We start from the raw sequence: 282,212 nt of genomic DNA, 5'->3' as shown, positions 1-282,212 counted from the left end.
ACCCGAAATACACAAACTATAATTAGAAAAGAATACTTAGAAGATAGAAATGAAAAAATATGAAATTAATAACTTCACTGTAATATACAAAGAATTCTCCTAATACGACCGTCAGTCTTCAGGACGTGAGAGCAGAACGTAACACGCGTCATTCATAATTCAGGAGCAAGTGCTTCCTAATGCAGGTTTATGAAAGTTATAAGTTGACAGAATATTACTGAACATTACTGAAACATGTTTATATGTTGTCTGTGAACAATTAGTGCACTGGGATCAAGCCGGGGTAATGCAGTCTCCTTATAATAAATACATCTTTGAAAGTGCCGCGTACATTTGATCAGATAGAAACCTCGTCTTCAGTTCACTTTCCTAACTTTAAGAATCCATCACATTCAGTATACGAATCTTTGGTGACAGGAACATCTCTTCATCACTAAGAACTTCCAACCCGTTTGATATCACAATACTGTAAATATTCTAAAACGCAACAAACATTAAATGGCTTAGAGCTTTGTTGAACAAATAAAACACCAGTATCTTGACGAAATAGAAGGTTTTTATTCAATAGGAAAACAGAAATTCACATCTTAAATACATCGCGGAAATACTTCGTTGGTATAAAATGAATAAACACTGTTTATTTGTTAAGGAACAACTTCAAAGAAGAGACACAAATTAAAACCATCAAGTGATTACCGAGTGACAGACGAGGCGTGTGTGGACAGTTCGCATTCAGATACTCGAGTTGACACAAACATACATACAGCCACGTGGTTCAGATATAAATAAAGAATACTTCAACAGACACGTTAAACATTATTCCTCATCAATCCACGGTGTGTGAGGATCTGACGGATATGTTGTGTTGCTAGGGCTATTTCTTACTCATCTAGGCTTAGAATTCAATGTTTTTATTATTAAATAAAGTAAGGTAAAGATAAAGATAAAATATATTCACTTAGGGTAAAGGTAAAGGATAAAAGGTAAAGATAAAACTTGAAGAATATGTCTTTTAAACAACAAATATTCCTACTAGTTCATTTAATTTTATAAGAAAGAAGTGAGCAGTGTTGACACAGGAATTGGCACAAGTTTAGAAATTAGAGATATGTTTTGTAATTGTGGAGTTTTATAGAAGAAGAGACTATTTTATTCTAAAAAGAGGAAGCGAATAAGACGCGGAGAAAACTTGAAGATCGCTAAGTATTTTAAAAGACGGTGACAAGAAAAATACTGATTTAAAACATCAGCACAAGATTTTAAAATCACTTCGAAGTTTAGACTTACTTATTAATAACTTCATTAGATATTTTATAGTCAGTTGTAAATATTAAAAGCTAATGACTTCAAAAAAAGCTTTTTAATTTGTTCCATTCCAATATATATTATTAGTACACTAGATAACAATGTAGAAATATTGTGTAGACCTAAAAGAAAGCTTTCACCAAGTAGCTATGATTGACGAAATTCTAATAATACTTAGTAAATACTAGATAAAATAATTAAATTTAATAATAATAGCATCATTTTGGACCTGTAGTTCGAATCACTACGAATAAAATAGCTAAATAGTATATTAGAAATGATTTTTCACTTATTTAGACGACATACTTATTTGACGAAGAGGAAAAAAGCCTGGGAATTGATTTGAGCGTTTTAATCAAACTTTAGTTCTATAGTCCTACATTCTTACAACAAAATTCGAAGATTCAGCTAGTTAAATATCAGAGGAAAATAGTTGAAATGCAAAATTGTTGTCAAGTTGATTCAAACGCATGCAATAGTGAGCAATCAGTTCGTGAAGGCTGAGAGTTAAAGATAGAAGGAAAGATAAAAGTCTGAATAACATTACGCTTATTTAAAGTTCAGCAAATTCAGTGAGTTTTACAAAGATAAAGTTAAAACTTCGTAAGTCTTTAAGATGAAGGTTATTGCGTTTAAAGCACAGTGTTATATTTTGTTCCCTAGGTGAAAGTTTGGTAAGCTAAGACTTCATCGAGCTGTCCTGCTGACGCGTCTCTTGGATTTTCTCTTCTGTTCCACTCTGTCTTCTGTTATCTGAAATTATTCAAAATTTTACTAATAATCCAAATCGTGATACCTTCAGTCTGTTTCTTGTCGCGCCTGGACCAATAGACCCATTTAAATGAAACTGTGGAAGAGTAGTTCTTATGTAGGACAAGGAAACAACAGTATCTTTTTTGGACAATATAATAAAATAGTTCTGAACAAGGAGTGCAGAAGAAGACTTGCGCTTATTTAAAAGGATAATCAAAAAATACTATAACTTATCTTCAACGACGATATAGTTTGATCTGTTTAATTTCTAATAAATTATGTGTGATGTCAGACGATATTACTAGTATGTTGATATTCTACTCACACTAACAGTGTGCGAGGTCCGTGTGGGGACTGGAGGAGTCGTAGAGGATTGTGAAGAAGCCGTAAGAGAGTCCAGCCTATGGAGAAAGAATAGTTTAATTCCAGTCACCAACGCGGTTTGGGCAGTGATTCGACTTAATGAGACCTCAGACTTTAGCTATTATTCACTGAAATTAAACTAATATTTTCGAATTACTACGCGTTATTTATTATTCTCCCGAGGTGATCATGGGCAGACGAGGTGAAAATACATCTAGTCTGCCCGTGATCACGATTGCTGCCAAGTCACTGAAACGTCGGGAGTATGTATGTATGTATTTTAAAATAATATCAAACGCGTAGTAAATCCGATAATATTAATTTTATTTAAATAATATGACTTTAAAATGCATATTCACATGATTGATCACACGAAACTATTATTGTAACGATATAATAAAAAAATTAAATTATTTTAAAGTTAAAGGTACGCCATTTATTATAATATAAATATTCCTAATTTCATATAAACATAATAGCCAAAGTTTCTTAACAATTCCGCTACATATAGAAGTTGTAAACAAGTCGGGACGCATTCATTAAAATGTTGCTCCAATTCGTAAAAAATACAGAAAAATTCTAAAGAATCGTTCTATTAAATTAATTAAAATTTTTACTTTATGTTTTTTTATGAAACTGAATATAATTTTGAGATGAATGTAGTCCTTGGATGTTATTTTATTTTAAATATAGAATTACATTAATTACAATATTTTATCACTCAGCCAACAGTGTTACGCGACTTATGTACTGCGGTCTGTACTAATTGCACTAAGACTAATTAATAATTGCTCTGTACCTCCTGATATTCCTGGGAGGAGGGGGCGGCGGGGTGCCGCCAGACCTGGTCGGAACCGGTGACTTCACAGGAACAGCCACGTGTTTAGGAGACGGCTTGATGTTGGCCACAACCTTACTCAAGCCACTGGACTTAATACTCACTTCAACGTCACACTTATTGGATAGCGATCGATCGGTGGATTTGGACGATGTGATCGATTTAGTTTTATGGAGGTCCTGATTGTTGCACGTGTCACTGGGGGTGGTGTTAGTGTCTGTGCGTATGTCTGAAGATCACAAGACTGTGTCCAGGGTGTCCAGAGAGCGGAGCAGGGCGGGGTCCCGAGCACACCAGCGAGCTAGCTCGTCAGGAGTCACAACTCCATCCGCGTTAGTATCCATCAGCTAGCATTGAAATTAGGTTAAAACGTACTATTATATTCTACTTATATGTAATGTAAATTCTATGCTACTTCTTCATAAATGTGATAGTTTAAAGGGTCTTTGTACAACTGAGAGTAGGCGTTTTTTATTACATCTTACAAAGACTAATGAACCGATTTGGACGATAGTTTGTACGAGATAGCCATGAAGCTAAGTAACAAAAGTAAGATACGGATATTTGTCCCACAACTTTATTTAATTGAAGTGTTTTATATTAAACTTCTAACAGGTGAAGTAATGTTCTTAATTTAGTTCTTTGTGTAGAGATGTAGTTCATTGCAGTAAAAATAAATGACTGACACTTTGACCATGTCATATTTTGTTATCAAATTATTAAAGAAATATCACTTTATGTAGATTATTACAACCAAACTTAATATGCATACTCATTACTGAACTAATTACCACATATTATCAAAGCCTTTCTATATATTAGTGATTTGTATCTAAAACCTTCGAATGAATTTATTGGGAAGAAACACTCGTCATATGAAGCCAATGTAAATATCTCACATGAAATATTCTATCTACGTGATCTTCAGCGGCAGCTTTATCCACTGGAGGCGCAGCAGCTCGTCCCAGCAGTTCATATACAGCTCGTACTACAGACAGCATCTCACTTCTGGAGATCCTTCCATCACCATCGACGTCGTACAACGCGAACATCCAGGACAATTTCTCCTGACGGGAGCCTCGAGCCACTCGGGATAGAGTGTCCAGGAATTCCTTGCATTAATATTAATTTTCGTATTCAATAGATATTATGAGAATAATGAAAATATTGATTTAATATCGTGTTTATTTAAGGATAGATTTAGCTTACGGTTTCTACCAAATAAAAGTGTGCAACGAATGCAAGATAGTTTATATGTGAGCATATTTTATAACTGCTATTTTAAATAATTCTTTAGTAATGAATGTCATGAAGGAACTTTAATGTATTTTTATCATATTATATTATCAATAGGACTGTTGTTTAACAGCATTCGTATATTTTTAGATGATATATTATTTATTTGCCAGGTTAGTAGATCCTTGTTAACAAAAACTCCATTTATATTAAAATAAAACTAATTTTTTCGCATTTACTAAGCGTTTTTTTAATTATTTTAACTAAATACTCCCGACGTTTCGGTCGCTTTGCAGCCAACGTGATCACGAAGACGAGATGAGAATGTCTGTCAGTCAGTCTTGTTATTTGTTATCTGCCTTGCCGTCTATCTGCTAACAATTGGCTTACATAGTGTAATGTAGCGAAATTTATATTTCTTTATGTAGTGTCTGTATGTATTGAAAATTAAAATATAATAATTAATTTATGCGTTGACAAGGTATCTATCGTTCAGTCATAAGTTTAGAAGGACTCGTATTGTTTAGTTAAGAGCTGATGACTATCTTAAAGTCTTAAAACATATCCTCAAAGTTTTCTAAGGCATACGTTCGCAATATTTACAACACGGAACATTGAATTATATTAAAATTACCTCAAAATTAAGTTTCCCCGTCTGTTTGTGTTTCACGGCGTTGAAGACGAAGTGAGCGTACTGGGTCGCGTCTGTAATACAAGCACATTAGAACAACAATATAAATACGTCTAGAAACGAGTAAATGGTAATTAATACATGAATTAGGAATAACCGAAGGCAGCTGTCCTAAATACTGTAGTTTTTTTTGTTTACGGTATGTCAAGTGAAGAAGAAATAAATGTTTATTCTTCAAATCAAAACGTAAATAACAACACAAAATTGTGAATGGTCACTAATTGACAGAAGTCAGAACCAGACAGCGATGTCATCGTTACAGATCACGCTGATTGTTGCATGAATTGATTTGGTTAGGGTCCTTCGTTTTTATAATAAGCACGGTAAATTGGTCTCAAATGCACCTATTCGCTAGACCAGTATAGATTGTGGTTTTATTTGTATATAGCCCTCTCAGTACACACAGTACACTCGGGAGTGATTAGCGTGTGAGAAAAAGACCAGTAGATCAAACAGTTATAAGACCTCTGTCGAGAAAGCTCTTAAATAACTGCTATATGTATGTAATTGTGAATTAATGTTTATCTATTTCTTCGTATCCAAGAGCCATCAAGTGATGTAAGGCTATCGTGTAGACTTTGTGAACAGCGGATAGCAATTTATACGAAAATAATGAATTACAAAAAAGTAACAAAAATGTCTCCTAGATTGTATCAAATAAATTTTCTTACAAAATAAGCTGAAACTTATTTAAATAATGGCCTAAATTCTGAAATCCTGCCATTATGTTCGAGAGATTCAAGCGACTATGAATCTTATACCATAGATTTAGATGCGAAAATTGAGTGTCAGTTATCCCTGAATACTAAATTTGTAATGAAGTCCACAGATGCTGGCTTTAATTTGTTTTGGAGTTGGTCATTTATGTATTAAATTATTTCATAGAAAAGTAATAAAATTACGACGGTCTTAATAAAATATGTAATGGAGAGATCTAAGACCTTCGCGAGTACTCATTTAAATGAAACTAATATTTATCGGATTACTGCCCGTGATCACGGTGCTGCGAAGTAACCGAAACGTAGTAAAAAGCGTAGTAATCCTAAAAATATTAGTTTCATTTATATATATAATTAATACTAGATTGATATTAGTGTCCTAGCTGACTCACCGCCGAGAGGGAAGAACTGTGAGAAGATGTTCTTGAATGCCTCTTCGTCCAGGACTCCGGTGGGACACTCCTGGAACATCAGGCTGTGTGGAGTGATTCACGACTCACGAGAATGAACACGTTGATTGATTGCAGATGTTACAAACAAAGACAGTGCTTCACAAAAACAGAAAGCCTGTTAAGTTATTTATACATTATGTATTTCTTTATGAAAAATAAAATTTTCCTTTTTGTTATAAAATATCTATTGTTTTCCACAAAAAAATTGTATTGTAACTTAATTATTAAACAGATCATTTCATCAGGACAGTAACCTATTTGCTGTGTACACGTCCCTTTAACTTTGAGCGCTATTATTGTTTTTGTCGGCTACTGATTAAGATTATTTAGATATATAATTTGGTCTAAATATTTTCAAATCTGCAGTTTTTCATATAATCTAAATAATAAACTATAAGTCAACTGTCTGTTTTTACTAATAATGGCTTAAATAGCTACGTTGCTATAACATTACGGAAAAATATAGTTTGGTGTCATCCAGAGAAAAAAGTAGACAACGCCGTCAACTCGGCTAGTGTAGAGATGTAGTGACTTCAGTTGTGATATAAACGTGACCTGTTATTGAACGACACAGTTGTACATTTACTTTGAACGAGCTGTGAACACTTCGTGAAGGTAGTGTTCCAGGGGTAGTGTGCTTACAACACATTAACACGTCACTCAGCATGTGGTAATGTTAACAACTAGGATAACGGCCTGTGACTTCCAGGTTATCAAGTTTAATAATTTTACCATCTTGACCCTGCCAGAATCGTTGATTTTAGAATTCTATTCACTATTAGCTCCTCCGCGACTTCGTCTGTGTTGTGTTTATATATGCTTGGGAAAGAAATTAATAGGTTTCCACCCTCGTAGCTTAGTATTGTGAAAAATAAATTTCGACCAATTTTCAGATCTAATATTAAAACAAATAACATATATTAATATATAAATTGATCAAGCCTTTTCAGAGGAGCATAACTAACACTCAAGGAGACGTTTGGATGCTGTTAATCTTTGGAGTATTTATTTGATCACTTCATGTATTATAAAAATGACGAGTGTTAGTTGATAGTTATGTCTTGAATGATAGTCACGAAAGTTTGAGATATGGAAGACTGAGTGATCTAGTCGGAGCTGGTTCCGCAGGGATAATGATGTTCTACTATTTGTACGGTCTACTCTTCTACTCTTCTATCCGTCCATTCTGACTCTCGTTAAGCCAAATTTAGTTGATATTTTGGCTGTCTTTAAGCTAAGGCTATGTTATATAAGAGCTTGAAGGTTAACCTGTTTAAAGCCCCTGTACATGAGCTTTATCTCATGCGGCGTGAAGTGTGATGCTCTCGCCAAGGTCTCCGGGGGCTCCGGCCTGTATCTAGCCCCAGGGAGCCACACGTGTGATGAACTGTCCTCGCAGTCCTCGTCTGAAACATGGACCATCATTACATCGAGATATCATGATGTCATTCTTCATTCTGGTAATATTTTATTTATATCGAAGGAGGCAAACGAGCAGTCGGCCTACTGAGTGGAAGAAACTCACCGTCGCCCATGGACATCTGCAACATAAGGGATGTTGCGGATGCGTTGCCGACTCTGATTGCGAGAGAGCGAGAGGAAAGGGTGGGAACAGGGAAAGGGCAACCGGCTCTCTCACTCATCGGACGGAATGCAGCCATTACAGACTAATACATGCCGGTCTTCTTTAAGAGAGTAGTACTTCCCCGGTCGAGCTAGCCCATGTACAAGCTATAGTAACTTACCACAGCTAGACAATGTCAACGGTTTTAATTTGTAACGTATTATAATCTGTGTGGAGGAAACACCAAGGAGTTTGTGGAATGGAATAAAGGCGTCTATTTAATTATTTTTATTATAAATCTAATGAATTAAATATCTATTTAAAACCTCTTCAAACTTTGACACAATACGTCCATACTGTCAGTCAAACACGATCATAGATATAGGCTTATTCTATTACTTAATGTGATAAGTTTCGTCATAAATTTACATTTTCTTTACAAATATCGTTTATTTTCATGGATCTAATCAAATTACCACATAATTAAAACCACTTCGTTAATTTTATTTTAAGTATTGCCGCTTTATTTCGAAGACATTATTTAAATGTCTGAGAAACCTACTCTCGTGTCATACGAACATTAAAAATACGAATGTCTGTTTGTGACAGTCAAAATTACTAAACAGATTTAGAGGAATACTAGTATTTATATGTTATATAAGATATGATTGTTTTTTTTTATTAAATAAATCTTTTAAATGAAGTATAATTAACTTAAGAAATATAAGTGAAGACGTGGTCTTGACATAGTTAAGAAAATGTTCATAGAAAATTAAATATTGTTATAAACAAGACATATATATACAAAAATATATGTATATATATCTATGAACTAGATAGGGCCCCTTAAACCTACACCAGGGTCGCAGATCCCAGGCACTGTTGAAGCTTCTCTCCCTGCAACCCGGACCCGGCACCCGCACGGTGAATCCATGGAGTGATGTATATAAGGTACATATGACTACGAAACGTAAGATCGGGATCATAGTTTCTTTTTTATCGCAATGTGAATTTGGCTTTTTAGTTAAATTTTACCGTTTTCAAAACTTTGCCGATGAATAAAATGAAGAGTGGGAAGTATTGTCCAAGTAATTCTAAGTTTTATTTTACACACAATATTTAACTCGGAAACTAGAATAAAAACGCAATGAAAAAGATCTGTTTAAATGTCTTTATAAGACTCTTGTCTACTATATATATATATGAAGTATTATTTCTGTCATGTTAGAAGTAAAGCCGAGTGTATAAGTTAGTCAAAAATAACTATTTTCTGTGACGAGTTGACTTTCTTATTTATGATTGCAGATAAAACATGATGGTCCGCGTTAAAGCAAGGTTGTTTTAGGAACTGGTTAAGTAAGAATACATATTATATATCATGTGTTTCTGGGGTCTTTAAAGTATAAACACTTAATGTTTTCTTTACCAGGTCTCAGCCTTAACGTTCTATTTGTTATGTAATATAAATCTAAAAAAAAATTATAAATATTTTTTGTCTGTGTATTAATTTTGTAGGAAGGAAAAAAAATTATGTACAATATGAAGGATAAATACTTCAAGAGTTGTTAAATAAAAAAAAAAATTCCTCAATATTATGTTATTAAGTAAAATTGGTAATTTGGATTCTCCATGGCGAGCAGTACATCGAATTTCTGTCAGACCTGCCCGCGCCTGAGGGAGAGTTCACTGTACGGAACTATGTACTGGACTTACTGGACAAGGGATCCAGCGCCGTGGCTGTTGTTAACAGTAATATAATATATCAATTTTATATGATCATAAATGTTTAAAGGAAATGAGTTAAGAAAATAGTTAAGAGGTCTGGTAATGTTTTCTTTACGAGGGCTACGACGGAGATCAGAATCCCACAGCCTCATCAGTGTATGATAAGGCCTAACCTGGTTGTTCTTCCAAGGCTTGTTATGGATATATATTTGTTAAATAAAAATCGCACATGTTCGAGGAAATTCTATGATAATGAGGGAGCTAATGCTTGTTTTATTATACGTCCAATAAAAATTAATACTTCCATATTATAATTATTGTTGTTTGAAGCGAGTGAACAAAGCTGTACTCTCGAGGCAGGTCATTCATCCACGGAGATGATCTCGTCAACCGAATGTCCGTTTGAGTCGAGTTTTTTGTTCTGCAGCTCAGTTACTTACCTTTGTTGTTTATCAAAGAAAAATTTATATCGGACCACAAATTTAAATTTTAGGGCGGAAAAACGAAACCCTCGTCCAAAAAAATAGTTCTGTACCATAACGGCGAGGTCGCTTCGCCGCGCAGGGGGAGCTTTTCTTTAGAACGAAGCGAGAAAATAATATAAATTTCCTATTTATAGAGAAACATTTATATTTAATAGAGTCCAAAGAAATAAAGAACTATTAAAAAGAGGACATATCCAATATTCATGAGAAAATCCTCAATAGATCGAAAAATACAGTAAAATAGAATTAAAGTCGCATTAATGGCACACGAAAATATGAAACGAATGTATTAATTAAATAACAGTATCAACAAAAATACTGAAAATAAACAAACAGGAAACATAACAGCCTTTTGAAGCAGTCGGGCAAACGCTGTTCATTAAAGTCAAAAGCAAATATCAGGTCGCTGAAGTGATGTGGGTTTGATTCAGAAGCCTGTGTGATCTGACTGCGTGTGTGAGTTAATTAAAACCTGCGGCTTCACTCGTTACTGATACGTTGTCATTTACATACAATTATTATCATTAAAATCACTTTACTATGTGGCTCGTTGAATATATTGAATTGAGAGCGACGTAAGGACGTTTCATTTTGTAAAGGACGAGATAGAACCTAATGTTTACATTGTTGTTTAAATTATACTTCAAGGAGCTTCGGCAGGCGGCAGGAACTTTCTACTAGACTAGGGATTCTACTAGACTTTCTACTAGAGAGGCCTATGAAAGAGGCATAGCTATTATTGTCTTTAATCTCAACATTCGCTACTCGAAGCGAGAGGTATAGTTACTTCACAACTTATTCAGATAGTGCTTAGAGTTTCTCATTGAAATAGCGGCCGGAGCCGTCGGTCAAAGTCAGTATCCACGAACAAGCCAGCTCAATACAAGCCGCGAGTATCGTTCCTGTACTGTTGGTGAAGCCGTCCTCTCCATGAACAGCTGTCAACTGATCGTTCTCTCCAGCCGTTCATCTCAACAGACACTACATTGACGGGTCTCTGAGTTGTTTACCTCTGTGTGATCTTTGTATTATGTTCTACGATAAGGTCACAGCCTTAACTATCGACTATCTTTAAGTTATTATTTATTGATGATTTATCTCAACACCGACTCGTGTTAAGTTACACAATCAACAATCTATACTAATATTACTGATCTGAAGGCTTTGTTTGTTAATCTCAGTATCTGCGGACAGATTTCAATATTTATTTTAAAGTTAGTCAGTTTTGAAGGAGTAGTTTCAGTGAAGAATAAATGATAAATATTCCGAAGACCAGCTCCACAGTTCACAGATAGTGTGACCTCAACGGACAGGAACTCGCGGACAATAGTTGACACTACTTAACTACTCACCTCATGCTGTAACCTGAAGGGACCTACAGTGCAATAGGCCGTGCTGCTGCGGTTAGTATTGTGAGTTACACACAAGCTTCCTCGTCCTACTCCTCTCCGCCGATCAACCCTGCTCTAGCAAGTACCATAATGTTATTACTGCTCTGTAACTCACCCATGTCTTCTGCCAACTAAGGACTTCAATAACTTTAGCTCGCCGCTGACTCACTCACAACAGTCCACTGTCACTTCGACCAATCGTTTTGTCTCTGAGTTCCGTTTAAATGTCTGTGTGTTTGTGTGTTTGTTAATATGTACCTGCTATAAATCTGATAAACTAAACATATATTTATTTGAGTGTAAAAAAACGAAAGGCTTTAGTCTTTATGGAATACGCGTCACGTAAATTGATGTTTTTGAGGAAATTTTGATCTTTATTTTTTGCATATACCTCTGATTCTCATGTGCTGAAGGACTGAGACCACCTCATCACCACAGCACATCAGCTCATCAGGAGTGGAAGGTCTCTAGTAGTCGGGGACTGAGGAAAAGTGTTGAAAGGTAGACTGAATATTCCTTTGACAACTTACGGCCTTGACAAGACAAATTATAGTTCTAGTCTTACTAACATTATAGAAGGGTGTGAGGGTGTGAGGGTGTGAGGGTGTGAGGGTGTATGTGTGTTACAGTTCTTTAATAAACCTTGTCTATCCAAAATACCTCATGACATTTGTATGTTTGTACATACGTAGAGCCCACATCCTAAATCCAATAACACGCAAGAGACAAGGTCAACAAAGGCTTTTGTTAAATTCCCCGGACAAATCATCTGCCCATATTTTATTTATCAACATATAAATATTAACTTTATAATATTCTTTGCTACTTTGTTTTAAGGTTACGTTTCATGTCATTCTAACACACACAGTAATCTGTTCTGCCGTAAACCTCCTTCCTTGACACTTATCTTATTACTAAAAAGCTAAATTTGAAATCATTTTCTTGTTTTATTTGTTCTTTATCTAAGAAGCGATTGTATTAATGGAGGCTCGGAAGTAATGAAGAACTTTCACATCAGTGTGTTAAATACGCCGAGGTTCATAGCTAACAAACCATCTCAATATATTATACAATGTTCTGGTTTGTGCTTGTTCTCTAGATCAATCTTTCAACGTTTATTTAATACAAACACTTATAAATAAACATATAAAATGCCTTCAAAATAAATCAGTGAACACGTTCCTCTCCTGCGAGACACTAATCGCTCCTAGATCTGTTGTCTACACGTCTTATAACGACGTACTTCTCGTTCCGTCCGTGATACGTCGAGCACTCTATATTTAATGAGATCTGTTTATTTTCATTTCCTAAAACAGATTCTTTAATGTTGATCTCAGTTGTCGTTGTAACTGAAGTCCTTTATTCACGTTATTTCCAACCGTCTTCCAAGGAGAATGTCGCGAGGAATGACACACCGGTGTTATATTGTCAGTTTATCTTCTCCCAGAATCGCTTTAACAAACTTTATGTTTTATTAACAGACATACAGAGATACAGTCAGATATATAACATTATATGTGTTAAAATGATCATCATTTTCTCGTCTCCCGTCCAGTGAAGCCTTATTTGTAGCTGGTACATCTGTGTTATAGCGGGCTGGTTCTCTCTCGTGATAAAGTATAAGAGACGTCTTGTCTGTATGTCCATCGATCGGAGGGAGATTGGTTTGTTAAGGAACATCATGTTCTGCTTGTAGTTTGATTTCTTTGGCCTCTGAATGTGTATTTAAGAAGAATAACTTTCGGTCCCTTTCATCGAACTGATCTTTTATATAGGAAGGTATATTAAACTCAGCCCATTTTATTATATGTTAAGGGATTCGGAGACCAATTGGGATAAAATGTTAATATGAGATATTCGGAAATGTTTTTGTCGGTTTATTTGTATACGCTTACCTCTGAAATGACTGAACATATTATGAGGTAACACTGATTGGCAGACAGGTGATGTTATAAGACAAAGACCTGTTTATAAAATCGCTTTAACCAAATTGTTCTAACAGAGAGAATCAAGACGCGTTTTAACTCTGTACTGTATCCGAGTTCTCTTTCTTCACTTGATGTGTGTCTATCAGTAATCAAGAATGTTTCGTTACAATCGTTAACTAACTTGGACTAAAGACCGCGGCTTCGTCACTAACTGCTAGTCTCTGGGACACGTGCTATACTTCCCCGGTTTATCTTAACTGTTTGTAATCTCAGTACGTGAGAGGCTGGCAGCAGACTGATCACATTAAACATGTCACACTTTAAACTATGTGTTCGTGAAGATTCATTAATTCTCTTTAATCACAACAAGCCTTCATTCTTTTCCTTTTTTCTGTTTGTTTCAAACTACTTTTATTTACATCCTTTTGTGTACAGTCGGCAACTCAAGTCAGTAGGCGTTCCGCGGTACAGTCAACAAGTAAAGTTTGAAAGCTTGAGGTATATTAATATTCAGCGCTCGAGCCTCTCTGAGCGTTTATAGAACTTTATTATACTTTCTGCATAACTTTTTTTATACAGAAATGTTCATTGTTTAAAAGGAATTTTGATAATAAGTATTTTATTCCGAAAATTGATAACAATTTTATCAAAATATTGACATGATAGATGTCACACGTTAAGTCATTACGTCCTCAAGACTTCTACATTAACATTTTAACACTTTATTTGTGTGCAAAGTTCAGTTTGAATCTTAATATTTTTTTGCCGTTCAACATATTTGATATTAAAAACAAAGTTAATATAAAACAATTCTTCATGTGTTCTTGAATAGAATTTTCATTACTTCAGCTGTGAAAATATCGCAGCCACGAGCAGCACTCACTTGTAACTTCTTGTTTATTTTACCTTTGCTCTAACAATGAGGCTGTCGTGTCCTGACTCAAGTCGCTTTAATCACTTTTCCTAGTAATCATTGTGGTTATGACATATTCCTAAGATTGCCTGGATTTCAGTCATACGGAGGGTAGTGGTTTATGGATAATCCTTAATATTCATCCCAGCAAATAAATGGCAACGTTATCTTCGTTTATCTGTGGCTGTATTTGGTTATGCGGATATCATAGTTGTGAAAGAGACAGCATGATTGATTGTTTCAATTTAACACTTCTGGTATTCTCTAAGTGAGTTGTTGCCTTCAAATCATTGCAACAAACCTTAATTTTGGGAGTTTTTTCACTACAAAGCTATATCTGCAATGAGACTTTGTTTTCTATCCATGATACGGTACCTTATTCCGGGACAGATTCTTCCTTTTGACACAGTCTGTGCAAAATAGCCAGTTTCTCTGTACTTTATTTAAATTGGGCAAAGAAATTTCTTGACAAAATTCCCCCATACTTTCCATTAACTCTACATCACGAGATATTATCGCCGACGATGTTCTTCTTTAACGGACCAAGCGAGACACTTCCTGCTTTTCTCACACAAGGCATCGGAACACTTTTCCTGCCTGTGTTCCCTTTGTTTCATTTGTTTGGAGGTCTTCGGAGAATGAAAAAATAGGCTTTTAAGGTTTCTTGTCTAGATACTATCAGGAGGAGTGATAGTCAAGCAGAAACCAGTTCCAACTAAAACCAACTTCATAAATTTTAAAGCCTCATATTAAAAAAAAATTAGGCATTCGGACGCAAAAAAAATATTTAAATATTTTATTTAATCCATAAATTTTTTATAACAAAAGACGGTTATTCTTTAATTTTTTTAGAACTATCACAGAAATAATCTCTGTTACTATGAAAATCTAAATCGTACGATAGACAACACAGATGCAGACAATATGTTACAATAATTTTTATTTAATTGTATGTCCTAACACAAAGTGTTATGTGCTAAAATCCCAGACACGGTTCGTTACGGGACACAGGACAATAATATTATTAATAAACTTAATCTTTTCAGAGTGAAACAGGAACCGCGACGTAAAATATATATACGATGTCGGAACATTGACAATTAAAAAGGCTCTACATTTCGTCAATCGTCTATTTGGTGTCTCTGGAAGGTCTAAAGAAGTCGAGAATGGTTTCCAAGCGCTGGTAGAAATTATAAGAGCTCCCTAAAGACCCGTCTCTAAGAAACCAAATCCGTTGAGAAGTCACTTAGGGCATAAATCGCTTTCGTGCAAAACATTTTTTTCATGAATAACAACGACTATTAGAGACCTTCCTGGATTTAAATAAGTCAAAAATACAGACCACTACCTAATATTTAATGAATCTAACTGCAAAATTTAAAATAAACGCGAAAAAAATAATTGTAAAAATTTACCTACATATGTTGTAAGCTCTTGTAAAGTAAATAAGCGAGTGGATCCGCGGTAAAACCTAGTGGCTCTGAGATCCATACACAAACCGGTGGAACATAGATGTTATTAATAAAAAAGGTAGAAATAAATCGATCAATGTCTGATATAGTTACAATAAACGACCGGTTAGTGATCAGTCAGCGTGTCGTACCTTGGAGTCCTAATAGTTGGTTACGCTTGTTTTGTTTGTGTCAGAGTTTTTGTTTAGTTTTTAATATATTCGTTTCGTATAACAGGTGGTTGTGTCGCGGGAGCTCCGACAACGCGACCGCTCGCCACCGCAGCCGGAGCCGAACTGAGGCTCGAACCCCAGCGAATATCAGATTACCCACGCATGCGTCGACTCTAACAAACCGCAGACGAAATTCCACTTTACTACAAGGTAATAAAGCACATTATGATCATTGCAATTGTAATAACCACCGCATAAAACGTCCATTGTTCAAATTGAATTAGTAATTTCAATTCTGTGTCACATAAAGTTATGGTTGAAATTGCTTCGTGTCATAATTACAAGATGAATGTCTCAATTACGTTATGGACGTGGAATTATAAAGTCGCAGACAATTTTTAACCGTGTTGTAATGACTTAACTTTCATTTTTAATTGACGTTGAATGCAATGAGAAAGAAAAATCTAATGTAGGTAGGTTACTTGATGTCCTTAAAGCGGTTTTAATAAAAAATTCAACCTTATTTCTTGGTGAAAAAGGTTTGCTTTCGTTCGAATTAAATTCAATGGACTACAGTTAGTAGTTTCTAAAGCACTAGAGGTGATAGCGTCAATGAGTGCGTAAACAATGTAGCGTTTTGATAATGCTTTGAAAGTTACGTTTAGTATATGCATCGTCTTATTACAAATTAATATATTTGTAACCTTCGACTTAACAAGAAAATATATATTAAATAAAATTATAACATTACTACCGTAATCCATCAAATCGGAATTCAATTGTCAATACACAGACGGGTGGAATCTCAAAGAAATACAGCCGTTACGTAGCGATTACATACAAATGGGTTCAGGATTTAGGGACGCAGATTAAAATGATTTATTACTTAGCAAAATATTTCGGGGACGATTATAATGGATGCTATAAATTAATTCTAGACTTACTGTCTATGGATTCCGAACAATACGTAGCTGTGCTCGCGACTTCGCTTACGTAGCAGTTACGCACAAAATCATTTATGACAATGAGTAATAATTTTAATATTCAGATCGTTTAAGGATGCTGTGTTATGCTTTGTCTATGGGTCATTGTTTTTTAAACTCAATTTATTTCTTAGATATAAAGTGAATACAACAGTTTAGAGGATTCAGGTATTCTCGGGGACCAAAGCGACCTCGTGGGGTGAGGGGGAAGGAGGATGAGGAATTAAAGTAACGCAAAAATAATACTCAGGGCTGTAGAAATATTGATAAAATACTATATAATTAATAAATAACATAGATATAGCCTAATCGCTCCTCATGACTATCTTCCAGTGAAAGCCCCATCAAGATCGATACAGCCGTTCCAGTGATAAGACGTAGTTATACGATATTAAACAAAATGTCCAGGTATATCTAGTAACGTGTAAACATACATATAAATATTTTTAAAATAGCATACACAGAACAGACAGGACTTTAATATTTTATTACAATAACTGTTAATTAGTTCAAAATTAAGTCAGAAATGAGTAATGTTTACGTGAGAATATCATCTAAGTTAAATGAAGACTAATTATATTTGCGAGGAAAACTAGATTTTTATATATGTCAAGTTAAAATACATCAAAGTAGTGTGTCTGACACGTGACTTATAATATTGAAGTGTATAAGGAATTTATATAAATTCCGTACGTTTAATATAGGTTCGTAATGTCACTGCACACGTTGCGTCTCCCGTGTCTCATTCAATCTACGTTAATACTATGTGATTTAGCAATGATAAACTGTTAACGCTACGTGTGTAGTTACGATGAAACTTGGAGTAAGCGTATTGTAATATAGCTATATATATAGGATTTATAAACACTATTTAAAATAATTGCTATACATTGAATATAATCGATATATTGATATTGTGAAACAAGTGAAGTTACTTTGTACACAGTGTTATGAGACTCGCTGTGTACATTGAACGTGGTATAACAGAGACAATGTTTATATTGACAAGAAGTGAGTAAGTATATATATATATAAATGGTGTTGTCTGCCAGTTTCTAAACCTTGTGCTAATGAGACGGTGATGAATGTTCCGTTCCAACTGGTTAAACCTTCACTCTAACAGTTACTTTCACGTTATTACGTACTTTGTGAAGTATTTCAAGAGTTTTGTAAGCGCCGACTGTTACAGTGGACGTGATATATTGATTTAAGTTTGAAATAGCTTTATACGCGGCATCACCCTGTATATATAAGCAGAAGTAAAAGGAATTTCATCTACGATATATCATTGCTCCTTTTCCGTTGTGTAGTAAGTGAGAATTAACTCATTTAAAATAAAAATTATAATCAATTTTGCAGTCAGAATAGCACAAACTGTTGTTTGTGAGCGTTGCGTGTTTATTATTCACGACAATAACGGTCTGTAACAACAATACAACGACAGAAATTCCTGTTTAAAATACAGGACGCCCTTCACGGGAAGATACGATATCATTTTAGTAATGACATCCAAGACTCGCGAGTGTCCGTTTAAATGAAACTAATGTTTACGGCTCGCTACGAGTTTTTTTGTTATTTTAACCGCATACTCCCGACGTTAAGGTTACTTTGCAGCAATTGTAATCACGGAAACGAAATGAGAATCCTCATTAACTCAATAACACACATAAGTTAACCTAATTGATTATATTTATGTATAATTAAAAATTCGTATTTCAATTTCATTAAAAACTGCTGAACCGTATTGGATGGTACTCTTTATATTTATCATCATTAAACAGGAAAAATATTGGCTTTCTGATTGACTTCTAAACTCGATATAGGCTACATCAGTGAGATATACGTATATTGAAACTACCTAAATATGCTGTTATTCCGTAATAATAACCAAACAAAACACGGACAAACCCGCGGCTAGCACTTGTAAATAAAAGCCAGTTCAAATCCTAAAGCTATTTGCACAAACTGTTTACTTTTCGGTAATATCCGCCGACGTCCGTGACACAATATCATTCTCATTCAAATATCCGCAGAGGCTTTGTTTTCGCAATATAGAATGTGTCAAAGTTCGAAGGCTTATCTCCTAAAATACTTTAAATATAGAGTGATGAACGAATGAGACATATCATTCTCACTCAACAACCATCAATGAGTGAGAGAATTTGAATGATTCGATTCAATTCTCAAATCGACTCACTCGCTCATATTCGATGTACTGACTTACTTAATACAACTTAAAATATCTGTTGTTAAATACATTTATTTGTATACACAATAAATTATAAATTTACAGTTATATATTTATATTGCTTTTACAAAATTTAAGTTTTAAAAATATAATAATTTAGGGACGTTTACTATACAATAAGTTTATATATATTATGTCATTGGAAAGATCTTTACAGTGGTTTCTAGATCTATATAGTAGAATGTGAATAAAAATGTTTTTTTCAAATATCTGTCAGTCGTTTGTAAGTAGATTGTACTGACACATTTTAACTACAAAGTATTGTACTACAAGCTCGCGGTTAAAGCTATTTTGGTAAGTATTTTTTGCTCTTTCACACGAAAACGACTAAATGGATTTTGATTAAACTTTACCATAATATAGCTTACATATCCGAATAAACGATACGCTATACTTTATACCTATATTCCGTGTAGTTCTGTGGGCTCACCGCTGACGTCATAAAAATTGTATTGTGTGAAGTAACGTGACACACACGATAGATGGCGCTGAAAATTGGGTAACATATCTATGGTTTTAAGTAACTATTTAATACAATTCTCTCTGATAATAAATTCGCAGTTCAGGCGGACGAAGTCGCGGATAAAAAGTAGTATATGGCACGTGTCAAAATAATATTAAACTAGGACAAAATGTTTTTATTTCACTAATGTATGTAATGAGTAAGTTTTGCTCTCTAAAGATTGTCTCAAACAGATAGGGCTTTATAGGAAAGGCTTTCAAATCAAACTTAAAGACAAATAGTTTCTAAAGAACAAACAGCTCAAAGATATGGCTTTGGGAAACTCAAAAAGATAAAAAAGATACTTTAAAAGAGCATCCGCCTTAAAGAAAGTACGTTTTTTGGGGCCATTGTGTATTTTTTTTAGTATTTTTCTTAAATTCGCACTAAAATATCATCTTCTTTAACAAATAACAACGTGTTCAACAACAACAAATACGACAATATAATTAATTAACATGGAAAACACGAGTTTCCCAACAAAAAAATAAATTAATATATCTCAAAATTTTATTTCAAAATGGTTTTGTTCATCAAAGAAAAGGAATTGTTCTGCGATGGACAGAAACGCCGTAATGTCAAATATCACTAAGGCACTGCGGTTAAGACAATACTCCGCCGGAACTCTATCAACACTTCAATGACGTCTCGGACCGAGCTCCCCAATCTTAATATCTTCAACATTGAAACTCGTCGCTGGTCGATACTAGAATTGAATTTTCCTTTCATCCCAACTACGAGTGACATTCACTACGTAGAAAGCGTTCACAGTTTTTGCAAACATCTAGTCGTTGCTATCCGTATATAATTTTACTTTACAACTTGTGGTAACACGTATTAGCTAATACTATGACGTCCCTAAACGGTCACTGTACAGACTCATAATATCCCAAATTTTGACAGAATCTTTCAACTTTAAATCCATTACTATGTAAGTAGAGAATGAACAAAAAATCTATTTATTTTAAGGCTTAATGATAATGCTTTAAATTTAATCTCCTGTATCTTAAACTAATAGGAAACATTACATTTTACTTTAGGCAATTAAAATCATTTAAATGTTAAAATAAAAAATTATCAACTAACAATAATAATCTTATCTAAACAACGGTTAATATTTCAAATAACTCGGACGGAGTCGCGGGTATGAGCTAGCTTAGTAATATATCAGTTTCGTACCATCTAAGATCCGTGACGCTAGTTTCCTATCAATGCCTCTCTCTATTGCTCCAGTATTATCAATACTCCATACTTTCTCGGGTCACACTCTCTTCCTAATATCCGACGGTCTGACTTCGAGATATTTTCTTCCGCCTCAAAATGAAAAGATCTCCGGCGATTTGTTATGAAGTCGCTATGTTTTTCTATTTTAAAATCTATTCTTGAGACGTAAGGTTCTGTTTCCAATAGTCAGTTACTTATTGATGAGCTTGCGGCTTAGGGTGACAATATTCATGAGTGTTCCGGAATAATTTAGCATACTGAATATATATAGACTGTGACAAAAAATATAGTATTAACATACCTAAACGTGTTTTGATAAATTCCTATGAAGCCAAATCTATGGAACGCATAAAACCAGGCTTAAAATATTTGTATATAAAAGAATGATTCATTTTCCTAGTATAGAATAAACCTAGTCTATAGAATAACATACATTAAGTAAGATAATTAATGGTAGCAACTAAAATTTCTCCAAACACTTAGAAAAAAAAATGACAAGTGAGCTTCTTTTTAATTACAAAGCGCTGCCGCTAGATGTCGCTACCACATTAAGCCATAATTAGTTATTCTGTCACAAGGTAATGCCATTCAGACTAAAAGTACTTCAAGTGAGTTACTCGGATTATTTAAGACAAAATGTAGCAAATTAATCTAACCATATCTATATAGTGTGCTTGAGATTTAAAATAGAATTAATGTTCATAAAATTACAATACCTCTAACCCGATTACTGGTACGCACTTTCCTTGTAATGGACATGATTAAGTCCTCTGTATCATCCTCCTTCATCCGCAATAATTTATTGAAGTTAATATTCGGAATATTCTATAGGAAGCTAAAGAATTGTCAAAATAAATTTTAAGATGACACTACAATCAAAGAGATCAAAATTATAATATCATTATCATCATCATCATCATCACCAGCCCATTGGAGCCTACTGCTGAGCAAAGACAGGTCTCACATGGTGAAGGTTAGAGCATTAATCACCACGCTCGCTCAATCGTTATAACTTAATTATAAGTCCAGGTTTCCTCCCGATGTTTTCCTTCACCGTCCGTCAGTGGTGTCTAAATACTCTTAGAAAGTACATATGACTCGGAAAAGATCACATTGTTACTTGCCAGGTTTCGAACCCGCGCCCTCAAGTGTGAGAGGCGGGCCTTTAACCTCCAGGCCACCACGACTATAATTATAATATATACTCATAGAGTTGTATTGTCTGTTTGTATTAAAAGCGTCTCACTAAACGCATACAAGATGCAAAGTATAAGTAATAATATTTTTATCTGCCTGTTTGTTTGTTAATGTAATAATCTCTACAGCCGCTGGACCGCATTTGATGAGAGTTTCATGTAAAGGCAGGTAATGTCATGAGGAGCGACTTGGGCTACTTTTCAACCGACTCCAAAAAGGAGGTAGTATGTTATTGCTATAATATATGTGAATAATTTCAATATTTAACCAATGATTTATTGGATGTCAAATAATAGTTGTTAGAAAAACAACTGTTATAGTCCTATTTTAATTGTCCTCGTTTTAGGGGTTGATTTTTAATTTAAGTAGGCAATAGTTTTGGTAGGTTTTTGTCCCTGTTTCTGGACGTGTGGACATCCTAACAGACATTCGTGTTATGAAGAGCAATATATCAACAGTGTCTTTACTTCGGTACAGAAAGAACAGCGACTTTCGGAAAAATTTGCTCTCACAAGACTTAAATGAAGCTTCTCTCTTGAACAACTGCGTATTTTCTGTTGTTATGGACACTTAATATCTAATTTACCTGATGATAATTGACTCTTAAAGACAATTGTTTCGCTGGACACTATTTGTGCGTGTGAGGACCATGAAATGAAAAAAACAACCTAATTTTATGTGAATTTTTATTTGGTTAAATTTTTTACGGCAACCGTGATCACGAGCGGACGGGTGTAAATTCAAGACACCGTCGGGTCTACGCAGTTAAAATAATAATAAAAAAACTCTTAGCACATTCCATAATATTAGTTTTCTTTAAACGAATGCTCGCGTAAGTCTGTATCTCTTTAGAATACAACGAAACGGTTACCAAAATTAGCGACGAAAGCAGATTGTAGATTAAAAATTAAAAAAAAACTGTCAACTTGGGTTTTATTAAAGAAATGAAATTCTCTTCAACTTAAAACATCAGCAGGTTCTGTTAGTTTTGTTTCACACTCATCCGATAACAACATCTCATTTATTTCAAGGATTTCGTTATATACAGTGAACGAAAAATAATGTACATAGTAAGCAAAATTTTCTACAAAATTCATTTGGTCAATATAATTTTTTTATTACTGACATTAATAAAAATTCCTACGGAATTTCTGTTAAATACCCACAACTATAGACTAGAGTTTTAGTAAAGAATCTTAATTACAATTAGTGTCAGTCTGTCTATGTGTTCGAGCTAATCTCGGAAACGGCTGGATCGATTATGACGCGACCTCTACTTGTGGATAGCTGGCGTAATGACAACTCCTATTAGTATTTATGTTTATATCAATAGAGATATTATAAGAAGTTTTAAATTAAAAAGTCGCTTTGTAGTAACTTAGACTCCGCCCGTATTGAAAATTTTCCTTCACAAAGTTCGACAACAATACTATCTGTGGTACGGCTTCATGCAACGTTACTTCGGAACTTACTTCAAATGAGATTACTTCTGAGAAACTATGCTTCGATCTCCTCTCAATAGGAATATTACGCATTGATGTATATATATATATACATCAATGCGTAATATTCCTATTGAGATAATCATATATATATATATATATATGATTATTGTTAAGTATTCTGTCCATTAAACGCTGAACGCACATTCCCTATATTATCAGGTTCCGTAAACCGAATTTATAAATTATATTAAAATCTAACGATATTTACTGATAGGACCTTTCACAGCCGACCTGATGTAGGGCCACAAGAACAAAGTGCAAACGGTCCCTCCGCGCGGAAGAAGTGAAACTTCGCAATGTGTAAATGAAAACAGGAAAGGGTAGTAATAAAATTTTAGTGAATTCATATTATTTCTATAAAAAAAACTTTCTAAACATCGCCTAAAATTAACGATCGACCTATCCGTTTACTCTCGCTCCGTCTCTTTCCCTCCCCCCTCCACGAACGTTGTTTAAAGTCGCATTAGATGCTTCATTTCCAAAATACTTATTTAGTTATAATGTCGAATCAGAGAACTTTCATAAAACTACACACTTGAATAAAAAGTTGCGTGAATCTGAAATAGACAAGTCCCATAAACATGTCAGAGCGTGATCTTATTTCTCAAAGAAAATAACAGTCTTAAACTCATGGGTCTGAGAACCGGCTATAGAAGTTGCCATTCTTGATACGCGCTCTTAGAAATGTACAAAACTTTTAATTGACTGCAGCCCATATGAGTTCGTAACACGCCAATTACTTTTGATTTGAACCAGGAAGAAAAATGTCTACAAATAAAATTGCCTTTTACCACCAACTTATACACAATTGGACCTAAATGAAGCTAACATTATTTTTTTAAACTATATACTGCCAACGTTTCGGTTACTTTGCAGCAGCCGTGATCACGAAGACGAGGTGACCTGTAGTTTTTTACAAAAATAAATCACGCGTAGTAATTCGAGAATATTAGTTTCATTTAAATGAATACTCGCGAAAGTCTTAGATTTGATTAATTGGACTCATTTTGTACGAATCTTTGTGTTTATTTATATTTTTTTTACTAATCGGCCATAAATCCTTTAGCGTTATTCCACGCCCTTATTTTTTAATACGTTCCTTATTCCTAATTGCTCCTAAGATACACAGTTCAGAGTGAGTGGTCGCCATGTCAACCGGAAGTGCTCGACCCGAGCTCCGGCTTGTTTTCACTCTAGTGATGGGAATATATTATCGATATTTGTTTTTAAAATTACTAATTAGCCGCTTCGCATGTGCAAGAAGAGTTCCAAGATAATTTTAAATATACTGAAAACTTATAATTATTATAATAGTTACCAGGAATCTTCTGGTTTCCACCACCAGATGATGGTAACGCGGAACCAGGAGAATCACGCCATCTATGTTATTGTTTCTTCACAACGATGTTGGCCACGATATTTTCACAATGCTTTTTTCCAATTTGCACAAATTTACGTACTATATTACTGACTACTCTCTTTATCCTTAAAGCGGCTTCGGATTGGACTATAATGATGGATACGTATGAGAAACAATACAAAATCCCCGAGGATATTCGTGCGTCGACCTCCAGACCAGACATATTTATGTATTTCCGAATTTTAAAGCTCGTTTTTATAATTTTAATTGTTCTTTCTTGGAACGTACTTCGAAGGCAGCCCTAGCAGGTTCTTTTCAAATTTGGTTAGGTAGAGAGAGGAGCTTGGACGTTGGAGGTGAGCGTTTAACGCGCGTTAAATAGACCCCCTTAAACCTACATCTGGGTCGCAAGCCTCAGCACTGTTAAAGCTTCTCTCCCTGCAACGACGGACCCGGCACCCGCACGGTGAATCCATGGAATGACGAGAGGTTTCGTCTCTCGATCAGATGTGTGTAAGCATTTTCATGGTTTTTCGTATATCAGTTGATAGATTTCCGACTACAATGTGTAACTAACTGACTGACTGACTGACTGTCTGACTGACTGACTGAATGACTGAATGACTGACTGTACTAACCCATAGTTATCCACTTTACGTAATCGCTGAACATAAGCTCTTATTGAATTGCATGAGAATAATTATTCTCACTCGTGATAATTAAAAATACAAGTCCAGAGACGAATATGTTTTGCTTTTTAATCTGCTATTTCATCTGTACTTCCGCCAGTTTAAACAACTTGATCAGAAGTCAATACATAGACAATACCGTGACTTTGCATCCGCCATTTTGTTACAATCCCATGAATATGCAGATCTGGCTAAACTGAAAAATCGTTGTCGATAAAAATTATTATATATCTATCGATTATAATCTATTTACACCTTCACATCCCTACACAGGTCAAGAGACTTGCAATTTTAATTCACAAACGCCTTACCAGGCTCTTAAAGAGTTTCTAGAGCTGGTGACGACTGCCTCAAAACATTCCAAAGAAATTTATAACTTTGGACATTTTAATTGGAACGTCGGCTAGTGTGAATTATAAAAGGGATTTATTTAACTCGGCGTTGAATACTTACTCGACAGTAACACTTCCTATTCGAATAATTGGAGTACACATTTCATTTAAATATTCTATAATAATTTCCCAAAAAAGATCTGATTAAAAATACTTGAAGAAATTAATAATGTCCTTCGTTCTATGCGTATCACACTCACCAATAATATAACAAAATTATTTGCGACATGTCAAATATAATAGCGACTCTTTTGGAAGTTGATTCCTAATAAGCCTTAATATAAAGCCTCTGGAAAGCCCCGTGCCTTCTACGGTCTATTATAGCACTAAAATTTAATATCTCGTTAGCGGACTGTGGCTTAACGCTTGTATATTAACAAAGAAAACAATGCGGGACCCTCACAGTGTAATTAATTAAGTGCTGGCAGCTTGACCTTAACCTTGTGGCCTTATGTGGCTTATGTAGAATCTATTCCTGCCATTATTTTATTCAGGTAGGGACTTGTTTTCAGTGGACTCAATCAGATCTGAATTGAATAAAATTTTGTCGTTATTTGATGTAGATCTTCCTCGCATGTTTACTTCCTAATGGCAGTTCAATATACTCTATAGATATAACTTCAGAAGCAGTAAAAATTTAAAAATATTATTAGTCCTTACGAATTTTGCTTGTGACAAATATTTATTAATGTTTCTTTAAAAAGCTGAAGCTGAAAGCTGTTAAAAAGCTGAACCGACAAACGTTGTAATGTTATATCAAAGATATTTATTGGATCAGGAAGCTGGAAGCTTATCTCTTTCATTTATACTCTCTCTTCCTCTAATAGGACTCAGAACTTTATTATACTACAATCATGTGACCTTATCTATTTATCTTTTCTTCTCCAATATTCCAATTACGTCCCTCACCACGCTACTTACACATTCAGCGATCTTCTCCAAACAAACGTTTATACTTTTACAAACTCATTCATTATGTCTCATACTCTCTCTTTAAAATCTACCTCACCTTCTGTTCGTTCGACCATATACCACTTTATTTTGGGGATGGGAGTAGATTCTATTTATACGTACATTGCCTTCTACTAACAGTACCTTCTGCTCGTAGCCGATGCTGTAGACCTATTACTTCACCCGGAATAACTTTCCAGTGATTGTTCGATTTTATTTTGTCCCTACGTATCAATGAATAGTCAACCTGCGCCATTGTTGTGAACTTTTCAACTTTATCACATGTTCATCATCAGGTAAGTCAATTTCTATTACAGCTTCACCCTCCGTATGACGACTCCCGAACCCCAACCTCCATGAATCCTTTTTGTATCTCATTCACTCCTTCCACATATCAACTCCAATCACCTCCTATATACAGTACTTTTGTCCCTGGTATTCCTATCGTAACCATATCAAAATCCCTCCAAACCTCTTTCGTTCTCCCATCACATCCTGTCTTGGATATAGGCGATCTCTGTATCAATCCTAACTGTCTCTTCATTGTCTTAATGGCCATCCATCTATCCCACTCTCTGCACCTCTACCACACAATCTTTCAGCTCACAAGCTTATATAGTCAACAGCACTCCGCTTTCATTTTCTTTAACAGAATTAGTCTCCGATCTCTCCGACCCCATCCCGTGCTTCGTGTCTTGTAAGGTCCTACCTTCACTGTTCATCTTAACACATCCACCGATTCTGTTCCGCGTCCCATGGCATTTTTCACATGTTCCGACATTGAATATCTGTGTCACCAACTCTCAAGTAACAGTCAGTCATTAAAAAAAAATTAGAGTTAATTTGTATAGTAGTTGCCTTAACATTTACTATATTCTAAACAAGAAGTTTGGATTATTATTTAAAGAAATAAAATATACGCCTTTATTCCATTCGCCAAACTCCTTGGTGTGTCCTCCACACAGAACTCGAGGTTATAATACGTCCAACAAATAAAAACGTTGACATTGGCAGAATACATCACGAGTCCAGTGTGAATGAAGCCGTAGCATTAAAAAGGTCGTATAGTTTTATCAATTTTCTAAGTTTATGATCCAATTGTATTGTTTTGATTTGTTTTCTTTAATATTCTTCCTAAACATGAAAATAAAAAAAAAAATAATCAGTTGAGCCATTCTCAAGTTGCAGCGTGACCAAGATAAGTGGGGCATTGATTTCGTATCTTTAATGACTTTATATTAAAGTAAATAAATATGTATAAACATTAAGCACAGATTTAAATTATAAGAAATAATCTAAACATACAACATGTGAACTAGCCCTTATTATGAATAAGGCATGATTAACACCAACAAAGACTCGGAAAGATTTATCCACAGTTACAAATATTAATGAGATGAAGGTCTGAATGAAAGTATCTTGTAACAAATCCTAATACCTTACAAAGATATATTTAAAAATATAATCTATCATCCACCCTCTATGAATACAGTATGACTGTAAATTACTTTGATATCGTTTAAAAACACAGCCTTATACAGCTTTAATAAGCCTACTATAATGAATGAAGATTTGTGAATGAGAAACGGGAAATTCTTGGTATTTAGCTCGATGGCTCGAGCTTTTGACCTATAGTGAGGGTACTGAAAATAATCTTTAAGTATCACTTCATAAAGAGATAGTTAAACGTAGAAGTAACAAACATTATGACATAAATTGTAAATCATACATTTCCTTCATGTAATTACCACCAACCAAGTTACCAACCACCATCTACCGCATTTACCTCACTTGATATTAGGAACGCTAGATGTCGCTGCACATAGACCATTTTCAAGACAGCGCCATCTATTATAACTTTCTATAACTACCCACTGTACCAGGTTTTCTACTTTCGCGTTTAGTTTGTATGATTAAATCATCTAAACGACGCTGGCTGTATATAGTGTGCACGTCTTTGCATGGATGGATCATGAAGGACATATTTAAAACAACCAACCAACGATTTAAACTACACTTCAACTATTCTAGGTACTAAACGGATTTAAAATATATTACGTATTCATAACTCTCTCCAATAAATGATAATAATTACTAACCTTCTTGCTTATCGGCCTTCTTGAAGTAACTGAAAACCTTTTCCTTGATTTTTCTTCGCACGTCATCTCTCTGGTTGTCCTGTATACAAAACCAAAAGTATACTATATTTACAAACGATAAATTTTATATACACTTATACAAATACAAGAATTTAATTTAACAAAAGCCTTTTTCATCGCACAATCGCGATTTGGCGAAAAGATTCCACGTAAGCGTAAAAACTCGCCCAATTTATCAATTAACAAGCCATTGGTTGCAGACGCTTTGTGTTAGCGACCGGCACATACCTCGATGATTTATAGAAGTGACGTATTTCCTGCACATTTTTATTATATTACACCAGGTTTTGTTTCACTGGCTCTCTGCCGTGGCTTCGTTTGACTTAGTCAATTAATTTATCGACCATATATCCAGTAATTATTTTCGCAATACGCGTATAACATTCCGTTGATATCTATTCAATATGAAAATTTTAAGCAATATAAATAAATTAAGGACATATCCCCGTACATATTGTCTCAACCGTTGGTACTATTGGGGAAAACAAAAAATATATATAATATATATAAAATAATTAACACAAAGCTTAAAATAACGTAACATTACTTTCATTTCTTTGCTGTTTTAAATATATTCCTACATTTAAAAACTCATTACCGGTTGTCCTTGTTCATACATATATACCACGAAACGAACATGTCTCCTAAATGGACAAATTCGGTAGCGTACACAAATAATCGTTTAATTCAAAATAAATATTAAAATGTCTAAAATCTTAGTAAAAAAATATCATTAGTATAACAATGAGATTACGTCTTTAACTACAGAAACTTTCGAGTATTCACTGATAGTATCAGCGTTTTAATAACTGTCAAAGCGACGTTTCAAATGCCTGGTCATAATTCTTATACACGGAATGCCCACCTTCATCTCTGTCTCTCTTTCTTATCTCTCTCATCTCCTCCCGTACACTATTTTCAACAACACAATATGTTCATTAAAATTACCTCATTGTTTTAATTATTTCAATAATGTGGTCGAGAGCTCTCGACTCGCGGAACACGAGTGCCCGATATACAATAAAACAAAGCTGTTTGGAAAAATATAGTGATATACACACACATATATATATATAGGTATACTTTCTCAATGAAAGTTTTAATATTTTTGAATTTATTTTGAACTGTTATCACGTTGTCTCCGAGTTGAAGATTTCATCGCCGAATCACGATTTATACAACCTATACATTCATATGTAATGATTATTTCAGGTTAAGTTTCTTTAAAACAATATATTAATTACTAAAAAACTTAATATTATTATCAAATGTAACAAAAATATTAGAAAATAAAGAATATTCCTTCACCTAGTCAAGTAATGATTACGTATACGGTATTATTTACATTATAAGGGATGGTAAAATTAATTAATTACCAAAATGGGTTAATCTTAAAATACTGTCTAATTAGTTAAGTTGATAGCCACTAGATGGCGCTATTATTAATACCACAATGTTAGCCGAGCAACCGCGTAGCGGTTAGCCGGCTTAGATTAAACGTTAATTTTGGCAACCAGCCATTACACAGCTCTGAAATTGAAAGAAATGTTAAGAAAATATTGAATTTTTAGGAATTACTTTCATAATTACATCAGTAAATTTAAATGGTCAAGAAACCCGATTTAATATTTCGATTCAAATGTACTCGCTGTATAATTTGCTAGTTTACGGCTATGCTAAATAAACATAACGCAAGCAACAGCTGAGGTACTTCAAATATTATATTGATTGGGTAACCAAATACATCTCCGTGGACCAGCGCTTACAATATCCGCATTTTTTTGGCACTGAACCTAAACCTTTGAATCTCACGGGAAGCTCCCGGTTTTAAACACTGAATATGTCTCTAAACAGAATTTTCGGCAAAATTAACAAAACGCAAAAATTTATAATCTATAAAAAAGTGATTTACAATTCAGTTCTCGAGCTGAATCTCTGAAAGCATTAAGAAGTCAGTGGATTAGATCACAATTATCAAAATCATTATAAAAATCAAATCTATTGAACAAATATTTATATTAAATAAAAACATCTTGTATAGAATTACTTTATTAATACTTGTAATTAAACAAAGCGGGATAGTCCAGCAGATGCTTTATCATGGACAGCGGTCACGTGTTAAGTGAATTAGGTCTGTCATGGGGACGCTATTTCTTGCTATGAGATATTTTTTTATAATAATCTCTGTATATATAACAAATCCGTGTTTTTACGCTATATATAACTCAAGAACGGCTGTACCGACTTGGTTAAAACTTGGCGGGAAGGTAGCTAATAACTGGGAGAGTGTTATAGGATTTTTTAACCCTTTTGACCGAAAAATGAACTTAATAAAACAAATTAATGCCTACAGTCGGAGCTTACTTCGCAGGGTCAGCTTCCATATCTGATTATGAAGTTTACAAGACGAAGTCGCGGGTGGGAGCTAGCTAAGTATAATTTCGTATATTAGACATTTTCACGTTTGGATTTTTCGATCGCTTCACCTAACTTCACCCAGGGTCCGCGTTAAATATACTTATATGAATCCTAAATATTTTTAAAATATAGATAATAGCTATATATATATATATATGAGGTACATACACCATAATAACATATTTTACAATTTCTGTCTGTCTGTTTGTTCTGGGTAACCTCTGAAACGACCGAAACAATTTTGACGTGACCTTTATTGTCAGTTAGCTGATGTAGTAAGGAGTAACTTAGTCTACTTTTTCTTATCATAGTCATAATCCGTCCGTCCGTCTAGTCCGTTATCAGGCGTGAGAGGAACACGCGGCGCATGTTTCCTTTAAAAGTTTTTCTCATTGTTTTTTTGTTTTCTATACGCGGTCGGAGTCGCAGGTAACAGCTAGTTTGTATGAATGAGTGTAACCTTTGTCCACCTGTTTGTCTAGAAACAATTTTTCCTAAATCTAGTTAAATTTTCAAACAATACATTCTATAATTGTACTAAAAACTATAAGTATAACTATAATCCAGGATTTACATGAGAGCTGAGACCTAATATTACATTTTCTAAATATTTTCTAATACGCTTACCCAACGTTCACACTACACACGTAGCGTTAACAGTTTGTCATTCACAACTCACATATAGAATTAACGTAGATTGAATGAGACGGGAGACGCTACGTGTGCAGTGTGCTACAAACGACTTAATTTACGGTTCAACTTTAAAAGATCTGTTTAAATTAACAATCCCCGCCCCGTCGGTTCAAACAGTTTTTGGCTATATTTAATTCATTTCAACGCCTGTCCGTCTTTCGCTGGCTGTTTGGGGAGCGATAAAGTCCCCGTCTCAAAAGTTTATATCCGTTGGAAAGTTGTCATTTCTTTTGGGAGTATTTCAGCGACTGGACCTCGTTCGATCATGTTTTTTATGACATACGACAAACAATGCTTTCATTCGTACTATAAGTTTGCAACGACGAACTAAATACTTAACGTTTCGCGTTACGCATTCGTAAACTTACTACTATACCATCATTTGTGAAGCTGGTTCATAACTCGCTGATTTATGTGCAAAATACCTTAAGACTGTCGGTATTAGCTGATTATATCAATTCTAAGGGTAGTTTGATATTAGCTCGAGCGTCCTGATGATAAAAGATAATGAGGTAGAAGATAAAGAAGAAAACTCCTTACTTCTATCAAAAATACTCCTTACTTCTATCAGAAAAAATCCTTATTCCTAGCAGAAAAACTATTAACTTCTATCAGAAAAACTCCTTACATCTATCAGACAAACTCCTTACTTCTAGCAGAACCACTCCTTACTTCTAGCAGACTAGCAGATTCAGTGACCAAAGAACAGCTTTATACCTCCTTGTCCATCAACTATTGTGTGAAGATGTAACAACGATCCCAACTCACTATACATTATTTCGTTTTTAAACCAAACTCTTCAAGAAATCGTTCGCTTGCCATGATTTAATTTTATAAAATTGTTGCTATGTTATAATATAACTAAAATAATCAATTTAGTTGTGTTTTTTACCTTAATTTTATATAAATATGTATATGTTCAGCTCAAGAGACTATTGAATGTCAACATATTAAGTTGCTGAGGCCGTTAGTTAATCTATTAGTGAAGAAATAGTTTAAAAATCCCTTATTCATTTAAATAAGAACTCATATTTTCGGTTTGCAGCGCGTTATTTTTCATGTTTCAAGAAGATTCTCATCTCGTCTCCGTGATCACAGCCTCAAAGTAACCGAAACGTCGCGAGTATGTACTTCAAATAGTCATAACGTTAGTACGTCCGAAAATATTAGTTTTATTTAAATTAATACTCGCGAGTATCAGATCTCGTTACCTTATTCATGGTGATCTTATGAAGCTGGGCTGATGATGGTATCTTAGAAGACGATGGGAAGGGAAGACGTGAAAACACAATTCTGAAGCTCACAGAATTACTGAGAGGCCAAGACTCTTCGCTGTTAAGACTCCAAATGTCATAAAAAGTTGTGTGTTTGTTGTTAACATTGAAAAATTACTAAACTAATTAATATACGATTTGCAAAACATAGCAGTGGGAGTAAACAACGAAATACACTCACAATTTAAATGTTATACAAAGCCAAATAAAACTATTCCTATATTTTTTTAATATCGCGTACACAGACAAACTTCTAATATTCTCAACGACACCAAAAAACTTTTAACTCCCATACATTTTCATCAATCGACACATATGAAGAATAGTCTAAACAGCAAAAACAATTTAGAAAAAGACTATTAATATTATCTTTATAGTTCGATTACAAACATTTTATAACGAAGCCGAAAAATAACCTTCTTTATGCGAAGTTGGTTAACCAGAAAAGCGGTGGAGACGAGCGGTCGACCCCGGCTACGACACTATACGGACTGATACGAGATACGTAGGAATGGAGTTGCCATGTATGGGAAAACTTTTGATATTAAAAATAACTTGTTGTATATAATGTATACATTATAATAACAATAAATTTATGCCGATCTTAAGTTTATTTTAATAATGAACTAGAAAAAACAAGGTACGTGGAGTCCCTCCGCGCGGAAGAAGTGAATCTTCGTTATGTTGGAACGAAAACAGGAATGGGTGGAGATGGATTTTTAAGTTTTTCTTAGTGTTTCTTTAAGAAAAACTTTATTAACATTACTTACAAGTCACAATTGCTTACCCGCATGCGTTCGCACGCCACGCATTCCCTCTCGCTCTGCCTTCTTTCAAAGGAGCTTTAAACGTGTAATGTAACCTTGTTGAAAGTCGCATAAGGAGTTTCCCCTCAAAATATAAATTTATTTTTTTCTCCCGATATCATTAAATAAATCTTTTTAGACAAATCATCATTTAAAATTCTATTAACAACACAAATATCTCAGAATACACATTTAAATTGAGTAATTATAACGTTACAATTCAAAAACCTGCCAAAATTCAGGTTTAATTTATAAAATGGCAACATCGACACATCACAATGCAGCTTCCTCAACGAGCGCGCTAGTCATCTCACACGAGATGGAACTCTACTCGTTTGTTATAAAAACCTTTATTGAACGGCGTTCTGATCTTTGCAGTGTAATTTTGGGCATTTAGACGATACCTTACAAACACTGATAGTTCAGTAATAATTAATTTGTATGTCTCAACTGAAATATATATATAGGTATGTTTGTGTACACGGAATATATAACTAAACTAATTTTTCTTAAAATTTGTACGTCTTCCTGTTTGTTACACGTCATCTCTTAAACGGCTGCGTCGTTTTTGAAAGGACTTTCACTAGCAGATAGCTGATGTAATGAAGAGTGCCTTAGATTATTGCATTAAAATGTTTTATTTATTTTAATATATTAACTATGCTAAACATTATTATTATATACCAAGTCCTAAGGCCCAATTAATCGATTCAAATAACCCAAAATCTAACTGCTACTTTGCCGTTTAACGTCAACTTAGTACATAATTTGGTTAGGCAGAGAGCGGAGTTTGGACGGTGGGCGGTGAGCGTTTAACGCGTTAGATAGGGCTCCTTAAACCTACACCTGGGTCGCAAGTCCCAGGCACTGTTGAAGCTCCTCTCCCTGCAACGATGGACCCGGCACCCGCACGGTGAAGCCATTGAATGTTTCGTATCAATCAAATAGTTACAAACTACCTTCAAGGTTAATGTACATATATTATACTTATTAGTGAAGTTATACTTTGTATATTTTCTCTATATGTTCGGTAAAATAACTTTGGTGTTATCTCTTAAACAAGAGGAATATCATCCTTTATCATTAGATTCGAGAGAAACTTAGATATGTGGACAAACATGAATCAATGGAGCGACGCTTCAATAACAATTTATATTAATTTATATTAAACTAATATTTTTCGGATTACTACGAGACGCCATCTCGTTTAGTGATCACGGTTGCTGCAAAGTAACCGAAACATCGGGAGAATGTATTTTTTTCAAATAATCAAATACGCGAAGTAATCCGAAAAATATTAGTTTCATTTAAATGAATACTCGCGAAAGTCCTAGATCTCATTCATTTTAATTTATGTTAAAAACAACTTATACTAAGGGTTTTTTTTATTATTTTTTCAACATACTCCCAACATTTCGGTTACTTTACAGCAACCATGATAACAGGAACTTAAAAATCCGAAAATTTACATTTTCCCATTTCAATCATCACAAAAAATTTAATATAACGAAATAAAAGTTAACAGTTTTTAATAAATAAATTCAATAAATTAAAATTATATTGAAAAACTTTCACGTCATTGTGTAACGGATATAAATTTATCATTAAATCTCAATCTTCCTCAAAATACACTTAAAAATTAAGCTCGCACGAAATTTCGGTCGGACGAAGTACAATTGTTAATTGTCTTACGGAATAGCATCGTTTGTGAAACGGAATGATGTACGCTGACCACAAGTGTTGTCGTAACTACACACGCAGCGTTAACAGTTTGCCATATATAACTCACATTACAGTATTAACGTAGGACCGTACATGAACGAGAGACGGAAGACGCTGCATGTGTAGTGTGTAGTTTCAAGCAAACATACACTAAGGGTATTAAAATTGCGTTTATTTTTAACACCAAAAGAGGAAGTCTATTAAATGAAGAACGATTTCTAATTTATTTCAGCTCTAAAAAGTTTTTAATTTGATTTTTTTTCTTAATGATTAAGGATGGAAGTATTTTTAAATTACACTCAGGTAAGTTGATTTTTAGTCTGTTCGTAAGTTTATTTATATAGTTTACGTAAAACAGATTAGTAACATTCATTAATAATTATATATAATTAAATATTTTCGTAAATACAATAAGGACGATGATAATTTCTATTACGACCTGTAACTCTATTTTAATAAATTTTCAATTTAACTGTATTCTGCATATCCACAAAGTATTATCCGCAGTTTAAGAAATATTAAAATTTTTCTTAAGATTGAACGAATATCTTATTTGAGAACTGGAATTAAAGTTTTAAAGTAAATTATTATAGAATACACGTTTATCATTCAATTCAAAGTAAAGTATTTGTAAAGGATGTTTATATATTTGTAAAGGACATTCAAAGTTAATTATTTGTAAAGGAAAATATATATATTTTTTTATTTTGGAATATGTTTGTCAATATTTTTATAAAACAATATAATTTTATTCTATATAATAATGAAAAAATTATCAAAAGAATCACATATTTTTTTAATGTATTAACGAAACGCAACTCAGTTACCAAGATAACATTTCTGTCAAAGTCACTTTTGAGTCACAACAAAGCGTTTGATGATTCGAATGTAAAATAGGATTTTTTTATTGTAATGATTTAAATTATATTAAAAATGTCGTTCCCTAAGATAGACGGATATGTCGTCACTGAAAAACTCGGCTCTGGGAGTTATTCCACCGTTTACAAAGCGTATACAAAGGTACGGCTAATAACTTTGTTTACCGACTTAATCTCTTGCAATAAATATTTTTTAACTTTTCATAGCCCGTCTCTTACATAATTATTGCCTCGAAGAGAGTTAACAGACAATATTTGTTCTTCAATCTTATATGATTTAATAAATTTTGTGGTGGCATTTCAAAATGCTCATTATAAATAACTATACCATAATGAAAATTACATTAAAATATATATATATCATTAAAGGTCGGTGCCAGATCGGTGGTGGCTGTGAAATGCGTGGATAAATCGAGAGTAAAGCATTCCGGAGCGGCCATCGATAACTTAATAACCGAAATAAGACTACTAAAGACATTACGACATCCCCACATAGTGCACATGAAGGAATTCACTTGGGATGCAAAGTTATTCAACTATATATTTAATAATACATACAAAATTACCGTAATCGTGACTTAAATGAAAGCTAAAACAACAATAAAATTAATTACTTGCATGGAATCGTTCATTCGTTGATGCAATCGGGTTTTGAACCTGTTAGGCACGAGTGAAGCATCCGGACGCTCCACGAAAAGTATCATTGAGTCGTAACTTGAATGTGAATTCAGTATACCACTTACATCTGTTACACGAATACATATTCCTTGGAGTGATGGAACTTATATAATCTGATATAAAATATTTTTTTGATATTTTCTGTATGTGGCGGTTGGGTTCCTCTTATATACTTTATGCTTACACTTAATTCAATCAAAACAAATCAATCAAACATCTATATTTTCTATATAACTAAGAGAAGAAGCCTCTCAGCATCCTCTCACCGTGCGGGCACAGGTCTGTTGCAGGGAGAGGAGCTTCAACAGTGCCTGGGACCTGCGACTCAGGTGTAGGTTTAAGAGCCCCTATCTCACGCGTTAAACGCTCACCTCCACCGTCCAAGCTCCTCTCCCTACCTAACAAAATTTGAAAAGAAGATCTGACAAAAGTTTCTCAGCAACAAACCGGCCAGTATTAATATTCTACATCAACTCATTTCTGTTTGTTTCGTGTTTTCTCAACAGGCATATCTACATTATAACCGAATATTGCTGCGGAGGGGATTTGTCCAAATACATCCACAAGTACGGACGGGTCCCCGAACATCAAGTGAGTCAGTCACAATTTTCTACTATTTCACTTTGTCCGCCGGAAGTATTCACCAAACAAATGTTCATAAACAAAAGTAGTCTAAGTCACTCCTGATTAGATCTATCTGCAAGTGAAAGTCTCTTCACAAATTGTTAAGCCGTTTCAGATTTTATTAGGAAGGAATAGACAGACAAAAATATATAATGCAAGTTCTCTACATGTACTGTGTGACTATAGACAATACATACAGACAGCACAATTATATATATATATATATATATATATATACAAAATTTCTAATTACAGGTATTATATTTTTTACAACAACTGGCCTCAGCTTTGAAATTCTTAAGAGAAGAAGGTGAGTAATACACGTGTTAGCAGAAAAAAGAAAAACTAATCAAATGTCGAGTTTTAATTTCGTTTACATTATTTATCTCGTCTCGTTGGATGCAGGTGTCGTGCACATGGACCTGAAGCCCCACAACCTTCTGCTTCACAAGGACTCGGATAACAAATATTTACTGAAAGTAGCCGATTTTGGGTAAAAATTTAATGTATTATACAGATAATACAGAATCTTTGTTTCGTTAGCCAATCTAGCTCGTGCTAGCACGTGTGTACTAGGCTTTAGGCAATCAAATATTTCCATGCCTACCTCCATACCAGTTACCCGAAATACTCTGAATTAGGGACGGTTTCTGTTGAAAAAAAAATTATATACATTTTTATATCAAGAAAAGTACGAAACATAGATACCAATATAAACAAATCGCGGTTAAAATCATTACTTTATATATATGTTTGTATGTACGTAGGTTTGCCCAGCACTTAACAGAGGAATCCATGAGATCTGTCCGAGGGTCACCTCTGTACATGGCACCGGAGATGATCTTAGGGAAATACGACGCCAGGGTTGACCTCTGGAGCGTTGGTGAGGACAGCATATACTTTGACCTGCTAGAACTAGTCTGAGATTGTTCTAGAAGAATTCATCTTTACAATCTTAGGGACCAATCATTATTGAATATTTTCTATTAGTGAAAAGTCATAAACAACCTTTGATACTGAAGTTATTTTGGCTTCACAGACATAGTTTCTGATTTAAAAAAAAATATAATTTAACTAGAAATGTCTATTCTGAGTTAAAAAATAATATTTAATGATAAAAATAACTTAATTAATATTAATTTAATATATTTAACCTCAACAGGCGTTATAATGTACGAGTGTCTGTTTGGGAGAGCTCCTTATTCGTCAGCGACGTTGAAGGAGTTGGTGGACAAGATACAAAGACAAGCTCCCATACAGGTAGAGGTGGCGGAAGACTACTCCGCAGAGGAACAACTCCTGGCCCGAAAAGAATAATGCGGACTTAGACGGCATTTAACTAAGAAAAAATTATTTTTACTGTACAGGAACGACGGAAATGTTGTCTCGGTCTAAAAAAATTATTAATGTGATGAAGAAATTAAATTACTCAGATATATTTACACACTTCATAGGCCAGATGTCATTTACCCGACTCATATAAGCAGAGCTAGCGAACTTATTGCAGCCCATAATCGTGATAGTCCAAGTTGTTTTGGTCATCCGTCAGATACCCGCGAACTCGTCGCTGTCCGCGGGCTGCCTCGACCTCCTCACCAGGTTGCTGCAACACGATCCCAACAGGCGCATCTCCTACGAGGAGTTCTTCAGCCACCAATACCTGGACCTGGAGTACATGCCGTCAAAGCAGAACTATAACACGGTGAGCGAGAGAGAGAGGGTTTAAATACAAGAACAACTATAGTATGGTGAGTGAAAGAGACGGAGCGAAGTGGGATAGAGGGAGGGGAGTATCAATACAATGAGTGACAGAGACGAAATGATGTGGTAAAGAGAGGGGGGAGTGTTAATATAAAGAGCGAAAGGGTCGGAGCTATGCGTTAGAGAGAGACGGAAGGGGACTTGAAATGCAAGAAGAATTATAGTAGGGCGAATAAGAGATGGAGCGGAGTCCTAGAACGAACGAGTTCTGATCGAGAAGTAATCTGACGCTTCAAGAATAATCTCAACAAATAGAGTTAGTCCGCACCTTGCAGGCGGTGGGGCTCATAAAGCGCGCCATCGAGCTAGACGGCGAGGGCCGGCTCGGCGACGCGCTGGAGGGGTACGCGACCGGCCTGCGGTACCTGGTGCCGGCCGCCAGGGTGCACACCGACCCCGCCCGCAGAGCGGCTCTGGCGGCCAAGCTGGAGAGGTGCAGACCATAACTATATTAACTAATTCTTCTTTATTAAAACAGCTCCTTGTATATGATATGTCTTCGGGAGTCAGTAACAAATGGCATTGTTGATAATGATATATTTAATTTACAAAAAACTTGCTGTGTCTTTGCTTACTTTGCTAGAGCAGCAAACGTTCACAGACTCACACTAACACAACAACTACAGGGTGGCGAGGGAGAAGGATGGAGCGATGTGAGAGAGAGAGAGGAGTTTAAATACATGTAATTTTGTCTCACATCTCAGGTACATGGACAGGGCGGAAGAAATTAAGCGCTTGTTGAGTGGCCAAAGCCCCGCGCCATCCCCGCCAGTGTTGCCGGAAGTGGCTGCGCGGAGCCCGATCTGCCGGGGCTGCGCCAGCGGACAGGGCTCGGGCACTAGCTACGACTTTCGTAAGTATTTTGTGTGGACATTGTCAGAAATGACAAATAAATACTCGGTATTGAGTGTTAGAGCATCGTGAGTGTATATACAAGAGCTAAAACAAGGAAAACTCTTTTAAGCGCCGCGTGCGCTACGCCCCCCCCCCCCCCGCCCCTCGCGGCGCTTTATTTTGGGATCCGGGTAAAAAGTAGCCGAGACACTCCTCATTACACCATCTACCTGCCTATACAAGTCCCGTGGAAATCGGTCCAGCCGTTCCCGAGATCAGACGTGACGAACAGACAGCCAATCAACAATCGCTGTATCAGCGCGCGTCCCGTGTGTATTGTGTGTAGAGGAACGGTTCCTAGGGTATACAGACAGACGCTGCTGCTGGACTTACTATATATATATAATTTTCCATTATGAACTATGTTCCAGAAGAGATTCGCACCATCCAGGATGCTTACGCCGAGGAATCGACGGGCTCGGGCAGAGACCCGGACCAGGACACACAGGACAGGCAGAGCGACGCAGAAGTAAATATATATATATATATAAATAATAAATAAAGTTATTTACCTTACATAATATATTTACCCAAAAAAAACAGGTAAAAACCAAAAAGGACAAACGCAGCGCTCTGGCGAGGCTCCTACGCAGACCGCTGCCGGACATCACGAGCCAGGAGGTGGTGAGTTGGAGCCGGCGCGCGACCGCCGCCAGGTGGCGCTGATTGTAAAGGGGAACCACTTGTGTTTCAGGAGGAGACGAGCCCCAGGACAGACGACAACTGTAAAATAGCTTGACTTGTTTGTTCAGCGGAACATTAGATATTTTTAAAGCCCGCTCTTGTTTTTTAATACATGAATAAGTGAAAATTTATATAATGATGACTTCTATTCGAGACCGGAGACGGAACCGCCTCCACGATACCACAGGTCCGGCTCAGCGGACTACAAACTCGTCGTTTGGAGTTTCCTACGCCTTATCCTATACAATCATGAACAGTTACGTGCAGTTTAAAGTTGGTACTGAACTTGTCAGAGTGACGTACAATTCAGTGTTGCCGTATTCAGTGTTGTTAAGTGTTGCCATAAATAAAAATGTGATTTGTAATGTTTTATTTATTTGTTTTTTGTTGTTTTTTTTTCACCTTGAAATCCTAAAATACACATGCAACTGGGGTGATTTTCTTAATAAATTTGAGACTTATCAAATAATAAGTTCCTAAACACACGTCTATTTACAAAATATAACAACTAATGTTCTAATAAGACTATGATATGTGATATCAATAAAAATTGAATATTTTTCTAGTCTCAAAAATCATTTAAATCTACCTTGCTTTACCTACCTCTAGTTGATAGTCCGCACGCAGATTGGTGCGTGTGATGTCTGAGTTGAATCACACGAGATATTTACAGACAGATACATCTTCGGATTATCTGTTTATCTGTGTTAGTTAACATATAGTATATATATAATTTAGTGAGCTTTTTGCTATTAATCTAAATAATCTCCGCTCCATTCGAACTCTTCTCGTCACAAAGCTCGGACCTCCTTTGACACATGAAGGTCGCTTCTATCAGATGTATCATTGCTTATGTCAGTGAGACATTACGTCCGGACGTCACAACAAAACATGTCCAGAACAGATATAAGTTAATTTTAATTATATAAGCGACCTTCATGACAGACGCGGCAGGCCTGCAGGCTGGTTCGTATTGGACTTATTTTTTATATTTTCAATTAAATAAAGATAAATTTTTGGCACTAGTCGCCCCGGGAAGTTTGCTTGTTAGTGTTAATTTTAAATTCATTTAGTTATTAGATTTAACACTTGTGAGGTCAAGAGAGACACTGAAGAAACAGAATATTCAAAAAATAAAAATATATACATATTTAAATTTAATGTTTGTAGCATAATTATATGAAAAGTGACATCTCTCGTATTTTTTCCATACTACAATGGTAGTAAACCTTAATGAGGGTATTCATAAGAATACCCACTAGATGTCGCCTCCTTCCCGGTGAAACGCTTATTTATATAGAATGGATAACTCACTCACTCTTGTCAGGACACGATAGTTTAGTTAGTGAAGCGACCGGAACTATATGTTACGGAGATTGCAGGTTCGTAACCAGCTTGTATCGAAAAAATTTATAATTGTTTTTATGGAAATAAAAAGGAGGTGTTAGAGCCTAGCTGTGGTCAAGTTACTGCAGCTCGAACATGGGCTGGCTCGACCGGGGAAGCACCACCCTCTCACAGAAGATCGGCGTGAAGTTGCCTTAAATGACTGCGTTTAGTCCGACGAATGGGAAAGTCGGTTGCTCTTTACCTGTTCCCACCCTTACGTCTCCCTCTTCCCCAATCAAGGGTGGCAACACATTCGCAAGACTATGTTGCGGTTGTCCATGGGCGACGGTAACTACCTCCATCAGGTAGACCGTCTGCTCGTTTGCCTCCCTTAGGATAAAAAAAAAACAATCTGAATTCCAAACAAGGAGCATAATGCACTATATGTTGTCATTATATCATAGAATCATTAAGACGTGCTTAATCCCCGTCCTACAAGATCTGCGCCAAGGAGTTCTGCTGCAGCGGTGTAGGTTGGCTCGTCATCCTGAGTCTCACCTGCACCTTCATAGAGTTCAGCGTATTGATGCTTAAATTCCTCAATGAAGCCAAACCTGTGAGCATTTACTCGTTTTTACAAACGAGGAACCAAAGACGGAAAGGAAATTTTAATTCTTACGTGGTGAATATCTAAAAACTGTGATCTTCACTGGCTAATTATACGTCAAAGACTTGACCATTCCACAGAAAGATATATAAAAATAAATACACACCAAACAGTCAATAGCCCGGAACCTGGAAACATCCACATTCACAAAGACTCCTTCACAAATTATTTAATGAAAACTTCCACCAAACTAAACTCAAGCAGAAATGAAGCTGAAGTGAAGACAACAGATGCAAAGCGCACGATCCATGACTCGCTGAGCTTCAACATCTCCAACTATGAAGATCATCAAAACCACAATACAAAACTCTAAAAGACGCTCCAATAAAACAATTTTCTTCATTATATTGACCAAAATCAATATTTTTTTATATCACATATTTCAGATAACATTGTCCAGCATCAAAAGCGAGTTATGGGCAAGTCAAGGGCCGAGGGTCCAGCGATTGGAAACGCGTTCAGGGTCCGAGGAAGAATCCGCGGAGAAGATTCTTGGTTCGCAAGAAACTTCATATGTATCGTCATAATTGGATTCTTGTTGTTGGCTGTCGGTTTGGTTACTGTAATGATCATCGCTCTAGTGAAGTACTATGATTGAAGTAAATTGATTTCGTTTTAAAGTGAACTTTTTATTTCACACCCATCTGTCACGCATTATACTATAATTACAATTTTAAGGTGGTAGAGCCTAGCTATGGTGAGTCACTATAGTACAAACGTGGGCTGGCTCCACCGGGGAAGTACCGCCCTCTCACAGAAGATCGGCGTTAAGTTGCCTTTAATGGCTGCGTTACTTCCGATGAGTGAGAGAGCCGGATGCCCTTTCCCTTTTCCCACCCTTTCGTCTCCCTCTTCTCCAATCAAGGGTGGTAACGCATTCGCAAGACTATGTTGCGGCTGTCCATGGGCGACGGTAACTACCTCCATCAGGTAGACCGTCTGCTCGTTTGCCTCCCTTAGGATAAAAAAAAAACAATCTGAATTCCAAACAAGAAATATAATGCACAATATGTTGTCATTATATCGTAGAATCACTAAGACGTGCTCAATCCCCGTTCTACAAGATCTGCGCCAAGGAGTTCTGCTGCAGCGGAGTAGGTTGGCTCGTCATCCTGGGACTCTCCAGCACCTTCATAGCGTTCAGCGTGTTGATGGTCAAATTCCTCAATGAAGCCAAACCTGTGAGCATTTATAAGTTTTTTACAAACAAGAAATCAAAAACAGCAAAAAATGTAATCCTTTACATACTTGACCATTCATCAAAAAGCTAAATAAATATAGGTGTCCATTTATACTCCAAACCAAATAGTAAATAGCCAGGGACCTTGGAGGATTCACAAAGACACCTTCACTTCAAAAAAATATTCTTTTACATCATTTATTTCAGATAACATTGTCCAGCATCAAAAGCGCGTTATGGGCCAGTCAAGAGCCGAGGGTCCAGCCTATGGAAACGCGCTCAGGGTTCAAGGACGACTCCGCGGAGAAGACTCGTGGTTCGGAAGAAACTTCAGGTGTATCATCATAACTGGGATCTCGTTGTCAGCTGTCGGTGTGGTCATTATTTTAATCATCGCTATGGTCAAGTACTATGCTTGAAATAAATTGATTTAGTTTTAAAGTGAACCTTTTATTTCATATCCGTCTATCACGTGTCGCATTACAACCGACTCAGAGTGGGGATGATTCGAAAGATCCTACAGAGACAAGGAAAACGATACAGCAATGATAATTTGATTGAAATAGTTACGTTGACTAGTGGTCACACATAAAACACACTGTAATATACAAGCACTTTATATTTATAAATGAAGATTGTTTAATGGGATCGCAAAATCTAAATGCCTGAGTTATTAACTCTGTTGGATTTAAAAAATTTGGTTTTGATAGCTTTGCATTTTCATATGTGTTACGTGCGCGCTACATATTATAAAATAAATGAACATCGCCGGGGCAACATCGTTGTATGGATAAAGTATCATATAGCGAGTGACGCCGCTGACTCCGCGGAACGAGCACCAAGCCGTGTGAACCAGAAGATTCCTGATACCAAACTAGGTATGGAATGGTATTGCTATCCTAACATCGAGGCAATCACGTAGTCTTAGGTATAGGTTATAAGTTTTAATATGTGTATGTTTTAATATGCTCATCTTCTCATTTCCTGGAACCTCCGCTCGCCACTCTGTATAATTAATGATCGCAAGTCGATCTGTTTTCTTAAAACAAAACGTTTTTAATATCAACGCGCTCGCTGTGTAACTTCAGACAGAAGGACCCTTAAACAGGGCCCGAACAAATCAACCGACTTGGTGTAACGTAGATCTCACAACTTTACTGTCAAAGAACCGCTTTGCGAGCCTTGATCTGTTACAAGTTTCGTATTTGATGACATCTCGTTTCTTTTTATTTATTGTTTATTTCTTTATTATCCAGAAACCTCTTCACGGATGTCATCTACGAATTTTCAAAAAGCCCACTCTCTGACGTATGACACGAACTACATAGATTTGATATAATTTCTAGAAAACTGGACTGAAAATGCAAAATATTTTAGTTTTTCCTTAATTTTTATACTAAACACTAATTTTATTCAAAATACGAAGCTTCTTCGTATACTATGAAGTTTTCATGATCGGTCAGTCAGTGAGTGACGAAATTAAACAAAGTTTGTTTGATTCGGGCAGATGAGATGAAAACTAGATTTCCATCTCGTGTTAGTGATCACGGTTGCTGCAAAGTCAACAAACGCCGGGTGTATGTAGTTAAAAAAATAAAAAATAACGCGCAGTAATCCGACAATAATAGTTTTATTTGAATGGCACATGTCTCTTGAAGAATTTACGCACAATATAACGATATCATAAAAATTAATCAATCCGTCTGTCTATTACATAACAATGTCTGGAAAACGAGATTATCTTTACAGAACTTTGAACAGATAGTGACAAATATCTAAAAAAATTGTGAAGAAAAAATTATACTAGACAAGGTCGCGAGTGACAACTTGTTTTAAACAACAATAAATTGATAAGAAATGTAGTTGTAATTCACCAAAAGTAATAACGATTGTACTGTTACTTAACAATACAATAAATCTCATACTTTAAAGTACAGGTTCCCACGAATGAGCTGAGATACACTTCCAAACTTTTATAAATATTACAAAAGATAATGAAAAGCAGAAGGAAATAATGCCGTACTTGGAGATTACGTTTTGGTGATCTCTGATGGCACCGGGGTGTACTTCAGGCCTGTGTCACAGAGCACGGTCACCACCCAGGCGTCTTCCTTTAACTTTCCAGCCTTCAGCAGCTTCGCCGCAGCCAGGACATTTGCTGCACTCGTGTAGCCCACGAACAGACCTTCTTTTTCTCCGATCAGCCTCTTGTATTCCAGGACTTCCTCGTCACTGACGCTTATGGTGTCGTCCAGGTGTTCATAGTTGAACAAATTTGGAACACATCCGTAACCTGAACCCTGCAGTAAATGCATTGGCTTCGTTACTTCGCAGCCTTTGATGGCCTCAGAGCCTTCTGGTTCCACGACCACACAAACAATACTCGGATCCTTTTCCTTGAGATATCTGGAGGTCCCAGCGAAGGTTCCTGCTGTGCCGACTGCGGCGACGAACGCGTCGACTCGCTGGCCAGTCTGTGTCCAGATCTCTGGGCCCGTTGTTTCGTAATGAGCTCGAGAGTTCATATCATTGTTGAACTGGTTGACGTAGTACGCGCCAGTCTCTTCCACCAATTGCAAACCTTTCTCCTCAGCTGCGGTCACATCCGCCAATGTGACTTTGCCGTATGTGCCATCCACCTGCGGAACCCTCACACACCTGGCTCCCAGAGCCTCCATGTGTATCGCTCTCTGCACGCTGTTACCAGCAGACATAGTCACGGTCAAAGGATGTCCCAGCACCGCGCACACCACCGCCAGACCACATCCCTGATTCCCGGAGGTGATTTCCAGGACCGGTTCCCCCGGCTTCAAAGCTCCAGACTCCAAGGCCTTAGTGATCATGTAAAGCGAGGACCGGCATTTGATGGACGCTCCAGGATTCATAAACTCACATTTGGCCAGGATCCTTCCAGGTCCAGGCCAGAGCCTGTCCAGCGCTACGAGTGGAGTGTTGCCGATCAGCTCTAAGGCCGATGCTTTGATGTCCGTGCTGCCACTTGTCTGAGACATTTTAACGTCAAGTGTCTTGTGTGAAGCCGCGAGTCCTACTGAATCAATTGAACGCGCGAACGACTCTTTAAGACTTATCTGTGCCGAGGCGAGCTGCTCGGTCAGACACTGTCGTCTCGCTCAGACGATGTTAATCAAACCTACTGATATTATATATATTAAAGTTTGGACGGATGTACGGATGTCTGTCACACTTCAACACGATAACGACGAGCGGATTTTTAACAAAACATTGCTTGGACATTATTATAATGTGTCAACTATAATTAAAAAAGTGTCCTAATAAGTGTCTATTTAGAGCATTTCTTTAGATCCTAGCAGTTGTGTATTGTAATCAATCAGGTGACAAACGCTAGTATAGTCGTTCGGTTTAAATCTATGTCGTTTCTGTATCGAGGCGCAGTCACGGGCTAACGCTTATATTATATATTTTCGGTATCATGACTCGTGTATATACAACTGGTTTGTACGAAACGTAAGCAAAGTGCTAACTCATCTTCACATTGAGATATTAGTTAAAACATTATCTCATTTACCAAATATTAAGTAACTCTGCTGCCTCATCGTCGTTTATCAAAGACTGATAAAAACATATAAGCTTTGACACTATACACTTCTGTTGTTTTATATAATATCACGCAACGTAATGAATAAGTTACCTGTAATAAGCGAGGCTGGTCACCGTCGCAGGCCCCTGCTGCTTCAGAACACCGCTAGACCACACACGACACCCTGACAACAGATAGTCATCAAAGTGGAAGAGTTCCAATTGTATTGTCTAAGCTACCCACCGCATTCCCCCGGACCTTGCTCCAACAGAATACCATTGTTTTGGAAATTTGGATAACTTTTTGCAAAGGAAAAGTTAATCTCGTAAAGCGATCAATGAAATATCTTTGAGATGGCAAAAGTCCTTAAATAGCAATGGTACTGATTCTGACTAAACAAATATATTACATAGAAACGCCTTCAGATAAAACGCTCCCTCGCTTATAAAACGCCTATTTCGCGTGTGAGGACTTACCTTAATAAATTGAAATTAATATCTTTGTTTTCAAAAGAGTGAATATTCTTCTTCGAAACTTTGGCTTTGTATTAAATAAATGATTTAACTGTGAATGAAAGTAATATTATGAAGTCCTCGGTCAATGTAATCAAGATAGTCTTAGAAGTATTGCGTCTGCTTGTAATCGCTTCACGCTACAATTAATATAGATGTGACAATCGGATCTTTACAGATTTAACTATTTTTCAACCAGTTAGTTATTTTTAACTGCACTTTTTGAATAGATTACTTGACTCAAATTATTTTTATTCTCGTATAAGCATTGCTTCTTGGTCTCTCTGATAAGGAAGTCACAGTGATATCGTAAAACTATTCTAAAAATGACATTTAAATAACAAATGTTTCATGTTAAACGAAGGAGTGTAATAATCTGAACCGGCTTATAGTTAACATAGTCTCCGAGCTGACTGACACTGAATGGCTCCTTGAATGAATACAGCGATGGCGAAAAGACAAGAGAACGTTTGATTCGTTGCTCCTTTCCGTAATACAGAGAAACGGGACGAGAATATTCCATCGAGTAGAGCCTTCAAGATGTTTACTGGCTGACACCAGAGCCGGGACACGAGCGTATGTTACACGAGTGTTCCTCTCTACACGGTTATATAATGACTTGGAGAACTCTGAACATTGTACATTAAGGCCCCCAATGCACTGGCGTCGGCTTAAACAATCAGTTTATTTTCTTAAAATAGTTCAGATAATTCAGTTAATGAGCGACTTAAAATAAAGACAAAAGTGAGTTCAACCTGAACATAATATTCAATTATCTTACGACAAGTCTGCTACGTCACACTACACAAGGAGTTTACAGTGAGGCGATCGTGAACGTACACTGACACTACCGTGAGTGATTGGACACGAGGGAACTGTCCGTGTCCAGTTCGGCGATGCAACCTGTGGTAAGAAAAGTCGCAGTATTCAAGAGCAACGCTTTAACTGTGAGGTCAACTCGTTGAATATAATCTAGAACGTGTGTCGCTGGTATGTACTCGTATCACAACTTAACTTGCCAGATATATGTTTGGTATGAACAGACTCACAGATGTGCTTTATACAGTCGGGGTGCTACTCTTATATGTCAATTATCATTGATCTATCTATCTACCTATCTATCTATCTATCTACCTATCTATCTATCTACCTATCTATCTACCTATCTACCTATCTATCTATCTATCTATCTATCTACCTATCTATCTATCTATCTATATTATATCATATGTTGATATGGAACATGGGTGATAACACTATTACTGAGGAACTTTATTCTCGTAGCAGAACTAGAAGTCGTTGGCAGGTGGTCCGCTTGTTTGTTGTTAGTACCAGAGACTACCAAACCCATTTGAGAGGGTTTTCACCAAATATTGATCTTATCTCGATTTAAGATTAAGGGTTCATTCATATTGTCTTCAGCTATCACCAAGACGTCCATCATCATTATCCAACGGACCGCAAAACGTTCATATACAACAGTTGTCTTATCTAAACATCATTTTGTTTATCAGATTTAAAACAAACTCGCTGTGTTTACAAAGAGACGGACACGCCAGCATTGCAGACGTCACTAAAGTCACCTCTTTCAGTTCGTTCCTTTATACTTCAAAATGAAACTTCAATTCTTCTAAATATCCTTGTATTTCTTGAAGGCTTTTCATTTTCATATTCCTCAATGGTCCTCACTGAACTGTCCTGTCGTTCGTTAAAAAATCGTATTTATACCAAAATTCAAACATAGTTCTATTCTTCTTCTAAACAGTCTTTGTTTTCGATTTACTTTAAACAATCAACTTGTTTAATACATGACATTTATTTTACGATAAAACTGATTTTTTTTGTAATCTTATCTCATGTAATGGAGTAAGTGAAATACATATTGATCTTGGCCAACTCGTCAATGTCATTTCTTATTCATATCTTTCTGTTCCCATGAGTTGCATCGTCTTTCAACCAAACAAGTCCTCTGAAGTCACATTGATTTACTTCCTTAGAGTCAGGTTCTGAACTCCAGCAGACCTCCACCTCAAGCTGTATCCGATTGCATTTCGACAAACTTTACAATCACGAAGGAAGTGCTGGATTTAGTTCCTTTACATAGAACAACCAAAGGTAGTGATATTTTTGGAGCATTTAATAAAACTACAATGGAGTATGCAGGATGTAGCAAACGTTCTTGTATTGTGACTGACGGAGCAAAAGCTACGACAGCGACAGTGATGGGGTTGGCTGGACTTTTAACACAAAATGAGTTCGAGTGCCCGTCATCCCACTGCATTATTCACTAAGAAGCGTCTGTGGAAAATCTTTGTAAAAATGAGTGCTATGAAAGTTGTCGTTAGGAAAACCAAATTGATAAGACTAGGAAGCGGGACACAGATACAAAGAAAACTTAAAATTTTTTAAAGTGTAACCGATGCAATCTATGGAGATTTATTTTTACACTTAGAAACGAGACGGCTAAGTACTGGACAGCTTGCAGCTCTTTATCACGTTAGGAAAAGAAATAAATTAATTTCTGAAAATCGAAATAGCATTCCACACCTCCGAACTACAAAACAAAATGATTGATCTTCAGTCTCTGGCTGATCTTGCATTCAACTGATGAGACGCAACACTGGAACGAACTGATCTTAAAGTTACAAGGCAAAAAAATGAACGCAGCCAACTTGTACGGACAGGCTGGGTGGGCGGATTTAGTAGAGAACTGAAATTGTCGAAAGCCTTTCTAAAACAAAACGAATTTTCTTTTTTCCTAGGAACAAAGAACAGTACTTCAACTTTGCAATGATGTAATTTTTTGGACCAACCGAAATACATGGAGGGAATAATTGAGTGTTTTAGCGACGATTCACAGATTACAAAAAAATTAAGAAATCGATGGCGGTAGATAATAAATAACAAGGACCAACTGACAGACATTCACACCTCGTCTGCCCGTGATCACGGTTGCTGCAAAGGAACCGAAACGTCGGGATTATGTAGTTTTTATATAATAAAATCCGCGTAGTAAATCCGAATAATACTAGTTTCATTTAAAATTATGAGTGATATACCACTCTTCACACAGCTATTGAATTAAAACAATCTGTGCGCTAGACGGTTCTATTTGAACACGACATATCTGTTAAAGAAATTTAACAAAATCCCTACATGTCTGTCTGTGTGTTCGCGATAAACGGAAAAACTATTGCACCGACTATCAAACAGTTATCACAACTCAATAGCGTGATTCTCGAGGAAGGTTTTAGTATATAATTTGTTAAGTTTTTGTATCTATTTGTGTGTACATTAACGATATTTGTTGAAGATGTCGGGAAAACATGAGCCGTCTGAGAGCTTTTCACGAAAACGCTGCTTAAAGTCTTTGAGATATAACAAAATAATATACGATGAAATTGTGTCTCTTATATAAATCTACAGAAAAGTCTGCGGTGGCATATATCTATACCTTAAGGACAACATACTATATCCATTTTACAACTTTTAAAAATTTGCATACCTAAAGCGTTTACTGGAAAGCTATTTAAATAAATACGGCGTTAAGTCTTATCAAAATACACTACTTCGATTTCAAGCCTACATCAGTATCTGTAAATTACTTTTTAAATCATTTAAATCGGGCGCACCATTTGAAAGTTATCATAATATAAGTTTAATATATCTCAAAATTAAACAGGCTATTTTATATTTTTTTTAAATATCTCGTGCAAAGCCGGGGCCGGTACCTAGTGTAACTATAATACAAGGAAAACTCAATGGAAATGGCATCCATGTATTATGAACGATATATTTGGTAAAACAAATTCTGTTCGAGTCCTTGATAGATTAGTTTGTTGCATAAATTACTTATCTCATTCGGTCAAAAACTTCCTGCTTTAGACCTTGTTACGTACGCGCTTCATGTCTATATATATAAAAATGAATTTAAAAATGTTGGTAAGCGCATAACTCGACAGCGCCTGAACCAATTTGACCAATTCTTTTTATTTTTATGGTTTTTACGGCGAGGAAAATTCGAATAATTGCTGGGAAAACCCTAAAAAACACCCCTTTTTTTTCAATACAAACGTTTTCTAACTAAAACGAAGAGACAATTTGAGCTTTATTGCTATTTGATAAAGTTCATATTAAATTACAAGCATTCACTGTAGTTTAAACAACGTAGGTATGTTCCTAACGTCAAAGAGTCAATATGCACTTTATTACCGCTACACAAAGTTCAAAGTCAATTATATCAAAACAGTGCGCGTGTGTGAGTTGGAGCGCAGAATACATCGTCGGAAGATTTAATGTCGCGTTCCGAAACTCAAAACATTTGATTTGACTGGAAGTCATAAAAATAAAGAAAAACTTGAAACAACAACAAAATGCCAATGACTATTCGCCCGGGGAGTTGTTCCAAACCGAGACAAATAACTAACAAACTCACGGTGAAATAAAATGTTTGTTAAATACCAAGTTTTGATAATGTTCAAAACATCTGCCAGACAACTGGACAAGATCTGATTTTATTTATACTTCGATTTTATTATTTTTGCTATAGGTCGCTTTTTATCAACGCAACACGCGAGCGGAGCCGCGGGCGGAAGCTTGTTATAACATGAATGAACATCGCCGGGCAACGTCGTTATAAGATATCATATACCGAGTGACGCCGCTGACTCCGCGGAACGAGCACCAAGCCGTGTGAACCAGAAGATTCCTGATACCACACACGCTATGGAATGGGATTGCTATCCTAACATCGGGGCGATCATGTAGGCTTAGGTATAGGTTATAAGTTTTAATATGTAATTCTTATTATAATACACATATAAGTAAGTTTCGTAGTTTTGCTGGAACCTCCGGTCGCCACCTCATATAATAACCTTGATAGATTTCTTTGTTATGTAAATTACTTATTTATATAGATACATACGAATAAAACCAGTCCGTCTGTAATAACTGTTTACTACAAGTATATCAATACATACACGAGACATTCACAAAAATAACATGTTTTAAATGTTTGTCTGTCTGTTAGTTTGTTCCGGCTTATCGCTGAAGCGGTTGGTCCGATTTTGACTAGATTTTTATTGGCAGGAGGCTGTAATAGGGAATAACTTGGGCTATTTTTATTCCAAATCCCCTTTCCGTATGAAGCGTTATCATTCGCTAGTGAGAGCGTCTTCTTTATCCGTCTGTGCATTAGATACTGTTGTCTGGAAGACGAGACTATCTGTTCAGGCGAGACTATAAGTACTGATAATTATTTAAAAAAAATATGAAGAAAAAATATATTAGACAAAGTCGCGAGTGACAACTTGTTTTAAACAACAATAAATTGATAAGAAATGTAGTTGTAATTCACCAAAAGTAATAACGATTGTACTGTTACTTAACAATAAAATAAATCTCATACTTTAAAGTACAGGTTCCCACGAATGAGCTGAGATACACTTTCAAACTTTTATAAATATTACAAAAGATAATGAAAAGCAAAAGGGAAATTATGCCGTACTTGGAGATTACGCTTTGGTGATCTCTGATGGCACCGGGGTGTACTTCAGGCCTGTGTCACAGAGCACGGTCACCACCCAGGCGTCCTCCTTCAACTTTCCAGCCTTCAGCAGCTTCACCGCAGCCAGGACATTTGCTGCACTCGTGTAGCCCACGAACAGACCTTCTTTTTCTCCGATCAGCCTCTTGTATTCCAGGACTTCCTCGTCACTGACGCTTATGGTGTCGTCCAGGTGTTCATAGTTGAACAAATTTGGAACACATCCGTATCCCGAGCCCTGCATTAAATGCATTGGCTTCGTTACTTCGCAGCCTTTGATGGCCTCAGAGCCTTCTGGTTCCACGACCACACAAACAATACTCGGATCCTTTTCCTTGAGATATCTGGAGGTCCCAGCGAAGGTTCCTGCTGTGCCGACTGCGGCAACGAACGCGTCGACTCGCTGGCCAGTCTGTCTCCAGATCTCTGGGCCCGTTGTTTCGTAATGAGCTCGAGAATTCATATCATTGTTGAACTGGTTGACGTAATACGCGCCAGTCTCTTCCACCAATTGCAAACCTTTCTCCTCAGCTGCGGTCACATCCGCCAATGTGACTTTGCCGTATGTGCCATCCACCTGCGGAACCCTCACACACCTGGCTCCCAGAGCCTCCATGTGTATCGCTCTCTGCACGCTGTTCCCAGCAGACATGGTCACGGTCAAAGGATGTCCCAGCACCGCGCACACCACCGCCAGACCACATCCCTGATTCCCGGAGGTGATTTCCAAGACCGGTTCCCCCGGCTTCAAAGCTCCAGACTCCAAGGCCTTAGTGATCATGTAAAGCGACGACCGGCATTTGATGGACGCTCCAGGATTCATAAACTCACATTTGGCCAGGATCCTTCCAGGTCCAGGCCAAAGCCTGTCCAGCGCTACGAGTGGAGTGTTGCCGATCAGCTCTAAGGCCGATGCTTTGATGTCCGTGCTGCCACTTGTCTGAGACATTTTAACGTCAAGTGTCTTGTGTGAAGCCGCGAGTCCTACTGAATCAATTGAACGCGCGAACGACTCTTTAAGACTTAGCTGCTGATTAATCATTGTCAAATCGCTCAGCCAATTTTAACTGACTAATATTATATATATTAAAGTTTGTACGGATGTTTGTCACACTTCAACACAGAAACGACTGTGCGGATTATTATGAATATTTAAAATAATTTTGCTTTAACAAAAACTGCAATAAGTTTTAAAAATTCCACCACAATTTGTTAAGTATTTCTATTTTTCAGCCTAATTTTCATTACTTCACTCTGCCGACGTCCAATTTCCATTTTGTATTCCAGGCGAAGTCGCGGGCTAAGGCTTATATTATATAATATCAATGTCATGACTTGTGCGCATACGCCTTGCATATACTAAACACAACTAACTAACGCGATGGACCCGGCACGCGCGCGGTTCATCTTGCTCTGCACTTCAAGACAGGTTAAAACACTATGCCATGCAGTCTCATTACCATTTGTTGAATGATGGTTTCAATAAAATATGGTTCCAGCCATCATTGAAAATTAAGTTTTAATTTAATTTCAATCACGCATAAATTAAAATGAATCAATTAGGAGTAACACGAAATTATCTTTTCCGGACACCGAGAGCAAACCGTGGCGGCAGCAGGTTGTATTGCATACCAATAAGGTCCTAAGATGGACACAATAGCAGCTTGTCGCTGACAAAAGAGTGGCTATTGATGTAATTCCCAACCTTGACACCGTATATATTAATTCATACTAGTTATCCTCCGCGGCTCGTCTTGCACATTGCGATGGCTTTTTTTTTTCTTAAACAAAATTGACTTAATTTGCTTTACTCTCCATCCATCCGTCACTCTCTACACTGAATAATATTTGCGATGAACTTTCTTTATTTGATGAAATTAGCTTGTTTGTTAGAGTTTATTTTTACAGGCAAATACACAGAATAGAGTAAGTATCATTATATATTTATATACATATACACTATATAATTCTACATTAGTGAACGGTTTACGACAAATTGTTAAAATTAAACTTATCAGCACTTTTCTTTGATGCTTGGTCCTTATCTTAAACAATGCGATAACCGCGTTTAGTCTGAAGTTTATGTAAAATGAACTACGTTTTGCGAGTTTCCTCTGTACACGATAACTTTGTTAGTACAACCGACCCTTTAATTGTCTGTTGTTCCCTAATTAGGATATAATTAACAGCCACCCTCAAAACCTTTGTTACTCTGTTGTAACAGTGACTTCGATACTGAACGTTTTTTGTATTTCGTTCTATTACTATGCTTATTATGAATTCGTTACTTAAGAAAAGAACATGGACTCGTATTTTTAATTTTTTTCTATTCCTTGCAATGAGGCAACTTTAGTACGGATAAATCTATTGCGACTGAACCTCCGTGGTGGTAGGGCCTAGATGTGGTCAAATAACTACTGGCTCGACCGGGGAAGCACTACCCTCTGACAGAAGATCGCAGTGAAGTAGTCTTTAATGGCTGCGTTTCGTTTGATGAGTGAGAGAGACGGTTGCCCTTTCCCTTTTCCCACCCTTTTCCCATCCTTTCTCTCTTCCCCTATCAAGCCTCGGAACTCGTCCACAAAACTATATTGCGGATGTCATAGGCGACGGTACCACCTCCATCAGTTAGGTCGTTTGCTGGTTTGCCCCCTTAGCATACAAAAATCCTCTGTGAACAATACGGATATCTGAGAGAATGATTTTTCCAAAATCGCTGAAATGACTATATATTTGTTGTAGCACAGCAACATAAATTATCACTGAATGGCTTATCATCAGCGACGAGCCCATTATATTGGGTGATAAGCGAGAGGCGTGAGAATAGTATTATTATCAGAAATAAACGTATATTTACTATCACAAACTGTGTAACACTTGAAGATTATGTATTGATGCACTACTAATTGTTCCACCCTCCTACCACCTATTTTTGTGTTTATAAAAGTTATTTTGTAAATAAATCTTCCATGTCGAGGAAATTCTTTGTTCCACTTACATTTCTTATTAATTTATTATCAAAAAAATATGAAATTTAAACCTGCTTCGTATAAAAAATAAAATCCCGGTCAATCTAACGATTTAACTATAACGTCTCGAGTCCTGACATGTTTGACACAGGACGGAACTGATACTGTCCAAGTGTTTATTTTTATCCAAATAATATAAAAATCATTTAGGCAGGTTTCCTCGATATACTTATTTATATGAAAACTATCAAAACTACTGGACATATCTTAGAGACGAGATCAGAATTGACTTATTTTAAAAATAATATTCGATACGATTTCACTATTAATTTATTAAATTAACTTAAAAATAAAGAAAAACAACTTTAAATTTTATAACTTCCAGCTCTCTCGATTTAAACTTATCTTCAAATGATATCTGAATATAACACAGAGGAAAGACTCAAACGCTCTCCGCCAACGTACTAACGACTGATCTGTCACACCACCTCGCCTCACGGACTAGCGAGACTCCCGATCTCCTCTGGCCACTGCTTGTATGTGGTCCGCCCCTCGCCTACCCGCATATATTCCTACAGTATATATATATATATATATACTGTGATTATTGACATATATATATATATATATATATATATATATTCTATAGATTCCAAATAATTTTGAATATAAGTTCCAACGAAATGTTAACTAGATAGAGTTCTGGGCCATCAACTGTCTGACGAGGTGAGAACTGTATACACTTGTAAGACTGGCCTTGAGGTCGGTATCTCCTCACGCTTCACCCCTGTCTCTGTAGTGCGGGGAGGCCCTCCGCGCGGGTGTAGTGCAACCTCGTAATGTTGGAAAGGAAACAGGAAGGGTTAGAAATTGATTTTTAAGGAATTTTAGTGTTTCTTTAAGACAGACTTCATTAACATTGTTTACAAGTCACAATTGATTGCCCGCATGCGTTCGGGTGCCACGCCTTCCATCTCGCTCTGTCTCTTTTTATCCCCCCCCCCCCCTCCAGGAGAGTAAAATGTTTCCGGCAACCTTGTTGGAGGTCGCATAAGAAGTTTCACTTCAAATATATAAGATATAGGCTTCTGAGGATCAACTGATCTGTAGAATAATCAACCAATATACCGCTTCCCATTAAGATAACAATAATTTCAGTGATATCTTGAAATAGATTTCTTATCGGATTTAGTTTCATACAAGAGACAACGTTCTATCTGAATGTTTTGTGGTGCGTTGGATAATGATGACGGACGTCTTGGTGATAGCTAAAGACAATATAAATGAACCTAAATCTTATATCGAGATAAGATCAATATTTGGTGAAAACCCTCTCAAATGGGTTTGGTAGTCTCTGGTACTAACAACAAACAAGCGGACCACCTGCCAACGACTTCTAGTTCTGCTACGAGAATAAAGTTCCTCAGTAATAGTGTTATCACCCATGATCCACATCACATATGATATAATATAGATAGATAGATTGGTAGATAGATCTATAGATAGGTAGATAGATAGATAGATAGGTAGATAGATAGATCAATGATAATTGACATATAAGAGTAGTACCCCGACTGTATAAAGCACATCTGTGAGTCTGTTCATACCAAACATATATCTGGCAAGTTAAGTTGTGATACGAGTACATACCAGCGACACACGTTCTAGATTATATTCAACGAGTTGACCTTAGAGTTAAAGTGTTGCTCTTGAATACTGCGACTTTTCTTACCACAGGTTGCATCGTCGAACTGGACACGGATAGTTCCCTTGTCACATTTTGTCTTTATTTTAAGTCGCTCATTAACTGAATTATCTGAATTATTTTAAGAAAATAAACTGATTGTTTAAGCCGACGCCAGTGCATTGGGGGCCTTAATGTACAATGTTCAGAGTTCTCCAAGTCATTATATAACCGTGTAGAGAGGAACACTCGTGTAACATACGCTCGTGTCCCGGCTCTGGTGTCAGCCAGTAAACATCTTGAAGGCTCTACTCGATGGAATATTCTCGTCCCGTTTCTCTGTATTACGGAAAGGAGCAATGAATCAAACGTTCTCTTGTCTTTTCGCAATCGCTGTATTCATTCAATGAGCCGTTCAGTGTCAGTCAGCTCGTAGCCTATGTTAAGTATAAGTAGGTTCAGATTATTACACTCCTTCCTTTAACCTGAAACATTTGTTATTTAAATTTCATTTTTAGAATAATTTTACGATATCACTGTGACTTCCTTATCAGAGGGAGCAAGAAGCAATGCTTATACGAGAATAAAAATAATTTGAGTCAAGTAATCTATTCAAAGAGTACAGTTAAAAGTAACTAACTGGTTGAACAATAGTTAAATCTGTAAAGATCCGATTGTCACATCTATATTAATTGTAGCGTGAAGCGATTACAGGCAGACGCAATACTTCTAAGACTATCTGGATTACATTGACCGAGGACTTCATAATATTACTTTCATTCACAGTTAAATCATTTATTTAATACAAAGCCAAAGTTTCGAAGAAGAATATTCACTCTTTTGAAAACAAAGATATTAATTTTAATTTATTAAGGTGGGTCCTCACATGCGAAATAGGCGTTTTCTAAGCGAGGGAGCGTTTTATTGAAGGCGTTTTTATGTAATATATTTGTTTAGTCAGAATGAGTACCATTGCTATTTAAGGACCTTTTGCCATCTCAAAGAGACTGATACTGAGACTTCGCTTTACGAGACTGTCTCGCGGGAGTTTAACTTTTTCCCTTGCAAGAAGTTATCCAAATTTCCAAAACAATGGTATTCTGTTGGAGCAAGGTCCGGGGAGTACGGTGGATAGCTTAGACAATACAATTGGAGCTCTCCTACTTTGATGACTGTCTGTTGTCCGTGTGTCGTGTGTGGTCAGCGGTGTTCTGAAGCAGCAGGGGCCTGCGACGGTGACCAGCCTCGCTTATTGCAGGTAACTTATTAACTACGTTGCGTGATATTATATAAAACAACAGAAGTGTATAGTGTGAAAGATTATCACGAATACCTCTTACTCAATACGTTTTATTTGGCAGAATTTGTTTTTATCAGTCTTTGATAAACGACGATGAGGCAGCAGAGTTACTTAATATTTGGTAAATGAGATAATGTTTTAACTGATATCTCGAAGTGAAGATGAGTTAGCACTTTGCTTACGTTTCGTACAAACCAGTTGTATATACACGAGTCATGATACCGAAAATATATAATATAAGCGTTAGCCCGTGACTGCGCCTCGATACAGAAACGACATAGATTTAAACCGAACGACTATACTAGCGTTTGTCACCTGATTGATTACAATACACAACTGCTAGGATCTAAAGAAATGCTCTAAATAGACACTTATTAGGACACTTTTTTAATTATAGTTGACACATTATAATAATGTCCAAGCAATGTTTTGTTAAAAATCCGCTCGTCGTTATCGTGTTGAAGTGTGACAGACATCCGTACATCCGTCCAAACTTTAATATATATAATATCAGTAGGTTTGATTAACATCGTCTGAGCGAGACGACAGTGTCTGACCGAGCAGCTCGCCTCGGCACAGATAAGTCTTAAAGAGTCGTTCGCGCGTTCAATTGATTCAGTAGGACTCGCGGCTTCACACAAGACACTTGACGTTAAAATGTCTCAGACAAGTGGCAGCACGGACATCAAAGCATCGGCCTTAGAGCTGATCGGCAACACTCCACTCGTAGCGCTGGACAGGCTCTGGCCTGGACCTGGAAGGATCCTGGCCAAATGTGAGTTTATGAATCCTGGGGCGTCCATCAAATGCCGGTCCTCGCTTTACATGATCACTAAGGCCTTGGAGTCTGGAGCTTTGAAGCCGGGGGAACCGGTCCTGGAAATCACCTCCGGGAATCAGGGATGTGGTCTGGCGGTGGTGTGCGCGGTGCTGGGACATCCTTTGACCGTGACCATGTCTGCTGGTAACAGCGTGCAGAGAGCGATACACATGGAGGCTCTGGGAGCCAGGTGTGTGAGGGTTCCGCAGGTGGATGGCACATACGGCAAAGTCACATTGGCGGATGTGACCGCAGCTGAGGAGAAAGGTTTGCAATTGGTGGAAGAGACTGGCGCGTACTACGTCAACCAGTTCAACAATGATATGAACTCTCGAGCTCATTACGAAACAACGGGCCCAGAGATCTGGAGACAGACTGGCCAGCGAGTCGACGCGTTCGTCGCCGCAGTTGGCACAGCAGGAACCTTCGCTGGGACCTCCAGATATCTCAAGGAAAAGGATCCGAGTATTGTTTGTGTGGTCGTGGAACCAGAAGGCTCTGAGGCCATCAAAGGCTGCGAAGTAACGAAGCCAATGCATTTAATGCAGGGCTCGGGTTACGGATGTGTTCCAAATTTGTTCAACTATGAACACCTGGACGACACCATAAGCGTCAATGACGAGGAAGTCCTGGAATACAAGAAGCTGATCGGAGAAAAAGAAGGTCTGTTCGTGGGCTACACGAGTGCAGCAAATGTCCTGGCTGCGGCGAAGCTGCTGAAGGCTGGAAAGTTAAAGGAAGACGCCTGGGTGGTGACCGTGCTCTGTGACACAGGCCTGAAGTACACCCCGGTGCCATCAGAGATCACCAAAGCGTAATCTCCAAGTACGGCATAATTTCCCTTTTGCTTTTCATTATCTTTTGTAATATTTATAAAAGTTTGAAAGTGTATCTCAGCTCATTCGTGGGAACCTGTACTTTAAAGTATGAGATTTATTTTATTGTTAAGGAACAGTACAATCGTTATTACTTTAGGTGAATTACAACTACATTTCTTATCAATTTATTGTTGTTTAAAACAAGTTGTCACTCGCGACTTTGTCTATTATATTTTATTCTTCATATTTTTTTTAAATAATTATCAGTACTTATAGTCTCGTCTTCCAGACAACAGTATCTAATGCACAGACGGATAAAGAAGACGCTCTCACTAGCGAATGATAACGCTTCATACGGAAAGGGGATTTGGAATAAAAATAGCCCAAGTTATTCCCTATTACAGCTTCCTGCAAATAAAAATCTAGTCAAAATCGGACCAGCCGCTTCAGCGATAAGCCGGAACAAACAAACAGACAGACAGACATTTAAAACATGTTATTTTTGTGAATGTCTCATGTATGTATTGATATACATGTAGTAAACAGTTATTACAGACGGACTGGTTTTATTCGTATGTATAGATGTACACTTATCTAATTATATTAGTAATGTACATAACAAAAACGCTGTCAAGGTCTAAACAGGAAGTTTTTTTACCGAATGCGATAAGCAATTCAAGCAACAAACAAGTCTGTCAAGGTCTCAAACATGGTTTTTTTTTTACCAAATATACCGTTCATAATATACGGATGCCATTTTGATGAGTTTTCGTTGTATCTTAGTTACAATTTGTTAAAACTCTTCAACGGACCTGTCGTGTTCAAATAGAACCGTCTAGCGCACAGATTGATTTAATTCAATAGCTGCGTGTTTGTCTTTCATCAATCCAGTTACTAAACTTCTAAGCAGTGTAGTGTCGCGTTACAAACCTTGCTCAATGTTTTCTTTTCGAGTTACTGTTCGGTATTTGTGTCGCGATAAAATAAATTGTAGCTATTGCTGTTAAGGCAAATTAAATATTTAACCGACTTCAAAAGAAGTGAATGTTGTTTGTTCGCCTTTAATATAGATTATAAATGTTACAGTATCAATGTTCATGTCTACCTTAAAATATGTTTGTTGAAGTACGTAGATTGTTCGAGAGCTTATCTTTTGGTTCGATAGATTTTTATCTTTTAAACAGTTAATTTAGAATATGGTATTTGTTTCGTCTAGAGTCAGTTGTAATTAATATTTCTAATAGTTTTAAATCTAGTTGTAGTTAGTCGTAGTTAGTTGTAGTCAGTTAGTTGTAGTCGACAGTTTCTTATTATAAGAACCTGTTGTGTTTTTTAACTTTTTACTTTGAATATAAGATATTTACAGATTATTGCTTAAAATTCCCTTAAAACAGATAACTGACAAGTTATCATTGAAATTTGTACAATAATACATACTGTTAAGGAATCCGAACATACAACTGATATATTTCTTAAGGGGAGTGTGTTATGAGTGACAATATAATGTATTACAGTAAGGGTTTGCTTGTTTGTTACGCAAGCATGACCGGGGAATAAGTTTATAGTACAGCAATGGTGTAAAGCACCAGATGCTGACTCTGAGCCATCAGTGGCAGTTAGATATAAGTCTTAATTGTTATTTAAATATAGTTTTATAAGTCAAACTGATTTTTCTTGCATCCTTCGCTGCCACCAAACGTAATTTGTTCTGTAATGGCATTAAATGTATATGTTTATACTAAAATTATAAAGCTGAAGTGACTTTTTGTTTTAATACCCTCATATCAAGAAAAATTGCTGGTTCACATGTATATATATTGTCGGAAGCAAGACTTCTTAAATAATAAACTATAAGTTTCACTTCGATACAGGATCGCTACGTCTCGGTTCCTTTACAGCAGTGACCATTGACAGACGAGATGAGTGTGGCACACGTTCATGTTACGCGTGGTGTCTGACAAACTTAGTTTCCCCTAATAGTAAATAGCCAACAACTCATTTGTATATTCTCACTCAATTCATAATATTCTTCACAAACTAATTCCCTATAAAGCTGTGTACATACTATCAATATTAACTTATTATTCTCCTGTGATTTCAATCATTATCTTTAAAACAGCATCATTGCAACTTTATTTTAAGAAAAAATACATTATCTCCAAAAAATTCGAGCTAAATAGATCTACACCGGGACCCGATGGTATCCCGTATATAGTCTTTAAAAAATATTCATCGGTTCGTAAACATCTCATTTATATATACGGTAAGATCTGGTCAAGGAAGCAAACCCCGGAGCGCTTCGGGAAAGCAATTTTTTGCCCTCATTCCCAAAAAGATCCGAAAGATACAAGACCGCCTTAACAAATACTATATGCAAAATCTTTTTCTCAGTTCTACAAAAAAGGATGACGCGATTCATGCTCAGCAACGGGTATTTTAGGCCAAATCACCAGAAAGGGTTTTCTACCTGGGATTTCTGGATGCCTAGAACACAACACTTGGCTGTCGGCGAGTTTAAAAGATGCTAGGAAAAGCGAGAGGCAAATTACAGTTTGTTGGATAGACTTAGAGAACGCGTTCGGGTCGATACATCATGAATTGATGCTATTCGCGCTGAAATGGTACAACTTTCCGCCCCTAGTTACTGATATGATCGCGTCGTATTACTCAAAATTAAAGTTTTCTATAACAACTAAAGAAGGCCCTTCAAAAACTTTGAGTTACAATGTAGGTATATTTCAAATTTGATGTTTGTCTCCAATAGTATTTAATACTAATTTTTGCCTGCAACTTCGTCCGCGTTCTCAATGTTTTTCGTAAAAAAATAGCATATGTCCTTCCTCACGGTTCAGTGGTTGTGATGTAACAGACAGATTAACTTTCGTATTTTAGTAGGGCGATATAACATGTCAATAAACAATACTGTTGAAAAATATGAGGAACCGCAGAACATTACTATTAACAGCTATGACCGCGACTCCGTCAGCGTGTAACTCCTTGTTGGTTATTAAGTTAATGTATTGCTAATATTAGGTGTCTCTTAAAGATGTGTGAGAAATATGCATTAAAACATGGCCTTACGTACAATGCCAATAAAAGTGAGTACATGGTCTTTGGGATCCGTGGAAGGGTAATCGACTATAAACCGGTTTTAAAACTAAATGAGAAACAGTTAAGTCAGGTTAAAGTATTTAAATATCTTGGTCATTACATTTCCCAAGATCTCAGAGACCATGCAGATATTGAACGTGAACGAAGGGCACTTGCCGCCAAATGTAATATGCTTGCCCACAGGTTTGCTTGATGTAGTAAAGAGGTGAAAATAACTTTGTTTAAGTCGTATTGCCAAACATTTTATACGTGTGCCCTGTGGAACTGTTACAACAAGAAAGCACTAGACGCACTGAGAGTGCCATATAATAATGGATTCAGAGTTTTGTTGGGAATTGGACGCTTCTGTAGCGCGTCCGCCATGTTCGCTGAGGCGGGTACTGATGACTCCTTTTCTATAATAAGTAAAAGAACTGGATCGCTACTTAATAGAATGCGATCAAGTCCCAACAGGATTCTGAAAATGTTCAGCGCCAAGCTGGCCGAGCCTGCGCTTCAGCACTTTGTCAACGTGCTGGTGAGGCAGGTTAGGCTTAGCAAATAATCTTTTTTTTTTCCTTTCGTATGTTAATTTTTTTGTCTTATTATCGTTATTTATTATACTAACATAGTTGTAAGGGTTCTTTTTTTGTAACTAACAAATGGACTGTAAATTGTCTGAAATAAACAAATTATTACTATTATTATTAATATTGTTTAGATCACTTTCACATGAGGATTAAGTATCTATGAAACGAAAGTACTCCAGCGCAAAGCTCCCGGTTAAACTATGTTGAATGTTGACCCGTCCGGTTGTCCGGTGACATGAACATAGAGATTTCTATAATTGCTAGCCCGGGAAAGAGTAACGTATAACTGACCACGCGAGAAGCAACTGACATCGAGATCTACTCCAGCAACACGAAAAGTCTGCCCTTGAGCCTTATAATTGTCTAAATCTATGCGTACTACTTCTACTTCTACCACTACCAACTAATTTGGAATTTGAACGAATATTTTAACACTACCAAAACAACTCGTGTCTATTTTATAAAATTACAACAAAAGAAATTAAAATAAACTATCTATTAAAAGTCGCGCTAATAAGCACGGCTTTTAATATCAATTATTGTCTGTCGATAAAGTCGAACGCTCCGAACGCGTCAACAGCCAAATGTTGAATGAAGCTCGCGCTCGCCTCCCGCCTTTTTATACCCTGCCGCCGCGAGCCGCGTTGAGCGGGGCAAAAATAATCCTTATAGCATGATTCAGGATTCACGCGCGATGGCTTATTAGCGTATTTCGTGTATAAGTTTAGGGTTCCTATGCTGACTTCAATGATTCTTTTTTTTGAATAGGTAATAATGTTATTTTATTTTATTAGGGATGAGTGAGAGTATTATAAACGTAAGAGTAAACAAATATAATCAGAAAGCTCCGAACTGCTAATCTATCGGGAGTTACGCGTGTCATTGTGAGTCCACCATAAAAGATAGACATACTGTTGCAGAATATTTCCATCATACATAATGTCTACGTATCTTTAACCGTTAAGGCTGCACACGCGACGGAAGCTTAAAGGATGAAGTAATTTCTTTCGTTTTCCCAACATTTCCCTTCACTGCTCTGCTCCTATTGATTGTAGCGTGATGGAAAGTATAGAACAACCTGTCCAGGAGAATGAAGAATAATTGTACCAAGTTGTTGTTTCTATAAAGAATATACAGACAGACAGACAGACAAAATTCTACTGATTGCATTTTTGGCATTAGTATCGATCACTAATCGCCCCCCTTATAGTTGTTTTTAAAATATATTTCATGTACACAATTCACCTCTCTACAGATTTGTTATAAGTGTAGATTGTAATTGATATCTTAGTAGATAAACTAATCAGCAACGAGAAAAAATGGGGGTTACAAATACACAGAATCCATTGTAGCCTTCGCTGACGATCTCGCAATACTGACACGTAACCCCAAACACTGTCAAGTACTATTAGATGAAGTGGATAGATTCTGTGAGTGGACCGATGGATTGAGGACAAAACCAAGTAAATGTCACTGTCTGTGTCTCGGTAGGCGGAGTACAAGATACACCTCATACGATCCGGGATTATCGTTAGGCGGTCAATGCATTTCTACGGTTACAGAAAATGCACCATTTAAATTTCTCGTTCGGAAGATTGATAATATAGGTCGTACTCCATCTTTGGAAGGTATAGTAGATAGCTTTTTAAACGATCTCAACAAGGTAGATAGCCAAGAGATCAGTAACGTTAAAAAAGCTTGGATCTACGATAATTATCTAACTTCACGTTTAAATTGGCCTTTCCTCGTCTTCTTCTTCTTCTTCTTCATCCTGGCAATTATCCCAGCATTAGCCAGGGTCTGCCTTCCTGCTTAAACTCCTCCACTTTGCGCGATCTTTAGCATCCGCGGTGGTAAGTCCATTGGCTCTCATATCCTGTTTCACGGTGTCCAGCCATCGCTTTCTTGGGCGTCCTGGGGGTCTTGCTCCAGGGACCGACATATCAAGGCAAATTTTTCCGACGTAATTCTCAGGCCGGCGTGCAACGTGACCATACCATCTCAGGCGACTCTCTTGAAGCTTATCCGCTACGTCACGGACTCCAAGACTACCTCGGATAAATGTGTTACGTATACGGTCAGCTCGCGTTACGCCACACATCCACCTCAGCATCTTCATCTCCGTGACGTGAAGCTCCTGAGTGTGCCTGGACAGTGTTGGCCAACATTCGCTTCCATATAAGAGAACCGGTCGGATTATGCTCTTGTATATTATTCCCTTGAGCTTGGTAGGTATTCTGCGATCGCAGACCACACCTGTGACCTCACGCCATTTCGCCCAAGCAGCGCTGATCCGGGCTTGGACATCGTGATCGATGCCTCCGGACTCATGCAGAATAGATCCAAGGTACCTGAACTTTTCCGACTTAACGGCTGGTTCAGGACCTATATGGATAGTGCAAGAGTCCGGGCTTCCGCAAGCCATGTACTCGGTCTTCGTCACATTTAGTTTAAGACCACCGTTCTCAAGCGTACCCTTCCAGAGGTTCACTCTTCGCTCTAGCGTCAACCTGCTCTCATCAATGAGCGCTATGTCATCGGCATACATCATCAGCCATGGAGGCTGTTCCTGGATGTTAGCCGAGACAGTGTCCAGCACTACATTGAACAAGAAGGGGCTAAGAGCCGAGCCTTGGTGAACCCCTACTGAGATCGGAAAGGGTTTTGTATCGCCAACAGCAGTCCTAACCATTGAAACGGAATCGCGGTACATGTCTCTAATGATGTCAATATAGGCCTCAGGGATGCCTTTGAATCGCAATGCCCACCAGATACATTGACGAGGAACGCAGTCAAAGGCCTTCTGCAGATCTAGGAATGCGACATGCAGAGCTCTCCTTTTTTCCCTGTATGCCTCCATCAGAGTTCTGATGGCAAAGATGGCGTCCAAGGTGCCCGATCCTGGCTGAAATCCACATTGACATTCCGAGACAGTACACTCTCGGCGGAGCCTGAGGTCGATCATACGCTCAAAGAGCTTCATGGTGTGACTCATGATCTTAACGCCCCTATAACTACCACAATCTTGAACACTGCCCCTGCCTTTGTATATAGGGGTAATGTAACTATAACGCCACTGATGTGGCATAGTCCCAGTGTTCAAGACGCGGTTAAAAAGGTCCGTCAGTATGAGCACACCAAGAGAGCCCAATGATTTCCACGCTTCGATCGGAATATCGTCAGGTCCCACCGCTTTCCGATTCTTCATGCGTCGAAGACAATTCCGAGTTTCGTCAGGTGTTATCGGGGCAATAAGTCCAAGATTAGGAGGTATTTCGGTTGGAAGACTGCACGGATGCTGAGTATTTAGCAACTCCTTGAAGTAGCATCTCCATCTCTCCTTCACAGAGGCATGATTACACAGCAACGTGCCTTGGGAATCTTTGACGCTAAGACATTTTGCGATATCTTGCGTCGCCTTATCCCGAGCTCGTGCCAATTTGTAAATGAGCTTCTGCCCCTCCGCAGTCTCAAGTGTATCATATAATGGTGATAACCTATCACTGCGGGCTCTGGCAACAGCCCTTTTACTGGCACGTTTCGCTGCTATGTACTCTAGTCTGTCTTCAGGAGAGTTTGATTGCTGCCACTTCTTAAAGGCAGTCTTCTTTTCACGAATCACCTCCTGCACTTCGTCATTCCACCACCATGTCTCCTTGTCAATGACCCGTCCTCCCTTAGAAAGGCCTAGAACTCGTTTACCTGCTGTGATAATTGCTGACTGGGCTCGATCCCAAACTTCCTGAGCAGTTTCGGTATTAGTCGACAGATTTTGACTCTCAACCTCTGCCCGAAAGCTGGTCTGCATCGTTCCATTCAGCAACCACCACCTGATGCGAGGCTTACGTTTCTCGGCCACTTTCTTTTTCGGGGTAACGACATAGTCCATGACAAGAAGTCGATGTTGGGCCGTCAGGCTTTCACCAGGAATGACTTTACAGTTAGTCACCTTGCCGATATGACACCGTCTGGTCAGCAGATAATCTATTTGGGTTGAGTGGGACCCGCTCTTATACGTGATAAGGTGCTGTGGAGTCTTTTGAAAGAACGTGTTCACAACGGCTAAATCAGACGCAATACAGGTTCTGAGAATATTTTCTCCCTCTGCATTGCGGCGACCATAACCAAAACCACCGTGTACACGATCAAACGTTTCCGCAGCCCTACCTACGTGGCCATTTAAGTCCCCCCCAACTATGATTACTTCAGCAGCTGGTATAGCACGTAGAACCTCTTCAAATTGCTCCCAGAATGACTCTTTTTCGGACCCGCTACATCCAGCCTGAGGAGTATAAGCACTGATCAAGTTAGTAATCACTCCCTCGACCAGTACCCGCACCCGCATCAGGCGGTCGCAGCGACGGTCGACTTCAAGAAGACCATTCCGAAGCTCCTCAGATAGCACTACCGCTACACCAGCTTTACCTGAAGGCGACCCAGTGTATATCAGCCGGTAACCCTGTCCGATGTTCCGAGACTTATTGCCCTTCCAGCGAGTTTCCTGGAGGAACGCACACTGGACCCGACGTCTCATGAGTACATCTGCGAGTTCTCTGCATCGTCCAGTTAGAGAGCCAATATTCCACGTTGCAAAGCGGAGTTTCCTTTGGGGTACTAACGTCTTTAGCCGTGCCCGTACTTGACACGGTAGCCCTTGCCCACTTATCGCAGGTGTAGGGCGATGTGCCTGCGCGTCGTTTATCGGCGACGCCCTAGCCGTACCCAGTCCATAAACTTTTGCAACCATAAGAGTGGCGGGAGTGGTTTTAACGGAGCGACTGCCGTCTGACCTCCAAAACCCCGTTTTACGGGTAAAACCAGGAAAGGAAAAGATAGAGAATGGGGGAAAGAGGTTAGGAAGGGGAATGAGGGGGGGGTACAGGACACCACCTTCATGGAATGAGGATAGAGGTATGAAAGTGGTGGCTCGAGGATCCGGGGTCGCGTACCCGTATGCCCAAGGCTAAATATCGGAAAAATACTTAGTAGGACACCCTCTGGATACATTTCCTTGCCTTTCCTCGTCTATGATTTTAATAAAACCCTTTTGTCAAAGTTAGATGCAGGCGTCATAAAGATGTTGAAGTTGTGGCTCGGGCTCCCCCTAACGGCTGATTTTTAACTCTATGATAATTTTATCTCAATGCCTTCCAGATGACTGTTTCAGAGCAGCGTAATTTAGTAAGTTGGGGTAAAGGTACCGTAAAACCTTGGTATATCTTTGGGAAGGCAATTGGAACTGCTAAGCATTTGCTGGTGGGATGTAAGGTACTAATGGATAGGGGCCAATAGTCGCGTCAACACGATAGGGTTTTGGAAATCATACGTGAAGCGGTTAGTCTTTTGGTAGCCAGAGCGCAACGGGATAAAACCACAAACTACCGATCAGTAGGTTATGAGAGAGAAGGCACTAAAGCTATAAAATCAAACGTCAAACCTTACTCTATCCTTAAAGCGGCTACGGATTGGACTATAATGATGGATACGTATGAGAACAATAAGTCAACAAGTATTATGAGCTCAGTAAGAATAGAGTCGTCGTAGATTTGTAGGCGGTAGAGATGGCAGCGAGAGGTATAAAGATATATCTCTCTACAACCTACTAAAAGACTTGGGCCTGTCCAGAACTAACATCAGTTCATTCTTGGAACGTACTTCGAAGGCGGTCCTAGTAGGTTCGTTTCAAATTGGGTTACGTAGAGGAGCTTGGATTGTGGAGGTGAGCGTTTAACTCGTTAGTTAGGGGCCCCGTAAACCTACACCTGGGTCGCAAGTACCAGGCCCCGTTGAAGTTCATTTCCCTGCAACGCGATGGACCCGGACCGGACCCGCACGGTGAATCCATTGAATGCTTAGAGGTTTCGTCTGTCTTAGTTGTAGAGATATGAATCATTTAAGTTTATAGCCATATTGTTTCCAATCAAATGATTATCTAAATCATATTAGTAATAGTAAATTGGCAGACAAAACCGCGTTATCAGCTTGTCCTTTATAAATTGATTGACGTGTGACAATAATGTTTCATTTAATTTAAATTATCTATCTTCTATATGATTAAAAATGATTGTTGTTAAACGCAGTACTTAAAAATGTCTCAACTAAATGAAACTAGTATTATTCGGATTTACTACGCGGATTTTATTATTTAAAAACCACATAATCCCGACGTTTCGGTTACTTTGCAGCAACCGTGATCACGGGCAGACGAGGTGTGAATGTCTGTCAGTTGGTCCTTGTTATTTATCATCTACCGCCATCGATTTCTTAATTTTCTGGCGTACCGCTCTGGATGCCGGCAGAATGCGCTCACGGTGTCTTGAGGTCCTGCGGTGTGGTTACGGACATGGGATTTTATATTTTTAAGAACGGGGTCCCAGGTGTTTGATAGATTCCAGCCATCTTCTCTATTGAAATTGGGATGTTTTTTTAATTTCAATAGCCTCGCGAATTAACCTCGGTATATACTTGTCTTCCCGAGCGAGGATTTGAGTTTTATCAAACCGAATGTAGTGGCCTGGTTTGTCCATTGTGTGTTCACACACTGCTGACTTCGAAGCGCGCCTGTTTTTGATGTCTGAGATGTGTTCCTTAACCCTTGTACCGATGCTCTTCTTCGTCTGTCCAATGTATGACAAGCCACAGTCACAGTCGAGTTTGTATACACCCGCTTGTTGTAAAGGAATGTTACTCTTGATTGGTCTCAAGAATTGGCTCACTTTCTTATGTGGTTTGTAAATAGTTTTAATGGAAACCTTCTTCAAGATGTTGCCTATTCTGTCAGTAACTCCCTTCACATATGGTATTATCGCAGGTTGTCATTCAACTGTGGGTGGCTTCAGGTGGTTCTTGCGATGCTGGCGAGGCACGGGCAGGTTGTTGATGGTGAGAGCATGTTTTACATGCTGCAGCTCGGCCTCTAGGTGGTCAGCATCACAAAGGTGTTGGGCTCTCTGTAACAAAGATTTGCCAACGGTAGCTAACTGGATAGGGTGGTGGTGTGAGTTACCATTGAGGTACCTGTCCGTATGTGTGGGTTTCCTATAAACAGTATGTCCCAAAGTATTGTCAGGATTCCTAACGACAAGTATATCAAGGGAAGCTAAAGAATTATTTGCCTCTAATTCTATAGTAAACTGAATCTTACTATTGATAGAATTAAGATGGTTCAGAAAAGCACATGTTTTATTTTTATTTAATATTGTGAAGGTGTCATCTACATACCGTTTATATATTAAAGGTCTTATAGGATAGGTCAATGGAAAAACCAGGCCACTACATTCGGTTTGATAAAACTCAAATCCTCGCTCGGGAAGACAAGTATATACCGAGGTTAATTCGCGAGGCTATTGAAATTAAAAAAACATCCCAATTTCAATAGAGAAGATGGCTGGAATCTATCAAACACCTGGGACCCCGTTCTTAAAAATATAAAATCCCATGTCCGTAACCACACCGCAGGACCTCAAGACACCGTGAGCGCATTCTGCCGGCATCCAGAGCGGTACGCCAGAAAATTAAGAAATCGATGGCGGTAGATGATAAATAACAAGGACCAACTGACAGACATTCACACCTCGTCTGCCCGTGATCACGGTTGCTGCAAAGTAACCGAAACGTCGGGATTATGTAGTTTTTAAATAATAAAATCCGCGTAGTAAATCCGAATAACACTAGTTTCATTTAAATGAATACTCGCGAAAATCTTAGATCTCATTATATCTCAAGTAATTGAGCAAAAATATTTGTTTGTATGCTCTTTAAGGCCCCGGAAGGTTTCAAAGTTTTTATAATTAAAAATACGCAAAACGTAGTTCATTTAATATAAACTTCAGACTAAACGCGGCTATCGCATTGTTTAAGATAAGGGCCAAGTATCAAAGAAAAGTGCTGATAAGTTTAATTGTAGCAATTTGACGTAAAGTGTTCACTAATGTAGAATTATATAGTGTATATATACATTATATACACTATATAATTCTATTTAATTCTATATATATATTTATATATATACTCTATTCTGTGTATTTGTCTGTAATAATAAACTCTAACAAATAAGCTAATTTCATTAAATAAAGAAAGTTCATTGCAAATATTATTTAGTGTAGAGAGTGATGGATGGATGGAGAGTAAAGCAAATTAAGTCAATTTTGTTTAAGTAAAAAAATAGCCATCGCAATGTGCAAGACGAGCCGCGGAGGATAACTAGTTAAGGAATGGATATATACGGTGCCAAGGTTAGGAATTACATCAATAGCCACTCTTTTGTCAGCGACAAGCTGCTATTGTGTCCATCTCAGGACCTATATGCAATACTTCTAATTGGTACATTTTCATTTATGAATGATTGAAATTAAATTAAAACTTAATTTCCAATGATGGCTGGAACCATATTTTATTAAATACAAATGGTAATGAGACTGCATAGCATAGTGTTTTAACTTGTATCTTGAAGTTAAGATTAATAATAGACAAAACCTCTTATCATTCAGTGGACTAACCGCGCGCGTGCCGGGTCCATCGCGTTAGTTAGTTGTGTTTAGTATATGCAAGGCGTATGTGCACAAGTCATGACATTGAAATTATATAATATAAGCCTTAGCCCGCGACTTCGCCTGGAATACAAAATGGAAATTGGACGTGGCAGAGTGAAGCAAAGAAAATTAAGCTGAAAAATAGAAGTGCTTAACAAATTGTGGTGGAATTTTGGAGACCAAGTGCAGTTTTTGTTAAAGTAATGTCCAAGCAACATTACTTTAAATATTCATAATAATCCGCACAGTCGTTTTTGTGTTGAAGTGTGACAAACATCCGTACAAACATTCACGTACAAAATATTAAGAGGCTCACATCGTCTGAGCAAGACGACAGTGTCTGACCAAGCAGCTCGCCTCGTCACAGATAAGTCTTAAAGAGTCGTTCGCGCGTTCAATTGATTCAGTAGGACTCGCGGCTTCACACAAGACACTTGACGTTAAAATGTCTCAGACAAGTGGCAGCACGGACATCAAAGCATCGGCCTTAGAGCTGATCGGCAACACTCCACTCGTAGCGCTGGACAGGCTCTGGCCTGGACCTGGAAGGATCCTGGCCAAATGTGAGTTTATGAATCCTGGAGCGTCCATCAAATGCCGGTCGTCGCTTCACATGATCACTAAGGCCTTGGAGTCTGGAGCTTTGAAGCCGGGGGAACCTGTCCTGGAAATCACCTCCGGGAATCAGGGATGTGGTCTGGCGGTGGTGTGCGCGGTGCTGGGACATCCTTTGACCGTGACCATGTCTGCTGGGAACAGCGTGCAGAGAGCGATACACATGGAGGCTCTCGGAGCCAGGTGTGTCAGGGTTCCGCAAGTAGAAGGCACATACGGTAATGTGACATTATCTGATGTCAAAGCAGCGGAGGAGAAAGGTTTGAAGCTGGTGGAAGAGACTGGCGCGTACTACGTCAACCAGTTCAACAATGATATGAACTCTCGAGCTCATTACGAAACAACGGGCCCAGAGATCTGGAGACAGACTGGCCAGCGAGTCGACGCGTTCGTCGCCACAGTCGGCACAGCAGGAACCTTCGCTGGGACCTCCAGATATCTCAAGGAAAAGGATCCGAGTATTGTTTGTGTGGTCGTGGAACCAGAAGGGTCTGAGCCCATCAAAGGCTGCGAAGTAACGAAGCCATTGCATTTACTCCAGGGTTCGGGTTATGGATGTGTTCCAAATTTGTTCAACTATGAACACCTGGACGACACCATAAGCGTCAGTGACGAGGAAGTCCTGGAATACAAGAGGCTGATCGGAGAAAAAGAAGGTCTGTTCGTGGGCTACACGAGTGCAGCAAATGTCCTGGCTGCGGCGAAGCTGCTGAAGTCTGGAAAGTTGAAGGAGGACGCCTGGGTGGTGACCTTGCTCAATGACACAGGCCTGAAGTACACCCCGGTGCCATCAGAGATCACCAAAGCGTAATCTCCAAGCATTACATCATTATCTTCTTTTATTCATTGTCTTTTGTAATGTACAATAACTTCTTTATGACAAATAATGAGATCTAAGACTTTCGCGAGTTTTATTCATTTAAATGAAATTAACATATATCGGATATACTACGGGGCCTTTATTATTTTAAAACTACATTATCCCGACGTTTCGGCTACTTTTCAGCAACCGTGATCACGAAGACGAGATGTGAATTCACATAGTAGTATATCCGAAATATATTAGTTTCATTTCTTTGTGACAAAACCGATAACAAGAGAGACAGAAGTAAGGAAAAATATCTGAGTACATTTACGCGAACCCATACATTAAAATAGCTATAATTGTTTTATTTTTAAGTAATAATACAAATGTCATGATCTTAGGTCAGTGACAGCTACATTACTTATCAATGTCTCACTTATAGACAAGCTGTTTCTTGCGACTTTGTCTTATATATTTTTTCTTCAGCTATTTGTCTGTTCAAAGAACCTGTTCGAAGGACCTGTCGTGTTCAAATAGAACCGTCTAGCGCACAGATTGATTTAATTCAATAGCTGTGTGTTTGTCTTTCATCAATCCAGTTACTAAACTTCTAAGCAGTATAGTGACGTGTTACAAACCTTGCTCAATGTTTTGTTTTCAAGTCATAGTTCGATATTTCCCTTAAAACAGATAATGTATACGTTTTTATTGAAGTTTGGACAATAATAACCCCTCATACTGTTAAGGAATCTGAACATAAACTGATACATTTCTTAAGGAGTTATATAAGATGGCAACCGGAGGGTCAGGAACTCTACCAAACATACTTTTATGTATATTATAATAAAAATTACATATTAAAACTTATAACCTATACCTAACGAGATGTCATCAAATACGAAACTCGTAAAAGATCAAGGCTCGCAAAGCAGTTCTTTGACAGTAAAGTTGTGAGATCTACGTAACAGCAAGTCGGTTGATTTGTTCGGGCCCTGTTTAAGGGTCCTTCTGTCTGAAGTTACACAGCGAGCGCGTTGATATTAAAAACGTTTTATGGTTTAATAAAACAGATCGACTTGCGATCATGAGTTATATAGAGTGGCGAGCAGAGAGTCCAGCAAAACTACGAAACTTACTGATATGTGCATTATAATAAGAATTACATATTAAAACTTATAACCTATACCTAAGACTACACGATCGCCTCGATGTTAGGGTAGCAATCCCTTTCCATAGCTTGTGTGGTATCAGGAACCTCCTGGTTCACACGGCTTGGTGTCCGTTCCGCGGAGTCAGCGGCGTAACTCGTTATATGATATCTTATCCATACAACGATGTTGCCCGGCGATGTTTATTTATTTTATAACATGTAGCGCGTACGTAACAAAGGGGAGTGTGTTATGAATGATAACATAATGTACTACAGTAAATAATAAGTGTTTAATCGTTTGCAATGACATTAAATGTATAGGTTTATAGTAATATTATAAAGCTGAAGTGACTTTGTTGTAATACAGTCATACCAAAAAATATTAGTGGTTCACGTGTATGTATATTGTCAGAAGCAAAATCAGAATTGAATTTTTAAAAATAATATTCGATGCGTTTTGACTATTTATTTATTAAATTTACACAAAACTAAAAACGAAGCAAAATTTTATAACTTCCAGCTCTCTCCATTCAAACTTATCTTCAAATGATATCTGAATATAACACAGAGGAAAGACTCAAACGCTCTCCGCCAACGTACTCACGACTGATCTGTCACACCACCTCGCCTCACGGACTAGCGAGACTCCCGATCTCCTCTGGCCACTGCTTGTATGCGGTCCGCCCCTCGCCTACCCTCATATCTGTACAATATAATATTATTAAATTTATTATCGTCTTGTCGAGAAGTTTTATTTTACTTCTGTTTTATTTTCTTCTCCATGCAGTCTTCTTTCCGAACATTTTAATCTCAGTTTAAAAAAGCTTTAAACTTAGCTTCCCCTAATAGTAAATAACCAACAACTTATTTGTGTATTCTCACTCAATTCATAATATTCTTCACAAACTACTTTCCCTATAAAGCTGTGTACATACTATCAATATTAACTTATTATTCTCCTGTGCTTTCAATCATTATCCATAAAACAGAATCATTGCAACTTTATTTAAAAAAAAATACATAACTCCAAAAAAATACGAGCTAAATAATAAAGCTCAGTTGTAGTTACGATTCGTTATACATATGTTGTTAATAATCAAAATATTATCTAAAGTGTAGCTATTAATAGCAAATCGGCGGAAGAACTGCGGTGTGAGCTTATCTTTTATAAGTTGATTGACGTGCGACTATGGCGCAATCATCAATCCACATTAGTCAGATTGTATTGGCGTACCATTAGTCATGAATGTCTTGGCGCATCAAACTCTTTTCCGTAAAAGGCGACACAGTTACATCATAACGATTATCAACGCTGTTTTGTTTCATTTAATTTATATTATCTGTATATAGATATAGCTATCTTGTGTATAAGGAAAACTTATTGTTGCTAATTGCGTAACTTAAAAATAACTCAACCCTCAACCGGTTGGGCAAAATTATTTTTTTAAGTCCCCCTGATTATATAAAAAAAAATTTAATGCGATCAGTGAGAATATGTCTTCAATAATACAAGTGGTAATTGAAATGGATGGACGTTTGTTACGTGCGCGCTACATATTATAACATAAATGAACATCGCCGGGCGACATCGTTGTATGGATAAGATATCATATACGAGTGACGCCGCTGAATCCGCGGAACCAACACCAAGCCGTGTGAACCAGAAGATTCCTGACACCACACAAGCTATGAAATGGGATTGCTATCCTAACCTCGGGGCGATCATAGTCTTAGGTATAGGTTATAAGTTTTAATATGTAATTCTTATTATAATATACATATAAGTAAGTTTCGTAGTTTTGCTGGTACCTCCGGTTGCCACCTTATATAATTCGTTTCGGACGCTCCATCTGAGACGGGAAAGACATTTATTTTCTTTGTTTTTAGCAACGTTTCTCTCCCGAAATGATAATGCACTCTCACTCGCTTCACATGGGATCGCAGCTACGCTATGTACAGGAGAAACAGCCCAATCGGAGCTAAAATTACCCTCGACTATTCAAATCAATGAAACCCCGACTGACAATGTACGTTGATAGCGTGGGATACATGAGCGATTGTACAGAAAGTCGTTGGTAGCATTAGACAGAACTATGAAATGTGATTTTATTAGCGGAAGAGTTCCGTCAAATATGACCAGCGATTCCACAGACAACACGTCAATAGATCCTATGTTTTGTGGAAACACGTTTAAATACTGAAATTAAACAAGATTATTCGTTAAGAATTAGAGAATGATCAAACTGGAGAAAATATATCTCAACAACTCCATGACCTTGGTAATAGCAAAATCCCTATTTATAATCCGATTAGTTGCATTACGTTTCCTGTCGTTTTTTGTCAGTATACTGAAACTACAACCGAGCTCAAGCAAAAATTGTTCCCGAGTGTTTCTCAAAATTGCAAACATCATTTTCGGCGCAGCGAACTGCTGTAAAAGCTAAAAGATGCAGATGAAATAAAAGTCAAAGTAAAATTGATTGCGCAACTAATCTACATGATGTCGTGAAATTATCTGTATAATTTTAAATCTCATTGGATTTTCCAGGATTGCCACCCCATCTTAAAGCTAAACTTAGGACTGCACTTACCTCCTACACGGCAAAGTTATATTTGCCAGAATTGATATGCAAAGAGCCTACCATAATATAAGAATTAAAGAACAGGGTATACCAAACTATACAGGGTATACTAAACTGCCATAACTTCACCCTGGACTGTATGAGTTCACAACAATGACTTTGGTTCAAGAAATGCTGCGCAGACTTTCCAAAGATTTTTAAACGATGTAGTATTAGGGGTTTTAAACTATGTATCGAGAACGTCATTATTGCAGCAAACTCAACATCGGAACATAAGGAGCACGTTAGACATGGACTAGATTGTCTTAGTAAGTACGGTATAACTATTAACTTAGTTAAATGCGAGCTCGGAAAACCTGAGTTAAGTCTTCCGGGATTTCGAGTATCGAAAGTAGGACTAAAACCATTCGAAGAGCAAGTTGACGTTATATCGGAATTTCCGAAACCGGAAACGGTTGACCAATAACGTTGGTTTCTCGGTAAATGATAAACTTTAATAGACCTCAAATGCCTAAAGCTGAAAAATTCACGTAAAATTAAACATATTTTGACATAACGCCATAAAAAGACAAAAGTTTAATTCCGCGGACAGGAGGAGCTATCGAAGCGTTTGAACTGTGTAAGCGAGGCATTAAAAACGCCGTTACCTTGTCCTGTCCAGCACCGGATTGTCCGATAGCGCTGATGACAGATGACAGACTGCTGGAATAGTTGCTGCAGGCTCTGTTTTACAACAAAGAGAAGGTAATTCATGGAGACCATTAGGATTTTTTTCAAATAAATTAGCGAAACTCAACAACGTTACAGCTCATATGATAGAGAATTATTAGCAATATACATGGCTATTAAAAACTTTCGATCTCTAATACAAGGCAGGCGCCAGGCCACTAGCTATGTATACGGATCATGAGCCTGCAGTTTATTCCTTAGCAAATAAAAAAGTTGGTAAGAATGACACGCCAAGGTGAATCCGACACTTGGTTGTTGTAATGTAATCCCTTCCTGTTGTCATTCCAACATTACGAAGTTGTTCTTCTTCCGCCCGGAAGGACTCCACGCACAATTTTTTTTTTTTATTTGGATGTCGTAGTCCAACGAGTAAATGAACGGGAATTGTTATATTTGCGGGAACAATATCAAAGCGTGTAATACAATAATGTTTTAAACTGATTCACAATCAAAATATTATTTATTCAATAATTTTACTATCGAGACATTTCTATACAATTAACAGTGATAGATATCATGGCGTCCGTCTCAAAATTAACTTTACAATTCTTGTTGTGAATGCAAACAAACACACATGCTGATAGGTGATTAAGTTTTTTATTCTAGTTATCTCAATTATTACTCAACTTTAATATTGTTGGCGAAACCGTAATCTATTGATTGTGTACACACGTACGTTTGAAGCGACCTTCGATTATTAATAACAGTGCCTACGGTTTTAGAAAATTATAATGAACTCCATATATTAGGGCCTTGTTTTTATTTTAATTTGTTCGCCATAATAAACTGACGAATCAATGTTCTCAATTAATTATATATGTCGGAGTAAGAAGCACTGACGTTTTTTAAAATAGCGACGTCACCGATGCCATTATTCTTGAATGTCGTCAGGATCTCTGACCCCTGAAGGTAGCCTCGTAGACGGTCTGACGAATCCCTCACTTCGTGACATCCGATCCCTGCAACGGCTCGAGCGAGACTCCGTAATCTGTATCTGTACTCTCGCCTCTATTTATAGCAACATTGTTGTGACTACCACGCACAGGTGGCTCCGCAGGTGGTTATGCGGCTGACACCTGATAATATCCTGATAATACCTGATAATAATAAGATATATATCAATGGGTAATTGAATTGTTTTATTTATTATAATATATATATATATATATATATATATATATATATATATATATATATATATATTAATTTAAAGCGTCTTGAGACGTCCATTGATTTGACAAATGACATTTGTAAACGTCATAACACACTTAAAAATGGGGGGAAAAAAAGAGCAGTGAAATATCGATTTATTTTTATATTTACAATTAATTCTTAATTAGATTTTAACGATATTATAACAAATCAGTCGACTTCATGATCGTACATATTGCGGAACACGCGCAACAACTCCGCTAGATTGATGCCATTCTTCGCGGATATTCCTATAACTTGCATGCTATCTTTGATTTCATCGTAGCTCTGCTTGGCTTGGGGTAAATCTATTTTATTGATTACTACACATCTCGGCTTCTGTGATAAATTTTCGCTGTATTGTGACAGTTCGTGATTCAATATCTGGTACTGATCCAGAGGCGAATCAGAACCGTCTAGAAGGAAGATCAGGCCGCGACATCTCTCAGCGTGCTTCAAGAATTGGATACCTGTTATGAAATGACAAGGAGAATGTAGAAAGAAGGTTTTATATCAGAATTATAATTGAACCGTGTTCAAATAGTTCTGTTTAACGTTATATTGAAGTAAGCTTTGAGGCTGACATATTTTCTAATGATTTCTTATAAGTATCTATCCGTAAAATGATTTTAATGTGATTATGTTATCGTTGATCAAATTCATATATGATAAAAAAATTATAAAAAAAGTAGTTTTATATATATATATAACATTAAATCATTAAATTAACCTGTAACACCTGGAATATTGTGTTAAAGTAATTCTAAATATGTTATTTCAGAAGTATAAAGGAATCCATTCATGATTTTCAATTGCAGCGGTTTAACAAACACTATGAATAATGTAAATAGGTATTTTCTTGTAGGAATGCCATTAAATATTTGATGGTTTGAGATGTAGTAATCAGATACAGACCTAGACCGTGGTTTTTATGTGAACCCGCTATCAATCCTGGCAGATCAGCTATAGCGACCTGTTCATAGTCATCATATGGCACCATACCTGAAGGTTAAGGAACAGTTCAGTCGATCGGTAAACAGAATTAAAATATGAATTACATCCAAAGGTAAAACTAATATTATGCGTTGTTTTTACTATTTTAAACTACACACTCCCGAGGTTTCGGTTACTTTGCAGCAACCATGATCACGGTCCAAAGAGATTTGATTCTTGTAGTAAATCCAAATATATCACTTTAATTTCAATGAATGCTCTCGAGTCTTAGGTCACATCACAAGAATAAAAGCTCAGAGTACTACGACTTCTGAAATCATGTTCCCCAATTAATTTCATTATTCAACATTATATTAAATTTCTATTACAAGTATCAGTGTTTGTTCTTTCATATAAAATATACTGAACCGAATTTGATAGAACTTTGACGTGATGTAGCTTAGAAAGCAGAATATCTGAGTTGTATTCTGATGAGTTATGTCACAGACTATAGATGGCGCTGGCGGGCACATAAGTATTTTCTCCCGAACCCAATTCTGCTGCGTGCGGATGAAGATGCTAGCATATACTTGTATTAATACACATTTTGAAAACTGATATATATAAAAATGTCAGTGTATACCTACCTATATGTGGTCGGAGTGTTGTGAATGGATAGGGGGCAACCATCGGTCTGGCTCTTGTCACAGCTCGTAGCAAAGTACTTTTCCCAGCATTAGGCATTCCGAGCAAACCGAGGTGAGCCATCGATCGCACCTCCAACGTGTATGTCAATGTTTCACCAACAGCACCCAATTCTGCTACACTCGGAGCCTGTTCGGTTGATGTTAGGAAGAACTTATTCCCTCTCCCACCGGCTCCTCCACGAGCTGCTACGAACATCGACCCTTCTTCTTGGAGATCCCCCACCACCCGTCCTGTGCCGTCTCGTATGAGAGTTCCGAGTGGCACTTCGACAACTTGGTGTGATGCTGTCTTTCCGGTGCAGTCTTTGTTCATACCACGGCCACCGTGCTTCGCTTGGATGACTGAATGACAGTGGTTCAGACTCTTCTTTGAGTGGGTCGCCTGGAATAAACAATAGACTTGGTCTGTAAAGAGCTTCCATATTTTCTCTTGACGTGATCCGCTTGGCATGAATGATTAATGTGAACACTATTGCTTTTTGTGTATTTGAGATTGTGACAAATGTTATACAAACATATAATAAGCAAAAAATCCTTCTAATACTTTGTGTTAGTATTGGAGCGTTTTACCGACCTCTCGCAACTCCTTAAAAGCTAAACGACACAACTTTATCAATACCAATACCAACTCGCAGAATGTATCGCTACTACAATATATTACGGGCATAAAAAAGTCAGATATTTTATGAGAATTAAAATGAATTAGTGTTGCCACTTTAGTTACTGACTGTACCTCGTTTATAGTAAAATATTCGTCTACACAGGACACATAAATAATGAGTGATAATTAAATTATTAGCATAGATGAGGATTCGTTAATATTGAAAATAGAGTGGTATTGTTTCTATAGCCCGTTTGTCACCATGGACGGTGCAAATAAGACTATAGGTCTGATACATCCCTGTCGAATATATTGGTTGTAGGCAATTTATGTATCAGTCAGCACAAGACATAAAATATAACCTTATTAATAAGAGTCGAGGACCTCAGGAATCTTTCACTTGTATTAACTTTAAATTACTTCGTAATACTTCTATTATCAATGATTCTATACGCTGTCTGTATTTTTATTTGCCTTAATCGCCTATATAGAGAATCATCGACATTCGACATTAAAGGTGTGAGCTATTATTTTTATTTTACCTGGAATATGACGTGTCCTCCGTGACCCCCGTCACCTCCATCCGGTCCCGCCTGATCCTTGCACCAAGCACTGAGGAAAGAAATACAGCCATCACCTCCATTTCCAGCTACCGCTCGAACTCTGCAAGAGTCTACGTAGTACTGGACAGTATTACGAGTGGATTTCGCTTTCAAACTCCTCAGAGCTCTCGGTAACGCCTCCGTTGAATATTTACGGCACGCATTTGTTAGTAATGCATTTTGGAAGCGAAATAAAAACGAAAATCTCATTTTGTTATGATCAGGTTACATTTGTTGTTGCTGGAGACATTGACAGTTCAGCTGTCATAGGGCGGGCCGCAAAAACAGGAACTCGTATGTATCGGAGAACTAAGTTATTACGTCTAACGTCCATTATTGTTGAATATTTTTTTTCAATTATTTTTTAGGCTTAAAGAACTTTAAAAATCGTTTTACACGAAAAATCTTAAAAACAGTTTGTTTAAAATAGATTAAATATTTTTTATTATTAACTAAGCATGGAGTTCTCATTAGGATAATTTTATTATTAATTTTTTTATGATATAAAGATTTATCTTTCACTTGTAGAAGATAATTAATAAAATTTTTATTAATAATAATGAGACAGTTTTAGAACGGGACATTTCTGATTGAAAATACATCTTGTCTATTGTTATGAGCTTTGTCTATTTGATGGCGTTTAAAAAAAATGCAATACGACCTTACTGATTGATTACTTTATTCGCACTAAAAAATAAATTAGACAATTGGACTGTACGAGTGTATTTAAATGTGGGGGGGAGGGGGTTGTCTGTCCCGGGATTTACACTCGCGTACGAGTCACGGGACGGTATTAAACGTAAACTACAAACAAAGCCAGTCTCAATACACTCGTAATGAGAACGGTAATTTACATTTTACACTCTCGAGCGACTATTTACTGTCTGTAAACTGTCACCTTGTGCTTGGGCTCGCGACTCGTACGCGAGTGTAAATCCCGGATGACAGGTGATTCGTTTTATACTCGGGCTCTGTTGCGACTGTATTTTATTAGTTTCAGATTAATTTGAATGTTTCTTGCTATTTAAAGATATTAACGTACCAATTTTTAGACAAATATTACTTATCACATTAACCTGTAAAACTAATTTTCTGTTCATATAAAATTAACCGCAGAATTTTCAAAATTCTGACAAACAAGTCTCAAGCCATAAGTATCAGAGTTTTTTATGCTTATTAAGTCAAGTATCATCTGGCATCTTCTTTTCTTTCTCCTTCTTGCTCTTCTTCTTCTTCTTCTTGTCCTTCTGCTTGTTTATGTCGTTGTATTTCATCAGCATTTTGTACATCTTTATTAGTTGCTTCGCGTCTTTCTTCATTTCCTTGGTGAGATCTTTCTCTTTTATTGGATCCACGTATTTGGTGGAACCTTCTAAAGTGTTAAACTCGTCTACGGTCCCTTCTATATTTAATTCTCTCTGTACTTCTTGTTCCTTCTGCGGTTTCATTTCTAGTTTACTCTTCAGCTCTCTATTCTTCTTTCTCATAGCGTTCAGTAAGTTTGCTGTTGTTAATACTTTTTTCACTTTCTTGCTGTCCAAATATCTGTCCCTCCATGATATGTTCATCTCTTCTTCTTTAGTTCTTTCATCTATTTTAGCAGATAGCGCTTTCATCTCTTCAGCGGTGGGCTCTTGTGATACTTCTATATCCACGTCATAATCAGAGTCCGATAGCTCCAGAACTTCGTAAATATCTTGAGCGTTATCTTCTTTAAAGAAGTTCTGATCGGAGCTTTCGTGAAAATCCGACTTCTCCTTTTTGGATTTCTTATCTTTTTTCTTCTTCTTATGGATCTCCGTATCGTCGTCGGAGATGCAGACGACATCTCTCTCTCCCTCCGAAAGCTCTCCGTCTGATAAATCTTTATTGCTTGTTATTTCTCCGTCTTCGATCTGTTCTTTTGTGCGACTTCCTTCCTGAGTATCAACAAGTGCTTCATTGACTATATCTGTATCTTTATTATTGCTTTTTTCAGCTTCTGTTTCGTTTTCTTTCTTATCTTCTCGATGATTGCTTCTATCAGAATCTCCTGTAACATCAAAAACGCCGCCATCTTTATTCGCTATATTTTCAATATCCTTCGAAGGTTCGTCTGCTTTGTTTTCTTGATTGACATCTATTTGTGGGACCTCATTGTTTTGTGAGTTCAGACTGCCTGATGCTGGTGCCTCTGCCTCATCCGAGGTGCAGCTATCATTGGAGCTGGTGACGTTATCAAAATTCTTTCTATCCAGATCCTCTAACAGGTCCATCTTCTCCGTATCTGATAGCTGAAGCGTTATTTCATCATGATCGCTGCCGTCTTTAATCTTCTTCTTCGTTTTCTTCTTCCTCGGCTTATCCTTTTCTTTCTTATCTGGCTTCGTTTCTTTGTCTTGCGTCCTCGCGCCGTCTCTCACCTCACTGCCACTGGCGCCGCTGTTCTTGAGTGATATGTTTCTATTGAGTTTTATTTTCTTCGTTGGCTTCGCCGGTATCGTGATTATCAAGTCGTTGACAACCTTAGTCACTGTCTGCGACCTCATCTCCGTGTTTTCTGAACTGGTCGAGGGTTGGACTGGAGGGTTGGTCTGCTGCTTACCTGGAACTGACAATTTAAATTTTTTCCTTATAATCCTTATTTTGACAACAAAAAATCGTAAAGACCGACATCGGATGCAAAAAAATATATGATAATTATTAAGGGATATATTTAAAAAAAGCGAATTTAGTATCAACCCTGTCTGTCTGTAGGAATCCATTACCTACCGCTATTGACGATCTTCTGCAACTCTTCGACTTTCGGTTTTTCTTCATCGCTACTGATCTCTAAAACCTCCGGCGGCTCCTCCTTGATCTCGACTTCATCCGAGGAGTGGTTCCTGTCGGGTTCCGTATCTAAACATAGAAAATTACCATAATCAGTAAATATTTTAATTGAATTTTCAAGTGTCGTATTAATTATACAGCAACACTCTCGTCTCTTGAACATGACTCACACTTCAAGAACACTTCAATCAACTGAACCCACAGCTATCGACAAAAACTAGGTATATCTGTAGGAAGGCAGTTGGAACTGCTAAGCATTTGCTGATGGGATGTAAGGTACTCCTGGATAGCGGCCAATGGTCGAGTCGTCACGATAGAGTTCTGGAAATCATAGCTGAAGTTTAGTCTTTCGGTAGCCAGAGCACAAAGACATAACCACAAACGAACGGTCTGTAAGTTTGGTGAGAGAAGGCACTGGGACTATAAAATTCAACGTCAAGCCTTACTCTATCCTAAAAACGGCTCCGGATTGGACTATAATGATGGATACGTATGAGAAGCAATAGGTCAACAAGTATTATGAGCTCAGTAAGAATAGAGTCGCCGTAGATTTGTAGGCGGTAGAGATGGCAGCGAGAGGTATAAAGATATATCTCTCTACAACCTGCTAAAAGACTTGGGCCTGTCCAGAACTAACATCAGTTCATTCTTGGAACGTACTTCCAAGGTGGCCCTAGTATGGCTCGTTTCAAATTGGGTTAGGTAGAGAGACGAGCTTGGATTGTGGAGGTGAGCGTTTAACTCATTAGATAGAAGCCTCTTAAAACTACACCTGGGTCGCAGGTCCCAGGCACTGTTGAAGCTCCCCTCCCTGCAACGACGGACCCGGCACCCGCACGGTGAATCCATGGAATGATGAGAGGTTTCGTCTCCCTATACATATATTTGAGAATCCACAGAACAAAAACCATTCAAAATTATTTTTCCAGGTCCTGAACACACCGACATGTTTTAATAGAAAAAAATAGCAACATTTAAAGGAAATCTTGGCTACGACGAATCTCGCCTTTCCATTTCTTTGTCATCAACATACCTTCGATCCTGCCAGCGTTATCCTTCAAGAGCTGTGCCCTTATGGCTCGAGCTCTAGCCTGCAGCTCTAACAACTCGAGCACCGTCAGCCCGGCTCGTGTGGCTCGAGATCTCTCCGTCCCTTTGTCAATATCGTTGTTATCCTCAGATTCCGATGAATGCTTGTGTTTATGCTTGGTTTTAGCTTTATGTTTCTTCCTGTGCTTGTGCTGGAAATAAATTTTGTTGCACTCAATTTAAAACGAACTTCTAAATTCCAGCGGTGGTGACTTTTAATATTAACAGCTGGATCCTTTCAATCGTCTGCAACCCACTTACCTTTCTCTTAGCTGTCGGTTCACTCAATACATCATCATCTGATGATATACTGTCAAGAGATATCGTCTCTAGTTGTTCAGAACTCAGCGATTCTGTGTCAGTGGGGGGTTCAGCGCCATCTAGGATTGCACACAGACGCTTGGAACTGATGCCGAGGAGCTGGTGACGAAGAAATTACGCAATTAATATGTCATAATAATATCACAGTACGAGAGAAACCTTAACACTACGACCAGCCTGTCCGTCCGTCAGACTGTATCTCTTGAACCGCGACAGTCTCTCTTATAATGAACACTAAGGCCTATTAGTACATACTGAAGCTGGCTCCCATACAATACACATCGCCGGTGATCATAATTCAATAGATATAATATCGGGCAGATCCCAAAATTCTGCACCAGTCCTATAATGCTTGGACTTCCTCGACAATAGATGTTACAAAACAGAACATCAAAGAAATTTGTTTAGGAATTTATTGTAACGAAAATTATACAAACAGTTTTAAAGAGAGAAATACATACGCATGTGAAGATTTGTCTTAGCTTCAAGATAATAAAATTACCGTCCTATTTCTAAAGGCACATTCCGATCGTTCCATCCTAGTTTGTGTTTGTGAATGTCATAACAGGAATGTATAGTATTTTTTGCTATGGCTTCATTCTCACTGGAATCGTGGAATATTTTGCCAATGTCAAGGACTTTATAAGTTGGTCGAGTCATAATCTTAGTGCTGTGTGGGGGAAACAAGGAGTTTGTCTAGCGGAATAAAGGTATAGTATTTTTACTAAGAGATCAGATTAATTTTGAGCAAGCGAGCAAAACATAGATAATGTTACAATCTGATTTTTTTTTTTATATTTCAATCTATGCCACATAATTACCTGCCACCAAAATATGTTTAAATAGTTACTTAAACTGTTTTTTTGAATTCTTTACCCAGCCTCGTACCTTTTTGGTTCTGCATTCCTAAAATAAGCTAATTACGAATGCATCTAAGCCTTGAGCTTTATATACAACATCTGTATAAGTGTTCAAAGATAACAAAAAAGTAACAAACCAGTATTGATAAATTAAAAATTTTATTTTTAATTCAAACTACAATTAACTTATACCATATTCACACAAAACAAATGAATCACTGGCATTAGATGTAGTGAGTGGAATTATTTAAACTAAAAGCAATCTTTAAAGACGAAATTTCTAATCAATCCATGGATTCACCGTGCGGGCGCCGGGTCCATCGTTGCAGAGAGGAGCTTCAACAGTGCCTGGGACTTGCGACCCAGGTGTAGGTTTAAGGGCTCCTATCTAACGCGCGTTAAACGCTCACCTCCACCGTCCAAGCTCCTCTCTCTACCTATATATCTTGAGGTTTTAAACGTTAACAGTTTATATCAAACCTCTTCCGTGCATAACTCCTGCAGGTTGTCTATTGATATATGTTGCACGCAGCTCGGAGCCATCGCCTTCAGCTCTTTGGGCTTGATCATCGAGAAAACTTGGTGCATCAACTCGACCCGGTCGTGGATGTAGTAAGCGAGGTCATGTTCTTCCTTTATGTTCGACGAGGACGCTTCTATCTCATGTTTTATTTTGTGTTTTCTCATTTTATTCATTTTTTATATCAAGTTAATATAAATCCTTGACTCGGCTGTGATTCAAAACAAACGCTACGCTGATATATTGAAAAGAATCGTAAAATAGAGTTCATTCTTTTATTTCAAAAACTATTCTATTTTGCAAGATTATAATACGCTTTTTGACATAACAGTGAATGTCACGACTGTCAATAAACTTGAGACTTGTCGCCAAAGAGTTCGGTTATGTCTATAGTGTCCGTGATATAAAAACTAAGCCAATCACATTAATGAAGAAAAAATTACGCTGACAGATTTACAGTTCTTTCTTATATAGACAAAAATTGTAAAATTCTTAGTTACTGAAAAAGTTTAATTTTTAAATTTATTTATGGGCAAAATGCCTTTTGAGGATATTGCTAGCGCATGTCTCGATAGGGCTGCCCAGGCAGCGTTGCAGTATATCCTCTTGCATTTTTGCCCAATAATATCAAATTATATACCCTTTCTTAAAAACATAGAAAAAAGACAAATTTGTTCTAAAAATATAAATTCCTCTTTTTCTAACATCTTTATAAGTTAATTCAAATTGTCGCGGGTTGAACGTCAAAGATGGCTGTGGAGAAGTTATATGAGAGTGATGATTTCCTCATAGTGAATAAACCATACGATATGTATATTAATTCTGACGATGAAAACGAGAAGGTAACACCCTGTTTATCATTATTGTATAAATTTACTCATAATATTTAAGGTTATTTCAATGATAACAATGATTGGCTGTAAAGTTTAACAAATGTCAGCTGATAAAAAAAATCGATTGTGTAGTGATTGCATCTATATAATAAAAACCGTTAAAAACAAAATAATCGTAACGTATTTAGATATCGGGAACAAATAAAAGTATTGTTTATTTTAAATTACAGAACACCTTGGTATGTCAAATAGCTAGCCACGATTCACATTTATCAACATCGTCTAACCCGCTTCATTTCGTCCAACGTCTCGACTACGCCACTAGTGGTGTTATTTGCATCGCCAAGACCAAAACAGCGGCAGCCCAAGCGGGGAAATTGTTTGAGAAGAGATTGACTAAAAAATATTATGTTGCGGTCGTAAGGAAACATTTAAAGTTTGAGTTAGCAGACATAAAGTATCCCATAGGTAAGGCACTATGATAATTATGAAATTACGATTATCGTAATAAATTTGAAGTAAAATTTTTATAATGCTTGGTTTACTAACTTTTGTCATAGTATGAAAGCGTTTGAAATATCTGAATTTACAAATCATTTTAAATATCAAGTAAACTTTGGAAACATTATTAAAATTATTTATTGAATATGTAAATAAAAATAAAATATTCAAACCGACGAGGCGCTTTTGAGTATATTTTATTTATTATTTTTCGCTTGTGGCTTTACAAACTTGTTCCATACGGGCAATGCATGTTCTCATGTAGAATACTCTTTTGGACAAAAGTAACTTCTTAACGAGATATCTTAAAACCCATCAGCATTAGATGGACGCACCTTGAGGGTGCCGGGTATTTGAGGTAAGAAGTAATGTTAAAAGATTGAGTGTTTTCCAGGCGTGGATCTGTCGCCGGAGAACAGTCACAAGATGGCGACGCAGACTGCTGATACAACTTGCGGCTCTCCGAGAGAGGCTCTCACTCGTGTCCTCTTGTTGGAGACAGGGTTTTACGGTTCGGACCCTGTTAGTGTTGTGCTGCTGAAACCGATCACTGGTGAGGAAAATTTGTGCAGATTATGTGACAATGTGTGTTTATTTTGATCTGCCAATATTAATACTCACCGAGATTTCTTATGACTATAGACTCGAGGTCCTGAATAGTAGGGAATTTAAAATATCCGATACAAAAAATAAATGAAGTTAGAAATTAAAGCTGACGGCACCAATATATTTCTTCATAGATGTGCATTTGCGTGTGTATGTAAACATTATTCATATGACAAAAGATCACTTTTTTATGTTTCTCTATCTGTACGTATGTTCCGGGTAATCTCCGGCACAGCATGCCCGATTTCGATAGGACTTTCACTATCGGATAACTGATGTAATAGGAAGTCATTTAGTCTGTTTAATTTTGGTTTTGGGCGCAGCTGGTTTTATATATCACGTACTGCTTGTTGATTGCTTCTTCCTGAACAGGTCGCCGGCATCAGCTCCGTGTGCATTGTCTCTCCATCGGCCACACTCTACTCGGAGACTACACGTACAGCGCTCCGGTGGACACTGTGCCGCATAGAATGTTTTTACACGCGACCAGGTATTGTATATATAATTGAGCAAGTTATACTATATTATACTCTATCTGAACCTTTTCATTTTAATAAAACATCGATTACGCAAAAGTAAGAACCCATTAAAATTATTATCTGTGGAGTGTTGATCTACAAGATTTCGCTACATCAGATATTCAAAATAGTTTAACAAAATACATATCTGTTTTTTCCATACCCAGACTGGTACTACCACTCCAAAAACAACCGCTCGATGTTCAGACTCTCATTCCGTTCTTCAGCGATCCACAGTTCACCAGCAAGTGGAAGACCTGTAAAGTATATTATAAATACAGAACTAGAGAGGACTTTACAGCCGCCTGTGACGTCATCGACAGGAGTTATACGGTTGGTATAAAATATGACGAGTACAGTGCTAACAAGAAGTTGTGAAATTTACCGGTCTTTGTTTTTTATCGGTTTTGTGCTACTATTAAAAAAATTGGCGGCATTTTATAAATGCTCCTGTTACTTGCATTGTTTTATTTCATTTTTTTATGTGCTGTGGTTTTCTGAGACCGCGATGTAAGTATTTATTTTTCGTATTATTGTTATTTAACTAAATATATTTCGAAGAATTTCTCAGTTTAGAGTATCGATAAAAGTTTTTAATCTAAATAACTTAAAAATGGGCTCGTCATGATTAGTCGGTCAAAGATGTGATACTAAACATTTTAACCTGCTCGTAGTGTACGGATTGATTATAAAATTGAGTTCAATATTTATTAAAAAAAATTAATCACAATAGTCATGCAAATACCGCGAAGATCTCACAGGAGGATCTGAGAATATAAATGCTATATCTTCAGCTCATGCCGGCCTATTAATTTCCTTCTATCCCTCAGGCTGTTATGTTTCATGTATTATAGTAAGTTTCACTGTGACGAAATTACTAATAAATAGAAAAAACAACTTATTAATACCATGATGAAGAACAAAAGTTGAATAAGACATAGTTCAGTAAAGGTACTGAACTGTGATAATAATTAAGACTAAATTAAAACCTTCATATATGCAGATAGTACGTACAAATGCTGTATTCTATATAAGACTTTACTCAAAATGACTCGTGTAATGTCTTAATGTACCTTCTTAACTAATATTCTGCTAAAATTCTGGATAAAATACTATGGATTAGAAATTAAAATTCATTTTCCAAACAAATAATATATTTCACTTATGATAAGAGGTACAAAGTTGTAAAGCTATTTGGAACAAACCTTTTTGGTACAAATTTTTTAATTAATAACAAAAAAATATATATATATATATATAATCTCCGCTTTGGTAAAATTAACTCATTAGGAATAACATAATTTTAGATTTAAACTTAAATTTATAACATAATAAATAAAAGTAAAAGGAAGATAAAATGATATAAGTAGTTTCTAAGATATTTATATATTGTGATAATTCATAGCTGGCAATCCTTGTTGTATGTTACATAACACAGGCTCAGGCTGAGAAATGTCAGGAATAAGGTCGCATACTGGTACATCCTCAGGGTTTTGATGTTCTTCACCAGCATCTTGTGATTGTTCTGAAGATTGTTCAATTTATACATTATAGAGTCATGCTCGTGGCTTGGTTTCTCCTGTATTGGCTCCGACTTCAACATATTGACTGTTGAACACTTCAGTCTGTACTCGTCGGCCTTGCAGCCAATGGTTTTCCATATTTCACTGATCTCTTTGGCCGATATATCAGCACTCGGTATCTGCATCGACACCACCAGAAACCTGTCCTTTTCCACCGAGTTGATTTGGAACCCCGAGTTTACTTGTATTTGAATAGTCTGTGATGCTTTGCTCGTTAAAATACCTGAGCTTGGTTTAACGACATACTTTTCTGGCGCAGTTGTTCTTATTTTAAATGATATAACACTGTCATCCATGTTTGTTATCGTTAATTGAGCACATATCCTGTCATTTTCGACCTTAAATATTAATAACTTACCCGGGTTCAAGCTCAACATTTCACCCAAAGAATGTTGACTATCAAGGGTCGAGGATTTGCTGGTGTTATCAACACTGATCCTATTTTCTGGAAAGAAATTGAATACATACTCGTTTTTGCCGCCCCAACTGACTAATGCCTGTTCCGGAGCCACTAACTCTTTCAGCTTATCTTTATTCACTGTTCTCAGTCTCTCGATGGCTTCGGCGGGTAGGATGCCCTTGACAATCTTAAACCCGGCCGACAGCATCCAGGGCAGTTGGAATATGATGATGTAATTAATAAGATTAGGATAATAATTCTTTAATAACGTAACCATGTACATGATAATCTCTATATCCATGTTGTTGAGACCACAGCCGTCCATATCAAAGAAGAGAGTAATTTTCTTGCCGTCTTCCTCTCTTTCGATTCTCTCCAACCAGTATATGATAATTTTTTTGACTTCGTCTACGTTTTTCTGTCCTTTATGGTACAGTTTCGACTTCATGATGAACAGCAAACAGCTATCGATGTCTCTGCCTTGCGGGAAGAAGATACCTTCTTTCAGGTAATCCAAATTAACGGTGTTCTCGTTGATTTCGTTGGCGTTCATCTTTTTTCTCCAGACCATGATCTCGTAAAGCATTTCAACAGCCTGCTGGACATTATTCCGGGAGTGTTCCAACACCCGGTACAAATATTTATCACTGCTAACTCTACCCAGATCGCGAGCATCGAATTCCCCGGGCGGATCTGGGATACCGTCTTTGATCTTCGCCTCGAATAACGTCCGTATCTCCGCGATTTTCGACATTTCAATTGAATCGATTTTTCATTTTTAATTGTGTTATCAATATTATATATTTCAAAATAAATCGGTTTTGACAAATTTTGACGTTGACAATACTTTAATAAATAAGGCTGCGTTCCATGTAATGTTTTATGTACAAGTGCTACATTGAGCTAGTTAAATTATTCTTTATCTTGTGATAGCGATAACGGCAAGTTATTGATTATATTTATCTAAAATAAAGCTTGGTTTACGTTCATATTCATGAGTTCTATGCTATAATACGCTCTGCCCGCGACATCGGCCGCATGAAACTTCTGATTGACGTCCCCAGAGCAACTATGTTTTTTAAAATAAATTTTACAGCAAATAACCTCATTTAAATTGTCTTTCTAGCCATCCGTAGACTTTACAGGGAATTTGATAATTAAATCCAAAAAATGAGAATATATATAATTAGTGAAAAATATGACAGTTAAGTAAAAAATATTTTATTAGGGGAATAATAACAGTTCGTGAACCGAATTTTATTATTTAATGTCGTAACAAAGATAAATTAACAGCAACTATCGTATGTTATCAGCAACACTGACACACATGGCAAATGATCAAATATATTATAATACTAGCGGTGCCAGCGACTTTGTCCGCTCTGAAAGCGATGTTTCAATTATCCTACAAATTCAAGTAAATAAAATTCCTACAACGAAAATAGGGCAGTAAAAGTCACATCAAAATTGGTCTGGCCTTTGTATATATATATAATCTATTAATTATCCTTACATCTATAGCACATATTTATTATTCAATTTAAATAAATCACCTAACATTCCAACCATTATTACTAATTTGCTCAAATACAACCTTTGCTATAAATACAGCCGATGGATAAAAAAAAAAAACAACAAAAAGGTTTTATTGAAGATATAATAAGTGCGGGGAATAAATAAAATATTTAAATATAAATTAATTTTATTATAATTTACACCTCAGTAAAATGTCAAGCTATATGTCTTTAAATCCTATGTAAACAAGTATTTATTGAGCCATTAATATATGAGAACATTCAATACTGTAGGCCCTACCATGTGTTTGCACTATAAAACTACACACCGATAGTTTTAAGTTTGCATTCGTATACCTAAATAGGAATAATTATCTATGAAAATTGCCAAACACCTTGGTTTGAGTCGGACATCTCAATCTTCAGCTGAAGGTGGAGCAATATCACTAATTATCACCGCCGCTCCCGAAATATAATTTCCATGGACTATTCTTAAAGTCTCGACTCTATGTATTCCGGCTGAAAAAGAATGTGTTTCTTATATACAAAAGCCATTTCACACACACACATATATATATATATATATATATATATATATGTGTGTGTGTTTAAAAAATCTATTCATGAAATATAGTTGAAATTCACACAAACAAACATCAAGATGGTCTCATTCTCCTATCATCAGAATATTACTGGAGTATTCAGACATCTTCATATTATATTGAATGAGTCTCGTAGAATCTTTCTATGTGGAGTGATAAGGTAAGGTAAAGGGGCGAATGCTGATTTACTAATATTTATATGAAAAAAATTGCTTTTTCTATTCCATATTAATAGAAAATTTTGATAAAAAGAAACAAGCAATAAAATATATTTGATATAATTTAAATATACTCACGGAAACAAACCAGAAGGAATTCTTTCTGAACACCATGTTGCCGATGAAACCCATTTTAGACTCGGGCGCTATAGTGTGGAGATGAAGATGTTTTATACTCCTGAACGGAGGCCAGTGGTATCCAAACCTGGCATCCTCCAGCGACAAGTTGTTTTTAGCTAATAGTTCTTTGGCTGTAGCCAACATTTTTTGAACTGCAATTTAGGAATTGTATCTATTGCAAATGTAAGTTATGAAAATTTCTTAAGTACATATACGATTAATGCCCTAGTAGGTTGATTGAAGTTTGATTTGGTAGGGAGAGGAGCTTGGACAGTGGAGGTGAGCCCCGAGTCCCAGGCACTGCTGAAGCTCCTCTCCCTGCAACAGTGGACCCGGCACCCGAATCCATAGAATACCGAGAGGTTTCGTCTTTGTACTGCTGTATATTTGGATAAATTACTCAGATAAGTAAATAATAAAAGTATTTTACGATCATATATATTCTGCCAATATTATACCAAGGAGTTTTCTAGGTCCTACATTGGCAGAGTACATGGAGTTCGTGTATTTACCAAGCTCTTTATCAGCTGATGTGAGACATTTCACGTCGTCTATATGTCGTTTTGGTATCGTTAGTATGTGGTAGTCACTAGCTGGTTTAATGTCCCTGAAGACGCACACCTCCTCATCCTCATACAGGATCTCAGTGTTCTCTAACTTGTTAGCGATATTACAAAATATACATGAAGACTTCTGACCTATAGACGCATTAGCACACATTTTGTTTTCGCTTCCAAAATTCTTCTGAACGCCTTCTGTCAAAATCAATTGAAGCGTAACTTTTTTTATGTTCAAAGATAAACTATTAGCAATTGCTGTAAGGTATACAGCCATTTTAATAACAAAAAATACGTAGTGGTTGATTATTATTCTTAGGTTCAAAGTTCAATTTCATTTATGTTTCGCAAATCACATATAGTTTTTTTATGTAAAATCAATTTAAGAAAAATAAATTTATTTTATTATATAGAATATTGAATGATATTAAAAAATAAATTTTGTGAACTTATATGCAAAAGGTTTTATCAATTTTAAAAATATATACATATAAAACTTAGTAATGTACCGGATACATTATATATCATATATATATATATATATATATATATATATATATATATATATATATCATTACTAACAGATTCTTAAGAACAAAGCATCACATATGTAATTGCAAAGGTGATCGCAGTTTTTTTACTGATGGTAAATAAAAATGAAGGCATAGAATCAAGAAGGTACTTCCTTAGTTGAATTAAAAAGCACAGAACAAAGATATATCTATGACATTTCTTTTATATATAGAGAATTACTTCCCTCACTAATTTAATTTCACTGAAAGAACAGAAACCTCATTATTACCTACATTTGTATAAACAAAAAATAAGACAGCCGACGTTATTGTACTCTAAGTCTAAATCCGTCAAAAAAAAAAACACAAAAAGTCTAGCAGTAAAAAGTTTTTACATAAATCTCCCTAAACGAGAGCACGCGTGTCGAATTAAGAAACTATTAACACAGGCCATGAGTTGTTAATTAGGTGAGAATTATACGCCATGGTTTACTTAAAATAGACATTAAAGTCGGGTCACTCACAAAAATAGCTTTGTTTGAAGTCTTCTCAATTTTACACAAAAAAAAAAACAATATTTACATATTATCTATATTTTTTGACTAGAAAGTTCATTTACTATAGAGACCATCGGAACACTACAGGATAAATTCAAAAAGATATTTTTTTTAATTATCTTATACCTTATTAGACAAAACAAAAAAATCTAGACCTGAAAAATCAATACTTGGAAACGTTTTAAATGAAACTAAGTTTCTCATATGTCTACTAGGTTATATTTTTATTTTATATTTCGGTTCCATTACAGCAACCCTGGCCACGGGCAGACGGGATGAAAGATCGTCTTTGATGTTACAAAACTAACGTTATGTTTATATAAATGTGTATAATCGAAAATCTTAGATAATTTATCATTTGTAAAATAGGTATAATATTTAGTTTTGTCTGTTTTATTAAGTTGGGCCTCTTTAATCGATATCTCATTTTAATGATGTTAAGTAAAGCTATGTGATTAAGACGCGTTAAGTGGCTCCCCTTAGTATAGCGACTCATTATTTTATGGGACAGTAAAATTTATCGACCTCAACCCTCGCCGCGTCACGACCACAATGAAACACATTATAATAAAACCTGAGGCAGGGTTTGCAATTGAGATATTATTTATGACTTTAAACCCTCCAGACCTATCAGGTGACCGATGTAAGTATTTTTTTTTATGCTACAGCTTCAGTCGCACTGTAATCGTGGATTATTCTGTCTCAACAACGTTTTATACGTTGTGCGGATTGTAAGTACCTATGTGTTTTGTAATATCATAATTGAAAATCTATTTTGTTGAGACTATGGATGACAAATGTCAGATATGGATGACAAATAAATAAAGATTATACGAAATGTATTTTTTTCATCGTACATCTTAATATTATTTTATGCAGTCTCTTCTAAAGCATTTCGTGGAAATAGTGGAAATTAAAATTTATCTCAAAATCTAGACCAATTTGATATAAAAATATTACCTTCTGTAAAAATATTCAAATTTTCTCACGAATGAGAAATATTAAAAACCAAAATATCTATGTAACATATATAAAAGCGCTCAAAAAAAAGTTTCTACTATATTTAAATATGAACGAAGTACCGTAAATATAAATAATAATCCTTATTTCATAATAATCATTTCTAAACAAAAATAATACCACAAATTAAATAATTCCATTACGATTATTATCTACATAATCAAATTACCGAACGCCCCTTTGACATTACTAGCGTCAATGGCGTTCGGCTGTTGTCAAAACATTTAGATTACCGAGTCGCGTCAGATTACAGATTATTATTATTCAACTGAGAGATGACTTATATAACACAAGCTTCGATACGCGTCTCCGCCCGCTTTATAGTCTTATAATAGTTAAATCCTTAAAGAAACATTATTTTTATTTGTAGTATATGTAGGTATGTTAATAGATGTTTCTAATGTCCATAATACCCTTAATTATATTGGTAATAAATAAAGTAATATTACACACGTAGTTACACTTTCTTTATTATATCAAAGATGGCAAACGAGCAGACGGCCTACCTGATGAAGGTAGTCACAGTCGCTCATAGACATCCGCTACATGAGGGATGTTGCGGATGCGTTGCCGACCTTGATTGTGGGAGAGCGAGAGGAAAAGGAAGTGGTAGGAAAGGGTGGGAAAGAGAAAGAACAACCGTGTCTCTCACTCATCGGAAAACGCAGTCATTTAAGACTACTTCACGCGATCTTCTGTGAGGGAGGTACTTCCCCGGTCGAGCCGGCCCATGTTCGAGCTGTAGTTACTGACCACCGCTAGGCTCTACCACTTGTATATGGTTATAAGTGAACACGTGTCCGGTCAGTGAACTCTCAGTTATGAATTATGATAACGTCGTCTTGATTCGGAATTATTATTTAGGTATTATATATATGGGAATCATATTTTTAAGATAATCAACTGCAAAATTATTGTAAACTGATAACATTATTTTTGTTTAATATTACAATTTTAAATAAAACTTGCTAACAGATTATAAAACCGTTAAAATGTTAATTAAAAAGACATTTTTATAAACAAGACAAAAAGTTTAAAATCATCTTTTTGATAATAAATAAACGAGAGAAATAAAATTATTGAAATATATATATCTTTCCACAATTCATAAAAAATTAAATTAAATATTTTAAGAAACGAAATTAGAACGGAAATGAAATTAACAAAAAGATCGTATATTGCATAGTGTTGTACACGATTTTTAATATCAAAAATATACAGACTATATATTTTATTTAGAACGATAAAAATAATATACTTAATACAAACGAAGTTTTGTTGTTTTAATAAATGGATAAAGCTGTGTAAACATCAAATAAACTGTCGAGGTTAATTTGCTCAAGGTTTTGTTTTACTGGCGAGGCGCATCTGACTAAATTTAAAATTTTACAATTAATACGCAAATTAGCTTGGACGGTCGAGGTGGGCGTTAAACGCGTTAGATAGATCCTCTCCCTACCCCTCTTAAGGCTTAAACCTATACCTGGGTGGGGAGTCCCAGGCACTGTTAATGAGAACTAAGACTTGCGAGTTTTATTCATTTAAATGAAACTAATATATTTTCGGATATACTACGTTTCGGTTACTTAGCAGCAACGATGATCACGGAGACGAGATGTGTCACATCTAAAATCCGTATAGTAAATCCGAAAATATATTAGTTTCATTTAAACCATTGAAGCTCCTCTCCCTGCATCATGGACCCGGCACCGCACGGCGAATCCAGGGAATGATGGGAGGTCTCATCAACCTTTCGTCAAAAACCCTAATTTTCTATATAATATGATATGACAAATGTCTGAGACGGAGGGATCTTAAAACGACATTATTGAGACATAATCAACGTATTGATTATCAACTATAGAAAATTGATAACTGTTTGATATAAAGTGAGATTAAATAAGACTAATATTTGTCGGATTACATTTTAGATGTGACACGTCTCGTTTCCGTGGTCACGGTTGCTGCAAAGTAACCGAAACGTCGGGAGCATGCAGTATGCAGTAAATAATAAAAAACGCGTATTAATTCGGAAATATTAGTTTTATTTAAATGAATACTAGTGTTAGATCTCATTGTATAGTGAGATGTTTGTGTTTTAATTGAGGAGTAAAAGTGTATTTACATTAAGACCGTTGCAGCCTTTAGGACTATTAGTTCATTATTTACACTCGGTTAATTTTACAATAGAAGCTGTAAAGATCTATTTGTAATAAATAATCATGGAGGATTTTTAGTTTAAATAAAAATCTTGTCCCTCAACTATTATAGTACCTGTTCGTAAATTATTGAACTAACTTTTAAGGTTAACGAGTTTATTGTAAACTAGAATAGAGTTATCCCTTTAGTAACACGTGTGATATATGTCGTATGTCTGTGTTTGCGTTGTTATATCAGAAACTAGCAAACGTATAATAATAGTGTTACGCTATAAACAAAAAATATATGATCAGATAAACTCAGTGTGGCAGTTAAAGATATAAAATTCATTATCAAAATTGTTGGTGAAAATTGATTTTATTTAAATTAAAAGAAATAATATCTAAGGTAGATATATAAAAAAAATAACGTAATAGTATTGACAGGGAACGAAGTAACTAATTGAAATGTGTAGCCAAATGAAACGATCGAGAAACCTTTCTGCACACGTATAATGATGAACTTGAAAACTTAAGGATGGTTCTTATTGATGAATTACTGGCGGAAGTCCTAGTAGTATCTGCCTAGCGACAGGTCCAGACCCGCTCCTAGGCCCAGGCCCGATCTCCGGTAGGGATACCTGTATCTGTTGTAGTACCGGTCATTGTAATAGTTGTCATCGTAGTAGTAGCCGTCATTGTCGTAATTGTCATTGTCATAGCCATAATCATAGTTGGAGCCGCGATACGCGCCAGGTCCGGGGCCTGTGGGAACAAAAATATACAATAATCAATAATTAAATACTCGATATATGAAAAAGATATTATACTCTCCATTTTGATGCTTATTTTTTTGTTTATTTTTTCAATAGAAATACCATCGGTTACTGCAATGTAACCGTGATCACGGACAGAGATGACCTTGAATTACGACCTAAGTCTGGTGCTTTATAAAGTGGGCGCAAATACCTTACTCCTATATGAACATAACAGAGCCCTCTGAATATATAAATTAATATTTTCAATCAAAAAATATCAATCAATTATTTATTTGTATTTTTTTAAACCGAGATACTGTCTTTTATTCCATGTCTCTTTTCAAACTTCCCTCATGTCAGTACTCACCCCACGACAGCGCTGAAACAAATGAAAGTTGTTACTAATCGGTCAGTTTTGTGGTTAATTTAGAACAGAAAGCTCTGTCTCTGATTTAAATATGAGTAAGAGGGCTGAATACTCACTCGGTGCAGCCTTGGCGGCCATCACCAGACACTGAAAACAAAAGTTAACTTATAACACGTGACAGACAAAGAAAAAATATTCAACTAACAAAAATAATACATCCTATATGTAAAGGACGGAATGGGTTAATCTTAATCATTACATCCTGAAAACGTCTAGAGCTAGTCGAAAAACGACGACAGTTCGAGCAGAAACAACATTCTTATATAAGTAATAGATTATTCCCAAACAAACTAATCGTTATGCAAAGATAGAAAAATGGAGAAGCAGAAATTGAGTACGTATTAATAATACAACATTAAAAACATTGAGAATGTTTAGAAGAAGCAGTGAAAATTATACTAAGATATGTTAAAATTCACGAAAATATACCAAGTACATGTACTATGTATGTATGTACGTCACTATTAAAAAGTGTTGATAACATAAAGCGGTTTTAATAAAATCTATTTGAAACACACTCGATTATAAGCTCTGTTGAACTCAAAACGAATAAAAAAAATCAAACAACAAAGAGAGTAGCTGTTAATAATAGCGATTGAGGCATAACTTAGAGTTTTCAAGTTACAAAACCACTCACCCCCAACGCGATCACTGCTAACGCCAGCTTCATGGCTACGGAATACGATCACGCTAAAAAAAAATGTGCATTTATACCGTGTGCTCCACAAGCTGTGTCAATATGGACGATAGTAATTGTTGAAATGATTTATTGATTTATTGTTTAATTGCCTCGCAGACGGCTTTGTGAGGACGTTGGTGAATTTAATTAGTTTTTTATTATTGCGTATTCGAGGTCATAAGGTCGGAGAAAATAAATATTTCGAAGGTTTCTTTGTCAGACTTGAGGTTTAATATAGTCTGTGACTCGTTTTCGGGCTGAGCGCTGAAGGGTGAAGGTTTGTGGATCCTTAAGGAGCTTTTAAGATTATACTTTCTTTTTCCTATGTCTGTATCCCTTTCTTTTATTTCTGTTTCCCACTAATCCACATAGTTCAGAATTAAAAACACAGCTATGTGATCACTGATTATGATTGGTGCATACGGTCAATTTGAGTTACGATGTCACCGCTCTTTTTGTATGAGGATTTGAGTCTCTAAAACATATATATATATATACTTTTTTGTTTTACTTTATGTCTGTGAATTAAAAATCTATGACTGTCTCAGTGTCCATACAAAAAAACGAAGTAAAAATCAAATATGTTTTACTGAATAAAACATATTTATTAGAGGTAAGTTGTGTTGGCTTGGAGGTTAGAGTCCCGCCTCTAGTACATGAGGGCGCTGTTTGGAAACCTGGCAAGTACCAAGGTGAAATTTTCGAGCCACGTGTACTTTGTAAGACGATTTATACACCACTGCCAGGTTGTGAAGGTAAACATCGCGAGGAAACCTGGACTTACTATTACAAATTATATGTTTCAAATCGCAAACCCTTTGAGCAAGCGTGATGATAAATTTTCCTTATAAAAATGTGACAACCTGTGACAAGGATGGGGAGGAGGGGTTCAAAAGTCATAAAAGCCGTATAGTAAACATCGTGACAGCAAAAGACTGCTCGTGTGACTCCATACACGGACTGCTCCAATCCCTTGCTGTACACGCGAGACGATTCTCATTTTGTCTATACTTTAATAACTTAGTGAATACTTTGAGGAATTAACTAGTAATATATCAGCCAGTCACTTCCAGGAAAACTACGACAATACTATATGTGTATTATAATAAGAATTACATATTAAAACTTATCACCTATACCTAAGACTACACGACTGCCCCGATGTTAGGATAGCAATCCCATTCCATAGCTTGTGTGGTATCAGGAACCTTCTGGTTCACACGGCCATGTTTGTTCCGCGGGTAACCAGACCGACAGACAAAAATTTCAAAAATTGTTTTTTTCGTTTCTATGACTCTTCTTTAATGGCGTATCAATTTTTTGGAAAAATATTTAATGTACAGACACTTTTTACTGTCTTATTATATGTATAGATAATAGTGTAAATTAATGTTAATAATGTTTCTGTACAGTAATTTAAATGTCCAAATACTTGACAATTGGTTTTATAATTTATAATTAGAGCCTTAGCATGTTTTACGTAAAGTTTAGTGTTTTATTATTTAATTGAGACTGATGAGGGAAACTAGCGCCCTCTGTAACGTATTTATATTGCAACCTACCCTCATTTATTTTATTCTCGAATATTATAAATTGTGTGTAAGTGCTGGACTGGGGATGTAACGAGTTGTGGAGCAAATATGTGGAAGTATCGTCTAAAATTATTTCTAACATTGCCTAAATGACTGTTAATGAATTTTATTTTTGTTTGTATTCAGGCGGATTCGAACCTGCAATCACTGTTACATATCGTTCCAGCCGCATCACTAACTAAACTATCGTGTCCTGACTACAATCCGGGAGTTACTCTATATACAACCATCATACCGCGACTTTGGCGACATCTGTTGGATTCCTAAAGGAAATCCTTATCAATGTTTTCTTAATTTACAGTACAGATAAATTATTTAATCGATCTTTATTTTGAATTATGTTTTATAAGGTCTTATATGGAATTGGTTTTCTTAATGTTGTATAGATATTTTTTTCTTTTTATAAAAATTCCTTACCATTAGTTTACTAGAAAAGAAAAACAGTGACGGGTTTTCGTATTTTTTCCTTTATTTTGTTATAAATACAGATATATCAATATTATTAATATCTTTCTTAGCAATTTTATTTTAAATTAAATAACTTTTCTCTGATTCCTTATTGCTTATATAATGTAGAGAATAGAGGATTCTTCTGCAAATTTAAATCCATACATTTATAACGAAATTCTTGTTTTACAAAGAAACTTTGAAAATATTAAAACAATAGATTTTATATCAAATCTGTTATAATGAAAATATAAAATTATTAACGGAGGTAGTGAAATGTAATGTTTATTGAAATACAAAATAAATGAGAAAACAAAAATTACTATACGGAATAAGACGTCTGTGTATATTGCTTAGGACACAATCTCCCGTGATAGTGTTCATGGTCTACTTCCATCTCCTCATCATATCATCACTAGAAGACCACTCCTACTCCGAGACCAACTCCTGCTACAATATCACCATATCCGTCATAAGGACGGTACGGTCTACGTCTGTGTCTTCGTTCACTATCATTGGGCCACTCGTCATCGTCTTCATCATCGTCACGGTCATCATCTTCATCATCATCATCATCATCGTCATAGTTCTCAGGTTTATCCTTGTCAGGTTTATCTTTATCGGTTTTATCTTCGTCTGGTTTATCTTCATCGGGTTTATCCTTGTCTGGTTTATCTTCATCGGGTTTATCTTCGTCCGGTTTATTCTTGTCTGGTTTATCTTTATCGGGTTTATCCTTCTCTGGTTTATCCTTGTCAGGTTTATCTTTATCGGTTTTATCTTCGTCTGGTTTATCTTCATCGGGTTTATCCTTGTCTGGTTTATCTTCATCGGGTTTATCTTCGTCCGGTTTATTCTTGTCTGGTTTATCTTTATCGGGTTTATCCTTCTCTGGTTTATCTTTATCGGGTTTATCCTTGTCTGGTTTATCTTCGTCTGGTTTATCTTTATCGGGTTTATCTTCGTCCGGTTTATCCTTGTCTGGTTTATCTTTATCGGGTTTATCCTTGTCTGGTTTATCTTCATCGGGTTTATCTTCGTCCGGTTTATCCTTCTCTGGTTTATCTTTATCGGGTTTATCCTTGTCTGGTTTATCTTTATCGGGTTTATCCTTGTTTGGTTTATCTTTATCGGGTTTATTCTTGTCTGGTTTATCTTCATCGGGTTTATCTTCGTCTGGTTTATCTTCATCGGGTTTATCTTCGTCCGGTTTATCCTTGTCTGGTTTATCTTTATCGGGTTTATCCTTGTCTGGTTTATCTTTATCGGGTTTATCCTTGTCTGGTTTATCTTTATCGGGTTTATCCTTGTCTGGTTTATCTTTATCGGGTTTATCCTTGTTTGGTTTATCTTTATCGGGTTTATCCTTGTCAGGTTTATCTTTATCGGGTTTATCTTCGTCCGGTTTATCCTTGTCTGGTTTATCTTTATCGGGTTTATCTTCGTCTGGTTTATCTTCATCGGGTTTATCTTCGTCCGGTTTATCCTTGTCTGGTTTATCTTTATCGGGTTTATCCTTGTCAGATTTATCTTCATCGGGTTTATCTTCGTCCGGTTTATCCTTGTCTGGTTTATCTTTATCGGGTTTATCCTTGTTTGGTTTATCTTTATCTGGTTTATTCTTGTCAGGTTTATCTTTATCGGGTTTATTCTTGTCAGGTTTATCTTTATCGGGTTTATCTTCGACCGGTTTATCCTTGTCTGGTTTATCTTTATCGGGTTTATCTTCATCGGGTTTATCTTCGTCCGGTTTATCCTTGTCTGGTTTATCTTTATCGGGTTTATCCTTGTCTGGTTTATCTTTATCGGGTTTATCCTTGTCTGGTTTATCTTTATCGGGTTTATCCTTGTTTGGTTTATCTTTATCGGGTTTATCCTTGTCAGGTTTATCTTTATCGGGTTTATCTTCGTCCGGTTTATCCTTGTCAGGTTTATCTTTATCGGGTTTATCTTCGTCCGGTTTATCCTTGTCAGGTTTATCTTTATCGGGTTTATCCTTGTCAGGTTTATCTTTATCGGGTTTATCCTTGTCAGGTTTATCTTTATCGGGTTTATCCTTGTCAGATTTATCTTTATCGGGTTTATCCTTGTCAGGTTTATCTTTATCGGGTTTATCTTCGTCTGGTTTGTCTTTATCTGGTTTATCCTTCTCAGGTGGCTTAATACAATCCGTTAAGTGACCTATAAATATAAAAAAAATATTTAAATAAGAAGTGTTCTGTTTAATTTATTCCATACTCCTGTTGTTAATTTCATGAAAGTTACTTACACGGTATCTTTTCGGGTAGTATGGCTGAAAAAAAAATGTATATTAGTAATATTACTGTATATTTTATTTATTATATTATTATATATTATTAACACTTACTCGGTGATGCGTGTGCCAGCGTCACCGCGCACTGGAAGGGAATGTACAAAAGTCTTTAGTTAGTTACTATAGTTTAAATCCTTTATTAAATCAACAAAGTGACCCATTATTTTATTATCTGTATATATTATATGTTAATTTTATTTATGTGTGTGATTATATTTGAGACATATTTTCTATCCCAATTTTTTTTAAGTTTCAATATTTTGTAATAAATATTATAATATTTTTAAGAAAAAAATTATAATTAGTTTTTAGTGGTGTCATAGTAAAAAGTACATAAATTTAATATTTTTTTAATTTTAGAGGAATTTCACGATAATTTGATATTATTTTATATTCTATCTAAATCAAACAAATATTATCTATATGTACATATTGGACTGTGTATGCTTCAATAACTCTAAATGTCCTGCACTGATTAAGCTGAAATTTTGACACGAGATACAACAGGCTTCCAGGATTTTTTCATCTATCGTTCACCATACTGACATACGCCTAAGTACGCCATCTGACGGCAGCGTGGGGAACACTCACAATATTAGGTTACGAGAACCGCGGACTTTTCGTGTTGCTGGATAAGGTTTGTTACTGGACCGACGCTGAACCCAAAAATGTGATTAATTTTTTTTTTATCTGTCTGTCTCTCTGTATGTTCCGGCATCACGCAAAAACTTACGATGAAACTTGTGTAAGGTTATGTTTATGAAATAATGAAATCCGAGGGAAAATGAATGTCAACAATTTATAATTTATATTTAAAATAATATTATTGTCATCAAAACTTATTTGTAGGACCATCCAAACATCGTAAATAACTAATTCCTTTTGTTTATAAAAAGAGAATTATTGTAAACTAGTCTCTGGCAACATGATCGGAGGAAAAAAAAAGAAAAAAAATGTCAGAAAAAGATGGACACGCGTGAAAAAGAATTGTAACAAATCGAGATTGTAACCTTTGTTGTGTTGGGTTTCATCTGTACCTCATACTGAGAGCCTCTTTACTACACTCGTTATAATTATTCTCTGATATCCTGGGCACCACATTGGGTACTTTTATCCCGGATATACAATAAAAAACAAATTTAATCTTGCTGTGCAATCCCCAGACCGGATTGCTGTAACAACCGCAAATATTAAGTTTGTCGCAAGTAACGTCACCCCCAGAGGAAGTCACTAAGGGGTAGTGCACACAGCTGACATACTATAATATAAGGGAGACCATTTCATTTTTGACATGTTTCTTACACAGTCACGTAATCTACAGACCATGGAAAGGACGATAACCAAGTCAGAAAGCCAAATTCTGACGAGTCATTATTCCACGCGGACGAAGTCGCGGGCGAGAGCTAGTTACGTTATAAATATTACACAATAGTAAACTAAATATCATTTTCAAATATGTAATTGGTAATATATCACCACTCACCCCGAACATCACAACCGCTATAGCCACTTTCATATTAGCCGATGAGCTCATTAAGACTGCAGCTTTGACTGTATTTATATAGAACTAGTAAATAAATAACGTATTGTGCCGTACATACCTTATTGACATACATCAGTTCACTCACCGTTCATTATAAATAAATGCTATTCAGTTATTTTTATTTGTAAAGCACATAAAGGCATTCAAAGCTATTTATCACCAGTGACGTAATGCACCTTTTGATAAACTAATTTTTCTGAGTAATCCACGTTCTGCGACGTTTGTGAAGACTTTTGTTAAGAGGTTATATTTTTTTTATTTATTTCAAAGGCTGCAAACGAGCAGACGGTCTACTTGATGGAAGGTAGTCACTGTCGCCTATGGACATCTACAACATGAGGGATGTTGCGGATGCGTTGACGAGCTTGGTTGGGGAAGAGGGAGAGGAAAGGGTTTGAAAAGGGAAAGAGCAACCGTCTCTCTCACTCATCGGACGAAACGCAGCCCTTAATGACTACTTCACGCCGACCTTCTGTGAGAGGGTGGTACTTTCCTGGTCGAGCCAGCTCATGTTCGAGCTGTAGTTACTGACCACAGCTAGGTCTTTCCATCGCACTGCTGCTGTATATGGGCGTACACCTGCTTCCTGTCTTGTCTGGTTGATTTATTCTGAATCAACCAAGATAAACTGCAGCTGTTCCAATCCCCAGGTGTTCAGGCCTGTGGGTGAGAGTTCCTTTTCATGATCATCATTCGTTACCAATCGTCAGTCAAGCTATAATGTCTCTTTCTCTGTTCCTTCTACAGCCCTCAACGGCTCCTTAATAAAACATATTCTTTCCACGTCTTATTACGTTTCACGTTTTTCAATTTATTGAGGCATCGATTATCTAATGGTAAGCGTTGCTAAATATTCTTAAAGTTTGATTGGGGGGTTCATAGCAATGAAATTAAATCCGAGAGTCAAAGATGGCGGCTAAGTTAGATTTTTAAATAATTTTGTTTACGATTAAGAATAAATGATCTGAATTGATTGCTTTGATAGTTTCATTGAACGTATGTATAGCTAAGAACAATTTTGTTGTTTTTATTTTTATAGTAGAATTCATTTATATAGAAAAAATTATCACGTTTTTTTATGAAGCAAAATATTAGCGTTTAAGATGCCTTAAGGTTGCAACATTAAGTAAATTTGCATAAGACAATATAGATTAAAAAAATTCATTGACACCAGCTAGACCTGAAGCTGAACCCGAGAATCAAGCCTGGCTTGTATTTCTCTAATAATCTAACCACCTTTACTATAGAGTATAGACGAAGTTAGATAAGTAAATATAAATAATATACAAAAAGACAAAATATCTTGTTTGATATTCGTTTATTTGTTCTGGACATCAATTTTTTATTTTGTAAAGTTTTCATATTAGGTGTTGCTAAAACGTGTCCAGGCCAAGCGTCAAAGGATCCGTATCGGAAGCTAGCGTGCGTCATAATCAAATAAAATCCCATACTCCTTACGTTTTTTCTTTATTGCCACAACGCGATGAGACCGAATATTCGGTCACGATACTAATTTCGCTATTTGGTCTTTCTTTGGTGGCCATAACGTCATTAAAACCACAGCACTGACTACAGTGACCACATCTCGTTGGGAGCTATTTTTCCGCTCACTGAGCGTTTTCGCTTTTTGAGCGTCACATAGATATGTGTATATATTTCCTATAGTAACGATATCATCTTAACTGAAGATCTGCATATAGTTTCTGTTAGACTAAAAAGTTTTCTGATCGTACCTTAACACAAGTTTGAATTGTCATACAATAAACGCAGCGTATCAAAACTGCAAAAGTTTTGATACATTCAGCTTCGTTGATACTGTCATTTCCGACGTTTTGTGGACGAAAAACTATTAACGCGCCGTACGTAGTGTATAGATCTATATATTCTTTTCCAAGTCAGTCCTATAAATGTTTTTCGTATTCCTAAAGGTATTGTATCAACTCCTGGAAAAGTTGTGAGGAGTTGATGATGAAAAGGAGAAACCTTCTAGCGGAAGTGACAGACAAAAACTACAAATCAATCATTAATTTATTTTGCGTGTGCTGAATAAATAATAGTTGCTCTTTCAAGCAAAACATACTGGACTCATTTTGATGGGACCTTATAGTTGTACCAACCTCAGATGTGAGAAAGTCTTACGCTATATTTTATCCCAGAATTCCCTGTCTTGTGTCTATAGAATAACATAGATTTGGATGTCGCTGACAGTTTAAACGTATTGTATTTAGTAAATTAAAAAAAAACATCATTTTTAATGATTATAGATTTTTATCAAAACAGCAGGTATTAATTAATAAGAGCAACATTTAAAAATATATATATTTTTTAACCCCGAATCGTTCAACTAAACATTTCGGTTAACTCTAAAGTTATAAAATACTGCTTTGTCTTACGCAATATAACCGACATCAGGGAGACGAGGTACTTGTTCTCATTTCTGCTTGTATATATATTTTCACTTTGTATTGTTTATACTAATTATCGTTAATTATCGTATTATTATAGATTATTTATATTTATGCATTTTGGTAACAAACAGACAAATATTTATATCACGCTGTAATGATGCTTGGTATAGCTGCAGACAGATCTGAAGCTAGCGAGTGCTGCAGCAGGTGATAGGGAAGTGACTGAACGTTGAGAAGCAGGCGTTAAGCTCTTCATCATCAAGAGTCTACACAAATCAGAATAATAATAGTATGGTTACTGGATTTCTATGTAAATTTAATATCATCTGACTAAAACGATGATGATGGAAATGGTATTTTACTAACAAAGACAGACATACAGCTTTATAACTTGATAATATATAATTCGGACATTTTCTTACAGACAAAAAGAAGACAACACAAAATTTATGCATTAATATATTCATTATAAAATTTACATTAAAAAATAAGTAATAAAAAAAAAAGTTGTAAAGTGAAAAACGAGATGGAAATACAAGGATATTTCCATCACCTCATCATCTCATCGTCACTAGAAGACCACTCCTACTCCGAGACCAACCCCTGATATAATATCGCCGTGCCCGTCGTGCTGGTGATGACAGTGTTTGCACTTCTTCCGTTTATGTCTCGGTTTTACATCATCGCTGTCATCGCTGTCATCATTGTCATCATTCTCATCGTTCCCATCATTATCATCGTCATCATCCTTTGGTCTCCTTTTGTGATGTTTATGCTTCTTATGTTTGTGTCTATGCGGTTCATCATCAGGGTTATCTTGATCCGGTTCACTCACTGGATGTTTCCCACATTCGGCTGAAACATTATTTACAAAAATACGAACAGTTAAATGGGGATAACTTTAAGATTATTTGCAAAATGATATAAAAGAAAGAAGAATATAAACTTATAGAATAAATAGCAGAAGAATTTGTCGCAGAGGAATTGTATAGCATACTATACTTATGTTACAATAATTTTTATGTAAAACTCACTCGGCAAGGACCCCGGCCATATAGCTGTGAAAAAATGTTGTTATAAGAAAATATATTTGAAACGTGACCTTATCTCATGTGATACTCACTGGGAGTTGCCTTCGCCAGCACCATCAGGCACTGGAAATATAACGACGAGGATTATACAAAGATATTCAAAATATATAAAAACATTCGTAACTATTGTTTATGTTTGATATATTTATATATATGGTCACATAACCCAACGCACTACTGACAGAAGCTAGGACTGCAACCTACTCCTTAAAATATCGTTTCGTTGTAAGACCACTTTATTAAGTTTTGTAAGATCATTGATAACGACAAAACGAAATGTTTAAAACAATGTCGAGCTTATGCTTGAACAAAGTATTTACACGAGCGGGACTCGAACCTACGGCTTCAGGTACATCGCGGACCGGTCGTTTGCAATACACCTAACTCAATCAAGACTTACCCCCAAAACCGCGACAGCCAGCGCCGCCTTCATAATTATCGAGCAAGTGCATTTAATCATAAACAACTGCACTATTTATATCGTTTGTAACAATAAAAATGTTTTTCAAATGTAATTTATACGTACCTAGTTCGTTGACTCCTCCTGAGCACTCCTACAGCGACGTGACGTGCTCATTGCGACAGATGTTCATTGTAAAAATAATATTTAAATATTCGTTGGTTTTTATCAAGAGAACATGATGAAGAACATCAGATTGTGTGAAGTTTGATCACTTCCAGATATAACCTGGAACCTGGCAGGAGTAAGCCTGCGTACGACCTGCATTCAATGAACAAAGCTATTGATAGATTCTCCAGATGAAAGCTCTTTTAAAGTGTTGAAATTAATTTATTATGAGAATATTGCCTTGCTTTAATCTTTACCTTATCTTTATCTTTTTACCCGGGTACCTGGTATACTTCCTTAGGACCAACTCTTCAAAATAGCTAGTCGAAATATACAGCGGTCGAGGAAGACCAAACTCCAGTCCAGGACCTGGACTGATGATGAACAAGGAATACATTTTTTCTGTCTCATTTACAACTTATTGTTAGATTAATCATTTTTATATTAAGTAATAGTTAACTTCCTAAGTTTGCGGACCCCCTAAAGTATATATTTTGTCTATATTCAGTCCTAAACATACAACCCCATACATATGTTATATTACTGACAAACTTTATAGTAGATTGATATTTTATTTATTTATTCTTTATAATCAAAAACTCGAAAGAAATAAGTTTGGAGTCAGTTATCATTAGGAATCGTGATTACAAACCGAACACTTTATTAAAACAGTTTCAGGCAAGTTTTTCTTTCTAAAATATGTAGTCAGGCAAACTCTGCCCGTGTAAAGAAAATATTTTTTTGTTGTTTCTATTATTATAGCCGTTCGCAATACACTGACTGATTTGTTCGTCTATCGCATGTTGCATTACATAGGTATAGATATGGTGAAAGGCTTCGCCGGTGACTGTCATCAGCTCGTCATTAAATAATTATGTTAATTAATTGAAGTTAATACCCCGTCTTATAATAATCTACTCTCTCATTATCATTCCTATTATCTGGCTATTTTTATGAGCAAAAATAAACAAATTTATTTTTATTAACGGATAACTTGCGGTTAAACGTCTACAGTCTGCGATCGGTAGTCACGTTTTCAGGGCGACCAAACGGCTTACCATCCGTTTGAGCGAATGACTCGAGACATTATGTTAGTAATCATTACTTATAATGATGTTAATTGTGATATACTTGATAATTCTCAGCTTAACGTTATTTATATTCTGATATTTATTGGATATTCTTATGACTACACTAGCTACCAGTCCCGGCTTCGCACCCGTATAATATAAACCTACATAAGTATTCGTAAATTAATTTAAAAACTAATTTACGAATACTTATGTAGGCTTGAAATCGAAGTAGTTTATTTTGATAAGACTTAATACCGTATTTATGTAAATAGCCTCCAAATAAACGCTTTAGGAATGCCAATTTTGAAAAGTTGTAAAATGGATATAGTATGTTGTCTTTAAGGTATAGACATATGCCACCGCAGACTCCGGTAGACCCACATAAAATACACAATTCCAGTATTTATTAGGCATAAGACTTTAGGCAGCGTTTTCGTTACAAGCTCTCAGGCGGCTCATGTTTTCCCGATATCTTTAACAAATGTCGTCAATGTACACACAAGTAAATACAAAAACTTAACAAATTACATACTAAAACCTCGAGAATCACGCTATCGAGTGGTGATAACTGTTTGATAATCGGTGCACTAGTTTTTCCGTTCATTGCGAACACACAGACAGACAGACACGGCGAGGGACTTTGTTTTATAATATATATTGATATTTTAAAGTTGACAGAAGAACGTCGCTATTAATGGTACTTTTAGACCCGAGCCACTAAAATAAATATTCTAGAAAATTTTATTACCAATGTTCTCTCTATTTTTTATGTCATGTGTTTATGGAAGAAGAGTATGAGTGATTCTTTTGCGTTCTGTGTATATCAGGGAGAATTTTAATAGACAGTTTGATGTGTTTGTACAAGTAATAACATACTTTTGTCTGATTTAGATGTTCTTATCGTAAAACTGTACGGTATTGTCTTCTTAAGAGTTTTTTTTTAAAGTGTAAAAGGTGGCAGACGAGCAGACGTCCTACTTGATGGGCAGTAGTCACCATCGCCCATGGACATCCGCAACATCTATGTTGTGGATGCGATGCCAACCTTAGTTGTTGAGGAAAAGGGAGGTGTGGGAATAAGGAATGACAGGAAAGGGCAACCGGCTCTCTCACTCATCGGACGAAATGCAGCCATTAATGACTACTTAACGCCGATCTTCTGTGAGAGGGTGGTACTTCCCCGGTCGAGCCGGCCCATGTTCGAGCTGTAGTAACTTGACCACAGCTAATGATAGAGAGATAGAAAGGAAGTGATCCAAATCCAAGGAGGTAGTCTACATAAAGAAGAAACGTTTATTTACTGGATTCTCTACATACGAGTATATTAATATACTAGCTGTAACCTGCGACTCCGTCTGCGTAAAAAGAAAAAACACTGAATATATTTTAAGCGCCATATGCGCCCTCCTACCCGCGCCTGGTAACGGTTAATATCGGAATCGGGATAAAAAGTGACCTAAGTTACTCCTTATCACATCAGCTACCTCGCAATAAAGGTCCCGTAAAAATCGGTTCAGTCGTTTCAGAGATACGACGTAACAAACAAACAGACAAACGGACAAATTGTAAAAATATTTTATGTGCTATGTCACATAAAATTCTTGTCTCAACTGTGATTTATGCTACGTAAGAAGCTAGTTATTTCTATCTAATCGTTGTTCAAAGAGCCGTTTGTCGTCCGTACTCAGCTCATAAGACAACAGCTCCGTGTTTAACTTACGACTGAGTCACGCTTGTTGAAACATACCTATAATTCAGATACGACACGACAATAACGGAGAATGTGTTGATGAAATTAATTCAACACTTGGGTAAATAATGGATTCTAAAGAGCAACCTTGCCGCAGAGGCTGCTTCAGACCAACTCATGATGTGCCGCTATATATATAACTTATATATAATCTGATATAGATGAGAAATTAAAAAATATATTAACATACCTTATCGATTCATTAGGAGGAAGGTTATATGTCTGGTTATTTCGTAAATATTTTTTTTGCTAGACGTGTATATATATTGTATTTACTGTAAGTTTGTCTGTTAATATTGATTAGTGCTAATAGTATTCAAATTTTTCAAACAATATTAATGTCATAAACTATTGGATGGTCATTAAACAATAGAGGTGTATCAGGATGCACTTACCTCGAATTAGAGCAGAGCCACGGGGTAAGTGCCTCTGTCTTACCGAACACAGCTCAATGCTGCTATTGCGTGAAGTGGGTATTCCTGTGGTGGGTAAGGTATCCAGTGCTCCTTGGGATAGCGTACTGGCAGTTGGGGACCAGCGTGGATTATGATACCGCTGTTGGCAGGTGTAGACGAGAAATGGACGTGGCTATCAGTGAGACCTTGTCAAACGGTTGTTCGCTATCTGCCCAATGAGTTTTTGATCCAAGATAAACATAATTTCTACTTTGAGAGGTAGCCGTGACGGAGTAGGAGTCCGCATAGGACACGACTGCTACAAGACTGAGGGTCCAGGAACACTTATGTTTGCCACGTTGGTAAATCTCAAAACTTACCTAAACCTCTAGGCTGATCTTTCATCCCGCTTTGTTGCGTAAGCTGCTAGCACAATCGATACCTACTACTACCTATCTGTTCTCTCAATAACTATAAAAATGATAAAAAAGCAAGGATGAGAACTAAGCCTTTCGCGAGTATTAATTTAAATAAAACTTATATTTTCGGATTACTACGTATATTTTATTATTTTCTAAACCACATCCTCCCGACGTTTCGGTTTCTTTGTTGCAACAGTGATCACACCTCGTCTGCCTGTGGTGACGGTCACTGAATGTTGCGGAGTGAACTAATCTTCCTGATGTAGACACAGACAGTCTTTCCGGCGAATGCATCTTCTCTAATGGACCTCGGCTCCAAGGTCAAACATGGATTCCCGAGACGTGCCAGGTGCAAGTATGTATGCTAGACGGGAGGTCTTCTAACACCGCTTGGACCATTTCAAAAACGGTGATCTGTCGGTTATGTGGACAAGGACACAATTTGGTTGTTTGAGCACCTCGATTTGAGAACTGTCAAAATATTATAAATAGTTTCTATTCCCATCACCAAGATGTTATGTCCTCGGTCCACAGACGACTCGAGTAGACATGCTTATAAACTCCCTCTGGTTAACTCACCAACAAGATATCCATGCATTAAGGACCATGCGAATTACGAGCTCGTTATTGATCGTTCTGCTGACCAATGAAGAGCCCGTAAAGAAAATAAATCCTACCGCAGAAAAGATATACTATCTCAGTGGGTGCGCTGCTCGGTTCCTCCGACGAATGTTTCGTGTCGACTCCAGGGCCAGTATAGAAAAATTTGACAAACTGTCTCCCGCCATCTGGGGCGGAGTAACTCAGCGGTCTGGGGTGGATAGCGTACATCTTACGCATAGTTCGAAGGTGGTATGCTTGAAACCAGAAAATCCTGAACTTCCTTCAGCTGTTGTCAATGTGGCGAGCCTGTTTAGTATGGAATATTCTATTATAACCTGAGTTGCAAACGTTTCAATCAGTCCTAAAAAAAACTGAACTAGTCAATGAAGCTGTATGGACTTAGACCAGGGTGTTCATTAAAAAAAAACAAAGATCTGACATTAAGCGCGATTAAAGCAGACGTAGTTTATACAATAAATATAACACAAAAATATGGATTTTATATTAAAAAACGAACATCAAACAGAATGTCCTAAGACCATAACAACATAAATTAGTATATTTTAAAAGAAATTAAACCGAATTACGACAAAAAATAAACTAATTGTATTAAAAAAGGTTATGTTCATTACTCTATATCGCTGTGGTCTTATAAAAAGTTATATAAATCCAATCGTTATATATTAAACAATTCAATGCATTTAAACCTGAAGCATGTCGCTTTAATATAAAACCTATGAAAAACAATCTATACATATACATAACGACATTAAAAGTATGCGTACTCAAAGCTGTAGGAATCAAGTAATATTTTCTATTGTTAACAACTCGTACTTAGCATCTAATAATGATATATATTTACTATTCAAATTTCACTAATATATTTGCGTCAGCGTGTTGGTGTGAATGTTTGCACATTTTTAGTAACGCTTTAACACGCCATATAAAATGCCGTGTCTCTCACCCCACTCATAGTTGTGAGTGACATCGGAGATGATTAACTTTGCACTCCTAGTTATTGTGAGTAATTCATTTTGTATTTATATTTATATTGTATTGTATTGTAGTTTCATTTATTTAAATTATTTTTCGTATAAATTTTTATATTAATTGTATTTTTGTTACGTTTTAAGGGCTGCGTTGCAGTCAATGCTATGCCGCATCCCAGTGAGTATTAATTTTAGTTTTTTTCTGTGCTTATAATACAAAGTCATTGGCAATACTTTAAATGTATTTTTGTGTCTGCTCTTGTGTTACTCCGGGGTAATGCTTGGAATGGCTATATTTTTTTTTGATATAACTAACGTCCTGTCATTGAGAGAGTAAAAGGGGAATTATATAGATGAACAAACTATAACTTCAATGTCTGTGTTTATTGTATATTATTGTATAACACAATGTTTAATCAAATGGTAAAAAATACTGCTACTTTAGGAATATTTTAACTCTGTTACGATAGTGAGATTGGGACAAAGACATTTGAGGAGTTTGAGTCTCTTCCAAGAATACTATAGATACTTACCACAAGTCTTCACCGTCTCACACACGAAGCGTCTCCCGTGTCTCATTCAATCTGCGTTAATAATGTGAGTTATAAACGACAAACTGTCAACGCTACGTGTGTAGTTACTATGAAGACTTGTAATAAGCATATAGCTCCTGTGTTATTTTAAGCTGTCGGAATTATCTTGAAATAAAAAACAGAGTGTTATTATCTTAATAAACAAAATATAAACAATAAGGAGATTGAACAAAGACAAGAAAAAAGTCCTTCCGCGCGGAAGAAATGAGACTTCGTAATGCTTAAATCCAAGATAAATTATCTGTGTATTAAATTAAACAAAAAAATAAATAAAAAATAAATATTATAAATAAATTAATATAGAACAATAAGTGCCTATCTATTCCAGTTAATTTCACAACGCTCACACTGTATACTTCGTTGGATAGCAAGAATACCAAGCGCATGTGCTTGGTATTCTCCTTACTCACTCTTTTCCTCTCTCCTACTTTCTACATTCTTGTATCATTCTTTCTCTCTCCCTCAGCATAAAACATTTAACGCAACCTTGTTGGAAGTTGCATAAGAAATTTCACTTCAAAAACAAACATTAATGCTCTAATATTCAGCCGAAGATTGGAGACAGGATCCATCTGGCATATTTTCAAGAGTGTTTTAAATGTCCGCTTTGCAACGTCTTATTTTTGAAGCTGGTGTTGTCATATCAAAGGAGTCATGTCTGCTGCTAGTTTTTCATGATGTCACTTGTCGAAATGATATAAGAGTGAAAAAAAAAAAGTTTTGACACTACGGTTACCTTTAGACTTAGACTTAACGGAACGGAACTTAATGGAAATAAGTCCGGTCCATTTCGTCTTCATTGATAATTCTGTGGCCATGACGCTCCCAGTTGTCGGTGGTTACAACTTTTCCAGCGATAGTACAAGCCAGATTAATATTGTGATGTCATAGCAACAGTGTGATTTAATTGAACTGTAAAACTTAAGACAGATTATCCAAAAGACCAAAAAAAATAAGCATCCCTTTTTGTACTTTTTTTTGTGGACTCCAAGGAGTCTTCAGCATCATCAATACCTGAACTGTTCTGGAGTCCTACTGTTACATCCAAGCATTCAGATGTGACGACCGTCAAGGGTAAGGGTTAACTTCAACAGGAGAAGTACTATATATCGTGGGACGAGGGAGATGGGTTCCGTCTAGACCTCTTTAACGTTTAAAATTATAAATTAATTAAAACTACTCTACTCTTTGTTTGTAGTATTCTTGTTGTTATTATTTAATGTATTTTTTATTCCAGCTCTAGAACTTATTGACCACAAGGCGGATGCTCTGAAGGCAGGTGCGGCAAATGTAGCAGAGGTAGGGGGCGGTGTAGTTGCTCAGATAGGAATTGGTGGTGCCCTGGGGGTGGAGCATCAAGCTGGTGCTGGAGCAGGTGTGATTGGAAAAGGTGAAGGATGTATTGAAGACGAATTACATCAAAAGGAAAACAGCAAACCTGGTGATGGAAAACCAGGTGACGAGAAACCCGGTGACGGTAAACCTGGAGATAACACACCGGGTGACGCTAAACCCGGAGATAACAAACCTGGAGATAACAAACCAGGAGATGGTAAACCCGGAGATAACAAACCTGGTGACGGTAAACCCGGAGATGACAAACCTGGAGATGCAAAACCAGGAGATAACAAACCAGGAGATAACAAACCGGGTGACGTTAAACCCGGAGATAACAAACCTGGAGATGCAAAACCGGGAGATAACAAACCAGGAGATGGTAAACCCGGAAATAACAAACCAGGAGATGGTAAACCTTGTGACGACAAACCCGGTGATGGTAAACCCGGAGATAACAAACCAGGTGACGTTAAACCAGGAGATAACAAACCGGGTGACGTTAAACCCGGAGATAACAAACCTGGAGATGCAAAACCGGGAGATAAGAAACCAGGAGATGGTAAACCCGGAGATAACAAACCGGGTGACGTTAAACCCGGAGATAACCAACCGGGTGACGTTAAACCCGGAGATAAGAAACCTGGAGATGGTAAACCCGGAGATAACAAACCTGGTGACGGTAAACCCGGAGATAACAAACCTGGTGACGGTAAACCCGGAGATAACAAACCCGGAGATAACAAACCTGGAGACGGTAAACCCGAAGATAACAAGCCTTGTGACGATAAACCCGGAGATAAAAAACCTAGTGATGGTAAACCGGGAGATAAGAAACCTGGAGATAACAAACCAGGAGATGGTAAACCCGGAGATAACAAACCGGGTGACATTAAACCCGGAGATAAGAAACCTGGTGACGGTAAACCCGGAGATAACAAACCTGGTGACGGTAAACCCGGAGATGACAAACCTGGAGATGCAAAACCGGGAGATAACAAACCGGGTGACGTTAAACCCGGAGATAACAAACCTGGAGATGCAAAACCGGGAGATAACAAACCAGGAGATGGTAAACCTTGTGACGACAAACCCGGAGATAATAAACCCAGTGATGGTAAACCCGGAGATAACAAACCGGGTGACGTTAAACCAGGAGATAACAAACCGGGTGACGTTAAACCCGGAGATAACAAACCTGGAGATGCAAAACCGGGAGATAAGAAACCAGGAGATGGTAAACCCGGAGATAACAAACCGGGTGACGTTAAACCTGGAGATGCAAAACCGGGAGATAACAAACCAGGAGATGGTAAACCCGGAGATAACAAACCGGGTGACGTTAAACCCGGAGATAACAAACCTGGAGACGGTAAACCGGGAGATAAGAAACCTGGAGATGGTAAACCCGGAGATAACAAACCAGGAGATGGTAAACCCGAAGATAACAAACCTGGTGACGGTAAACCCGAAGATAACAAACCTGGAGACGGTAAACCCGGAGATAACAAACCTGGTGATGGTAAACCGGGAGATAAGAAACCTGGAGATGGTAAACCCGGAGATAACAAACCTGGTGACGGTAAACCCGGAGATAACAAACCTGGTGACGGTAAACCCGGAGATAACGAGCCTTGTGACGATAAACCCGGAGATAAGAAACCTGGAGACGGTCAACCCGGAGATAACAAACCAGGAGATGGTAAACCGGGAGATAACAAACCTGGAGACGGTCAACCTGGAGATAACAAACCAGGAGATGGTAAACCGGGAGATAACAAACCAGAAGATGGCAAACCAGGAGACAACAAACCAGGAGATGGAAAACCGGGAGATAATAAACCAGAAGATGGCAAACCGGGAGATAACAAACCAGGAGACAACAAACCAGGAGACGGTAAACCAGGAGATGGTAAACCAGGAGATAACAAACCAGGACCTGGCAAACCAGAAGATTGCATACCTGGCGATGATAAAATAGGAGCTTTTCCAAAAGTAGACATCGGGGCGGCTGTGACTGCCGCTGCTGGTGCGGGAGGAGGCTTAGGAGCTGCGGGCGTTGTGGGCGCTGCAGTTCAAGCCCATATTGCAGGCGATCTCGCCGCTGTCGGAGGCGCAAAGGCGGCAGCCGGAGATTTAGCAGCAATCGGTGGAACTAAAGTAGCCAATGACGTCGCGATTGCGTCCGGTGTAACTGCTGGGGTTGGTGCTGCCGCTGCAACCGGCAACCCTGCGGCAGCGGCGGCAGTAGTCGGTGCCGGAGCGGGGGCGGGCGTCGGAAACGACCTCGCGACAGCCGGCGCCGCTGGAGGTGTAGCAGCAGGACTGGAAGGCGTCGCTGGAGCCAAAGTGACCAGTGACGCTGCCATCGCTGGCGGATTGGCTGCAGGTCTTGGCTTGCTGTGAGGTCAGGTCCAGCCGGCTCCGAGCTCTGGAAGGTGTCTTCGCCGTGCCAGCAGTAGCTGTCAGAACCATTAACATATTCAATAAAGTTATTCCGATGATGCAGTGTCAGTCATTTAGTTGGTAGCTAGATTTAAAATGTCTAATAAAATCATATATATGAATAAGTTATACATATTTTATTGATGAAGCGTTTAACATGAACGGTTGGTCTGTGTGTCACCGAGGAATATATGAAAAATAATATATGTATATATATATAGCATAAAAACTATATGACATATTATAGGAAGACATGTTTTTTTAATTCTATTGCTGTATACAACGCTAAGCTCCTCATGAATACAATAGAATAGGATAGTGACTTCGTGTGAACTCTGCCGGATGGAGCTGATCATCCTTGACACGTTATCTGTATTTAAATACACCAATGTAAACTAAATCTTTCCGAGTCATACGTACTTTGTAAGAGTATTCAGACACCACCGACATACGATGAAGGGAAACATCTAGAGGAAACCTGGACTTATAATTTCAAATTATAAGTTTGAAATCGCCAATCCACCTTGAGCAAGCGTGGTGATTAATGCTCTAACCTTCTCCATGTGAGAAGAGGCCTCTGCTCAGCTGCGGGCTCGGATAGGCTGATGATGATGATCATTAAAGATGCGTCCTTATGACACAAATAATGTCCGTGAAACTTATTTCATTTCTAAATACATTATTATTCCCATAACATGCTTTAAACTGTCAGAATGATATAAATGTAGTTATTGACATACAATATCCATTGTGTGTGGAGAATATATTGTGTCACTCGAACACAAACTACTGTGGCGTAAATATTAAAGACTTAAATACAAATAACCTAACTAAAAAAAAAACAACAAACATCATAATAACCGCTAAAAGTTTCAGACCGAGTCTAAGTCTAGTATAAAAATATTAGGAGTCAAGCTAGTGTTAAATAAATTCAATGATTTTTCAAACAAACGATCGTCCTAGTGACAGACAGACAAACAGCACGTACATAAACACGCGTAGCAATGTTAACACAGTTGGAGGCTGTATATATATATGTGTGTGTGTATGTATAAGCGTCTGAGAGGTTTTAAAGAGAAAGCGAGACGGTACTTACGATATTACAGAAATACAGACGATACGTTACATTTAGAAGAACTACAAACATGTAGCTACTCAGCAGAACGATTGACATACATAGAATACAACAAACAAAGGAATATCCCCTAATATATTCTCCTTATGACATATATATCGGATTTATTACAAATTCATTATTTTAAAGACAGGACGCCAGCCTTGCTGACGTCACTTATGTCACTTGTTTCAGTACGTTCCAGATATTTTAAAATGAAACTTGAATTCTTCTAAATGTTCTCGTATTTCTCGAAGGTTCTTCATAATCACATTCTTTATGATCCGCACTCGCTGAACTCTGCAGTCCGCTGCCGTGCGTCCAGACGTCATATTTAAACCAGAATTCAAACATAGTTCTATTCTCTTTGATTTCGTTTTACTTTTAACAATAGTAACGACGACCAATAAGTTGTTATAGTAATTGATGACAGCCTTGAGTTATTTCCATGTTGCATCCGTCATTGAAGCTGCTCGCGCCGATATATACATTATTTTAATTTTTCTCTACATGGCAACACTAATATCATTCAATGTAGGTAGTTTAATATTTTTTTCGTTTTTCCCACAACTGCAACTGACGTATCTCAGCCTGTCGATACACCTTGCTATTTAATGATCATTAGTTATTTATGTTGCTCTTAACTCTTTCTCCGTATAAACGTATATTATTTTATTCCCGTGACGTCATTAACTCACAAAAGAAACTTTCCAGAAGACGACGTCAGTGGTTTTCTTGAATCTATTACAGTTCCGGGTCTCAGAAACTATCTACCTTACCTATGGTCTTGCCTACTTTATTTACGATAACCATACATATGTTGAATTTTAATAAATGCTTGATTTCCTAGGATTACTCATTATTATTATTTATTGATAAGTCTTTGTTAGATTTGTAGGATGGTTAATTATTTTTAAATGCAATATATTGTACTCAACATTAAAATCTCAATGATTTTTCAAAACCAGCACAATAAAAGATACGTTCAAGAACGAAAGCTTAGCAAATAAAACTATGAGTGAGGATTATTTTATTTTCGTTTCACATAAACATCCTAAAAAAGTGCAAAATTTAAATTTGCATCAAAAAATGCTTTGGAATTTTAAAATTTCGATCTTATAAATCGGTGTATATCCTTAAATCTCCAGCCGCGTGGTGTCCCTATTCAGCACACGCCAAAAACACATGGCCCCAGCGGAAGACGTCGGTGAACGAGTTACTTCAAATAGATTGTTTATTAAAAAACATTATGTTCTGGTAAATAGCACGCTCTCCGCGTTATTATAAAGATTAATAAAGATATTTTAAGCCATTTTATCTAACATGAGGTGGCGGGGAGGGTATGGACGTGGCACAAGCTGTTTACATATATACGAAGCGTTTGTTATTTAAATTATATTTAATGTTGTAATATCTCATAAAGATCTTAAAACGAACAGGGTATTATAAAATTTATTTTTCGTTATGTCAAACACCAAAGAGTTTTTAAGTGACATAATAAAAAAAATAATCAAATATTTTCGCTAACATCTGTTTCAATTTATACGGCGGCGCTAGTGGGTTCGGTTCAAATTGGGACAGGTAGAGAGAGGAGCTTGGGTTGTGAAGGTGAGCGTTTAACGCGTTGGATAGGAGCCCTTCAACCTACACCTGGGTCGCAGGTCCCAGGCGCTGTTGAAGCTCCTCTCCCTGCAGCGACGGACCCGGCAACCGCTCGGGGAATCCATAGAGTATGTCAAAAATTTGCATGTCTTTTTGTATAAAGAAATACAATAATTAATTAAATGTTTATTTCTGATGAAACGAAAAGAAAACTATCGAAAAATATTCACAGAGTAACTGAATTTATTTGTCATATATATGTATATACATATATATAGAGCTTCCCAGTCCGACTTCCTGATAATCTGCCGCCAGCAGTTTCCTTTTAAACGATAATTGTCATATACTTTATAGATTTTTCGCTTTAGGTTTCCTCACAAACGACAGCACTAAAAGACTACTTACAATATAATATCTGTAAACAGTAACAGAACAAATTGTTTTAATGTTCAGTAAATCATGTGAGGGCTTTAATCGCTTAAGTGACAGTAATTCACAAAGTTCGCTGGTAAGCGGTCGCGCTTAGGCGATAACAATACTAAGGTAGGACACTACACGAGACAGAACACTACACGAGTGTGGACACTACACGAGACAGGACACTACACGAGAAAGGACACTACACGAGACAGGACCCTACACGAGACAGGACACTACACGAGACAGGACACTACACGAGACAGGACACTACACGAGACAGGACACTACACGAGAAAGGACACTACACGAGACAGGACACTACACGAGACACGAGACGGGACACTACACGAGACAGGACACTACACGAGACAGGACACTACACGAGACAGGACACTACACGAGAAAGGACACTACACGAGAAAGGACACTACACGAGACAGGACACTACACGAGACACGAGACGGGACACTACACGAGACAGGACACTACACGAGACAGGACACTACACGAGACAGGACACTACACGAGACAGGACACTACACGAGACAGGACACTACACGAGAAAGGACACTACACGAGACAGGACACTACACGAGACAGGACCCTACACGAGACAGGACACTACACGAGACACGAGACGGGACACTACACGAGACAGGACACTACACGAGACAGGACACTACACGAGAAAGGACACTACACGAGACAGGACACTACACGAGACAGGACCCTACACGAGACAGGACACTACACGAGACACGAGACGGGACACTACACGAGACAGGACACTACACGAGACAGGACACTACACGAGACACGAGACGGGACACTACACGAGACAGGACACTACACGAGACAGGACACTACACGAGACAGGACACTACACGAGACAGGACACTACACGAGACAGGACACTACACGAGACAGGACACTACACGAGACAGGACACTACACGAGAAAGGACACTACACGAGACAGGACACTACACGAGACAGGACACTACACGAGACAGGACACTACACGAGACACGAGACGGGACACTACACGAGAAGTAAGCTACTCTGATCTGTTTATAATTTATTTTTTGTCCTTACTAATATTTTATTGTACACCGAGTCCTCGTTTTTATGATTACTAACACATATACCTATCAGAGCTATCCGTGTATCGTTTCTAGGAATGGGAAGTACTTTTATTTTTCTCTACCATATTCTATAACACTCATGTTTACACGTATGACTAATATTAAATACTTCTCAAGGATCAATTCCAAAATGTACTTATTATGAGGACAGCAGAACAAATCTTGTAAGCTCAGCGAACAAATGGTTTGAGACTAACCAACACATCTATATAAAACTATGATTTTCAATCACACCACGTTCCGCCTCGTCTGTCCGCGGTCGAGGTTAAAGGTGAATAAATTATATAATTAATTTAATATATATAACCTCCTTTTGTAAAACATCCGTCAGGATTCAGAGGAACCAATAAAAAATAATGTTCACTCCCCACTAATTTATTTCTTTGGCATCTTCGTTTTACAGACATTACTTAAAAAATATTTTAAACGACATTGTACTTAACTAAATCTTAACATTATATATATTTCCATATTACATAGCACTACTTCTACGTAGTTAGATAATAATTTCATCTTATTACTCTTTCTGTTTGGACACCTCTTAATTATTCTTATCTAACATCAACTCGAGACTATACTCTATCGAACCAAAAAGTTTTATCCAAAAGAGTCCATCCAGAAAGTCATCAGAGAGAGTATTGGAAAGGAAAATTACAATCGTTTTAAACACAGCAGTAGGTACAAACAAATTACATTCTTTTTCATTTAATCAACTACGTCATTATTTAAATGAATTACAGTCTACAGATAACAGTGTGACACAGACGTAACTAGCTATTTATTAATATATACATAAAATGCAACCAAAAAAATAAAAAACAAATCTAATGATTTCTAACATATTTACAAATTAAATTATTTTTAAACTGTTATAAGTGAAATGTTTCATTATTATAATTTTATGTATCTGGCGAGATCTAACGCAACGAGGTCTAGAACGAGGTTATAGTTATATAGGTATAGGTGAAGATGGATTCTATCTAAATAATTTAATATAAAATCATATACAATATCAATTAGTATTCGTTTTGGTCGCTTTTCATAGATACTTGTGAAATTTAAAGTGACGCATCCGATAACAAAGTGACTATTGATTTCAAACACGCTGATATATACACTACCGATATATATCCAATGATCTTACACCAAAAACAGAATAAAGTTTCTATTAATGTGGTATAAATATAATATAAGTGATGAAGATTTCTTTTAATATATAAATTTATGTTTGCAAATTATTCTCGCTCTTTAGTTCGAGCGCCCAGACGTGTTGCGGCCATCCAGTACGACCTTTACCCTTCTTCTCGACGTTCTGCAACAGGACATATCATTAAGGAATCAAATTATTATAAATAAAACATATATAGGTACATAAACATTTTAAAGTCGTCGTTTGTTAAACAAAAAATGTTTTGGAGTCCAAGCTGCGACTGTTTCATAAGGTGTAAATGATACAGCTAACTCCGACAACACGATTATCTATCGATTTAAACCAAATTGAAATCACGAACCCAATGAACGGAGACATACAGAACTTAATTATGACAAAAAATATATGATCGGGTAAATTGTTACCACGTGGCCGAATGCGACCCCCGACTTAAAGACACGCAGATTACATCACTAGAAAAAACATCGCTGCCTACAAAAATAGATGCGCAAAAATGTAATGCATCACAGTTCAGCGCTCTCCAGCTATTTTTTTATATTTAAGAGGTTTTTTAAGTAGCCAGTCGAATATTTTTGTTGTCTCAATTTTAGTTCTCGAGATCGAACTTTGGGATTGCATTTACGTTGGTATTTTTAGTTATCGGTTCGTATTTTCTACGTACAAAGTTTAAAGTTTTTCACTCATTCACAATTCACATACATTACAGTATTAAAATAGGAAGGTACAGCATATTTTGTACATTTTGTTAGACGACTGAAAGCAAAGAAATTAATAATCACGATTTGTTAAAAATTTAATATACTTTAAAATATTTAAACACAACAAAGAATTTACATAAAACGTCAAAAATATTAGGATGTCTATGTAAATGCATTTGTATCGTCACTCAACCCAGACCCAAACTTTGTCTCCTTACACTAGCGTTAAAGACACTATATTTCACACATCAGCTGATCACTCTCCGCGTTCAACATACAAACATAATCTTATAATATTCCCCAACATGTAACGGAGACGTCATCTCGTATTTGAGGTCAAACCCAACGGAAGCTGTTACCGCGTTGTAACGAAACATATTTTTTACCTGTTGTTTACGTTACACAAACAAAGTTTTACAACTTCCAGCGGCCATCTGGCTTGTGTTATAGTCATCTATTTTAACCTATCACCGAACGATCTCCACGAGATGAGGAGATCGCAGCCTCCGCAGTGCATATTAAAGCCGTGACATCTTATAGGTTAAGGATGTCGTGTTGGTCATTGTCACTTCAGTATATATAATCAAATAAAATTATATGTCTTGTATCTGAGAAACAATTAGACATTTTACGTGTATGCCTGTTCTTATCTTAGAATATAGAACGTGACTACCTTCTCAGAGAAAACTCCATGAGAATGGTAACACTGATGAAGCGTAATGTAGCACTCTTCTCACCAGCAGCGAGTACACCTGGAGCTAATTTTCCAGGTGTTCCAATCGTGACAGCTTCAAAGACTTAACACGTTTACCAGCTCGTATCTAGTAACCATACTATCTCCAGTACAGTACTGACTTGGCTCACTTAAAGGTTGAATTCATTTGGAAAGACTCAAAAAATGTTTTATTTTTTTTATAACAACGTCACAGACAAAGCTATTCGGATATTACTTTATAGATAAGACAATTTAATTTTATTTTCCTCGACAATATCAAAGTGTTAAGAATAATCAGAAAGCTCTGTGTTTTCGGACTAAACAAGGGTAGTTAGCGAAAAGGTGAGAATATTTTTATTGAAGTAAATTCTAGTTTTGTATATATTTTATTTCATTATAAGCCTTGCATCTAAATCGTTTAAATTAAGTCTTTTTCGTTCGTTCGTTTCGTTCGTTTACCGAAATCTACAATTATAGTGAACGAAATTAAAAAAAAAAAAACAAAATTTAATTGCAAATAAACTAAATATTTCGCAAAGTTATCTCTAATTCGTTATTTTATTATATCAAAAACGAGTTAATAAAAAAATATATCATTTTATATGGAAGTGATGCGGATAGTATTCAATCAAATAACATTGCCTATTATCAGACGGCCATGTGGCGTTCCGTAATTACATTACGACTAATAAACGGTGTCTGCTCGGCGCTCCGTCTGCTCCTTCACTGGATTAAATATATATTATACTAGCTCTGCCCGCTGCTTCGTCTCATTGAACATTGGTACTGTCTAAATACATACTGTATATGGAAAGCGAGCGAGCGACATCTATCGTCTGTGTTACGTTACTATGCACTGTACGACGGTAGACAGTAGACAGGAGACGGTAGACGGTAGACGGTAGACAGGAGACGGTAGACGGTAGACGGTAGACGGTAGACGGTAGACGGTAGACGGTAGACAGCCGATCCTGCAGGAACTACATGCAGTGAAGGGATAAACTATAGCCTTTGTCTTATTCTGAGCGTAAGGTTTTATGAAAATCGGTTTAATTGTTTTTATGTGAGAGCTACACACATCGCCGCCGCCCGCAAAAACTTTCAACTTTCTCTTTTACGATATTTACAGGATTTATGATATATATAGAAGCTGTGTGTGTGTGTGTGTGGCAAAATGTTACGGGTTACCTCCTTACTGTTGAATTGAAAAAAAATACACACTGTATATAGGCGAGAGTTTATAGTTTATATATATGTGTGTGTGTGTGTGTGTGTGAGTATGTGTATGTGTTTGTGTATATATATATGTACAATATTTTTATGTATTTAATTTTTGGTAAACTAAATGACCACCCATCCAGAGTTAGTCTACTCCAGATGACGCTTGAGATATAAAAACTATCCAATGTCGTGATTTGAGATACACGTTCAGTGTGACAGTCATGGCGCGAGTTGGTTTGAATTACGTCATAACAGAATAATGAAGAAATGTTTAAAATATATAAAAACATAAAAATAAAACAAAATTTTAAACGACATTCAGAATCTTTTGTTTTATGAAGATAACTTAAATATTAATTTAGAATTATATAAGAGCCTCGAACTATCTCGTCCAACGCGAGTTACGGTCGTCGGATGAGAATTTTTCAATTTTTTCTTTCTTACTAACGTTAATAAAGTAAATGTAACTATCTGAGTTTAGTTTGCGGACCCGAACTAATCCTTTTTTTTTTTTTTGATGACGCAGGGAAACTCTTTTTACGAGCCGTCTCACCGGCCTACCCGAACTAGTCCTAAGGATAGTTTAAACACCTCAATCACTGTTTCCCATTTCAATTTCTCTTACATCTAAGTATAAAATCCTGATATATATATAAGAATATAGAATATAGAAAATTTATTTACTTAGAATTATATATATATATATATTGTAATTAGTCTCATGTTATTATTATATTTGATTAAATTCATATACAATTCAGATCCTCGAGTACACGGAGAGATGATAGAGGTACGCACGCGTAGCCTTGGTTAGTACCGTAACTACACACGTAGCGTTAACAGTTAATCACTCAAAATACACATAGTATAATCAACGTTAGGTTGAACGAAAAACGCGAGACGCTTCGTGTGTAGTTACGATCGAACCCTCGGTAAGAATAAAGTTGTATTTAATAGATTTTATTTATTATAAATATGATTTTCACCAAAAAAATATAAAGCTGTTAAGTTTGTGCCGGCCGTTTTTTTAAGCGCTACATAGAGCTTGATGTCGGCCGGACTCGCGGGTATCAGCTAGTATGTATCATAAGGACGGCTCATATATATTATGAGCTTATTTTCGTCTTCAAACATCCACCCGAGTGCGTCTGAGATAAGTTATCACGCATTTAGTGCACTCGACATTTTCTCAGGGATTCAAGTGCGGCGCGGCGCCGAGCAGACGCGCTCGTCGGACGCTGGCTGTCTGTACGACTGTGTCTTAATTTATAGAATAATCTACGAAACCGACTCTAGATTCTAGATTGATCTAGATTTCATCTCAAGATTTATTATAGATTGTATTTAAATGTTAAAGTCTAACGACAAGCTATTTAGGTATATTATAGATTGTATTTAAATGTTAAAATGTAAAGAAGAGCTGTTTAGGTATTTCAAAAGTCACTTCAAAGCCAGAAATTTTAATCACTGATTGAATATAAGTTATTTAAATTAAAATCTAAATAAAAAATGGATGACGGAACGACCACTTCATCCTCGCGAGCGGGTTCCGTACCCGGAGCCTGTGATATATATTGACAGTTGCTCCACCAGTGATCTATCGTGTTTGGTAATTACTATACAAAACTTATACGTAAGAGTTTGCTAGAATAAAGAAGAATAAAACAGAAGAGAAGATAAGTATCTGCTGGGATGGCTGGGAATATATATATATAGGGACCAGGGCATACTTTTAAGCAGAAGGTGCTTGTGCTAGGACGCCTCTCTTCCAAATTATGATATATTTTTCCTCACCTGTGCCTCCGCGGCCCGTCTCCTCGGCGGCGCGTGGTGCAGCTCCGCCCGGAACCCTCCCGCGGGCTCACCGTCAGTCTCCAACACCTTGAGCAGATACGAGATGTACGACGTGGCCAGGCGGAGCGTCTTGATCTGGAGGAGGAATACGTCAGTGAGAAACTTACACGAACACATTACCAGCGTACATGAATGCCAACGGAACGAAACTTATCATCTTATTCCACTACAGAGCACGTGATATAGTCATATTATCTGTACCTATATATAAAAGAGAGTCGTGTTAGTTACGCTATTTATAACTCAAGAACTGCTGTACGGATTTGGCTGGAAATTTGTGGGTAGGTAGAAATCTAGAGTCGGACATAGGATACTTTTGAATTCGTACGACATAAAAAAATTTGCTAATACAATCCAAAATCCGTTTATTCACTGACTCTAAATCGAAACGCTTCGCCTGGTCAGCTTTGCGTTTCTAATAATGAAAGTAACGCGGACAAAGTCGCGGGCAAAAGCTAGTTATTCAATAAAATATCTAACCTTAGTCATCTTAGTGTCGGGGAGCACGCTCGGTATACGATCTCTGAGTTTCGAGAACGCTACATTGATGCTCTGCGATCTCGGTCGCACCATCTGACAATCGTATGGGTTAGAGTGAGATGGATTCGTCGTGTTCGCTAACGTGCTCTGTAGCGGACGTTGGAGCAAAGAATAGTTTGTTAACATTATGTTTAGTGATCACAGCGACGGACAAACCCGCGGTATTTAGTATGTGAGGAGCGCTAAAGCTAAGCAACTCTCCTCATCTGTGACACTAACACTCCAGTGTACATCGATCATGAAATCAACAGTCCGTAAGTTAAGATAAGTAATAAATCCTCAACAAAATATTGTTTAAAAGTTCTTCATAACGAAGTAACGAGGCTGTGATAGCAACCAACTAGCCGTCGGGTGGAGGGTAGGACGTGGAGTACTCAAACATTAAACATTACGTGTACTTTTAATACAGGAACAACTATCCAGTCAAGTGCAAGACAAACTAAAGCCAATTTCTGATAGGATATTTCTTTTTTATCCCGATTTAATTTTAATATATTACAATCAGACTCATCATAGTTCAAGCCAACCAAACTCTTCGCAATCCGTCACGTTGTCAACACTCACCTTGGACAGCTTGGTGTCGGGCGGCACGTTGGGGATGCACTCTCTCAGGTCGGTGAAGGCCGTGTTGATGCTCTGCGTTCTCCTCCTCTCCTTCTTGTTGGCCGTGGTCCTCCTCTTCACCACTCTCACGAACGACGGCGGCGGCCTGTCGTAACGAGGTATGGCTTGCATGTCACAGTCCAGGCCTGTTTGATGAAGAGATATGTGACTTCAAGATATCTCAAGAATTGAATAGTCCTTGTATCATTTAGAATAGGATTGTTGTTTTAAGATGTTTCTATATACTTTCTTCCGTCTAATGACTGTATGCCATTACTGTTATGTTGTAAGTGTCGTATGACCTATGTAGATTCGGTCTTGTAACTCCGCAGTTGCTTTGCAAGTTAAGCGAGGGTTAGATGTGAGTTTAATTTAACCTAACTGTGTCTCACCTCCGTTATTTTGCGGGTAGTTTTGATGCATCATAGTGTTATGATAGACATCGTAGGGTTCGTTCCCCAAAATCTGCATTTCCTCGTACGCTGTAAAAATATATTTACGTAATATTTTGCTCAAAATCACCAATCTATAAATGCATATTGAGAATTCTATTCCGCGCCACACCTACCGTAATTCCTTCCGATGTATCCTGTGTCGTGGTACACGTCTTGGTGTTCATACTCCTGGTTCTCGCCAGCCCCGGACCAGAACACGCCTCCCTCCATGGGACTTCCTGATCATTACCGACATCACATCAAATAAACATTATCATTATGATATAACTAGCTCTTCCCCGCGACTCTGTCCGTGTATGTACTATAACAGGACCGTGTATGTACTATAAGTGAGAGTGGAGACCAGCTCGTCTCTTGGAGTCATCGGAGCTCGTGTTATTTTTTATATATTTTTAAAATAGCAATGAACTCTGCAACAATTCACCTTGAACGGCCTCAACTCGTCTTACTGTTGTTATATTTTGAAAACTCAGTATTCTTGTGTAGTATAAGTACTTGTGTATTTTTCTTTTTTCATAAACTTTAAAACAAGAGAATTCAAGAATTCAAGACAGATGTGTAAGACCTACCATTATGTATAAATATAGAAACTCTGCTTGTTTGTTTCAACTCTAATGTCGGGATAACGAAGATGAGTCCAGAGAACGGATGAAGATGATTTAAGCATCTTCTCTTATTAATCTTCCTGAAATCTTTATTAGTAAATGTTTTTAAGTCCCTGGACTCAGTGAATATGATTTTTAATCGTTTTAAGTAAAACAAAAACACTCGCTGCACTTTTATTTCGATATTTTTATATTTTCGTGGATATATGTGACTGGGTACCGAGTACTATAATATAATGTACCAAAGACTTTCGCGATAAAACTAATATTTCCGCATTACAACGTGTTTTTTATCGTTTTAAACTACTCCTGACGCGACGTTCCGGTTACGTGGCAGCTTCCGTGATCGCAAAGACGAGATGAGGATGTCTGTTCGTCGATCCTGTTGTGTCATCTACCATACTGATTTGTTTCACACAGACGGACAAATGTATCTTATATATACATAAAGGACAGCCCTCTTATTGTTTAGCACGACCAAATTACCAAATAGATTACTATAGAATGTTACATTTTAATTTCTTACACGCTTAATATTTATTTTTGTGTGCTTATTTCCGGTGATGTGTTCTCGGATATACAAAAACTATGTTAGCATGTGAAAGCGGACGCAGTCGCGGGCATCAGCTAGTCTGGTACGTCCTGGATGCATCTCAACTCACCTTGGTGTGATGTCTGACAGTAGAAGGGCGGCTCATATCTGTCGAAGCCCTCGTCAGAAGGAGAGGTGCTGCCATAACTAGACATTTATACTGCAACAACAATAATATGAATATAAAAGATGTTCAAAGCTTTACTTATTACTACATTCATAGTATTTTGGCTGAACATAAAAAACACGAAGACGAATAAACACAATCCTCACAGATCATCATACTGATTGGTGCGGATTACTCCGTCACTGACAGAATCCTGACCTGATGCCCTCATCCTTCCAGTACAGCCATACATCCATCCCACATCCCTACATGTGAACAGCACCACGATGTCTCCGCAGTAGTCACTCGTTGTGTGACACGCCTATATATAACTTTACCTCTTGATATTCCTATTTAAATATAATTGGCTGAAATATTTACCATATTCAAAGAATTATATACATAAGTTTAGGATCTTTAGTCTGTATATTCTTGTTTTTAGTATAACTAACGTCCGCGTAAACTAATACAAGTAACGAAATGGGCAAACTAAGTCAGGACTTCGACTGTAAGTGTGCCTACACGCTTATTGTTACAATATGAATGTTTTCAGATTATAAACAAACGACACAATATAGATTAGTGAGTGAAGAAAAGACTCGTCACGCATAAAAACTTAATAAATAAATATGTTAGAAGCTATAACACGTTAAAATTATAATTTACAAACATTTTAATTAAAGCGGAACTACGAAAATCAATCTATTTCTGTTTTTAAGTTTAAGAATATCTTAATAAAGGAACATACACTTCCCCAATACAAACATCGATCAAAGACAGCGTTAGATCAGTGATTATAAAGAGGTTGTCTGTTACAGGCATCTGAAATGTAGCTGAGATGCGGCGCTCTCCTGACCACTTGAGCTTCAACCAGTTAATGTTACAGCTTACTGATTTATTTTGGCTCCTATCAAATTTCATCTTATTTTATACTTCACTTTTATTCTGCGGCTTCATCGCACCGAAGTCGGGGAATATTCTGCCAATGTCAACGTTTTAATTTGGTGGGTGAGTTATCTTAAGTACTGTGTGCAGGAAACACCAAGGAGTTTGTCGAATGCAATAAAGGTGTTAATTTAGTTATTATTGTTTGTTTTAAAGAATACTAGTTATATTTTTACTTAAAATAGCATTTTATACCTTATACTATTTAAAGTTTAAACTATTGTCGGACACAACTGAAAAGTTTTTTGGACTCCTTTCACAGAACTATAGTTTTATAACCTTTCTCGATACATAAACTAAATGACGTTGAGAGATTTTCATTTCCGGTTACTCCATTTTTAAATTTTAGTATTCATTTTCATCCTTATGATGACAGAAATAATTTTTATTTGAGATAAATACACATGTAAATTTAAATAGCACTTTACTAACTATAGACATCAGTGATACCTATGTATGTATTTGCAGTTTTTTAACAATTTCATTACAAGATTAAGAACTCTTTGGTGTTTTCCCCGCAGAGTATTAAAAAAGGAATTTAAAATTCGTTCAGACAATTAAATTTTTGACATTGACACAACATTCCAAAAAATATAGCGTGGATGAAGCCATAACAAAGAAAACAAAGGAAAAAAATTATTAAAGTAGCAGTCGATTATGTCGTTTCATTACAAAACTTACAAACGTAGTGGTTTTTTTTAGTTTAAATAACTTTTTAATAACATGTTCTATATAAATAATAAATCAGTCAGAATATTGTTTCGCTCTATACAGAATAAAACTGTCACAAGAAAGATCATTAAAGATCCTAAAAGAATAATACAAGTAAGATTATCAATACGCAACATATTAATTACATAATTTAAACAATCTAAGGAAACCGTAAAAAACTACGAATGTCTTGTAACTAACATAAACAATACTGTCTGTTAGCGAACGTGTTTTACACGTGTTGAGAGCGACGCTCAGACAACGTCTCGTTGACATCTTGGAAGGAGATCATAGCAAGGAGGTTACATGTAAATGTATTGGATAAATACCACTTGAAAAGATTTTACAGGACTCGTTAATAAGACTACAATGAATGTTTAGTAATGAATACAATATTACAATTGTATATATTTTTTCTAAAGTTAAATTAATATGCACCTTACATTTTTATCTTAATATCACGTCTCATATTCGTTTTAAAATTCTTATCTTATAGGAATACATTGAAAAAACTTTCTGATACTTAATACATTTTATAAAACACCTATAAATATAGATATTGTTATTGACGCTTCCAACTAGGTATTTGTAAATTCTTGGTTCAGCCACGCAAATATCAAATAAGATTTTTTTTTATTCTTGGTTTTCAAAAAAATCTTCCGGAATAAATTACCAACTTATTTAACTAAATTTAAAAAACTATCCAATGACTAAAGAAATGTTAATATTCAAATATAACCAATTACATTTTCCTTACCTTATATATAAAGACGACGCATCAAAAAAAACTATTCACACACCTCACATTAAATCTGTCACTGTTTAAAAACAAATTATAAACATTTATTATGACGATTTCACAAAAAAAAAACTCGAACTTATACTGCGATTCACTGCTTTTTAAAAAGAAAAAAACAATAATCACAATAATTTTTTTTATCTGTCGGACTTCTGTCAAACGTCACAAAAGGCGCGAACGTCCCTCCGATGTGCAATTCGACACAGGACTGGTAACAAGTGAATGTGAAGTGAAGACGCCCTTTGAGGGAGGAGTTTGGTGAGGTGTCGGAGAGCACACAGACAGCACTCAGAGGTATATATTATATATAGATATTTTTAATTTGCCATTAAATTGTATATTAAGAAAGTGAGGTTTTAGTTTTCGTTGTAACTATATATCGCTGTGTTAATATAATAGTGTTCGGGTATCTGTAGTTTTATTTATACCTGCCACTATACTGCTTTATTATATAAAATCAATATCTCTCTTCTTATTTCATGAACGAATCCCTTGTAACGGACCAGTGCTGTTATATAAAAATGAAATTATTTGTCATTTTCTTAACTATTCTAGAGAAATATAACATTGTTTATAAAGCTATAGATTCTCTCGTGTTGGCTTCACTTTTTCCACATAACTCGTGTACCAATCGAAGTTTCCAATAAACAAGAAATACACACATATAAAGATATGGTGGCTAAATGTTTAACTCGATTAAAGTTATTTTTGTTTCTACACTTTATATGAAATATTGTGCAATGTTTTGTTTGCGTATCCCAAGTGTGATCGTAACTACACACGTAGCGTTAACAGTTTGTTTAATGACTCGCATAGTATTAACGTAGATTGAAAGAGAGACGAGAGACGCTTCGTTTGTAGACATAACGAACCTCGAGTAATCACACCGAACGTTCAGCGCGTGCTGTCGCTATTGGTCCACATCTCATCCAATGGAGAGATGCTGTGTGGGCGGAGATGACTCCCAGCGACACGGTACCTTCATCTCACTTACCGTCACGAGCGCTAGATATACATTTACTATAACACGAGAGCCGACCAGTAATGTTATTAACTTCAACACGACTTATATATAAAGTAGATTAAGTAGATGATAATATAGTAGTAACCAACACACACACACACACACACATATATATGTGTGTGTGATTAACAATGTAATTATGTGAGACACAATATTATTTGTATGAACCGATATTAGGAGCTCACAGAATACATGTTGCATGGGAACAGACGCGTTAACCGACGGCGATAAACGAGGTTCTGTTGTGTGCCTCCTGCTAACAATAAGTGTAGTTCCCACAAAACGACCGCGCACTCTAAGGTATTACTTACGATGTTTGTACGTCTGTTTGTTACAAATAATATATAAAAATTTAATTAAATATTATCATCGTATCAACGTGTCTCACTTTACACGTTAGAGACGGATATATGTGTTATTGTAAAGTGACTACGTAGTACCTATCATTAATAGGGTTCGGTCTTGAACTCGCGGCTTGCTGCGCCGTCCCGTCTCCATACTGTTTGATATATATATATATATATGTAAATAATCTTATTTAAACTATTTACTCAAATCAATGGACGTCAATATTTCTGTCAGATGCCAAGCTAATATTAGTCTCAGCGCCATCTATCGATTAAAGGCATCTTTATAAGCTACCCCAGTGCCCAAGTGCCAATCAAGGCCTCACCGTATTTCACCAGTCTCCCTCCAAGTGAATTATTTGTTAGACTGACCTTCTAATGGAAACTAATTTATTGAAACCATTATTATACGAAACGAGACGAATTGAAACTAATGTTTTAGGATTACTACGTGTTTTATATTTTTAACTGCATATTCTCTACGTTTCGGTTACTTTACAGCAACCGTGATCATTAAGACGAGATCAGAATGTCTGTCAGTTGGTCTTTTATCAAATAATTACTAAATCTATGTATGTTTGTATATAAACTCCATTACAAAAATGACAGTGACAGTATATTTACATGTTTTATTATTTTAGTCTTCTTGGAATCTAGTTTAATGTTGGTTTAATATTTGTGTATCGGCCGTCAGCGCCATCTGTAGTCCGAGTCACTTCACTACCCGGAGTGAGACGCGTTGTTACATCACAATCTGCACAGCCGTTCCAAGGAGTTTGCTATAAAATCTAAGTTCCTAAAAATATCTTACATGCTTTCACATAACATTCTAAAGTTACACAAGACTACTTTCTCCATACATTCGTTGAAAAGCTCTAATTTTTCTCATACATATTATAATATATAAGATTTTATTTATCAACTTCATAAATGCACCTTAAAACGATAAAAAATGAGTAGTCTTGTATTTAATTCAGAAAAATAGTTTTTTTGATATGAAACGTTTAAAAATTCAATAAATAAAAGGAAAAGTTTGCAATTTTAATAGAATTACGAAAATGATGGAAGTTAAATAACAATGACAATGCTAATGTTGAGAGGAAGTACGTTAATATGTTATATGTAAAAAGTATATATATTGAATTATATAAAAAACACACACACACACACACACACACATGTACGTGTGTGTGTGTGCGTGTGTATAGAACGTCAGTGTGGCATTGTCGCCGAATGTCAAACATAATGACATTAGTCGTGGTGTTGCTAGTTTATAGAGCTATATATATATCTGATAAGCCCCGACCTCACTTCCGGCGGCTGGTGTTCGGGATTCAAACGGAAACAACGAGAATAAAATTATAAAATATTGATTTTATTATTGTTATATCACTTGTGGACTGTTGTCAGTGCAGCGGGTGACTGGCAGCGGTCAGACATACGACTGTAACAAACGACAGACATACAACCTTAAAATCTTTATTATATACGTGCTCTGATATGATGCAGGCAGTTGAGGGTAGGCGGAAAAAATATGACTATGAAATAGAATTAATTTACACGAACAAGAGTCCAAGCAACAAGACAGTTTAAAAAAAATTACGTCAAGATAACCTCTCGTTAATGAGCACGTAACATGCAGACGACGAAGGTAAAATAATAGTGATTGGCATACTGAAAGTAAATAAAACCGGAAGATAAGGCTAGTTCATTATGCGTCCATCACTAGTTATACTGTCCGACTACCTCCCGACGCTCCCACGTCTAAATATGTTGCCAAGAGCTATATTTCTCGTCAAATTACATAAATGCAAAATATTAAAATCCACTCAGTGGTTTTACAGTAACTAGTGATGTTCCTTTCTCGATTCGACATGTCACTAGTGTTGTAACCAGTCCCCGTACGATCTCGACCTACCCTCATAGTTTTCAGTGAGCGTTGTGTGATTTACCTCATTCCATAGCAGACGCGTCCAAACTAACATTAATATAACTGGCCCCCATGTTATCTCTGTGCCGCGGCGACACCACGTGCCGTTTGGCGTTCTCGTTCTCCTCTAAGTCTTGTTCGCAGACGCCACACTTCAGCTTCCCGAACTCGTAGTAATCGTATTTGTTCCTGGACAGCATTAAGATGTTGTGTTTCAGCTCCAGGTAGAAGCGGAACACGTTCTCCGCCGACGGCTTGTTGGCGAAGTGCTCCGCGAACACCAGGTGAGTCAGCAGGGAGCGGATCGACTTGAACACCTCCTTGCAGTCGACGCACGTGAACTCGGCGCCCTCGTTGTGTAAGATGTGGTTCCCGCGCATGTACACACTGATGATGTCGCCCTTGTTGGCCTTGAGCCGGGCCTCGGCTATCAGGTTCTGGTGATTGATGTCCGACAGCACGTGGCCGACGGCGGAACTGACGTCACCGAGAGCCACATCGCAGACGTCGCAATGGATTCCGTCGGACGTGGAGATGTTGTTAGTGGCGAGTATTTTGTCATCGCTGTCAGGGTGCAGGGCGCAGTTGATGAACTTGGCCACGGTCTCCACGTGGATGCTGCTATCGAAGTGTTCGACGATCGCCGCGAACGAGGGCAGCGCGATGTAGGTCGGGCAGATGGTGCATATGTAGAAGTTGCCGAAACTGGCGTAGTACTCCGCGGGTCGGCATTGGTTCTTGTAGAGGAGCGACAGCTTGTGGGGGGCGGCGTTGCGTAGATGTTTCTTCTGGCGGATGTGGTTGAACAGCACCTGACGCGGACCCTTCAAGGTCATCTCGCAGCAGGAGCAGTAGTTGGCCAGCTTCCCGGACGGGCGTATGAAGTTCTCTATGACTACGTGGTCTCTGTTGTTCAGGGGTTTGCCGACAGTCGCCAGGAACTTGGCCCAGTCTAGACTCCTGGGTCCCCACTCGTCCGGTGTCTGCCCGTCCGGGGAGTCGAGCTTCATCTTCCTGTACAGCTTGTCCGAGAGCCGCCCGAGGTGGTTCTCGTCCAGTATGTGCAGGATGACGTTATCGTTGGACTCCATGGAGCATTTACAGAGCCCGCAGCTCGGCCCGCGCGCGTCTCTGGTCACGCCGAAGTTGAAGAGGAACTTATTGTTGAGGTCGTTGATGGCGGTGTCGCCCATCGCGTATGGAATGTTTTTATCCGACTGCAGGATGTAGGCGAGGTTGTGTATGTGCGTGTCGCTGAACACGTGGTTCAGGACGCTGTCGTAGCGGAACCTCAGCGTGTAGTACTCGCAGGCCATGCAGAAGAACGCCAGTTTGCCAGTGCGGTCGTCGGCTAGCGTCAGCAGCTTGTGGGTCCTCAGTAACGTCGTGATGTACGTCTCGATGGGTCCGTAGTAGCGGTACTTCTTCATCTGATTCTTGGCCGGTCTGTCGTTCTCGTCGTTCTCGTAGTTCTTGTTGGCGTCCGCCGCGAAGTTCTGGTTCACGTTGTCTTTGATGCTCATGATGATGGGCGCCACCGAGCTGGTCTGTGTCGAGAAGTCGATGCCGGAGACCTCTTGGCAGAGCTTGTCGTAGATGTTCTGATAGTATTTGACCGCCGCGTCGATGCTGGCCTCGGAGTTATCTGCCAAGTGTCTTATCAGAGCGGTCTCCAGCTTCGCTGAGAACGTCTTGTCCAGCCTCTCCATGGGCTTCATGAGATGCATCAATTGCTCTATATGCTGGCCGCTCTCCCCGCCGCCCATGGCGGACAAACGCCTGGACATTTTCGGTAGAACTATAGGTTCGGCCACATCGACACTCTCCCTCTTCACCTTGGGTAAATGCACTTCGAGATTGAAATGTTTCTGCAGGGACTCCATCAGAGGTATATCGTCTCCGAGCTCGATTTCGACGTCGCAGTCCACACAGATGTGGACTTGCTTCGCGTTGTCAGCTATAGAGAACTGGGCCCTGAGTATTTCCGGCACGTCGCTGACCGGAAGACTGTTGAACCTTTGTCTTTGGAGGCTGCTCTTCTTCTCAGTCGTGAAAATATACTCAACTTCGACCCCGTCCCGTTTCTTTAGGAATATATGCCTGTGAGCTTCGTCCAAGTCTCTCAAGTAGCGCAGTACGGCGGGGCTCTTGTTTGTCATGGGATGGTTGATGACCTTCCGTAGATGGTGAGCCAGCCTCCTCACTTCCTCCAACTTCCTGAACGACAGCACCGACAGTTCCGCTACGCCCTTGCAGATAAAATCCATCTCCTCTTTTCCAGACATCGTTGAGTTGGAAGACCTATCTCGTTGACGAGAATTCTGGTTACACCGAGCTGGGTGTGGCGTGTCTTGTGTGTGGTGCCCGTACGATAGGTTTTATAATTTGTGCGTTAACTTTTTGTCCAGAAGGGGTTTTATAATTTTTTGATTAACTGGTTTGATCTGAAGACTATCACCGCATTTCAAGATCTGGAATAGAAAAATATGTTTTATATAGATAATACATGTTCGATACGAGGTATTAGGATACAATCCAGTATAGCTCTGTTAAGAATTAACTTGTAAGAAACTAAAACTATTTCCTTCACTTCCTTATGAACAGTCTATTAAAGGAAGTCGTTGAGCGAGCGTCCAAGACTATATTGAATAACTGTAGGTTAGTTTTACAGTTATTAAGGAACAACTTACATTTTCATGTATTAAGGATCAAAGCAAGTTATATATATTTAAAAATCATATTCTTAGAATACTTCAGAATTAAATATTCACATACACATAGGTACTCAGAACTTCCGGGACAAAACTCAGCTGACACAGACATTTGTTAACCAGACATTATCTTAACATACGATAAAAATGGAGACGAAAAAAAATATGGAGAATTAAAATAATTTATTGACCAAATAGAATAAATTTATTCAATATTCTTCGATGAATATTCATAAACAGTATAGAACTCATTCCAGAATGTTCCTCAGCCCACTGAGAAGAATAATTCATCTTAGTGTGTTGGATCTCAACGTTATTAATGTTATTTGTTAAGATTAGCAACGTACACTACGACTTCACGTAAATATAATCTGGAGTGACGACAGATAACTTCACTCCGTACGCCTTTGTTTGAACTTAACCGAATAACTAACAAAGGAAATGAAAACAAGTTACAACCCATAGTTAAACATAACTGTAAAATATATACTGACATTACCACTTATACTCATGTACTAGCCAAACTCATTTACTATTTTCAGTCAGTTAGTTATCTTTGATGTCTTAAAAACTTATTTACTCAATTATGAGCCAAATAATTTGAATATATATATAAATTCAATATAATTCTAGTTTCAATAAAATGGTGAGAATAAATTTATTTTAAACTGAGTAACTTCAAAACAATATGAGATTACAGCATCCGAGTATTCTGTTATCAATGTAATGACGAATACTTGAATTGTTAATCGAATTAATGTATAAATAACATACATAAAATAAAAACAATGAATTCTGCTAGAAACATAAAACAAAGTTTTCAAATACGTGGTATATACGGTCGAAAGTTAGGTTATGATGATGTAGCAGTTAGTGCTGGAGTGTCCCGGATCCAGGTGTTGGGTGTTCTAAAGCTAGATCTAGGTTCGTAACTGGTCTAAGATACCTGGAAGTCTTGATTTTGTGCATGGCAGCCTTGACCGCCTATGTTCGTACGGGCCTGCGATGACAATCTCGCGATGACATTATAGTGTATGAGAGATGTTGAGACTTGAGAAACAGCCACAGATACCACAGACTATACATGTGATAAATGGAGTTACGTTGTTTATTGTATGTAATTTATTTGATATCTAAATATTAAAAATAATTGAATTATTTAAGGAAAAAGGAATTCTGTTTTCTATATAAAATTACTAAAATGGATTTGTATTTCCGAACAGTATTGTGTATTCATCAGTTTTTTAAATCATAGCGGTTATAATTTAACGTTTATTTTCGTGAATTTCGATCCTAACTTACTTATTAAGCAGAAATATTATACGAGAAGCCATATCCAGATTATTAATCTTTATTTCAACTGCTTATTAGGAATTATCCGACAAATTAAGATATAATTGAAAATAATATTTGTCCAGCCCTGGATGTAATCCAAATGTAAAAAGTAATCGTTCGATAGATTAACTGGTAAAAAAAATATTTCATATTATTATTTTGTTAATTACTTGATGTATCGAATATTAACAAATTAATCATTTGAAAGGAATGTAAATTATGCATAGCAAATAAAAATTTGCATTTCTATTATCATGTAAAGGGACAAATATTTGAACAACTGACAGCCATTGCGTTACTGTTATTCAAGTTATTACTAACGTGTTGTTTTATATGTCTTTAGAACTTTCGTAATCCTTCATCATTATCACACATATTTTATAAACGAACCTTAGATATTAATTAAAACCTTTAATAACTTATTAAACTATGACCACACACATACTCTTAATGTTAATTACCTAATATTTGATCTCATTAAAATATGAGAATTAAAGATAAGAACTAGGAACAGTTATTTCTAAATTATAAAAGGTTGATTGACATTTGACACTTGACAGTAAATAGTGACAGGACTGTTTTGTTGTTTACATAAATAAAAAGCAGTTACGAAGTTCCTGATTGTGAATTCAGTCGAGGCTGTTGAATTTGATTTCCTATTTAAGTTTATCCTGGATTATGATATATTTGTCACCTTTATTCTACACAACGCTGGCAGAATATACTGTGCACGTCCTTGCACGGGTGAAGGCTGTATGATTAGTTAATGTTACGATCGTAATTGGGACATGGAGGTCGAAGAATACTCCATCGACGAGGACACAGTGTGCGGCGTCTGTCAGGCCGAGTTCCTGGACGTGGTTGATCTACAGACACATATATCGCAATACCATCTCAGTAGTAGAAGTAACTACTGCCCGTTCTGCATGCAGGCCTTCCCAGACTTAGAAGGTTTCGCTTTCCATATGAGAAATGAACATTTTGATTCCTTATTATATTGTAAATATTGTACGAGATTCTTTATAGACGAAGAAGTCTTGAGCGATCATGAAGCAAAGCATCAATATTCTGAACAAAACAACAAAGTATGCTGTTCTCAGTGCCAATTTGTTTTTGATGAGATCTGTCAGGTGGAGTCACATGAGTTCACGGAGCACAGGTTCAGAGACGACAGTGTGATGTTGCAGGACGCTCACCCCTTGCTGTCTTCACATCTCAATATGAATGTCAAGTTATTTATCCGAGCTCTGTGTGATAATTTATTATTTGACTGCATTCAATGTGGCTTCTCAACTTTTGATAGAACTTTATTCATTCAGCATTTAAAATTAGAGAATAAACAATGCTATGTTTGTGATACGTGTTGCAATGTTTACAAGACAAAGGACGTCCTCTCTAAGCATTGCAACACTCATATATCCACTCTTAATCCAAGGAAAACGTCCGTCCCAAACCAATGCAGGAGATGCAAGAAGATTTTAACCGGCACCAACATGAAAACTCATCACAAAACCTGTGTGGATATGAAGTGCAGCACATGCAACCTGTCATTTGATTCGGTGACGGATTACGCGGAGCATGCAGCCAGTCACTCCTCGGAGAAGACAGTTCCTTTGCAAATATGTAAATATTGTCAAAGACCGTTGGTCGGAGCTGATGTGTTGGAGAAGCACATACAGAGACAACACAAGCACGAGCTACATCTGTACAAATACCACTGTAAGAGTTGTGATAAGATTTTTAAACATCCAAAACTCCTCTTCGGACACTTCTTTTCGCAGCACAGAGATATCAAGCCTTACATCTGCAACATCTGTAACATCAGCTTCAGGATGAGGAAGAACTTCACTATTCACATAAAACTGGATCACAAGAGCGTTGGTTCTGTTGAGTTTGATGATCAGTTTTACGTTCACTTCACAGAGAAGAAATCAGATAAGAACAAAGAAAATATGGATGGAGAAGAACCTGAGAGAAATGAAGAAATTCAGAAAAATGATGAAGAACTTGAAAGATGTGAAGAAGCTGCGAAAAGAATTGGAGAAGACACTAAAAGAAATGATAAAGTTGCCGACGACAAAATAGTTGCTGGAAATAAGAAAAACAGAGATATTGAAGCAGGCATTGAAGTAACCGTTGAAGAAGTAAAGAATGAAGGCGGTGAAGGTCATGACGCGACCAGGAGAGACCAGAACACCACAGATAGAGTCGAAAAAACAGATGAAGATGGTGATGGAAGGAGTGGTGAAGCGGTTGATACGGTTCCTGTAGAGGACACGCAGCAGAGAGGAAAATATAGAGTTACAGCATCAGAAGAAAAGGAAGACACCAGGAAACTTAAAAGATATAGAGTCAGTGACTCCGACGACTCCGACGCGCCGCTCATGACCGTCATGAGGAGGAAGACGATAAAACAAAGACGAAAACGAACCAAAAAGAACGCATCAAATAAATTCACGTGCGGCCAGTGCGGTCGGAACTGCTACACCTTCCAGAACTACCATCGACACGTGGCTTTGCACAAGAAGAATGAAATAAAGACTTGCATCAAGTGCCACAAGGCGTTCCGACATCAGAGTCAACTGGAACGACACATCAAGAAACAACACGCCAGCTCCAAGCTCACCGAAACACTCAAGAAAGTCATGGAACGGAAGAATAATGACGCTAAACCAGGCGAGGAAAGAAATAAGACTCGCGAGGATGGTGTGGAAGAAGACGGCAGAGGAAGAGGCCGTTCAGAGACCGAAAAAGTTGAATTGATCAGAGCGAAAACATTCAGAAGCACCATGAGAAGAGTCGAGCTGGAGAGACCTTCGACTCCTGTGACCATAACGCCTGTAACGACGACACCGCCACAGGACGACACGCTGTCAGCCAAGAAGTTCATAGAGAGCTTCATGCCGGAGAAACAAGAGTCCAGCATCACGATCTCCAGCTGTCTGACGATAAAGAGAGTCGCAGGAGACCGGCGGCCCGCCTCCATCACACTCACGAAATACACGCCGGAGCCAGAGTTCCTGATGAGACCGAGGCTACGGATGCCGGTCAAATTCAAAGACGAACACACACAAGCACATGACGTCACCATCAGGGTTGTCAATAAGGAGGTCCGGTCTGGCTTCCAGTTGAACAGCAGCAGGTTTCACGAGCCTGAACCGAGGTCTGCGAGCGAAGACGTGCCTGGGGTCGGGGAAGAAATTCTGCTAGACGGTGAGAGGAGTCATAGGTCTGTCGTTATAAACGACGTCTTGGCCTCTGATGGTATTAAAATAGGTCATCTCTGGCCCCAAGCGCCGCCGTACTACAGAATAGTCAAAATCAATGAGGTGGAACAGACTCAGGAACCGGAGGAGGTCGAGGAGTTCGTGGAATCAGACCTCACTCTGCCGAACGGAACTAAACTGGTGAACGTGAACCCTCTGTCTCACCTGCTGGGAGATCGTCAGCTGAGAGACATCCGGCGGGCGAGGACCAGGTACTACCACCCGAAGGTCAAGAACATCGCACAGACCCTGGCCGAGGCGCTGATGAAGTTAGACAAGACGAGGTACCAGTTGCGGAAAGAACACAAGAAGAACACTCGAGGACAGGCTCCGGAGAAGACCTAGACATACGAGTCTCATGAAGATGTACATAAATCATTATTAATGTTATCATTTTGAAAGGAAAATTAAATTTTCTGTGAATCACATCCATGAATATTAAACACGTTGGTCCGCGGACTTTCGTTCAGCCAGTTTTCTTTATCCCTTGAATTTTCCAAAACTTATAATATGTATATACTGATATTATCTATTCACAAGCTAATTGCTGATAGATGTAGGCATCAGATTCCTCATAATTGACATCTTTGTAACGTTAACTTATCAAGACCTGAAACCTCTCAGCAATCAAGGGATTCCCCGAGCGGTTGCCGGGTCCATGATGCAGGGAGAGGAGCTTCAACAGTGCCTGGGACTCGCGACCCAGGGGCAGGTGTAGGTTTAAGGGACCCCTATCTAACGCGTGTTACTGGGATGCAAATATCTCCTGTCTGACTCCTCGCTTTTCATATCTAAAGTGATAATTCAGCCACCTATCATTGATCGCTGGCACTGTCTTGTTGTAACCCATCCAAGTGGTGTCTCGGAGGGGTTCGTTCCTTCTACTGTCTCCCGCCAGTGCGAGCTCCTGTAGTCTTGTTGACTCCGGTCTCAGCCGCCGTCCGAGAGGAAGTCATTTTATTCATTTATTAATAAGAGATTTAACCTTTGTTATTTTGTAATGGCAACATTTGAGTATCAACTTATGTTTTAAAACTAGGAGTACTGGCTTCAGTCATTTTGTAAGACTTTACTGGAAGTAACGAACACTAAAGTCAGGACTTATCTATTTTTTAACACTCATAAGAATACAAAATGTTAATAATTTTCTAGTTTAAGTATCTATGTCTCTGTGTCATTCTATGTGTCTCTGTGTCACTCTATGTGTCTCTGTGTCACTCTATGTGTCTCTGTGTCACTCTATGTGTCTCTGTGTCACTCTATGTGTCTCTCTGTCACTCTGTGTCACTCTATATGTCTCTGTCACTCTGTGTCACTCTATATGTCTCTGTGTCACTCTATGTGTCTCTGAGTCACTCTATGTGTCTCTGTGTCACTCTGTGTCTCTGTGTCACTCTATATGTCTCTGTGTCACTCTATATGTCTCTGTGTCACTCTATGTGTCTCTGTGTCACTCTATGTGTCTCTGTGTCATTCTATGTGTCTCTGTGTCACTCTATATGTCTCTGTGTCACTCTATATGTCTCTGTGTCACTCTGTGTCTCTGTGTCACTCTGTGTCTCTGTGTCACTCTATGTGTCTCTGTGTCACTCTATGTGTCTCTGTGTCACTCTATGTGTCTCTGTGTCACTCTATATGTCTCTGTGTCATTCTATGTGTCTCTGTGTCACTCTATATGTCTCTGTGTCATTCTATGTGTCTCTGTGTCACTCTATGTGTCTCGTGTGTCTCCAAGTATCTCTCTCTGTCTCTGTGTCTCCAAGTCTCTCTCTCTGTCTCTATATAAGCAGCATGTCGCCAATGAAACGCCGTATATTTCTCTATATTTAATAACAAGCTATTCATAACCTTACATACATTAATTCATTACAAAAATACTCTTACATCAACACGGGCCGCTCCCCGCTCCTCGCTCCGGGCCTGTTCTTAACTTATATTTTAACAGACGGACACATATGCGGTATATTACGCGAAAGGGTTTTTTTAATATTCGTTTTAATTTGTTATAATTCCATTAATTCAAAATACAATGTCAATTTTAATTCATAATTGTTTTCATTACAAGGGTTGCATGTCGTGTATATATGTGTGTGTGTGTATATATATATATGTGTGTGTGTATGCGTGTGTGTGTGTGTGTGTGTGTATGCGTGTGTGTCTGTGTGTGTCTCTCTCTTTGTGCGTGTGTTCGCTCCTAGTTCCTCACGGCCGACTCCAGACACACCTCCGAGGCTCGTTCCGCGAGGTCGGTCGCTATCTGGAAGCATGCAGTTAGTGGGTTAGTGTCAGACCTCACACCTCAAGTACAACTTGTTCAATGTTTTTGAAGTGGAACTTCTTTTGCGACTTCCATCAAGGTTGCGTTAAACGTTCAACGCCCCTGGGACGGAGCGAGAGCGAATGTTGGCAAGCAGTAGTGACTTGACGCTCTGTTCATTATTTTTTCCTTATTTATACATGATGTCTTGTGTCGCGTGTCTATGTAGTGAGCACCTTAGTGGCGGCGGCGGCGGCGCAGTCCGGGGGCAGTCTGAGGGCCGCCAGCAGGGCCGCCATGTGAGGCGCGGGCCGGCCCCCCGCGAGAGACAGCTGCACCAGCCGGGCGCCCATCTCCGAGTGAGCCGCCGCCTGCTTCGGACTCCTTGAGACGCGAGGTCAACATAGAATGGAACAAACGATTCGTTACTTCAATAGAAAATATTTCTTATATCAAATCGCCCCACTCTTACTCATTAAGACTATGTATAAAATATTTAAATTTCCTGTAATGTTAAATAATGTTTGGCGAAACTAGCTGGTGACGTCATCAGCTCAGCTAAATGACCAGTCACTCGCTATGACCAGCCCGTGTGTAACTGACCTGGGTTCAAACTGTGCCAGAGCCCTACATGCGGCTGTCAGGGAGGGGCGGAGCGCCTTCAGCCCGTCCCCGGCGGCGGCTCCCCCCGCGTTTACCACTTCTCGGATCTGTAACACACAGACACACACATGTCTCAGAGGATCTTCATCACGCCCTCGTCCTTCCGTCTACGTTCATCGTATCCTCACCTCCTCGCACAGGCGCAGGTAGTGTGTGAGCGCGTCCGCGGCGGGGCTCCAGCCGCGGACCAGGTGCTGGCGGGACGCGGCGCTCAGCTCGCACACCACGCCCGAGATGCTCGACAGCTTGTCTGGGAACAGACGGACACTCAGTGAGTGAGTGGTCAGGACGGACACGACCTTCATCAATAGTAATATATATGTGGTGACTGACCGGAGAGCACGGCACCAGTGAGCAGTTCCTCGACCAGCACACGGTGAGCCTCCGTCCACTCCTGGGCGGCCACCAGGTGTTCGGCTTGAAGCAGCGGCTTGTGCTGCAATAGTATAAGGATCGGTCATCAGTACGAGACTATTAAACACATATAAAGCTAGTTTTATATTATATTATAATGCTTGACATATGATAGTGTGAGTACTATAGTTTCATCAAAACGTGCTTAGCATATTCACCTCATACTTGGCTCTCCAGGCTTGTGCTGCCAACAGCCAGGTGTGAGGTATCCTCAGCCTCTTCATCAGAGCCAGGCGCTCCTCGTCCACTGGACCCTCGAATTTGGAGGGCGCGTTGCGGTTCAGCACTTGACGGATGAGATGACCTCGCCTGGAACAATGACTTGTTACAGTTTGTACGAAGAAGAAGTCAGATCATATATATATATATATATATATATATAGATAACTCACAGTGTGTCGTCGGGAAGGTAGGCCAACACCTGCACGGCCAGGTGCCAGCTGCCGGCCGCCTCCAGCTGTTCAGCCGTTCCCGTGACACTGCTGGAAGACGACACGCCCAGCCACGACCCCACCAGGAAGCTGGAGTATGATACAGGACAGACATCAACCAAGACTGTACGTGTAAGGAATGTCTGTATATGTTTGTATGTCGCAGGCCGTTTGTATGTTTCGTCCGTTTACAAATTGCCTAATTCAGATTACAAGTTGTCGGCATGTTCCTAGTGTTAGCTAAGGTTAGGTTCATGTTTATAAAATGCCAAAGCCGTGTGTATGTCTGTCTGTATATATCCCCGTACCTCAGGGAACAGTCCATCGTGTCCGGTGTGTAGGTGTGCGTGTCGGTCCGCGGCCGGCCCTGGGTGGCCCTGGCCTTCAGCAGCTCGTAGCGGAGGTCGCGCCACGGAGACGGGTTGTTATCCTGGATACATTATTATATATACATAAGTTTTTGTGCTTTAAACGGCAACTGGTCTTCGAAGTTCAGAAATAACTGTATATATATATATCTCGGCCGTCAGCGGTATATAGTATAGTCTGCGCGTCTCACCAGCCGTGCGTCGTATCGCTCCTGGTAGGCGGGTCGCGGATGCTGCACGCTCATCTCGTCGTCCGTGAGGTAGCTCTCGTACGTGCGCAGGATCTGTTCCAGGGTCGGCACCTGCGGGCAGATGTAGCTGGAACGACATTAATAAACATTACGTATTTGCTCTCTCTGTTTTATTTCTTTACCTGAACATCTCTGAACACTCTTCTCCTCATATAATATTTTCCTTACACACCAAGTTTATATATAATCTTAACGACAACACTACAATTATCTCCCCTCCATACATCATCGTCTCTACTGACCAGGCGACCGCCAGCAGTACTCTCAGCCAGTCGCACTTCTCGAAGTACCCTCGGGGGCGTAGTCCCGCCAGGAGACTGATGGTGGCCCGCCGCGACTCCGCCACCAGCCCCTCCGCCCCGCACTCCCTCCACACTCGCAGCTGGCGCTCCAAGAGGCTCTTGAAGGCCGGGTCACCTGACACCAACATACATATAAGAAGTTAGTACAAATTAAATATTCTCAGAGCGACTGCTTCCATCAAATGCTGTACAATATTTTAGTTTTCATGTTAAAGGAGAACGGACACACAGACACACGTTACACGTCAGTAAGCTCACCGCTGGCCTGTGTTATGATAGCGGCCATGTTGAGGTCTCCCTTGTCTCTGGCGAGCTTGCAGGCCTCCAGGGTCCTGCCACCTACCACCAGCCACCACACCTTGCTGCTGTGAGCGTCGTACTCTGCAAATGTCACAGTTACATTATTTACAGGTCTCATAATGGTTCCACTGACAATATACTATACGTTACTCCTAACGTATCAGCTTGTCTATCACTAATCATTGTGGTCATTCCCAATAATGTCGGATTCTTTTTTGTCACAAGCAACCATCAGCGAGTGTCTTTGTTAGTGACCATAACTCTGGCGCTACATATATGTAAGTCATGATAACTCATCAGTGATGCATAATGACCCACCATCAATATCTTCCAGGTCTCCGGGCTGCTCCAGCTCCTCGTCCGTGGACCGCTGCACCACCTCCTTCAGCCACTCCACCAGCCGCTGGTGCTGAGACACCACATACTGCTCCGTGTTACCCGGAACACCTGCATACACACACACACACGATCTACTTCACCGTTACAATCTTCATATATATATGATATGATATAGTTAGTCACCATCATTCTCCAGGTCCAGCCCCCACAGCGCCTCACACAGCTTCCACACCTGGACGCAGTACTGTCCTGACACGCCGAACTGGAATGAACAAACAGACACGTGTTACAAACATTAACAATAACTTCATTATTAATAACATTATCGCTCCTTGTGGGTGTGTGTGCTTGAGTTCCGACCTTGGGTTTATAGTCCTCAGCCACCTTGGCGTGCTCCAGCAGCTTAGCGAGGAGTCTCCTCCTCTGAAGAGGTTCCTGTCGCACGACGAGTCGCGGACAGATCGGTCGTGTCGTGTCCGTGTCGGAACACTCCAGCAGGCTGTTCAGCTGCCGTGACAGGCACTCCTGGGGAGGAGGAGCATCAGACGTGTATACAAAACTTTTTATCTCGCTACTCAAGTCAACACACAGCAGGTTCTGTGCTGTATGAACATTCGTCACCGACCATGGCCGCAGTCCCCTCCGGCGCTCCGAAGGCCACCCGCAGCAGCACTTGGTCGCTCCAGTCGTGCTCCGCCCGCCCCGACACGTACAGACCTAGGTCTCCCAGGTCCGACGCTGTGGATGACGACACTTGTCATACTAGGAATACTTATGTATAGGTATGTTCTTAAAACTATGATAATCAATGTGTATATGAAACTGTACGGGAGCAGCCGAAGTATGTGCTGATAGGACTCAGCGTTCATGAGATACGGTCTGACGGACGGACAGGCTGGTCGAAGGGACAGACAAAGGTCTCAGCTGGGTAGCCATACTACCCTCAGGACACAATAGCCTTTTAATGTTAGAGAGCAGCGTGTATATATTTTAAGAGCATTTAGTCTTCGGTCCACATCACTCATTCGTTTCCTATGAATGCTCTCTGTGAGGTTCAGGAGAACAGTCATCCACACAGTATGTGTGTGCGGGCCTGACCTGGTGGGAGGTGGTCGGCTGCGGCTGTGGTGGAGTGTACCACCATGACCCCCGGCCGGCCACACCAGCGAGACAGCCGGGCTCGGGACACGGACAGGTCCACCAGGGAAGATGCTGACATACGACCTGGACACAAACATACATACATATATATATAGAAGTAGTTTTAAGACAACATTTAAACAATGACTTGTGTGTGTGTGTGTGTGTCTCAGCTCACCGGCTATGGTCTCCCTGAAGGGTGGTATCTTCTTGTGGTACTTCAGCACCACAGTGTGAGGGTGAACTGTTATGGGACGCGCCATCACCTCCGACACTGGAACATATGACGACACACATATATATACTCCTTAAAAACAGATGTTCTATTATACATGTATACACATGTCTTACCTTCCGGCTGCACTTGTGTAGAGTCCACGGTCTGCACCACCTCCCGGATGGTGTCGCTGGTGGGGTGTGGTGACGTCATCGCCGCGTGAGGCACCAGCTGGTCCCCGGAGAACGAGGATACCTCCTCCATCATGTCCGCTGGCGACGGAACGGAACAGATAATACTATAGAATAAATATATATGTGTGTGTGTGTGAGTGTGTATGTGAGAGTGTGTATGTGGGTATGTACCGGCGCCGTCGGCGTACAGGCTGGCCTTCATCAGCTGCAGGCGGTGGCTGCCGCGGTGTTCCAGGCGGGCCAGCTCACTCGTGGGGCTCTTCACACACACACCTGCAAATATTACATCATTTACATAACTTGCCACCCCCGACTAGACGCTCTGCAGACGTAGATCTTGTGTGGGAGCTCACCTCCGTCCTGGTACAGACTGTTCTGGTCCCCATCCTCAGTGACGTCCATAGTGAAGCCTGGAATGTATTACAAGAGAACAGAGTTAGTGAGTTCACGCTAGATGTACTGCAGCTAGTCCTCGTGTTAAGACGTCTCGGGCTTTTCGTTTGATTAATCTGACACAGACAGCGCCATCTGCCGGGACAATTCGTGAGTCTCAACCCTCCGCGGCGTCGCGTACTGACGTGCACACGTTGAGTGGAATTATATATACAAGCTAACCTTTATTAGTTCCGTTCAACAGGTTGAGTGATGTCTGCTCCATGTACTCGTCTCTCCCTACGGAGGTTGTTGACAGGCCGAGGGTGAGGCCGGGGCCCGCTGGACCCGCCCCGGACCCGCTCAGTCCCGGCCCCGATGTAGCCGGAGCGACCGGACCTCCGAGACCTCCTAGACCTGGCTGCTGGCCGGCAGACGGTGGCGGCGGCTTAGGAGCTGGAATTTATGGATAGATATTTCAATTATTACCAAAGAAATATATATTTTTAATCTGTCCAGCCTCGAATCTGTGATTTCGCTACAGGGGAATTCCCAGGTCTATCCACTAATCATCACGTGTCTATGTATACAGTATATATGACTCACGTGCTGCAGACTGCTGTAAGTTCTGGTCCACCAGCTGTCTCTTGAGTATGTTGGGTGTGATGTCGTCCTCCTCATCCGAGTCAGTCAGGCCGTACTTGCTGAAGTGTTCCACCTGCAACGTGATGCAGCACGTGAATCACTTAACCTGGACAGTTTAACTCGTCGTGGTGACTGAGATTATTATAGTATAACACTACTTTTGAACTCGAGTTTAACCGGATTAAGTTATTGATAATTGAAACAAGATGGTTAAATTTTCTCGACATTTAGCGGCAGCGCCATCTCGTGACGAGTGGACGGAACTATTAGCTATACGTTTACACCTTCCTATTGTTAACTTTTGTGAACAAGTAGAAATGTTAACGAGAACGTTTTAGACTGTTCTAGTAACCGGATCGTCGTGTGTACAAAGCCGCTAGGTCTGTTTCGAGTCTTGGGAAGTGACACACAACCGACACAACCGACTTTACCTCCGATGATATCCGTCTTTTCTATTGAACACCTTACTTATTCTCGTCGCTCATCAAACCCTCATAGAGAGCTGTTGAAACTTGGAACACTATGAACTAGGGTTGTACCAACTACCGTTCAGCTAGACTGATCGCTATGTACATGTGTGTGTGTAATATATGACGTGCACCAACCCTGAACACCCAGCTGCCCGTCTGCGGCCTGTACTCTATGAACTTGGTGTCGTGCTTGTCACACACCCGCCTCAGCTTGCCCTCGTAGTCCATCTTCAGTAACCTGTCGATCAGTCATCATTAGCCGTCTCCAATCTCTCTTCAGCTCACACCTGGATGGAGTGCTGTACCTGTCGGGTTCCGTGACGGGCCTCCTCTCGGTCTTGTCGCGGGGCCAGACCCTCTCAAGCGTGACCACGGCCCGGCGGTTGAGACCCGAGCCGACCGGCGGCTTCCCCTCGTCCTCGGGGTAGATGATCACCTCCTTGTTCAGGAAGTGGACTGCAAGAGAAAAGATACCGTGACACTTCTAAATACTACTTGAGAGACCTTATTTGGCAGGTGTTGCAGGTGTATCAATGTATGTGTGTGTGTCCATACCCAGGTGGTCCAGGTCGAGGCCGGCCACGTCGATCTCACAGTCGTAGAACACGTTCCCGTAGTTCTTCCTGCCGATGGTGAGGTGAGGCACGCGGCAGGTACCATCGGGTCGGAGATACTCTGGAACACATGTGCTGTTATATTACACTCGACCTATGTGTGTATGTGTGTGTGTGTGTGTGTGTGTGTGTGTGTGTGTGTGTGTGTGTGTGTGTGTGTGTGCGTGCGTGCGTGCGTGCGTGCGTGCGTGCGTGCGTGCGTGCGTGCGTGCGTGCGTGCGTGCGTGCGTGTGTGTGTGTGTGTGTGTCGTATACCAACCAGTCATCTCCTCCAGGCTGGGTATGGTGTAGTATCCCGGCCTCGTCAGCTTGACCCCGGCCGGGTGGGGCGCGACCTCCCGGGGGGGAATATTCTCCTCCTCGGATACTGAAATCGTAATATATACAGAATTCAATGGTGTGCGTTCGTCTGTTCGTTACCGCCTAGCTCATCGACTATAAGTCAGTATATCAACTCAAAGTGCACCTACTGCTATACGCTACAACTAGTCTCCGCGTCTCTACTCGCTACATTCTACTCTACGTATAGTAACCGTATCGTCCGTTTATCTGGTGAGAGATTTTCTCGCATTTCGTACATCCCGGTAGTTTGCCCCAGCGGTGACAGCAGAACGTTAGCGAGTCGCTTGACTCTAGGGGTTGGGGTTATGGGGGGTTACAGGGGGTTACAGGGGTTCAAGACAACAATTTTAAAGTCACAGGACATTAATATTCTTTACTTGCACATCCTTGCCGTGTTTACGATACCTTTGTCCCTGCCTCCCCGGACCAGCTCCCTGACGGAGCTCTCCGCGTCCAGAGACCCCGGCAGAGGGCGCAGGGGCAGAGACGACAGCCTGAGGAGATACAGACACATATATATATATATAGTTTGCTCGCTGTCACTATAGGGAAAAACCTAGTATATTCAGTTTAGGACGTTTCTAACAAACAAAGTCTTGCTATTCCTATCCTAATCTGTATATTTACCAGCTGGCCCGTCTGTCCGGCACCTGCGGCGGGAGCTCCTTCTCTGTGAACACATTTGTCAATTTGTACGAACCACATCAATATGGACACAGCCGTCAGGGAAAAGGAAATCTCAAACAATATAAGAAACTATAATTTGCAATTTACTTTCATCAATTAATAACTAACGAGTTTCAACACAGACTAAAAATAACGTATAGTGTTGTACCAACAAAATAGTGACGTGACAACCGATATACAAGTTTATTCGAAAATATATGTAATCACATCACTAGTGTGGACTTGTATTTTAGCATCAATGTTCGTATATGGAATCATTAGTACGTGCATACTACACTTTATCCATGACTTTGTCTGCTTACAATCGGAGTTGGCTTTAGAATACCGTACAGTGTGCACAAAAACAAAATGGCGACTATCAATCAGCGCTATCTGCCGCCCGTGCCTCGTCACTACGCGGAGTGAGACGCCACACTCACCCAGGTCGGGGTACAGCCTCGCAGCCGGCTCACTGTCAGCCGGCTTCTCATTTTCCTTCCAGGAGTTTGAGTTCTTCGGAGACGCGAGCCTTGAAAAAAAATACAACTGATGAAATCTGTACACTGGATCCATTTTGATGTTAATTCCACTGTTAGATAGATCAGTGAGTGCGGAGATGAGTTTTATACGACACACATACGGAATGTATCGCCTGAGAGGAATTTTATGGTCGTTTTAAAATTACAGAAGAATACTAAGGACTATTTTATATGTATATGTTTGTATATGTGTGTCTGTATGTGTGTGCCTGTCTGTGTGTTCGTGCGTGCGTGTAGTATCTCACCAGCTGCCGTGCCGATTCGCCGCTGCGTCGCTCTCTGTAACGTATTAATACAATATTTAACATCATCATAAGACACTCAAGTCTCGTCCTGGTCCGCACGCCACGGTTCAGTCTTCAAAGTCAATGTACCGCGCGCTATAGGAGGCAGCAGGTGCGAGTCCCGGTTAAGTGATCTAATGTCTTATTCTATATTCAACTTTCTTCACCGCATCGCACCGCTGCCTCTAACCTCTTTAAGATAACTTTTACTTCTCTAGCTACGTTTCGCTCAAACTAAACACTGTCAGTTTGTAGTCCGTCACTCGTTCACCTCATCTCGACGATAGATACGGACAAACTGTCAGTGTGTAGTCTGCGGCTGACTGGTAGTGAGGGTAGTGTATCGAGTACTAACGCGTGTGTTCGCCGTCGACCTTGTCGTGTTCTGCCGCCGGGCGCTCCTCGCCGCCGTTCTGTTGACTCTCCTCCAGCGACCTGTGTGTATCGTAACCATCAGTCCATGTGTGTATGTGCGTGTGTGTCTGTCCGTGTGCGAGAACCCCTCACCTGTCGGCTGGCGGCCTGTTCCTCAGCACGAGCCTCTTCCTGCTGGGTCGTGTCGTCAGCTTGTCCTCCACGCTGGCGTCTCCCTCCTCCAGGCCGTCGAACAGAGACTTCTGGAACCACAGGCCGTCACCCTTCGTTATCTATCTATCGTCAGAGGTCATCGACCCCTTATCTTATTCATTTATTATCTCTGACCTTGTCATGCTTGTGAGGCCCGGGCCGGACCGTGACCCTGGTCCTGTTGTTGGGCGACACCTTGTACGAGTCCAGCACCGCCCTCACCGCCGAGGGGTTGGTCGGCTTCAGCACCTCCTCGGTAGATGTCGCTGGTGTGTATCACAGTTTATTATAATATAAGAAACAGCCGAATTACTTGTGTATAAGCGTGTGGTTCACCTGTGTCCGGAGCGAGGTCTTTGAAGAGCGGAGTGTCGTAGGGTCTCGCTACTAGAGTGAGTATTTGTTCGTGCACGTTGGACGAGCCGCCCAGCGGAGCCCTGTACATACAGACAGCTATATGTACTGTGATCAATGCGAGGGTAGGAATGTACGGGATCCTGTCGCTGGCGAATGTCACGTGACCAGCGAGCGGGGCCCAGCCATTCCCACTACAGCCGATACAACTAATGTCTTATTAGGAACATCAAAGTGCTAGTCACCCCGCGACGCTGGCGTTGTTGACTTGCGTGGCGCCCAGCGAGCCCAAGGTGTTGTTGAACAGACCTCCGCCCACGCCCGAGTCTGCACAAAACAAACATATACATGTGTATTGTTGAAAAATAATTTTATATACAAGTTTTCGTCGTCCGCCGATAGAGGCGCTGCTCTTTTCCTCTCCGCTCACGTCGCTTCTGTAATGACGCTTTGTAAAGGAATATATCGTGTCTTATACGAAATCTGACAAGCGTTTTTATGTATTCACACACACACACACACACACACACACACACACACACACACACACACACACACACATATATATATATATATGTAATTCTTCTTATAATACACATATAAGTAAGTTCCGTAGTTTTGCTGGAGCCTCCGCTCGCCGCTCTATACAACTAACATACAATCAGAATAAAATAAAAACAACAGGTTTCTGTCCGTACCGGTTCTGAAGGTGTTCTGAGCTGGCTGCTGGAACAGAGAGCCCGTCCCTCCCAGTGTACCGAAGCCCGAGTTGGCCGGCTTGGACTGGAACGATGAGCCCAGGCCGCCGCCTAGACCTGGCGACACACGCAGCAAATGTTAGACTGGCAACACTTAATGCACATGGAGACGTTTTCATTTCTTATCTGTGCCATGATTGAGACGAGTCATATTTTTTTTATTTGAATGGCAAGATGACAAAGAAAGTTCTGACCCCGCCGTCTACGGAACACTGTCTTCCTTATGTCGAGTATCACCTCTATATAGCTATCCTATCATTATCATATCGTTGTCATATCATACCGAGGGTAGGTTGTGTGTTGAATCCGAACGAGGGCGTCGTTGTCGCCGGCTTCCCGAACGTGTTGTTCCCGAACAGGCTGGAGCCCGAGGTGTTGGTGCCGAAGCCCGTGGAGCCGAACGCTGGAGGAGGATCGAGATGTTACTGGACTGATCGTGATGACGCTTTTATGATGGGATAGACGCTTCGCCGGGAGACGCTTCTTCATACAAACATGTCGAGCTTTTCATCACCAATAGCCCGCGCCTCTCATCTGACGCCGAGTATATTTAAGTCTCTACAGTGAACCACCGGTCGTGTCGCGAGGCGTGCTGGGTGCAAGGAATAAGGCCATGCTTCATAAGCATAGCGCCTTGTATACAAACAGATAAAGCTGTGTACACACCGAGGGGAAATAAACAGAACTAATTATAAGAGTTTTTGGCATGACTTTACAAGTACAACAGCAGCGTCTGTCTGTACCCTGAGACCCGTTCCTCACACACAATACACACGGGACGCGCGCTGATACAGTGTTTGTTGATTGTCTGTCTGTTCGTTACGTCTGATCCCCGGAACGGCTGGACCGATTTTGAAGGGACTTAACGGCCGGTAGGTGGAGTAATGAGGAGTGACTCGGCTACTTTTTATCCCGATCCCGATATCACAGACACAATCACAGTACAGTCCGATGTACAGATACTTTCTTCTCTTCTTTCTTATATATATTACTTAGCATGGCTCGTGCAAGCCCTGGCCCCGCGGCGCTCACATACCGGGCGTGGTGGTGCCGAAGCTGGCCGTGGTGGTGTTAGTTTTGGCGAACATGCCGGTGCCGAAGCCCCCGAAGCCCGAGCTGGGGGTGGAGCCGAAGCCCGTGGTCGCCGGCTTGCTGTTGAACAACCCTCCCGGCTGGAAGAGGGAAAATACGACGATGACAGACACAGCCTGAACCGAGTCATGTTTGTATGTATGGGAGGTTGTATGGAGAGTATCACATATATAGAGAGAGAGTAAATGAGTCATCATATAGTACTTATATTCTATAGCACATTTCAACTCCTTTGTTTCTTGTATCACAAAACACTCATACACGAGGTCCACAACGACAGACTCCTGTATAGTCAGTGCGAGTGATTTCGCTGGTTTAGGAGATGTTCCTGAACAAGTACACCCAGCAGACAGACACACTCTATCAGATCTGGCCTGACTGCTCACCTGGTTCTGCGTGTTGGCTCCGAAGCCGAATGTGGATGTGGCGGTGCCGAAGGCCGGGGCTTGGGTCGTCGTTGTTGAGAAAAGACTTGTGCCTGGAATTAAACACACACACATACACATGGATGTACATACACAAGCCTGCGTGTTTACCGTATCACAAGCACGCCCCGCGTCTTCACGCGCGCGTTTGTAACCTCACCGGTGTTGGTGGTGGCGCCGAAGGCCGGCTTGTTGGCTCCGAACAGGCCCGTGGTCTGCGCCCCCGGCTGCGCGCCGCCCCCGAACGAGAAGGTATCTGGAGATATCAGCGTATGGGCGTAAGTAAACGCGAGCGAGCCGGCTCCGGCTGCTTTAATACTACATAAGATACGCACTGGTCTGTCCGAAGGCCGGGGCGGAGCCGATGCTGGACGAGCCGAAGAGACTCGGGGCGCTGGTCGTGGCGGGCTGGCCGAACGCTGCACAGAGGGTGTATTAGACAGGAGCGTCTCGCTATCAGACGCGCTGGAGACATGTTCGTGTAACTATTCTACAATAAGCAACACGCGTTCACACCGAGCACGAGTCGCTGCGGCCAGGGACGCCGCGACTCGCCGGCAGGCGGCGCTGGTATAGCTGCACACGTATTGTTCGCCTACACACTATTCTCCCTGATTCCATGTTAACCACAGCGACGAAGTCGGACACAACCGCTAGTATATTTTTTTAAGCTTACTGAATACTGAGGCTACATCAACTGAAGTGATTATCATCACACAATTCTCTCTCGCTCGACTCTACCCTCACGGTCCTCGACACTCACTGGAGCTGGTTCCGAACAGCGGCTTGTTTTCCGTCTGCTGGAAGCCGAACACTCCGCTGGCTCCCTTCCTGCCGGCCACGTAGTCCTCCAGACGCAGCTCCTCCAGGGACTTACTCTCATAGTCCTGGAACACACAAACCCTCCACGTCAGTGTACCGAGCAACGAACCCTATCCTCCGCGCGCTGCCCGGTCGGAGTCGGCACCTTCATGCAGGTGATGCAGTGGTGTTTGATGTTCACGTTCTGCGAGGAGCCCGACTTCACCACCACGTCCGTCCCCACCACCGGGTTGTACTTCACGTGAGCCGTGCCCTGCGCCTGCTGGCCGAACCCGCCTGGAGGAAGGTTCATAGCATCAAACTAAGATCAACAGAATCACCGCGCGTGGCTCTCATCCTAGCATTAACTAAAAAATATATTATTAAAATCTAATAAATCTGTAGGTATTTTTTTCACCTTGGGCAATAAGTTAGACCAAAAACATAAGATCATCTTGTCAGTCATTAACTTCCTCGACGGCGAGTACGCGGAATTATCCGAAGCTAGTCACGAGGGTTTGCACTATGTGAGCTGAGAGACGCGCTGTCTCCCCAGTGAGTAACCCGCGAGCCCACTGCGGGGCGTGGCGGGTAACATAGGGCTCCCAATGTATGTACGTATGGTTCCCAAGATTAATATAACAAGGTACAGATCTCTGTTTACTGCACGCCGATAGTTTAGAGTCTACATCGGACAAACGAGTAGTGAGGTGAACAGTGTCAGCGACTCACCGGCGCTGTTAATGAACAGGCCCGTCCCGAGGGTATTGTTCTGCTGGCCGAAGATCCCCGTGGAGGTGGAGGGCTGGGACCCGAACAGGCCTCCGCTGGGGGCCGGGGCCGAGCCCGCACCGAACCCGAACCCTGACACAGGTAATAATGATAAAAATCAACTTCGGAGCACTCTGTCCTGGTGACACCTTCATTGAATACTATATTAATCATGCTTGGCAACACTGTGACCCGCTCTTCGTGCCGGCTATACCACTGACGGCTTTAATATATATATGCACAGTTTATTATCTGTGCCTCTGCGAGCGTCACGTGTCACCGAGTATCTCCAGGTGTTCACCTGTAGCAGGCTTAGCTCCGAAGGCGCTTGTGTTCTGGTTGTTGGCGAACAGTCCCCCGCTGGTGTTGTTGAACAGCCCGCCGCTGGAGGTCCCTCCGAACCCGAAGCCGGACGAGCCGAAGCCGGAGGAGGTGGACGTGGTGCCCCCGAATAGACCGCCCGACGTGTTCGTGGAGCCGAATAGACCTGGTGCATTACAAGCGTTACTCCGGGCGGCTGACGGACGTGTCCAGGTGAATGTCACCTGGGTGACTATATGATTATATTTTTTGTCCGAAATTTAAGCTGTAAATCATAAATCAGTTTCGAATGCCATCTAGAACGTGTGCGACATCTATCGGTCTCATCGTAAGCGACCAGCTGCGGTCTCAATACAAAACCCGTTTGGTTGTTCCCTGCAGATGAACTTTTATCAGCCAACAGATGTCGCTGGCAACATATTTATGTATTTGATATAATGAACCGCAACACAGTGTACTGATAGGACTCAGCGCTCATGAGGTACGGTCTGACGGACGGAAAGGCTGGTCAGTCAGACTCGCGTCCACGAGTTACCTCCGCCTGTAGCCGGTTGCTGGGCGGCGGTGGCGCCGAAGGCCGGGGCTGCTCCGAAGCCACTGGTGCTGGCCGCAGGTTTGAAACCACTGAACGGTGATGATGTACTGGCCCCGGCGTTGAAAGATCCTGGAATGAGACGTGAATTCACAGCGAAGGTTCAGAGGATGAACATTCCACTGACCTGACCTGACCGGCACAGGTCCATCCTGAGGTTTCATATACACTCATCAATGGGTACAATCGTCACAGATAATATAAGAGTACTGACCATATTTTATTAAATAAAAAAAAAACAAGCTTATTTAACGCTAATGATGGCAGGCGGATCAGTAATCTAGTTATCGTATTCAAAAAATGCCTCGCATCATTGTTCAACGAGCGGATACCCTGACTGGACCGATATTAACTATACACGGCTGAGAACCACTTCATAGCAACTGGCTATCGAATGACAAAAATCATATCGAAATCGCTCCATCCGTTCGAGAGCTGCGCCGCCACAGACAGACACACAGACATCGAACGTCGGGTAATAAATAAATTATGATAACTTTCTCTAGCTGCTTTTTCATTATTGTAATATCACTTAAATAGCTCTGTGTAGCCGCACCCTACTTTAAACAGTATATCACACGGCGGGACAAAGATCCAGGCTGTACTTTATACTAGCTCACCAAAGCTACTTCGTCCGCGTCACGTTCAGGATTGGCCCTGTCCGGGCGCCTCCGCACAGTCTCGGAGGCAGTGATTGATCAATTATGACTTTTAGAAATTAATTTTCAGTGAAACAAGATGAGGAGCGCCCTGTCTGTCTCCTGATTGGAAACTGCTCTCCCAGTTAATTTTCAGCCAGATCGTTACAGCTGTTCTTGTTAGAAACGGTTTAGCTGACACGTTTTATATAAAAGTCGTGTTTTGTTTGGGTTGCATGTGCGTGCATGCGATCCCATCTCGAAAACTGAGTATTTCACACAAGATACGGTCCGCAGTTATATGACCAGCACCAATGATAGCTTTGCAAGGACACAATACACCCTCTATTTCACTCACATATATGTATATTGTGGCCGATCAATTGTTACTCACCAAAGCCGGTGTTGGCGGCTCCGAAGGTCTGTTTTTGAAACATGATGTCTGTTCTCGGTTCACCCTTGATTAGCTACAGTATCAGATATTCATGTCAGATCTGAAACACGTATATATATGTACTGACATACATCTTCATCTCCTCGTATAATGCAGTTCAGAACTAATCATAAAGTAACCAAGAATAATATTTACATACAAAATATACAATTTTATGTGTGAAGTAGAAAAACAACTTAAAATGTCATTGCAATATTCAAAAATATCACTTCCGACACTTTAGTAGCTTTTGACCTTCGATCAGTCAACCACCAAAAATACTACCTATCTACAACACAGGTCAGGCCACGGACAAAGCCTTATATTGATATGTTTGTAGGCGCTTTAATTTTTTGAACACACACACAGATAAATTTCAATTTTGTGTTATTTTCAAAATATCAGGAAAATTTTAAATACGCATTGTCATACATGAAGTTACATGTAAGGGTATACAAGATTTATCTTAAGACTTAAATATACAATGTTCTGGTAATATGCAAAGTAACAAGTTGATGGTTGTTGTAAAATGATATAGCAGAATAATTTTTATAAAATAAAAAAATACATTTTTATGTGTTATAATATATGTTCGTTGGGACCTCTCATGAAAAACTAACTGTATACACACAGCAGGTCCTTCGTATACTATGACATATCCTTGGCATTCATACCTCCAATTACAATAGCTATAGTCGAGTTACAACACAGGATTATTTACAGGACATATAAAAAATACGAAATTGTTTTCAAGGATGCTAAGTTACAACAAAATAGATCGTATTGAAAATGTACAGATATATTCTGTGATTTGAACTAATGATATTTAAACTTTTTAGTCCCTATTCAATAACGTCTTCATGAAGATACTTAGAAATTAGAGACACGAAACAACTACGTTGTAACCAGGATTACTTCAATTTTTCACAATATTTGTCAAAAAAATAATTACGGTAGTAATATATATGAAACAGAAACAAGCAAAACAATTTTTTTTTAATAATATGATGATTTTACAGACTTTAAAGATACTTTTGTAAAAATAATAAGTAAAGCGGCGGTTAAAAATTTAACAGTATAGGTTAATACCTCCGCGGAGCTGAGAAATATACTATTGAAGTGTAATAAAAATTTACAACACTTACTTAAAGCATGGACCCCTTCTAAGATGTCCGAAAGAAAAGTTAAAAACTTACAAAACAATTTAATCACAATTATAAAGACTTAGTCTGCACTCTCCTAGCTGAAAACACAAAATTTTGCATAGTTGATAGCAGTGGCACAGATACAATATTTATATCGTTCGATCAAAATATTTAAAAAGCACAGATTATAAATAATATTTTCATCAAAATAGTGATAAGTTACAAAACTTTTTTTTTTAATGAGGTTTCATATTATATATTATGTAATAATTTTTTTTTATAACACTTAATTATATGCAACGTCCTTTTTTTTAAAATATTTTATTTTCTATTCTTTGTTAACATATATGTTTACTAACCACAGTAAGCGACTTCTAACTGCGATATACAACATAATTTGAATTATTGAAATTTTTATTACTTTTTGCTACACATTTATATATCTCATACAAAATTGTCACTTTTTTAGATGTTTAATGAAGCAAATATTGTGTCAGCTAAATATTTTATTGTTTTATTAATATTTTGCTTAGACTAAGAATGTAGGCAATTATATTCTGAGAGGCTTTAAAAGAAGTTTAAAGTTTTTGTCAACGTCTTCAGCTGTTTTCGAATCAAGTTTTTCTAAACCATTTTTGATCATTTTCACCAGAGACTCGAAGGCACACTGAACCTCGCTTCCAGATCCTTCTCTCCATTTTGTTAACTTAACTGTGACTTCATCAAATTGCGCCGCATTATCAGATAATAGTACGTTTTTATTTAACGTGTCGATAATTTCCTGGAACGCTGTAGTTTTATTTATGATCTGTAAGTCTTTATTGTGAAATACTATGAAGGGCTCGTTTTTGTGCTCCAATACATTTTTCAATACGAAAAACATCGCCCTCAGTTCGAATGGACCCCACAGCTCGATGCGTTGAATCAATTTACGTAATTCTTTCTGAGTGTAGTCATCTATGGTTGGAGTGAAATCAGCCGATTTGACAGACTCGGTGAGAGCGTTCGCTGCTTGTTGCAGTTTAAAATTATCGGCCTGCAGTATTATATCAAGGATCTGAATCAGTAGATCGCTGAACTCCTTCCTGTTGCGACACACGCCGAACTTCTTGCAAGCGAACAGATACTCCAGCTGTTTCTCCCTATCTATCTCCAGTTGGAAAATGTTCAGTGTCTTGGCGAGATTGTTGTCTGTCGCCAAGTAGTTGACCAGCCGCTGCATGATTCGGTTGGATGTGTCTATCGTGTTCAGAATGAATTTCTGCGAGCTCAGTTTCGTCTTCAGCTTGTGATTCTCTGATTGTTTCACGAATCCTCCGAATTGTTGGATGTAACTCTTCTTCATTTCTCTGACCTTTCGCTGGAGTTTCTCGTCGTCTACGATCCTGACGATGTCGTCCCATACTTTCACAGCTTTTTCTATGATGTGCTTTAGAAAGTCTTGTAACTTTTCTTTAAATGTATCAATTTCGGTACCATTATCATGTTTTTGGTGTATATTTTCGTCAACATTCAGTTGTTTTGTTTGGCTTCTGTCATATTTCGTCACTAAACCTGGTGTCCTAATATCCGGTTCCATTTCAATCTCCAATCCCCTTTTATCTAATTTGAGGTCGCTCAGCATTACATTGACGCGTTTTTCATTTTCCGTACTTATACTTTTGTCATCATTGTCTTTTCTGCCCTCCAAATAAGTTTTCTTTATGTCATCAAATTCTTTAGTTCCTATAGGATAGAGTTTATATTTGTAATTCCATTTCGGACCCAAATCTATGAGACCTTCTAACTGTATCCCAAATCCGAAAACATATAATGGAGAGCCTTTAATAACAAGAATTGTAACTTAAATCATATGCAGTGAATTATTGATAAAACATAATATTCTAAAATTTTCTTTACCTGTTAACAACAATACATGGAAAAACATTGTGGTACTTTTACGACATTATTGGAATTTTACGAGCGAATTATATTATACATAATAAATTTATCGTATTTTCTTAAACCGATTGCAGCCAAACCAAAGAGGTTTGCAGTATTATTTTTTTTATATTTTGTCGTTTCAGTTTCTCTAACTATTATATGATTCTACTTAATTTTATGTTTATATTTCAGAATGTAGATTTATTCTTAAATATGTACTTTTGTTAATAATGGTCGTGAGATGAATTAATATATTTGGTTAAATAAAATTATTAATTACACGTACATTGGCATAACTTTGTATGCAGTTGTCCGTTTACCATTTAATGAAACATATTAAATTCGTAATGTATTTATTGTGCTAAGTAGCAGACTGACTAATACCAATAACTAATACCTACGTGACAGTTCGTTAGCGCGCTGTCAAAATTGGCGCGAAATTTTCAATGTTTTTCAACAATTGTAATTGTTTTAAACAAACCGTAGGTCATGAAATCAAGATTGAGTGACGATCAATGGATCTGATTTTAAAACGTAAATCACCCTTTATTTTAAAGAAATTAGTAACGAACTGATAAGTCATTATTTATATTTCGATAATTATGTATCTATTCATATAAATGTGTTATTGCTCTAAGTACTGAGTGGTCTCAATTCAATCACATTTGAGTTCCTATCGTGTACATATACGATACCAGGACGGGGCGGTTCCTATAAGACTTCAATAAAGATAATAAAACATCAGGGAAAATGTAATCTATTTTATTTAAAATATATTTTCTATGTCCTCCGTTTAACATAATTCTCTATTACTAAAACATAACTAGTATATAATTTGTCTGAGATGTTAGTTTGTTTATGAGTTCAAAACATAATTGTAAACTGAATCCAGTCGCAGCTCAACACCTGGAAGCCATCAGTCCACTTCACCGCTGGATATACTCACCGGGTCTGCGTTGGCCTTGTCCTCGGTGCTGGCATCCTTCTCACCGGCCTCTTCGCCCAGCTGTTCATCCAGAGCTTCCATCAGTTTCTGGTCATCTATGTCTTCGGTCACCTCTCCATCATCTAAATCAGTTTGTTCGTCTTTATATTCTTCTTCATCATCATTGATACTAACCTCATTGTTACTAAGGACTTTTTCCTCAACCTTTTCAATAGTAATGTCTGCATTTTCATCTTCTATCGTATCATTATCGTTAACTGGCGTGTCATTATCATTAACTGATGTACCATTATCCCTTGTATGATCATCTCGTGCGACGTTACCATTAAATGACATATCATCATCATTATGTAGCGTATCATTATCTCCTGTGTCCTTACTTCGCGTGTCATTATCATTAACTAGTTTGTCATTATATCTCGTATCATTATCATGAGCTGTCGTATCATTATCATCAGTCCGCGTGTGATTATCATTAACAAGCCTATCACTAACATTACCGCCACACACTGTATTATTATCTGTACAATCCACAGAGCTGTCTGTAGTAGCTTCATTCCTACTGTCTCTGTCCACATCACATCGCCTCGGGTCCTCAGTAGCTTGATGGTGACTAAGGTCACTTCCCGGACCTGTATGATTAGTGTTGTCTTTGCTTTTCGTATCTGTACCTATCGAGTCATTGCTTATATTATTCCCTATACCCTCGTTGCTCGAGTCGTCACCTTTAACATGTAAGTCATCTCGTAACCTGTTCAGTTCGTTGGGTCCATTACTCTCCTGCTCGACCAGTAATGAGTCGAAGTCATCGTTGCTGACAGGAGCCACCTTCTCATCGCCGAACAGGGAATCATCGTCTCTCTTGTCCAAACTGTTTATGATACTATCAATGCCAAGCTTCTCTGAACTGAAGTTCGAGTCCGACGTCTTCCTCAGCCTTCGTCTCCTCTTGGGCACTTTCCCGATCAATTTGTCTGAGAATATAGTTTTTAACGTGAGAGCGGTCAAGGAGCCGACCGTGTCTCTCGTCTCCGCGTCTGATGCTGTGCTGTCCGAGTCCCAGTGTACATACTCCTGGTTCAAATCAAAGTCATCGATGTCCTCGTGTATGTTCACCATGTAAGCGGGTTCAGTCTTGATGCTCCTCCTCAGGTACGGGTAGATACAGTTCTTGTCCAGACCAAAGTTCTGCAAACATTCCATCTATCAGTCAAGCACACTGTTCCATGTTTAGTCTACTTTATTTGAAGGTTTCATCAAAAGCCCTTCAGTATATTTGAGGTGAGGAACAATCACGCTGACAATATAAGTATACAACATTATCCGCACCTCTTGTACCGAGGACACGTCAAAGCTCTCCCCTCTCCGCGTCTCCAGCAGGGAGTCACACCTCTGGAGCTGTATTCGGACCGGTCTCAGCTGCTTCATGACAACAGGACTCACTTTGAACTCTGGAAATTATTATATGTTACAGAAAGAGCCAGCTGATTCATATAATAATATGAGGGTAGATACATCAAAACTGCAATTCTTTAAAATTTGGATGCCTCCTTGTTTCTGTGACAGCTGGACCGATTTTGATTGGAATTTTACTCGCATAACTTAAATCGATAAAAAAATGAGAGAGTTCTCAATTCGACTATCTTTCATTTGACGATATAATGAGTAACTTCAATGTCTCAAGTCGGAATAGCTTTCAGACGCGGGCGAGGCCGCGGGCTACAGCTAGTGTGTGCAGTGTGTATAATGGTCACTCGTGCCTTTCTTGTTGCGACAGGCTCTCTCGTGCGCCGCCAGGTTACTCGCGTTGTTGATGGCCCGGCCGCACAGGGAACAGTTGTCTGCGAACAGACGCGAGTGACATAGTTAACCAGTCGGCGCCTTACCACCAGTGTCAAACTGATTAGGTTCGTGTGTGGAAAGAATTTGATAGAACACTCATGGTAAAGTTGAGGCTAGCGTACTCACAGCGGGCGGCGGTGCTGCACCTGTGTTTGTCCATGCCGCTCTTAGTCGGGAAGTCTCTCTTACACTTGCTGCAGCTGACCGCCTTGCTCGCCTTCTTGAGTTTCCTGCGGGTGCACATGTCTGTTACTGAGGTACGGACGCACGGACGGACTGCCATTATCATACGTACAGCGTGTGAGTGCGCGTGTGCCTGTCCAGGGAGCGGCTCGTCGTGAAGTGAGCCTTGCAAGTCTTGCACCTGAAGTCCACCTTGTCTTTCCGGGCCGCCTTGCTGTCAACTATCCTGGAAATATAATATTTGTTATGTGTCGTAACTGAAACCCGTCTCCTCGTATTGTGGGTGCGTCTGTATGTTCCGTTACAGGTCTGTCTGTGTCGAACACATACTTAACTCTCTTAGTGGCTTGTTTCTCCTTCGAGTCCCGACCTCTCTTGGACCTGGACGGGGAGCTGTCCTCTTCCACCTGGAACAATATGTTTATTGTTGAGTTCAACGTTCATCTTTGTACTGTTATCACCGAGACAGCTGTTTACAATAGTTTCGGAGATAGAATGTTACATGTATTGACAAACATACTAATACATATATATATACTGTAGGAATATATGAGGGTAGGCGAGGGGCGGACCGCATACAAGCAGTGGCCAGAGGAGATCGGGAGTCTCGCTAGTCCGTGAGGCGAGGTGGTGTGACAGATCAGTCGTGAGTACGTTGGCGGAGAGCGTTTGAGTCTTTCCTCTGTGTTATATTCAGATATCATTTCGTAGCTATTTAGAATTGTATGTAGTTATACATATATATATATGTATATATGTATATATGCATGTACTTGTCTGTATACAGACCTTAATTTCATCGTTCCTCAGTATGGACCTCTGCATCTTCACCGACCTCTTTGTTGAACCCACCTGGAACATCACAGATAGCAATTACTTGGTGCACAGGGTTTACCCACAACTGTTCCTACCGAACACAAGTTTGGTTTAATTGTTAAGCTACTGGGTCATGGAATTTAAAAAATGTTTGTAATTCCCAACTAAGTCAGTTTGGAGCTTCACCCACAACACCACTCACATGAATGGTGGGTGATGTTGAGTGCATGTGAGAATACAATCAGTCCCCACCCACCTGTAGCATACTGAGAGACACGTCTTCGTCCAGCACTCTCTTGTTGGCTCTGTGTCGTGGCGGAGTGGCCTGTGTCAGGTCGATGCGGGCGTCCTTACCCCTGGATCCTTTCTGCACCAGATTTATCATCTCATAATCCTTGGATATTATTTTAATTGTATGGAATTCAAGATAATACATGAGTCCGCACACATCTTGTGTTACGGGCCATCCATAAAGTACGTCACACGAATTTTAGGACTTTTGACCCCTACCCCCATTCTTGTCACAGGTTGTCACATTTTTTACAACTGCTCCTGATGTGATGTCACACATTTTTTTAATCTATGTATGTATTTAAAACTAATGGAGAGAACTGCTATTTTCATTTAATATCAAAACTTTCCTTTTTTTTTAATTTTATCGTGACATCACCAAACTATTGACCTCCCCCCACACCCCTGTCACACTTCAGTGACACCCTCCCTTCTCATCAACAAGTGACGTACTTTATGGCCGCCCCCTTAATGTCAGCGGGTGATATTTGTAACTAATGATTTTATTTATATAATGGCTTTGTCATTACTTGCAGTCGCTTGACTTTCATTATGAGAGATTATCTTTGTATGTTTATACATACTAGTTTTTGCCTGCAAGTTTGTGTGTAACCTACAGAATAGAACTCGGAGAGAGATGTGTTCCACATGGCTTCATACACTAAGTAACTGCTAGGAATTGATCTTTTTGCAACTTAAGGAAATTCTGGATCACCCGTACCATATATCATTACATATCATCAGCCTATGTTTACTAGCTTTCGCATGAGAGCGCCAACAGACATACATACACATACACAATACAAGTTGTATATTTATAATTTATGTCACAAGATCCTTAATTTTATTTTGATATCCCACATCCCGACACAAGACAACTAAAAGCTATGCACAGTAAGTTTTTCATATACACATATATATGCTGAACCTTGTTAGATTCGTGTTCCTTCTTGAACCTGCCCTTGAAGTTCCTCTCTCGGGGCTTCAGAAGCGATTCATTGGAGTCTTCATTCAAATAGACCGGTTCGGTCACACCTAATATACAGTCCCCGGCATCAGGTGCCCCTCGTGGCATTGTCTGAGGAGGCAGCCCCAGACGTAGCCGGGTTCGTTTGTTAGTCTGACGGCACATCTCTAGAAACTCGTAGAAATCATTCACTTTATCCACACACAGCTCGCATATCAACGGGGGCATTTTGTCCTCTTGGTGAACCTGAAAATAATGTTTAATAGCAAAATTATAAGAGAAAAGCCATCTTTTAGGTTAATTGATACAATTATTAAGTGTTTAGTGTCCAAAGAATAGAAGAAACTCGATAAATAGCTGCACTATCGCAGCGTACTTAACCTAACTTATGGTGGATCGTAATCAAAGTTTTTAGACTATTCCGATATTAAACTACATTTAATGAGCCTCTACACCTATAATTAGTTGAGTTCACAACAGATAAAAGATTTTATCGATAATATATAACAAGAAAATCTCTTTAAATCATCAAAACAATTAAGTTTGGCGACATCTACACCTGTAAACAAAGTTATCAGTACTCGAAGTGAGTGTCTCAGGACATGTCTCGTTATTTATCACTTTATATGTATAAAACTCGCCTCAATCTGTACACATTCTCGTATTTTCTGCTTCAATTCCACCTCAGAACTGTCCAAGTGAACGACGTTCTGCATGATGGGCATCTTATACCCGGCGCCAGCTCCGCACAGCCGACATGCTCGGTATATGTCGTATATGGTCTGCTGCTCCAGCGACGAATTCAGATAGCCATCCATTTTAACATATCTTTATAATATCATGTTAATAATAAAGAATTGCCGCTTCGCCGCCATTAATAAACAGTTGCCATTGAAATAAATAATGTTTTGAAAAAATATTATCTTATCCTCGTTGCCAGTATAGATCGTTGGACTTGTTGATTTTTGTTACTGGCAACATTTAATAACTACTTTTATATTCTAATTTTATTTATATATTATATGTTTTGTATAGTTTATCATATATGGTCTAAATGTCAACAACTCAAAGTAGGTTTTATTATTTTTTATAAAGTAATAAAATTATATTGTATAAAGATCTATAGAAATGTATAATACTGAAACAATTTTGTATATATTTTTATTATATTAATGAGCGGATCATGTTTCCAAACGTTCAGAGACTGTTTATATAGAGCGCTCGCTTAAACGACTTTACTTTTGGGTAGATCTGTTGACTCCACCAGATTCATATATGTTTCAATTGATTGATTAAGTCGATAGCAATAAGAGAATTAACCAAAACTAATCTCATAATTTCACTAACTGATTTAGTCATAGACTAATGGTGTTGTTGTTAAAATTAATTGAAACGTGTTTTATTAATGAGCCGTATCTTAACTTTGATGTCATTCGTAGGGAGAGCTGCTCAAAGGAAGATGCGAGTGTTGCCACTTCTTGTATTATGTGAGTTGATTGACGTTAAGATTGACATATACTATATGTATTACAATTAAAAACTATTATTTCAAATGCATATCCCACATTATTTGTGAGCATGTATGCTCGTAGGGATGCTTGATTTTGATTAAACTTTAGAGTAATATAGCTCAGGCTTCAGATCAAGATACTGCCTTTAATTTATCCCGGAAATACTATAACATGAAGTAACGTGACATGAACGATAGATGTCGCTCAAGAACTGGTTAATATTGTAAAACTGCAAAATGTGTTCGCTCGAATAGGTCCTGATTCTAATCTAGATAGTTTTTCATGTTGAATGTCCTATATCAACGATAGAAAAAAAAACCTTTGGAGAGTCTTGGGTTCAAGATTTTTATAGTTTCGCAAGAAAAATACATCCATACTTTAGAAATACCCTCATTTTTTACACGACACAAGTCGCGTACAAAATGCGAGTGATTGTTATTATATGTTAATTAGACGCTTATAAAGTAAGAAACTATTTTTGTATTAAAGCAGTGAGATCTAATTTCATAGAATGATATTTTTTTTATAAAACAAATTCACAATGAGGGCGCGGGTTCGAAACGTGGCAAGTACCAATGTGATTTTTCAGAGTCATATGTATTTTCTAAGAGTATTTAGACACCACTGACAGATGATGTCACTGAGTAATGGTGGGATAACCACAAGCACAGCTGGATGGAAGAGGCTAAAGCAAGCCTTAGGGCCTGAATAGCCCAAAAAGTGCTAGTGCAGAAGGCAAGGGGAAACCAATGCAACTAACTTCCCATGAGAGTCATCATGTATACGGATCACTGATACGTGATGACCGCGACGAGTCTGCAAAGACTCTTGCCACGATGATGATGATGATGATGATGATCTTTATTGATACATAATAATATATCTAGTACATAATTGCTTATATCTATTTTATGAATACTATCCAAAAAATAAAGGAGACGGCGGAAATCAAATGAGATACTACTATACAACAATTTAGACAACTGGTTTCTGAAACGTTAAATACTGATATCGATGTTTCCTGTCGGACCGACTTGAAACTTAGGATTTAACAAGCACGACTTTACATTAGAGTTATAAGTAAATAGAACACAGTCAAAAAGTAAATGAAAAAGTGCAAAAATATATATAAAATTAAATGTATTTCCCGCCGTTAGGTACTATTCAAGTCAAAAATGTATTAATTTTATTAATGACGCGTATTCAGTTTGTTCCTAGATGTCTACGGTTTGTATTTTAACAAATTATAATATAAATTTGAATCGCGTGAAAAAAATACCAACTTTATAATACGTTGCTGTGTTCGTCATCTATAAAACTCTCACGTTATTCTCTTTGTACTTTTGTTGTTTTTAAATCTTCAACATGACTATGGAAGCTTTCTGTTCTACAAACATATTTTTCTTTGGTGAGTTTTTGGATGAAAATCTAAATTTAAATATAACTATGCTGATTTGCTCACGTGGCCTGTAATGTTCAGCAGACTGGGTTGGATTGAGTGAATTTGCCCATAGAAATCGTAGAGGCAGCTTTGCTTTACATTTCATAATCCTGAAGACAAAGCAACCGCTGTCGCTGAGACGAAACGTGGTGTGGAATACTCAATTCCAAATACACTAGTAGCCGTGGGAGAATAAATACGAGCGTGTTTCGATCCATTGTATAAGAAAAGTAAGTCAAGGTAGCTAACTACAAAACTTGGACCACGCCCCAAACTCAAAAATACCCTAAGATTTCTGACGTGAAAGGTACCTTGAGATCCACTAAAATCCACTAAAAGAACGATATCCAGAGATAAGTGCTATTTCATCGGCAGACTTCGGCAAGCTACCTAGTCGTTTTAATTCGCTTGCTAAGGCTGCCGATAAAAATTATGTGCAGTCGCTTCCACCGCCACTGAGGAAAACAACTGGTAACTTGTCCCATAGCGCTGAAGTGAGTAACTGGGTAATGTTTTACCTCTAACTGCATTTTTACGATTGCTGTAGCATCATACTTAACACACCGCCATCTATATCTATATCGTATATCTGAGATGAGCCTTTCGCAAGAGGTGTTCCACGGGAACTGCTTTATCTAAATGTCCATAAATAGTCGTTTGGGCCTGACCCCATACCAGCAGTAGTACCAATGATGTGTGCTCTTGATTTGTGCCCTCCAGTAATGCGAGTCTTCAAAGTCCCTTACCAATTTTGAAATATCGGCTGAATACAGCTTGACCCTCGTTCCGCCTGTTGGGAGGTGGAAATGAAGTTGCAGGGTGTGATGCACTACCTGAGTAATAGCTTATTGATACTTTTCTTGAAGTAATAATACGAAAGAAAACTCAAAACAGATACAGTCAATCTACTGCAATCCTTTGCTTTGCACATTAAGAAGGAGGAAGCGCATTGCTTTCTCCAGGTGCAACTAAAATCTAAAGGATGGTTGTGCACCGGGTTCTTGGTTGTCCGATAATAAAAAGGGCATGCAGGAATTCAGCATCCAGAGAGTAGAAAATTTGGAGTCTTTAAGATGGCGGAGATGTTGACAGCAGAAGTCGTTGCGGATATACACACGTACTCCCCGCGCTGAAGGAAGTGATTTTCTAGAGTTTGACGTGGGTATGTGAGGTACGCTGCGTCTGAAGGACATACTTTCCTTCTACATTAAAATAAATAACGCGTGGATTCCCTCCGCGCGGAAGAAGTGAAACTTTGTAATGTTTAAATAAAAATCAATAATGAAACTAAAAACTAATGAATGTTATAAATAAATTAAAAGCGATTACTGATTCACTCACTCTCTCTCTCTCTTATGCTTTCTACATTTGTGTATATTTCTCTCTCTCTCTCTCTGGCGGTGGAATAAAGGATGCTATTCTTTGCTTCTTCGCGTTGTTCTGTAACAGGTATAGTACACGCATGCGTTAGAGCGCCACGCATTCCCTCTCACTCTGTCTCTTTTTATCCCCTCTCCCTCCCCCCTAGCGTTAAACTTTTAACGCAACTTTGTTGGCAGTCGCATAAAAAGTTTCATTTCAAAAAGCAAGTGAGGCCTACTAGTCTCTAGGCGGCGGTGAACTGGTAAGAGATTACAGTGCACACCTCTAATGTTAGTGAGGTGCGCTTTTAACGATACGAAGTGCGGCATCTGTATAAACTTTCATTTCTTTGTATAACTTTCATTTTTGTTAATGAATAGTATATTTTAAGTAGTAACTATGCCGGGGTCTCTGTTATGACCTCTCATCGTACAAGAAAAGCTTCACCTTCGTGCATCCTGTAACCAGGAATGATGACGGAAGTTGAGAAGATCCATCAAATTATAGATCTATCGCCATAGTCTCACCATAGCGATAAATACGAATACATAGAAGGGCATACTTAGAAGGGCAGGGTTTGTTCAGCGATAGTCAATATGACTTTCGCCACGGTAGCCTGGTGATCTTTTATCATATCTCGCTCACCGCTGGGCTTCGGCCACTGAGGGTTAAGGTTAGGCTTGGGCAGTTAGTTTAAATATAATGGACGCGTTCGATCGCGTCCGTCACCGCGGCCTACTAACGAAGCTACTATCTTACGGACTCTTCGAGGGACTTTCCAATTTGATAGCTAGCTTTCTATCCAGCGGATGCTTAAAGGCACTTGCTCCGATAAGATAGATCTAAATGTTAGCGTCCCACCAAGCTCGGAGATAGCTTCGACACTGTTTCTCCTACATATTAACGATATGCAGTGTGTCGATAGCATTCATTGGTATGGTACTATATTTCTGGGGTGTCTGGAGATGGATAAGAATTTTAACCATATGCGCTCGAAAAACATAGATTACTTGATAGATTTTTGTTCAAATCTTCACAGAGCGCTGAGAAGACGATACAAGTTTGTATGTTTACTCATTGTTTGGGAGAAAATAAAAATTATTATATTTTATATTTTTCTGAAAATTGGTCTGATTAATTATTAGAGAAATCCCTGAGATTAAGAGAAACATGAATATCTGTATATCAAGAATTGTTCCTTAATGTTCTAGGTCGTGTTACATTGATTGTTTTATAAAAAGCAGTTTATCTTTGAATGAAGTGTTTTCGGCACAACCACGTTATATGTTTTGTGTTACAGGCATCGCACAGATAGCCATGTCAACACCTCTCAGTGTCTACGAGGTTCATTCACGTGACTATTTCGACACTTATGATAACAGCCAAGGAAACTCTCTGCGACATAATAAAGATCACGCGGAATATTCCAAGAAACATGATAGGAGATCGGCGGATTTATTAACACAGGCCAGCAGAAGAAATAACAGCGCGTCAGAACACGAAGACGGTCACAGGCTCAAGAGGTTGGAATCCAATCTGACGGAAGTGCTGACTAATCTATCGTCCGTCCTGAATCAAATACTTAACATAGTTAAGTACACGAAACAGGAGGAGTTCCGCGCCTTCAACGATTATATACCTAACAACGAGGACAGGAACCGGCAGAGAATCAAACGGAGCTCTGAGACCGTCAACGACACGGTCACGGAGAAAGTCACCCTCGAAAACACAACAGAGGCAACCAACACCAGCGGCAGAAGAACCATGATGGGAGTTGGAGCGCCTGTCACCAACGACGAAGTCAGAAACAAGCTGTTCACTTACATAGAGGAAGGGTTCAATGAAATCAAATACAAGGTGAGCTCGCTGCAACCGATCAAAACGGCTTTCAGCAACGACGTGGCCTACAAGATTGGGTACATAGTCGCCAACATTGACACCCTGGACGCCAACATGAAGAACCTGAAGAAAGACATGGACTCTGATAGGTACGGCTGGAGCGACAACCGCATCCTGACCCTCTACGACACCATCAAGATGTCCAACTCCGCTGTCAGCAACCTGATGGACGTGTTGAAGGACTTTCTCGAGAGGGGAGTCACCGGTGCTTACAAGTAAATAAAGGGTGCGTCCATTAGCGATCTTTTTATTGCCCTTGCACTTATAACTCATGTCAAAAGTCTCTTTTATTTTTATTATTATTCCCTATGATGCTCGATCGCTGATGCGAGTTTAGTTTAGTTTATTTAAACCTCAGGTTGAAATTCTATCAGCACAGAAACAATAAGTCTGGAAGTCCAAGGATCATTCTCGGAATGAGAGACACAGACTCCGGTCGCATACCTGGTAGAATTGACCAGGAGTCAGATGTTGGCTAGCGATAGTTGCTGCTAGTTTAGATTATATAACTGTCTTAGTCCAGGAGTCATATAGCACCAGGAACAGCGTTTACTCACTGACTCGCCAGTCCTTGCAGGCCTTTGAACGTCCCCCTTTAAAGAGATTATACTCTCTCTTTGCTTACTTCAACTTTCATAGCAACAGGAACCGAATTAAGATTAGTTGAGCTTATCGTTTGGTCTACAGCACCGGACTCGTGTTTGTCCGAATTTGGTAAAGGTATAAGGATCCTATCAAATCACCACACAGATTTTACTAAATGTTTATTAATCAGTCTATATCATTATTATGCTACTGTTTTACCATAGACTAACTTATTTAATTATATTTTTATTACAAATACGCAAGTCTATGGCAAATGAACGGAAACTCCTTACGACTACCTTAACGTGTCCTATTATATATATATAGAGTATTCCTCTCGACTATTCTAGCCCAGTTCATCTATAAATTTATCTTTTTGTACTTAAAACATTACAAATATATATTATTTCAACTCGTCAGTCCTTCTGTTGTGTGACACGTGGTGCGAGTGTTGCCACCACATTAAATATTATTTATATCCTGTTGTTGTTGCTGTTGTTGTTGTTGTTGGCCGTCTGTGATCTCCTGAAGGGTTGGAGTATTGAATCCAACACCACCGACGCTGCATTCACTTTGCTACATCTACAAAATAAAATAATAATAATAATAATGGATTTGTATTTTTATACACAGTTTTTTTGTTTACTGTTTAATGAACATGAATAAAAGCGTGACGTATATTCTGCACACCCTGTAGTCTATCCCGGCACCAGGCTTCAAGTTATAGGTCTACATTATCCTGTTTCTGATTAACATTATATATGGATAAACTTGTCCGTATGTTTGTTATCCTTTCACGCCAAAACTCCTATATTGATTTTGATGTAACTTTTCTACAATACGTGTAATACGTGCTGACATACAGCATACAACGCGTCTCACTCCGTGTAGTGGAGTGACACGGACGATAGATGGCGCTGATTGTTGATATATTTATATAATTTTAAGCAATCGTTTCGCGTGTTTGCGTGTGGAGTCGCGGGTAAAGCTTGTATGTGTTATGATCACCTGGGGAACATGTCCGTACAGCGGAGGTCCGTCCAACCGGAGAGTACCTCGTACAGCAGAGTGTCGAAGGCTCGCTCCGAGGGCAGCTCGCCCGTCAGCATCCTCAGAGCAAGACTGCATATGTTATATAATAAATTTAGTATTTAACAACGTCGAATTTAAGACTCAATTACTTAATATTTGTTTAAGAGACCAGTTTTAACAAAAACGAATTAACATTGACAAACGCACAGGTAGAGGTTCTGGTATCACAAGCACGCACATATACTGTCATGCCAGAGGTTGGCGATGGAATCATCCTGTATTTGATCTTTTGTAGCTTGTTTCGATTACAAACCTTCACAGAACACCATATATATGAGAGAGCTCGACTGACCCGTTTATCCTTGCCATGGTGCCATAAGGCGCGTTCAGTTTGGAAGTCGCAACCAGGTTCTTGCAATACAGCAACCACACGCAGTCCAGGTCCGTGTAGCTCGTAGTGCTGGAAGCGTCGCTGGTGAATGAGCTCTGCAGGTGGTTCAGGGCGTGAGTGTTGGCGTCCAGGTTACGAGACAGCTGGTGCTGGATGTTCGCATTCAATGAGTCGCGATTGGATAGCTGACTCACCACCATCCTGGAAAATAAATACATTATATTAGTGTGATTTATATCAGAACCACTTTTGGTGTTACTACTAAAGTTGACAGTCTTGAGGAACTTGTCGTGCTGGCTGTATTTAGTGCTCTTACTTCAAGTTTGCATTCTTAAACTACACACGGAGCGTCACCAGCTCCTCTTCACTCTACAGTCCACATAATGAATGATGATAGTGCCATATAAGGACTTGTGAATGTAACTTGGAAACTCTCCGTATTGAGTCAGCCTTCTGGTAAGGATACATGTATCTGTGGACCTAAGGAAACCTCGAAATGCGCAACCTCTTATTAGTCTTGGTAAATGTTTTATAATGATAATGACTTAGTATTTTTGAAGGCTCGTCCCAGGTGTATGGCGGCGCGGGCGGTGCTCATTCCCATTTCCAGAACATTCTCCAGGAGGTTCTGGCCGACCTGCCAGTCGTCAGGATCCACGCGATTTTGTCGTTTCCTGTTATTGAGATGTCTTATATGAAACTAATATTTTAGGGTTACTACTCGTTATATCATGATTTTTAAAAACACCATGATCCCCAGACGTCATTCACATCTCGTCTAGGTTATCGCGGTTGCTGCAACGTAATCGAAATGTCGGGAGTATTTAATTTTAAAGATAATAAAATAACGCGTCATCATCATCATCATCATCAGCCTATCGGAGTCCACTGTTGAGCAAAGGCCTCTCCTCCCATGGAGAAGGTTAGAGCATTAATAACCACGCTTGCTCAAGACGGGTTGGCGATTTCAATCTAATAATTTGAAATTATAAGACCAGGTTTCCTCTCGATGTTTTTCCTTCACCGTCCGTCAATATTAACGCGTAGGGATCCGAAAATATTAGTTTCATTTATATGAATACTCGCGAAATTCTTAGAAGTCTTGTGATGTTTTCTTTTAACGGACAACTTACATGTATCTTGACTGATCCTTTATAAGTAATGTTCAAACACCTGGCGTTACTTACTAAGATGGTAGATACTTAAAGGTCTCATCTAAGATACTGAATGCTAGTATAGTTCATGAATCGCGCGGGACCGCTCCACGCATGTTTCTTTTAAGTTATAAAAGAAAAATAAAAAAGATATTGCCTTTAAATTAACTTCTAATATGTATAGATATCAATATTTGTATGATGTGTCGGGTAACAATAGAAATAAGAGCCATTATTAAAACTACCCCCCTATTAATAATAGATTTTTGAACGGGAATATTTTTATTAAGACCTTTTATATTTTTAAAGTTACTCCTCCACAAATTCTTCAACCTTCATTAAATTATAAATTAATTATTAAAAATGATTGTAGGTAATAAAATAATCGTTAATGTCCTTCCGTTCATAAATTCTTAAGGAAGAGATAGTTTATTGCGAGCGTGTTTATATGCGAGCTGGTGGGTGGTAGGCGGCAGGTGGTGGCTCTCACCCCAGGGTGTCTCCGAGCAGCACCTCGCTCCGCCTCGCCTCCACCTTGGACGGTTCCATGAACAGAGCGTTGAAGGCGAACACGTCTGGATCTTTCAACATCTTGGAGCGAGAAGACTCCTTAGAAAAGACAATATAAAAATATTAATCTTTTCGTCACAATTTTTGGAAAAGGTTTCCAATGTATTAGTTGTTTATTCTAAGACAATAATTACAAAGGAAGCAATCACTAGTCCCACACTAGAAACTATTTACATGATCTGCCTTCAAATATGTTTGATATTTATAAACCATAACAACTTTAAATAGGAACTTCACTTTCACTAAGGTCGACCCCTGACCTCACCCACCTGATTCTCCCAGGCCATGACCTGTATGTTATGGAGCAGCATCACGTCCAGCGTGAGGATGCCGAAGGACAGCAGGTTGGTGCTGTTGCTGACGATGACCCTCCTGCCGCTGCCTGCCTCCGTGAAGTTCTCTCCGAGGTACATGTGTCTCAGCTCGTTCATGACGATAGTGACGTTCCCTTCCACCAGACTCTCGTTCAAAGCCTTCAAGAGCCGTCCGAACTCGTTGGTAGTATTCTTTGTCCCTTGCGCCGCTTCGAAGTCCGTGTCGGAGGTGATCCAGTCGTGCAGTTCCATGACCTTCTCTATGAGGTAGCTGGTCATGGTGTTGCTCTGCATGTAGTCGTCGTAGAGGTTCTCGTCGTTGTAGTATTCTTCGTAGTTGACGTCGGACTTCAGACCGGCGATGTATCCGTCCGAGAGCTTTATCCCGGAATCTATGAACACGTCGGGTAAAGTCGGCTTGAATTCTGGTATTTTAATATCCGGCAACTTCGCTTGGTCCTTCTTTTCTATTTTCTTTTCTGGGTGATGTAAGGACGTGTCCTGGGCCGGATGCAGCTGATGTTTCGATATCAAATTCTTATCTTCTTTCTTCTTCTCCCGATTCGCCACTATGTTCTTGAATATCGCCAGCTTCTCTAATATAGGAATCTGCGCGTCCTCTTGTTCCTGGGTCGCAGTTTCCTCTGTGGTGGTTGTGGTTGTGGTCCGTGCGGCCGGTGGATAGTAATTGGCGTATATCGGTTCCTGCAATTAAATAATACAACTGTACGAACTCTCACGCAACACGAAAAACAACGTCACTCGTTCTCGGAAGAGCTTAAGTTATAATCTGTCATGTGTTTGGGTATTTTTTTTTAATTTTAGACAGAAGAAATAACAAAAGTGTTCCTGGAGATCACCAGATCGCAGCTGAGGGCTCATCCATACGTTCACATTCTATAAGTCTGTGGCAGATACATCAACATAACTTGTACTCAGCTACGAGATTTCATGACCCGAAAACCGACAGTTACAAAGTTAAACAGCCGGTTAGTAGATAAAGTATTAAAGTACATAGATGGCAGCCCCTACTGAATGTCTTTCTCATTCCGTCTCGTCTGTTGTTGATGTTGTTGTCGTTGTTTTGCGCTCACCCTGGTCTCCTCGTACATCTGGCGCGGGCTGTAAGTGTCTGCGGCGCTCCATCTGGTGATGATGATGGTGGCGAGGACCAGCGCCCCGCACACCGCGAAGCACGACGCGCTGGCGATCACCCACACCTTCAGAGGAACCTGGGAACGCAGAAAGACAACTACGGATGTATTATAAACAGAGTTTTCAAGATCCTTGTGTTACGGAGCGTTAAGTGTTTACATTTATAAATCTTGTCACATTGTAGTGTTAACGTAGGTTATTGAGTGAGGGACGGGAAGCGGTCGGTGTATAGTGTGACGATAGGAACTTGAACTGTGCATCCTGTGTAGACAGGTTCCACAAGAACCAGAGGAGTGCAGGGACAATAGCAATACGACTTCATCAACATCTGTTCGATAGAAAAGCAACGACCTTCCACACACCTTCATTAACTGACTCATTTATTACTTTAAACACACTTCTTGACGCAACTAAACTTCCAGTAGTGTATACACCCCTGCGACCGGTGGTAAGGTCTGTGTCACCGTATCCGCTGTCATTACGTACTGTTACACTCACAGTTCAGTCAGTGAGTGGAACAAATTATATTAATGCCATACAGTTAGTTACATACCAGGCTGAGATCAACATCTCCACTAATTGTTTAACTAACAAAGTTAGATAATGGTTTAATATTAACTGTCGTAACTTTTGTTTTGTTAAAAAACAAAGGAATTTAACTACGAAATCTAGAAATATTGAAGTTATGTTAAGCTAGAACATCACAAGACAATAATTATAATGAAGACGTTATTTGAACTGCGCGTGTAACGCGAGACGATGGTCTGTCGCAATAGGAGTGCTGACTAACTCACTGGACGTGATGTAGGGAGCCGATACTTCAATCTTTTTAACTAACTAACGAAATTAGTTTAAACTTTAAACAGCTGTTACGGTACAAGGAATAGTTGGTAAAGTGACCTATTTAACTGACATCCAAATACTATAAATGCGGGAGTTTGCGCGACTGGCTGTGTGTTTGTTTCTCTTCCACACGAACACTACTGGACGGATTTTCATCAAACTTTATCAGGATGTAGCCAAGACATCGGAATAGGACAGGTAACTAACACACTATACATTCGTATACATTCCTCGCTGAAGAAATTTCCTTAATCCAAGCGAATGAAGTCATAGCTCGGGACGAAAGTTCTGAGTATTCCATGGATTCACTGTGCGGGCGTCGGGACCAGCGCTGCAGGGAGAGGAGCTTCAACAGCGCCTGGGACTCGCAACCCAGGTGTAGGTTTATGGGCTTCTATCTAACGCGCGTTAAACGCTCAATTCTATATTAAAATATATATGTACGCAAATGATTTTAACTTTTTTTTTGTGAAAGGTGGCAAACGAGCAGACGGCCTACTTGATGGACAGTAGTCACCGTCGCCCACATCAACAACAGAAATGTTGCGGATGCATTGCTAAGCTTGGTTGTTGAGGGAAAGGGAGGGGTGGGAACACGGAAAGGGCAACCGGCTCTCTCACTCATCGGACGAAACGCAGTCATTTAAGGCTACTTCACGCGATCTTCTGTGAGGGTGGTACTTCCCCGGTCGAGCCAGCCCATGTTCGAGCTGTTGTTACTTGACCACAGCGGGGCTCTAGCACCAGTATGAGATGGGCTATCGGGTTATAAGGGGTTTTCCAATAGGGACGCTTGAACTTTGACAGCTGATTGCGGCCATGTTGTTTGAGTGACAGCTGTCAAATGCAGTTTGTTATATTCATTCCGTCCTCCCAAACCACCATGGCAGGTTACAGTGTCGAGCAGCACGTGCAAATCATAAAATTGTTTTATGAAAATGGGTCTTCAGTTCGAGCAACGTTCCGCGCACTTCGCCCGTTTTACGGTCGCGATGATCGTCCTGCCGAGTCGACTATCCGTCGATTGGTGGACAAATTCGAGTCAACCGGGTCAGTTAACAATCAGCCGGTTCCCGTGCGTCAACGTAACGCGAGATCTGCCGAGAATATCGCCGCTGTGCGCGACAGTGTCCTCGAAAACCCGCGGCAGTCAATTCCGCGTCGCGCACAGGAACTCGGCCTTTCGCAGACGACAACTTGGCGAATTTTGCGTTGTGACTTGAGCCTGCACCCTTACAAGATCCAGCTGACCCAAGAGCTCAAGGTTAATGACCATAGACAGCGCCGTGTGTTCGCTGACTGGGCATTAGAGCAGTTGGAAGTTGACGCCGATTTTGGCAAAAAAATCATCTTCAGCGACGAGGCGCATTTTTGGATGAATGGCTATGTCAACAAGCAAAATTGCCGTATTTGGGACGAGACCAATCCACACGAGGTTCACCAAGTGGCAATGCACCCGCAGAAAGTGACTGTTTGGTGCGGATTTTGGGCCGGAGGCGTGATTGGTCCGTATTTTTTCGAAAACGATAATGGTGTGGCCGTCACCGTCAATGGTGAGCGATACCGGTCGATGATAACCAACTTGTTTTGGCCTGAAATCGAGAATATGGATCTGGACAACATGTGGTTTCAACAGGACGGCGCTACGTGCCACACAGCACACGCTACGATGGAAGTTCTGCACGAGCAATTTCTGGACATGGTCATCTCGCGCGGAGGCGACGTGAACTGGCCACCGAGATCGTGCGATTTGACCCCGCTGGACTTTTTCTTGTGGGGTTTTCTTAAGTCGCAGGTCTATGCCAACAAGCCGCAAACCACCGATGCCCTCAAAGTCAACATACGCCACGCCATCGATCAAATACAGCCCGATTTGTGCGCCAGAGTCATCGAAAATTGGACCTTTCGTGTGCGCGCCACCAACCGAAGCCGTGGCGGTCATTTGAATGATGTCATATTCCATACATAATGGGGTCGATAGACCTTCCAAATAAAAAAAAAATTTCGCAAATATCTTTCCTACATGTATTTTTTTTGCATTTCAAAGATCAAGCGCCCTTAATGGAAAACCCTATACTAAGTTAGATGAGCTGTCTATTAGTAAACCAAAGTGGACCTTACACTGGTCTTAGCGGGCAGAGCGTCCTCGGGCCGCGGGGGCAGAGGCCTGGAGCGCCGGTCACTGGAGGAGAGACGCTTCTCATAGTCGTACTGAAACATTCTGGATCTGCGAACAAAAAACGTAACGGCTTTAAACAATATCACCTCACAAAGACTCGTCATGAAGATGCTGCAAGTTGTAACTCTGAGAAAAATTATTGCTCGTTAGTTCTTAAATCTTAATACCTTCTCTTAATTTTTAAATTTTGTACTGATATGATTTAATAAGAATATATTTTTTATTTATGTTTTAACTTTTTTTATCTCAAATATTTGATTCGTTTGAATTTAAGTTTAGTATAAAACTCTGGAAAGGAATTACTCATGTAATCTTACTACAAGTTGGCGTCTCCGAACTGAATATTGACAGTTCCGAGTGTTACACTCGTAAATCTCAGTACACGACAGTATCAATGTTTGTTAAGTTATAAAATCGTGCAGTTGCTAGTTGCTCGTATTCAAAACGCCGTTGGTAACGTCGCTGAACCAAAACATAAAAATGACTTGTGTAACATTTAAGTTTGTAAGTCATTATAATATTAAGTTAAATTATCTATTTATCCTGTGCATAATGAGATCTAAGATTTTCGCGAGTTTTATTCATTTAAATGAAACTAGTATCATTCGGATAAACTACGCGTGATTTATTTTTGTAAAAAACTACATACCCCCGAAGTTTCGGATACTTTTCAGCAACCGTGACCACGGGCAGACGAGTGCATTCCTGTACGGTTCAATACTAAGGGATATTGTTTCTATGTTTACCACGGGTTTTTCAATACCGGAAAACAGACAGTCTAAACTATCAGTGTATAGTTTAATTACTTATTAATGTCTTGAACGCGTGTCACAAGTGTGTATGAGCATACTACATACGGAGCGTTAGCAGTTTTAAATTCACTAATATTAACAGATTATTGTTTTTGGGTCATTGAAATACAGACGGAAAACGCTACGTATGAAGTCCGACGATGCGGACTCGTGCTAAGCGTGGTATACTATTTCATAATACTACTTCCTTACATGTTGCGTCGAAGACTGACACACGCGAATAGACCAACGTCACGGTTACAAACGTAGGATGTGGCTGAGAATTACAACAGACGACCTGTATATATATATAATAAATATGTGTCTAGAAGGACATATATACTATAACTATGAGCTGTGTCTTCTGCCACAAACATATATATATCCAAAGCAGGACTCGGTTATAAGAGTGTTAGTTAATTAGACTATCAAATAGGAGACCTTATATTAAAACGACAGCCGCAATCTTCACTGTATAATATTTGAAACAATATATTTGTTGGTTTGGAAACAACCAAACGTATTTTAACAAGAGAGAAATGAAATCTCCGCACATTATAATATTAACGTGGATTGAATGAGAGACGTGAGACGCTTCGTGTGTAGTGACGGTGGAGACTTGTGGTAAGTATACAGAATAAATAATAATAGAATATAATTACTTTTAAGACTTTTTCGTCCAAAACATATATACGTCATCACGAAGGAAAACTCTGGTAAAAGTCGAACGTTAGAGCCGCGGCCATGTTACAAGTAACTGTTCCACATGTCAGCGCTAATTACCGACGCGTTGACGGGAGGCACACAGGCCTAGTGGCTTCAAACACTTAGTGTACTTAACGCTGAGGATACTGTTCTCTGACCTTCATGTTTTTGGCACAAAATGATTTTGAAGAAAGTCACAAATGTTGTAAAAAACAAACAAGCGAACAAACATACAACACACGCCATACATCTCACGAAATCTAAGATTTATTTAAAAAATATATAAAAATTATTAATTATAAGATTGTAAATATTATTTTCCAAATGCCTTAGCTTATTCCAAGTTTCCACCGTCACTACACACGTAGCGTCTCCCGTCTCTGATTCAATCCACGTTAATACTACGTGAGTTATAAACGACAAACTGTCAACGCTACGTGTGCAGTGACGGTTCAAACTTGTAGAAATACAACATGTGTTTGTTTGTCTGTTAGAGACAACATCAGGAACGAGGCTTTCAGCTATACGTATATATATTTGCGATTACATTTGTTAGTGGAAATAAAGGTGAGAGAGTTATCTCTGACTTGGCTCGAGGGACATGGAGAGTGGAGAGGTTCCGCAGGATCCAGTCGACCGTCATGTCACAGAAATATACCAGGGTTACGTTAAACGAGCCCCCGATCTCATGCGACCAATGTTATGCAGGATTCTCGTTGGTTTAAACTAATAGCTACAATATAATAAGTGAAATATAGAGACCATCATTTTATCAAGTTAGAAGTTTCATTGATGTTCACTTTATGAAGGCAGTTTCAGGTCTCCGTGTTTGTAGATAGAAGCACAGAGAAAATGTTAACAAACAAACATACGACGTGCAGAACTTAAAGCTGAGCTGAGAACCTCTCCGTTCGAAGTCGGTCAACACCCGGAAACGCAGTCTCTGTCACACGTAAACCATCCGGCCGCACGTCTCGTGCATGCTCTACTTGCATCGCGGGTTGATTTCTAACTTTTTACCCACGACGCTCGCTGGGAAACGTAATATCAACGTTGTTATGTAAAAAATAACAGGCAAATTAGACTTAATACCTGTTAATATCATGTTACACTAGCCTATGCCTGCGACTTCGTCCGTGTGGGCCTTGTTTTCATTTCGTTGAACTCTTCTGCTTTCTGATTCGCATGCAATCATACTCGGAGTATGTTTCACATAAAGTCTAGTCTGTATTGGGGTCAAGGATGTAGATTTGTTAAGCTAAACATACGTTTTCTATAGCATTAATACTTGCTACTGATGGCAGACATGCTAGAGAGAGTGAGGATGTGTGCGTGGCTGTTTGTTGCTCTTCCACGAAAAATTGACTTAACAGATTTTGATAAAATTTAATAGCGATGTAGCTTAGACATTGTTATATGATAGAGGCTTTAATTTGTCCTGGAATTCGGCCTAGTTCTCGCAGGATACAGCCACACGTAACGTCAGTAACGTGACTCCTACTACCCGTTGTTTTAAGACACTTTTTACATCTCTATAAACATAAGTCCAAAAGACAAGTCGACAAGTCGACGAGTCCTTCAAAGTCGACGTCATAAACTAGTAATTAATATTTCTGTGATCAGCAAATATCTTAAAATTGTTCACAATTGTTACAAATAAATAAAATAAAAGCAATACAAGGTCTGAGTCACAACGACAGTCCACACATACCCGCATGTATGTATCTTGAATATTTTTACAAATAATATTTTAGTAAACAATATTTTTAGAATTGTTCTAATGTTTATCTCCTCGTAGGTTATTGTACATTTCACTTTCTTCCACATCGACCTTTGACCCGAGGATATCTTTTTTCAGTTATCTAAACACAATCAATCATGTCACATTCGGGATGTCATCTAAATATAGGAATTGTATATCGGTGTTGACCTTGAGGTTTGAAATTATCAGTAGAGGTCAAAGGACAGAGGACGTGCTGCTGCCAAGGAGTAGAATAGAATTTAGTCTGAAAATATATATGAGAACCTACTACCATTACAAATGCCGAAGTTTAACCGGATGTACTTATATGTGTATGTTTGTTAATTACTAAAAAGATTTTCACGAAACATTACAATGATGCAACTCGGACGTCAGAATATGACAGGTTATAATCTGTCCTGAATGTCCTTGTGGTTCTCGACTACGACTGGACTAAGTCACTTGGAGGAAGTAACGTAACACAGACTACAGGCTACGCTTCCTTTAGCTTACCCTACTGTGTTGTGGTACAAGAGGTCAATGCATCTCTGAACCCAATCCCATAATCCGGCGGAAATCGGATGCAAAAACTAGTATATTATATAACAATTCATATGTGTTGTTTTTTTGGTGAAATTTTGACTGAAAGAAGTCGCTATTTCCAAATTTATGTAGGTATATACATAAGACACTTTTTAATGAGATCTAAGACTCGCGAGTTCTATTCATTTAAATGAAACTAATATATTTTCGGATGTACTACGCGTTACTTTTTGTAACCGAAACGTCGGGATTATGTAATTTAAAATAATAAAATCCGCGTAGTACATCCGAAAATATATTAGTTCCATCTAAAAGATACTTTTTGTAATTAATTGTTGAAAGGCCGTCTAAATCACTATGCTGTTTTGACTGTTTGATAGTCTGCTCGGAGTTACCTCCGTTAGAACACGTGTTACAATAAAAATATTCTCGAAAGCCTTGTTTACAACACGTAGCTTTTATATAAAGCTTGTACATAACCTACCTTTTAGAAGTCGGTAAAATGATATGCAGATAACAGCGAGCGTAAACCTTCGTACGCTATTATGATGTTGTACTTTAACAGAGCAGAGTTATTGAGTTACAGTAATTCAGTCAGTTAGAGTTTATAAGGATGAACAGCTTTCTGTTTATAAAATCTCATTTTACACAACATTTTTTGGTCACTCACATGATTGTGTGTGTTTTATTCACCTGCAGCTAATGTTTTGAAGCGCTCCGACATTCATTCCTAACACTTAGTTTATATAAAATTGATTTCAGTACAAATGCTCGCCTTTTATGTTTTTTAATTCTATTTAGTTTGTTTTTAATTAAAATATATATTTACCTGTAATTATATTAACGTTTTAAAACTTTATTTTGCGAGAAGCGACTTGAAGGTGAGGCGAATTACGCTACAGGTGAGGCAAGGCACAACTATATATATTGAACGTGAGGTACCTTAATACTGTGGTATAGATTTATATCGTGCCTTTATCATAAGCGTTTATTATAATTTATTATTTCATTTCTTCATCCTTCCTTAATTCAGTTCTCAGAGATAAATGTATATAGAGTGTTTAAACATTATCTATCAATCATCCGTCAGAGACATGTATAGTTCCTCGTGTGACTTCACTCATTACACGACTGTTGTGAGTACATCCTGAACAAACGACACGAACTCAAGACACACACACGCGGGTGCTGTTCTGATGTTTAAGCTACAACGCTGTAAAGTTTCACCAAAACCTGTACAGCAGTTTTTGAGTGAAAGTGCAACGAACATACCAACATAGAAACGTCTGAACGACCGTACAAAGGTTCAGTTGGCAAGAGTTTGGACAAAAAACGACCGATAACATATGTTTTGTTGTATGTAACCTCTACTGCGATTATATAATAATATACAAAAACCATACGTTATGCATTTCCATCAAACCTTTCAAGACGAAAAATTATCGTTTTAACATATATTTTTTAATTTAATTAAAGTAAATTAATTAAATAATCGCTTGTGAGTCACAGTAAGCGACGCTCGGCGCTCACGTACAAATCATTCAAGGGTCAAAGTTTACGGTGAAGGAACATTTACAACTGCTGCTTATGTTATGGAACAGATTCACGGCTTAACGTTATCCTTACTACACGTGTCATCGACAACTGAACGAGCGATCGAAAGTATTCAACTAAACGTTCACGAATAGTATCAAAGCAATTGAAATGCTATATACCAGTATGTTTAAAGCAAGTTTGATTCGTAACTACACACGTAGCGTTAACAGTTTCTCATTCACAACTCACCTAGTATTAACGTAGATGAATGAGAGACGGGAGACGCTACGTGTGTAGTGGCGATGGAAACTAATGGTAAGCATATAGATCAGATCTCATTTCATTTCGTGGGTTAGTGATATAATTTATACTTCAGTTTAACCACAAGTCTTCATGCGGACATTATTTGATTGGAGAAAGTTTTATATATACGAGTATGTACATCTGCTAAGACGGACATACACTTCCTTTGAATTGACCTATATATATATATATATGTGTGTGTGTGTGTGTGTATTCTTCTGAGTTTTTTCCAATCAAATGTCAAAAAATAAGTTTAGGTTCATGAATTTTTTAATAAAATCAAAATTAACCTAGATTTGTCTGGAGAAATAATATAATATAGTTCACAGTAGGAGCGGAGGTGACAACAGACAAACACACGTTATATATAATATCGTACGTGTATTTTTCAGTTGGACCCGAACCGAGTAACCTATTAATGTAAACAATGGCCGCTGGAAGTCCGCGCGCATATTAATATCGTTTTGTAATTATAATTGGATTGAACAAAAAAAAAAACATTACATACATATATACATATACTAAAAGTAATGAGCAAATATGTATTATATATTAACAAAATAAAGATGCGTTCAGCGAAAACTTTAATACGAAGTTTAGAAGATAAGACTCGACACGTCACAACTCACACTACACACGAAGCGTCTCCCGTCTCATTCAATCTACGTTAATACTATGTGTGTCGTGAATGACAAACTGTTAACGCTGCGTGTGTAGTCTGTTTCAAACGTGTGGTAAGGGTACAAACTGTGCCATATTACTTTATATCGTATCATGAATCTTGACAGTTAAGTAATATAATAACAGCGATATTCTTTTATAATAGAATATTAAAATTAAAGTAAAAAAAATAAGCAGTCCGAGTGTTTTCTGCAAGTTAAAAAAAATTCTAGTCCTTAAATTTAATGAAGAACGTTCGTTCTATAACTCTCACTAACATGTTTATAGTATTGTTAGGCGTATTTCTAATCTAACTGTCAAATAATAAATGATGTCTTTATAACTTTCTAAACACATAAGACGCGTAAAGATATCGAGATATGTTTTATACGTTTTTTCTAAACACATTGATTGGTTCAACTAATTTATTATCAAACAATAATATATTATAATTTATAATAACGTGCTACACAAAAACACAAGCAAACTCTCAATAAACAAAGAAATGCACCAAAAAAAAAGTCTCTGAGAATGTCAGATTTCATGACGAATATATAAAGTTAAAACTTATAGTAAGTCAAAGCGAGTTAAAACACTAACCTGCTTATAATATAAGTAACATAACTCACTAACTAACTGTAAAATAAACTCAAGTTAAACAGCTACAACGAGTCAACCTTCCCCCGCGGCGTCTCGACACTACTGACTGCCGTCTCCGGAGCCAGTTTCGCGTGCTGCGAGCGAGTCTGTTACGCGAAAGTTTTCATTTCGCTAACAAAATTAATTACAATAACAATACGACTTATTTTTGCTTAAATAAAAAATTCACACCTCGTCCGTCCGTGATCACGGCCGCTGCGAAGTAAACGGAACGTCGGGAGTGTGTTGTTAAAATGATTAAGAACGCGTAGTAAGTTAATATTAGTTTTACTTAAATGAATACTCGCGAAACTCTCAGATATTTTTTTGTTTTTGTTTTTAATAATAATAATGTGTTATTTTTTGATTATAAGTCCAAATTTTCTTGTACCTTTCGTTATTAAGGTCGTTATCTACTGACGTGAGCTCACCTAGCTCCTGAACTACTTCCCTGTATAGGTTCCGCTGAGAACAACAATATATTAATGCGACGTACGTGTATAAGATTTAATAAAGCTTTCAATTATTCAATATATTTTTGCCGCAAGAATGGTTTTTATATGTATTTTAAGTAACAAAAAAAAGATTTACAAGTTTATAAATGTGTTTTTAAAAATAGTTTAAAAATCTTTATGAGTATAATATAAAGACGTGTGTAAAGGTGTCGTTGTTCTTGTCGTTGGACACGGAGATGAAAACTGATCTCCATTGATGAGGATTCTCGTTTAGTTGGATGACTTTTTGACAACGTCCTAAAGTATCCTTACAACGAGTGCACGCCACACTACGAACGGAGCGTTCAGAGTTATTCACTCATAACATTACTGTATTACCGGGGGTTATTGAAAGACGGGCTAAACTTACTGTTGACGGGGTAGTGGGCGTGTTATCAAAACTAAGTCTTCTCAATTAAAGAATCGTTCAATCTCAAAGTTCAGGCTCTCATCAAAAATATATTGAGACGATTATTATAAAGAATCACGTGATCTGAGTTAGAGTGATCTCATTTACGGATAAAATAAAAAATAAATAAATGAAACGTACTTAAAAATTGATCTGATTTAGATGCATATAGCCTCGGACATCTTCACTCGTGAGAGAGACGGGAGGGACCCATTACAGTTTAACCGCCGCTCAAAATAAGGTTTACAAATATTCCCTCACGCGCTCGACACAAAACCTTTAGTTATAAACAGTTGTTAACTTTCATAAAAGATTTTGTTAGGAATAAAACAAACAACAAAACACGGCACTCGCGTGCCCGTGCAGAGTATCGCCACACAGAGATATTTGGCTGCTTTCTAATAAACCATAGAGAGACCTTAAACATTACGAGAAACATTGACAAAAAAACAGATAGACAGGTCTTAAATTAGTTGTACGTAATAAAACGAGTCCCTGAACTTACCGAGCTGAGCTACCCCAAGGATAACTTGAAGTATCATAATAGTTGTATGCGAAGTGGAAGAAATCTTTATTTATTCGTTTATTTTATTTATTCGTTTATTTATTTATTGGGAGGCGCACAGTTTGTACTACAATAATTTATTTAGGATTGAAACAATTCGTTGGTGTAGTCTCACAGTTGTTTCAACACGTGTGTGAATCAGAGGCAGCTTGTGTTAGGAACGAATACGAATGTGAAACGTGAAAAAATACCAACGAGCCGAGCGAGATACACGGTCGTAATGAAGATGAATTAATGAGACTTTCGCGGGTTTTCATCAGTTAGTCATTTAAATGAAACTAATATATATACTACGCGGATTTTATTATTTTAAAAAAAACTACATAATGCCGACGAGATGTCGTCTCGTCTGACCGTGATCACGGTTGCTGAAAAGTAACCGAAACGTCGGGATTATGTAGTTTTAAGATAAATTAATTACCTCAGTTACTCCTCATTACATGAGCTATATCCTAGTAAAAGTCCTGAACAATGTGATACGTAGACAAGATTACAAAAATATATGTTCCTATACCTTAGTATATATATGTGTTAGTCTAAACGCCTCAAACCATATACTATAGCTTTGCTACGTATATTTCTTTATATGTCGTGATAGTGAAAGTCGTCATTAGGTATCAGATCTCTATTCTATTCAAGAGAATTGTAGTCGGCGAGTTTGGACTCGTTTGAGGGGACGGGACGGGACGGGACGGGACGGTGACACAGATTAACAATGTCGCTAATAAGATGAGACGATTGATACGTCGGATAAGGATATAGAGGTCAAAGGTCAACTTACTTAAACCTACATTAAAGCAGCATATAAAATTTCTAATATATATGGAGTTAGTTTATCATATTGAGGTCATTTTAAATACATTATTTATTAATGACTTTATTTAAAAGATTCTCCATAATTCAAATTGTCTTTAAGCGAACTTTCCTCGATGAGATCGCCTTAAGTGTTTTATCTTCACGATGTCTGATATGAGTCATTAGCTAAGGCCGCTATGTTTTAGCTTCGACTCTGTCTGTATTATAATGTATATATTATCCATTAATTCTTGTAAATTATCATAAAACTTAGACGTTCCTTCGTTATATTTTAACTACGTCGCTCACATTGGCCTTCTCTCGAGACATTTTAACTACGTCTACTAACTACTACTACTAATTACTACAACTCTCGCGACATTTTAACTACGCTCATCGAGAACACGGCCGAGGCTCGCTATAGACGTAACATCTTTAGCATAATCAGGTTAATGATCTCATGCGACTTTTCTTACAAAGTGTTTTATATACGAAAAAAATAAAATGGTTTGTCTGTTTGTAATATTAGTATCACGAATAACTTGTCACTCAATCACTATGGGTGCGTACGAAATTTGTTCTTATTTGTCGTCTCTCCGTCTGCGTGTTACGTCTAATCTCGGAAACGGCTCGATCGATTTTGATGTAACTTTCACAGGTCGATAGATGTTGTAATAATCATGAATTAGAGATCAGTCAGCTAAATGTCTCTAAAGCTCGTGAGTCGTCAGTCAAACAGAAAACTGACTAACCCGGTCCGTTACAAAATCAACTTTATTTGTAAAGAATTAAAAATATTTTTTTATTGAATTCAAAGAGAAAATAAAACGCCGTGCCTCAGTCGACTGTTTATTGACGCTTCAGCCGAGTCACTTGGGCGCTGAAACAAACAGAAGCGGGGGTGAAGGCTGATAGCTGAACTCTTGAACGTATAAATTTAATCTTACCACAAGTTCGCACTTTCAAACTGACCGTCTTGTCTTCATTAGTAACATGGGACAGTACTAATGTATGCCAAAAAAAGTTTACCGAGCAAACTGTGCGCGTTGAGTCTGACGATATTAACTGTTAACTGTGAGGACATTATTGTCGTGAAAGATATAATAGAACAAGTAGACGGCAGTTCAGTAGAGGACGGATGGTAAGTCATATTGTATGTAAGAGCCTGGAGGAGTCATGAAGGCCTCACCGGCGGTGGTGGCCGCAGCGGCCGTGGTCGCTTCCTCCGAGGCGGCGACGGTGGCGGCCTCTGTCGGCGCTTCCGGAGGTTGGGAAGCTGGTGGTAGAGCATGGATTAACGTAAACCTCGCAACAAAGACCTCTTTAAGGAGCGAATATATCAAATGAAGTCACTATTTAATCTAATTTGGGTGAATTCATCATTAACGAGTGTATGTGCGTTCGTCACTGAACTGCTTCGTTACTTTTCTGCCAGTATTTAAAGCAGAGAGCACTGGTAGCCAGTGTGCTTAGTCCGAGTTTACATCACACGGCAAACGAAGTGTTTCCCGTTACTACTTCAATGACGTACGCCACTGCTATATACGAGATATGTTTATTTGTTACAATTTTCAAGGAGCATGCTGATCAAAACGTGTTTTTATTGATGTGTGTGATCTTTGTTAATGTACAAACGGGGAAAGTCGCGGTCGCGAGCTAGTCATGTGTATATGAAGGTGCGTCATGTTACTTACTTTCCTCTGGCTCCGAGTCCTCTCCCTCGTGAGATTCAGCATCTCTGGAAGTAGACCTTGATATTAATTGACATTCAAATTAAAAAACCTGACGTATTTTATTTTACAAACTTCACAGGAAGTATCGTCCGTGTGAGAACTAACGCACTAACTAAGGATTATTATTAATTTTACCCGTCTATTAATATTAAGTACTAGTTTCTGCCCGCGACTTCGTCCGCGTTAATTTCGGCGTTAGTGACATATGTACAGCTGACCGGGCAAACTCTATCCCGCCCTCGAGGCCAAAAATAACCAGTTATTGGAAATTATTTTAAGTTTTTCTTTTCTTTCCATCGAACAGAATTAAATTTCCAACGTCCGTCTCCTGGTCCTGAGCTGTCTCCCCACCAATTTTCAATGATATCCCTACAGCCGTTCTTGAGTTACAAACAGTGTAACTAACACAACTTTGTTTTATATATATAGACGAGATTGTAGGTACATGTTAATGTGTCTGTGAATATTTTATACTAAACAGATTTTGATTAAATTTTACAATAATATGTATAATTCATCAAAATTACTTCTAGCTAGACTAAATGTAGTTCTTATTTACTTTAGTGTGAAGTAACGGGACACGGCCCAGAGACGGCGCTGACGGTCGGTAGTTGATAGTATTTATATATGATACTAGTTCATGTCCGTGACTTTCGATTCAGAAAAAGATATATATGTCGGAGTAGGAAGCACTGTGTTGTTTTTTAAAATAGTGACGTCAGAATTACTGACGTCACCGATGACAGTATTCTTGAATGTTATGAGATGTAATCTGTACCTTTACTTTCGCCTCTATTTACACCAACATTGTTGTGACTACCAAGCACAGGTGGCTAACGGTAACTGACCTTCAGCGCCATCTATCGCCAGTGTCTCGTTACTTCACACACAATACAAGTCTCAATACGTTCTATGAGCTCCACGATGTGTCGAGGATGATGTGCAGGAATGACAAACTCCCGCACAACCTCACTAACATACTAACGTATAATATAATCATTAATATTAATGGTGTGAACTGGGTTTCTTCCTCAGTCGTACTAATTAAAATGACATCAGACTCAACACCTAATTCTCATTATAATGAAGTCTAAAGTCGTATATATGGAGGCACGTTAATAGTGTCAGCGTCACTCAGACCGTATCTCCAGTATCGTCTTGCTGATCGTCTCTCCTCCCAGCACGAACACCGCCTGGTAGACGCCCTCGTAGGTCGGGCTGAACTCTGTTATCTTGATGGTTATGTCCGTCGGAGTCACCTGCCCATTTAATATACACGTTAATTTTGACATCTGACACAAATTATAAAACTTCTAACGCGACTTGCAACAAGGTTGCGTTAAACGTTCAACGTTCCTGGGGAGGGGGAGAGAAAGGGACGGAGCGAGAGTAAGGGGGGGTCAGTTGTGACATGTAAGCAGTGTTTATAAGTTTGTCTCAAAGAAACGACATGAATTCACTAAGAGTTGATTTCCACCCCTTCCTGTTTTCATTTCCACATTGATATTCACTTCTTCCGCGCGGAGGGACTCCACGCATTATTGTTTTTTTCTTCCAGATTATTGTCATAAGTCACGAATGTTCCGCCGAGTCCAGGTTCGTAATATAAAGAGCCAAGGCAGTCCGTCCCTCCGTGTGTTTATTAATCACGTACGTCATATATTTAAGTGGGATATTTCGTTTTTCTTTAGTAATCTTGTTCTCTTCGACGTGTAAGTTCTAATCATATATTGAAGGTGTGTAACCAAAAAAGCCAAACTAAAAAGGTTTGGCGTACTACAACCATTGTGTTCCAGGATCTCTCGCGAAACATAAGTCAAGTTGAATAATGAAATTCATTGAACAAGTCTGCATTAATCATTAACAATATAACTATTTGCCCAGCGCAGATCAAATATGAGAAATGTCTACCTCTCCGGCTACTTTAACCAACTGCCAGAGGACGCCTTTCTTTACATGTGAGTTTTAGAGGTGGTAGAGCTTAGCTGTGGTCGGTAATTACAGCTCGAGTATGGGCTGGCTCGACCGGGGACGTACCACCCTCACAGAACACCGGCGTGAAGTAGCGTAAGTGAGTGAGAGATGAGTGAGAGACACGGTTGTTCTTTCTCTTTCCCACCCTTTCCTGCCCTCTCCTTTTCCTCTCGCTCTCCCACAATCAAGGTCGGCCGCCTGCTCGTGTGCCACCTTTCTCATAAACAAAGTTTATCTCCGTACAGTCTGTTGTAACTCACCGTGTAGTAACCGATAGAGCCCACCCCGCTCCTGCGAGTTGAACTCATCAGTTCCAATTGTATTCCGTCACAGTAAACCTGAAAAATTGAAAAAATATACAAAAAAAGCAGCTTCCTTCAGTTCTCGTGTACATTAAGACACTCTCATCTCGTCTTCAAGCGACTAAGATCCGCTAAAACCTAAAATAAAACCTGATTTTCTTTATATTTAATTAAAGTTAATTCAACTTTCAAAACTTATTTTTACCCCCGACTTTGTACGAATGTTCTTGGATTTAGTTAACACATGTGTCATGTGACTCAACCCTCAGCGACATCTGTCGTCTGTGTCGCGTTACTTCATACAATATAAATATTATAGTCACCTACTAAGCTAACCATACGGAACTTATCTATAAATTGTACCCGTGTCTTACTCTGATGTATAACCGACTTTAATGTAAAGTTATATCAAAATCGGTTTAGTAGTTATTATGTAATGAGACAACAAACACTCTCTTGATACCATCAGTATTCATATCTTATGCTAACAGTTTGTTGAGGGACTCACTCTGTCGACGATACAGCTGTCACAGTTGTAGGGGACCTGGTACTGGAACTGCTCACCCTCCTTAGGGGCATCCACGACCTTCTTATACGGTATTGTGACCTCTGTGTCATTGACCCGCCGAAAAGAATACATCACGTAAATATTAAGACAAGAGAAAATAATAGAAAAACCAACAATACCTTACCGGGAGCTGAAACGTCGTGACACATGAAAAAATAATTTTAATTCAAAAACAAGTAAAATATATTTGTAACATTGAAATATACTTACAGTTATCTGAAACATAATATTAATAATGTTATTACTATACTGATACATATTTACTGTTGAGTTTTATTTGAGTTCGTTCACTGACTCTCAATGACTCCGAGGATTTTCTGATAGACTTTCCCGTCCTGCTTGAAGAAGCCGATGTAGACGCAGGCGTTGTTGTCCTCAAACCTTGAACGTAAAGATTTGATCTAAACCTCCATATTCATTAGCAAGTTATTGTATCCGACGGTTAAATAAGTTAGTTAAATAATTAACTAACTAAAAGTTGGAAGCGACACGGGCTGCTGTCACAACAGTAGTCTGATGTGGTCGGTGCGTCGGAGCCCTTACTGCAAGTTTGAATCGTGACAAACGAGACAGAGCCTCTCCAGTACATATTCAGAAGAAACTGCTGACGCTGCGTGTGTCGTGAGGACGCGATGTAAGAGTAGGTATCACGTGTCAGCTCAACACACGCTCTTATTATATTCACATTAAACAATTATTCTTGTGTTGCCCACGCGTTTGTAATAATTTTTAACTCCAGACGCCAGACGTTTGATCGCTTTGCGGCAACCGTGATCATTGAGGCGAGATGTGGATGTCTGTCAGTCCGTCTCGTTAGTATAAAAAACCCAAAAATATAAGTTTCATTTACATGAATAATATTAAAATCTTATATCTTTGTATATTATTGTTCTGCTGAGGATCACTGACCTCGGGAAGTTAAAGTTGATCAGCTTGGAGACGGGGATGACGGTGACGCGGCCGGTAGTGAGGGCGCTGGCTCCGTTACACAGGATGTCCGTGAGCTGGCACTCCTCGCACTTGTAGGTCATGGCGTGGTCGTAGTGACCTCCGACCTTCAGCGACGTAGTGAGGCGATCCGTTTTGATGACTGCATCATAAAGATCATTATTAACGAGGCTCCCGACTTGTCTGATTCATGGTTCTACGACATTGAGACACTTGGGAAGCAAACCAGCGGTCGGTCTTAACATAACATATAGAGAAACGGCGGGAATTAAAAAGATTTAAGGTACACTCACAGTTAGCTGAAATAAAATAATATATTGTTAGGAACGTTTTGGACAAAAAAATACAATTATATAAATGAAGAGAACGTAAAAATTGATATGTTTGAAGAAAAAATAAGTAAATATTATTATCATTAATCAATTAACTTTCATTAAATAAAATAATATGAGGAAAAAGTTACCGCAGTCTGAAAACAAACTTTGATTAATAATCTGTGCGGGCTCGGTCATGACGTCACCGCGGTGACGAAAAACAGTTTTAACTCAAACCAACGTACCCTTATCTGAAAATTGCAAAGAGATATAAATAAATATAGATTTCCTAAAAAAATACATATCTTTAAATATCTATCAGAAGACATTACCAGGCGCTGAAACAATACAACATAGTATTAGAGTAACGGTTTAGTGAAGACGTGATGTTAAACAACATTCGCTTACACAAAACTGAGAGAACTTTGATCCTCTCCTCCAAGCCGTCCGCGTTCTGGATGACGGCGAAGTAGTCTCCGAAGTCCTGAGGCCGCATGCTCTCCATCATGATCTGCAGGAACTGGTGCCTGCAACAGTTGGCGAATGTAACGTGATCCTAGCATACTCATACACATGACAGTACACAAACGATTGTCTCTCATCAAATGAGATCACGGCTGTCGAGCGTTCGTTGAAATGAAGTTAATATTTTTCCGTTTCCGTTTTGCAAAACATACGAACCGTTTTCCTTGTCTGCAAAAGAAACATTGTGTGTTAGTATATATATGTGTGTGTATTTGAAGCACACGCGGTGTGAAGCCGACCTGTCCACCGAGTCCAGCAGTCGGTATCTATCTGAGTCCACGTTGTAAGCGTTCCCGTCGTTGGCTCTCACCATCAAGTTGATGAGTCTGCACCTCTCGCACCTGTAAGGTATCAAGGTGGTGTTGGCTTGCTGGCCTTGCAGCAGCTCCAGCCGCCTGGATATTATGTTCGCGGTGCCTTCAGCTGGAATCAAATCATTAATACATTCTCACACACGCAGTGTGCTTACCACGAGTTGATGGTGGAATACTCCAACTCCACACGGATAGTTTACAATTCTTAATTGAGAAATTATCAATAAATCGTGGTGGCCTGGTGAAACCTGGCGAGTACCAAGGTGATCTTTTCTGAGTCATATGTACTTTCTAAGAGTATTTAGACACCACTGTAGGACGGTGAAGGAGAACATCGTGAGGAAACCTGGTCTTTTAATTTCAAATTATAAGATTGAAGTTGCCAACCCGTCTTGAGCAAGCTTGGTGATTAATGCTCTAACCTTCTCCATGCGAGAAAGAGGCCTTGCTCAGCAGTGGACTCCGATAGGCTGATGATGATGATGATGAAATTATCACACGTCACAGCGTGTACGGTACGTGTGTACTTTCAAGATGCAGGGATTCAAAACTGGTAGTAAAGGGTCTCCTGTACAGAGCTTACGTCTTGTGAATGTTATTCACAATGTTCTTTAACTAACTGTGAAGTGTGTTCCTAATGAGCTGATACATCGGGTAACTAAACCCACATCCTTCGTCACTCCCGCGTCAAACTCTTAGTTGGTATAGAAGGAGTTCCCCAACAGCTATATAACTCACACAATCTGAGGAATGGCACATATTTATATGGCTTCTTGTCGGGTGTCTTGGCGAACGCGACCTGATACTGCTGGTAGTAGGCGCTGGACCACCGCGGGAAGTCCAGGGTCACGCTGATGAAGCGGTCGTGGTTACTCAGCTTCGTGGTGTACAGAGAACGGTCCAGTTTGCGCTGATTCAGAAACACAGACATAAAAAGACGAGTAGAATGATGGAGTGATGAGATCACGAGGTTAGTGATAGTATCCATGGTAGGTAGGCAGTTATATAGGTTCAATAGCTACGGTCTGAGAGAACAACAGACACACACTAATATATCTATTAAAGGCATATTATAATAACAGCTCTTCACTGAATGTATCTATTGGTATCCGTCGGTATGTGACGTGGCAAACACATGTGATATTTTTCAATTTCTATCGGTCTGTTTGTTACAGCTAATCTTTGAAACGGATGTTCCCATTTTGACGAGACTTTCATTTGCAGATAGCTGGTATAATGATTTTATTTGTACTAATGTAAATAACAATTAATAAATATCAGCGGCAGTCGCGGCCACAGCTTGTATGTGTAACGATCTCACCAGACGATACACCAGTTTGCCGCTCTTGTCCACTTCCTGGAATCAAACAACAATCCTCAGTCTATTTATCATAAACAGTCAAAATCATCAACATTCATCAGCTCCCTTAGCACGAGTTTCCGCAGTCACTACACACGAAGCGTCTCCCGTGTCATTCAATCCACGTTAATACTATAATGTCATGAATGACCAACTGTTAACGCTACGTGTGTAATTCCGATGCAAACTATTGGTAATCATAAGATATATTTAATTTCCCAGAGATTCTCTTTCTCTTTCATTATCTGACATTCAAATAAATATCAGTGTCCATAATTCTGGGTCTCGTAAATTTACTGAATATATTTGTCGGATAATATTCCTGTAACAAGCGACAGGTCCTATTCCTGTAACGTTCCAGCAGCGGGGACCTTTCAATTTACTGCTAACTGACTCAAGACAAGGCACCTTAGCGCCGGCTAAAATGTTCCTAACTAACCACACAGAACAGAGGAGTAACGGTTGAGGGATTGTCAGTGTAAAACTATTTGTTTATAAAACAGTTAAAAGTACATCTACCTACAAATATTTCATTATTAAATAAGCTATATTTTTACAGGATTTAACTGAACTTGGGCAATTCAACGTACAGCCGAGACTTCGATAACTTTACGTCAACGTTATAAAGATTAAAAGGCGGTAGAAATAAATAATAATATTAATAGCTCCATCTACGTGTGCGGGAACTCGTTAAGATCTTAGCAATACAATGTGTTTCCTGTTATGTTTATCGTCTGTTACAAATGTGCGTTACTTTGTCGGTCACGGAGTATCCCGTGATGTAAACGAACGTGTATCCCTCAGGCACCGGCAGCCTCTTGGTGCTGCTGGTGTAGTTCTTAGCTGACGGAGACACGAACTCCTCGGAACTGTCCTCTGTGGCACAAACGTGGGGATTATAAGACTTATAGAGCATGTAGCCAACAGCTGAATTCAACGGCTATTATCTTACCTGGTATCGCTAAAAATTTGAAAAAAGTAATATTGTGTTAGTGTTACGGATAAATATTGTAAGATTTAAATGATATTAACGACTTACGCGGCACAATTTCTGTAAAAAAATTAAGGATAAATATTAATAAATCTCGTATTATATGATTCAAACAACTTCTATGTTGAGATTATCGTTAACTAATATCTTGTGAACAGAGTTTTTTTTTTTACAACAAAAGTGTTTTATTTCAGTAAATTGTATATAAAATAGTTGCTTTTACAAAAGCCGTGTTTTTATGAAACAAAGGCGTCCACCATTAAGTTACGTGTTAGAGAATTCTAAACTAAATTTATCATAGGGAACAAAAACAGCTCCATCACTCACCATCTCCTGCAAATAAACCAGATATATTACTACCAGAAGGATCTTCCTTAAAGAAATATGAATCAATGTATCTGCGAGTGGTTAAGATAGGTTTTGTTAAAGTGAACACACTGTCACAACTGAAGAAATTTAATAAAATAACTTACTTTCGTATTCTAAAATAAACGAAAAATTATTAATGAGAAAGTCTTTGAAAATATTTGAAAACAGATCGAGACTACATTACCGGAGTTCCCTGCAAACGGTCCATGTTACGTGTATCGGTTACATTAAAAAAATATTAATATTCTGTTTAACAATATTTAAAACTCACTTTCCTCTGAAACAAATAACGTTATTTATTATATAATACATAAAATAATTGTACTTGTAAAACATTATATATATACATATAAGGTATTAACTCACCGTAGTTATCTGAAACGATACACGGTTCACGTTAAAGTCATCTTAACGAAACATGCTGTATAAGGTTCTGGGTTATGTTTTAGCATTTACTGCCTTATTTTATTATCTTGAGCTACACAGCCCCGCCGCGACGTGTCGGTTGCTTGCCGCGCCGTGATCACGGACAGAGATGAAAACTATATCCTTGATCACTTTGTTTGTTAAGCCGACGTTCTATTATTATAAGAAGTAGTTTTTTTACAACGAGACTTAGTCCAAGTCCACGCGAGTCATTCAATAAACTACTTTAATTCCAAAATATGAGAAGATTTGTGAATGAAAAACTTAAAACGTCTCCAAGTATGATGGAGATGCGTTAAAACTACAGACGGATTCACAGTACTTGAGCAAAAACCGGAAACGTCTCTCGAGATCACGGAAACCCTTTTAAGGATTCCTATTAAGGGGTGTGTCGGATGTGTTCGGTGTACTCACGCCACAACTCATTAGCTAGCAGAGCCTGATCTGGTGACGGGAGGCTGTAGATGTATCCTATCTGACAAGGGTTCCAGTGGTCGCACACCTCCCTGTCAGGGTCCAACTCTGTCACGAACTTGTACGACTGAAAGTACGATTAATTGATAAATATATGATCAACATTCTAGGGACTTCAGAGACTTCTAGACAAGCTCCAAAGGTGCAGTTATAAAGAGAGGAAGTAAAGCCGGTGGACAAACTTATGTTTCTCTGTGCGACATTTCATTTTTGATATAGCGAATAATATATATGGGGGTTGAAAGTCGAGCGATTCCTTGTAATGACAACCCTACGACATCATCAGACTCTCTGATTAAGAAACACCCGAACCCAAAGAAACTTTGAGCCGTGACTTTGTCTGATGGGTGGTCACTAAGCGGTGGATGTAGGAACCTCCGGCTACCAACTTAGAACTGAATGTTGTACCATCTCTAGTGGGTTGTATAATGTGTATCAGAGATAATAACTTTTACTGATGTAATTAATAATTGTGGCTGTTAAAAATTATCAGTTGTCACGTGCGTAACCACCTATGTAAGTGTTGTTCCAACATGAGTATTGTTTGGTATAAATAGAGGCGAGGGTACGGATTAAAAACCTTCTCGCTAGAGCCGTCGCAGCGATCAGACCTCTTTCAAATAAAGGATTCGTCAAGCTGCCGACAGACGGGTACACAGACATTGGTGACGTCACACTTTTATAAACTATAATAAGTCCGGCATGAACTAACTCTGTCGGGGTAGTATCTGTAATGCACGACCACGTCGTCTGTGTCTTCCAGAGCGCACTTGCTGGTGGTGTAGTTGAGGGAGGTCCGCTCTATGGGAGCGCAGCCGATCACCGTGGTGCCGTTACGAGGCAGGTCTGGACCCTCCACTTTGTGACCTGGGTTACAATATCACGAGCATTTACTTGATATAATAAAAGGGAACAAAATGTATCGCTTGGTAAACTATTGAGGAATGTTTCAAATATGTCTGATTGGTTTGATGCCACTTTGTCAACCACTACCTTTGAAGAGGTAAGAAGGGTAGCGGAAGAGACACGCTTCCTCTCCTTCTCATGCGCTTATTAAAGGATTGGGGAAGAATTTGTCTGCGTCTGTGTCTCTTTAATGTAATTACTTGTCTGTCCTCAAGGTACGTGTGAAAAGTTCTTTCAAGGGACTTTTTGAAGGTATATTTGTACTTACCATCAGGTGGAAGGATAGTAAGGCTTTAGCTATTTAGTGATAATAAAATTACAATACAAAGGATCCTTACGATTGCAAAAGAAGTACTTATTCTCAGCCACATAGAGTTCTTTGTCCTCTGCGCTCAAACACGAATCATACATGACCTGGGTCGGCTCCAGGTCATCCTCACACATCAACGATCCAGACCCGTCGGGTTCTTTGGGAGCCCGGTTTGAAGGGCACCGGTACAGCAAACCTACAGTCGGACACGACTCACATAGACAAGAACTTAAATAATGCTTTTTAAAAGATATATATAATCATAAATTTCAGATTATTTGTAACTAATATTATGCTGTCTGTTCTAACAATATTTTGGGGACGTCAGACTTCCCATATAATCAAAATTATGAAGGTCTTCAGTAGTGTCCTGCCGCAGAACTGTTTGATACATTACATGCAATCAAACTCATTATACCTTTATTACTTCCTATTTGTATATTTCGTTTTAAACATTATGTCTTCTGCATTATATGTATTTAACTTGTCTACTAAGTTTTGAGGGACTATATTTTGTTCGGCGACGGACAGTCTTGGAGTCAGTGTGCGTCATAACATGAACCAGCCTTTTCTGATGATGAGCGGCGGCTTGTTCCTGATCTCGGCGATGGTGACTCCCTTCTCTCCGTTCTGGATGGCCGTCATGATTCTCTTGTACAGCGTCGTCCGTCTCTCTTGCTCCGCTATGATGTACGGCAGCAACTCCTCCGACAGCACGTCCACTTTCTTCTTGGCCTCCGCGTTCATCTATATGGAGAGGTTCTTAGTGTGCGCTGATATATTTATTTTAACAAAACGAACTTCAGCTTCTATATTTCTTGTATTAATCTTTGTTTGTGATCGTATCGATGTGAGAGAATATAAAACTAACTACTGTGCTTTTTGTTGTGGAAAGCTAGTATAAAAGCGATTTGGTCGTTTCCCGTCTCGATGGTGGTTTATAAAATAACAGAAATATCACGTCCCTTAAATAAAAATGAATTATTTCGGCGTGGCTAGCACAAGTTCGTGCCACTACAAACAAACCGAATAGCGTTACTCATTCAGTCTTCCTCGATAGTATAATGGCGGAAGATTTACGAATACTAGAAACTATCTGTGTTAAGTTTGAACTGTTACTAGTAGTAAGGCGTCAGTTCATCCACCCGAAGCTCTCTCTATTCATTCATTTACTTATAACTTTATAATAAGTTACACAGCTCGTATTCACCCTGTCGGCGTCTTTGTTGAACTTAATTCCCGTCCCGTCCTGTAACAAGCCAGGATGTGTTCTGCATTACTACGTACGCGCTTCATTTCTCACATTAACTATATTCTACATACAACAGCCTGTCTCCTGATGATGTTGGCGAGGTACCTCCCCCTCCGTGTGGCTGGCAGGAGAACGCTGCCCAGCTGTACTTCATCTCCAGTCTACATTATAAACTAATTCAATGAACAAAATTACTGCAAACAATTTATACGGTTACTTCTTCTAAGAGCACTCACTTGTTACTTAATCTACAGATACCTGCTACAGATGGTTACCCCGTATCTACGTTCACCGAAAAGGCATTTTTAGGTTTCTGCCAGTCTGTCTGTTTGATACGTCTTATCTCTGAAACGGCTGGATCGATTTTGATGGGACTTTCACTGGCAGATAGCTGATGTAATGAGGCTTTAGACTTTTTTCTTTTATTTTTGTAATTTAAAACAACAATAATAAAAAACATTATCCTCCGCGGACGACGCTCAGTTCGCTGCTGCCTATACCATAAGGACACTCGCCTGTGTTGACTATTTACCATTTTATTTTTAATCACAGCGCTCGTAATAATAGCCTGGTCTCACGCTGTAGTAGATCCTATCTATCCTGTTCAACTTACCGGAGGGTAGCCGCAGAAAACTGTCGAAAAATAATAAAAAACAAAAAACATGGACTTCACGTCCATTGTTCAGACGCTGCTCGCCGTGTGACGAGACAGAACTAACTAATTGATTGTTAAAACGTTATATTGGTCGAGAGTTTTATTGCTTTCAATTTAAACTCTAGTTTTTTAACTTAATAAAGTTAACTAGCGCTGAATCTTAAATAAAAATTACTCCGTGTATGCGGTCTCGTCAGTTGGCCTGCTGAGGTCGTCGGCTCATTCACTGACATGGTTTGATGAGAGGAACATCAGCATATAGGGTTTCATGTATATTATAGAAAATTATTGTTGATAAAATAATATTTTTGGCGGATTTTTAAGACTCAGACTATATAATGTGTTATATACAACACTAGAGATACTAAATTTTTGAGGGTGTATAGATGTTACTACTCACAGCCGGAGACTGCTCAACGGATTGTGATAAAACTCTACAGGAACGTCGATGACACATCAGGATAACACTCGTATGTGGGATGAAGTCACGAGTCACAGACGATATATGGCACTGACTTTTAAATCACATATCCGATTAAAACACTTAAATTTTTTCTCTAAGCCAGATTTAGATAGACATATTTTAGTTAGGCAGATTTAGTTGGCCAGAATTAGATAGCCAGAGTTAGATAGCCAGATTTAGATAGTCAGATTCATATAGCCAGATTTAGGTAGCTAGATTTAGATAGCTAGACTTATATAGCAAGATTTAGTTAGCTAGATGTAGATAGACAGATTTAGGTAGCTAGATTTAGATAGCCAGATTAAGATAGGCAGATTCATATAGCCAGATTTAAGCAGCTTGATTTAGCTAGCTAGATGTAGATAGCCAGATTTAGATAGTCAGATTCATATATCCAGATTTATTTAGCTAGATTTAGATAGCTAGACTTATATAGCCAGATTTAGTTAGCTAGATTTAGATAGCCAGATTCAGATAGTCAGATTAATATAGCCAGATTTAGGAAGCTAGATTTAGATAGTCAGATTTTAGTCGCGGGCAAAAAGTATGTATAAAAAAGTTCACAAGAATCTGCCAAACAGTTTTATTAAGGAAACTAATATGTTTAGTCCACAAGCTCGTGTCAAGATGGCGGACGGACGCAAGACGAATACTTTGCACTGTTCGTGATTTATCAGACGGAGTGTCCGCCCTCGCGGGCGTGGGGTCGCAATGAAACGCGCTGAACTCAGGGTGATCCATTTATTCATAGGGTTTATATTAAAGCTAACAGAAGAAGAGACCGAAGACCGAGAGAGCGCGGGGCTCGCCCGCCGCGGCGGATATACGGTGGCTGGAGTTGTGAGAATGAAACCTACCCGAACGACCCTCACTGTATTTACAAACACACGGCCATATTGCTTATTTAAATATTTATTTCTAGGAAAATCGTTCGTCGTAAATTGTACTAGCTCCGCTCAGACGACTCGCTGCGGCCACTCGATATACAAATATATAACAATACTGACGGTCCTGAGACGGAACATTAACATTCATCTCTCACAAATAAACACGCACACATACACACAGACACACTCACACACACTCACACACACACACACACATACATATATATATATATATAAATTAATTAATTTCAATAAACATTTTCTTCAGGAATCACGACACATGCATAGAGATCACAATGGCGGCTCTCTCTCGGTCTCACACGAATTAATATCATCGGTTTTCGGTAAAATGCTAAACTGTTTCCGATGAAGCGACAGATCTGAATCAGTCGCGGGACGGAGAAGGCGCGGCTGGAGAATGGAAGGTGACGACACGAACTAACGCGACGGAGAAGTAAATGCAACGCTGTGACTATTCACTAGAACACGTTTCTTCTTTGGAAGATGAACATTTGTAATAAATAAACGCCGAGTCCCGCCAGTCTCACAGTCTGAGTCTGAGTCGGAGTCTGGCTAAATGACGTCGAGACTCGACGCGCTAAACCGAAATGAGATCCGCGAGCGGTCCGGTCGGCGGCGGAGGCTAGTTGTCCTTGTCGTCGACGAAGGCGCTATAGACCAGCTCGCAGTCGGGGCGCAGGGCGAGGAAGCTCCTGGCGCCGGCCTCGCTGACGTTGGTCTCGCGGAAGTCCAGCGACGCGAGGCGCGGCGCGGCGGAGGCCAGGTGCGAGAGGCTGCGGTCCGTGATGTTCCGGTAGCCCGTGACGGACAGCAGGCGCAGGTTGGAGCGGTCGGGCCGCGAGCCGGCGCTCTGCCCCACCAGCATGGGCCCGTTGGGTCCTATGTGGATGATGTTGACGTCCTCGCCGTCCGCGCGCCCGAAGCGCCGGATCGCGAAGTCCGTGACCAGCGAGCTGGAGTCCACGTGCGCGGGCGCCAGGCTGAGGCACACCTGGCGCTCCAGGTCCGCCGAGTCGCGCGGGAAGCGGTACGTGTTGACCTGCGGGCCCACGCTCACGTACAGCACGTGGTGCCGCGGCTCGATCTGGTACTGCACGGGCGGCGGCGGCTCGGGCGGCGCGCAGTCCACGAACACCGGCTCGCGGTTCTGCCTGAAGTGCACGTACTTCTCGTTGCCGTTGTCGCTGGCGTCGTCCTCGTTGTCCGTGTCGTCTCCATCCTTGTGATCCCTGGAGGTGCTCGCCCCCTGGTTGACGCTGCCGCTCCCCTCCCCTCCCTCCCCCTGCCCTCCATCCCGGTCCCGGCTCCTCCTGAGGCACACGTACCGGTCGTGGGGCGCAGGCCTGGTGGGACTCCTGACCTTGGCGGAGTTGGCTATGACGATGACCTCGTTCTGCCGGCCCCTCCTCAGCTCGCCCACGTCTATCAACTGGTCTATCTTAATACAGTCCACGATACAGTCCGGGCTGTTCCTGTGTCTGTTGTTCTCCCGGTCTCTGCCGTCTCTGCCCGCCCTCTCTCCGTTCGCCTCCGCCCCTCCCCCCACCCTCGCCCTCTTTCCTCCCTCCCCGCCGTTCATCTCGTCGCTCGTTTTTCTCTTCTTGTTCTCTTTCTTCTCCCCTCTGTCGTCACATGTGGCTCTACGGACAGGTTTGAGTGTGCACATATTACTCCCGCGACTCTCCTCTCCTGCCGTGTCTCATGTCAGTACTCACCTGTCTGTTCTCTGTTCCTGGCGCGCTGCCTCCTTCTCGCCGTCATACTTACAGCCTGGCGTCGTTTCTTCGAGTGTTCCGTTGCTTGGTCTAGACTTGAAGTACTCCCGCTCCTGAGAACGAACGACATCTGACATATATATGATAGAAATACATCAGGACATATGTTGAGCTGCAGTGTGTGTGTCTGTGTGTGTCTCTGTGTGCGTGTGTGTGCATGTCCGTCACCGCCGTCTCCCAGTGCTCCAGCTCCGTGTGCCAGGTCTCTGCGTCGTCCGCGTAGTGAGCGTGCGGGCTCCTGTTCTCGACGCGCGCCGCGGCCAGCCACAGACGCTCCAGCTGCGGCAGCCAGCCCAGCGCCGACACCTCCGAGTCCCCGACCGGAGACCCTCGCAGGTCCAACACCTGCAGCCACATACGAACGCTTGACACGCGCAGCTCGAGGAGATTGATTTCAAACGATACTCATAAGCAGAAAGCGAATATTTTTCTATATGTTCTCTGTTCTGGTGACGGTGGCGCCGGTCACCGATCCCGTTCGTGACCGCTGTGACCGTAACCGCACCTTCAGTGTCCTGAACCCGTATCTGGCGGTGAGGGAGGCGTACGCCACGAACTCCGCCAGCTTGTGGCAGTCCCTGAGGAACAGCTCCTGGAGGGCCGGCAGCTTGCTGAGCGGCAGGAGCGTCGCCGGGTCCATCCACTCGCACTCCGACACGTCCAGGCTCTGAAAAACGCCATAACAATAAGCCCCGAGCGAACGCGCGCCTCGCGGAGTGTAACGGCGGTCTTTGTAACAATTGAACTGTCGAGTCTTTACAATACTGAGGCATGTCACATTTATAATCTGAATAGTTATTTTTATTTCCTGTCTTATGTTTCCACGTGCGTGTGTGTCTGTGTGCGTGTGTGTGTGTGTCTGTGTGCGTGAGTGTGTGCCTGTGTGTGTGCGTGTGTGTGTCTGTGTGCGTGCGTGCCTGTGTGTGTCTGTGTGTGCGTGTGTGTGTCTGTGTGTGTGTGTGTGTGCGTCACCTCGAGCGCCGGCAGGTAGTCCTGTATCTTGAAGAGGAAGGACTTGTCGATGGTCATGTTGAAGCACTTGGAGCCGCGGAGGGAGAGCTTCTTGAGGGTGCGGGGGAAGCTGCCCAGAGACGTCTGCAGGAGCGCCACACGTGGGACTTGGTTAATGTACACGTTACATACGGTCATACAGATCTATATTTGTTTTTGTGACAGTATAATGCACAATGTTTTTTCTACGGACGCTTCTCGCTTATATTAATGATCGTGATGTCTACGGCCACAGCCTCCGCACACAAAAGGACTCTAAGGATCGGCGCCAGTCGCTGAGCCGGGCGAGTACAAACAAACCGTCGAGCTAGCTAAGAATATGTATGAACCGTGTTACAGTCGATGCAACAGTATTCCAGCGCGAGCGAGGCGAGGCGCGGGCAGGTGTCCGTGAGGCGGGTCATCAGCGGAGCGTCCAGCGTGAACTGCGGTCCGCGGCAGGCCTGGGGCCCGCAGCGGGCCATTCGGTCCGGCCACGACGGCACGCCGCGGAAACTGGCGACAAACACACACACACGTACATATGACTGACAGGAAGTGACCGGGAGACCGCGATAAGGAATCTTTACTATGATGGGACTCGGACCTTGCGGAAACATTCCTACCATTAGTATGGCGTATGAAGTGACGTCAGGATTCAGTTGCAGTGCCAGTGTATAGGGTTACAGTGGATCCACATCTCCCCTCCCCCCCTAACCTCCCCTCCCCACTCACCGCGGCAGGTGTGGCGTCCCTTGCGCCGTGACGAAGAACCTGGTGTGGTGTCTGTCCGGCTGGAGCGGCACCGGGATCTGATGCAGCTCCTCCGACACACCTGGAACTGAGGAGCGAGACAGTTGTAATACACAAACACAGCGTGCTCACTCGGGAGTGGAGACAGTCGGTATGATTGTGTGTGCAATCACCATACATCACCTGTGACGTGAGAGGGTGCTCCGCCCTTGTCGGCCAGCTCGCGCTCCACCTCCGACTCCTCGCGGGACACGTTGATGAGACCCAGGCAACTGCGGACGTCATGAACGGAGGAAGCGACTTTAACATGAAACGAGACTCAGGGTCTACGATACCCGTATGATGTAGCACCTCACTGAGACCTACCCGTCAGCAGCGCGCGCGTAGCCGCTGATCATGAGCGTGTGTGTGTCCTCGTGGAGCGTGTTGTCTATGTACCAGGACAGCCTCATGCTGGAGCAGGGCTCGTCCCGGGCGTCCACCCTCCGCCACAGAGCTCGCTCCTGAACCAGCACACCCAGGCGGGCACACGAGCTGGCAGGAGACACTCACTTAATGTTAGCAAACTAATTGACCGCGAATTCATTCACACTTCAATTTCTATCGAATAATAAACTATAAATCTCCTAAGTTATTCTCTGTTACATCAGATTCTGATGGTGAAGTACTGTCATAATGGATCCAGCACTTACAGAGGTTATCCAGAACAAACAGACCGACAGATAAAAATTTTAATAATGTCATTCTTGTATGTGTTTAAAAAAAAATTATGACTCACTATCCCAAAGCCTTGAGGTCCCTCGGGGAGCAGTGGCGCAGGATGTACAGCAGCACATCATCAGACAGGTCCAACAGACCCGCCTGGCCGTTCGACACAGCATCTGACCCATAGAATCATATATATTAATATTGTCTGAAAAAACATTTCAATTTTGTACACATCCGACTTTTAAAAAGTGGTAATTATTATATTCTTCTACTGAAAACCGCTGTAACTTATCCTAGCTATATGAAACTACAAGTCACCCCAGCCCTCTATACAACACCTCCTTTTTTTCTCTGTCTCTCACCGCCTCCCTTTAGGCCTGCAGCACCCACAGAGGGGTGTTATCCTGTTGTCTGCAGACATCACCCAGCAGACGAGCAGAGTTTGGAACAGATTCAACTACATTCCAAGAATGCATCACTCAAACATGGACACTACATTTTCCCTATATAACAAATGCATTAATCCTGTGTTAGACACCTGGATACCAAACTTTATCAAAACTGGTCCAGCAGTTCGATCACTTACAAGTGACAAAGACACTAATCAACTTTTTCTTCAATAATATAATTGTAAAATGTGACGGATGACATTGCTTTAATGATAGATAGACTTCATATAACAATCACATACTCTTCACCAAATAACAGACCTCTAGGAGAGCTGTTACAAGACATATTGTTTAGTCATTTTAATTAAATTTTAACAACAGAAGAGAAAATAACAATTTTTAATTAACAGAGCCCATTCTCTGGCCCAAAAATATTAACTAACATTAAGTATGTATTACATAGACTTTTGTATTATAAAGCCTTCTTGACTGAGATTTAATTTGATTTTTTTTCATAAAGGCATGAATATTATAAATTAAGACATGACGAGTTTCGTCTCTTTCTTCTGTTTCCACTGTTTATTACCGTCTTGTACGCAGCCGCTGTCGTCGAGCTCCCTTTTCATGTCACAATCCATGTTCACCGATCCCATAACGAGCACAAAATAAAAAAACACTGGTCACTGGTGCTCACTGAATCACCAAGACGCTGGAACAAAGGACTCTTAACATAACGACAAATGGCTGAGTGGGACGCGGAGAGAGTAAACAGTCCCTTTGTGAAACTGGAAAGCTTCCAAGTTTATAGCAATTTTATTTCCAATTATAGCAGAAACTGAAAAAGAAAATTATGACAGGACGTCAAGCAAACAAGAATTGATATTTCCAAGATACTGAACGTTACTTTTAACAGAGAAGCTTTGCTCGTTTATCTGGAATATAAAAAAAGTACACAGAAAATTTACTAAAACAAATCCTCACATTTAGAAATACCAAGACAGATATTAAATTATATTATTTAATAAATTAAATTAAATAAGATGAACAAACATAAGATATTATAATAGACGTAAACAATAAAAATTGCTAGCAACATCACTTTGACAGTTCCTTCACGTGTTACTTTTGACAGCACAAGTAAGTGCTGTTGAAAATAAAAACAAATTTAAAACAATGGCCAAGTCAATAAGAAGTAAATGGAAGAGAAAATGCAGAGCTATAAAGAGGGAACGATACGCGGTCAAGGAACTCGCCAGATTGAAGAAGATGCTGGGGGTTAAAGAGGAAGAAAAAGTTACAGAGAGTGAGGTTATGGAATCCGATCAAGTTATCTTCTTGGACGCTGGAGAAATAAACAAAAAGAAGAAGAAGAAGAAACAGGAAGAGGCGCCGCCGGAAGTGGAAGAGGACGTCGCCATGAGTTCCGACGACGAGAAAATAGAGGTTTCCGGTGACGACGGCAAGAAAAGAGTGTTCAGCTCAAAAACACTCAAAGATCAGAACGGACAATACCCAGTGTGGCTTCACAAGAGGAAAATAGCGAAACTATGTACGAATAAAGAAAAAATTAAGAGAAAGGCTAAAAGACGGCGACAAAATAAAAAGAAGTGATGACTGGTGATCTGTGTTTCATTTTATACTTAAGCTAGCTCAGTGAGGTGACACGATAAAGTGCGTTAATTATTAAATAAAATTATTTTAATGGCTTCCTTCCAAAAACTTTATTTCATTCATATCCTTTGCATTATTTAAATCAGATTTATGTTCTGAAAATATCTTTTCACATTAACAGAATTAAGTCAAATCTCATTTATGATAAACCGATCCCTGCTCGTATCACATCACCTCCTCTGTTCATTTGATCATTAATCACCAAACATATGAAGTTATATTGTTTTATACGAAATTAAATTCTTATTAATATATGTAAGGATATTATATCCAGATTTCAGAATTTTCATTGACACTCATTTCAATAAACAAACGCTGACGACTGATGTGTGATAATTATACCTTTATCACATTCAATATACGAACCTTAAAGTAATTGTCGCTCAAATGTAATAGATTGTATTCTTGGTGTTACTTGTAAATCCGGATGTAGGGTCCTCAGCTTCGGACAGTGCCCGGCGGAGCTGATAGTTACTATAGATGTAGATAGTTTAAGCGCGCATTTTCATTGGTCGATAAGGCCCGCATTCGGGGTGCGGGAGATTTCTGTAACGCATGCCATAGGGCCCGCAAAGAATTTAGCGTTTTCACTGGTCGTCAGAACCCGCATACGGGGTGCGGGTGATTTCTATAACGCATGCGATAAGGCCCGCATGCGGGGAGCCATTTTCACTGGTCGTTAGAGCCCGCATTTGAAGTGCGAGAGAATTAGGTACCTACAGTTTGGCAGTGGGTTTTGAAATAAGCAGACGTACTCGCCATGGATCAACAATTATTGCTTTGTGGAGCAATTTTGACTGTTTGCGGTGTATTAAAAAAGAAATTAATAACTTCTTTGAAGAAAAAGAAAAAGAGATTTTGGATGCGAAATTTACTTAAAAGTAGAAAGATGCACGGTGCTTCTAATACGTTGTGTGCGAACTTGAATCCGGCATTGGAATGTTATGTAGAAGATCATGATAATTTTTTCAGAATACCTAAAAACTTATTTGACGATTTATTGAGAAAGGTAGAAAAAAGAATTGAAAAAAAAGACACATTATTTCGTGAGGCTCTTCCTGCAAGATTAAAACTTGAGGTCACCTTACATTATTTAGCTACTGGAGATTCTTACAAAAGTTTATATTACTTATTTCGTAAATAAACAGCGTTAATAATATAAATAATGCGCGTAGTATTGATGACGTCTAATAAATGACTGAACGGAGGCGAGTCACCGCATGCTTTGTATCGACCGAGTTATCGACTGACTAGTTTCATTGGTCGCTATCCCGAATGCGGATATCACCCGCACACGTTTAATCGACCGAGTTATCAACCAGTGGATTTCATTGGTTGTTAGCTCGCATGCGGGTACTCCCCGCAATCGGGCTAACTACCGACTTATCGACCAATGAAAATGCGCCTTAAATCCTAATCCAGCCGTGGGATATAAGGACCGGTGTGTTTAACAATTTATATCTTGTATCCTGAGACACGACAGTTGTAACGGTCGAGAGAGGCGACATCTATGTACCATCTACATACCTCAGGACATATGATGCCATTCGACCAGCTCCTGGTGTGTCCTCCACACAGAACCCGAGGTTATAATGCGCGCAACAAATAAAAACGTTGACATTGGCAGAATACTCCATGTCTCTAGTGAGAATGAAGTCATGGCATACAAAAAGTACATAAAGGATATAAAGGACAGGTTTTAATGAAATGACATGTAACTCATTTGTTTCTGTATTTCTTGAAAAAGCCCTAGTAGGGTCTAGGGCTTTGTTTAGTTCCGTAAAAAGTTGTGCTGACTTAATATGGCGAGGCGTCGTAAAGATTAGGGCCATGACGTCACAGCCTTTTGATTATGTCGAAGATCATTGAATTTTTTTCATTAGCTCTCGACGAATCCACTGATATTAGTTCCACAGCTCAACTTCTCATATTTATACGAGGTGTTACTCAAGATTTTGAAGTATTAGAAGAGTTATTCGGAATGTGTTCATTGAAAGGTCAACCAAAAGAGTTGATATGCTCAATGTACTTGTGGATAAGTGTTCAAAAACTGATTTGGACTTAACAAAATTATCGGCAGTTGCGACTGACAGTGCTCCTTCGATGATTGGTGTCAATTCCGGGCTAGTTACTTTGTTGATAAAGCATCTGCAAGAAAAAACATAAACGCTGAAGATCTCACGCAGTTATAACCACCATAGTCGTACACACGAGGAACTTCTAACAGAAGTTCTAACTAAGTCTAATAGAAGTTCTAGCACACTCTGTTCTAAAAAAATTGTAGTTCAAAATGTCATGAAAGTAGTTTCGACTGTAAGTATCATATAACCACGAGGACTCAATCACAGACATCGCAAGCGAATACGGAGATTTACTGTATTACACAGAAGTAAGGTGGCTAAGCCGTGCATTGACACTGGAACGATTTCTAAATTTAATAGAAGAAATCGGAATGTTTTTGGCGGAGAAGCAAAGGGATGTCCCGGAACTTAAAAAACGTGATTGGTTGTGTGATTTGGCTTTTCTAGTTGACATTACAAATCATTTGAATGTCTTAAACACACGGCTTCAAGGCACAAATCATCAGATATCCCAGCTCTACGCTCATGTATCGCCCTTTCAACGCAAGCTGACACTTTTCAGAACCCAATTGAATTCTGGAAATTAAAATCATTTTCCGAATTATAAGAAAATGGCTGAAAAATTCAACAAAACTGCGATTAATTTCAGTTATGTAGAAAAGCTAGATATTTTGATTGAATCTTTTCTTTCACGATTTCAGTTGGACATGCGCCAGAGTCAAAGCAGTTAGAAATTATCGACATTCAAAACGATCAAGATTTACGCAACAAATTCAATGAAGGAGACTTGATGAACTTTTACCGCTGCATTTATAAAAATATGTACGAAAAGTTGCGCATAAACGCTCTGAAATGTGCCAGCTAATTTGGTTTTACCTATTTATGTGAACAAACTTTTTCAATCTATACATATAATAAGACAGTAAAAATCGAATGTCTGTACATTAAATATTTTTCCAATAAACTGATAGGAGTCCATTAGAGAAGAGTCGTAGAAACTACTCAACGGAGTTGAACGCGGTTTTCACAGTTGGATTACATATGATCAGGAGCATTGTCAAAAGTTTATTTTGTCAAAATCGGTTAAGAGAAAAAGAAGTTACGGTCAATTGAAAATTTACTTCAAGCACTGCTTCAACACTTTTAAACACTACAACTTAATATTGATTAGTTATATATGTGAGAGCGAGGGGATCCTCGTGAAACCTTGGCCAGGACCCTAGTCCTTTAAAAGGCTTTCGAGTCTGGGCGTTAAGTACCGATGACGATGGACAGGCTTCCATTTCGAAGCAAAGATAGCCTTTACTCAAAATGATACTTGTTTATTGCTAACAAATTCTTACAATGAATGTCAAGAATTGTATAGCAGAGATTCTACCACTGTGGCTCCTAAGAGCGACCAATGTAGAATGAATTCAGTACGATTATGCTTGGACTTTTATATGGTAAATTCTGTATTACAATTGTGGGTACTTGGAAAAAACTAATCACCTGATGTATTAATAAAATTATTATCATCGGTGAAGTGGGTAGTTTGAAAACAATTACAATGAACGAATACACGAACAGGAATATTTTCGATACGAGAAGGCTGTCGACATATATTATATATTAGTTAATAGTTAATTTGTTATATTAGTTACTAAAAAATACGTTCTAATATATGTTAATCTTAATATTAAAACCTATGAGAGGTAACAAAAATAACAAATAACGCAGTGCGCGCGGGCGCGGTTGAAGCGTTGAACACTGTGCTCGATAGATGGCGTTGATAAAATACGTCATCAACCTAGATCGCGGTGTTAATATTCTCCGTTGTGTAATCACTACCATGCGGTTCGAATGTTCATAGTTGTGTGTTGGTTTTGGTTGTCCATCGTTTGTAATCATTCCTTTTCTGTATGTTATTATTTAAAGTTTGATATATATATGGTTATGCGAAAAGTGACCAAGACGCGGGCGGAGCCGCGGGCAACAGCTAGTACTAAATAATAATTAAACAAAAAGTCGAAACCGCCTTGCTAATGAAAGTTTGGAAGCAGTTTTACGTGTACAGTGATACAAGTAAATTTGAGCGAAACATAACAAAGATCGTAAGCACTATGCAGCGCCACGCTTCAAATCAATAAATTCTTTTCCAATTTTAATAAATTAACTTCAATTCTTTATTGTCTTTAGTTACCCATGCTTCTGGCGGCGGCCCACCATCAGTTCATGATTTGCCCCAGTGGCCTCTAGTCTTAATAAGTCTGTGCAACCATGCGTCAGACGATAACATGGTGATGATTGTGTCAGCGGAGGCCGTGAATATGGATGAAGAGCTTTTTGCGAACCTGAGGAGTTCAACCCAGAGAACATTGGTGACATCAAAAAATGTATCTTCATGCCATTCAGCGATGGACCCAGGTCCTGCATTGGTAAGTTTTACATATCAGATAATATATAACTCTGATCACTCATGCTAGTCAGTATGATTCGTTACTTATCATCACAATTCTCCGGAAATCTAGTTATCTTTTTACGATCCGAAAAAGTTTCAACTGCATGGAACTAGAGCAATGTCTTACTAAACTTAAAAAAAACAATCCTCTCATACAGAATCCTCACAAGCTGACGATTCCAAATATAACTAAAGAATTGACTAGTCACACTTAGCTATTTCTTTTATACTAACACGGTCTAGTGAAAATGACAAAAACATTAACCACAGCTTTGAAAACGTCACTAAAATATAAAAAAAACAATTCGAAAAAATTACGAGTTTGTTTTTAAGGAACTACTTTTACTTTTCTTGTATTGTTTTTTCCTTTTTTATTGTTTTGACCAAGTATCACCTAAACCGGTAGCTACATCCCGTGATGCGTACAAAAAAAATAACTTCAATCACACCAATAAAATATTATGCGAGCTTAATATGATTGGAAATTGCGCATAATTAAACTTTTTGAATAAAATTATAAAAGGCTAGACAAATATTTTAATAAACATAAGTATAAAAAAATATATTCTTGAAAGAGAATGCGTTGTGATTTTTTTTTTTAATTTTGCTTTAAGATTTAAAATGCATGAATTATTATATATTCGTTTTTTCTTGCCTAAATATTCAACAAAAATATATCAATATTTATATTAGAATATTAATCATTCGTCAGAGTAATGTCACACGTCACGAACTCTTAGCTCGAGACCTGAGCCACAGATTTCACTTGTTCTGTGATGTTATTGTAATTCATCCAAAAAAACTCAAATATTTTCATTATTTTTTTACTATAAAAAGAGGTTAAATTGGAACGATGATTTGTTTTTTAAAAAAAAGCAAAATTTATATTTTTGACATCAATATTTCTACTGCAATTAAATCATTGATAGATAGCTCACACTCTTTCGTCGCGACTAACTAACTGCTCGGCCGATGTTTTTGTTTCGGTTGATATTTTTTCCATTATGTAGATGAGGATGTGAAGAGGACATATGTAAGAAGAACTGGGAGAACAGTTCTGTATGTCTGTCTGCCAACGTCCATACCACGTTGAATACACCGGTTCTCGTCCGATCACCGAAGTTAAGCAACGTCGGGCGCGGTCAGTACTTGGATGGGTGACCGCCTGGGAACACCGCGTGATGTTGGCTTTTTGTTCCTCCTATACCTATATTATATATACACAGTATTTGCTACTGTTCTCATTGTTTCATTCGCGGCGTAGCGTAATTCTCACTCATCGTTGGCTGCCGTCTCACCTCCTCCGACACTCTTGTATATTTACTTGTACGGGTGTAAGGGCATTGACCATATCTCTCCGTGTTAGAGTAATTGTTATTGCATTCTCTCAGACAGACTGCATTGAACGACGTCGGAAATTTAAACGATGTGTACCTTTTTGACATGCTCTTCTTTAGCTTCACGTGCATGTATTTATGTATGTTTGTAACCGACTTCTTCTAACTCTATTTTGACCCATTTTAAACGGAGGCAAATTAATAGCTCGTACAAATTATATCAATTTCATCATTAGGATTGCCAGGATCATAATATAATATCATATATCCTTTACATGAGAGTGAAAGAGATAGAGCGTGCTCGCTCAAGCGCTACTGTATTAGTTGGTAAGCTACATAGCTGCATTATCAACTGCCAGAAATCAAAAACTTTTGATAAGGAGAATTTTATATTTAATTTCTAAGTGACTGAGCTAAAGTACCCGTGTCACGCACGTGACTACTGGCGGGATCGACCCGGGAGATGTATTATATGCTTTTTACTACATATCATGCGTGTCTTATATAACTTGCAAAACTTGGATTCTGATTTGGTTAGATTGAAATATTTTCTAGTTCCGCGACACAACTCTCGGTTGATCCCATTCGTAGCCGTGCTTCACTTGCCTATCTTACGAAGTCTTTATACATCATATACACGAGTGACACATATTTATGACTGCTGGCAGGATCAACCGGGGAGATGTGTTCTGGAGTATTAATTCTTATAACTTGCAGCTAACTGCAGAAAGTAAGTTAAAAAGATAAGTCCCACGAAAAAAATACTTCTCACATATTTGCGGTCATAGCCACCGTCGGTGAAGTAGAAGTTGTGACAAGCATATGACAGCGAAGAGAACAGCTTATCCGAGCAACCTTCTCCGCATGTATGGTAGTGTACTAAGCTGTGACTCACTGTAGCCAGGTAAGGACTAACCCCTCCCCGCTCACACCAATGCTAATGAACACTTTTGTACCTGAACGCTTACAACTCGCTGGTATACATAGTCGAGCATCACGTCTCAGCTCGTCAGTACAGTCTGCGGTCAGTGTATAGTGACAGAATCCAATTCAGATCTGGGATGACCGTAATGTTATTGTTATTGCCTAGTTTTGTTAGTAGGCGCGATGTATGTCACGTGATGGGTACTACGGACAGCATAGCTATTTTCTTGATGTATTCAGTCATACCGATAACTAATAGTTATAGTAAATTATATATTGGTGGTTACAACCAGACTACCGTCTAAGGGACGCTGTGATATCATATTTTCATAGGATCGCTAAATCTTGAGCGTTTCCCGAGAAATAAATAAACACTCATTCGTCTACACTAATACTATTTCCATGATTATTACAAATAATTCCTTGATAATGAAACTAATCATACCATAAATCTTATATATATTTGATGACCTTCATTCGATGGGCTTATTCAATTTCCAGGGCGAATTATTAACAAATTCGAAAGTAGCGTATACTTTGTACTTTGAAATTAAGCCACACCTTTAGTTGGAATCGCAGCGATCGTAATCGTGTAGTAATGATTTACTAAGACATTATTAAAATGGCGATCTTAGATACGACTTAACACGATCCTTACTCTTATGTAAAGTTAACATCCAGCGTTCTGTCTTAAACGTGTGCAAAACTAAACATGTCTAGACTCGCAGTCCCAATGGACATGCTGAACAATATATCAGTAGTCGTCTCTTCATTTAAGGAATCTGATAAATCGTGTAATTTTTTTTTAGATCTCACTTTACTGACAATTGAAAAATAAAAATTACTGACCAGGGTGACGCCATTATGTTGTGACCATGATCCAAGACTGATAGAATCAACTACAGGCAGCCTAGGTGGAAAATTTCACGAAACCCATTTCAAGCCCTTGATTATTTCTACTGGGTTTGCCGATGGCTTGGTCTATCCCAAGGCCGCGGCAGTAGGGCCTTCAATTTTAAATTATTTGTCTTTGACCGCTTGAGGCACTGACCTAGAGCGGCGTCGAAAATCTAAGTCCCTACTCAAAGAAGCTAGTATTGAAGCTTCTCGCAGACCTGTAAGATCATCAGCAGCTTCCCTGACTGAATGGAATGCTTTCCGATAGATAAAATTTGAAACTGTCAACTGGAGGCAATATTCTTTAGAAGTTACTTTAAAAGAGTTGTATCAAATCAGTCACAGGAAAATACAAAGCTTAGCTGTCAAGCCATTTGGATTGTATTCCATAAATCAAATTGTTATTAAAGTAAATTACTGTATTCCAATAATTTAATTTTTCTTGGACACATTATAGCAACGTCATAATATTTACGACCAGGTGATAACAAACACGTCACTCAAGATGGATCCCGGATGTCAACATGGAACAATAATAGAGTTTTAACTACCAATAAAACTTACCTATTGTTTTTCCTTAAGACATCCGGAATCAGGTATTGTTTTTCCTTAAGACATCCGGAATCAGGTAATTTCTACCTGGTTCATCTCGAGTATGTATAATGAAGTAAGAATTATCAATTTGTTAAAATGTACAAGTTTCCTCCCGCCAAATTCACATTAGAGGGCAGCACTTGCACCGGAAGGGAGTGAAAACGCTCTCCTCCACCGTCCAGTCTCCTCTCTCTACCTAACCAAATTTGAAACGAACCTGCCAAGGCTGCCTCCGACGGACGTTCTAAGAATGAATTGATATTAGTTCTGGACAAACCCAAGTGTTTTAGTAGGTTGTAGAGACATTTAGCTGTAATACCCTTCGCTGCCACTTCTACCGCGTACAAATCTACAACGAACCTATTTCGAGTGAGTTCGTTTGTGAGCTCGTAATATTTGTTGACCTTGAAGGTATGGTCTTTGGGGATGTTGGTTTCCTGAGGAATCGTAAGCTATATCATCACAACGCGCTTTAAAATTCGGAAATACATAAATATGTCTGGTCTGGAGGCCGCAGCACAAATATCCTCGGGGATTTTGTATTGTTTTTCATACGTATCCATCATTATAGTCCAATCCGGTGCCGCTTTCAGGATAGTTTAGATTGACGTTTGATTTTATTGCCCTAGTGCCGTCTCTCACACAACCTATTGATCGCTCGTGTATGGTCGCTCCTCTCCGCGCTCCGGATACCGAACGACTGAGCGCTTCAGTTCTGATTTCCAGAACCCTATCGTGACGACGCGAGTGTTGTCCGCTATCCAGGAGCACCTCACATCCCACCAGCAAATGCTTAGCAGTTCCAGTTATATATATATGTATATAAGATTCTCGCAAGTTCACCTTCGAAGAAATCTGTATTTTGGAATGTTTCTGTCTTTTTTATATTACTTTACATTATTCCCGTCGATTTTATTATTTCCAGCCACCGTGAGGCCATCAAAGTAACACAATATACATTATATACTCGTATACGGGAAATATAGTTTTATGTGTAACGTTAAAAAGAAATAATCAGAGCTATCAACCACATGCACTGCCAACGATCGTAATAAAATGTTTTGCGACATGAATTTCGTTCTTAAAATAGTGATTTTTCAATGTGAGTGCTGTTTTATATTCTAGATACTAGCGCAATATGTCTCCTTGAAAAATAAAAATCACATTAAAATGTAAGGTTTATAATTGAGAATGGTAATCCTCTTTGTAGACAAAATGTTAGGTGTGTCGAGAAATTAAAAGCACGTCACATGTTGAGATCCGACACTTCCGCGAGTATTCATTTAAATAAAACTAATACTTTTAGGATTTTATTTACCTTAGTTACTTTACAGCAGCCGTGATCACGGGCAGACGAGATGACGAAATAATAAAATAACCGTTGTCAATGCGAAAAAATATTAGTTTTATTTATACGTCACATATTACGTGACTCCTGCTGTATAAAATAAGTGTAACAAGGGAAATAATTATGTTTTCAGCTTTAACGATACCCACAACAAGAGGACTGGATAATGATAACAACAAGTTGGCGCCCGAAGACGTTAAAATAGATGTCTTCATCGATCGCTTACTGAAATCTAACAATTTTGATCGCTTGGTGGAAACGATCGCTGAAAAAATAGCTCAGAGGATAGGCCACTGTGATAAAGTAAAGCAGAGAGTGGAACTTAAAGAAACCGGTCAAGATCCTATTAAGAGAAGAGCACACAAACGAAAAGACGCCGAGGAAAATACATCAGTCACAGAAAACAAGCTCATGTTGAAATACAAGCTGTTCACAAAAACCTTTGACAGTGACAGCAGACGTTCAGGAAGCGAGAGCCGGCATCGCGGCTTGTTGTTAGACTTTAATTAAACAATTACACAAAAAATATTTTTTCAACTTTATTTTTAACAAATATCCATAGAAAAAAACATTTCTACTTGCTTACATTAACTTTAGAACCGTCACATGATAATTTAGAGCTCTCATGAAGTCAATGAAATAAAACATTAATCCATACTAATATTATAAATGCGAAAGTAACTCTGTCTGTCTCTCTGTCTGTTACTCAATCACGCCTAAACTACTGAACCAATTTGCACGAAATTTGGTATGGAGATATTTTGATATCCGAGAAAGGACATAGGCTACTTTTTAGCCCGGGAAAATAACGCATTCCCATGGGAAAATTCAGACGGGCCGATCGCTTTTACGCCTAAACTACTGAAAGGATTTAAATGAAATTTGGTAAGGAGATAGTTTGAGACTTAAGAAAGGACATGAGTTACTTTTGACCGCGGGAAAACAACGTATTCCCATGGGAAAAATTACTTTTCTGGCCAAGGAAGGATAAACAAAAAACATCGTATATAGAAATGTATTACAGTAGCCTTTCTTCTTCTTAAAATGTATTAACCAAACCTATGACAATCACACTTAGTATGCGCTCATCCCATCTCGGCACAATTCAAAGGTTTTTTCATACTAATATACAAAAAAAACTATCAAATGCAGACGAAGTCACGGGTAAAAACTATATATAACTAATTCTGAAATTTACGCGAATAAAGTCGCGGGCAAAAACTAGTCTAAATTAAAAACCTAATACGTTTGGATTAATGAAAAGGTTACGTGTGTTATATGTAATAATTAATTGATCTCATTGTCAAAGAAAAACAGGTTACAATTACTTTTCCCTGCTAATTACACAGCCACATTAAGCACGCGATTAACATACATATTGCGTCTGTTGACAGCGTCTTCTGTGCACTGTGCTAGTTAAAACGTATGACAGAGCACGCGGGGCCTGCCGCGTGTCACTGCAGTGTAAAACATATTGTATCCACCCTCAAACAAATTAATAAATAAATAAATAGTGAAACTTCTACTTCGCGTAGACGAGCTGTAGTCGCTCGTAGCCTTTGCGTTCTGATCAGAGACTCCTCTCTCCAGTTGTACAATAGCGTCCGTTGTAGTCAGTGATGGAGTGAGCACGCATCCCCCCGGTCTCTACTCCGCTCACTTGCATGCGCGAATACGCGCTTCATGCGCGCGCTTGTATCATCCAATCAAATGGAACAATCAGCGTCTCCGGCGCCGATTATAATGCTCGTTCCTCAGAGGCGCTTCGCCTGCGCGTGTAAAATACACCGGGTGCTATACTTTATTAACGGATCACAAGTAACAGGACCGACTGACAGTCGTACTCACCTCGTCTGCCCGTGATCAGGGTTGCTGCAAAGGAACCGAATTGACGGGTTGATGTAGTTATAAAATAATAAAAATCGCGTAGAATCAAAAAAACATAACTAAGTTTTTCAAATTTAATAATATGTTTTGGCTATGAGAGTAAGACGCCGTGCCGGGAGCTCTCGAATCCTTTTCATTGACTTTATATTCCCGGCCGTAACAACATATCCCGGGGCATATATTCTGAGTATTGTTCCATTCTGCGACTTTATACAAGATCACCCTGAATTTCCATCAACGTTTAAATATCGCTAAGCATAAGAACCCCTCAGAAGTAAATCTGATATTAATTATGTAATGTCGGAGTCAATGTGTGTGGCTCAATGGTTCGAAATAGTTTTTAAAATATAAATTTCTTAGATGTCATTTATATTGGAATCTGGGACACAACCTTATTTTTCTAAAGCGATCTCAGGGTTTCGGCCCCGAACCGTTTTTTTGACATGGGTTCCGTTTTCCGGCCCTAAAATAAATGTTTGATAAAAGCCACCCAGATAGCTGGACTATGGGACAAACAACCCTAGACTCGATCGGACATTCGGTAGCCGAGATCACCTCTGTTCCTGAATGACCCGGCTCGGCGGTATAGCGCACCCTGAGCTGAACGCAAGTCGACGACACGCGGTTTGTTAGGCGGTAGTCTCCATGGCAACACTATTTAACAATCCATTCAATGCTTCACGGAGGGCTGCCGCACCTGTCACCTTTCTCATATTCAGCGTCAACAATCCATGTCTGATACATTTTTCGTCCACAGCGCGGCGGCTTGTTTTAATAAATCAGAAAGCAATTTTAATTTTTATTAGTTTGTGGGAGAGACCAAAAAGGTTTTAGTTTTTTGTTTACATGTTCGCTTCTAGTGGGCGAGACTGGTACTGTAACACAAGAATAAGAATTGTCTCGGAGCAGAGAACACATCTAGGAATATTAAAAAGTGAATTAATAAATATAAACATTATCTTTGTTCCGAGACACATCCGGTAGAAATTGAAAATAAGTGCTTTGCTACAGTCTATTACAAAATCATCCCAGACCATTATTGGAACATACTTATTTCTGAATCTAAAACACTTCATCGGCGATACTGAGTAACAACTATTTACCTAACAGTTATAAATGTCTTTTTAAAAACAGGATCAGATATGTATTCTAAAAACAGGATTCTTTTTAAGTTAAGAGATTTTAGATATGTGGGCTTGTTAGGAAATGTTACGAACATTATTCATAAAAATATCAAACAAAAGGCGTCCGTGCGAAGGTCCCTGAGGAACAACAGGCCTTGCAGCACATCATTACAATTTACAGTAAATTCAATGTAGGCTACCTCTTCAACTCTTAATGTAAAGGAAGGCTCTACACGACATGTTATTAAGCCTATCTTTCTTACTTTCAAAGCTTGATTGCGTCCGAAGGTTTCCTATAATCTGAATACATCCGCCTCACCTGACATGGGATCCGCGTTCAATAACACGACAAGTATAGATTTGACAGATCGTATTTTCAGGTATATATATCATTGAATTATTCTACGTTTATATTAGAAGAAAAGAACATCAAAGGTTTTTTTACAGAATATTTATTGTTCGTAAAGCTCGCTCTTCCTTCACAGTTTATCTTGAGGCGTAACCGTGTGAAGCCAATGCGTGTGTATGTACTCTGTACTCGTAGTTAAGTTCAAACTAAATCGTAACAACGACCGCACATGTGTTAACACTTTCCTTGAAAATTCATCTCAAAACAACCTCAATCGAGACAACATTATGGTCACAGTCGAGTCGGATCAAGTTTGAAGTCATTGGATAAAGAGTCGCCGGAGAAAACTACAGCCACAGCGAGAAGGAAGCTTGGAAGGAAGCTGATTGAAGACTTGTATCAGAAGTGGCTTGTATCAGAAGTGGCTTGTATCAGAATTGAAAAGAAAGGTACAGTAGGAATACAAATCACAGCTGCCAAGGATCGAGCAGCATCTAGCAAACCAGCTACTCTGCCAGGGTTAGAGTTGTCCAGAGCTTTACTTGTGTCTCGACTACTGAAACAAATGAAAACATGAATGATTCCACAATTATTGTTCCTTCCTGGCTGCTCGGTGATCCGAAGAGATGGCAGTATTTGTACGAAATCTGGTTGCACAAATATTGAATAACATAACATTAAACTAATTTGCTGGAATTAACTGGTTCTACGTTCAAGCAAGCGACAGTCCAGCTGATGTAGCGTCAAGAGGAGACCACGATTTAGATTTGTAAGATGGTAAATAGTGGAAGGGTCCCAGAGAGATAAGACTGAAACAATAATATTCAGTAAACACAACAACCTAACCAAAAATCTAGAACGAAGAGAAGTTATACAAATAAATTTGAAGATATATAGAAGTCGACAGTCTAGAATCTCGATCATAAGTTTAATAGCTTTTAAACGAAACGAATATTTGTCGGATAAACTACGCGTGCTTTATTTTTGTAAAGACGTTTCGGCTGCTTTTCAGCAACCGTGATCACGGGCAGACGAGATGTGAAGTTTTAATGGCTTTACAGGTAATTTAAAATAACTAACTTATAGTAAGAGATTTCTGAAGGGTCAAAAAAATTGGAAAAAAGACATAAACATAACTACGCAAGAGATAGATGAAGCCCTCAGGATGAGTTTCAGAATAACACAAATAGAAAGCGTCAATAAAGAGGTTTTGGAGGTGGTAGAGCCTAGCTGTGGTCAAGTTACTGCAGCTCAAACATGGGCTGGCTCAACCTGGGAAGTACCGCCCTCTCATAGAAGATCGGCGTGAAGTAGTCTTAAGGAAGCGTTTCGTCCGATGAGTGAGAGAGCTGCTTGGTTGTCCCCTTTAGCAAAAAAAAAGTTACACACACAAAGCAGGAAGCGGACCGAGTTAGTAAATTAAAATTACTGAAGCCCTTCAGGCGATAGTGAAAATATTCTCAGGGTGGGCGACAGATTACAACGCGCAGATACAGAACAAGAGCTGAAAAATACATTAATATTAGGCGGTCACAATAATTTATCGAAACTTATAGTAAAGGAAGCACATCTAACGGCACTTCACGGAGGAATTCAGACGATGTCATATTTAAGAACTAAATTTTGGATAGACAAAGCAAAACATTTGATAAAAAACTGTATTCGAAAATATTTAATATGCGCCAAACATGTTCTTCTTCTCTACTCTGTGAGATTGACTCTTGCCTAAACTCCAGGCCGCTAAGTCCAATAGAAGTTGTGGATACAGATAAGCTGAAGCCGCTCACACGAGCTCACCTGATCACTCTTTGATTGATGAAGCTCCAGTCGCTATCCCACAACCAACTCTTCAAGTTGCACCAATTAGCAATTAGTCTCGTTGGAAGCAATCGTATTTGTCGCGCCGACATGACTTGTCGTATAAGAAACATTCATTTTCGTGTTTTTTTTGTTATCTTGTAGGAATAAAAGTCATAAGAAACCATTACAATTGTTTTCAAATTATCGATCGATAATACTTAGTTTTTGTAGTACCCTCAATTGTTATACAGAATTTACCATTTAAAAGTCCAAACATAATCGTACTCCTAGGAGCCACAGTGGTAGAATCTCTCTTCACAATTCTAGACATTCATTGTAAGAATTTTTTAACAGTAAAAACAAGTATCATTTTCAGTAAAGGCTATCTATTCCTCTAAATGGAAATCCGTCCTTCGTCATCGGACCTGAACGCCCAGATTCGAAGTATTTTTTATGAAGTAGGATCTTGAACTCAGTTAAACGGGGATCCCCTGTCTCTCACATATAAAATATATATTTTTATGTATAAATAACAGAGTCTATGACGTTTGCATATATCTTTGTGAACGTATCTTGTAATTTATTTTTGTTGTATGTTTAATTTTTGATGTTCAGATTTCTCAAAGGACTTCTATATGGTCCTTGGATGGGCGGTATGTAGATAATAATAGATGTTGCGGATGCGTTGTCCACCTTAATTGTGAGTGAGGGAGAGGAAAGGGTGGGAAATTCATCAGAAAAAACCGCAGCCTTTAAAGGCTACTTTACACCGGTGTTCTGTAAGAGTGTAGTACCCCGGTCTAGCCAGCCCATGTTCGAGCTGTAGTAACTTGACCAGAGCTAGGCTCTGCCACTTGTAAATTTGCTCAAACTTTTAATGAAATCACTAAAAATAAGCAATGAATTGATAATACATTTAAATTGACACGCTGAGGACATTTCATGAAATGACTCCACAAAATCCGAGTGATATGAAGAGAATTTAGTATTCATTCAACAAACATAAACACGTTGTACATCTGCACAAAACAAAATTTTGAGATGAAATAAATTTTTGAAGATGTTTTGTCGATTTTTGTGTACAACTTGAAAAAACCGTAATAGTTACAATTTTGACAGCAGAGGGACATCACTATCATCTGTCTATCAAATATCTTTGTCATTAACGTAATATTAAATTATTAATTATTATATCCAAAGTAGGCTTCACCACGAGTTTACAGACATTTCATGTACCAATTCCTTAATATTTTAAGGATATCATCGTGGGATACCTTAGGAAAGACTACTTATAAGTTAAAATAAGCAACAATGTCTATGAAATAGACAATAAAAGACTGTTTATTAAAATTAATATATTTTGTGAACGTGCACACAAACTTTGGTTTTTGTCATATCAAAACGAAACACATAGCCATAGTCAGTATTCAAAAACAGGGTCATACTGGAAGTGGGCTCGGTTGCCCTGAATTTAAAAAAATATACATTTATTATCTATCGGTATATCTACATATATCTATGAGTATCTATGATTCAATCTATAGTTACATCTATATAAAACTGGGAACTTGAGTTCCAGACATTTGTACATGGATTTCAAATCACATATCGGTCAACAAAGCTTCTTGTATAACTCTCTCCTCTTCAACGACCAGATAGAATGTTTTCATTTACACTAACTTACAATACATACTTTAAGCTCACAATACAATATAAATGTTGACTTAACACTCATTAAATATAAAGTTCAAGCAAATGTTTTGCCGTCGACCCACTAAGAAGCTTCTCATGACTTTTTGCCACCAACAATGTACCAACACTTCATATATAGATTCTTTGAGAGTAATGCCTGCATATAAATCTCTCCTGGCTCTGGTTGCTGCGAGTCGTCTTGTGAACTTCAAAGCATCACAAAGCAATACATAAATATTACAACATCACGTTTACTAAATAATAAATGACTAATTTTATGTTTAACATGACTCAATATGATAAAATCGTCGGTACAAAGTATACAAGCTGGTCTGGGTAGTGAAGGCTATACGCTCTGTAAACATAGCTGTAAAATGTATTCAAAAAGCTTTGACAATCAACACAATAAATCCATTAGGTTTCTATGAGAGTCCTCGGAGCGGACGGCTCACGGTGATCTGATAACAAGCATCGTAATACTTTAATGTAACTTAGAGCTACAAGTCTATTAGATAGATCTTAAGTCCTACAACGTTAGCAACACGACATACAATACAATGGCCGCCTGAGCAATGTTGAAGAGATCAGAGTAAGCCGGTCATCTGGACTGTTCCTTGGCCGCTGTCGTCAACGCCTGACCCATCAACACCCTTTCGCCAGATTTGAACTCAAATTTAAAATCAGCGGGAGCTTCGAACAATAATATAATTGTACTGCCCATATTGAACTGGCCGAATAGTTCGCCTTTCTTATAGTCTGTGTGTATTTCCAACTCTTCGATTCGATTTCGTTTACCTTTCGTGTTCGTTCTCAATTCCGGATCGCTGTATATCTCAATGGAACCTACATTAGTGGCTCCGACGGCGGTCATACTGAAGAAGCCATGCTTCCACTCACCGACGTACACGGCACGTTCGTTCATTGTAAACAGACCTGGTATTAACTTGGCCATCCATGGATTCACAGACAGAAGCTTTCCAGAGAAGTGTCTCCTGAAACTGGACGACCAATCACAAGGGGAGTGGAACCGGTGATAGTCTCCGGGAGCTAAATATATAATACACTGATGTAAAATGTTCTCCTTGTTCTTCAACAGGGACTCGTAATAGTTACTATTAGACCTAGACCACTTGTTTTCACCAAGGAACTCCTCCAGGCTGTACGTGACTCCCTTCACTTGTTCTATCTTGTCCGTGTCAGCCGGCCCGCAGTTTAACACGACACCGTCGCAAGGAGAGATACAGTACGCGGGAGATACGTACCTGGCGCCTTCTCTCAGAGACCGTGTGAAGAACGCCGACAAGCTCTTGTAGTAAGAGAGGTCGGTGACGGCGGCATCGTTGAGATTCACGTTAAACATCTTCACGTACGTGCCGTACACGAAGCTCCTAATCGATGTCGGCAGCTCCCAGGCCGCGAGTCGTCCCCATAGGCGACTCGTTATTCGGAACGGGAACATTTCGTAAAACTTGATTTCCACCCTGGACACCTCGTAGTTCACACTCGACCGTATGTAACACCAACCTACGTATATGACGCTGCCTAGAGGCACCCATCGCGTAAATATCGCCCTCAGATTCATCCATTTCGTTTTTTGCAACTGATTGTTAGTGACGCTCTTTGTCTGGTTGTGGACCTGCCTGAACGGCTTGTGGGGTTTCACACGCCTGAACATCGGGTTCATGACTGGAAGGCAGCTCCGAATGCGCGTGGGCGGGAACATCTTGCATTCGGACACCTCCCGATCAAATAATAATATTTATTTTAACAAGATTGGCGTATTAAACTAACCAGCCGCACGAACAATAAAATTAGTGCGTTCTGAAAATTGAATTAATCAGAGTTTATCTGTCACGTGATAACGCTAACAAGAACGTTGATTAATAAATAAAATTAAACAGTTTTTTTTATTAAAAGATTTTTATTAACTCATTAAAGTTAAATGATAATTGTTTTCATAAAAATATCAGTGTCCCCATTACAAACGTCGAGATTCCAAATATCAATTCATATATTTTTCTTATTTCTTTATAAAAATATGTTTAATATTTTTTACACTTAGGTATTAACCTTTCCATATTATTTATTAATTTATATTTACAAATCTCTCATCATTATATATACAAAACTATGAACTCTGATGTAAAATGGTAAAAAAATAAGACTCTCTCTTAAACGTTGAAGATTTTTCTCATATTAATATAATATCGCTGGTAACGTAAAATAATAACAATATTTATTGAAGAAAAGTGGAATTTCAACTTAAACAATATTAATGTGATACTATTTTATGACGAATACCTTGATATACAACTAATTAACATAACATTCACGTAGTCTGTGCTTCCGTTGACTTCTCTAGCAAGTGTGTACACACTAACAGGGATCAGAGTATGTCTAATGTCATAGTTATATGTCAACAGTTGTTATATTGTTAATTTTTGTGTTTATCATTTCGTTTTCCCTCTTTTTATTTAAATGCCATTGATTTGCAATGGAGACAATGAGGAACTATTGGAAATCGACGATAGTGCTGTGGAATTTCAGAGGAAAAAGAGAAGTCTATCCACAGAGGAGACATTTCGCGGCTTCGAAAAAGTGCCTCTGGTACTTTGTCAGCGAATTGATATAACTCCTTATATAAATAAACATCAACATCCCAAGGCGCCCGACTTGAAAGATAATATGAGGCAGGTGCAAAACTCGAATAAATGCGACATGAGCAAAATATTTACAGATTGTTCGGTAGTTTTAGTGAGGGAGGATCTTAGCCGTTTAAAGGAAATGCTCAGTCAACAGAACGAGAATATTAAATGCAGGATATGCGACAAGGGTTATCCCAGCGAGAGGAAACTCAACAACCACCTGGAGAACAAACACATGACAGTGAAGACTCCCAAACGGGTCTCCTTCTCCGAACACATAATAGTTCACGAAGTTGAAGAGTACCATCGATGTAGGAAGTGCCCGAAGATATTTAAAGACTACAACACCCTAAAGGTCCACATGCGACAGAACCACAAGAAACGGAAATGTTACATCTGTCACTATTGTAATAAAGACTTTGTGGACAGAACCTTCTTTAAGGTTCACATTAAACTGCACTGCGACGCCTGTGGGCTGTTGCTACCAAATAAAAAGTTATATCTGGAGCATAGAGAGAAAGTGTGCAGAGTGGTCAAGAAGTACGAGTGTAAGACCTGTGTGAAACACTTCTTCCGCTTCATGGACCTGAAGGACCATAGCTACGAACACCTGGGAACCTTCTTCATATGTGATGTGTGCAAGCAGCTGTTCCATAACAAATGTGAAGTGGCGCACCACATCATGTACTCACATTCAAAGGAACGTCCAACATCCAGCTACACGGAAGCATCGGGTTCCTTTACATGTTTCTTCTGCAATACGAGCTTTAATTCCCTGGAAGGTATAGAAAAGCATGTCGGTGAGTTGCCGGACTTGCAAAATACAGCGACCACTTATTATAATGATTATCATTTCTGTGATCAATGCAGTAGGAAGTTCGATGTGGAGTCCGACATGCTCCAACATAAATGGTCACACTTCCTCAAGAGCACTGAGAACTCACAAACACAGGAAGATAATGATTTAATACCTGATAACAGCACTCGGTTAAAAACGACTTATAAATTGGGAGAAGAAATACCTCTGAGTCTGCAACCTAAGTTGGTTCTCGAGAGGATAGAACTTCCTAAGAGAGCCAAGATGAAGAAGTTACCGAGTCGGCCGGAGAGTTTCATAGGTGTGACCAATGCATCGATAGGAACATTAAAGAAACCCATCATAGACCCCGTCACCAAGAAGACCATACTGTCAAAACATAAATGCGAGGTAACACTCACACCTCCCACAGCCTCCATCCAACTAAAGAGCTCTTACATGCAGACCCTTTGTGAGATAACAAACTTAATCTCAAAAGCAACGTCACTTTCCTTGTGATGAAGCAATATTGAGCTAAAATTTCTATCCAAATTCAAATAATTCATCAGCTTTAGCTGTATTCGAAGCTGGCAGCTCTGGAATATTGCATTTCAGGCACTTTAAGTCACACTCAAGACAAAACAATCCTTAAAAGCATTTTCCAGAGAGTGCGGCTTCGGTTCGTGCTGGAGCTGATGTAGTTTTCCCTGTAGATCTTTAATGTCAGTTGCTATCCAACCTAAGTTATCCAACACATTCTTTCAGAAATGTGGCAAGTACCTGTCATCCAACTACTGTTTGACACGACACATGAGAGAAGTCCACGGCATCGGCAAAGTAACATATGACGAGGATCTCCAGTGTTACTTGTGCGAGGAAGTTTTTTTCTGGCCCTCGCTGCTCCACAACCATCGCTGCATAAGAAGCAAAATACCAGAGATGCCATTTGATGATGCTCGTCCTGAGATACACTTTGATAATTACGAGGAGTCCCTTCACAATGATAACGAGGACTTCATGAACATGGACTATGAGATGGCATCACCAATAGTTCAGTTGACGGAGTATGAAAATCTAAATATTGTGGTCAACAATGGGAACGGTCGGCTGGATGTTATAGACAATGAGAAGAACCAGATGAACAGGTTAGGGTTCAAAGTGGTGATGCAGGAAGTGCCCATTGAGTTCTAGATCGGAGCTATAACAATGAACATTATAAATTGTATGTGTTATAGATATTTAGGAATTCTTATAATGGAAAACCCTATTTTTGGCTGTTAAATAATAAAAAATATCAAACCATGTCAGTTTAAGAGATATCCAGAGATATCCGGAGATATCTGGAGATAAACAACAAAGTGTTATTGATTTTGAATGTTATTTTAAAAATTCAATATAAAATTGTTAGTGTTCAGTGAATATACAACGTATGAAACACTCATAATACATTATTTTATTCCATCAAGTAGTGACACTTCAATCATTGGCGGTAAAGTGTAAGTGACTTAGACTTGAAAAGAAAAACAGAGACTTGTGCAAGAATAATCTCATTCACTGCTTTTAAAATTCAAAACTCCTGACAATTTTTTTTATATCGTGACGATGTAAAAAGTTATTATAATTTAACACTATACCGACCTACTAGGCATCTTGTCATGAACGGAGACAGCGGCTTGCGTGCTACTTTTATAGTACATCTGTATATATTTCTTCTTTTTGGAAGACACGTTGTGTTCATGATTACACGTAATTACTAAATTAATGATTGTTTTATTCACATTTCGTTTTAAACAGTGATCTTAACAAATCAAACAATAGAAATCTACACAGCATATGAGAGAGTAAAATTTCAAATTGACGAAACGAAGGCAGACAATGATGATTGTTAACGATACATAGGTTAGTGGATTCAAGTAGTTTCTTTATAACTAGAATGCAATATATTCAAGTATTTATATTAATTAAAAGTATGTGTTCATTTTGATATAAGGCACGAGCCACAATTTCGTTCCAATTTTAAAATTAGTGTCATGAATATGGCGCCAAAATATTGTTACGAGGTAGTTATGTACCCAATTATTGACTTTATTAAATAATCATAGATGATGAATATATCAATTTCTTTAATAGTAGTTTTTTGTTTAATTTTTCTCCCTCAAATGAGCTTGATCTGATAGGGAAAGAAATGACGACAATATAAGACGACCTGTAAATTTGAGATCTAAGATTTTCGCGAGTTTTATTTATTTAAAAGTAACTAATATTTTTCGGATAAACTACGCGTAATTTATTTTTGTAAAAAACTAAATACTCCCGGCATTTCGGTTTCTTTTCAGCTACCGTGATCACAGTTACACAAGTTAGTTAGTTTTTTACAAAAATAAATCACGCGTAGTATATAGGAAAAATATTAGTTTCATTTAAATGATTTGCTTACATATTTCATCGGGAAAAATAAACTCTGATTTAATTACTGAATTAGTATTACCTATTAATAATGAAATATAAGTAAACTGAAATGTATCTAGCTGTCTCATTCCCTCTTAAATTACAAATTATTTAAATATAACAATACAAAAAAGTATGATTTTCAATCCTCCAAGTCTAAAAAGATATTATTAAAGATATCAGGTAGGTATTGTATAAAGTGGCATGCATTATAACCATGTAATTTATTACAAACTTTACTTAGAGTGTTGAAAAATTTTGAATGTTACCTTCTTTTTAAAAAAGTATAATACTTTAATATACATGTATGTTGTTGGTACTTGGTTGCATAATTTCAGAATGAGATATAAAAATTTTTTTCAATAAAGTTATCTTCAAATACGTTTTCAAATACTATATGTCTATTTAGTTGATCGTTGTCGTTTTAATATTATGAACTAGTTAAACGTATTTTTGCAATAAAATAATTTTAATAAAATAACCGATAATATATTTACCGTAATTTATTAACATTCAGTGACCGTAGTGCAACACTAATCTTTATAACTGTCACTCATAAAGCTAATAGCTAGGTGGGGTGTTTATTTACTGAAGTATATTTTGTATGAACTAATGATTCATTAGAGATCAAATAGTTGTGAAACTGTTAAATTCAACGACTAAATGAATTAAGTTACGTATGATATTGCGGCAGTACTAACTGCTGTGACAATCTAGTGCAGCAAAATATCGACTGTGTATTGGACTTGTTCTTTCCGTGTTTATCAAAATATAAATCATGTCTGTGAGTGAAAAGGTGTCCCTTTCTGATGCGTTGAGCAACGTGGATGTCCTGGATGAGCTAACTTTACCAGGTGGGTGTGTTGTGAGGATGTTTCGTGTGTATTAAAGTCGTTTCCGTAATTACTACACAGTCTTATCTGTATCAACTAACCGTCTGATTATGCATTCGAATGTATATATATATCAATATCCTGTGTGAATCCCAGCGTAATATTCTGACTATATCGAAGAGTAAATTCTGTTATTGACAATTTTGATTTAAAATAACTGATGAAGAACCTTGTAAATGAATTTATTACAGCGTAAACCCTATATAACGACAATAAAGGGACTATACATTTTATGGGGTTATAGAGAGTTGTCGTTAAACTGAGAGAAGAAAAATCAGAATTAAAAAAATAAAAAGTTTATGTCAGACTAGCGTTAGTAGTTATGTACATAAAAAGAATCTTATTTGAAGGCTATTGCGTATAGTGTGTTGCTTTTGGATGGCGTCTTTTGCTGTACCAGTAATTTTGTTATATTTTATACATATCTTGCGATATTGAGGCATTTGCTGATAAAGTAAATAATTTTCTAATAATTGAGCAGCTCCACGAGATTTTTTAATGCTCGGCGGAGGCTCAGGCTCATTTTCTTCATCCCCTTGCTCTTGATCCAGAGTTTTTCTTACTGCATCTAAAATTTCCTTGTCATATTTTGATCTCTTTAATTTTTTAGATTTTCCCTTGCCCTCAGCTTGGAGAATTTTTTCTTTGTTTTTCCATATAACAGTGTACATGTGCAAGCAATCCCAATGTGTACACAAAAGAACAAATTTTTTATAAAGTTTATTATATGATGCTGGCAGTCGTGTTTGTTGCGGGCTAGGATAACAAAGCAACAGAAGGACCTAAACAGCTGCGCAGTTTTTACTAACTTAAGCAACTTAAAAGGCACTTATTACAACTTAATTGGTGTCTTTATTGATAGTGGGTGTGATGCTATGTAGAGTATATCATTGTATGGTAGACAAGCAAAACCAACCAAAGGCAATTGATTTTGAGGCTTATGAGAGTTTGTTGTTAAAATGAGTGTCGTTATATTGAGTTGACACTGTATTTTCCACCTCATCATCATAACAACTGGTCAAATTGAGAAGTAACTTTATGTATCACACAATTTAGTGGTCATTCATCATCATCTGGGATCTCACTCTGAGGATTTATTATATATATATATATGTTTATTCAGCTGTGGTGGCCCGGAGGTTAAAGGCCCGCCTCTCATACGTGAGGGCGCGGTTTCGAAACCTGCCAAGTACCAATGTAATCTTTTCCGAGTCATATGTACTTTGTAAGAGTATTTAGACACCACTGACGGACGGTGAAGGAAAACATCGCGAGGAAACCTGGTCTTATACTTTAAAATTATAAGTTTGAAATCGCCTACCCATCTTGAGCAAGCGTGGTGATAGGCTGATGATGATGATGATATGTTTATTATGAAAAAAGTTGAAGTTTTCTTTCCATTTATTGTATACCTGATACTGTCACAAGCAATCCATCACACACTACCTGTCACCTACAACCTCATTTATTTAACTTCATCATTCTACAAAGCTGTGACTCATAACTTTGTCTGTTGTGTGTATATGAGCAATGTTTTTGTGTCCCGAATGTGTGAGCTTTAAAACTGTGAGCTATTGAGACATGGAGATAACACAGACCACAGCTGTGACAAGAGATTGGCATCTAACTTGTATACTGAAATCATCACGGTCGCTGCATAGTAACCGGAACCTCGGGAGTGTGTATTTAAAATTAAACAAAATGCTCAGTACATTCAAAACCGTTAGCTTTACGTAACTTGTAGTTCTGCTGTGATATATTTCTATATATATATATATATATATATAATCATGTGTTGTAGACGAGCAGCCCTGTATAGAGGCCGCGCCATGTTCCATCCTCTACCAGGCCAACTTTGACACCAACTTTGAGGATCGGAATGGCTTCGTCACCGGCATCGCCAAGTACATTGAGGAGGCCACCGTCCACGCCAACCTGGTTAGCCGATCTTCACTCAATTCATTCTCAGCATTCTTTCAATCAATCTGATAATTATAACTCTTTTTTAAAAACTTATTGACACAAGCTGGGTTTGAACCTGCTGTATCTGTAATATAGCAGTCAGTTCCCTCGGCCAACTGTACTATAAGCATGTGATGAGATATCAAAGGATTTATCTTTACGTAATTGCTATTTTATTTGGTCGTTAGAAATGAGAAATTTGATGAGAATGAGAATTAGATTTTGAAGATTAAATACAATTGTATATGTTATGTGTCATGGTTTATTCGGTTTACAAAGAAGTCTGAAGCACACGAGACAGACACCAGGAAAGACGCTGTTGCTTAAGAAAGAGGAGGTCAGATTTTTACATATTTATAATAACTGTAATATTCTCCTAGAACGAACTGCTGGAGCAGGGTAACGCCCACGCGGTGATGCTGTACACCTGGAGATGCTGCAGTCGCGCTATCCCTCAGCCGAGGTCCAACGAGCAACCCGACAGGGTCCACATCTACGAGAGGACCGTGCAGGTGTTGGCTCCAGAGGTCAACAAGCTGCTGCAGTTCATGTACTTCCAGGTGCGCCGACGTTCAGAGCACTCACCCCGGGAGTCGCGGGTTCGAGTCTAACGTGTGTGTGTTACAGCGCAAGGCTATAGAGCGGTTCTGCGGCGAGGTCCGGCGGCTGTGTCACGCCGAGAAGCGACGCGACTTCGTCTCCGAGGCCTACCTCCTCACGCTTGGCAAGTTCGTCAACATGTTCGCGGTGTTGGACGAACTGAAGAATATGAAGAGCTCCGTCAAGAACGACTACTCCACCTACAGGCGGTGGGTGCCGGCTCTCATAATATAACAATAAATTTCAAGTTTTCGTCTCATATATATATAAATATATATATATATATATAACGACCCTCCCCCTCCCCCCTCCAGCGCCGCTCAGTTCCTGAAGGTGATGTCGGACAGCCAGAGTCTGCAGGAGTCTCAGAACCTGTCCATGTTCCTCGCCACGCAGAACAAGATAAGAGACACGGTCAAGGACGCGCTGGAGAAGATCACTGGTACGGTACAGTAGAGTTACACGCGGCAACACGGGGTGACACGCGGTACAACCATGACATGTGTGTTCCAGGGTACGAGGACCTGCTGTGTGACGTGGTCAACATCTGTGTGCACATGTTCGAGACCAAGATGTATCTGACGCCCTCAGAGAAACACATGCTGGTGAAGGTGAGGTTACATTAAGACACGACGGATCAGTGGTCTCGGTGACCGGGACACACGCCGGGGTCGCGGGGTCGAGTCCGGCTCCTCGCGATGTACGGGTTCCTTATTATATAACATGGTCACAGGTGATGGGGTTCGGTCTGTTCCTCATGGACTCCGAGGTGTGCAACATCAACCGGCTGGACCAGAAGAAGAAGATAAGGCTCGACCGCATCGACAGGATCTTCAAGGTACGCGTTGGTCCTGGATCGCTGTCATTCAAGGACACGAGTATATAACTGTCGCTAGCAAGCCGGAGCCTTGACTGTGTGTGTTTGTCTTCTATTATAATGAAACTCATTAACTTCTGCCAGAACCTGGAGGTGGTGCCGCTGTTCGGGGACATGCAGATCGCTCCTTTCAACTACATCAAGCGCTCCAAGCACTACGACCCCAGCAAGTCAGTATCCTCGCTCGTTATCAACACATAAACGTCCAGCATGGAGACGGCGACGCGTGTCTGTGCTGCGTTTATGTTCATTAAAACTTGTAACTTGTAGCCGCTGTGTATATATATATCTGGCCCTGTGCTTGCAGGTGGCCGCTGTCGTCCAGTCCGAGCCCGCCGTCGCCCCAGGCGGACCTGATGGTGCACCTGCCTCAGATCCGCGACGAGCACCAGGACTACATCTCGGAGCTGGCGAGGTACAGCAACGAGGTCACCACAACCTTCAAGGAGGCCGGCTCCGACGCCGAGAACCGCGCGGTCTGCGAGCTGTGTCTGCGGGGCCTGCAGCTGCTGTCGTCCTGGTGCTCCGTGCTCACCGAACTGTGCTCCTGGAAGCTGCTGCACCCCACAGACCACGCCACCAACCCGCGCTGTCCGCCGGACGCCGAGGAGTATGAGCGGGTAAGACGCCGCGCCCGATGCACTACAGTCAACATATAACAGAGGACGTGAAGCAGAACGTGTCGCACTCGCCAGGCCACCCGGTACAACTACACGTCGGAGGAGAAGTTCGCGGTGATCGAGGTGGTCGCCATGATCAAGGGTCTGCAGGTGCTCATGGCGCGGATGGAGACCGTGTTCGCGGACGCCGCGAGGAGGGCCATCTACGCCGAGCTGCAGGACTTCGTCACGCTGGCGCTGAGGGAACCGCTGCGGAAGGCCATCAAGAACAAAAAGGACCTCATCAGGAGGTGAGGGGAGCGGGGAGTGGAGGAGTGGAGATGAAGAAGTACTGTTCGTGTTACTGACATATAAAGTCGACAGCATCATAGTGTCGGTGAGGGAGACCTGCGGCGACTGGGCGCGGGGGTGCGAGCCGCAGCAGGACCCGGCGCTGCGAGGGAAGAAGGACTCCGAGAACAGCTTCACCATCAAGGTGCCGCGGAGGAACGTGGGTCAGTAGTACACACACCCGCACACACGTGTTCATACTAGACAGTAGACACTATACTGCCCTTCACCGAGTTCTGTCAATAAATTCTTTTGTTATAATCTAATCTCCCAGGTCCGTCGTCGACCCAGCTGTACATGGTGCGCACCCAGCTGGAGGCCCTCATAAGCGACAAAAGCGGCGGCCGCAGGACTCTCCGCAAGGACCTGGACGCCGGCATCCTCCAGCAGATAGAGACCTTCCACAGGCAGAGCTTCTACTGGACCTACCTGCTGAACCTGGCCGGTAAGTTTAACACCTGGAATGCCACTTTCCAGAGGTTATGGGTTCCGGAACTACTCGTGCCCATGGATTTTTTTTAATCAAGTCACCTACAAAGTCCTTTGTTGTATGGCTTTTTTTTAAATACACGTGTATCAAGATTGTGTGTGACGGTTGGTCCGTTCTCTGTATCTCCAGACAGCCTGTCCAAGTGCTGCGACCTGTCCCAGCTGTGGTACCGCGAGTTCTACCTGGAGATGACCATGGGCAGGAAGGTCAACGTGAGTACTCCACCATGACACCAGAATGCTTTATTCACGGATTTCGCACTGCCAAGTGTTAATATGTCGCTGACCCTCGCGTGTGCAGAAGTGTACGGTCCGCCACCAGCACAACGAGGAGTGTAACGACCTCATCACCATGGAGAAGAGGATCCAGTTCCCCATAGAGATGTCCATGCCCTGGATCCTCACCGAGCACATCCTCCGCAGCAAGGACCCCTCCATGATGGAGTCAGTATTTATACACATACACACGCATCTCTTTTCCTCTCTCTCTCACTTCATATTCAACAAACAGTTCTAAAGCCGGTTGCAAAGTGGCTCAAGTAGCTCTCACACAATCAGTTGAGTCCTCCCCGACACTCCGTACTCGTACAAGCAGACCGTCGCGTCTGAGTGTCTTCCTAGTGTAGATGATGAGGCGTGTGTTCCGTCAGGTACGTGTTGTATCCTCTGGACCTGTACAACGACTCGGCGCAGTACGCCCTGACGGTGTTCAAGAAGCAGTTCCTGTACGACGAGGTGGAGGCCGAGGTCAATCTGTGCTTCGACCAGTTCGTGTACAAGCTGTCCGAGCTCGTGTACTCGCACTACAAGCAGCTGGCGGCCAGGTGAGTCCTGGATGAGGGGAAAGGGGGGAAGGCGCGGGCCGGGGCTGGTGTAACGGTGTGCTTGTTCCCAGTATGTTGCTGGACACCCGATACCGCGCGGACTGCGCTGCCCGAGGCGCGGGCGCTGCGCCCTCGGCCGGGGGCGCCGGCAGGTACGCCTCGCTGCTGAGACAGAGACACGTGGCGCTGCTTGGCCGGCACGTGGACCTGTGCGCGCTGGTGAGGATCCCCTCTCAATAGTCGCCCGCTGACACTCGTGGCTCGTGTTGACCGCTTATGATAATGTGTCGTGTGTGAAGGTGGCGCAGAGGATCAACGCTGACATGCACCGCGCGCTGGACGCGGCCGTCGCCAAGTTCGAGGCTGGAGATATCACGGGCGTTGTGGTCTGACTCTTCTCTTACCTTTACATGAATACGCAACCCTCTCTCACTCGCTCGCTCACTCTCACTCCCTCCTCCCCAGGAGCTGGAGGGTCTTATCGCCGTGAACCGCCTGTGCCACAAGCTGCTGTCCCGCTACCTGACCCTGGACGAGTTCGACGCCATCCTCCGCGAGTCGGACCACGGCGTGCTAGCTCCGTACGGCCGCATCACGCTGCACGTGTTCTGGGAGCTCAACTACGACTTCCTGCCCAACTACTGCTACAACGCCGCCACCGACCGGTGCGAACTCTCTCACACACGGCTCTTTTATTATGGCTTCATATAATAAGCACACCTGTTCAGTATGTGTATGTGTGTGTGTGTCGTCAGGTTCGTGAAGTGTCGCGGGATCCAGTTCGCCGCGCCGGTGGTCCGCGAGAAGCCCCAGCAGTTCGGCCACGCCGTGCTGTGGGGCTCCAAGCAGCTCAGCCTGGCATACTCCGCCCAGTACGCGCAGTACAACGGTCAGAATCGCGCCATACTTTCCACGACTTACAGACTCAGGTTCAAGTTAAACTGGTTGCTAGACCGGCCGCCGGCTCGATGTCAAGCGATTAGAAAAATATGGTGGAATACCGTTGATATAATATACTGAACGGGTTTTGAACCAACTCTCCGCAACATAAGGAACGATGTGACAGCACATAGTGTGGGGTGACGACTCACAGGCGACAGAGGGCGCTAAGTTACAATTACAACAATACAATCAATAATTACATCAATACAATCCTAATATATAAATATCTAATTATCTCCGAACTTCAGTTGCATATATCCGTATAGTAATGTTTCTGTCATTAAACCTCTCTCTCTATCTCTCTCTGTCCCTCGCAGGGTTCGTGGGTCCGCAGCACCTGCACTCGCTGGTGCGTCTGCTGGGCTACCAGGGCGTGTCGGTGGTGGTGTCGGAGCTGCTGGGCGTGGCGCGCATGTTGCTGCACGGGAACCTGGCGCAGTTCACGCGAGCCCTGGCCGCCGCCATGCCGCGCCACTGCAAGCTACCCCGATACGACTACGGGTCCAACGGTCGGCACACACCTTAGATACTGACTCGGTGATCTCAACACTATTGAGACATGTTCAGAGCCCCCGAGACTAAGGAGCTGCTGTTCCAGGTGTGCTGGGTTACTACCACGCCCAGCTGACGGACATCGTGCAGTACCCGGACGCCAGGACCGAGCTGTTCCACTCGTTCCGGGAACTGGGGAACATCATCCTGTTCTGTATGTTGATAGAACAGGTACTGACGACACACACACGTGTTATATTCAACCTTGTATTGTAGTTCATATCACAACAGACGTCTTTCAAGGTTTTTGTAAATCATTTTTCTTGTCGTTGTTCCGTTTTTTCCGTCTCTATCGGGTCATGTCTTCTCTTTCCATCGACCTTTTGAAAGTGTAATCAGCTCGTTTAATGTATATCTGGTCACCCATCCCATCGGCGTCGCCGTCTGTCGCTCGCTCGTCTCTCTGACCACGCATGTCTGTTCCAGGCGCTGAGTCAGGAGGAGGTGACGGACCTGCTGCACGCGGCTCCCTTCCAGAACATTCTGCCGCGACCCTTCACCGCAGGTCAGTCATACGGTTGTATAAAGTAAATGTATAAAAACACATCGCCAACCGGCTCCGAACCAGCAGCCTGTCGGTTCGTGACCGTCGCTCTACAACCTGCGCCGCCGTGTCTTGTCAGTGTTGGTTCTGGTCTCGTGTCAGCAACCGTTTAACGTTGAAGCAATAAGTTGTTAATTACATTGTTGATGTTCGACAGAGGGAGAGAAGCCGGAGACCAAGCAGAAGCGACTCGAAGCCAAGTACGCCCCGCTACAGATAGTGCAGAACGTGGAGAAATACGGAACGGCCAAGGTGGGCGTGGTGTACGGGTTGGCGGGTCCGGAGATGATGACACGCTCCGGTTGTCTCGGAGCTGGAACGGCAACGAAATAACTCCACCCGTCTGTTTGTCCAGCAAAGCCAGCTGTCTCGCGAGGGTGACCTGCTGACTCGCGAGCGCCTGTGCTGCGGCCTGTCCCTGTTCTCGGTGGTGCTGAGACGCCTCAAGGCCGTGCTGAGCGCGCCGGCCTGGCCCGCGCCGCCCTCCTCACAACACACCTACATTCACACCGACGACACCGCCGAGTTCCACAGGTCCCTGTCCCTACACCAACCGCTCCTCGACATCGAGGACATTCCAATAGCACCGAATCGGTTATTCTAGTGCCTGAGAGCACTGTCTGTAGCAAATATCTCTCCGCCAGGCTGTGGTCCGCCCTGCAGTTCCTGTACTGCATCCCGGTGGGCGACACGCAGTTCACGGTGGAGGAGCTGTTCGGCGAGGGCCTGCACTGGGCGGGCTGCACCATCATCGCCCTGCTGGGGCAGCAGAGACGCTTCGAGGCGCTCGACTTCTGCTACCACATCCTCAGGGTGCAGAGGGTGGACGGCAAGGACGAGCTCGTCAAGGGAATCGTACGTGGACAAACACACATGACAACATATTTTGTACTCTAGCACTGAACTCGGACCTATTAGCCACACGTTTGTGCTGTGATATGTTCCAGCCCCTCAAGCGGATGGTGGACCGCATCCGTCGCTTCCAGGTGTTGAACTCCCAGATCTTCAGCGTGTTGTCCCGACACCTGGCCGCGGACGACGAGCGCTCGGGAGTCGAACACGTGCGGTGCTACCCCCCGCCCGCCGCCCACCACCCCTAGGACACGCGTTGGATGGGTCATTTGTCCAGTAATACTCGAGGAATATGAATTAGTCAGCCAACATATACTGAGCTCTGACGTCACAGACTCGCTCACAGTAGTTGCACTATAAGTCAGCGTCCAGGTGACCCGGCGGTGTGTTTCCCGCCACACGTTCAGTATTTAATGTCCTTAGCGTATTTCGTTTCTGTCATGAATGTATCTTTATTATAGTCCTGCGTATTCCAAACGTCTCGTTTCATTTATTTTTTATAATATTTAAGAAAAATTACAACTTAGTCACCTGTCTTCGAATGTTTGTACGCGGGAGAAGTGTGAGCGAGAGGTATAACAGCTATCTCTCTACAAGACTCAGGCCTGTCCAGAACTAGCATCAGTTCATTCTTGGAGGAGTCTTAGTAGGTTCTTTTCAATTTGATTATGAAGGAGGAGTCTGGACGGTGGAGGTGAGCGTTTAACGCGCGTTAGTTAGGGGCCACTTAAACCTACACCTGGGTCGCGAGCCCCAGGTACTGTTGAAGCTCCTCTCCCTGCATCATGGACCCGGCGCCCGCGCGGTGAATGATGAGACGTTTCGTCTTAAATCTGTTTCACGCAAGTTATCGTCGTTTCAAACATTTCCACCAAGTGCGGCCGACCGCCACCGTCCGAGCTGCTCCTAGGGACGTGCCATCCGACTATTAGTAAGAATAAAGTTAAGTGCCTTTTAAAATTGGTTCCGTTCAGGCTGGAGTGCGCGGACCGTTACTCCATCAGCACCTGCCGTCAAGTGGTGCTGGGATAGTGAAGTACGACCAGGAAAAACTTTGTTTTTCTTTCAGACAGACGGCGGCACTAGCATTATATGAAGCGCACCCCAACACTCTCACGCGGGGAAGGATTCCTCGACGTGACTTGTGTATTCGTTAATTAAATTTAACTTATTTAAGGTTTTTTGGTTTAAAATTAATAATAAGTCTGTTCTAGTTAAGGTTTGATTTTTTTATTGAAAACTACTGGCTTTATAAGACAACTATACTTCTTAATGATTTTTTTAGAATTCTAAATATAAATATTTATATACAGAGTCGCAGGTCAAGTCGACCCACAACCTTTAAAAGGTGACAGTTCCATGCCGAGGGAACTCCTGCTAGCGAACCCACACCTCAACCTGAACCGTCCTCCAGGGAGCGGTCTTTGAATTCCTTTCACAAAAACTACCGATTTTTTTATATATTTGTGTGGAAGACGGTTCAGATCTCATCATAAAGTCGTCAGCCGGGAGTTCCCCGGCGCCGAGTGCCGCGGATGGCAATGACTGAGCCGTTCAGTGTGTTAGTTATTTATTTCCTATGTAGTTGGCCAGCATGGTCATGTACTGCTTCCTGGTGGCGGACAGGTCGCTCTGCGTGAAGTAAACCCCACCAGCCATGCCCCCGCGGACCAGGCCCAGCGACGAAAACCCCGCGAGGTACTTGAACAGCTGAAACACGTCGCTACATTTAGTCCCAGCTTCCAGCCGCGACCTCTCCTGGCGCACGAGGACTGTGCGTCCCGCGAGGACGTGTGTTAGTTAGCTATCTATCAGCGCCACCTATCGTCCGCGTCGCTCCACCGCTCGGAGCCGCGTTGTATGCTGTGTGTCGGCATGCATTACACGTTTTGTAGAAAAGTTACATCAAAATCCATTCAGTACGAGAGCACTTCCTCAGAAGCCGCTTTAATAATAATATTAGCAGGGAGGAGGATGTTTGTTGAATTGACTTGAGACACGCTTCTTAGGTGTCTGCCTGCGGTGTACCTGAGTCGCCTTGTCTTCAGTGAGTCCGATCACAGCTCCGTCTCTCTGCAGCTCCTTCGTCAAGTCCATGCCGAGGAGTAAAGCGACGGCGCAGTGGTTCGTCTTCAACGCTTCAACGACGGACGCCGTGCAGTCCGGCCGCTGAAGAAAATCCTTTAAGGAATTGTTATAAAACTATCAAACTAAATGAAAATTGTGAAATCAAACGACATCGGTCTGTGATGAAGGAGCCGGCGCCAGACGGACGGACTGGCGATGCTCAGAACACGCCGCAACATGTAGATAATATGTAGAGAGTACATATACCTTGACCAGTACCGGCAAGCTCGGTACAAGGACGTCTCCCAGGATCTTGAGATCCTTCCTCAGCAGCTGCGAGGAGCTGAGGGAGGACACGTCGCCTCGAGCCGATAACAGCTGCAGCACCTTCGAGGACCTGGAACCAAGGCGTCCAGTTGTACTTAAGATTTATATTAATAGACAACATTGATGAGTACCTCTGACCGTCCACAGCATCTGCCAGAACAAACGAAAAAAGGAAGCTGTTATAATACTACTGACAGACTCTCAGACACATACGTGAGTCCTTCACGTCCGGCGCAACACGCGTCTCTGTTTAGTCTGCTGGGAATAAGGTTAATAGCAATCGGTTGTTACAAACAGAGGAACAAACACACACACACACAAACGCGCGCGCACACGCGCACACGCACACACGCACACACACTGCCGGTTTACACAACACTATAACAGGCGAGAGACCTCTCCTTCTGGTAGTCCGCTGGCTTTATGAGGCACTCGAGATACAACACGGCGTCCTCGTCGCTGGGAGTCGCTTTGTTCACTTCCTTGGAGAAGTTCGCGGTGTCCAGCAAGATCACACCTGCCCATACAAAAATACGAAATAAAGACAAGCTACGAGACTACGCTCAGAGGTAAAGGAGAGAACATTTGTGCGTAAAACGAAGTCACACTAAATTGAACTAAATAGTGTCCGCGTGTGTGCTTCTTTTTTATGATTGTTAATATTAATTTGTGAATGTGAAAGTGCTTCAAAGATCCTGAAAAAGTTTATCGTTTCTAGCATGAGTTGAAGCGACCTGGCTGATATGTAATGCAGCTCATCTCACTGTGTAACAAGTCGGCGGTCACGGGGTAGGCGCCGAAGAAGTCTCCGTCCTTGGCCAGCAGGTTGGTGAGGTCTCGTATCCTGTGCGTGACGAGGGTGCAGCACGAGCCCACCGTCTGTATGGTGGTGCGGATGTCGTTGAAGGACGCGTTCACCACCGGCCGGTGGTCGATGATCTCCGACACGAAGGGCGACAGGAAGTCGTACCTCCGCGACAGGAAGTGGTGGTCGGTCAGCACCACACTCATCTTACTCTTCGTCACTAACTGACGGATGTCAATGTCGTCTCTAGAATCGAGAACGACATACGATAAAAAAAATGAATATATAGGAGTCCCTCCGCGCGGATGAAGTGGACCTTGGTAATGTGACAATGAAAGTAGGACGGGGTGGACATTGATTACTGAGGATTTTTTCGTGTTTCTTTAAGACAAACTTTATTAACATTACTCACAAGTTCGAGCGCCGCGTATTCCCTCTCGCTGTCTCTTTTTTCCCCCCAGGAGCGTTAAATGTATAACGCAACCTTATTGTTAGTCGCATAAGAAGCTTCACTTCAAAAAACATTTGCTAGGAGTTCAATAAGAAGGAACTTTTCTCTTTCTCCTCATAGTGATTAAAATAATTTAAAAGAGTAACTTAATACATTATGAGTGACTTCATATAAAGAGTCTTTTAAACCCAGTCTGCTCTACGACACACAGCTAGGTTTATGAGAACACTTTGTTAAAACAAGTGTATGTGGATACGTCTTATCTCTTCAACACAATGTCTGGTAAAGTAATTATTTTTCTGTTACAATGTCCTCGGTAAGTATGAATTTAATTCTATATGCTGATCTGACACTGTACATGCATCCCAGTGGCTCACACGAGATGAGCTCCTGCTGTTTGTAGCTGGTGTCGTTCTTACATTAAGTAACACTCAGTTTCATTAAATTATGAGACACTCACCTGAATATCAGATTTGTTTCATCGATGCCGTGTTTCTTCAAACAATACACCACATCCGTCTTTATAGGATAATCATTTCTCTCCACGTCGAGGATGGGTACGAAGATATCGTCCTTGTAGCTTTCGTCTCTGTATTTTCTGGTGCAAGCTTTACATTTTATTTGGGAGTACTGCCAGTGAAGGAACGCGGCGTACACCAGAGCACTCACAGCAGAGTCCAGGTCACAACTCTCGTTGCCAAGAACTAGGGTCAACTCATTGTAATTGTTGGCTTTCTAGAACATGTTGAGATTTCGTTTTTAAAATATGGGAATAAAACGTAGGCTCGCTCGCCCTCCATCAATATTACATCTAGTGTATATGTTCAGCAGCAAAATAATAAGTGATAAAATATCTGCTTTAGGTTTAAATTAATTAAACAACTAAGCCTCTAACAACAATGATAGAAAATCTTGTCGTAGATTGAAGAAATGATAGTTAAATGGAAAATATAAATATTATGGAGCATGTTTAAATATCTATTTGAAATGAGATTTTCTAACTTTATAAATCTTCAAGTTATTATCATTTAAAACAATTTTACGAACCAATTTGGTGATCGTCGTCGTTAAGTATTCTTCCATTATAATTGTTGTTTTGTTGAAGTTACTTAGTTTTATGTAAAGTTCAATAAAATATCGTAATTGTTAATATAAAAACACATTTTGTTCCTGTTGTTTTTTTTTAAATATGACCTAAAAACACATATTATAATTTATTACATTTCAAACCAAACGTTATTAGTGTTAAAACTTCAACGTCAGTTGTCACTTGTCACTGACTGTCATTGAGTGTTGCCAGAAGAGAGCTAGTCAGTAGAAACCGCAACACAACACAAAAAGCATTAGTTGCGGAGCTACAGACGGACGGCGGATTTGGCTTTTCTAGTTGTAATGAGGTTACCTTCATTATTTTTATCATAAATACCGTCGAATTCTTGCACGTCTATTTTGTTTGGATTTAGTTGAGTAAGAAGTTCCTATTTATTTAAATAAAACTTAAATAATATTGCGAACATTTGTATCCTAGAAGATTTGGTTTAGTGGGGGCTGAGCGACGCCCACAAAACCAGCTACGTTAGTCAATTTTACGATACCAGTTAAGGGTTAAACGTGTTGCTGATGTAGTGTGAAATTATTTAGCCTTAACTGAGATCTCTCACACCGAAGTATGTTTAGCCATCTCTAGTGTCCGAAATTTAATTTCCATAAAGGTCTTCCAGGTAGATAAAACATTCGGTTCAACTTTATGTGAATACTCTTGCTAGGGCCGATGTGTTTCAAAATCTAAGGTTTTGACAAATAGAAATACAGGATGTCCTAGAATTCAACGTCAAACCGATACGGGGTGACAGGATTGATTGTAACCTTAATGTGAAAAATGAGAAAAAAAATCTATCCCACGTAGTTTGAAAAATTATGTTCATTTTAGAAAAACCTAGAAAATCGGTCAAACTATAACCATTTTCGGTTATTGTTGTTAATTTTTATTATTTTTAACTTTGGAATCGTAACCCTAAATAACATTTTTAGAACCACAGTCAAAAGTAATGACACAATTGCCCCGAGTTTTCTAGAATTAACACTATTTGTTATACTATGAATTTGAAATTTTTAAAATTATACGACTTTGAAAGGTCCTACTTTAAAAAAATGTACTAAAGTACCAAGACAAGTGCCGTTAAAAGTTCGCGCTTTGAATCAGTTATTGTATCTCGTGGCCAGCCTGTCCCCCAGACTTAAATCATCTGGATTTTATTTATTGGGGCGTTCGCAAAGAAAAAGTTTATTCAAAGCGTGTTGAGAGCGCAGCCGACCTGCGTGAACGAACTTATCAAGCTGCTGAGGACATAACTCTCCAGGATATGCCCGGTTAGTAAGTAGATCTTTTTTAAGAAGATGTAGGGCGTGTATTGATGCTGATGGGAAACGAATTTTAACATTTATTTTTATAAAAACTGTTATATCCCTATATGACTTTTATTCCAATAAACGTAGGTCAAGATTTTTCGTTATTTTATTAACTTTGACGTTGAGTTCTGGGACACCCTGTATAATAAGTTGATCCCACGACTCCGCAGGTGAATGTTCTTTTTTTTAAACTGAGCACAAGACGACGGAACTATTTTTAGTTGATTAAATGATTGCTGTAGTAAAGTGTCATCCATTAAGCGTTTATTTCCATATCACCGTGTAACCGTGTCCAATGCGTGTTCGTAGCTTGTTTCTATTCCATGAACATGCTGTAATAGATTTTCAGGTTCTCCGACAATACTAGATTTAATATAACGTAACTTTTGTACCTTGCTCAAGGACATTGCTGCTCACCAACTATGTTATCAGGTCTCGAAAGGTTGGCGAATCATCCCAACATCCATTGAAAGTGGTTAGTTCAGTTCGCGGCAACTTAACAAAGGTTCATGACTTCGCATTTTTCTTATTTGAAGATTGATGCACTTATCACTTATGATGATAGTATATCCTTTAAATCACTGACTAAACATGTATACACGTCTTCTACTAGGAAATATTCTTCGTGTTAGATATTGTAATGATTTACTGAATTGTAGCAGTAAAAAGTTTTTATGATTGTTAATATTAATTTGTGAATTGACTCACTGTTGCAAATGTAAATAAAAACTATAAGAGGGTAGTTTTTAAAAACGACTGCCAAATCTTGTAACGTGCTTAATGCAAGAGTCAGTCAATTCCCATCGTTTGGTGGAAGACTTCATCGAGTGTGCACTAAATTGTGAATATATATAGTGTGTCAACGAGGGTGTGTTTAATCTATAGCACTTTACTTGGTAAGCGTGAAATAACAACACTATATTAGTAAGAGTCCATTTAATTGAGTGTCTATTACAGTACTGAACAATAAAATCAAATGTCATAGTATTTATACCAGACACAATACTTCCCCCTTTTTTTATTTTTTATTGCGTATACACTACGATACATAACTATTTATTACAAAAATAACATTTTACACTCTAAACACATATGTTACATAGTTGTAACAACAACAAAAAATATTACTATAAATCTTTTAAAGTAACACTCAATAACATTAATTCATAACTAATTCTAGTTCACTTCACATAATCACTCGTTGAGAAGGTGAACCGCTGTTTAAGCTTTGTTACCCCGGACGCACTTCCCGAAGCTCTCGTCTCATATAGTGCGCGTAACTTTCCTTGCACTTTCTCCACGTCATGTAAGCCACGCCTGCCAGGATGCATGCGATGATGAAAAGTAGATATATTTCGTATCTTATTAGTGAAGTTTGACTTGATTCTTCTATCGCCGCTGCTGAAGAGGCGGCACTATATATTTATATTTATATTTCCTGCCCTATATTGAACTATAATGATGTGCTCGTCTATGTTTTTGCTTTTTGTTTTTCCTATTATTAGATGTATTGTAATAAATAAATTTATTTAAGAAGATGTTGTTACAAGGCGAAACGAACTGTTGACTTAATACTGCTACCGAATCTCGATATTTTAAGATTATTGTTTAGAGTTTCGCTTGCCTTATTTGGATGGGTCTCATGTTCCGCCCTTAAAGGAGTGAAAGCAGGTTTTAAACGATCTATACTGATTACTTTCTCTGTCTTCCTTTTTCGGGACAGATGCAATTTTTTTTTTTAAAGCTTTAATTAATTTAATTCCATGCATAGTACATATTAAATAACTCTAAATTTATAACTAAGTTAGTTTCTATTTTGTACTTAGTTTAAATCTTATTTATCTAATTATTACTTGTTTGTAGTTAATAAATGCAAGGACCCCGTTCGGGTAAAAGCCTCCCCCAAGGAACGCCAGTCTTCTCTGTCATTAGCTCTCTCTATCCAACTTCCGCCCGCGCACGCTACAATTTCGTCTGCCCATCTGGCCTTTGGTGTACCTCTTGATCTGGTGCCTTTTGGTCCAGACCACTTTACTGACCGTAGAGTCCATCTATCGTCCTTGTAGCGGGCTGCGTGGCCCGCCCACTTCCATTTAGCCTTCATTGCAAAAGTTAAGGCATCGCATACTTTTGTCTTCTTTCGAATGTCAACGTTCTTCATCTTATCCTTTAGTTTTATACCTAGGCAGCTTCTTTCCATTTTTCTCTGGGTAGACTGAATTTTGTTCCTGGTTTTGAGATCAAAGATCCAAGTTTGGCATCCATAGGTGAGGCACGGTAGAAGTCCTGTATCCATGACTATTTTCTTGGCCTGTAGCGGAAGTTGTGATTTTAGTATTTCCTTATGGTACCAGAACTTGTTCCAGGTAATCGCCACTCTTCGGTTAAGTTCTTCAGTGTTCCTTTCCTTACTAAAGGAAATTTGTTTTCCTAGGTATATGTAGTGGTTGACAGACTCTAGAGGTGTGTTATTAATTGTTAAGATGGGCGTTGCTCTGCGGTTAGACATAATTTTTGTTTTATCCAGATTCATTTCCAAACCAATTTTTGTACTAACCTGGTTTAATTCGTTTATCATTTTATTTAATTGATGAGGGGTTTCCGAGAATAAAATTATGTCATCGGCAAATCTGAGATGACTTAAAAAAAATCCATTTATATTAATACCTTGATTGGACCACGGCAGCTCACTCATTACGTGTTGTAAGACGGCTATGAATGATTTTGGTGATATCGGGTCTCCTTGCCTGACACCTCTCTTTATGTTAATTACTTACTTCGCTTACTCTATCCAGTTTGACTCTGCTTGTGCTGTTATTGATATACTTTTCATTTATGTTTATTGCATTCAGCGATTCCCAGATGCTGCTCTCTGCTCTCGTGTGAGATTGAATCAAAAGCTTTTTTGTAATCAATGAAAGCCAAATACAGGGGTTTGTTAAATTCTAAATATTTTTCAATCACCTGGTCAACCACTTGGATATGATCCATCGTGCTGAAACCGCTTCTGAAACCGGCTTGTTCGATCGGTTGGTGAGCATCGATGACCGGGGCTATCCTTTCAAGTAGACTGGAGGCAAAAAGTTTATAAAAACAAGACATTAGGCTTATAGGACGGTAGTTGCCTATATCGGCTGGGTCACCTTTTTTATACAGTAGTATAATTTCCGATGTCCTCCATTGATGTGGCACAGCTTCTTCGTCAATAATTTTATTCCATAGGATAGTGATTGGAGTCAGTAGCAGATTCTTCGCAACCTTGATACATTCGTTGGTGATTCCATCCGGTCCTGGGCTTTTTTCTGGCTTGAGTCTCGTTATTTGTTTCAATACTTCATTTTCTGTAAACTGGTGTATCGGAGAGGTACCTGTGTGGCTATAGGAAACCATGTTTTGATTTTGCGTGTCTGGTTGTCTGTATAGATTAGCGTAGAAGTCAGTAGCCGCATTTATGATTTCTGTGCGAGAATTGCATTTGTTGTTGCCAGACTTGAGAAAAGGAACCCATGTTATGGCTTGGTTTAGCTCTTTATAAGCTTTTTTGGCAGATCTAGTATTATTGAGGTGTTTTTGAATAATTGTTGTTCTGTAGGTAGCGTAGCACCTTTTTGTTTCTTTATTGGTAAGTTTATACAAAGTTTTTAGTTTTTCTTTGTCAGCAACGCTTAATTTGGGCTTATTTTGTAGTTCGCTTCTTTCTTTCATGAGTTCAAGCGCTTTCGCGGATAGGATTTTGTTCTTATGTGTTCCTTTCATGTTTTTTAGGCTTATCTGGATGTAGCACAAGATTTGTTGGTAGTACTCCTCTACGTTATAGTTTTATTCTTTGCGAGTTCTGATATAAAGGTGTAGAGGTTTGTAAGGTAACTTTCCTGCTCCGCTAGAGTTTTGAGTTTGGTGGATGCATTAGAAAAATTGCGCCTACTTTTCTTTGTTGAATTTAGGTGTATTGTTGCTCTTAGTAGTCTGTGGTCCGATCCGAAAAAAAACATGGTAGTACTTCATATTTAGAGATCATATGGTGCTTCGTGGTCATGATATAATCGATTTCATTTCTTGTTTTTTATCTGGAGAGATCCATGTCCAGCGGTTTTTTGGCTTTAGTTTGAACATTGTATTTACAATTTTTAGATTGTACTCATGTGCGTATTGAATTAGTCTCGTGCCTCGATCGCTTTTGATGTCGCAACCATACTTTCCTGTAGCGGAACGTTCGTACTTTTCTGGAGCTCCGGTTCGAGCATTAAAATCGCCTATAGAAAATACGTACTCAGTAGATATCGAATCGTGAGCTTTCGCTAAGTCCTCGTAAAAAGTGTCTATTTCTTCCTGTGATGAGTTTTCAGTGGGGGCGTACGCTTGAATTACTGCAAAACACAGGTTTTCCATTTTGATTTCCAGTACGCATACTCTTTCGGATAATCCAGTAAATTTTATAATGTTATCTTTGTATTTCTTCCTTACCAGAAAGCCTACACCATATCGTCCTTTTGTTTGACCAATGTAGTAGAAGATATATTCGTCGTCCTCGATTATCCTTTCTCCTAGGCGGCGGACTTCACACAAACCTATTATATCATGTTTAATAGCTTCTAGTGCAGCTTTGATCTCAATATATTTTGATCAGTAGATAATGATCTTACGTTGGGGGTGCAGATGTAGACGGTATTTTTTGTTTTGATAATTGTTCTTGGGGGGTTTTGGTCGAACTCTCCCGCGGTGACCGGCCGTACTGGGAAATTAGGGGTTGGAAGAGGGTAAGAGGGTCCGATTTTGATTGATATGTTGTGTTGTGGTCTGATGTTTTCGATAGGCGTGGCGTTGATTCTGTCTGAGCGAGAAACAGTTTGGGCTTTTGTATTATATAATTCTTCATGTCCCCTTTATTTTTCTTAGATGGTTGTTTATTATTTTGTTGGGCATTTTGATTTTCAGGGTGGAACGTCTCCGGGGACTCTGATAGGTTTCTTTTGCTTGGCTGTATCTGTGGGGGATTTTTGTTGCTCAGTATAATAATTTTGTCGTATTTTATAAAAGCGGTATTTCCTGCATCTTTTTCCTTTTTGTAGTTGGACTTGCAGCTCTTTACGCTTATTCAGGACTTCGATTGGGTAGTCTTCCTAAAAGTAATAAGAAGTACTTTTAAGGTTTCGTTTGTTTTTTTGTATTTTTATTTTGAAACCTAAGGTGTTGAATGTTATAACTATCGGTCGAACTTTTTCGCCCTTCTTCCCCAACCTTCTAACAGCTTCTATGTTATAATCTTCGCATGAAATTTTTATGTATGTCTTTAAAAAGAATCAGATTTTTGCGTCTAAACCGTCTTTCTAGGTTGTTTATTTTATTTGATTGCTCTTTTATTTTTCCCTCCAAAAGCTCGTTTTTCAGTTCTAAGTTACTGAACTTCTCGCTGAGGCTGTTGATTATTGTGCATTTAATATCTTCTTTCATCTCCAGCATATCCTGTTTTTGCTGCTTTATATCTTGCTGCATGTTGATTAACATATTTTTTATTTCGTCCATGTTTAGGTTTTACTACGCTTAGCGCCCTCTATGGGAACAGGTAAGTAGTTCTTGTTTAAGTGGCGATCGAGTTGTATAAGCGTATGAATGTTGTGAGATAACGAAGTGGACGTCAAGCTAGGGTCTGTCTAAGAAGTTCTGATGGATCCTCATAGATGGCGCTGATAGGTACATTGATCGGTGATTTAGGAACGGAGATTTATTACGATTACTTAGCACTTTTGAGGTTACAGTTTTTGGTGCTTTTGTTTTATTCACTGTTTTAATGTAATTCTAGTTTCCGTTCTGTCGTACACTTTACACTACAGCCACCACATCATTATTTTGCCCTTTAACGGTGATATGTTCTTGGTCTCCTGTGAATTTTTAGTGACATTTGGTAGAACGATTTTGTGCACTTTTTAGTCTATTATATTGTACATACACTATGTTCTATATGTTATTCGAAGTAGTTTGAGCACTGGTTTTATATTTTGATTTTAACACTTTACTTTGGAAAACTTAAATAATTTTAAAACTTATTTAATAGCGAGTACGATGTTGACAGTGTCCGATTCCTACTTCTTCCCCTTAGATGCAGACAGATGCAATATTCGCTATTTTTCTTCTGAGTGATTGGAGAATAATTTCGTTAGGTTTTCTGCTGTAAGGGGCTGAAAGAAATCCCCCGGTAATCTTATTGCTTCTCCATAAACCATTTCGGACTCGCTTATATGCGTATCACCTCTCAAACTCGCTTGAAGGCCTAGTAATACAGATGGTAACTCGGAAACCCACTGTTCTGTATTACCTCTACACATTAGAGATTTTTTTAATGAGTGATGTCAACGTTCTATAAGTCCATTGGATTGTGGGTGATAGGCAGTAGTTCTAAGCTTGTTAATACCCATACCCATAGCTAATTGTCTCAATAAATTAGATTCAAATTGGCGTCCTTGATCTGTTGTCAGTTTTAACGGATATTCAAATCTTGCAATCCATCCGGAATATGGTGTCAGCAGAAATATCTTTCTTGTATATCAGAAATGTCTTTCTATCCGTTATGGTAACAATACACCGATAACCGTTGCAGTATGTTAAAGGTCCTACTATGTATATCCATGTGTAAATGTTCAAACCTGTCGCTATTTATAAAATGTCCAAACGGTGACGTAGTATGTCTATGTAATTTTGATTTATGACATTTTAAACATTCCTTTGTCCAATTATTAATATCTTCATTCATTCCCTTCCAAAAGTAACGATCTTGCATCATCTTTCGCGATGCGCTCGTGCCGGGGTGACTGACTTCATGTAACGCGTTGAAAGCTGACACTCGAAATTGTTCGGGCAAATAAACACGTGCTCTTTGTCCAGATACCTCGCAATATAGAGGTTTATTGCAATGTGGCAATAAAATTTGTTTGAAATTCAGATTTTTAGATTTCATTACATTTTTTAATTCGCCTCCCTCACGTTGCAGGTTAGCTAAATCCTCGTAATCAATGGGTGACGGCAACTCTATTGCCGATATTCGCGAAAGGGTGTCGGCAACCATGTTTTGCGCTCCACTAATATGTTTTATATTATTACAGAATGGCATTATAAAATCCAAGTGTCGGATTCGCCTTGGTGTATCATTCTTACCAACTTTATTATTTGCTAAGGAATAAACTGCAGGCTCATGATCCGTGTACACAGCTAGTGGCCTGGCGCCTGCCTTGTATTAGAGATCGAAAGTGTTTAATAGCCATATATATTGCTAATAATTCTCTGTCATATTAGCTGTAACGTTGTTGAGTTTCGCTTAATTTATTTGAAAAAAATCCTAATGATCTCCATGAATAGTAGATTGTATAAACACCGCCTGCGCTAGTATTCCAGCAGTCTGTCATCTGTCATCAGCGCTATCGGACAGTCCGGTGCTGGACAGGACAGGGTAACGGCGTTTTTAATGCCTGGCTTACACAGTTCAAACGCTCCGATAGATCCTCCTGTCCACGGAATTAAACTTTTCTCTTTTTTTATGGCGTTATGTAAAAATATGTTTAATTTTGCGTATATTTCAGCGGCTTTAGGTATATGACGGCTATAAAAGTTTATCATTCCGGGAAACCAACGTTATTGGTCAACCGTTTCCGGTCTCGTAAGTTCCTATATAACCTCAACTTGCTCTTCAAATGGTTTCAGTCCTTCTTTCGATACTCGAAATCCCGGAAGACTTAACTCAGGTTTTCCGAGCTCGCATTTAACTAAGTTAATAGTTATACCGTACTTACTAAGACAATCTAGTCCATGTCTAACGTGCTCCTTATGTTCCGACATTGAGTTTGATGTAATAATGACGTTCTCGATATAAAGTTTAAAACCCCTAATACTTTAGCTTTAATTAATTTAATTTAATTCCATGCATAGTACATATTAAATAACTCTAAATTAATAACTAAGTTAGTTTCTATTTTGTACTTAGTTTAAATCTTATTTATCTAATTATTACTTGTTTGTAGTTAATAAATGCATGGACCCCGTTCGGGTAAAAGCCTCCCCCAAGGAACGCCAGTCTTCTCTGTCATTAGCTCTCTCTATCCAACTTCCGCCCGCGCACGCTAATATTTCGTCTGCGCATGTGGCCTTTGGTCTACCTCTTGATCTGGTGCCTTTTGGTCCAGACCACTTTACTGACCGGAGAGTCCATCTATCGTCCTTGTAGCGGGCTGCGTGGCCCGCCCACTGCCATTTAGCCTTCATTGCAAAAGTTAAGGCATCGCATACTTTTGTCTTCTTTCGAATGTCAACGTTCTTCATCTTATCCTTTAGTTTTATACCTAGACAGCTTCTTTCCATTTTTCTCTGGGTAGTCTGAATTTTGTTCCTGGTTTTGAGATCAAAGATCCAAGTTTGGCATCCATAGGTGAGGCACGGTAGAAGTCCTGTATCCATGACTATTTTCTTGGCCTGTAGCGGAAGTTGTGATTTTAGTATTTCCTTATGGTACCAGAACTTGTTCCAGGTAATCGCCACTCTTCGGTTAAGTTCTCCAGTGTTCCTTTCCTTACTAAAGGAAATTTGTTTTCCTAGGTATATGTAGTGGTTGACAGACTCTAGAGGTGTGTTATTAATGTTAAGATGGGCGTTGCTTTGCTGTTAGACATAATTTTTGTTTTATCCAGATTCATTTCCAAACCAATTTTTGTACTAACCTGGTTTAATTCGTTTATCATTTTATTTAATTGGTGAGGGGTCACCGAGAATAAAATTATGTCATCGGCAAATCTGAGATGACTTAAAAAAAATCCATTTATATTAATACCTTGATTGGACCATGGCAGCTCACTCATTGCGTGTTGTAAGACGGCTATGAATAATTTTGGTGATATCGGGTCTCCTTGCCTGACACCTCTCTTTATGTTAATTACTTCGCCTGCTCTATCCAGTTTGACTCTGCTTGTGCTGTTATTGATATACTTTTCATTTATGTTTATTGCATTCAGCGATTCCCAGATGCTCTCGTGTGAGATTGAATCAAAAGCCTTTTTGTAATCAATGAAAGCCAAATACAGGGGTTTGTTAAATTCTAAATATTTTTTAATCACCTGGTCAACCACTTGGATATGATCCATCGTGCTGAAACCGCTTCTGAAACCGGCTTGTTCGATCGGTTGGTGAGCATCGATGACCGGGGCTATCCTTTCAAATAGACTGGAGGCAAAAAGTTTATAAAAACAAGACATTAGGCTTATAGGACGGTAGTTGCCTATATCGGCTGGGTCACCTTTTTTATACAGTAGTATAATTTCCGATGTCCTTTATTGATGTAGCACAGCTTCTTCGTCAAGTATTTTATTCCATAGGATAGTGATTGGAGTCAGTAGCAGATTCTTCGCAACCTTGATACATTCGTTGGTGATTCCATCCGGTCCTGGGCTTTTTTCTGGCTTGAGTCTCGTTATTTGTTTCAATACTTCATTTTCTGTAAACTGGTGTATCGGAGAGGTACCTGTGTGGCTATAGGAAACCATGTTTTGATTTTGCGTGTCTGGTTGTCTGTATAGATTAGCGTAGAAGTCAGTAGCCGCATTTATGATTTCTGTGCGAGAATTGCATTGTTGTTGCCAGCCTTGAGAAAAGAAACCCATGTTTTGGCTTGATTTAGCTCTTTATAAGCTTTTTTGGCAGATCTAGTATTATTGAGGTGTTTTTGAATAATTGTTGTTCTGTAGGTAGCGTAGCACCTTTTTGTTTCTTTATTGGTAAGTTTATACAAAGTTTTTAGTTTTTCTTTGTCAGCAACGCTTAATTTGGGCTTATTTTGTAGTTCGCTTCTTTCTTTTATGAGTTCAAGCGCTTTCGCGGATAGGATTTTGTTCTTATGTGTTCCTTTCATGTTTTTTAGGCTTATCTGGATGTAGCACATGATTTGTTTTTAGTACTCCTCTACGTTATAGTTTTTTTCTTTGTGAGTTCTGGTATAAAGGTGTAGAGGTTTGTAAGGTAACTTTCCTGCTCCTCTAGAGTTTTTAGCTTGGTGGATGCATTAGAAAAATTGCGCCTACTTTTCTTTGTTGAATTTAGGTGTATTGTTGCTCTTAGTAGTTTGTGGTCCGATCCGAAAAAAAACATGGTAGTACTTCATATTTAGAGATCATATGGTGCTTCGTGGTCATGGTATAATCGATTTCATTTCTTGTTTTTTTATCTGGAGAGATCCATGTCCAGCGGTTTTTTGGCTTTAGTTTGAACATTGTATTTACAATTTTTAGATTGTACTCATGTGCGTATTGAATTAGTCTCGTGCCTCGATCGCTTCTGATGTCGCAACCATACTTTCCTGTAGCGGAACGTTCGTACTTTTCTGGAGCTCCGATTCGAACATTAAAATCGCCTATAGAAAATACGTACTCAGTAGATATCGAATCGTGAGCTTTCGCTAAGTCCTCGTAAAAACTGTCTATTTCTTCCTGTGATGAGTTTTCAGTGGGGGCGTACGCTTGAATTACTGCAAAACACAGGTTTTCCATTTTGATTTCCAGTACGCATACTCTTTCGGATAATCCAGTAAATTTTATAATGTTATCTTTGTATTTCTTCCTTACTAGAAAGCCTACACCATATCGTCCTTTTGTTTGACCAATGTAGTAGAAGATATATTCGTCGTCCTCGATTATCCTTCCTCCTAGGCGGCGGACTTCACACAAACCTATTATATCATGTTTAATAGCTCCTAGTGCAGCTTTGAGCTCAATATATTTTTGATCAGTAGATAATGATCTAACGTTGAGGGTGCAGATGTAGACGGTATTTTTTGTTTTGATAATTGTTCTTGGGGGGTTTTGGTCGAACTCTCCCGCGGTGACCGGCCGTACTGGGAGATTAAGGGTTGGAAGAGGGTCCGATTTTGATTGCTATGTTGTGTTATGGTCTGATGTCTTCGATTGGCGTGGCGTTGATTCTGTCTGAGCGAGAAACAGTTTGGGCTTTTGTATTATATAATTCTTCATGTCCCCTTTATTTTTCTGAGATGGTTGTTTATTATTTTGTTGGGCATTTTGATTTTCAGGGTGGAACGTCTCCGGGGACTTTGATAGGTTTCTTTTGCTTGGCTGTATCAGTGGGGGATTTTTGTTGCTCAGTATAATAATTTTGTCGTATTTTATAAAAGCGGTATTTCCTGCATCTTTTTCTTTTTGTAGTTGGACTTGCAGCTCTTTACGCTTATTCAGGACTTCGATTGGGTAGTCTTCTTTAAAGTAATAAGAAGTACTTTTAAGGTTTTGTTTGTTTTTTTGTATTTTTATTTTGAAACCTAAGGTGTTGAATGTTATAACTATCGGTCGAACTTTTTCGCCCTTCTTCCCCAACCTTCTAACAGCTTCTCTGTTATAATCTTCGCATGAAATTTTTATGTATGTCTTTATAATATTGATTACCATTTTTTCTAGTTCTTCGTACGACTTTTCTTTCTCTTCTACGCCAAAAAGAATCAGATTTTTGCGTCTAAACCGTCTTTCTAGGTTGTTAATTTTATTTGATTACTCTTTTATTTTTTCCTCCATAAGCTCGTTTTTCAGTTCTAAGTTACTGAACTTCTCGCTGAGGCTGTTGATTATTGTGCATTTAATATCTTCTTTCATCTCCAGCATATCCTGTTTTTGCTGCTTTATATCTTGCTGCATGTTGATTAACATATTTTTTATTTCGTCCATGTTTAGGTTTTACTACGCTTAGCGCCCTCTATGGGAACAGGTAAGTAGTTCTTGTTTAAGTGGCGATCGAGTTGTATAAGCGTATGAATGTTGTGAGATAACGAAGTGGACGTCAAGCTAGGGTCTGTCTAAGAAGTTCTGATGGATCCTCATAGATGGCGCTGATAGGTACATTGATCGGTGATTTAGGAACGGAGATTTATTACGATTACTTAGCACTTTTGAGGTTACAGTTTTTGGTGCTTTTGTTTTATTCACTGTTTTAATGTAATTCTAGTTTCCGTTCTGTCGTACACTTTACACTACAGCCACCACATCATTATTTTGCCCTTTAACGGTGATATGTTCTTGGTCTCCTGTGAATTTTTAGTGACATTTGGTAGAACGATTTTGTGCACTTTTTAGTCTATTATATTGTACATACACTATGTTCTATATGTTATTCGAAGTAGTTTGAGCACTGGTTTTATATTTTGATTTTAACACTTTACTTTGGAACACTTAAATAATTTTAAAACTTATTTAATAGCGAGTACGATGTTGACAGTGTCCGATTCCTACTTCTTCCCCTTAGATGCAGACAGATGCAATATTCGCTATTTTTCTTCTGAGTGATTGGAGAATAATTTCGTTGTCCGAGGTTTTCTGCTGTATGGGCTGAAAGAAATTCCCCGGTAATCTTATTGCTTCTCCATAAAGCATTTCGGACTCGCTTATTTGCGTATCATCTCTCAAAATCATTCGAAGGCCTAGTAATACAGATGGTAACTCGGAAACCCGCTGTTCTGTATTACCTCTACACATTAGAGATGTTTTTAATGAGTGATGCCAACGTTCTGTAAGTCCATTGGATTGTGGATGATATGCAGTAGTTCTAAGCTTGTTAATACCCATTCTATTAGCTAATTGTCTCAATAAATTAGATTCAAATTGGCGCCCTTGATCTGTTGTTAGTTTTAACGGATATCCAAATCTTGCAATCCACCCGGAATATGGTGTCAGCAAAAATATCTTTCTTGTATATCAGAAATTTGTTTCTATCCGTCATGGTAACAATACACCGACGACCGTTGCAGTATGTTTAAGGTCCTACTATGTATATTCATGTGTAAATGTTCAAACCTGTCGCTATTTATAAAATGTCCAAACGGTGACGTAGTATGTCTATGTAATTTTGATTTTTGACATTTTAAACATGCCTTTGTCCAATTATTAACATCTTTATTCATTCCCTTCCAAAAGTAACGATCTTGCATTATCTTCGCGATTCGCGCGTGCCGGGTGACTGACTTCATGTAACGCGTTGAAAGCTGATATTCGAAATCGTTCGGGCAAATAAACACGTGCTCTCTGTCCAGATACCTCGCGATATAGAGGTTCATTGCAATGTGGCAATAAAATTTGTTTGAAATTCAGATTTTTAGATTTCATTAGATTTTTTAATTCGTCATCCCCACGTTGCAGGTTAGCTAAATCCTCGTAATCAATGGGTGACGGCAACTCTATTGCCGATATTCGCGAAAAGGTGTCGGCAACAATATTTTGCGCTCCACTAATATGTTTTATATTATTACAGAATGGCATTATAAAATCTAAGTGTCGGATTCACCTTGGTGTATCATTCTTACTAACTTTATTATTTGCTAAGGAATACACTGCAGGCTCATGATCCGTATACACAGCTAGTGGCCTGCCTTGTGTTGGCCATGTATATTGCTAATAATTCTCTATCATATGAGCTGTGACGTCGTTGAGTTTCGCTTAATTTATTTGAAAAAAATCCTAATGACCTCCATGAATTACCTTCTCTTTGTTGTAAAACAGAGCCTGCACTAGTATTCCTGCAGTCTGTCATCTGTCATCAGCGCTATCGGACAGTCCGGTGCTGGACAGGACAAGCTAACAGTGTTTTTAATGCCTCGCTTACACAGTTCAAATGCTTCGATAGATCCTCCTGTCCGCGGAATTAAACTTTTGTCTTTTTATGGCGTTATGTCAAAATATGTTTAATTTTGCGTATATTTCAGCGGCTTTAGGCATATGACGGCTATAAAAGTTTATCATTCCGGGAAACCAACTTTATCGGTCAACCGTTTCCGGTCTCGGAAATTCCTATATAACCTCAACTTGCTCTTCAAATGGTTTCAGTCCTACTTTCGATACTCGAAATCCCGGAAGACTTAACTCAGGTTTTCCGAACTCGCATTTAACTAAGTTAATAGTTACACCGTACTTACTAAGACGATCTAGTCCATGTCTAATGTGCTCCTTATGTTCCGATGTTGAGTTTGATGCAATAATCACGTTCTCGATATAAAGTTTAAAACCCCTAATACTTAAGCTTTAATTAATTTAATTTAATTCCATGCATAGTACATATTAAATAACTCTAAATTAATAACTAAGTTAGTAAATATATTGTACTTAGTTTAAATCTTATTTATCTAATTATTACTTGTTTGTAGTTAATAAATGCATGGACCCCGTTCGGGTAAAAGCCTCTCCCAAGGAACGCGAGTCTTCTCTGTCATTAGGCGCAGGGCTGTCTCTCTTTATCCAACTTCCGCCCGCGCACGCTACAATTTCGTCTGCCCATCTGGCCTTTGGTCTACCTCTTGGTCTGGTGCCTTTTGGTCCAGACCACTTTACTGACCGTAGAGTCCATCTATCGTCCTTGTAGCGGGCTGCGTGGCCCGCCCACTTCCATTTAGCCTTCATTGCAAAAGTTAAGGCATCGCGTACTTTTGTCTTCTTTCGAATGTCAACGTTCTTCATCTTATCCTTTAGTTTTATACCTTGGCAGCTTCTTTCCATTTTTCTCTGGGTAGACTGAATTTTGTTCCTGGTTTTGAGATCAAAGATCCAAGTTTGGCATCCATAGGTGAGGCACGGTAGAAGTCCTGTATCCATGACTATTTTCTTGGCCTGTAGCGGAAGTTGTGATTTTAGTATTTCCTTATGGTACCAGAACTTGTTCCAAGTAATCGCCACTCTTCGGTTAAGTTCTTCAGTGTTCCTTTCCTTACTAAAGGAAATTTGTTTTCCTAGGTATATGTAGTGGTTGACAGACTCTAGAGGTGTGTTATTAATTGTTAAGATGGGCGTTGCTCTGCGGTTAGACATAATTTTTGTTTTATCCAGATTCATTTCCAAACCAATTTTTGTACTAACCTGGTTTAATTCGTTTATCATTTTATTTAATTGGTGAGGGGTTTCCGAGAATAAAATTATGTCATCGGCAAATCTGAGATGACTTAAAAAAAATCCATTTATATTAATACCTTGATTGGACCATGGCAGCTCACTCATTACTTGTTGTAAGACGGCTATGAATAATTTTGGTGATATCGGGTCTCCTTGCCTGACACCTCTCTTTATGCTAATTACTTCGCCTACTCTGTCCAGTTTGACTCTACTTGTGCTGTTATTGATATACTTTTCATTTATGTTTATTGCATTCAGCGATTCCCAGATGCTGCTCTCTGCTCTCGTGTGAGATTGAATCAAAAGCTTTTTTGTAATCAATGAAAGCCAAACACAGGGGTTTGTTAAATTCTAAATATTTTTCAATCACCTGGTCAACCACTTGGATATGATCCATCGTGCTGAAACCGCTTCTGAAACCGGCTTTTTCGATCGGTTGGTGAGCATCGATGACCGGGGCTATCCTTTCAAGTAGACTGGAGGCAAAAAGTTTATAAAAACAAGACATTAGGCTTATAGGACGGTAGTTGCCTATATCGGCTGGGTCACCTTTTTTATACAGTAGTATAATTTCCGATGTCATCCATTGATGTGGCACAGCTTCTTCGTCAAGTATTTTATTCCATAGGATAGTGATTGGAGTCAGTAGCAGATTCTTCGCAACCTTGATACATTCGTTGGTGATTCCATCCGGTCCTGGGCTTTTTTCTGGCTTGAGTCTCGTTATTTGTTTCAATACTTCATTTTCTGTAAACTGGTGTATCGGAGAGGTACCTGTGTGGCTATAGGAAACCATGTTTTGATTTTGCGTGTCTGGTTGTCTGTATAGATTAGCGTAGAAGTCAGTAGCCGCATTTATGATTTCTGTGCGAGAATTGCATTGTTGTTGCCAGACTTGAGAAAAGGAACCCATGTTTTGGCTTGGTTTAGCTCTTTATAAGCTTTTTTGGCAGATCTAGTATTATTGAGGTGTTTTTGAATAATTGTTGTTCTGTAGGTAGCGTAGCATCTTTTTATTTCTTTATTGGTAAGTTTATACAAAGTTTTTAGTTTTTCTTTGTCAGCAACGCTTAATTTGGGCTTATTTTGTAGTTCGCTTCTTTCTTTCATGAGTTCAAGCGCTTTCGCGGATAGGATTTTGTTCTTATGTGTTCCTTTCATGATTTTAGGCTTATCTGGATGTAGCACATGATTTTTTGGTAGTACTCCTCTACGTTATAGTTTTATTCTTTGTGAGTTCTGGTATAAAGGTGTAGAGGTTTGTAAGGTACCTTTCCTGCTCCGCTAGAGTTTTTAGCTTGGCGGATGCATTAGAAAAATTTCTTCCTGTGATGAGTTTTCAGTGGGGGCGTACGCTTGAATTACCGCAAAACACAGGTTTTCCATTTTGATTTCCAGTACGCATACTCTTTCGGATAATCCAGTAAATTTTCTAATGTTATCTTTGTGTTTCCTTACTAGAAAGCCTACACCATATCGTCCTTTTGTTAGACCAATGTAGTAGAAGATATATTCGTCGTCCTCGATTATCCTTTCTCCTAGGCGGCGGACTTCACACAAACCTATTATATCATGTTTAATAGCTCCTAGTGCAGCTTTGAGCTCAATATATTTTTGATCAGTAGATAACGATCTAACGTCGAGGGTGCAGATGTAGACGGTATTTTTTGTTTTGATAATTGTTCTTGGGAGGGTTTTGGTCGAACTCTCCCGCGGTGACCGGCCGTACTGGGAGATTAGGGGTTGGAAGAGGGTCCGATTTTGATTGCTATGTTGTGTTGTGGTCTGATGTCTTCGATTGGCGTGGCGTTGATTCTGTCTGAGCGAGAAACAGTTTGGGCTTTTGTATTATATAATTCTTCATGTCCCCTTTATTTTTCTTAGATGGTTGTTTATTATTTTGTTGGGCATTTTGATTTTCAGGGTGGAACGTCTCCGGGGACTCTGATAGGTTTCTTTTGCTTGGCTGTATCTGTGGGGGATTTTTGTTGCTCAGTATAATAATTTTGTCGTATTTTATAAAAGCGGTATTTCCTGCATCTTTTTCTTTTTGTAGTTGGACTTGCAGCTCTTTACGCTTATTCAGGACTTCGATTGGGTAGTCTTCCTTAAAGTAATAAGAAGTACTTTTAAGGTTTTGTTTGTTTTTTTGTATTTTTATTTTGAAACCTAAGGTGTTGAATGTTATAACTATCGGTCGAACTTTTTCGCCCTTCTTCCCCAACCTTCTAACAGCTTCTCTGTTATAATCTTCGCATGAAATTTTTATGTATGTCTTTATAATATTGATTACCATTTTTTCTAGTTCTTCGTACGACTTTTCTATCTCTTCTACGCCAAAAAGAATCAGATTTTTGCGTCTAAACTGTCTTTCTAGGTTGTTTATTTTATTTGATTGCTCTTTTATTTTTTCCTCCAAACGCTCGTTTTTCAGTTCTAAGTTACTGAACTTCTCGCTGAGGCTGTTGATTATTGTGCATTTAATATCTTCTTTCATCTCCAGCATATCCTGTTTTTGCTGCTTTATATCTTGCTGCATATTGATTAACATATTTTTTATTTCGTCCATGTTTAGGTTTTATTACGCTTAGCGCCCTCTATGGGAACAGATAAGTACTTCTTGTTTAAGTGGCGATCGAGTTGTATAAGCGTATTAATGTTGTGAGATAACGAAGTGGACGTCAAGCTAGGGCCTGTCTAAGAAGTTCTGATGGATCCTCATAGATGGCGCTGATAGGTACTTTGATCGGTGATTTAGGAACGGAGATTTATTACGATTACTTAGCACTTTTGAGGTTATAGTTTTTGGTGCTTTTGTTTTTTTCACTGTGTTAATGTAATTCTAGTTTCCGTTCTGTCGTACACTTTACACTACAGCTACCACATCATCATTTTGCACTTTGACGGTGATATGTTCTTGGTCTCTTGTGAATTTTTAGTGACATTTGGTAGAACGATTTTGTGCACTTTTTAGTCTATTATATTGTACATACACTATGTTCTATATGTTGTTCGAAGTAGTTTAAGCACTGGTTTTATATTTTGATTTTAACACTTTATTTTGGAACACTTAAATAATTTTAAAACTTATTTAATAGCGAGTACGATGTTGACAGTGTCCGATTCCTCACATAGTATCTGAAATTGCACATAATAAACCAAATAGGCTGTTACGGTATTGGAACCATTAACATTATTCACAATTTTACATGCCTGCCTTGTATTTTTTCCGTTGACAGTGAAAAACTGTAAAGTTTACCGAATTTCATCTTCTTTAACTTCCATTTTTAAAATCCCTCATCTCACAACTGAATGGGACAAACAAATAAATAAGTAGAAGAACTATTTAACTAATACTACATCGTTTAAAAATCTTTGGAATTCTGAGCAGCATTTCTTGAACCAAAGGTCATTCTTGTGAACTCATACAGTCCAGGGTGACGTTATGGCAGTTTTTGGTATACCCTGTTCATTAATTCTTATATTATGGCTCTTTGCATATCAATTCTGGCAAATATAACTTTGCCGTGTAGGAGGTAAGTGCAGTCCTGAAAACGTGGTGTTGGGTATCGATCTGGTTTCGTCATAGCGTTTAACTGTCTATAATCACCGCAAGGCCTTATTTCTCCGTTCTTCTGCGTAACTACATGTAATGGACTAGCCCAATTACTTTTTGATGGTCTCCAAATGCCCATTTTTTGCATTCGCTGAAATTCGGCTTTAACCTACTGTACTTGTCCGGTGGTAGCGGTCTCGGACGCGCGTTAACAGCTGAGAATGCGTTGAAGTATCTTTAAAGATCATAGGTTTGGTAATTTTTGTTCTAACAGAAAGAAAATTTTGCAGAGTTACGGATCCAATAGTTTGTAAACTGGTCACTGAATCGATAAGTTTTCTTTTACTTACGTCTACCAATAGCTTATAATGGCTCAAAAAGTCAGCTCCTAACATAGGTTGCTTAACGTCCGCAAATACAAATGTCCACCGATACGATCGACGTAAGCTAAAGTCTAAATTAAAGTTTTTTCACCATAAGTTTTAATTTCGGTGCCATTTGCAGCGTAAGGTTTATAGTCCTTACCCCCACTATTATATAATCTTCGACTATTCACTGGTAAAACCGAAATATTTGCCCCTGAGTCGGCTAAAAGTTTTAAACCACTATTGTTATCTCTAATACATAGGCGGTGTACTGGAGTTATCTCGCAAATTTCAACCTGCGATTGCACCTACTTTAGTTTTTCTTATTTTGTAAATTTTTCCAAGCACACGGCTGTATACTTTTCATTGCTCTGTGACGAAATCTAAAATGATAAAAACATAACCATTCCGGGTTGTTCTGCATCGTGTTACAAACACGAGACGCTGTTTGAGTTCGCGGAAGATGACCTCTGTATATTCCACGACTATTTCTTTGTTTCTCGATAATACGAATTTTAAGACTTCATTTTGCTATCTCGGCAATAATGGTAGCGGTGTCACTGCTGGTGCTGGAACTCGACATGGCTTGAACTTCAGCTATTTGCAAAGGTCGTGTTGTTTTCATAACCATGTCAGCAATGGCTGCTAAATTTTCAAGATCCTTCACCTCACTGACTGCTAGAACACCTCAAACTGATGGAGGCAAATGACCTTGCCACATAATACGTAATGTCTCGTCCGAAATTTTTTCACGTGCCAGATCTCTCATTCGTCGTAGAAGCTGAGATGGTTTTTGATTTTGAAATTAAATTGCGCTTCTTCCGATAACTTTTGAGGAACAAGGATGGCTTCGCATTGAACAAACCAAAGTCGCGCTTGGTCGCACCAAAATGCTGGTATTCTTGACGATACGGTGACAACTGCCAATTCAGGTGGATCACTAATGTAGGCTCCTGCTATTTGCTGAGATGACATTTTTTTTTATTTAAAAGTTAATCTATAGCACCTTATTTGGTAACCGTGAAATAACAACACTATATTAGCAAGAGTACATTTAGTTGAGTGTCTATTACAGTACTGAACAATAAAATCAAATGCCATAGTATTTATACTAGGCACAGGGTGTTGACCGGATTTGCTTTGTTCGCATAAAGGAATAGGTTTGTTTAAATAAGTCAGTGGCAAAATTGGTACCTCGATCGCTTTGGATAACAGTAGTAATTCCGATGTGTTCAAACTAAAGAGTCATAAGTCAATGTTTATTATAAAGAGAAACAAAACTTAAACAAGCCACAATGTACATGTCGGCGACAATGATAAAACTGTATTGATTAAAATAAAATCAATTATCACTCAATTGATTTGTAAATAAAATCAAATTGATATAAAAAATAACTTTTCATTATCAATAATAATTTTAGTTTCATTTCAAAGTAAAACGACTCGGACGTCATCAACCAATCAGTGAATAAGGTGAGTTGTAAGGAGAGGGGACGGCTTCCATATAAGCAAGGCGAATGGACGATGAGCCAGTGGTGGTTCGGCAGCCGTCCTGTGCACAACTCGTAATTGTGGTCAACGGATCCGCCTGAATCACCTACCTATTTAATGGTACTTATTTAATAAGTATTATAAAATGGAGGGTAATTCTTACAACCGTGGGACTTCAGAGCCACCTAGCTCGCCCATACTTCAATTGCGAGCCGACATATAACTAAAGTATAACACAGATAGTAATATCTGACACAGTCGGTTAAAAGATAGCCTTTACAAACTTATTTATCTTGGTGTATTGTACTTAAAATAAAAGTTGTACTTATTGTAAAGTAATAAAAAAAATTCTTCTTAAATCTTAGGTGAAAAATGTTGTCTTAGAACCTAATTAACAAGAGTGAACACACACACAATCTAGACACACGCCAGCGTAGCAAGACAAGTTCAAGCAAACCAACTGGCTAGCCGGCGCTGAGGGTATCTTCTGTAACTCAAAACCCCTATAACGTAGACACATAAACCTATGTCTATGTTTTTAGTTATAGCCAATAGAACACGCAGAAGCTCAAGTTTCATGAAGCTGGCTAGTCGGCAATTTTAGCACTGACTGACTGACTGGCTGACTTATAGTATCTAAATCTAACTGTCTTTCAGATGGCCTAAAAGGATGAAATACATTTAAAATAGGATCAGTAGAATCCAACACTTTACAAGACCTGCATACTTCCAATCATGTCGTACGCGAGCGCGTGCTTCGCCCACGCCCGTCCCTCAGCCATCAACAAACTGCAAGTGCTGCAAAATAGATTCATGCGCAAAGCCACAGGCGCACCCTGGTACATCAGGAATTCCGACCTTCATAGGGACCTCCGACTTCCTACGGTAGCTGCACACTTCAAGACGATCTCAAAGAGCTTTTTCGAGACCGCGACGGTTCATCCCAACCCACTAGTAGTCAAAGCGTGTGACTACTCCCCGTCACCCAACTCCCCGTTAGGCAAGAGGCGTCCCAAAGACGTTCTCCTAGACCCTGACGACATAACGACAACAGACAACCCAGACGCAACGAGCCCCACGACACAAAATCACATTCACACACACCGTCTTCGCCGGCGAAGACGAGGTCCCGTTTCATACACGTCGCTCCGGCGTTCTGCCGTCGGGGGACGTCACGCAATCCAAAACCCAACTCCATCCTCCACTACAACGACGTCCTAAGCCGAGGTCCGGCCTCTTAGAGGCACCCTTGGGACGGGCGTATCCATCATTCGGGCCCTTCGGGCCCGAAGTAAACGGGTAGGTCCCATCGGGCCGCCCACCCCTCCCGGTGACGCTGTAAAAGCCAGTAGGGCTAACAGCTTCTGTCAATTCGAAACTAGAGTAGAATCCAATACATTCTCTGTTCTCCGACTTACTTAATATTTGTTTATTTTCGTAATTACGTCATTGAGTGACGGTTCTATATTCTTTAGTTTTTCTAAATTAAGATTTGTTAATTTAATTGCAGTATATTTTGAAAGTCTTTAAGAGAACTTTGTAAATTACAACATGTATTATTAATTATATTAAAATGTAAATTAATTTCACTTATAAGTATTTCAACAGGAGGTATATTTGTCATTATTGTTATTATTTCTTTCATGTGCCAATGCAGTTCTCAGGTAATCTAAAGATTCCTGTTCCAGTAACATTAAATTCCGCTACTTTCGATTTACATGCTATTGCCAATTTTTCCATCTCTCACTTTTCATAAATGTAGCAGTTACTTGCTAATCTATGACAGATTTTTAAATTACCTTGAATTATCTTAGGGTTACATCTTGGGTAAAGTATTATTTGTTATTGTAAGCATTAAATCTATTTCACGTTTGGGGATATTTTCAATAGAGAGTTCAATTTAGTCTTCACTAATGTTAATATCTATTATTAGGTTACACCAATCACGGTCATCGAGAGTAGAATAAGTTTATTCTAACATAAACAGATATAGTTACTAGGTGGAATTATAAATGTATAAATGTTATGATTTATACTTTTTATGAAGGTTATATATCTTATGATTAACCACAGAAATTCTTCAAAATTCAATATATATATATTGTAGGAATATGAGAGGGTAGGAGAGAATCAATGTAGGAATATGAGAGGGTAGGAGAGACTCAAACGACATATAAGCAGTTGTCAGAGGACATCAGGGCTCTTTTTCGTTCGTAACGCGCGTTGGTGTGATAGTTTAGTCGTTAGTAGATTTTAGAAGTGTGTTTAAATCTTTCGATTGTGTTATATTCGGATTTCATTCAACGATTTGTTTAAATCAAGATAGTTGAAAGTTATTCATTTAGAATTGTTTTTATTTTTGTGTAAATTTAATAAATTAGCGGTGGAATTGTATCGAATGTTATTTTTTAAAAAATCAATTCTTACCTTGTTTCTAAGATCAGAAGTGGGATACGTACCTTGAGAACCCCGTTAGGCAAGCCCTTGTTATTTCAATTTACCCACACATAATTTTTTTGTGTTTTGTTAAATATTCCATTATAACTTTTTTTTAGATACTGAGTTGTTTTAAATATCGTGTTACGTTATTATCGAGAATATTAATTTGTGTTAATTACTTTGTTTAAGCGGTGAGTAAGCTTTTATTGCGTTTGTTTGTTGATACGTTAATTTCTAGCGATCATACTTATTTAATTATTTTATTTTGTTACTAAAATGTCTGAACGTGAACGCAATTGTAGCCGCAGTGGTCTTCATAGTAATTCTCGTCGTGATCGTAGCTAGAGTCAGGGTAATAGTTCCCGTGAGCAATCCTTTGATGAGAATAACATGTTGAGACTTGATATGGAGGCAATGATGTCTCGTCTTAAAACGTTAGAGGCGAAAACAAGGGCTCCGTCCATGCCGCACCGCGCGTCGGTGAATTCACACGACTATCAGGAATTGCGTTACAAAGGTTTGACGCCCGGTAGCGTTTGTAATAGGCAGTCATCACGACAGTTGCAGACACCAACGCGCGTCCGCGATATATCTCGCGTTTCCGATCGTCGTGTACCCTATAGAATGCGTGAATTATCGTCGATAGGGCATCTTGTTTCTCCGACGTATGTGACTTGACGTGAAGCTACCATTCAGAATGTTATCATCATCAGGATCCGAGACCTCGCTCGATCACGACAAGTAGGCGACGCGGGTATACCGTTGGAATTAGTACAGGCGAGTGTTACCGATTGCATTGCTAGTGCCATCAGATCAATTAGTACGGCTGAAAAATCTCGGTATTACTATATTTCGAACTTTGACCCAAATCTACACAACTTTGACGAGTGGTGCATACAAGTTGATCGCGCGAAAGTTTTAAACAATTGGAATGATTTAGAATGCCTTTCGCGAATAGGAAATTGTTTGTTAGGGGATGCGAAATCTTAGCTCAATGAATGGGTGTCTAGCTACCGTAGTTGGACCAATTCTAAGAAAGAATTCAAACCTTTATGTCCTGAAGTACCAGATTTTCCTGGAATATTGTTTGAAGTTATGACTAAGAATTCCGATCACTATCCAACGTACGCGTAATATGTACGCCGGTCGTTACTTTGCTTACGTATAGTGCAAGGACTCGGTGATGAGCTTATTTCGGTTATAATTATTCGCAGTGTCACTGATCCAAATATTAGGGCTACGGCGACAAATGCTAAACTATTTCCGAATGATTTAGTCGAATTCTTTTCAATCTATGTTAAACCAAATACAATTAGTATTTCGAGACAACTATACTCGCGTTCGGAATTGTGAAACGTTACGACAGATAGACGATCTCTGGAGTATTCACGTAAACGTAATCTGAGTGATATCAGGTGCTTCTTCTGTGGGCAGTTGGGGCAAAGAGAAGCTTTGTGTAGTAAGAGACCCAAAATCGAACGGTTATCAAGGAGTTCATCAAATAGTGAGGTCGTTAAGTTATCTAGGCTCGAACCATGCACATATTTTATGAATGAATGGTGATGATTGTTCAGTCTGATGTTTCGATGACAATTGATACACCTCTGGTAGGTAACTATTTAGAGAGGGTTACTAAGAGGATAATTAATGAATTCTCTCGGTACTTTATTACGGGAACTGCTACATCAACCGTAAACATAGGCAGCATGTCAATTAAACTTAAATCCAGCATTCCTGTGTATAATCGGTCATATCAACTCTCACACGCTGAAACGATCCGTGGTCGTGACATAATAACAGATTTGCTTGAAAAGCAAATAATAAAGGAATGCTCGTTTTTAGCTACCACTATTGAATACCTGGGTCGTACGATTAGTAAAGGTCAGGATAGGCCAAGTCGTCAGAAAGTGCGGGCCTTAATTGATTCAGCCGAACAAAAAAAAATCTTAAGCAAGTAAGGCAATTTCTGGGGTTAGCTAGCTATTTTAGGCGGTGTATAGTTGAGTTTGCCCAAAGGGCTGCTTGCATAGCGGCACTTACTAAAAATAACTTTCATTGAGGTACTGAAAAACAGGCCGCTCGTGATTACATCATAGATTGTCGTACAAGTGAGCCAGTACTCGCCATTTATGATCCTACGCTGCCAATAGAAATATTACACAGATGCGAGCTCGATTGGTTACGGAGTCATCATGATGCGAGTGCATAAGGGAAATCGTAAACGAGTACTGTCTTATTGTAGTAGACTCACTCAGGGGGCTGAGAGTAAGTACCACTCGTACGAACTGAAGACGCTGGCAGTGATTAAGGCATTAGAGTATTTCAGGCATTATCTTGTGGTTGCACACTTCATCGTGGTTACTAACTGTAACGCGTTAAAATTTACCCAACGTAAGAAAGACTTGTTGCCAAGGGTGGCT

General features: G+C 39.1%; 34 protein-coding genes and 1 non-coding gene across 43 annotated transcripts; 14 read left to right on the top strand and 21 right to left on the bottom strand.

Moving 5' to 3' along the window:
• Positions 1 to 536: 536 nt before the first annotated feature.
• LOC116778355 (neuronal calcium sensor 1-like) lies at positions 537 to 30,068 on the bottom strand. The gene is made up of 9 exons (XM_061525730.1): positions 30,063 to 30,068; positions 29,138 to 29,216; positions 7,627 to 7,763; positions 6,298 to 6,367; positions 5,130 to 5,200; positions 4,159 to 4,371; positions 3,221 to 3,606; positions 2,384 to 2,459; positions 537 to 2,058 (listed from the first exon to the last, which is right to left on the bottom strand). The coding sequence occupies exons 1-7, from the start codon at positions 30,066 to 30,068 to the stop codon at positions 3,496 to 3,498; spliced, it is 687 nt and encodes a 228-aa protein (XP_061381714.1). The 3' UTR covers positions 537 to 2,058; positions 2,384 to 2,459; positions 3,221 to 3,495.
• A 6,888-nt stretch (positions 30,069 to 36,956) lies between these two features.
• LOC116778486 (serine/threonine-protein kinase ULK3-like) lies at positions 36,957 to 42,001 on the top strand. 4 transcript variants are annotated; one of them, XM_032672502.2, is made up of 13 exons: positions 36,957 to 37,130; positions 37,358 to 37,515; positions 38,173 to 38,257; positions 38,546 to 38,600; positions 38,696 to 38,783; positions 39,058 to 39,173; positions 39,453 to 39,550; positions 39,840 to 39,992; positions 40,327 to 40,484; positions 40,756 to 40,904; positions 41,320 to 41,414; positions 41,489 to 41,569; positions 41,640 to 42,001. In XM_032672502.2, exons 1-13 carry the CDS (start codon positions 37,044 to 37,046, stop codon positions 41,682 to 41,684), a joined length of 1,368 nt encoding a protein of 455 aa, XP_032528393.2. In that variant the 5' UTR covers positions 36,957 to 37,043; the 3' UTR covers positions 41,685 to 42,001. The 4 variants fall into 4 exon arrangements, with proteins under 4 accessions (XP_032528393.2, XP_032528392.2, XP_032528395.2 ...); XM_032672501.2 differs by having other exon boundaries at positions 36,958 to 37,130; positions 41,317 to 41,414; XM_032672504.2 differs by lacking the exon at positions 37,358 to 37,515 and having other exon boundaries at positions 36,958 to 37,130; positions 41,317 to 41,414.
• A 474-nt stretch (positions 42,002 to 42,475) lies between these two features.
• Positions 42,476 to 45,246, top strand: LOC133319878 (uncharacterized). The gene is made up of 3 exons (XM_061525866.1): positions 42,476 to 42,595; positions 44,655 to 44,806; positions 45,013 to 45,246. Exons 1-3 carry the CDS (start codon positions 42,568 to 42,570, stop codon positions 45,151 to 45,153), a joined length of 321 nt encoding a protein of 106 aa, XP_061381850.1. The 5' UTR covers positions 42,476 to 42,567; the 3' UTR covers positions 45,154 to 45,246.
• A 1,170-nt stretch (positions 45,247 to 46,416) lies between these two features.
• LOC133319884 (uncharacterized) lies at positions 46,417 to 47,942 on the bottom strand. Its single transcript, XM_061525923.1, has one exon. It carries the CDS (start codon positions 47,814 to 47,816, stop codon positions 46,836 to 46,838), a length of 981 nt encoding a protein of 326 aa, XP_061381907.1. The 5' UTR covers positions 47,817 to 47,942; the 3' UTR covers positions 46,417 to 46,835.
• Positions 47,943 to 53,816: 5,874 nt separating this feature from the next.
• LOC116778469 (uncharacterized) lies at positions 53,817 to 55,478 on the bottom strand. The gene is made up of 2 exons (XM_061525922.1): positions 54,383 to 55,478; positions 53,817 to 54,083 (listed from the first exon to the last, which is right to left on the bottom strand). Exon 1 carries the CDS (start codon positions 55,461 to 55,463, stop codon positions 54,390 to 54,392), a length of 1,074 nt encoding a protein of 357 aa, XP_061381906.1. The 5' UTR covers positions 55,464 to 55,478; the 3' UTR covers positions 53,817 to 54,083; positions 54,383 to 54,389.
• Positions 55,479 to 60,916: 5,438 nt separating this feature from the next.
• Positions 60,917 to 63,171, top strand: LOC116778498 (uncharacterized). The gene is made up of 2 exons (XM_061525891.1): positions 60,917 to 62,019; positions 62,302 to 63,171. The coding sequence occupies exon 1, from the start codon at positions 61,032 to 61,034 to the stop codon at positions 62,010 to 62,012; it is 981 nt and encodes a 326-aa protein (XP_061381875.1). The 5' UTR covers positions 60,917 to 61,031; the 3' UTR covers positions 62,013 to 62,019; positions 62,302 to 63,171.
• An 11,173-nt stretch (positions 63,172 to 74,344) lies between these two features.
• LOC133319882 (uncharacterized) lies at positions 74,345 to 75,741 on the top strand. Its single transcript, XM_061525898.1, has one exon. The coding sequence runs from the start codon at positions 74,669 to 74,671 to the stop codon at positions 75,647 to 75,649; it is 981 nt and encodes a 326-aa protein (XP_061381882.1). The 5' UTR covers positions 74,345 to 74,668; the 3' UTR covers positions 75,650 to 75,741.
• Positions 75,742 to 81,404: 5,663 nt separating this feature from the next.
• On the bottom strand, positions 81,405 to 84,412 carry LOC116778336 (mitochondrial ribosome-associated GTPase 2). Its single transcript, XM_061525785.1, has 4 exons — positions 84,079 to 84,412; positions 82,876 to 83,317; positions 82,211 to 82,297; positions 81,405 to 81,765 (listed from the first exon to the last, which is right to left on the bottom strand). Exons 1-4 carry the CDS (start codon positions 84,346 to 84,348, stop codon positions 81,467 to 81,469), a joined length of 1,098 nt encoding a protein of 365 aa, XP_061381769.1. The 5' UTR covers positions 84,349 to 84,412; the 3' UTR covers positions 81,405 to 81,466.
• Positions 84,413 to 84,796: 384 nt separating this feature from the next.
• On the bottom strand, positions 84,797 to 90,067 carry LOC116778213 (glutamic acid-rich protein). The gene is made up of 5 exons (XM_061525784.1): positions 89,700 to 90,067; positions 88,300 to 88,458; positions 87,983 to 88,190; positions 86,890 to 87,018; positions 84,797 to 86,728 (listed from the first exon to the last, which is right to left on the bottom strand). Exons 1-5 carry the CDS (start codon positions 89,913 to 89,915, stop codon positions 85,320 to 85,322), a joined length of 2,121 nt encoding a protein of 706 aa, XP_061381768.1. The 5' UTR covers positions 89,916 to 90,067; the 3' UTR covers positions 84,797 to 85,319.
• Positions 90,068 to 90,173: 106 nt separating this feature from the next.
• LOC116778335 (RNA pseudouridylate synthase domain-containing protein 1-like) lies at positions 90,174 to 92,653 on the top strand. The gene is made up of 5 exons (XM_032672306.2): positions 90,174 to 90,581; positions 90,803 to 91,040; positions 91,468 to 91,626; positions 92,052 to 92,169; positions 92,365 to 92,653. The coding sequence occupies exons 1-5, from the start codon at positions 90,489 to 90,491 to the stop codon at positions 92,573 to 92,575; spliced, it is 819 nt and encodes a 272-aa protein (XP_032528197.1). The 5' UTR covers positions 90,174 to 90,488; the 3' UTR covers positions 92,576 to 92,653.
• Positions 92,654 to 93,333: 680 nt separating this feature from the next.
• Positions 93,334 to 95,069, bottom strand: LOC116778493 (motile sperm domain-containing protein 2-like). Its single transcript, XM_032672512.2, has one exon. The coding sequence runs from the start codon at positions 94,932 to 94,934 to the stop codon at positions 93,597 to 93,599; it is 1,338 nt and encodes a 445-aa protein (XP_032528403.2). The 5' UTR covers positions 94,935 to 95,069; the 3' UTR covers positions 93,334 to 93,596.
• Positions 95,070 to 95,870: 801 nt separating this feature from the next.
• On the bottom strand, positions 95,871 to 97,471 carry LOC116778513 (adenosine 5'-monophosphoramidase HINT3-like). Its single transcript, XM_032672538.2, has 3 exons — positions 97,147 to 97,471; positions 96,593 to 96,786; positions 95,871 to 96,213 (listed from the first exon to the last, which is right to left on the bottom strand). The coding sequence occupies exons 1-3, from the start codon at positions 97,466 to 97,468 to the stop codon at positions 96,187 to 96,189; spliced, it is 543 nt and encodes a 180-aa protein (XP_032528429.2). The 5' UTR covers positions 97,469 to 97,471; the 3' UTR covers positions 95,871 to 96,186.
• An 8,217-nt stretch (positions 97,472 to 105,688) lies between these two features.
• LOC133319858 (protein starmaker-like) lies at positions 105,689 to 109,151 on the bottom strand. Its single transcript, XM_061525729.1, has 4 exons — positions 109,119 to 109,151; positions 107,690 to 107,720; positions 107,591 to 107,614; positions 105,689 to 107,502 (listed from the first exon to the last, which is right to left on the bottom strand). The coding sequence occupies exons 1-4, from the start codon at positions 109,149 to 109,151 to the stop codon at positions 105,737 to 105,739; spliced, it is 1,854 nt and encodes a 617-aa protein (XP_061381713.1). The 3' UTR covers positions 105,689 to 105,736.
• A 2,924-nt stretch (positions 109,152 to 112,075) lies between these two features.
• LOC116778497 (sarcoplasmic reticulum histidine-rich calcium-binding protein-like) lies at positions 112,076 to 113,134 on the bottom strand. The gene is made up of 4 exons (XM_032672516.2): positions 113,078 to 113,134; positions 112,710 to 112,740; positions 112,621 to 112,644; positions 112,076 to 112,441 (listed from the first exon to the last, which is right to left on the bottom strand). The coding sequence occupies exons 1-4, from the start codon at positions 113,108 to 113,110 to the stop codon at positions 112,158 to 112,160; spliced, it is 372 nt and encodes a 123-aa protein (XP_032528407.2). The 5' UTR covers positions 113,111 to 113,134; the 3' UTR covers positions 112,076 to 112,157.
• A 5,248-nt stretch (positions 113,135 to 118,382) lies between these two features.
• On the top strand, positions 118,383 to 122,979 carry LOC116778522 (collagen alpha-1(I) chain-like). Of its 2 annotated transcripts, XM_061525892.1 has the most exons (4): positions 118,383 to 118,508; positions 118,622 to 118,655; positions 120,308 to 120,991; positions 121,472 to 122,979. In XM_061525892.1, exons 1-4 carry the CDS (start codon positions 118,482 to 118,484, stop codon positions 122,809 to 122,811), a joined length of 2,085 nt encoding a protein of 694 aa, XP_061381876.1. In that variant the 5' UTR covers positions 118,383 to 118,481; the 3' UTR covers positions 122,812 to 122,979. The 2 variants fall into 2 exon arrangements, with proteins under 2 accessions (XP_061381876.1, XP_032528439.2); XM_032672548.2 differs by having other exon boundaries at positions 120,308 to 122,979.
• Positions 122,980 to 125,149: 2,170 nt separating this feature from the next.
• LOC133319857 (serine/threonine-protein kinase fray2-like) lies at positions 125,150 to 127,041 on the top strand. The gene is made up of 2 exons (XM_061525728.1): positions 125,150 to 125,171; positions 126,131 to 127,041. The coding sequence occupies exons 1-2, from the start codon at positions 125,150 to 125,152 to the stop codon at positions 127,039 to 127,041; spliced, it is 933 nt and encodes a 310-aa protein (XP_061381712.1).
• Positions 127,042 to 128,266: 1,225 nt separating this feature from the next.
• On the bottom strand, positions 128,267 to 139,089 carry LOC116778548 (heart- and neural crest derivatives-expressed protein 2-like). Of its 2 annotated transcripts, XM_061525924.1 has the most exons (8): positions 138,104 to 139,089; positions 135,655 to 135,744; positions 134,501 to 134,605; positions 134,325 to 134,414; positions 133,894 to 134,078; positions 133,270 to 133,362; positions 132,730 to 132,864; positions 128,267 to 128,442 (listed from the first exon to the last, which is right to left on the bottom strand). In XM_061525924.1, exons 2-8 carry the CDS (start codon positions 135,737 to 135,739, stop codon positions 128,353 to 128,355), a joined length of 783 nt encoding a protein of 260 aa, XP_061381908.1. In that variant the 5' UTR covers positions 135,740 to 135,744; positions 138,104 to 139,089; the 3' UTR covers positions 128,267 to 128,352. The 2 variants fall into 2 exon arrangements, with proteins under 2 accessions (XP_061381908.1, XP_061381909.1); XM_061525925.1 differs by lacking the exon at positions 133,270 to 133,362 and having other exon boundaries at positions 138,104 to 139,080.
• A 1,781-nt stretch (positions 139,090 to 140,870) lies between these two features.
• LOC116778307 (uncharacterized) lies at positions 140,871 to 145,260 on the bottom strand. Of its 2 annotated transcripts, none has more exons than XM_061525760.1 (3): positions 145,104 to 145,260; positions 141,469 to 143,917; positions 140,871 to 140,985 (listed from the first exon to the last, which is right to left on the bottom strand). In XM_061525760.1, exon 2 carries the CDS (start codon positions 143,729 to 143,731, stop codon positions 141,470 to 141,472), a length of 2,262 nt encoding a protein of 753 aa, XP_061381744.1. In that variant the 5' UTR covers positions 143,732 to 143,917; positions 145,104 to 145,260; the 3' UTR covers positions 140,871 to 140,985; position 141,469. The 2 variants fall into 2 exon arrangements, with proteins under 2 accessions (XP_061381744.1, XP_032528156.2); XM_032672265.2 differs by having other exon boundaries at positions 140,871 to 140,960.
• Positions 145,261 to 146,097: 837 nt separating this feature from the next.
• Positions 146,098 to 149,220, top strand: LOC116778404 (zinc finger protein Xfin-like). Its single transcript, XM_032672398.2, has one exon. It carries the CDS (start codon positions 146,281 to 146,283, stop codon positions 149,101 to 149,103), a length of 2,823 nt encoding a protein of 940 aa, XP_032528289.2. The 5' UTR covers positions 146,098 to 146,280; the 3' UTR covers positions 149,104 to 149,220.
• Positions 149,221 to 150,571: 1,351 nt separating this feature from the next.
• On the bottom strand, positions 150,572 to 167,618 carry LOC116778305 (nuclear pore complex protein Nup98-Nup96). The gene is made up of 48 exons (XM_061525804.1): positions 167,464 to 167,618; positions 166,280 to 166,379; positions 165,191 to 165,319; positions 164,636 to 164,821; positions 164,296 to 164,427; positions 163,730 to 163,860; positions 163,526 to 163,649; positions 163,098 to 163,181; positions 162,923 to 163,018; positions 162,724 to 162,815; positions 162,282 to 162,417; positions 161,529 to 161,648; positions 161,186 to 161,302; positions 160,733 to 160,814; positions 160,470 to 160,570; positions 160,269 to 160,399; positions 160,074 to 160,183; positions 159,922 to 160,001; positions 159,528 to 159,561; positions 159,184 to 159,272; positions 158,705 to 158,747; positions 158,483 to 158,571; positions 157,995 to 158,102; positions 157,677 to 157,796; positions 157,427 to 157,577; positions 157,257 to 157,359; positions 156,613 to 156,724; positions 156,250 to 156,462; positions 155,988 to 156,044; positions 155,806 to 155,907; positions 155,575 to 155,712; positions 155,402 to 155,497; positions 155,182 to 155,307; positions 154,709 to 154,821; positions 154,444 to 154,608; positions 154,267 to 154,345; positions 154,063 to 154,191; positions 153,703 to 153,825; positions 153,385 to 153,559; positions 153,083 to 153,209; positions 152,832 to 152,953; positions 152,485 to 152,613; positions 152,251 to 152,401; positions 152,012 to 152,114; positions 151,807 to 151,928; positions 151,619 to 151,725; positions 151,252 to 151,399; positions 150,572 to 151,015 (listed from the first exon to the last, which is right to left on the bottom strand). The coding sequence occupies exons 2-48, from the start codon at positions 166,320 to 166,322 to the stop codon at positions 150,953 to 150,955; spliced, it is 5,331 nt and encodes a 1,776-aa protein (XP_061381788.1). The 5' UTR covers positions 166,323 to 166,379; positions 167,464 to 167,618; the 3' UTR covers positions 150,572 to 150,952.
• A 333-nt stretch (positions 167,619 to 167,951) lies between these two features.
• Positions 167,952 to 169,470, bottom strand: LOC116778306 (uncharacterized). The gene is made up of 2 exons (XM_032672264.2): positions 169,363 to 169,470; positions 167,952 to 169,284 (listed from the first exon to the last, which is right to left on the bottom strand). Exons 1-2 carry the CDS (start codon positions 169,388 to 169,390, stop codon positions 168,014 to 168,016), a joined length of 1,299 nt encoding a protein of 432 aa, XP_032528155.1. The 5' UTR covers positions 169,391 to 169,470; the 3' UTR covers positions 167,952 to 168,013.
• A 662-nt stretch (positions 169,471 to 170,132) lies between these two features.
• On the bottom strand, positions 170,133 to 175,335 carry LOC116778212 (uncharacterized). 2 transcript variants are annotated; one of them, XM_061525860.1, is made up of 11 exons: positions 175,073 to 175,335; positions 174,393 to 174,677; positions 173,430 to 173,540; positions 173,147 to 173,209; positions 172,688 to 172,764; positions 172,470 to 172,583; positions 172,301 to 172,404; positions 172,093 to 172,173; positions 171,662 to 171,783; positions 170,537 to 171,520; positions 170,298 to 170,454 (listed from the first exon to the last, which is right to left on the bottom strand). In XM_061525860.1, exons 1-11 carry the CDS (start codon positions 175,247 to 175,249, stop codon positions 170,440 to 170,442), a joined length of 2,133 nt encoding a protein of 710 aa, XP_061381844.1. In that variant the 5' UTR covers positions 175,250 to 175,335; the 3' UTR covers positions 170,298 to 170,439. The 2 variants fall into 2 exon arrangements, with proteins under 2 accessions (XP_032528046.2, XP_061381844.1); XM_032672155.2 differs by having other exon boundaries at positions 170,133 to 171,520; positions 175,073 to 175,334.
• A 454-nt stretch (positions 175,336 to 175,789) lies between these two features.
• LOC116778211 (uncharacterized) lies at positions 175,790 to 180,882 on the top strand. The gene is made up of 2 exons (XM_032672153.2): positions 175,790 to 175,918; positions 180,046 to 180,882. Exons 1-2 carry the CDS (start codon positions 175,837 to 175,839, stop codon positions 180,861 to 180,863), a joined length of 900 nt encoding a protein of 299 aa, XP_032528044.2. The 5' UTR covers positions 175,790 to 175,836; the 3' UTR covers positions 180,864 to 180,882.
• Positions 180,883 to 181,391: 509 nt separating this feature from the next.
• On the bottom strand, positions 181,392 to 195,889 carry LOC116778210 (uncharacterized). The gene is made up of 9 exons (XM_061525897.1): positions 195,747 to 195,889; positions 188,810 to 188,915; positions 185,785 to 185,922; positions 184,646 to 185,395; positions 184,297 to 184,415; positions 183,198 to 183,326; positions 182,614 to 182,853; positions 182,238 to 182,351; positions 181,392 to 181,811 (listed from the first exon to the last, which is right to left on the bottom strand). The coding sequence occupies exons 2-9, from the start codon at positions 188,906 to 188,908 to the stop codon at positions 181,703 to 181,705; spliced, it is 1,698 nt and encodes a 565-aa protein (XP_061381881.1). The 5' UTR covers positions 188,909 to 188,915; positions 195,747 to 195,889; the 3' UTR covers positions 181,392 to 181,702.
• Positions 195,890 to 198,884: 2,995 nt separating this feature from the next.
• Positions 198,885 to 203,830, bottom strand: LOC133319856 (uncharacterized). The gene is made up of 9 exons (XM_061525727.1): positions 203,535 to 203,830; positions 202,916 to 203,006; positions 202,836 to 202,841; positions 202,566 to 202,745; positions 202,016 to 202,093; positions 200,922 to 201,040; positions 199,743 to 199,786; positions 199,238 to 199,324; positions 198,885 to 198,928 (listed from the first exon to the last, which is right to left on the bottom strand). The coding sequence occupies exons 1-9, from the start codon at positions 203,654 to 203,656 to the stop codon at positions 198,918 to 198,920; spliced, it is 738 nt and encodes a 245-aa protein (XP_061381711.1). The 5' UTR covers positions 203,657 to 203,830; the 3' UTR covers positions 198,885 to 198,917.
• Positions 203,831 to 204,200: 370 nt separating this feature from the next.
• LOC116778505 (uncharacterized) lies at positions 204,201 to 211,546 on the bottom strand. Its single transcript, XM_061525743.1, has 14 exons — positions 211,428 to 211,546; positions 210,886 to 210,975; positions 210,773 to 210,811; positions 210,129 to 210,309; positions 209,591 to 209,758; positions 209,059 to 209,213; positions 208,287 to 208,413; positions 207,813 to 207,821; positions 206,841 to 206,962; positions 206,048 to 206,083; positions 205,465 to 205,636; positions 204,652 to 204,835; positions 204,569 to 204,580; positions 204,201 to 204,414 (listed from the first exon to the last, which is right to left on the bottom strand). Exons 1-14 carry the CDS (start codon positions 211,491 to 211,493, stop codon positions 204,216 to 204,218), a joined length of 1,560 nt encoding a protein of 519 aa, XP_061381727.1. The 5' UTR covers positions 211,494 to 211,546; the 3' UTR covers positions 204,201 to 204,215.
• A 1,113-nt stretch (positions 211,547 to 212,659) lies between these two features.
• On the bottom strand, positions 212,660 to 218,380 carry LOC116778209 (uncharacterized). Its single transcript, XM_032672151.2, has 11 exons — positions 218,042 to 218,380; positions 217,137 to 217,239; positions 216,725 to 216,892; positions 216,542 to 216,630; positions 216,341 to 216,446; positions 215,956 to 216,121; positions 215,588 to 215,710; positions 215,121 to 215,282; positions 214,784 to 214,960; positions 214,556 to 214,668; positions 212,660 to 214,480 (listed from the first exon to the last, which is right to left on the bottom strand). The coding sequence occupies exons 1-11, from the start codon at positions 218,106 to 218,108 to the stop codon at positions 213,463 to 213,465; spliced, it is 2,292 nt and encodes a 763-aa protein (XP_032528042.1). The 5' UTR covers positions 218,109 to 218,380; the 3' UTR covers positions 212,660 to 213,462.
• Positions 218,381 to 218,551: 171 nt separating this feature from the next.
• On the top strand, positions 218,552 to 219,074 carry LOC116778354 (protein LLP homolog). The gene has a single exon (XM_032672335.2). It carries the CDS (start codon positions 218,629 to 218,631, stop codon positions 219,064 to 219,066), a length of 438 nt encoding a protein of 145 aa, XP_032528226.1. The 5' UTR covers positions 218,552 to 218,628; the 3' UTR covers positions 219,067 to 219,074.
• Positions 219,075 to 224,718: 5,644 nt separating this feature from the next.
• On the top strand, positions 224,719 to 224,837 carry LOC116778565 (5S ribosomal RNA). The gene has a single exon (XR_004354133.1). It is a non-coding gene; the product is annotated as a 5S ribosomal RNA (ribosomal RNA).
• A 3,260-nt stretch (positions 224,838 to 228,097) lies between these two features.
• LOC116778458 (uncharacterized) lies at positions 228,098 to 229,294 on the top strand. The gene is made up of 2 exons (XM_032672467.2): positions 228,098 to 228,501; positions 228,881 to 229,294. Exons 1-2 carry the CDS (start codon positions 228,456 to 228,458, stop codon positions 229,255 to 229,257), a joined length of 423 nt encoding a protein of 140 aa, XP_032528358.2. The 5' UTR covers positions 228,098 to 228,455; the 3' UTR covers positions 229,258 to 229,294.
• A 5,953-nt stretch (positions 229,295 to 235,247) lies between these two features.
• Positions 235,248 to 237,454, bottom strand: LOC116778398 (phosphatidylserine decarboxylase proenzyme, mitochondrial). The gene has a single exon (XM_032672393.2). It carries the CDS (start codon positions 237,320 to 237,322, stop codon positions 236,198 to 236,200), a length of 1,125 nt encoding a protein of 374 aa, XP_032528284.1. The 5' UTR covers positions 237,323 to 237,454; the 3' UTR covers positions 235,248 to 236,197.
• A 538-nt stretch (positions 237,455 to 237,992) lies between these two features.
• Positions 237,993 to 240,802, top strand: LOC116778438 (zinc finger protein 799-like). The gene is made up of 2 exons (XM_032672445.2): positions 237,993 to 239,451; positions 239,806 to 240,802. The coding sequence occupies exons 1-2, from the start codon at positions 238,078 to 238,080 to the stop codon at positions 240,229 to 240,231; spliced, it is 1,800 nt and encodes a 599-aa protein (XP_032528336.2). The 5' UTR covers positions 237,993 to 238,077; the 3' UTR covers positions 240,232 to 240,802.
• A 1,242-nt stretch (positions 240,803 to 242,044) lies between these two features.
• On the top strand, positions 242,045 to 251,450 carry LOC116778460 (cytoplasmic FMR1-interacting protein). The gene is made up of 26 exons (XM_032672469.2): positions 242,045 to 242,342; positions 244,183 to 244,319; positions 244,724 to 244,903; positions 244,971 to 245,152; positions 245,258 to 245,385; positions 245,457 to 245,554; positions 245,677 to 245,781; positions 245,905 to 245,990; positions 246,128 to 246,440; positions 246,516 to 246,730; positions 246,804 to 246,934; positions 247,045 to 247,215; positions 247,390 to 247,472; positions 247,561 to 247,703; positions 247,910 to 248,083; positions 248,155 to 248,302; positions 248,383 to 248,469; positions 248,549 to 248,748; positions 248,839 to 248,972; positions 249,343 to 249,534; positions 249,624 to 249,748; positions 250,004 to 250,082; positions 250,279 to 250,373; positions 250,477 to 250,655; positions 250,766 to 250,976; positions 251,069 to 251,450. The coding sequence occupies exons 1-26, from the start codon at positions 242,267 to 242,269 to the stop codon at positions 251,219 to 251,221; spliced, it is 3,825 nt and encodes a 1,274-aa protein (XP_032528360.1). The 5' UTR covers positions 242,045 to 242,266; the 3' UTR covers positions 251,222 to 251,450.
• Positions 251,451 to 252,526: 1,076 nt separating this feature from the next.
• Positions 252,527 to 255,874, bottom strand: LOC116778459 (exopolyphosphatase PRUNE1). 2 transcript variants are annotated; one of them, XM_032672468.2, is made up of 7 exons: positions 255,671 to 255,874; positions 255,084 to 255,358; positions 254,132 to 254,418; positions 253,764 to 253,884; positions 253,308 to 253,437; positions 253,002 to 253,154; positions 252,527 to 252,683 (listed from the first exon to the last, which is right to left on the bottom strand). In XM_032672468.2, the coding sequence occupies exons 1-7, from the start codon at positions 255,704 to 255,706 to the stop codon at positions 252,540 to 252,542; spliced, it is 1,146 nt and encodes a 381-aa protein (XP_032528359.2). In that variant the 5' UTR covers positions 255,707 to 255,874; the 3' UTR covers positions 252,527 to 252,539. The 2 variants fall into 2 exon arrangements, with proteins under 2 accessions (XP_032528359.2, XP_061381758.1); XM_061525774.1 differs by having other exon boundaries at positions 253,002 to 253,142.
• A 15,314-nt stretch (positions 255,875 to 271,188) lies between these two features.
• On the bottom strand, positions 271,189 to 272,854 carry LOC133319855 (uncharacterized). The gene is made up of 2 exons (XM_061525726.1): positions 272,312 to 272,854; positions 271,189 to 271,908 (listed from the first exon to the last, which is right to left on the bottom strand). The coding sequence occupies exons 1-2, from the start codon at positions 272,852 to 272,854 to the stop codon at positions 271,189 to 271,191; spliced, it is 1,263 nt and encodes a 420-aa protein (XP_061381710.1).
• Between the last annotated feature and the right edge of the window lie 9,358 nt (positions 272,855 to 282,212).

This window comes from Danaus plexippus, chromosome 31 (genome assembly GCF_018135715.1).
Source record: "Danaus plexippus chromosome 31, MEX_DaPlex, whole genome shotgun sequence".
NCBI classification, from domain to species: Eukaryota; Metazoa; Arthropoda; class Insecta; order Lepidoptera; family Nymphalidae; genus Danaus; species Danaus plexippus.
The sequence above is the reverse complement of the archived record's forward strand: the minus strand, read 5'-3'. Positions and strand labels throughout refer to the sequence as shown.

Excerpts from the sequence above, each read along its gene's own strand:
- LOC133319857 (XM_061525728.1), top strand. The coding sequence starts at position 125,150 with ATGGCCCCAGCGGAAGACGTCG. Across the intron at positions 125,172-126,130 it reads GGCCCCAGCGGAAGACGTCG|AACACTACACGAGTGTGGAC; the intron begins GTGAACGAGTTA and ends TACACGAGACAG.
- LOC116778513 (XM_032672538.2), bottom strand. The coding sequence starts at position 97,468 with ATGGCTGTATACCTTACAGCAATTGCTAATAGTTTATCTTTGAACATA. Across the intron at positions 96,787-97,146 it reads ATCAGCTGATAAAGAGCTTG|TTCAAAAAATGTTGGCTACA; the intron begins GTAAATACACGA and ends CCTAAATTGCAG. Across the intron at positions 96,214-96,592 it reads ATTCCTTCTGGTTTGTTTCC|CCGGAATACATAGAGTCGAG; the intron begins GTGAGTATATTT and ends ATTCTTTTTCAG.
- LOC116778486 (XM_032672501.2), top strand. The coding sequence starts at position 37,044 with ATGTCGTTCCCTAAGATAGACGGATATGTCGTCACTGAAAAACTCGGC. Across the intron at positions 38,258-38,545 it reads GACGGGTCCCCGAACATCAA|GTATTATATTTTTTACAACA; the intron begins GTGAGTCAGTCA and ends TTCTAATTACAG. Across the intron at positions 39,551-39,839 it reads AAAGACAAGCTCCCATACAG|ATACCCGCGAACTCGTCGCT; the intron begins GTAGAGGTGGCG and ends GTCATCCGTCAG.
- LOC133319884 (XM_061525923.1), bottom strand. The coding sequence starts at position 47,816 with ATGTCTCAGACAAGTGGCAGCACGGACATCAAAGCATCGGCCTTAGAG.
- LOC116778404 (XM_032672398.2), top strand. The coding sequence starts at position 146,281 with ATGGAGGTCGAAGAATACTCCATCGACGAGGACACAGTGTGCGGCGTC.
- LOC116778212 (XM_032672155.2), bottom strand. The coding sequence starts at position 175,249 with ATGGATGGCTATCTGAATTCGTCGCTGGAGCAGCAGACCATATACGAC. Across the intron at positions 174,678-175,072 it reads GAGAATGTGTACAGATTGAG|GTTCACCAAGAGGACAAAAT; the intron begins GCGAGTTTTATA and ends CATTATTTTCAG. Across the intron at positions 173,541-174,392 it reads AGGAACACGAATCTAACAAG|AAAGGATCCAGGGGTAAGGA; the intron begins GTTCAGCATATA and ends AATCTGGTGCAG.
- LOC116778355 (XM_061525730.1), bottom strand. Across the intron at positions 7,764-29,137 it reads GAAGGCCGATAAGCAAGAAG|ACGAGGACTGCGAGGACAGT; the intron begins GTTAGTAATTAT and ends TCCATGTTTCAG. Across the intron at positions 6,368-7,626 it reads TGTACAGGGGCTTTAAACAG|GAGTGTCCCACCGGAGTCCT; the intron begins GTTAACCTTCAA and ends CTGATGTTCCAG.
- LOC116778548 (XM_061525924.1), bottom strand. The coding sequence starts at position 135,739 with ATGTCTAGTTATGGCAGCACCTCTCCTTCTGACGAGGGCTTCGACAGA. Across the intron at positions 134,079-134,324 it reads CTACCCGCAAAATAACGGAG|GCCTGGACTGTGACATGCAA; the intron begins GTGAGACACAGT and ends TTCATCAAACAG. Across the intron at positions 132,865-133,269 it reads CCGACACTAAGATGACTAAG|ATCAAGACGCTCCGCCTGGC; the intron begins GTTAGATATTTT and ends TTCCTCCTCCAG.
- LOC116778354 (XM_032672335.2), top strand. The coding sequence starts at position 218,629 with ATGGCCAAGTCAATAAGAAGTAAATGGAAGAGAAAATGCAGAGCTATA.
- LOC116778398 (XM_032672393.2), bottom strand. The coding sequence starts at position 237,322 with ATGTTCCCGCCCACGCGCATTCGGAGCTGCCTTCCAGTCATGAACCCG.
- LOC116778458 (XM_032672467.2), top strand. The coding sequence starts at position 228,456 with ATGTTTTGCGACATGAATTTCGTTCTTAAAATAGTGATTTTTCAAT. Across the intron at positions 228,502-228,880 it reads TAAAATAGTGATTTTTCAAT|CTTTAACGATACCCACAACA; the intron begins GTGAGTGCTGTT and ends TTATGTTTTCAG.
- LOC116778459 (XM_032672468.2), bottom strand. The coding sequence starts at position 255,706 with ATGGAAGAATACTTAACGACGACGATCACCAAATTG. Across the intron at positions 253,438-253,763 it reads GCGGACTACCAGAAGGAGAG|GTCCTCGAAGGTGCTGCAGC; the intron begins GTCTCTCGCCTG and ends CCTTGGTTCCAG. Across the intron at positions 252,684-253,001 it reads CTGAAGACAAGGCGACTCAG|CTGTTCAAGTACCTCGCGGG; the intron begins GTACACCGCAGG and ends GACGTGTTTCAG.
- LOC116778305 (XM_061525804.1), bottom strand. The coding sequence starts at position 166,322 with ATGTTTCAAAAACAGACCTTCGGAGCCGCCAACACCGGCTTTG. Across the intron at positions 159,273-159,527 it reads GCGAATCGGCACGGCAGCTG|GCTCGCGTCTCCGAAGAACT; the intron begins GTGAGATACTAC and ends TTTTTTTTCAAG. Across the intron at positions 152,115-152,250 it reads CCTGGAGAGCCAAGTATGAG|CACAAGCCGCTGCTTCAAGC; the intron begins GTGAATATGCTA and ends ATACTATTGCAG.
- LOC116778213 (XM_061525784.1), bottom strand. The coding sequence starts at position 89,915 with ATGAATAAAATGAGAAAACACAAAATAAAACATGAGATAGAAGCGTCC. Across the intron at positions 88,459-89,699 it reads AGGAGTTATGCACGGAAGAG|CTCCTCGGCATCAGTTCCAA; the intron begins GTTTGATATAAA and ends CTTCGTCACCAG. Across the intron at positions 88,191-88,299 it reads AACCGACAGCTAAGAGAAAG|CACAAGCACAGGAAGAAACA; the intron begins GTAAGTGGGTTG and ends ATTTATTTCCAG.
- LOC116778335 (XM_032672306.2), top strand. The coding sequence starts at position 90,489 with ATGGCTGTGGAGAAGTTATATGAGAGTGATGATTTCCTCATAGTGAAT. Across the intron at positions 91,627-92,051 it reads GCTGCTGAAACCGATCACTG|GTCGCCGGCATCAGCTCCGT; the intron begins GTGAGGAAAATT and ends CTTCCTGAACAG. Across the intron at positions 92,170-92,364 it reads ATGTTTTTACACGCGACCAG|ACTGGTACTACCACTCCAAA; the intron begins GTATTGTATATA and ends TTCCATACCCAG.
- LOC116778522 (XM_032672548.2), top strand. The coding sequence starts at position 118,482 with ATGATTAACTTTGCACTCCTAGTTATT. Across the intron at positions 118,509-118,621 it reads ACTTTGCACTCCTAGTTATT|GGCTGCGTTGCAGTCAATGC; the intron begins GTGAGTAATTCA and ends TTACGTTTTAAG. Across the intron at positions 118,656-120,307 it reads CAATGCTATGCCGCATCCCA|CTCTAGAACTTATTGACCAC; the intron begins GTGAGTATTAAT and ends TTTTTATTCCAG.
- LOC116778505 (XM_061525743.1), bottom strand. The coding sequence starts at position 211,493 with ATGGACGTGAAGTCCATGTTTTTTGTTTTTTATTATTTTTCGACAGTT. Across the intron at positions 210,976-211,427 it reads TTTTCTGCGGCTACCCTCCG|ACTGGAGATGAAGTACAGCT; the intron begins GTAAGTTGAACA and ends TTTATAATGTAG. Across the intron at positions 210,812-210,885 it reads TCATCAGGAGACAGGCTGTT|GACGGGACGGGAATTAAGTT; the intron begins GTATGTAGAATA and ends GGCTTGTTACAG.
- LOC133319855 (XM_061525726.1), bottom strand. The coding sequence starts at position 272,854 with ATGGGTTCCTTTTCTCAAGTCTGGCAACAACAATGCAATTCTCGCACA. Across the intron at positions 271,909-272,311 it reads ATATCCAAGTGGTTGACCAG|GTTAGTACAAAAATTGGTTT; the intron begins GTGATTGAAAAA and ends GAATTAAACCAG.
- LOC116778497 (XM_032672516.2), bottom strand. The coding sequence starts at position 113,110 with ATGAAGGCGGCGCTGGCTGTCGCGGTTTTGGGG. Across the intron at positions 112,645-112,709 it reads GCTGGCGAAGGCAACTCCCA|CTATATGGCCGGGGTCCTTG; the intron begins GTGAGTATCACA and ends ATTTTTTCACAG. Across the intron at positions 112,442-112,620 it reads ATGGCCGGGGTCCTTGCCGA|CCGAATGTGGGAAACATCCA; the intron begins GTGAGTTTTACA and ends ATAATGTTTCAG.
- LOC116778211 (XM_032672153.2), top strand. The coding sequence starts at position 175,837 with ATGAGCCGTATCTTAACTTTGATGTCATTCGTAGGGAGAGCTGCTCAA. Across the intron at positions 175,919-180,045 it reads GTTGCCACTTCTTGTATTAT|GCATCGCACAGATAGCCATG; the intron begins GTGAGTTGATTG and ends TTTGTGTTACAG.
- LOC116778306 (XM_032672264.2), bottom strand. The coding sequence starts at position 169,390 with ATGTTTTTCCATGTATTGTTGTTAACAG. Across the intron at positions 169,285-169,362 it reads CCATGTATTGTTGTTAACAG|GCTCTCCATTATATGTTTTC; the intron begins GTAAAGAAAATT and ends TTGTTATTAAAG.
- LOC116778336 (XM_061525785.1), bottom strand. The coding sequence starts at position 84,348 with ATGAGATTTTCGTTTTTATTTCGCTTCCAAAATGCATTACTAACAAAT. Across the intron at positions 82,298-82,875 it reads AACACTCCGACCACATATAG|GTATGGTGCCATATGATGAC; the intron begins GTAGGTATACAC and ends CTTAACCTTCAG. Across the intron at positions 81,766-82,210 it reads ACATAAAAACCACGGTCTAG|GTATCCAATTCTTGAAGCAC; the intron begins GTCTGTATCTGA and ends ATTTCATAACAG.
- LOC116778209 (XM_032672151.2), bottom strand. The coding sequence starts at position 218,108 with ATGGGATCGGTGAACATGGATTGTGACATGAAAAGGGAGCTCGACGAC. Across the intron at positions 217,240-218,041 it reads CAGCGGCTGCGTACAAGACG|ATGCTGTGTCGAACGGCCAG; the intron begins GTAATAAACAGT and ends TCTATGGGTCAG. Across the intron at positions 214,961-215,120 it reads ACGGGTTCAGGACACTGAAG|GTGTTGGACCTGCGAGGGTC; the intron begins GTGCGGTTACGG and ends ATGTGGCTGCAG.
- LOC133319878 (XM_061525866.1), top strand. The coding sequence starts at position 42,568 with ATGACAGACGCGGCAGGCCTGCAGGCTG. Across the intron at positions 42,596-44,654 it reads CGCGGCAGGCCTGCAGGCTG|AATCACTAAGACGTGCTCAA; the intron begins GTTCGTATTGGA and ends ATTATATCGTAG. Across the intron at positions 44,807-45,012 it reads TCCTCAATGAAGCCAAACCT|ATAACATTGTCCAGCATCAA; the intron begins GTGAGCATTTAT and ends CATTTATTTCAG.
- LOC133319856 (XM_061525727.1), bottom strand. The coding sequence starts at position 203,656 with ATGACCTACAAGTGCGAGGAGTGCCAGCTCACGGACATCCTGTGTAAC. Across the intron at positions 202,094-202,565 it reads ACAGCTGTATCGTCGACAGA|GTTTACTGTGACGGAATACA; the intron begins GTGAGTCCCTCA and ends TCAATTTTTCAG. Across the intron at positions 201,041-202,015 it reads GCTCTATCGGTTACTACACG|GTGACTCCGACGGACATAAC; the intron begins GTGAGTTACAAC and ends TTAAATGGGCAG.
- LOC116778469 (XM_061525922.1), bottom strand. The coding sequence starts at position 55,463 with ATGATTAATCAGCAGCTAAGTCTTAAAGAGTCGTTCGCGCGTTCAATT.
- LOC133319882 (XM_061525898.1), top strand. The coding sequence starts at position 74,669 with ATGTCTCAGACAAGTGGCAGCACGGACATCAAAGCATCGGCCTTAGAG.
- LOC116778438 (XM_032672445.2), top strand. The coding sequence starts at position 238,078 with ATGCCATTGATTTGCAATGGAGACAATGAGGAACTATTGGAAATCGAC. Across the intron at positions 239,452-239,805 it reads TGTCAAAACATAAATGCGAG|AAATGTGGCAAGTACCTGTC; the intron begins GTAACACTCACA and ends ACATTCTTTCAG.
- LOC133319858 (XM_061525729.1), bottom strand. The coding sequence starts at position 109,151 with ATGAAAGTGGCTATAGCGGTTGTGATGTTCGGG. Across the intron at positions 107,721-109,118 it reads TAGCGGTTGTGATGTTCGGG|TGCGCGGTGACGCTGGCACA; the intron begins GTGAGTGGTGAT and ends ATTCCCTTCCAG. Across the intron at positions 107,503-107,590 it reads ACTACCCGAAAAGATACCGT|GTCACTTAACGGATTGTATT; the intron begins GTAAGTAACTTT and ends TTATATTTATAG.
- LOC116778307 (XM_061525760.1), bottom strand. The coding sequence starts at position 143,731 with ATGTCTGGAAAAGAGGAGATGGATTTTATCTGCAAGGGCGTAGCGGAA.
- LOC116778210 (XM_061525897.1), bottom strand. The coding sequence starts at position 188,908 with ATGTTTCAGTACGACTATGAGAAGCGTCTCTCCTCCAGTGACCGGCGC. Across the intron at positions 182,352-182,613 it reads ACCATGGCAAGGATAAACGG|TCTTGCTCTGAGGATGCTGA; the intron begins GTCAGTCGAGCT and ends TAACATATGCAG. Across the intron at positions 181,812-182,237 it reads TGTACGGACATGTTCCCCAG|ATGTAGCAAAGTGAATGCAG; the intron begins GTGATCATAACA and ends TTTATTTTGTAG.
- LOC116778493 (XM_032672512.2), bottom strand. The coding sequence starts at position 94,934 with ATGTCGAAAATCGCGGAGATACGGACGTTATTCGAGGCGAAGATCAAA.
- LOC116778460 (XM_032672469.2), top strand. The coding sequence starts at position 242,267 with ATGTCTGTGAGTGAAAAGGTGTCCCTTTCTGATGCGTTGAGCAACGTG. Across the intron at positions 245,153-245,257 it reads GACTACTCCACCTACAGGCG|CGCCGCTCAGTTCCTGAAGG; the intron begins GTGGGTGCCGGC and ends TCCCCCCTCCAG. Across the intron at positions 250,374-250,476 it reads AGAAATACGGAACGGCCAAG|CAAAGCCAGCTGTCTCGCGA; the intron begins GTGGGCGTGGTG and ends CTGTTTGTCCAG.
- LOC116778498 (XM_061525891.1), top strand. The coding sequence starts at position 61,032 with ATGTCTCAGACAAGTGGCAGCACGGACATCAAAGCATCGGCCTTAGAG.